The sequence below is a fragment of the Salvelinus namaycush genome, chromosome 15 (genome assembly GCF_016432855.1).
Source record: "Salvelinus namaycush isolate Seneca chromosome 15, SaNama_1.0, whole genome shotgun sequence".
NCBI classification, from domain to species: domain Eukaryota; kingdom Metazoa; phylum Chordata; class Actinopteri; order Salmoniformes; family Salmonidae; genus Salvelinus; species Salvelinus namaycush.
This window is the reverse complement of record NC_052321.1, coordinates 41,055,739-41,344,096: the sequence shown is the minus strand read 5'-3', so window position 1 is coordinate 41,344,096 and position 288,358 is coordinate 41,055,739. Positions and strand designations below refer to the sequence as shown.

At 41.9% G+C, this 288,358-nt stretch overlaps 3 protein-coding genes and 1 pseudogene across 4 annotated transcripts; 3 read left to right on the top strand and 1 right to left on the bottom strand.

Annotated features, from left to right (window-relative positions):
• Positions 1-53,631: 53,631 nt before the first annotated feature.
• LOC120060084 lies at positions 53,632-203,221 on the top strand (annotated as a pseudogene).
• On the bottom strand, positions 60,826-62,158 carry LOC120060538. Its single transcript, XM_039009930.1, has 2 exons — positions 61,313-62,158; positions 60,826-60,924 (listed from the first exon to the last, which is right to left on the bottom strand). Exons 1-2 carry the CDS (start codon positions 62,061-62,063, stop codon positions 60,908-60,910), a joined length of 768 nt encoding a protein of 255 aa, XP_038865858.1. The 5' UTR covers positions 62,064-62,158; the 3' UTR covers positions 60,826-60,907.
• A 23,081-nt stretch (positions 203,222-226,302) lies between the features above and the next one.
• Positions 226,303-239,514, top strand: LOC120060537 (fos-related antigen 2-like). 2 transcript variants are annotated; one of them, XM_039009929.1, is made up of 5 exons: positions 226,304-226,525; positions 226,933-227,052; positions 233,375-233,629; positions 233,902-234,009; positions 236,782-239,514. In XM_039009929.1, exons 3-5 carry the CDS (start codon positions 233,390-233,392, stop codon positions 237,310-237,312), a joined length of 879 nt encoding a protein of 292 aa, XP_038865857.1. In that variant the 5' UTR covers positions 226,304-226,525; positions 226,933-227,052; positions 233,375-233,389; the 3' UTR covers positions 237,313-239,514. The 2 variants fall into 2 exon arrangements, with proteins under 2 accessions (XP_038865856.1, XP_038865857.1); XM_039009928.1 differs by having other exon boundaries at positions 226,303-227,052.
• Positions 239,515-256,159: 16,645 nt separating this feature from the next.
• Positions 256,160-265,839, top strand: LOC120060536 (serine/threonine/tyrosine-interacting protein A-like). The gene is made up of 11 exons (XM_039009927.1): positions 256,160-256,348; positions 256,799-256,831; positions 256,982-257,035; positions 257,891-257,988; positions 258,098-258,158; positions 261,969-262,005; positions 263,400-263,439; positions 263,586-263,636; positions 263,752-263,824; positions 264,017-264,110; positions 265,257-265,839. The coding sequence occupies exons 1-11, from the start codon at positions 256,289-256,291 to the stop codon at positions 265,328-265,330; spliced, it is 675 nt and encodes a 224-aa protein (XP_038865855.1). The 5' UTR covers positions 256,160-256,288; the 3' UTR covers positions 265,331-265,839.
• Positions 265,840-288,358: the final 22,519 nt, after the last annotated feature.

The following is a 288,358-nucleotide window of genomic DNA, read 5'->3' as shown; positions in this document are numbered from 1 at the left end:
TATGTATGAGGTGTAACCCTGTGCATGCGTCATGCTTATGTGTTTGGGAGGAGCATCAGCATGTGGGTGAGCTCTAACCGTGTGTGTGTGTGTGTGTGTGTGTGTGTGTGTGTGTGTGTGTGTGTGTGTGTGTGTGTGTGTGTGTGTGTGTGTGTGTGTGTGTGTGTGTGTGTGTGTGTGTGTGTGTGTGTGTGTGTGTGTGTGTATCCCTCTATGTGTAAACAAGGCGTAAACCTATGCGTGCATGTGTGTTTGGGAAATGCATCAGTGGAAGGGTGAGCTGTATGTAGCCATGTTATTTTTACTCGTTATTGTTATTAACTGTGTATACATGCCTTGTGTCTCTATTTTTATTTTATTTTGTATCTTTAAATCTGCATTGTTGGAAAACTAGGACCCGTAAGAAAACATTCCCCTGTTGTTTATGAAGCATGTGACAAATACAATTTGATTTGTAACCCTGTGTGTGTTTGTGAGGTGTAATTCTCAGTGTATGTGTTGTATCCCAGTCTACACAGTGCATATTCATGACACTTAACACTACATATTTTTATCCAACATCATGTTATTCTGTGTATGTGTGTGTGTGGATGTACATGCAGTGAACTCCTAAAGTATTGGGACTGTGACCTTTTGGGGGGGGGGGGGGGTCTACCCCAGCACTTTTGAATTTGAATGATAATTCATTTGCTTTAATTTGAGGGTATTTTCATCCAAATCGGACGAACCGTTTAGAAATTCCAGCACTTTTAGTACATAGTCCCCCCATTTCAGGGGACCAACAGTATTGGGACAAATTCACTTATACAGTGCCTTCAGAAAGTATTGATATACCCTTGATTTATTCCAGATTTTTTAGATACTTCTGTATTTCATTTTCAATACATTTGCAAATATTTAAAAAAATATATGGTTTCACTTTGTCCTTGTGGGGTATTGTGTGTCGATGGGTGAGGAAAAATATAAATGTAATCCATTTTGAATTCAGGCTGTAACGCAACCAAAAATGTGGAATATATGAAGAGATATTAAAATACTCTCTGAAAGCACTGTGTGTTTATTCAAGTAGTCAAAAGTTTAGTATTTGGTCCCAAAACTTGTGTTTCAGATCATTTTGTGCCCAATAGAAATGAATGGTAAATAATGTATTGTGTCATTTTAGAGGGACTTTTATTGTAAATAAGAATAGAATGGAACAGTATGAAACATGTCGAAACCACGTTTGAATCCGTTCCAAATATTCCATTCCAGCCATTACAATGAGCCCGTCCTCCTATAGCTCCACCCACCAGCCTCCACTGGTTTCTAAACACTTCTACATTAATGTGGTTGCTACCATGATTACGGATAGGCCTGAATGAATCGGGAATAATGATAAGTGAGAAAGTTACAGACGCACAAATATTATTCCTCCAAGACCTCTCACCATTACAATAACAGGGGAGGTTAGCATTTTTGGGGGGAGTATGATATTTATGCCTCTAACTTTCTCACTCATCATTACTCACGATTCATTCAGGATTACCTGTAATCATGGTAGCATCCAGATTAATGTAGAAGGGTTTAGAAAAATATTATATTCTTATTTACAATAAAAGTGACTAAAATGACACTACATTATTTACCATTCTATTGGGCACAAAATAACTATGTATGTGACTCATTTAAATATCTCCCTGCATATATTTACTCTAAAGGCCTTTTGTATTCTTGCATGTCTGTGAAATAAAACCCTATTTTGTATCTGTGTGTGAGTATGTGATTGTGTATGTGTGTGGGTGTGCGTAAGTGAGCAGCTGTTTGGGTTTGCTCAGGGCTTTGGCCACCTCGCGCTCTGAGGTGGATGCTGGGGCCTCTTTCAAGTAAAAGAGGAAACAGCGTGTCACAGACACAAACACACAAGTACACACAGGCAGGCAACATGTGTGTGGATGATACAGATCATACCTTCCTTCCACTTTCCAAGGGGTTTCTGGTTCAAAGAAACAACTCTCTTTCCTCTCTCTCGCCTAGCTCAATATCTGCCCCCTCTTCTCTTTCACAGCGGGTCTCAACTTAACTTCCCTCTCTCAGCTCATTCTTTCTTCTTTCTATCTTCCCCTCTCTCTGTCTTTTGTCTATCTACTCTTTCTAGACTTTCCCCTTCCTTTCTCTCTGAATCTCTGTCTCAAATACTGTACTCTGGTCCCTCTTTCTCTAATTCCTCCCACTCTCATCTGTCACTCACTCTTTGTCTCTCTCATCTTTGCTTGTGTATCGAAAACAGTGTAAACTAAAGAGGCACCGCCAGTTCAGGTGTACGGCCAGCGCTATCACCCTCTTCCTCACCCCTATCTTGAGAACCATCTGCCATCTGTTCACATCGACCACATCACCAGAGGAGGATGGTTCAACCACAGAGCAATGCTTGTGAATTAGCTACAGTGCACAAAATTGCACAAACAATAACATGTGTGCCCAATACACTTGACATTACAGCAGGGTTGGGGTCAACTCTATTCTAATTCACTCAAATCAAGGTCACTACAGTAACAAATAATGGTAATACTGGACCTAGGCAAATCATATCAGGAAGTAAACAAAAATTCTAATTTTGCACTTTAAAAAGCTATGAGGAAAATTTGCATTGTAATTTCACTATACTTCCTGAGAATTGACTAAATGGTAATGGAGGACCCCAACCCTGCAGGGCAGTCCCATAAAAATCAACAAGTCCCTAATGTCTCAGTCAGTCATAACCATAAAGAGACAATGACTCGGCCCAAAGTCGGAAGTTTACATTCACTTAGGTTGGAGTCATTAAAACTCGTTTTTCAACCACTCCACAAATTTCTTGTTAACTACCGCTTCTCTCTCCCGGATCCGGGATCCTCCTCATCAAAAAAGCTGACTAGCATAGCCTAGCCTAACGCAACAGGGATATCATATAATATAATTTTCATGAAATCACAAGTCCAATACAGCAAATGAAAGATAAACATCTTGTGAATCCAGCCATCATTTCCGATTTTTAAAATGTTTTACAGCGAAAACACAATATGTATTTCTATTAGCTAACCGCAATAGCAAAAGACTCAACCGCATATTTTCACCATTTTTCTACCGCATAGGTAGCTATCACAAAACCGACCAAATAGAGATATAATTAGTCACTAACCAAGAAACAACTTCATCAGATGACAGTCTTATAACATGTTATACAATACATTTATGTTTTGTTCGAAAATGTGCATATTTGAGGTATAAATCATAGTTTTACATTTCAGCCACAATCACAAATATCACCAAAGCAGCCAGAATAATTACAGAGAGCAACGTGAAATATCTAAATACTCATCATAAAACATTTATGAAAAATACATGGTGTACAGCAAATGAAAGATAAACATCTTGTGAATCCAGCCAATATTTCCGATTTTTTAAGTGTTTTACAGCGAAAACACAATATAGCATTATATTAGCTTACCACAATAGCCAAACACACAAATGCATTTATTAGCAGCAAAAGGTAGCGATCGCAAAAACCAGCAAAAGATATAAAATTAATCACTAACCTTGACCAACTTCATCAGATGACAGTCTTATAACATCAGGTTATACAATACACTTATGTTTTGTTCGAAAATGTGCATATTTAGAGCTGCAAACCGTGGTTATACATTGTGAATATGTAGCATCGATTCACCAGAATATCCGGAGCTAGTTTGGACACTCACCTAATCTGACCAAAGAACTCATCATAAACTTTACTAAAAAATACATGTTGGACAGCAAATGAAAGATACACTGGTTCTTAATGCAACCGCCGTGTTAGATTTTTAAAAATAACTTTACCATAACAAACAGCTTACGTTATAGCGAGACAGCGCCCGCCAAAACGGCGGATAATAGGACTCAACATTTTACACAGAAATACGAAATAACATCATAAATTGTTCTTACTTTTGCTGAGCTCCCATCAGAATCTTGTACAAGGAGTCCTTGGTCAAGAATAAATCGTTGTTTGGTTTTAGAATGTCCTTCTCTCCTGTCGAATTCGCTCCACAAGGCTAGCCAATGTTGATGACGTTCCCAATTTCTCTCGACGCAGAGAACGGAAAACTCCAAAAGTCCCATTAAACGTTGAATAAACTGATGAAACTCGGTTGAAAAAACCTACTTTATGATGTTTTTCTAATATGTATCAAATAAAAACAGAGCCGGAGATATTAGCCGTGTATACCGAATGCTTATCATAAGACAATATGGATGTGCTTCCCGCGCCTAGGTAGAGAAAGGAAATTCTGGACACGTCATTCTAAGAGCTCTTGTTCGACCTCAGATCAAGCTAGACACCCCATTCCACCTTCCACTGCCTGTTAACATCTAGTGGAAGGCGTATGCAGTGCATGCATATCCATAAATATAAGGCAATTCAATAGGCAGGCCCTGAAACAGAGCCTCGTTTTCAGATTTTTCACTTCCTGTCTGGAAGTTTGCTGCCAAATGAGTTCTGTTTTACTCAATGATATAATTCAAACAGTTTTAGAAACTTGAGAGTGTTTTCTATCCAATAGTAGTAATAATATGCATATTGTACGATCTAGAATAGAGTACGAGGCAGTTTAATTTGGGCACGATTTTTTCCAAAGTGGAAACAGCGCCCCCATATTGACAAAGAAGTTAACAAACTATAGTTTTGGAAAGTCGGTTAGGACATCTACTTTGTGCATGACACAAGTAATTTTTCCAACAATTGTAAACAGACAGATTATTTCACTTATAATTCACTCCATCACAATTCCATTGGGTCAGAAGTTTACATACACTAAGTTCACTTTGCCTTTAAACAGCTTAGAAAATTCCAGAAAATGATGTCATGGCTTTAGAAGCTTCTGAAAGGCTAATTGACATCATTTGAGTCAATTGGAGGTGTACCTGTGGATGTATTTCAAGGCCTACCTTCAAGCTCAGTGGATCTTTACTTGACATCAGGGGAAAATCAAAAGAAATCAGCCAAGACCTCAGAACAAAAATTGTAGACCTCCACAAGTCTGTTTCATCCTTGGGAGCAATTTCCAAACGCCTGAAGGTACCACGTTCATCTGCACAAACAATAGGACGCAAGTATAAACACCATGGGACCACGCAGCCATCATACCGCTCAGGAAGGAGACATGTTCGGTCTCCTAGAGATTAACGTACTTTGGTGCGAAAAGTGCAAATCAATCCCAGAACAACAGCAAAGGACCCTGTGAAGATGCTGGAGGGAACAGGTACAAAAGTTTCTATATCCACAGTAAAATGAGTCCTATATCGACATAACCTGAAAGGCCGCTCAACAAGGAAGAAGCCACTGCTCCAAAACCGCCATAAAAAAGCCAGACTACGGTTTGCAACTGCACATGGGGACAAAGATCGTACTTTTTGGAGAAATGTCCTCTGGTCTGATGAAACAAAAATATAATTGTTTGGCCATAATGATCATTGTTATGCTTGGAGGAAAAAGGGGAGAGGCTTGCAAGCCGAAGAACACCATCCCAACTGTGAAGCACGGGGGTGGCAGCATCATGTTGTGGGGTTGCTTTGATTGCAGGAGGGAGTGGTGCACTTCACAAAGTAGATGGCATCATGAGGAAGTAAAATTACGTGAATATATTGAAGCAACATCTCAAGACATCAGTCAGGAAGTTAAAGCTTGGTCGCAAATGGGTCTTCCAAATGGACAATGACCCCAAGCATACTTCCAAAGTTGTGGCAAAATGGCTTAAAGACAACAAAGTCAAGCTATTGGAGTGGCCATCACAAAGCCCTGACCTCAATCCCATAGAAAATGTGTGGGCAGAACTGAAAAAGCATGTGCGAGCAAGGAGGCCTTACAAACCTGATTCAGTTACACCAGATCTGTCAGGACGATTGGGCCAAAATTCCCCCAACTTATTGTGGGAATGTTTGTGGAAGGCTACCCGAAATATTTGACCCCAAGTTAAACAATTTAAAGGCAATGCTACCAAATACTAATTGAGTGTATGTAAACTTCTGACCCACTGTGAATGTAATGAAATAAATAAAAGCTGAAATGAATCATTCTCTCTACTATTATTCTGACATTTCACATTCTTAAAATAAAGTGGTGATCCCAACTAAAACAGGGAATTGTTACTAGGATTTAATGTCAGGAATTGTGAAAAACTGAGTTTAAATGTATCTGGCTAAGGTGTATGTAAACTTCCGTCTTCAACTGTAAGCGCCAGACACAGTGCTAAATACTTAGCTGTTAGCTCGTAGTCATAAGTCAGCTCCCTACCCTGATGTTTCCAAGCCGTTTTTCACTCCAGGTGTTGTGGAGAACAGTAGATGTGAAGAGAGAGAGTGGGTTAGAGGCACATCTGTTGTGGCAGATGTTTTGGTAACATCAAGAAGAGATGTACATGTTCTGAGTCATGTCTGGAGGTGTTGTGAGTCTGGATGTGCATTCCAAATGGCACCCTATTCCCTATGCACTGTAAAAAGTGGGATGGCGCAGTTGTTCATGTGATGTGTTTTTACTGATTAGAATGATAAAAAATTACGCTCAACCTATTCTATTCTATTCTATTTGTCCGATTTTTATTTTTATTTGAATGATAGCTTCTGAATTGCTTTCAACACCTCATGCCCATGAACATTGAATAGCAGTGGAGGTATTGTAGTAGGCGTCAGCCTATCTGAAAAGTGACTTATTGGGGGCGTGGATTTCAGTTAGTTCTTTTTGCACACTTGTGAGAGTGACATTTCAGTTAATATGGCCTATTGTATTTGTTATTCAAGCTGGAACTTGTACACTGTCAGTATCTGTAATGATACAGTACTTGTATAATTGCATGTGATACTAAAGAGCCTGATAAGGTTTCTAAGTTAAGTTAGCCATAGCTTGGTTATGATATTGCAGTTACTAAATGTGAAGGTCTTCTGTAAAGAATAAGTTGAAGTATTTTTGGGGGGTTGATCCAAAACATAATTTTTAACAGTGTGAGCCATGGTCAAAAGTAGTGCACTATATTGGGAATAGGATCCCATTTGCAACACAACCTGGGTCTTTTGGTCCATCAGGTTGGCTAAGCTACGTGTATTTGTAATTGCCATCCTCCAATGTATTTGCATGTGCACACACACACACACCACACACACACAGAGCAGAGTGTTAGAAAACTGTAATGATGAGAGACAGAAATGTAGGGATAGAGAAAGTGATAGAGAAAGAAAGAGACGGCAGGTGTTTCAGAGGCAGAAGAGGAGAATGAGAGAAGTAGAGAAAAAGGAGGGATCGGGATGAAAGAGAGAATTACTGTAAGCACATTCTGTAGTGAACACGATGGGAGACAGAGAGCTGGTTTCAAGTGCAGGGCGCCGTAGGTGTTTATTGGTAAATGACCACAGGAGGTGGCAGGTAGCTGGGTCCAGGGACAGGCAGAAGGTCATACACAGGGGGTCCAAAAAGGCAACAGTACAGGCAGGGAAAAGGCTAGTAACGTCGTCCGGGAGATCAGGCAGTAAGTTGATAACAGGAAATGCAAAAGGCATCGTTAGTGAGGCAGGCCAAAACTATCATACACAGGAGGATTACATTACGGGGGAAAAAACAGCGCTCCGAATAGAAGTGTCACAAAACAAACAACACCTCTCAATGATGGGGTGCAAAGAACTGAACTAAATAGCGTGTGATAATGACATACAGGTGTGTGAACAAGTGATCAGAATTCAGGTGATTGGGATCTGGAGAGTGAGCTGCTTTCAGGGAATCTATGTGTTTAAGAGTGTGATCTGGAAAGTGGGCTGGACAGTGAGCTGCGTTCAGGGGATCTATGTGTTTGAACGTGTGAGTTGGAAGCAGATGTTACACAGTCTCTAACACACACACATACACACACACACACACACACACACACACACACACACACACACACACACACACACACACACACACACACACACACACACACACACACACACACACACACACACACACACACACACACACACACACACACAGGTCACTGGGGGCGTTTGGAGAGGGTTTAATAATAGGCTCTAATTGCGTCTGGTAAGAAACTAGCAAAGTTGCCTCTTGAACAGACAGCGGAAAAGAAAGAGAGATGGAGAGAGATAGAAGCAGAAGGAGAGAGAGAGTGAAATAGGGAGAGAGAGAGGGGGGGAGCACTGCAATCATCACTATCACTTCACAGTGGCCCCTTTCACTCCATGCAGTGATGCCTATTAGAGCCTTGGCAGAGGGAGTTTATTGGCTGATTGGCATAATCCATGCAGAGGTGTATGATATCAGGGGTGGCATGTCTGAGATGGCGTGCGGTGCCATATGAGTTGCCCAGATTGCCCATCTGTGGTTGAGTGCCCGTTACGGCATGCTGGTGATGGTTACTAATAACGGGCCTCTGACATCAGGGCCAGATGTCCCAACTTCCCAGATGTCTGTGTGACCCCGACGCAGTCCAAGAATAGATTGGGGTGCTAATGATGATAGAGCGCCATGGCCTACATCCAGATGTACCGTTGTTTTCCAAGACAGACAGACAGACTTAGACAGTACGAAGACAGACGTCCAGACTGACCATTGTTCTCCTGGGCCAGGAGCAGGGCCTGCAGGGAGGTGTGCGGGCCGACTTCCAGCTGGCACACCAGCACCTTGGCATGGATCAGGGCTGACAGGGCCCGCCACAGATCCTTGCCACCCACCAGCAGGTTGGCACTGGCCACGATCACGATGGCGATCTCCCCTGCGGACGTGACACAACTGGAAGTGGCCCAATGGAAAGATGATGACGGGACAGAAAGCTTACTTGCCCTTGCATACGACAACATGTGTATGTGTGTTTCTGTGTTTGTGTCTTCTCTGCGTATATTGTCAAATTAGCCAGGACTCCCTTTATATCTGCATCTGTGTCTGCAAGTAGAACCAGGTGATATAATGCATCAGCTGATATGTGGGTGGGCACACCACTTGAGTGTGTGTCTGTGTTACAGTAAGGCTTGCTACTTTCCTGTCGAGCTTACAGGAGTTTCTGCCACATTGTTGGACTGGGCCTTGGACATGTTCCAATCTCCTCTGACTTTTTTTTTGTACTCCTACAATATGCACCTTAAATTATTAGCTGTGAGTGTTTTTTCGTGGGTATTTTTGAATAGTCGTCTAAGTTGTCGAACCGACCTGCTGTTCACTTGTCAGCTGAAGCGCGTGGGGCCTGAGATCCTTGAACCACTTTTGCTCAGTGGATTCAGGAAAGGAATTGCAATTCAACTATGTATATACTGTATATCCTCTCACATCGTCTTTTGAAAATGTATCCACAAAATAAATACATTTCCTGGATTCAGTTCGAACGGAAATGATTTTCAACAAGATTCTTTATCTATTCAACCTCGTTCAAATCTGTTGGTGCCCACATGCATTGGTTAGTGTACTTTCTTCCATGCCAACTGATTCCATTTGTAAGCCTATTTTCTGCCATACTGACTGATTCTGGATCATTCCCAGTTCTAGACATAACTATTTCTATTTAAATGTCTTAGCAGGCCTGGAAGCAGTTGCTTAAAGATCATAGTCAAACATCTTCCTACACACAACTACTCCATGTTTACTACCTGTTTACTGCTTTTTTGTCTTTGTATGGAGACCTGATTAGGACATGAGGATCAACACATTGTCTTCTTGCTAGCTTAATAGGCTATATCACACTTGGTAGCATTATAAAAATCAAATCAAACTTTATTTGTCACATGCAATAAGTATAGACTTTACCGTGAAATGTTTACTTAACCGACAGTGCAGTTCAAGAAGTGTTAAGAAAATATTTACCAAGTAGACTAAAATAAAAAGTTATAATAAAAAAGTAACACAATAAGAATAACAATAAGGAGGTTATATACAGGGGGCATCGGTACCGAGTCAGTGTGCGGGGGTACAGGTTAGTTGAGGTCATTTGTACATGTAGGTGGTGGTGAAGTGACTATGCATAGATAATAACAGCGAGTAGCAGCAGTGTACAAAAGGGAAGGGGGGTCAATGTAAATTGTCCGGTGGCAATTTTATTAATTGTTCAGCATTCTTAAGGCTTGGGGGTAGAAGCAGTTGAGGAGCCTCTTGATTCTAGACGTGGCGCTCCGGTACTGCTTGCCGTGCAGTAGCAGAGAAAACTGTCTATAACTTAGGTGACTGGAGTCTCTGACAATTTTATGGGCTTTCCTCTGACACGCCTATTATATAGGTCCTGGATGGCAGGAACCTTGGTCCCAGTGATGCACTGGGCCGTTCGCACTACCCTCTGTAGTGCCTTACGGTCGGATGCCGAGCAGTTGCCATACCAGGCGGTGATGCAACCGGTCAGGATGTTTTCGGTGGTGCAGCTGTAGAACCTTTTGAGGATCTGTGGACCCATGCCAAATCTTTTCAGTCTCCTGAGGGGGAAAAGGTTTTGTTGTGCCCTCTTCACAACTGTCTTGGTATGTTTGGACTATGATAGTTCGTTGGTGATGTGGACACCAAGAAACTTGAAACTCTCGACCCGCTCCACTACAGCCCCATCGATGTTAATGGAGGCCTGTTCGGCCCGCCTTTTCCTGTAGTCCACAATCAGCTCCTTAGTCTTGCTCACATTGCACTGAGTGCTCTGTAGTTTGCAGAGTTTTATTTTTGCGAAGCATATCTTTTGACCACCAGAACATGCCCAGAACAATCGGATGTGTGTCTGTTTCTATCTGTGTACCTCAGCAGGATTCTCCAGATTTACACCTATTCACACACACTCTCAAGTGGTGCACCCACCCACATATCAGCACCTGGTTCTATCTGCAGACATAGACGCAGATATAGAGAGAGCCCAAGCTAATTTTACACTCTGTGGTGAGTAGGGTTTATATGGAAGTAGTAGAGTGGTGCTTGCTAATCCTTTCCCCATTCAGATGCACTTTGTGTGTGTGTGTGTGTGTGTGTGTGTGTGTGTGTGTGTGTGTGTGTGTGTGTGTGTGTGTGTGTGTGTGTGTGTGCGTGCGTGCGTGCGTGCGTGCGTGCGTGCGTGCGTGCGTGCGTGCGTGCGTGCGTGCGTGCGTGCGTGCGTGCGTGCGTGTGTGTGTGTGTGTCTGTTTGTATGTTAGTACACATCCAACGAATCATGCTCCTCAGTAAAGCATATGTACCGTATGTGTGTGTCTAAGTGAGTAACCAAGTACGTGCACATTCGATGAGTGAGTAATCGTGTGTATGTTAGTTGTTGGGGGGGTTAACTGCATCGTTGGCAATAACAGAGGCAGAACCAGTGGCAGTATCAGCTGTCTAGAGAGGGATAAAAAGATAAGAAATATTAAGCATTTCAATACATATAATGTAACCATTAATTTCGAATCGTTTGACACTTTTGGTACTATTCCATTGGTTGAATTATGCTGCGCAACCTCAATTTTAAACCAAGCATAAGAAAACATACTATTTCGATCAAGGTCTGGGATGATGCACGCCATGAAATCACATCTATCTGTTCAGTTTTAAGCAGGTTTTGAAATAAGTTTAGGTGTTCCAACCTGTGGATACACCATTGTCCTTGAAATTCAGAATTTAGTTTTCTCCAAAGTCTTTGCCAACCTGAAAGAAAAATGTCATGGTGAAACTTTGAAAACACTGATCAAAGCCATACATGAGATATCAACAGAACTGGTTGTATTTTCTTGTACCCCGCTGGCATACTGGCAAAGTGCCGTCACTCAACACAAACACATGCACACACACATATATACACACACACACATATCGACACACACAAACACACACACACACACACACACATGGCCATCGCGCCAAGCCTTCAAGATATGACGATCCCACCCGTCCGACGCCTCCTCATGTCCACCTCTCCTCCCTCATCCTCCCCACTTCCCTACATCCGCTCTGGGATGTCCACATCATAAACTCACTCGGGGGGCGTCAACGGGGTCCCCACCTCGCCCTCAGGCTCCCCACTTTTATCCTACGCTTTCAAACAAGAAGCCAAAGAGGCATCTGTGCCCTAACTGCCTATGATGTGTAGTATGCAGCGGTAGTAGCACTACAGTGGCAGCCTTGGCCCCCTTTTTGTTTGAAGTGCGGCCTTCCTCCTTCGATGTTTCTTAAAAGCCTAGGCATCTATTTTTGGGCTGTGCCCATGCCTGGAGAGCCGCTCTTGCGTTGTACTTGCATATCGATCTGGCCCTTTGTTCTTGACAGAGGTGGGGCTTCAGCTACTTTGGTGAAAGTTTTTCATGCTGTGCTGTACCTAGCTGATTAGAGACCTTGGGTTGGATGTATGGGAATAATGTATTTGAAGGAGAGTGGTGTTTGGGTGCGTGTTATCCGTGTGCAATGGTAAAGATCAAGAGAGAATGAGGGCCAGGGTGTTGACAGGTGGGGTGAGAGAAGGTCAGTATGACTTAGGTAAAATAGTAATCGACTGGTTGGTAGGTAGGTAAGTAGATACATTTCAAATTGTATTTGTCACATGCGCCGAATACAACAGGTGTAGACCTTACCGTTTATATGGATAGAAAGAGAGAGTGTATGTAGACAGAGAGAGAGAAGTGTGTGTGTGCGTGCTTTCCATATACTATCCCTGTGTCATACCTTGCAGACCATGGCAGTTTTGGCTTCTATTCTAGCTACACTTGTTTGCTCCTATGCCTCCGAAACCGATGAAGAACTTGTGACCATGGATGGTCTCTCCCGCCTTGGGTAGCCTTGGTGCCTGGCTGAGGGAGAAATAGCACAGGTGAAAATATCCCTCACAGACTCATAATACAACCCTTTAGTAAAAAGTATAAAAGTAACTTACAAAAGCTATGACACGGGTTCAATGATATGTCCATTATTGAGACAACAAGAATTGTTCTCTGGTGATATGATCTCTGCCAAGACCCAAACCACAACTGCTTTGACTTAACTATGTCAGTGCCAATGCCAGTAATGCCTGACTCACTACAGGGTTGGGCCATGCTTTCCACCGCCCTCTCTCCACCAGGCTACCACCCTACGGGCTGGTGATGTCAGAGAGAATTGTCTGTCTGCTTCCTCCTCTAATCACAGAGAGTCACCAGGCGACTTCAGGGTCACAGCAGGTTGGCAAGAACAGGGTAAATAACTTATTTTTCACCATGACCCTTAGCTATTATTGACATTTGGTTATTGATAAAGTGTGTGTGTTACCGAGTTCAAGACAACTGGGAACTGGTAACTTGGACATCTCAGACATTCGACTTCAGTAAGTTCAATAGAACTGGGAACTTGAAAAAAGAAGGTCAGACTGGAAAAATAGTTTTGAACAGTCATCGAACTCTGAATTCCAAATCGGAAACCCAGGCATCTTCTTAGATTTTCCGACCTAAAGATCACTGATGTCAGGATTTGATCTTGTTTTTTTCAGAGTTCCCAGTTGTCTCTTGAACACACCATAAGTGTGCATGTGCCTATCCAAATGAAAAAATACTACAGTTTACAATAGAATACTACAGTACTTACTATAGTAAACTGTAGTATACTGTAGAATGCTATACTACACACTGTAGTATACCTCAATCATGTGTAGTACTTATTATAGAATTCTGTAGTATACTGTAGACACTATTGTAAATGCTAGGGTATACTACAGACTTCCAAAACTCTACAGTAAATACTACAGAAATGTCTATATAAGGTCCCACAGTTGACAGTGCATGTCAGAGCAAAAACCAAGCCATGAGGTCGAAGGAATTGTCCGTAGAGCTCCGAGACAGGATTGTGTCGAGGCACAGATCTGGGGAAGGGTACTAAAACATTTCTGCGGCATTGAAGGTCCCCAAGAACACAGTGGCCTTCATCATTGGAAGAAGTTTGGACCCAACAAGACTCTTCCTAGAGCTGGCTACCCAGCAAAACTGAGCAATCGGGGGAGAAGGGCCTTGGTCAGGGAGGTGACCAAGTACCCGATGGTCACTCTGACAGAGCTCCAGAAGAGATATGGTACATTGTAAACAAGTCTAGCTGTTAGGTCGTTAACTTATGTTTAGTTTTTTTGTCAGCACAACCTGTTATTTGACTGGTTCATGAGTTTGGCTGTGGATGTGTTCCGTGTGATGCTTTGATGATGAAGTTTGCATTTATCTTTTACAATAAAAGGTCAAATTGAGGAATAAAGTTTAAGACCTTTATTTTCCATCAGTACAAAAAAATGTTTAGATGCTGTTCAGACAACACTGCTGTTAAGACGCATTTGTTATGTCATACGTTCTGTGGCTACTGTTCCAATCACATATTTGAGATCGTACGCTGCAGGGACCACTCAACAATGATCACAAATACGTGATCGTACGCGTCAAAGGGTAAGGTTTTTACTATCATTCTGTATGTCATTTATCTTTGTTTCATAGTGTGGTTTCTTCTTCTTTTTATTCAATTTAGTCACGATGTCTCAATTTGCAGTACGTTTGCCAATTGGTTGTGCAGTCAGACTTATTTGCCGTTTCTTTTGCCTCATCCCTCTCAACCATAAAATGTTTCAATTCCTAATTAATCCACAGGGATTTAACAGTTTTTACAGTGATTTTCTTAATGGGTGCATGCTTATTAGTAACTGGGATAAGCAATTTCATAAATGTGTCAAGTACAACATCTCCTCATTACACACCACAGACCAACAAGTATTCTTTATATCAACAATATAGGAATTAACCATAGTATTTAACCATATTATACCATAGTATTTTTTCATGTGGGTGTGTGTGCGTGTATACAGTATGTGTGGGTGTGTGTATTACAGTAAGTTTACATTAAAAAAATAGGTATTTGTTGTTTTTCCCACCCTCAGAATTTCCAGTAACCTGGGTGTTGATGCAGGAGATATGAGGTTGTTTTGATCAAAACCAAAATAGAGGGGAACATCTGGGTGTCCACATGTTCACTGGTTTTGATTAATCATGTTCTATGTCTTATGTCCTCTTTTTTTAAGTACTGTGATATATGAATCATTTGTTGAAACACATTTGTGCAGAGGTGGGACCAAGTCACTATTATTCGAGTCACAACCAAGTCTCAAGGTCCAAGTCTAAAGTCGAGTAACAAGAAGAGCGGGTCGAGACTCGAATCAAGTCTAAGTCCTGCATACCATACACGGAACAATAATTGTATATTATTCTATATTCTGACTCCAAAGCGTGTGGTGCGCAGGCCAGGTAGCCTATTTCTATGCACACTGAGGTGCCCGTGCTCCTATTACGCACAACAAAATGACATAGACATAGGAACCGGACACACGGAACTGAAACATAACTCTGGAAATATGAACAAAGGAAACCATACATTGAATAAACAGAACTTCTACCTGATTAGTCTTCATGTGCACAATAAACATTGCGCCCACACAGATCATGGTTGGTAGATCATGGTAAGAAATGGTTGGCTAAATGAAAATGTGTCATAGGTCTATTAAACATGAAACAGATCAAATAAATGTCGATGTGTAGCATTAAACGGTACGGGGATGGAATGATGAAACGCTAGCAATTATTGTAGTATTACATGGAATATAGATTTACCACATATGCATTAATTAAACGTGTGAAAGCAACAGCAAACATTTCAACAAGAGACAAAAGCACTCTCCACCGGAGGGAGTTTGGAGAGCGCAAGTGGATAGCCGTGCCTCTTTGCCACAGTAGCCTAAAAATGTATTTTAACAACAAATTCCAAATGCAAGCTTCATAAGTAAATGATACATTTCAAGCTATTATTACATACCAAAACACCAGTAGGCCTATGCTAGTAATTGTTGCCCCATTGCTGGTGAGCTTGCAAAGTAAACAGTTAATATTATTGATCACCAAACAATTTTTGGAGCTGCATATTTATTTACTATGGCAATCCTCTCTCCCTACACTGCACCAGATCCTATAGCTGTACTGCAAATCAGAAATCTGTTTGGTAGCTCACCCGACCAGTGGTGATTGACAGTTTGCTGGTCCAATCAGAGGGCCGGGTGTGCGTTTCACTAGCCAATCTGTTTCAGTTTTTTTGCAAGGGCCATGCTGCCGCTACTGTCTCTGGCTGTGTGTAGAGTAATCCACATAGACTCTGTGCCACAAAATGAGTGACAAATGATTACAAAACCTGGGCAAATCATTTCAAGTAATCTCTCTCAAGTCAAAGTTGAGTCCCGAGTCTTGAGGCTCCAGTCTCCCAAGTGGGCTCCCGAGTGGCGCAGCGGTCTAGGGCACTGCATCTGTGCTAGAGGCGTCACTACAGACCCTGGTTCAATTCCAGGCTGTATTACAACCGGCCGTGATTGCGAGTCCCAAAGGGCGGTGCATTATTGGACCAGTGTTGTCTGGGGTAGGCTGTCATTTAAAAAAAGAATTTGTTCTTAACTCTGACTTGCCTAGTTAAATAAATAAAAGCAGCTGTCAGGCTACTTTTGTGTCTGAGTCATCCAAGCTTTCTGAAGGTTAACTTAAATGGAAAGCAAATGTTTTTGTCTGTGCTGCACCCACTGGCCTCCTTAGCCATATTAGCCTTTCTAGCTATTGCTCATAATGACAGAATAGACCAAGTTATTTTCCTAGAAAAACAAGAGAGACGTAACAAGCTGAAAAATAAACAGCTGACATCATCGAATACCTGTGGTGGCCTTTTGGTGGCGTGGGAGAAAACCGACTGAAGTTGAAGTTGAGCTTAAGCACATAACCAGCCATTTGGTTGGCGTGCTCTCCAACACTCAAACACACAGACAATGGGCGAGTGTCTGGTGAGGGAGGGGCAGAGGTTTACCATACCTGTCAATCACAGATGTTGAGATGCTAGGCAGCCAAGCAAGCCAATAGTTGTAGTCAGTTGCCAATTAAGGCGGGGCCCGGAAGCTGTGTGTGTGTGAATGTGTGCGTGTATATGTTGTTTCGTGTGTGTGTGTGTGTGTGTGTGTGTGTGTGTGTGTGTGTGTGTGTGTGTGTGTGTGTGTGTGTGTGTGTGTGTGTGTGTGTGTGTGAGTGTGAGTGTGAGTGTGAGTGTGAGTGTGTGTGTGTGTGTGTGTGTGTGTGTGTGTGTGTGTGTGTGTGTGTGTGTGTGTGCGTGTGTGCGTGTGTGCATGTGTGCGTGTACATGTGCAGAGTGCAATTACTACGCTTGGCCCACACACTCTCACACCCTCCCCTACTTCCTCTCAAGTTTGCATAGTAGTGTATCACTCTGCTTATCAGAAACAAACACTATCCCCACCCTGCTTCGTGTGTGTGTGCACATGCGTGCGTTAGGAGAGAGAGAAAGAGAGAGAGAGACAGAGAGCAAGAGCGAGCTCTTGAATAGAAAGTGAAATCCTTTGACAAAAGGCTGCTTTTCCACTCATCCAACATACAGAAGAACATTTTCTGAGTTTAACCATAAATGTTTCCTTCCTATTGCAACAAAACAAACAACCTATGGGATCAGCTGTAGATACATTATAGAAGCTAATTAAACTGTGAGGCTACATAGAGGGATTTCTTCTACATAGTTTACTTTAATGTGTGGCTGATGATATATAGGAGAGCAATAAGAAGCACAAGGCTACATTATATAGGCTAAAATAGATTAGTACACAAATGCAGAGTTGTGGACTCGAGTCCAATGACTTGGATTCGAGTCTGACATCGAGTCACAAATGTGATGACTTGAGACTCGATTTGATAGAAAATAAAATTACTTTTTGTGGTTAGAGCGTTGGGCCAGTAACTGAAAGGTTGCTGGATTGAATCCCCGAGCTGACAAGATAAAAATGTGTCATTCTGCCCCTGAACAAAGCAGTTAACCCACTGTTCCTCGGTAGGCCGTCATTGTAAATAAGAATATGTTCTTAGCTGACTTGCTAGTTCAATAAAGGTTCAAATGTAAAAAATATCATGACATAACAACAGAAAAACTGCTGATGCACAACCACATTTTGAAATTGCACCTTGTTTATTCTATAATTCTAACTCTCAACAGTAAATTGAGACCCTGACTGAGTTCCAAAAAACTAAAATAATAATTACAATAAATAAAAATACCAGAGGGGTCTCAAATACCCGCCTGTTCCCAATCCCTGACTCAGGTAATTTCCCTCACTGACAGAATTGGCTTAAATTAGCCTATGTCAACAGCCCTCACAGGTGCAGGTGTGAAAATGTCTACACTCTAAAGGGAAAACACTATGAGGTTAGTTAGGAGGGTTCGTTTGATATGGACAGATAATGGATAATATCACAGCCTCTTCCAGTCAGTGGTACAGTAGGGCCTAATTGATGCAGCTCCTCCTTCCCTTCAAAGCTCAAAGTTGATGACTGATGATGATTTTTTAACTAGCAAAGGAAAGATGTCGCCTGAATTGATCCAAACCGTCAGCGAGCGTGTCCATGTGTTTTTGTTTTCGCAACATTAACAGATAAAAGTTGGGATGGAAATTGTAAAATGGTATACTTAGCAAAACGAAACAGGGAAAGGGCATATGACTTGAAGAGTGACCTATGATAGAACAGTACATTTGCACAGACATTTACATGGGAAGTTTTTAGCAAGTGGAAGATCATTCTATCAAATTAAAGTTCCGATTTGCAGATGTTATCGCAGGTTCAGCGAAATGCTTATGTTTCTAGCTCCAACAGTGCAATGATATCTAGGCAATACAATAACAATACACACCTACATGTAAATAATAAGAAAACAAGAAATACAAAAAACAAGAAATTGTTTTTAGAAGTGAAAAAACAAGAAATTGTTTTTAGAAGTGAAAAAACAAGACATTGTTTAAGGGTCTTGAACAGTCATTCAGGAAAGATGGATGCAGTGAGCAGTGTTGCAGTAAAATCATCTCAAGAAAATTTGGTGATACACAAAGCAACTCAAAAAACATTGTAATTGTCTCAATTATATATTTTTACTATAAATCTCCCATTTTGCATGTCTCTTGTGATTCACAGCAGCACTGACAGATGTGTGGACTTGACAACTGAGTCTGAGTTTTGAACAACCCTTCCCCCTCTTTAGTTCCATGCTGCCTGAAGACCTAGCTAGCCAGTAACACCAGACACAGATGAAAGGGGAAACATATGTAGCTTTGCCATAGATAAATAGGGTCAACTTTGAATTATATTTGCTGGTGCCCAACAGTCCAATTTTGGCACCAGTAGGGTAGCTATCTAGCTATGTAAACCACGCCCCTATGCAAACATGCCTTCTCCGATGTTGGTTACAAGGCGAGACTTATTTAAATTGGGTAAGAGGATATCATGTTACCATTGGCGATGGTACATTGTCCCTTTAATAATGAATCCAAGTGTTTGACATAGGGGAGGGAACCAATAACTTTATGATCAAACTTTATCAATGTCATTTTTCATACTTTGGTCATCATACTTTGATCTCGTTTCCTTCAAATATCATCCAATTTCATGAAAAACACAATTTTGACTGTTCATGACCTATTGTGTTGCACAACACCTTACAAAAGGTAGCCTAAGCCTACATCAGGGGAGACAAATGTTGTCTCGCTTATGTCTGTCCAAACACTCTTCAATTGTACTTAATATGATGAGTAATGATGCAATCTGTATGGGAAGGACATTTTCGCTGCACTATTCACACCTTTTACTGAGTTGATGAAACAGCAACAGTTGGGTAAATATTAATTACACGGGATCATGGCGTCATGGTGTCTAAGTTGAATCTTTTCTGTCTCAATAGTCATATCCACATCATCAGTCAATGGGCAGATCAATGGATCAGTGTCTGGCTTTCATAGGCAAGATTAAAAGTTAAACGGAATTTGTGGTGCCGGTGATATTGGAAGCCAAGTATTTGTGGTATGAGTCATACAGTGTTGCCAACTGTGGAAAAAGCCAATGAACAAACATATAAATGCAACATGCAACAATTTCAAAGATTTGACTGAGTTACAGTTCATACTGTGTAAGGAAATCAGTCAATTTAAATAAATTAATTAGGCCCTAATCTATGGATATCACGACTGGCAATACACATATGCAGTCGTTGGTCACAGCTACCTTTAAAAAAGGTAGGGGTGTGGATCAGAAAACCAGTCTGTATCTGGTGTGATCACCAATCGCCTCACGCAGCGTAACACATCTCCTTCATATAGAGTTGATCAGGCTGTTGATTGTGGCCTATGGAATGTTTTCCCACTCCTCAATGGCTGTGCAAAGCTTCTGGATATTGGGGGGAACTGGAACACGCTGGTGTACACGTCGATCCAGAGCATCCCAAAGGTGCTCAATGGGTGACATGTCTGGTGAGTATGCTGGCCATGGAAGAACTGGGACATTTTCAGCTTCCAGGAATTGTGCCGTGCATTATCCTGCTGAAACATGAGGTGAAGGCGGCAGATGAATTGCACAACAATGGGCCACCTAAGGACCTCGTCACGGTATCTCTGTGCATTCAAACTACTATCGATAAAAGGCAGTTGCGTTTGTTGTCCTTAGCTTATGCCTGCCCATACCATAACCCCACTGCCACCATGGGGCTCTCTATTCACAACGTTGACATCAGCAAACCGCTCGGCCACACGATGTCATTGCATGCCGTCTGCCATTTGCCTGGTACAGTTGAAACCGGGATTCATCCGTGAAGAGCACACTTCTCCAGTGTGCCAGTGGCCATCATAGGTGAGCATTTTCCTACCAAAGTCGGTTACAACACCGAACTGCAGTCAGGTCCAGACCCTGGTGAGGACGACGAGCATGCAGATTCTTCAGTTGTGGAAGCCCACAGTTTCATCAACTGTCCGGTTGGCTGGTCTCAGATGATCCCGCAGGGGAAGAAGCCGGATGTGGAGGACCTGGTGAGGCCGGTTTGACGTACTGTCAAAACTGCAAATTTTACAGTGGCCTTTTACTGTCCCCAGCACAAGCAGCACCTGTGCAATGATCATGCTGTTTAATCAGTTTATTGTAATGCGACACCTGTCAAGTGGATGGATTATCTTGGCAAAGGAGAAACGCTCACTAACAGGGATCACATTTGTGCGTATGGAACATTTCGAGGATCTTTTATTTCAGCTTTGAAACATGGGACCAACACTTTATATGTTGCGTTTATATATATTTTTTTTCTCAAAGTAGTGATGCTAAGACAGTTACATTAACAATTTCAACAATATTTGGTCTGTTGACATTTTCAAGACGTAAGACAATATTTGAAGGCACAAAACCAATTCAAAAACACTTTTTCTATTAATTCTAACCTATCAAAATAATGTATTCTATAACAATACCTCGTCATCCTTGCATTTCTGATGTGGCCCTTGATGGTCTTACGCCTCCATCCAGCTCATGTCCATATCACGTGACATATAGCATAAGGTGGTGACTGGGTCTGGGGGCAGCGGACAGTATTGTCATAGAAATACTATTACTAGAATGACTAGATCCTGTGGTAGGCTATTAATAATCCAGGCGGGGGTGGAGGAACAGAGCAGTTCCCTTATCTGTGTCTGTATATAGGTCACTTAAGGCTGCTACACACTTTACACAAAACGCAGCAACCGAGCATATTTTTCTGCTTTGTTCGGCACAAATTTTGGAACGGACCGTATAAGATGCTCCGTCGTTCTGTTTGGGTAAATTGTGTAGAACGCTTTAGAGCAACAGTCTCATCCATTTCGAGCCATGAACCCTGAAACACCCTTCAGCCCAAATTCCAATATTTCCCCTTGGCTTTTGTGTAAAAACTGCCATGACAACTGATGTTAAATATAGGCTAACGTGATGCACAGAGCATGTTCGACCATACCTAAATAGGTTTGGAGTCACATGATTTCCATCGGCTCTGAAAATAGGCCTTTCCATGTCTCCATCACAATGTGATGTGTATAAACCAGAACGACCAATAAAGCTTTTTCTAGTACAACAAAGATGTGTGGCTGTAAGCTGCAGAAGACAGTGCCTTCGGAAAGTATTCAGACCGCTTGACTGTTTCCACATTTTGTTACGTTACAGCCTTATTCTAAAATTGATTAAACATTTTTTTTTCTTAGTGAATCTCCACAAAATACCCCATAATGAAAAAGCTAACTTATTTTTTCATTTTCTTTTACAGAAATATCACATTTACATAAGTATTCAGACCCTTTACTCAGTACTTTGTTGAAGCTTCTTAGACAGCGATTACAGCATCGAGTCTTCTTGGGTATGACGCTACAAGCTTGGCACACCTGTATTTCAGGAGTTTCTTTCATTCTTCTCTGCAGATCCTCTGTCAGGTTGGATGGGAAGCGTTGCTGCACAGCTATTTTCCGGTCTCTCCAGAGATGTTCGATCGGATTCTGGGCTCTGGCTGGGCTCTCAAGGTCATTCAGAGACTTGTCCCAAAGCCACTCCTTGTCAGAGTCGTGTGTATAGGTGGCAGGGAAGTCAGGCGCAGGAGATTCAAACTTAAGGTAATGGAGTTGTTTAATAACAATAAATAATACATAACTCCAAAACTATAATAACAATAAAACAAAGTGGGTACGAGGACCCGTCGCACACCAATACAAACCAACACGAAACTGAACATCAAACAATCTCTGACAAAGACATGAGGGGAAACAGAGGGTTAAATACACAACAGGTAATGAGTGGGATTGAAACCGGTGTGTAGGAAGACAAGACAAAACCAATGGAAAATGAAAAATGGATCAATGATGGCTAGAAGACCGGTGACGTCGACCGCCGAGCACCGCCCGAACAAGGAGAGGCTTCGACTTCGGCAGAAGTCGTGACACTCCTCTGTTGTCGTTGTCCTGTTGGAAGGTGAACCTTTGCCCCAGTGTGAGGTCCTGAGTGATCTGGAGCAGGTTTTCATCAAGGATATCTCTGTACTTTGCTCCGTTCAGGTTTCCCTCGATACTGACTAGTCTCCCAGTCCCTGCCTCTGAAGAACATGCCCACAGCATGATGCTGCCACCACCATGCTTCACCGTAGGGATGGTAACAGGTTTCCTCCAGATGTGACGCTTGGCATGCAGTCCAAAGAGTTCAATCTTGGCTGTCATGTGCCTTTTACTGAGGAGTGGCTTCCGTCTGGCCACTCTACCATAAAGGCTTGATTGGTGGAATGCTGCAGAGATGGTTGTCCTTCTGGAAGGTTCTCCCATCTCCACAGAGGAACTCTACAGCTCTGTCAGAGTGACCATCAGGTTCTTGGTCACTTCCCTGACCAAAGCACTTCTCCCCCGATTGCCTAGTTTGGCCGGGCAGCCAGCTCTAGGAAGAGTCTTGGTGGTTCCAAACATCTTCCGTTTAAGAATGATAGAGGCCACTGTGTACTTTGGGACCTTCAATCCTGCAGAAAGGTTTTGGTCCCCTTCCCCAGATCTGTGCCTCGACACAATCCTGTCTCATAGCTTTACGGACAATTCCTTCGACCTCATGGCTTGGTTTTTGCTCTGACCTGGCTTGGTTTTTGCTCTGATCTCATATAGACAGATGTGGGACCTCATATAGACAGATGTGTGCCTTTACAAATCATGTCCAATCAATATAATTTACCACAAGTGGACTCTAATCAAGTTGTAGAAACATCTCAAGAATGATCAATGGGAACAGGATGCACCTGAGCTCAATTTCGAGTCTCATAGCAAAGGGGCTGAATATTTATGTAAATAAGGTGTTTCTGTTTTTTTTGCAAAATATTATAATAACCTGTTTTCACTTTGTGATTATGGGGTATTGTGTGTAGATTGCTGAGAATTTTTATTTATTTAATCCATTTTAGATTAAGGTTGTAACCTAACAAAATGTGGAAAAAGTCAAGGGGTCTGAATACTTTCCGAAGGCACTTTCCGAAGCAATCTGTGCATTTGAGCAACAGCATAAATACACATATTTCACTTTTGCCTGTCAAAAACTGAATGACCACTGCTGCACATTCTGCCACTGTCTTGAACAGATTTGATTATACTATTTAGAACGAACAGCCAGCTCATGAAAATATGAGTGCACCAGGATAGCTAGCTAACATAATGTCACAAAGCATGATGCTCTAGTTAACTTTCATTCTGAAATTACCTCATTCTATGTTGTGTTCTATGTTGTCTAGTTCTATGTGTTTGGCCGGGTTTGGTTCTCAATCAGAGGCAGCTGTCTATCGTTGTCTCTGATTGAGAACCATACTTAGGTAGCCTTTTCCCACCTGTGTTTGTGGATAGTTGTTTTCTGTTTTGTGTGTATTTCCTGACAGAACTGTTTCGTTTTCGTTCTTCCTCGTTGTTATTTTGTTTACTGTTCAGTTTTGATTAAATTTATAACATGAACACTTCCCACGCTGCGTTTTGGTCACCTTCTTCCCAGGACGATCGTTACAGTATCTTTACTTTTACTCAAGTATGACAATTGTGTACATTTTCCACCACTGCTTATAAATAACATCAGGGGGGAAAAATAAAATATGCCATGCTTTTTGTCCTACCAAATCCATGATGAGAAGGTTCTTGCTCGTGTATCCCTCTGTCCTTCGACTCTTTTTGGATGTAGTTGTCCAGTTTTCAGGTCCCAGGCTCCCATGACTGTTATTATTATGTATTTACAAGTTACTTACAATTTGCTTTAGCACCATTTGTACCTGATAGAGCAGATCTAGTCTCACGTGCGGAAGTAAGCCATCTGGCGAGGATATATTGGGAGGAGACTATAGCAGACCCAGAAGCTCTGACTGAACGGATGCACATTTGTGCGCCCCAGGACGGTCCATTTACTTTGTGCTGTTATAATTTATGCTATGAAATCCTGAGATTTATTTAAGAAGTCCTGAGGTTTCATTGGGACAGTTCCCCCTCATAGCAAATAACTGGCAAAACAATCAAAGCAGGGGGGCGTGGGATTTATTTAAGATACTCTTTAAAGAGGTATGGTTTCAGACATTTTCAGAAGATGGGCAGGGACACCGCTGTCCTGATGTTAGGGGGAAGATTGTTCCACCATTGAGGTGCCAGAACAGAGAAGAGCTTTGACTGGGCTGAGCGGAAGCTGCCCACCCAAGAGAACCAAGAGAACAGAGGTGGCAGAACAGAGTGCCTGTGTTGGGTTGTAGGGTTTGAGCATAGCCTGAAGGTAGGGAGAGGCAGTTCACCTTGCTACTCGGTAGGCAAGCACCAGGGTCTTGAAGAGGATGCGAGCTTTGACTGAAGGCCAGTGGAGTGTGCTGAGGAGCTGGGTGACATCGGAGAACTTGGGAAGGTTGAACACCAGGCGGGATGCAGTGTTCTGGATAAGTTGCCAGGTTTCATGGCACAAGGGGGGAGCCCTGGATTAGGACCTGCATCGCTTTCTGTGTGTGGAGAGGTCATACTCTACGGATGTTGTAGAGAATGAACATGCATGAGCGAGTCACTGCTTTGATGTTTGCAGAGAACAACACGGTGTTGTTCAGGTTTACACCAAGGTTCTTTGCACTCTGGGAGAGGGACACTGTGGAGTTGTCAACCGTTATGGAGAGGTCTTTGAGCGGGCAGGCCTTCCCCGGGAGGAAGAGCAGCTCGGTCTTGTCGAGGTTGAGCTTGAGTTGGTAGGCCGACATCCAAGCTGAGATGTCTGACAGGTGCGCAGAGATGAGTGTCGCCACTTGGGTGTCAGAAGGGGGGAAGGAGAAAAGTAGTTGATTGTCACACATAGCAATGATAGAAGAGACCATGTGAGGATATGACGGAGACGAGTGACTTGGTGTAAAGAGAAAAGGGGAGAGGGCCAAGAATCGAGCCCTAGGGTACACTAGTAGTGAGAGCACGTGGTGCAGACACAGATCCTCTCCATGCCACCTGGTAGGAGTGACCTGCCAGGTAGGATGCAATCCATTGCTGTGCAGAGCCGGAGACGTCCATCCCTGAATGGGTGAAGAGGAGGATGTGATGGTTCACGGTGTCGAAAGCAGGGGATAGATCTAGGAAGATGAGAACAGAGGAGAGAGTGTCAGCTTTGGCAGAGGGGAGAGCCTCTGTGACACAGAGGAGAGCGATCTCAGTTGAGGGAGACGTCTGACTGGTTAGGGTCAAGAAGATCGTTCTGAGAGAGATAACAAGAGAGTTGACAGCAGGCTCAAGTGTTTGGAAAGAGAAGCTGTTAGAGGGGTCGAGTGTTGGTATCTTGAGGAGGGGAGTGACTCTGGCCATCTTCTAGTATACTGTACTAATTGGAGCTAACATGAGGAGTATGGGTGTATGTTACTGCGCAGTGGTCTAGGGCACTGCATCGCAGTGCTAGCTGCGTCACCAGAGTCTCTGGGTTCGCGCCCAGGCTGGGCTGGGTTCGCGCCCAGGCTCTGTCGCAGCCGGCCGCAACCGGGAGGTCCGTGGGGCGACGCACAATTGGCATAGCGTCGTCCGGGTTAGGGAGGGTTTGGCCGGTAGGGATATCCTTGTCTCAGTATGTAAAAATGTAATAAAAATGTATGCACTAAGTCGCTCTGGATAAGAGCGTCTGCTAAATGACTAAAATGTAAATGTAAATGTAAAAATGAGTATAGGGAAAAAAAGAAAAAAAAATTGAATTGTAATGCGATTTAGAGGTTTATTGCAAAATTGGGACGGAATTTGCTTGTTAGTAATTTTTTGGGGAACTAGGCCTAATTGTAGCCTTTACTCTTTGCTAGGGGCATTTCAGGCAACAACAGCATACCATACTTAAACTGCACAAAAAAAGATCTCAAAGTCTTTGCCACATTACCATGAACTGACTGGAAGAAAAAAATAGAGCATTCACAGCTCTCTCAGAGTTGGACAGGTTCCAAGCTAAAAGGGGCGATTATTTCAATGCTGCACCACGTGACTGGACACATCCCAGAAAAATCTTTAATTAATTCAATCCTCAGCGTGTATCGGAATTAATGCTTGTGTCTTTTAAGCTCTTAAAATCTCCTCCTAGGCAGTAGAAGGCTCAGAAAGCCTGGCCACTGGCTCTAGGACAGCTAGTGTAAATTCTCCCACATTTCTGAGTATATTGTCTTCTTCAGCCATGGCTGTTAGATGTGCTACCCCCATTTCTACCCCTATTGCAGCAGATACATTTTTTGTCCGACCACTCAAAACAGTGGGGCCCCAAAACTTGGTCAAAGAGAGCAAAAAATGATCAGGCCATCTTACTTGTTTCATAGTTAAATTGACACAGAAGGTGATATATGACATGCATTCGTTATGAGTGCACAATAGCCTTGGCCAAGTTTTGGCATTAAAGATGGAAATGTAAAGTGTGTGACTTGAGAAAGTGTCAGTAAAATAAATTACAAACTATGTGATGGGAGTAAATTATGCAGTATTACAGAAATTAGGGATTTTATAATATTTTTCATTTATTCCGGCTACTACTGTTTGGGACTCACTCCACTCAATCAGGTTATTACTACTTCGAATTCAGAGGGGATCAATGCAATGATGGCAATTCATGGTTAATGCCACACTGACACAGTTTGAGCCAATGTGAATGTAGGCTGTATCGTTTGATTCCTTACATCGTCTGTCCTCCTTATCAAAATGGATCCCAGAAGGCGAGGGATTGGAATAAGTATGGAATACAAAAACATTGAGATTCCCCCAAGTGTTCAAACCTTCCACACACTTTGTTAAGGCACGTTGGTACTGGTAATTCATCTCACCACCTTCAAGGTATGCAAATATATGCCTAACTTTAATTTTGAGGTGAACTATCCCTTTAAATCAGTGTTTCTCATTCCATTCAGATTTTAGGTAGACACAGCACTGAGTAGCAAAACAGTGGCCTGGTGTTCCAATCCATTGATAGTTTTATCTATAGTCCAGTCTTTTCTTGTGCTCGTGTCTGTGTTTTGGTGTCAAACCCTGATCTGCTTCACCTGTCTTTGTGCTTGTCTCCACCCACCTCCAGGTGTCGCTCATGTTCCCCGTTATCACCAGTGTATTTATACCTGTGTTCTCTGTTTGTCTGTTGCCATTTCGTCTTGTTTTGTCTTACCATCTCCCTGCTTTCTCAAGTTCTGTTTCCCCGGTTCTGACCATTCTGCTTGCCCTGACCCCGAGCCTACCTGACGTTCTATACCTGCCTGACTCTGACCCGTTAACGAACCTCTGCCTGTCCTGACCCCGAGCCTGCCTGCTGTTCTGTACCTTATTGACTCTGCCCTGGATTATGGACCTCTGCCTGCCTTTGACTTGTCTTTTGCCTGCCCCCTGTTTGGGTCAATACACATCTGTGACTCTAGTTATCTGTATCTGGGTCTTAACCTGAGTTCTGATATTGGTTCATTTTCAGGCATGCAAACAGACAAACTGGCTAGCTAAATCAGCACATTGGCCTACAGAGGCTATCTAATCAAAAGTTTGATATAAATGTTTATTTTTACACATTGCATAGCCCGTACCAACTGTTATGGTATCCCGGATTATACTGGAGATTTAACTTCGGTTACTGGCAAAGTTTTTCGGAAAAAGGTAAACCAGAGGGCTGGTAAATGTTGTGGTTTAGCTGGTCTTGTCCTCACATTGAAGCCTCTTCAGTCTTCAGATAACTGTTGGCGAACAGTTAGCTGAACTAAGCTACTGTACTGTATGTAGCTAGGTCTTGTCTTGTAGATACAGACCTTATGTGTGGATGGTATAGGAAGAAGGTCCACGAAAACCTTCTCTCTTGGTTTCAGATGTTTATTGCAGACAATTATAATACTTTAGTTACTGTTTAGCTCCAGTACAGATCACACACAGGTGTCCATACAGGGGCCATACAACAGAACTGACATATCAACTGAAAAACACTGAACACAAACTTACGACGTCATGACAATTGCAACATACAGCTGTCAATCATCTAGGGGTAAAAGTAGGAGCGTATGCTACTTCTGTGGCAACACTACCCCCCTCCAACGGCGCCGAGTCCCTTTAGCACCTATAACAAATACAACAGGTGACATGTATTAAATAACACATGTAAAAATTCATCTGAACACCAATAACATTCAATTGTGAAAAACCTCAAGGTAAGTAAGTATTTTATGTTCTTCTCCAAAACAGGTAAGTAAATAAAGGTGATTGTCCTTTTTTCAACACTTCACTTTTAGGGTAACCTAACATTTCTCTCAACAGGCACAGGTAAGTAGCTAGTAGAGTCCACTTTTTAACACTTAAACGTTCCAGTAACATGGAAACATTGGAACAGTCCTCAACGTTGTTGTTTTTCTCTTTCTGCAGGCCCTGTTGCTGATAGAGGGAACCCTGCTCACCCACTTTTAGTCTCTCTGTCTTCGTCCTCAGCCTTGTTTGGTTGAGTGTGGACCCACAGAACCCAGAGGAGGAGTGTGGAACAGGCTGGCGTGTAGGTCTGGGACTCCCTGTGTTTCTGTCTAACTGGACGTGTTTCTGTCTAACTGGAACATTAGATCCAGACCCAACATGGGGTTGGGTCTGGATCTAATGTTTTCTCCCATGCCAGCTGCTCGTTCTCCGGCTTGTGTGGTGTCCGGCTGGCCCACTGCTGCAGTTTAGGTGGCTCAGGAAGAACTGCAACACTGTCAGAGGAGACGTCCTCAGCCATGTTGATGTTTGAGAACAGTAGAAGCACCAGGTTTTGGGTTGTCGACCTGGTGCTGGTACTTGGAGCGGGGCTGTTACCTGCAGTTGAAGCTCTATGGGGCAGAGATTGGGGACCTGGAACAATGTCTGCAGAAATGCCCATCCTCCCCACATTGGTAACAGGTGGCTTTGTTAGGGCTTGGGGACCTGAATGTCAATTTGCCTTGGCTGGATCCCCTCCTTCCCCTCTCAAAAGCTTTTGGAGCTGGGTAGACGTTGGAGCTGGAAATGGCTGACTTGTAACCTAAATTTGCCGGGCCATGGACTCTACAAGGTGTCGCAAGTGTTTCACAGGGATGCTGGCCCATGTTGACTCCAATGGTTCACACAGTTGTGTCAAGTTGGCTGAATGTCCTTTGGGTGGTGGACCATTCTTGATAACACACGGGAAACTGTTGAGTCTCATTAACCCAGCAGTATTGCAGTTCTTGACACAAACCTATGCGCCTAGCACCTACTACCATAACCCGTTCAAAGGCATTTAAATATTTTGTCTTGCTCATTCACCCTCTGAATGGCACACACACACAATCCATGTCTATATTGTCTCAACGCTTAAAAATCCTTCTTTAACCTGTCTCCTCCCCTTCATCTACCCTTCATCTACACGGATTTAGTGACATCAATAAGGGATCATATCTTTCACCTGAATTCACCTGCTCAGTATATGTCATGGAAAGAGCAGTTCTTAATGTTTTGTACACTCAATGTACGAGGGCCCTTGAACTCTGTCATTGGCGGCTGAATCAGACCATGATGATATGCGTCAAGCCCTACGTTTTGAGTCAGTGTCACTTTTTGATTTGTCAGTCCTTTAAGGAAAGCATCGGTGGCAAGCTGATCCAGACTAAGCCCACCCCAAGATAAGCAAGAACTACAAGGCGACTGACCTCCTCGGCAACCTCAGAGGACGTTTCCATTAGGGTGAGAAATTAACACCAGCCACAAACCAAACGCTGGTGGATTTATTACCAGCCACATTGGCGGGTGGTCACACAGAGCATTTGGGTTATTTATTTTTTTATCAATCCAATGACCAAATGTTAAAAATATATACACTGAAATATAAATGCAACATGCAACAAATTCAAAGATTTTACTGAGTTACACTTCATATAAGGAAATCAGTCAGTTTATATAAATTCATTAGGCCCAATCTGTGGATTTCACATGACTGGGAATAAAGATATGCATCTGTTGGTCACAGATACCTTAAAAATAAGTAGGGGAGTGGATCAGAAAACCAGTCAGTATATGGTGTTTTTTATGGTACCATTTGCCTCATGCTGCGCGACACATGTCATTTGCATAAAGTTGATCAGGATGTTGATTATGGACTGTGGAATGTTGTCCCACTCCTCTTCAATGGCTGTGAGAAGTTCTGGATATTAGCGGTAACTGGAACACGGTGTGGTACACATCGATCCAGAGAATCACAGAAATGATCCTTGCAACATGGGGTTGTGCATTTTCATGCTGAAACATGAGGTGATGGCGGCAGATGAATGGTATGACAATGGTCCTCAGGATTTCGTCACGGTATCTCTGCGCATTCAAACTGCCGTCGATAAAATGCAATTGTGTTTGTTGTCCGTAGCTTATGCCTGCCCATACCATAACCCCATCGCCTCTATGGGGCACTCTGTTCACAATGTTGATATCAGCAAGCCGCTCGTCCACACGACTCCAAACACGCTGTCTGCCATCTGCCCGGTACAGTTGAAACCGGGATTCATTCGTGAAGAGCACACTTCTCCAGCGTGCCAGTGGCTGTCGAAGGTTAACATTTGCCCACTGAAGTTGGTAATAACGCCAAACTGCAGTCAGGTCAAGACCCTGGTGAGGATGACGAGCACGCAGATGAGCTTCCCTGAGACTGTTTCTGACAGTTTGTGCAGAATTTTTTGGGTTGTGCAAATCTAGTTTTATCAGCTGTCCAGGTGGCTGGTCTCAGATGATCCCGCAGGTGAAGAAGCTGGATGTGGAGGTCCTGGGCTGGCGTGGTTACATGTGGTCTGCGTTTGTGAGGCTGATTGGACGTACTGCCAAATTCTCTAAAATGACATTATGGTACAGAAATTAACATTAATTTATCTGTCAGCAGCTCTGGTGGACATTCCTGCAGTCAGCACGCCAATTGCTCGCACCCTCAACTTGAGACATCTGTGGCATTGTGTTGTGTGACAAAACTGCACATTGTAGAGTGGCTTGTTATTGTCAACAGCACAAGGTGCACCTGTGTAATGATCATGCTGTTTAATCAGCTTCTTGATACGCCACATTTGTTAGGTGGATGGACTATCTTGGCAAAGGAGAAATGCTCACTAACAAGGATGTAAACAAATTTGTGCACAAAAGTTGAGAGAAATAAGCATGGAAAAGTTCTGGGATCTTTTATTTCAGCTCATGAAACATGGGACCAACACTTTACATTTTGCGTTTATATTTTTTTCAGTGTAGAATCTTTGAGTTACTCAACTGTCCAACAGGCACAGGGTGTATTGGGCATACCTTGTCCTCTTGTGGAAGACTATAGTCAATGGTGACAGCAGTGGCCACAGGCAGAAGATCACTACTGGTTTCCACCGACTTCTTCACCCAATCTTAGCAGGTGAAGTATGGTTTCAACATGTTGACATGACACAGCCAGGTTTTGTCCTGCGCTCCGGTGTAACGATGACCTAACACATTTTTTTCACTATTGGGTAAGGGCCTGAAAAGCAACCCCAGATCGGGCAAAAACACCAGGACATCAAAAGTGCTGCTTCAGGCCTTTCGACCGTACCAACATTTACTTTTTGTTTGCGCCTTCTCCATATTCTCACTGGCAAACTCAAAGGTGCGGTGCATCTGTTTTGAAAAACACTAACGTGCGCCAACAGATTTGTTTTCGTGTTTAAGATGTTGTCCTGCAGCAACCTCTCTCTCAGCAAGCTCAAATTACCTCTGACACAATGTCCAAACACAAGCTATCTGGACCAAAACCAAGAGATTCCTGAACAACCTTCCGCACTGCAAACAGCACAAGAGGGACCCAAGGGCCTCCTCCCGTAGTGAAGTTCGAAAAGGGAAAACCCAGTGGAGGACTGGGGTACTTCTCGGATTGAGAACAGTAGTTGGGGTAGTAGCTGGTCCCAGTTCTTTCCGTCCTGCTCAATGACCTTCCGCAGAATTTGTTTGAGCGTTTTATTGAACCGCTCGACGAGCCCATCCGTCTGTGGGTGAAAGACGGAGGTCCGGATCTGCTTGATCAGCAGGAGAGCACACAAATCTTTTATCAGGATCTGGTTCGGGATGCCCACCCAGCTAAAGAGATGGAACAGCTCCCAGGCGATTCCCTTGGATACCGCCGCCCGTAGGGGAATGGCCCCAGGGTACCGGGTGGCATAGTCTACTATTACCAGGATGTACCGGTGTCCGCGTGCTGTTTTTACCAGGGGTTCCACTATGTCCATGGCGATGCGTTCAAAGTGCACCCCGATGATCAGTACGTTGAACAGTGGGTTTCGGAAGTGGGCCTTTGGGGCAGTCATTTGACACTCCGAGCAGCTGTGACAGTAGTCTTCCACGGCCCTCCTCATCCCGGGCCAGTGGAACCGGGCGGCGATCCGTTCCCGGGTCTGCTCCATTCCCAGTTGCGCCCCCAACAGGTGGGTGTGGGCCAGCTGAAGAACGGTTCCCACGTACCGTCGGGGCAGCAACAATACCTCTCGAAGTTCCCCCTGTTGGCGTGACACCTGATACAAAACGTTATTCTTGATTTGGAAATGGGGGTATCGCCAGTCACACACCCCCGGAAGTAGCTGTCCATCCACCTCTATCACTTGGGCTGCGGCGGCTTTCAAGTTAAGATCCTCCCACTGGGCCGTCCCGAATCTCGTCCCACTAGGAGAGGTACCGGCAACTCAAAACACCTCCTTTGGTCTCCATCTACCTGGGGTCGTCGGTGGCGGGTCGGCCCTACCCCAGCCGTCTCTCCAGGGGTTTGCTGTCCTTTGGCATGAGACCCCGCCCATGAGACCCTCTCCGGGATACCGTCTTCTGGGCTCCGGGTCTTGCTGTATCCTGTGGGGATCAAAAACGGAACTCCCTCCTGTTACGTCTGGAACTGTCCCCAACTATACTCCGTCTGTCACCAGGCCTCGACGAGTCTCTCCCTGGTGGCTGACCTGCTGTACGCCACCTAACATACTGTAAACAGTTGCTGTAGTATCAGACAAAGGCAAAATACCCTCCAAAATGAAGGATTGGGCTGCCCCAGTGTCTCACAGTATTGTCACCAGCTGCTTAACAGAATCGCCACTCTGCAGACACAAACCTGTCTGAAAAAAGTGTTCATACACATCTGATCCAAAATCTTGTTTAGGAGACAAACCAGTCCCATCAGCGTCTCTGTGGCTGGAGTGCTCCCACAACAAGAAACTTATTTTTTGTTCTCTCATTTTTCTGTTTCAACTTAGGGCACTGAGAAACAATGTGTCTTTTCTTATGACAGTAATGACAAACTGGCGGAATACGAAAAATCTGTTTTATGCCGATCCTTATCCTTGGGCAATGTAGAAAAAGACTGAAACCTCACGATAGGAGGTGACTTCTCGGGATTACTTTTTGTGTAGGAATAACTACTGGGTGCTTTGAGAAACATGAGAAATAGGTGATATAAATTATTTACAGGAGAAACTAAAAAGGCTATAATATTTACTTGCTAGGTTACTTGCTACTTGTCGATGAGTTTGCATGGAGAAATGTGCCATGAGGGATGGCGTCAAAGCTTGCGCCAAGATGTGTAGTTCTGCATGATAGCCACATTAGCAGTAAATTTGCATTTCATTTTTAGGGGGGTAATTACAGGAAAATATATTGAGGAAAGTTGCCTTTTCCGAGAGAGATTTGCACGGTTATCAAAATGTCATGCCAGTGTAAGCCTACACGAAACACAGACCTTATATGAAGTAGTTCTAAAATCCCAGACTGATTTTTTTATTTTATTTCAACCATTTCTGGGTTTTACCACTAGGTTTTATTGGTATAATGACTCATACTGTGGTACTCAATTGGGGCGTCTATGGGAATTGTCTTTCTGGGCTCATTGTCATTTAAACTGTAGTACCGCCTGTATCCTCTGGGTACATGGGATGGCGTGCTTCAAACCGGAACCCTGGTCCCTTGAGGCCCACTGTCTTGTTATTGGGCTTGTGAAGTGAGAGGGGAAGCTGCAACTCAAAATGGCGACTGGAGTGTGAAAAGAAAAGTAGTGGGTGGCGGAAAGAAGTGGGTGTTAGGGGTGTGCTGAGTTGTCGGACAAAACGAGTATCGTAACAGATATGGGCAATTTTCTGAATACTATTATGATCTGAGTATTTTTTGTAATTATCCATGATCGGAAATGAAGCTTTTTTTTAGGAGCCAGCAAGCATGTTTCTTGTGTCAGTCACTGAGTTTCTAAACCATATGGTAATGTCTTTGAGTCAGTCATGTGCGTGGTCTAAATCACTCAACTTGCTAGCTTGCCCGTCTATATACAGATCCTGCTGCTCTGATTGGATAGAGTGAAGCTGTATTTCTCCATCCGCTTGCTTCATAATTTCACCTGATCACTACTATGATAAATCACATGGCGAGGACCTTTGCTATCAAGCTATCAATGTGCATAATATCTAACAAGTAGGGCAAGGGTAGAGGGAAAAATAGGTTAAATGGTAAAGTGCATTCAGACTGAGTGACAGCAAATTTGGCTGCCGGCTGCAAATTGAGAACACACCCACCCCTCTGCGCGCTGCTCCTAATCTGCAGCTTTTTTTGCAGTGAGAACATGCAGGGAGATATTTTGCCAACATGTACTTAGGCACAATAAAACACTTTCTTTTTTTCCCCCGAACATGAGTATCACCAGATTCGACTTTCAATTTACAGATACGATTATGAATATGATTATGGCCATGTCGGCACACCCCTAGCACTCTGCTATAGATTAGACGGTTTTTATTGAGCCGTTTCTTTTCTTACACCATATGTCCACCATCAATACATTGAACTGGTTGTTCCCATTTCAAATCACTAGCTTGCCCTGCATAATTGCATGCTAAATTACTCTAAATTACTAGAAATGATGATTTGTCCCAGTGTCATTGGAGACAAATTTGCAGTCGTTCAGCTGGTATCTTCTCACAATAGTTATTATCAGTTTGGACTCTGCAAGGTAATGCAACACATGAGTTGGAAATATTGAAGCATATGGTACACAGAACGCACTGTAGCCTATGCCTAGATCACAACCCTAGATCACACTGACAGCTTTATTGCACTAAATGGTATGCAGCATCATCTGGATATGTATGCAACAAAAGTTCAACATTCATCTTCTGCTGCCATTTTTGTCAAGCCGTTTGCGCATACCGTTTGATGCATACAGTTCGATAAATCCAACTAAATCCAATGTATGCACCACACAGAATGCACTGTCTCTGCAACACAATGCTGCAACGCAAACGCAGCATTCGATTGGAAATGTATGTACTTCTGGTGTACCAAAACGCAATGCCAATGTTGGTGTGATCGAGGTGTAAGTGCAGCATGAACAAAAAGGTTTGATGCATCTGGTGCACCTGAAGCTTTACCACACAACTACCATACATAAAGCTACCAAACCGCAAGAGTTTTGACTTTGAAGCCAGAAGATGACTCTGAGTCATATATATCACTAGTTTTACACAAATATTTGTACATTTGCAGTTATAAAACTGACCATTTATTTTTTGATTAAAGGTTCTGATGATGGGTGTACTGTTGCTTCATGAGTTGCATGTGTGTGCCTACTGTGACTATCACCCTGATACACTAATATATACTAAAGTATGTGGACACCCCTTCAAATTAGTGGATTCTGCTATTTCAGCCATGCAATCTCCACAAACATTGGCAGTAGAATGACCTTACTGCAGAGCTCTGTGACTTTCAATGTGGCACCGTCATAGGATGCCTCCTTTCCAACAGGTCAGTTCATCAAATGTATGCGCTGAAGCACGTAGTGTGTGAAAATCGTTTGTCCTCAGTTGCAACACTCACTACCGAGTTCCAAACTGGGTTTCCATGGCCGAGCAGCCGCTCACAAGCCTAAGATCACCATGCGCAATGCCAAGCATCAGCTGGAGTGGTGTAAAGCTCGCCGCCATTGGACTCTGGAGCAGTGGAAACAGGTTATCTGGAGTGATAAATCATGCTTCACCATCTGGCAGTCTAACGGACAAATCTGGGTTTGGCAGATGCCAGGAGAACGCTACCTGCCTGACTGCATAGTGCCAACTGTAAAGCAATAATGGTCTGGGGCTATTTTTCATGGGTCGGGCTAGGCCCTTTAGTTCCAGTAAACTTTAGTTCCAGTAAACTTTAGTTCCATAACACTACAGCATACAATGACATTCTAGATGAATATGTGCTTCCAACTTTGTGACAACAGTTTGGGGATGGCCCTTTCCTGTTCAGCAGGACAATGCCCCTGTGCACAAAGCGAGGTCCATACAGAAATGTTTTGTCGAGATAGGTGTGGAAGAACTTGACTGGCCTGCACAGAGCCCTGAAGTCAGCCCCATTGAACACCTTTGGGATGAATTGGAACGCAGACTGCGAGCCAGGACTAATCGCCCAACATCAGTGCCCAACCTCACTAATGCTGTTTTGGCTGAATGGAAGCAAGTCCCCGCACCAATGTTCCTACATCTTCTTTACCTTTATTTGACTAGGCAAGTCAGTTAAGAACAAATTCTTATTGTCAATGACGGCCTAGGAACAGTGGGTTAACTGCCTTGTTCAGGGGCAGAACGACAGATTTGTACCATGTCAGCTCGGGGATTCGATCTTGCAACCTTTCAGTTACTAGTCCAACGCTCTAACCATATCCATCCCATTCAGTAACTGACCAACCCCGAAAGAATATGCAATTGTTTTTGGGGGTTGTATCTCTTTTAAATTCCTCTGTGGTTGACGTAAGTAAAATAGATTTACATGAACATATATTCATTGGAAATATTAACATCAAAGATAAATGTAGTAATAAACAGATTAGGAATATTGTTTGTGATACTACAATTCCTCCAGCAAGATTATTTTGGTCAAATATCTATGGTGATATACAATGTGGGAAAGCTAAATTGCTTACAAATATTGTATCAGTAACAAGGTAAAGAAAGTTTCATTTAAAATGTTACATTGAATTTATCCTGTGAAACATGTTTTGGAAAGATTCAAACTGAATATTGACAATAAATGCGATTTCTGTGGAATGGAGAAGGAGACCATTTTGCATTTGTTTTTTGCCTGTATTTATAGTTGGATTTTTGGGATTGACATACAGAATTTTGTTACAAAAAAAGGACCGGTTGTACTATTTAATGGTTTTGATATAATGATTTATTTCAGAAATTCTGACATTGATAGAGATGTAGTATATTTAATTCAACTGCTAATAATATTAGGGACATTTCACATTCACAAATGCAAATGGTCTAATTCAAAACCTAACTTCTTTCACTTTATAAATGAATTTAAACAATATGGCACTACTTTAACTAAAATGAAAAATAAAAAGGCAATTAAAACTTGTTAAAAAAAAAGACGTATAATGGCTTATTTGTTTCGAATAAAAACAACTCAATAGCATCTCTATTCTCTAGAATTATTATAACACAACAAGGAGAATATTTGCATGATGAAAGTAAACCTTTTGTAGACCGGCAAAAGCAAGACCAGCTATGCACTTTGAGGTCCGAAAAGGACCCCCAAAACATGAAATATTTGCTGTAAACATTGAATTTCAACGTGAATATTTTCGGATTTCCAAGACAATAAGACAAATGTTGCCCCCCTGTTTTGAGCTAACTTTTGACTTTGTCAGTCATTAATGTAGCAAGCTTGCTAGCTAATTATTTAAGAAAAAAACATTATGGAAACAATAAGTTAGCTACTTCCGACAACACCAAATAAAATAGTTGAACCAACCTTAGTGAACATATTAACGGTGTCATTCATTTGAACAGAGCTAGCATAAATATGCTATTCTAGTTGCTAGCTAGTTTTTGCATATTGCTAGTGTTGGCAATGTCTGTCTGTCAACAACTCAGTAATGTTAACTCATGAATCAATATAACGTTACAGCTTAAAGAAATAATAGGCTAGCTAGCCAAATGTCAAACTGTTACAAGTCAAGAGCATTAGCTCAGTAATACCTGTCTTTTAGCTATCAATGCATTCTGAATAGAATAGTGGGTGTAACGTTACTGCTCTAATGATGTCATGCCCTTTTGCTGTCTTTCTTTGGCTGTTTCCAGAGAACCTGGGTGTGAAAGATGAAAAACATGTCCCCTGAGCCTGCACTGAACAGCATCTCCCCTGTGCTGCGCCCATTGCTGTGCGGAATGGTCGAGTGGGCATTGATTCCACGAACTGCCTTCGCATCTTGGACCTCAAGACTGGGTGAGTTCCTCTGCTCAATGTCTGTCTGTGATACTTCGATATGAAACTATTGGGTGCATTTCAGTTTGAAGTGGCTTCTCAGTTAAATCCTCCGTTTCATCTACACTAATTTGAAAGAATAGGATAGGTGAAGGAAATATGGTGGATATGTGTTAGCTTTCACCTGTCCAGTTTTGTCAGTATAGATTAAGAGGAGGATAAGATCAAAGGGTACCACTTAAGACTATTGAGGCACACATCAGATCAAATCAAATTCTGTTGGTCACACACACGTGTTTAGCAGATGTTATTGCGGGTGTAGTGAAATGCTTGTGTTTCTAGCTCCAACAGTGCAGTAATATCTATCAATTTTTTATTTAGAATACAGTATATACAAATGAGATGAGTAATGAAAAATATGTACACATTATTAAAGTGACTAGTGTTCCATTTATTAAAGTGGCCAGTGATTTCAAGTCTATGTAAACTCAGCAAAAAAAGAAACGTCCCTTTTTCAGGACCCTGTCTTTCAAAGATAATTAGTAAAAATCCAAATAACTTCACAGATCTTCATTGTAAAGGGTTTAAACACTGTTTTTTATAGGGTTTAAACCATAAACAATTAACCTTTCTGGGATCATTCGGGACGCTAGCGTCCCACCTCGCCAACAGCCAGTGAAAATGCAGGGCGCCAAATTCAAACAACAGAAATCTCATAATTAAAATTCCTCAAACATACAAGTATTTTACACCATTTTAAAGATAGACTTCTCGTTAATCCAACCACAGTGTCCGATTTCAAAAAGGCTTTACGGCTAAAGCACAACATATCATTATGTTAGGACAGCGCCTAGTTACAGAAAGCATTCAGCCATTTTCCAACCAAAGAGAAGTGTCACAAAAAGCAGAAATATAGATAAAATGAATCACTAACCTTTGACGATCTTCATCAGATGACACTCCCAGGACTCAATGTTACACAATACATGTATGTTTTGTTCGATAAAGTTCATATTTATATCCAAAAACCTCAGTTTACATTGGCGCCATGTTCAGAAATGCCTCCAAAACATCCGGAGACATTGCAGAGAGCCACATCAAATAACAGAAATACTCATCATAAACTTTGATGAAAGATACATGTTTTACATAGAATTAAAGATAAACTTGTTCTTAATGCAACCGCTGTGTCAGATTTCAAAAAAGCTTTACGGCAAAAGCACGATATTCAATAATCTGAGTACAGCGTTCAGCTACCAAAGCAAGCCATACAGTTACCCGCCAAGTTGTGGAGTCAACAAAGGTCAGAAATAGCATTATAAATCTTCCCTTACCTTTGCTGATCTTCATCGGAATGCACTCCCAGGACTCCCACTTCCACAATAAATGTTTGTTTTGTTCGATTACGTCCATATTTATGTCCAAATACCTCTGTTTTGTCTGCGCGTTTAGTTCACTATTCCTAAGGCACAATGCGCGAGCGCAAAATCCAGATGAAGAGTCAAAAGAGTTCCATTACAGTTTGTAGAAACATGTCAAACGATGTTTACAATCAATCCGTATGGTCTTTTTATAATAAATCTTCAATAATATTCCAACCGGACAATAGCGTATTCATTACAGAGGAAAATGAAGGAACAGTAAACAACTCATTGGCCTCAGCCTAGTCCACTTGTTGAAACAGCTCCTATTCGACCCCCTTCCACAATGGAAGCCTCAAACAACTTTCTAAAGACTGTTGACATCTGCTTGAAGCCTTGGAAAGTGCAATCTGGCCCCATAGACACAGCATATTGGATAGGCAATCACTTAAATGAAACTACAAACCTCAGATTGCCCACTTCCTGGTTGGATTTGTCTCAGGTTTTCGCCTGCCATATGAGTTCTGTTATACTCACAGACATTATTTTAACAGTTTTGGAAACTTTAGTGTGTTTTCTATCCATATCATAGCTTCTGGGCCTGGGTAACAAGCAGTTTACTCTGGGCACCTTATTCATCCAAGCTACTCAATACTGCCCCCCTTTCCCAAAGAAGTTAATGAACAGTGGAAAGGTTGTTAAGACACAGTTATGAAAACTTAGGACACTAAAGAGGCCTTTCTACGGACTCTGAAAAACACCAAAAGAAAGATGCCCAGGCTCTGTGAACGTGCCTTAGGCATGCTGCAAGGAGGCATGAGGACTGCAGGGCAATAAATTGCAATGTCCGTACTGTAAGACAGCGCTATAGGGAGACGGGACGGACAGCTGATCGTCCTCGCAGTGGCAGACCACGTGTAACAACACCTGCACAGGATCGGTACATTCGAACATCACACCTGCGGGACAGGTTGTCACGAATCCCGCTTCCTGAGTCTGTTTTTGCCTGTGTTCTGTCCTGGAGTGTTTTTCCGGTGTCCTGGAACGCACCCTGTCTGGTTGCCGGGCGACGTAGCTAGTTGGGAGATCTCTGATTACCCGCACCTGTATCCCATCAGCTATCTGCACACCTGGTCCTGATCATCACCCCTCCACTTCATAAGCTCTGACCTGACATCCATTCCCTGCCGGATCGTTAGCCATGAACAGTATGTTGTGCCAGCGTATCAGCCTCCAGTTTGATAGAGTTTGTTTTGTTGTTTTGTACGTCTTGCTTGCCTTGAACTTACCTCCGTTTGTTCTGTCTACAGTCATTCACCCGGAACACTCACCCCATTCCTGCCTGGTCGTCGGTGGCTTCTGTTACTCCCTTGGATCTGCCTATTCACTCCCATCAACTCACCTCCGCTGCCCGCTCCGCCACCTGGATCTTTCTACCTCTACGTTTAAACTTGTAAATAAATACTCACCTTCGTCCTACTCTCCTTGTCCTGGTCTGCTTCTGGGTTCTACTTTAGAAAACCGTGACACAGGTACAGGATGGCAACAACAACTGCCCGAGTTACACCAGGAACGCACAATCCCTCCATCAGTGCTAAGACTGTCCGCAATAGGCTGAGAGAGGCAGGACTGAGGGCTTGTAGGCCTGTTGTAAGGCAGGTCCTCACCAGACATCACCGGCAACAACGTCGTCTATGGGCACAAAACCAGACAGGACTGGCAAAAAGTGCTCTTCACTGACGAGTCGCAGTTTTGTCTCACCAGGGGTGATGGTCGGATTCGTGTTTATCGTCGACGGAATGAGCTTTGCACCGAGGCCTGTACTCTGGAGCGGGATCGATTTGGAGGTGGAGGGTCCGTCATGGTCTGGGGCGGCATGTCTCAGCATCATTGGACTGAGCTTGTTGTTATTGCAGGCAATCTTAACGCTGTGCATTACAGGGAAGACATCCTCCTCCCTCATGTGGTACCCTTCCTGCAGGCTCATCATGACATGACCCTATAGCATGACAATGCCACCAGCCATACTGCTCTTCTGTGCATGATTTCCTGCAAGACAGGAATGTCAGTGTTCTGCCATGGCCAGCGAAGAGCCCGGATCTCAATCCCATTGAGCACGTCTGGGACCTGTTGGATCGGAGGGTGAGGGCGAGGGCATTCCCCACAGAAATGCCTGGGAACTTGCAGGTGCCTTGGTGGAAGAGTGGGGTAACATCTCACAGCAGAACCTGGCAAATCTGGTGCAGTCCATGAGGAGATGCACTGCAGTACTTAATGCAGCTGGTGGCCACACCAGATACTGACTGTTACTTTTGATTTTGACCCCCCCTTTGTTCAGGGACACATTATTCCATTTCTGTTAGTCACGTCTGTGGAACTTGTTCAGCTTGTGTAAATATTTGTATGAACATAACATGTTAAGTTTGATGAAAATAAACGCAGTTGACAGTGAGAGGACGTTTCTTTTTTTGCTGAGATTATGTATGTACAGTGGGGCAAAAAAGTATTTAGTCAGCAACCAATTGTGCAAGTTCTCCCACTTAAAAATATGAGAGAGGCCTGTAATTTTCATCATAGGGACACTTCAACTATGACAGACAAAATGAGAAAAGAAAATCCAGAAAATCACATTGTAGGATTTTTAATGAATTTATTTGCAAATTATGGTGGAAAATAAGTATTTGGTCACCTACAAACAAGCAAGATTTCTGGTTCTCACAGACCTGTAACTTCTTCTTTAAGAGGCTCCTCTGTCCTCCACTCGTTACCTGTATTAATGGCACCTGTTTGAATTTGTTATCAGTATAAAAGACACCTGTCCACAACCTCAAACAGTCACACTCCAAACTCCACTATGGCCAAGACCAAAGAGCTGTCAAAGGACACCAGAAACAAACCTGCACCAGGCTGGGAAGACTGAATCTGCAATAGGTAAGCAGCTTGGTTTGAAGAAATCAACTGTGGGAGCAATTATTAGGAAATGGAAGACATACAAGACCACTGATAATCTCCCTCGATCTGGGGCTCCACACAAGATCTCACCCCGTGGGGTCAAAATGATCACAAGAACGGTGAGCAAAAATCCCAGAACCACACGGGGGGACCTAGTGAATGACCTGCAGAGAGCTGGGACCAAAGTAACAAAGCCTACCATCAGTAACACACTACGCCGCCAGGAACTCAAATCCTGCAGTGCCAGACGTGTCCCCCTGCTTAAGCCAGTCCAGGCCCGTCTGAAGTTTGCTAGAGAGCATTTGGATGATCCAGAAGAAGATTGGGAGAATGTCATATGGTCAGATGAAACCAAAATAGAACTTTTTGGTAAAAACTCAACTCGTCGTGTTTGGAGGACAAAGAATGCTGAGTTGCATCCAAAGAACACCATACCTACTGTGAAGCATGGGGGTGGAAACATCATGCTTTGGGGCTGTTTTTCTGCAAAGGGACCAGGACGACTGATCCGTGTAAAGGAAAGAATGAATGGGGCCATGTATCGTGAGATTTTGAGTGAAAACCTCCTTCCATCAGCAAGGGCATTGAAGATGAAACGTGGCTGGGTCTTTCAGCATGACAATGATCCCAAACACACCGCCCGGGCAACGAAGGAGTGGCTTCGTAAGAAGCATTTCAAGGTCCTGGAGTGGCCTAGCCAGTCTCCAGATCTCAACCCCATAGAAAATCTTTGGAGGGAGTTGAAAGTCCGTGTTGCCCAGCAACAGCCCCAAAACATCACTGCTCTAGAGGAGATCTGCATGGAGGAATGGGCCAAAATACCAGCAACTGTGTGTGAAAACCTTGTGAAGACTTACAGAAAACGTTTGACCTCTGTCATTGCCAACAAAGGGTATATAACAAAGTATTGAGATAAACTTTTGTTATTGACCAAATACTTATTTTCCACCATAATTTGCAAATAAATTCATAAAAAATCCTACAATGTGATTTTCTGGATTTTGGCTACGAAGGCAGGGCAGCCTTCTTAGCCATTCGTAGCCATAATTACTTAAATGATGGCCTTCGTAGCCATAATTACTTAAATTATTTTTAAGTAATTAATTTGCATTTTATTGCATAACATAAGTATTTGATACATCAGAAAAGCAGAACTTAATATTTGGTACAGAAACCTTTGTTTGCAATTACAGAGATCATACGTTTCCTGTAGTTCTTGACCAGGTTTGCACACACTGCAGCAGGGATTTTGGCCCACTCCTCCATACAGACCTTCTCCAGATCCTTCAGGTTTTCAGCTCCCTCCAAAGATGTTCTATTGGGTTCAGGTCTGGAGACTGGCTAGGCCACTCCAGGACTTTGATTGATTATTGATTATAAAAAACATTTGACATGTTTCTACGAACATTACGGATACTTTTTGGAATTTTCGTCGAACGGAACGAGGCTGTGGTTTTCTGAACATAACGCACAACCCAAATGGCGTTTTTTTGTTGTAAAAGTAATATTTATCGAACAAAAATAACATTTATTGTGTAACTGGGAGTCTCGTGAGTGAAAACATCCGAAGATTATCAAAGGTAAGCGATTAATTTTATTGCTTTTCTGACTTTCGTGACCATGCTAATTTGGGGCTAGCTGTTCTAGCATTGATTGATACACTCACAAAAGCTTGGATTGCTTTCGCTGTAAAGCATATTTTCAAAATCTGACACGATAGGTGGATTAAGAACAAGCTAAGCTGTGTTTTGGTATATTTCACTTGTGATTGCATGATTATAAATATTTTTAGTAATATTTTGCGCCCTGCAATTCAGCGGTTGTTTAGGAAAATGATCCCGCTAAAGGGATCCGTAGCGCAGAGAAGTTAAAGATCTGACGATCTTTAATATCAATAGCAGTCAATTATTAATCGTCACCTTATTCAGTCTCATTCTGATGGTCGTAAAGTACTTGGTTATCCCCACAAATCTTAGCTAATAAGTTGAATCAGCAATACACACATTGGCTTAATTTATTTACAAAATACCTAAATAATCACACAGAATTACATATATATATATATATATATATATATATATATATATATATATATATATATATATATATATATATATATATATATATATATATGTGTATGTGTGTACACACACACAGGATAGATCATACATCGATTTACTAATCATGTCATGAAAAGCCCCTAGTGAGCTAACCCGATATCACGGCTGGTAACGCAAAGAAAGGGGGTTGGGTTTCAATGAAAGAGCGGGAAGACTAAGGGATTTGGTCTCTATCGGACCTTGAGAAGCTATGCTAACAAATACAGAGTCTTATGCATTCTAATAATCGCCCATTCGGAAAAGGAAAATGCAAGGAAAATGCAAGATATAGATGTCAAAGATGGAAGACTGGTATCACAAATGACCTTAAATTCATTATCCAAATGGCCCTCACATGAGGCTGATCAGACCACAAAGGAAAGCCATGATAGAAGTCAAAGGTCATACCACCCTTTTACAGTTGTGTTTCATACTATATTAAACAAATTAAAGAAAAACCATCAAACATTTTCTACATGTTGAATCCCAGATTCCCAGAACATTCCCTTTATCAAAATAATTGTGTTTCATTAAAACTCAGAAAAAAACTTCTAATATTCCATATGTGTGTGTTTTCCCCTTTAAGATATCGTCTCTAGGAAACTTGGAAATCTCCTCAAACTCAAAGGATATAAACAAACAAAACATTTCCAGAAAAACCATTATACTCCCTCCAATCATAAGTTTCCCCTAATTTAACATACGACTTGACTAGTTTGGCCCAAGCTTGCTTTGCAACATTAAAACCCATTTAGTCTGTCTGCAAACAGTCTCTCAAAGTGCTCGATAGGAATACCCTGCCATTAGACACACACAACAGTGATCTATGTACACTGTCCCCGTAAAATAAAATGAACTCAACCTGTAATCCACTTTACTGACCTGACATTGTTCCACGTAATGGAAACAGATTATAATGTTAGAATACATTACCTTTCTGTTCCAATTCACTGGTGTTACCTAAACAATCAAACCAAGAATCAATAACCATCAGAATCCATAAAAATAAAAACACATTTCGATGGGCACAACTCTATCGCAATTATCTCTCCGCTATTATTTAGAATTCATTAGATTTAGGTAACTGTCTCTTCCATGGTTCAGTAATTTAAATACGACTCCATTCTCAATAGGTTATTCCAGCAGACCATTTAGGCAAGACAACGTATTACATCGAAATCGTCTCGCTATTATTTAGAATGAATTAGTCTTTCAATTTAACATAGACAAGCTATTAAAACGTTCAGTTTATATCTTAAACAAACACTAACAACCGTATCTTTCCAGGTAAAACATATCAATATTTGAATTACAATCAGAATGAATTTTAGTCTATTGGTGCATAGACTGAGATACGAACCCGATGTTCCTGCGTTGTAGGCAAGAATTCAACCCCTGGACCACCAACACGTACTACCGAATTCCCAGAAAATAGCCCTAATTTAAAGGTCCAAGCGTTTCCCCAGCGAGGATTCTCATTAATCTCGCTCTCGTTGTCTCTGCCTCTCTCTTTCTCTCCCAATGGTCGCGCCTGTCCTTCCCCTTATGTTTGCAATTGCGGTGGTTGTGTCCTACTAGGTCACAATGTTTACAGGGAGCCTTACACTCCCGGGCGAAATGTCCTGTCTCATTGCAATTGAAACATTTTCTATCGTCTGATCCTGTCCATTTTTTTCCCTTCTCTCTTAGGTCCCTTTATGTTTGTCTACAGTTACCCCGATAGTTACTGTCAGATGCTCTGACTCAACCTGTTCTCTGTTTACAATCTCGGTGATTATGGCCTACTTTATTGTAGTGTTTACACGGTGCCTCACAATCTCTAGCAAAAGGACCCGGTTTGTGACAGTTAAAGCATCTATCTCCCCCTTTCTTTTGACTGTCTCTATCCACTTTTCTCGACTTTCTCCCTTTCTCTACCTCTATCCACTTTCTCAATAAGTTTGCTAAATCCTGTCCTCCTTTCTCTCTTCCTCCCTCAGCTCCCTGAGGACCAGCATATGGGGGAGGGGGTAACGGGATGGGCGGCACCTGATGCGGCTGCCTCCGTTTCATTACCACCACCTCGTCGTCTGGATTTTCCCTCTCCCCCTGGTCTGCCAGGGAGGGGTATAATTTGGGTTTAGGTGATGTCTCTTTGGGAGTCCTCTGTCTGCTCCTGGCTACCTAATTCTTCCTCCTCCGCTCTTTCTCTAGCTTCAGCCAGCCAAATACGAGCGGTGTCGAGCCCTTCTGTCTGTTGCTTCTCTACCTTGTCCGCACAAACCCTCTTTATTTGTTTAATCATTGATTCCAGTTTTTCTATATTTAAACGTCTGTCAAATTCGTAGTTTTTCCTCCATTTCGGGCCAAAATAGGTGTTCCTCTTATCTTTTCCCTGCATATATTTCTCATCTCCCGTTAATTCCAGGACCTCCTTTGAGGATTTACTACCCATGTTTAGTAAAACCTTGTAGTTACTATGCTTATTCTCACAATCTAGGTGTATGTATTTCCATGATCTATATGTGCTCTTTTTCCCGTTATCCAATTACTATAGTTGCTCTCCTGCACAATCTATGTGTGTGTCTCTTTAATCTCTTACTCAATTGCTATCTTCCTTTACTATTGTGTATTCTCTTAACCTATGTGTGCTTCTCCTTTCTGTTAGTTTACATAGGTAGTGTCCACTGATAGTCTTGGTGGTAGCCACTGATACCTTGTGTCATTACGGATCTAGTTTATATTGGTACGTGACATTTCGGATCTAGTTTACGTTGGTACGTGTCATTTCGGATCTAGTTTACGTTGGTACTGCAGATACCTCGTGTCATTTCGGATCTAGTTTACGTTGGTATCGTGCCATTTTCAGACCTTCTGCTGCCTCGGTGGCTCTACACCCAATTCCTATTTTCCAATTGCCTAGAATACTACCTATATCAGGGTTCTCTACACAAAATTCAAAAAATTGGTCACCAGGTAAGAATGCCCGTCGGGATTTTTAAAATCAACACCTAAACTACACAAAAACAATAAAATATACTTCTGAATATAGCCCGAGCGTCAATTCCCCAAATTCGTGAATAAAGATTTACTGACCTTGTCTCGTAGACTGGGAAAAGCAATGTAGGTTGGATCTCGTCACCACCTCTGTCGTGTACCAGTTCATCACTGGCCTGAAATAAACCCTCAATTCAGAGGTCAGATCTTTGTCTTACGGATCCTGGATCCGCCCGTGCACGGTTTTCAGCAGTTCCTTGGGACGACAGAGGCAGATATTGAGATCCGGCTCTCGAAGGACCAAATGGTTACGAGAATTATATTCTAAACCCAATTCAATGACCTACTCAGTCTGAAACCCAGGATTTGTAAGAAACTGGTTGAAATTAATCAGACGGAGGCCCAGCTACGATAGTCAGAAAGTTTATTGACGAGAGCGCTGGTTAGTTGTACAAAAAACATTCATTTTATACTAGCTCCTTACGCACATACTCTTGCACACAAACAGAATTCATACGCACATACATTTGCACACAAACATTAGGTATCCCACGCACACACTGTCCTGCTACCCAGCCGACAAAGATTAGGGACCGTGAGAATCACTCCCTGTCCTTTCCCAAATCTCTCAGTGGCCCCTAGCCAAGGTCGGCACCGAATCTTGCTCAGACAGTCTGTGTTTAAGACACTATAGAGACAAATTGTACAGTTTATATTGTTTTACCCTAATTCTGACTAAAACTACACACCTCTTTAATTATACTTTTACTGACTAAACCTAAACAAACCTATCAGATAATAAATGTATGAATCTAATCAATTTCATACAGTTATAAGGTTTCAGAGTGGGAATTATTTCATCATTATCTTTCAACATTTAAATTACTTTAACACCTAGTCAGCTCGGGGGTTCGAACCTTACGGTTACTGGCCCAATGCTCTAACCGCTAGGTTATCTAATAGTGGCTACATGCCACCCTTTTTCTCAGTGCTTATGAAAGTATGGAACATTTGAACACTTGCAGCCACTATTTTGCTGATAACCCCAATAAACAGTGTTTATCTTACTGGAATTGCATGAAACAAACCTCTCAATTGAGAGAAGTCCCACATTTGAGTCTTTCCTTATGAGCTTGGCTCCAAAAATGCCTCCATGCACCACAAGATGTTTTTAAATGATTATATCTCATGCGGGAATGATCTTAATTTGGTGTTCCTGGAATGGCTGTGAGTCTCTCTCACAAACGCACACACACAGTAAAAGGTTAAATTATATTTTTATAAGAATAGTTTTTAAAACCAGCACTGAAGTTTTTGTGTTTGGCATGTGTGAATGAAAAGGTTATAAGCCTAAAACGCAAATAGCCACAACAGGTAGAACCTATTGCTCAAGTCAAACAAATACTGTAGAGAAGTATAGACTATTATTTACCACCTTGCTGCAGGTCAATGGGTGCAAAAACAGAGTTATTGAGGCAAATTGTTTCCTGGTTTTGATTTCACAACTCCCTCAGCTGCATCTGCCTCCCACTTAATCACTCACATCAAAAATAGCAGGAGATGAGGAGCGAGCCAGCTATGTGAGTTGGTTTGGCATTTCTCGTCTTGTGGCGGATGATGACTTACTGACAAGTCATTCGAACAGATGCTTAACCATTTCATTGAGACTTTGGCAAGAGATTTAAGATCATGACTTAGTCCCATACTGACTGATTCAGTATTCGCATTTTAAGTCACTGAAAGTGATTCCATCTGGCTGATACAGGTTATTCTGTGCCCTTTATCATACTATAGCATAGTGTAATTTGGGGATTTAATTGATAGTGTCGTTTTTGTATTCAATTCACTAAAACTCGAAATGGGTACTTCCCTTGCCCCAATATCCAGACTTTTTTTTACAGTCTGGATCATCAGTGTTTTTCCTCCTCATAAAACACTGAAATAAAATGAGTGTACTGTTGGATAAATACAAAAGTGTTTGAAATTATCCAGTAAATGTTAAGCAATATTTTTTTCCCACTTAATTTTTTACTAGGCCTGCTTCTCATTATCTGTTTTTTGTCTTTTGAGTAATCCTACGTTTGAATAGGCATCCATAAGCCTTTTGTATGTGTATCCTTTTTCATTGTTTCAATATTTTTGTCTGAAGATCAAGTTTATTTGTGTGCAAATAAATATGGTAATAAATAGATTGAATGTACCTGGCATCATTTCCAAAAGTGCCTCTAATCAAATAAAATAGACAGAGAGAGTACTTTACAGACCTAGTTTCTGGCAGGGCCTGAAACTTCAGAACTTGTTGTGGCGCAGCGGTCTAAGGCACTGCATCTCAGTGCTAGAGGCGTCACTACAGATGCCCTTGTTCGAATCCAGGCTATATCGTAACCGGCCGTGATTGGGAGTCCCATAGGGCAGTGTTCAATTGGCCCAGCGTCGTCTGGGATTGGCCGGTGTAGGCCGTCATTGTAAATAGGAATTTGTTCTTAACTGACTTGCCTATTTAAATAAAAATATTGCTCAGTGTTTCCTGTTCTTTTGCCTGAGGAAGACTGTTTGTTTAGTCAAGGATGCAAGGCCTCGGGGTCCTTGCCAGTGTTTTGACCTGCCTGCTGATAGTGTGCAAGAGCGTGGTGGCACCGCACACAACGAACGACACAAACTGTGCCCGTTAGAGCAAGCTCTCTCCAGAGCCTCACCAACGTAGCTGTTAGAATGTGTGATGTGGAGGTTAGGATTTTTGACCACCATAACGTTTGTCTACTTAGTCATTAACGCCTGGGTGGGAGGTTCCCCTGGCAGGCAGGCACGCACACACACACACACACACACTATGGACTGTGTATGTTGTTCTCCATATATAGTCCTACTTGTACAGGTGGTCCAGTGCAAAATGGTAACCCCCCTACTCCAGTCCATCTACAGCTCCCTCCGGTCAAGGTGTGTGCCAGTATATTGGTCCAACAAGTATTTTGACTGGCTTCCAGACGTTTTGATAGATTTATGGCAAATCCCCTCCTACCTTTTTGATACCTCTCTCCTGTCTGGAAAAATACTGCCATGTGGATGTTTGGCTCTTCTCCCTCTCTGCCAAAACACTCTGCGCTGACGGAAATAGAATTGTGTAACATTCTGAACTACAGTGAGCTCAAAAGTATTTGGACAGTGAGTGGTGAGTTTTTCTGGGTAAGTCTCTAAGGTCTTTTCACACCTGGATTTTGCAACATTTGTCCATTTATTCTTTACAAAATTCTTCAAGCTCTGTCAAATTGGTTGTTGATCATTGCTAGTCAACCAGTAAATTTAAGTCAAAACTGTAACTCGGCTACTCAGGAACATTACTGTCTTCTTGATAAGCAGCTCCAATGTAGATCTGGCCTTGTGTTTTAGGTTATTGTCCTGCTGAAAGGTGAATTCATCTTCCAGTGTCTGATGGAAAGCAGATTGAACCAGGTTTTCCTCTAGGATTTTGCCATGTGCTTCGCTCCATTCTGTGTATCTCTTTTATCTGGAAAAACTCCCCAGTCCTTAACGATTACAAGCATACCCATAACATGATGCAGCCACCATTATGCTTGAAATTATGAAGAGTGGTACTCAGTAATGTGTTGTATTGGATTTGCCCCAAACACACTACTTTGTACTCAGGACAAAATATTAATTCCTTTGACACATTTTTTGCAGTATTACTTTAGTGCCTTGTTTAGGATGCAGGTTTTGGAATATTTGTATTCTGTACAGGCTTCCTTCTTCTTTTCACATTGTCAATTAGGTTAGTATTGTGGAGTTACTACAATGTTGTTGATCTATCCTCAGTTTTCTCCTATCACAGCCATTAAACTCTTTAACTGTTTTAAACTCCCCATTGGCCTGATGGTGAAATCTCCTTCCTCTCCGGCAACTGAATTAGGAAGGATGCCTGTATCTTTATAGTGACTGGGTGTATTGATACACCATCCAAAGTGTAATTAATAACTTCACCATGCTCAAAGGGATATTCAATCTAACAATAGGTGCCCCTCTGCGAACATTGGAAAATCTCCCTGGTCTTTGTGGGGTACAGAGATGAGGTAGTCATTCAAAAATCATGTTAAACACTATTATTGCACATAGAGTGAGTCCATGCAACTTATTATGTGACTTGTTAAGCAAATTTGTACACCTGAATTTATTTAGGCTTGCCATGACAAAGGGCTTGAATACTTTTTGACTCAAGACATTTCAGCTTTTCATTTTTAATACATTTGTAAAAATATTTTTAAAAACATACTTTGACATTTGTGTGTGTGTGTGTGTGTGTGTGTGTGTGGTGTGTGTGTGTGTGTGTAGGCCAGTGACATACATCCGGGTTGTAACACAACAAAATGTGGGAAAAAATCAAGGGATGTGAATACTTTCTGAAGGCACTGTATGTGTATTAAAGTAGTAAAAAGTTTTTGGTAACATATTCATAGCACGCAATGACTAGATCAAGCTTGTGTGACTACAAATTTGTTGGATGCATTTACTGTTTGTTTTGGTTGTGTTTCAGATTATTTTGCCCAATAGAAAAGAATGGTAAATAATTTTTCTGTCACTTTTATTGTAAATAAAAAATATTATATATTTCTAAACACTTCTACATTAATGTGGATGCTACCATGATTATGGATTGTCCTGAATGAATCGTGAATAATGATGAGTCATGGTAGCAAATACTAAGCTTTTTTCTACTTTAATACACAAGTGATTTTGTTCCAATACTTTTTGTAAAATGGGGGGGAAACGATACACCCGATATGGATGAAAATACCCTCAAATTAAAGCTGACAGTCTTTAAGCTCATAGTCATTGTATCATTTCAAATCCATAGTGCTGGAATGCAGAGCCAACAACACATTTGTCACTGTCCCAAGACTTTTGGAGCTGGATATTGACCCAGTTCTAGCCTATTCAATCCCACTACTCTGTTAAATTCTGTATAACAATATTGACTATTCTGTGCCAATACTGACTATGGCAAATTTAGCATTTTAAATGTTTAAGTCTTACTGTAAATGGGCAATTTGGTTGTTAGTGGAATGTGTGTTGTTCCTTGTGCACCATGTTGATGTTTCTGAACAAGTGTGCACCTGTAGTCACATGTTCTCATTCTTTCATAACAGTACATAACATGTTCATAACAGGTCCATTTCATCGCAGTTTACTTAATACAGAGTGTTAAATAGCAGAGTGATTAGACTAATAGCCAGGAGCGCATGAATGTTGATGCATGTGGTCATCAATGGTACCTTATCGCATCAGCTAGAATCAAAGTAGGCCTGATTGTGATGACCTAAGGTCTTAATTCAGTTGAACCAGCATTGTGGTATATACATTTTCCCCATCTTCTGTAGAATCAACTTCTTATTTATTTTTTTATAAGAAGTGTTTGTGTGTGCTCGCTGCTCGAGTAGTAAACATTGCTATGGTGGGCTGAATTGAATTCCTTAACTTGTTGTGTGAAAGCTGTGAGAAAGCTGACGTGATAATTCTGTTCTTTCTCAGGGGACATCATATTCAATGCACAGGATCCAGAACTACCTCCAGACTTCATATTTGGGGAGGACACGGAATTCCTGCCAGAACCCTCGGAACTCCTGGTCAGTACAAATCCCCAACTCACTCATTTCCCACACCTCACTCGTTTCCCACAATTCCCCACAACTTTATTTCCTCACCCTGGTCTAGTGTGAACGACTCACTCAAGTTACTGCTCAGACAGATTCAGTGTGGTGAGCAAAGGAAGGCAGATGGCTCTGGTTTGCTGTCCAAATCCTTGCGCCATTCTGTTGTTTTGACGCCCTTTTATCTAGAACTCAAGTCCTGGTATTGATATGTGAGGATGAGTCAACAGCCATATTGATCCCATGACATCCAGTGTTCTGTTGAAAAGGCGTTGGTGCATTGCGTAATCGCTTCTTCTGTATGTGCTGGCCTGCATATCCCCCCTTCTGCAGAAAAATGTTGATTGCACCAGGCTAATTTGCAATTGGCAATGAGTCCGTAACTAATCCCATCAGATTGCTTAGAAATGGTTTCCTTATACATTGAGTAAAAAATATTCTAAGATTGTTGCATGATGAGCTTAGATCGCTCAGATGCTAAGCCACTCAGATGTTTAGACACACAAACACATACAGCAATCCCTGGAACTTTCTATTGCAGGTTGCTAGTAGGGATGGGCATGGATATTCAAATATCCGAACAGACGTTAGTATTTGATTACCTGGGATACACATTTTTCATTTTAAAAAACGGGCCTATTTTAACAATGACACGGCTTTGTCTAAAATTAAATACAAGAGCCACATAGCCTACAACGATAGACCATTACATGTTTTATGACAGTTTTTATGAGTACGTCCCATAAAAAAAGACGCACTGGTAGACGCACCCATTTCACACCTGTAGCTTGTTGTTATTGTCGGTCAATCCAAGATCAAAGCGGCGTTAGTCAGGCTCCATGTGTAGCAAGTGAAGTGGGAGATTTCTAATCAATGCAAAATGGAATTAATTACAGATTAAGTCTGCTAAATGAAAAGGAGTAGGCTAGAATGATCAACTAACAGGTAGGCTGTTTAATATGAATGGAGTTGTTGGGCTGCAATTTCTGAGGCTGGTAAATCTAATGAATGTATCCTTTGCAGCAGAGACTGCTGGGTCTTCCTTTCCTGTGAAGGTTTAACAAGTGAGAGCCAGTTTCATCATAGCACTTGATGATTTTTGCGACTGGACTTGAAGAAACATTCAAAGTTCTTGACATTTTCTGGATTGACTGACCTTCATGTAAAGTAATGATGGATAGTCGTTTCGCTTTGCTTATTTGAGCTGTTCTTGCCATTATATGGACTTAGCCCTATTTGTTAAAATTCGATCTTCTGTATACCACCACTACCTTGTCACAACACAACTGATTGGCTAAAACGCATTACACAAATTAACTTTTAACAAGGCACACTTGTTAATTGAAATGCATTCCAGGTGACTACCTCATGAAGCTGGTTGAGACAATGCCAAGAGTGGGCAAAGCTGTCATCAAGCCGAAGGGTGGCTACTTTGAAGAATTTAGAATCTAAAATATATTTTGATTTGTTGAACACTTTTTGGGTTATTACATGATTCTATGTGTGTTATTTAATAGTTTGATGTCTTCACTATTATTCTACAATGTAGTAAAAATTAAGAAAATCCCTTGAAAGAGTAGGTGTGTCTAAACTTTTGACTGGTACTATACAGTTGAAGTCAGAAGTTTACATACAACTTTGGAAGTATGCTTGGGGTCATTGTCCATTTGGAAGATCCATTTGCGACCAAGCTTTAACTTCCCTGACTGATGTCTTGAGATGTTGCTTCAATATCCACATAATTTTACTTCCTCATGATGCCATTTATTTTGTGAAGTGCACCAGTCCCACCTGCAGCAAAGCACCCCCACAACATGATGCTGCCACCCCAGTGCTTCACGTTTGGGATGGTGTTCTTCGGCTTGCAAGCGTCCCCCTTTTTCCTCCAAACATAACGATGGTCATTATGGCCAAACAGTTATATTTTTGTTTCATCAGACCAGAGGACATTTCTCCAAAAAGTACGATCTTTGTCCCCATGTGCAGTTGCAAACTGTAGTCTGGCTTTTTTATGGTGGCTTTAGAGCCGTGGCTTCTTCCTTGCTGAGCGGCCTTTCAGGTTATGGATATAGGACTCGTTTTACTGTGGATATAGATACTTTTGTACCTGTTTCCTCCAGCATCTAAACAAGGTCCTTTCTTTGCTGTTGTTCTGGGATTGATTTTGCACTTTTCGCACCAAAGTACATTAATCTCTAACGCTTCGAACACACCGACTGCGTCATTGCGTTTCGATACACCAGAAGTACATTCATTTCCAATGGAACGCTGCATTTGCCTTGCAGCATTGCGTTGCAGAGGCAGTTGCAGTGCGTTCTGTGTGGTGCATACGTTCGATAAATCGAACGTATGCATCAAATTGTATGAGTGGACTTGACAGAAAGTAGCAAAATATGAATGTAGATTTATTTTTTGCACACATTCAGTAAAAATTTGGGATTACATAAAAACAGCTTGATTGCATAATTTCTTTACATTTTTTATTTATTTATTTGCCAAGTATATTATTTATTCGATGACATCCTCAAATTAATTGTGAGAGCCTATAATATAATTTCCCTCAAACGCAGTTTTGGAGCGAAATGCAATAATAAATAGTCAAGATAGGCAGAGTAGGCTCTTTCAACAATGAGACCAACGTTGAGGAAGGTGGTCTTGATCGCGCTGTTGGGCCGGGACCAGCCCCGCCGAAAGCGCAGGTCTGTGTGGGTTCAGAGATGGTTAAAGTCCCGAAAGCAGGCAGGGGAGTTCCACCGTCTAATTCAAGAGCTTCGACTGTTTGGAAAGGAATTCCGATGTTACTTTCGTCTGGACCGAAGCCAGTTCGATCACCTACTCCAGATGGTTGGAGCCAGGATCGCCCGGATGGATACCAACTACCGGGAGTCCATCAGCCCAGTTGAACGCCTGGCGATTTGTCTCCGGTAAGCTACATTCTAGTACATTTTTAAAGCCTTTGATACCATAATTGATTGATATTTGATACATTGTTTTTATGTGCAACCTAGATAGCTAAAGGGCTCTAGTTAATAGTCCCTATTTGACATCAGATGTACTTTTACAGAATGTTCATTGGGACTATAACTTTTCCCAAAGTTGGTTTATAATCCTTTTTTAATTATGCAATGTTACCAAATGAAAAGAAAGGTGCCTTCTGCCCTGATGAAGGCATTGTTAATGATGGTTGATGAGTATTACAATATAATTAGTATAGCATAATAAACAGTAATGAGGTAGCTATATGAGTAGATATAATATGTGGGTGGAATTCAAGTTATACACAATATTTATCATTATATTTTAGATTCTTGGCGACAGGGGACTCCAACAGGACCATAGGATTCAGCTTCCGAGTTGGACGGTCCACGGTGGCAGGCATTGTCCCCTCTGTGGCACAAGCCATTTGGGACTGTCTGGTTGGTGAATACATGCCTGTCCCCAAGGAGGAAGACTGGAGGGCCATCGCTGCCGAGTTCCTGGAGAGGTGGAATTTCCCCAACTGTCTTGGCTCCATTGACGGGAAACATGTAGTAATCCAGGCTCCACCGTGCTCAGGTTCGCAATTCTACAACTACAAGGGTACATATTCAGTTGTACTCTTGGCTGTAGTAGATGCCATCTACTGTTTCCGTGTTGTCGATGTTGGTGCTTACGGCAAGGGAAGTGATGGCGGGACCCTCCGGGACTCTGCCTTTGGCCAGGCACTTCAGGATGGCACCCTGGATATTCCACCACCTGCATCACTCCCTGGGGCTGAAGACCTGGGACCTGTTCCCCACATCTTCGTCGGCGATGAGGCCTTCCCTTTAACCTGTTTGGGCTGCAAGCCCGACACCGGTACACTTATGACAACAGCCAGCTCAAAGTGCAGGGCGCGAAATTCAAAAGATATTTTTTTTAAATATTTAACTTTCACACATTAACAAGTCCAATACAGCATATGAAAGGTACACATCTTGTGAATCAAGCCAACATGTCCGATTTTTAAAATGTTTTACAGGGAAGACAAAATATGTAAATCTATTAGCTAACCACGTTAGCAAAAGACACCACTTTTCTAACTCCATCAGTTTCTTACTCCATCACTAGCTATCACAAATTCGACCAAATAAAGAAAGAAATAGCCACTAACCAAGAAAAAACTTCATCAGATGACAGTCTGATAACATATTTATTGTATAGCATATGTTTTGTTCGAAAAATGTGCATATTTCAGGTATAAATCATAGTTTACATTTCAGCTACAATCAGAAATTGCACCGAAAGCAGCCATAATATTTACAGACACCAATGTCAAATACCTAATTACTCATCATAAAACATTTCTGAAAAATACATAGTGTACAGCAATTGAAAGACAGGCATCTTGTGATTCCAGACAATATTTCCGATTTATTAAATGTTTTACAGCGAAAACAAAATATAGCGCTATATTAGCGTAGCCACAATAGCCAGAAACACTTGGGCGCCCACGACCAGTTCACATGCACGACAGATATTAGAAATAGCATCATAAAATGTTTCTTACTTTTGGTGATCTTCCGTCAGAATGTTGGACAAGGTGTCCTTTGTCCAGAAGAGTCGTTGTTTTGATCTGGAACGGCAAATATCCCTCTTCATTTAGCATGGGCAGTTGCCAAGTGGTACGGATCTCTCCAACGTAAACAAAGTCAGAGAACGGAACATGGCAAAACTCCCGAAAAAATTTCAATAATCTGATTAAACTATATTGAAAAAACATACGTTACTATGATATGGTCACATGTATCAAATAAAATCTAAGACGGAGATGTTAGTCGTTCATAACGACAGCTAAACAGAAGGCAATCCCACTGTCCAAGTCGCGCGCTTCAGAGTACCGGAAGTGGACGGTCACGTCAAAGAAATAGCTTTTATTCCACCTCAGACCAAGATAAACACAACATTTCTTCTCTCACAGCCTCTTGACACCCAGAGCAAGGCGTAAGAAGTGTACGTAGACTCTTACGTATCATGACCATGTATAGGCAGGAAGTTGAACAGAGCATATATTTCTGACATTCCACTTCCTGGTCAGGAAAAGTGCTGCATAATGAGTTCTGTTTCACTCAGAGAAATAATTCAAACGGTTTTAGAAACTAGAGTGTTTTCTATCCAATAGTAATAATAATATGCATATTGTACGAGCAAGAATTGAGTACGAGGCCGTTTGAAATGGGCATCTTTTATCTGGCTACTCAATACTTTCCCTTGCAGCCATAACAGGACCCAACCTCATGAGGCCCTACGCTGGACGCCAGCTGCCATTGCCAAAGCCTGTAAGGATCTTTAACAAACGACTGTCCAGGGCAAGGTTAGTTGTTGAATGCGCCTTTGGGATTCTGGCAGCCCGATGGAGAATGTATCGGAGAGTGCTTGGTCTCAGCCCCTCAAATGTCGATGCCTGCGTGAAGGCCACATGTGTTCTCCACAACTACCTGCGGAGGTCATTCCAGGGGCCGCTCCGGATGGAGATGGGCACGCCAAATGGTCACCTTCCTGAAGTCACCAGGGCAGGTGCCAACAACGCCCCCAGACAGGCACTCCAGGTGAGGGAGAAGCTGACCACCTACTTCTCATCGCCAGCAGGTGAAGTCCCATGGCAGTATGCCGTGGAGTGAAACGGCTCTTTTAATAGCCCCATAACACAAAGGTTATTTTAAGAACCATCCACCGTTGTCCATAAAATTGCATTTTTTCCCCAGATTACTTTATGTATCATTGTCTCTTCAATTGGAAGCTATATTTAAGTGACATTTGGGAGTAAAGACCACACCTTAATAACCCCTTCCCTCTCCCATTAACGTCAGTATTATACACACCTGGCATGGTACATCAGGTGAGCGGGAGCACTAATTAAGGTTATACGACATACAGTTAGTATGATAACAAAGGGAAAGGGTAACCTAGGGTCCATACAAATAGTACAGTTTACCACCATGTTCACTGGCCTGACAAAATACAGGTGGAAAAAAAACTAATTAGGAAGAGAATGTGTTTTTACTTTCATCTTGTCTTAGATCTGCAAAGGTGTAGGGAAGAAATACGCAGATTAAGTCTAAATTAGATATGAAACAACTGACTATGAAAACATAATTTAATAAGTATTCAAGTACAGGAAAGAACGTGACAGGTATGTGTGTTGTAAAAATGTTTAAAAAAATTGAACTATTGAAAGAGGTGTGTATGTGCGTGTAAAAAATAAATAAAATGAATGTGTAGCCTGTAATCTGTAAGAGAACAACAAGAGCATGTATTTTTGGCACAACTGCAGACCATTAAAGGGACTACTCATAAAGCCTAGACGTAGTAGGGGAACTTCAGACATGGCCATAAAGAGAGAGAGGGCAGGGCACAGGAGATCTGAGGTATGAAGAGGTGTGTGTCTCTGTCTCTGAAAAAAAGGAAATAATATGTAGCCATAACACAGCTAAACAAACAAATGGCCCCTGGACGTCATGGACCAGTCGATGGAACATAACTTCACAAAAAGTTTCAACACCCTGGTTTTCAAGTGGTTTTAAAGGAAATAAATATATTGACCTTTAGTCTCGTAAGACACCAAGAGCATCTGTGAAAACTCCGTATGAGTTTCAATTCAGAAATCTATGTAACACTAATAATGAATGCTATCCTAAGAATTTATAAACAAATGACTTTATGAATTGACTGAATTTAAACAGAACTGACGTGTGTGAAAAGAAAGGTACAATGAGGGAGGCCAAAACAACAACCAGACAACTCCTCTTCCTGTCCTTCCTCTCCTCTTCCTGTCCTTCCTCTCCTCTTCCTGTCCTTCCTCTCCTCTTCCTGTCCTTCCTCTCCTCTTCCTGTCCTTCCTGTGAGCTGGCCGGCTAAATTGACTCCATTTCTGAAAGGGAAGAGAAAAACAACACATACAAACATTACATAATATAACACCATAAAAGGTGAGATTTATGTTAACTAAATACTGCTTGTATAGTGTAGTTAGTGGCATAAATATAGGAACAGTGTGGTAAAGTTGGTAATACTTGCTGTTTACTCATGGAATTTGTATTTCAGATCAAAAGATGAATATGACAGGCAAATATTTAGACAGCAACCTGTTTTGGGATATTTTCTAACCCAGAAACAACAGCTATACATTTGCCTCATATTAATACTTTGATCTGAAATACCAATTAACCTACATGAGTATACTCTAAAAATGACCTACTTTACTTTACACTGTCGCACACTTATGACACTACCTGTGATGTGGAGAAAAAAAAACGTACCATTGAACTCGGCTTCGAAAAGCAGCTGATACATTTTAACCTTGACTGCTGCTTTTCTTTGCTGAGGCAGCCTCTTCAGTGTTGGCACCAGGCTCATGGCAAAGAGGGTCTCTTCATCCTCCTTCCTGTGAGCATCAGGTTGGGCTGCATCCCTCTCGACGGCTTGGAGGAGCCTCTGCTGAAATGAGTTGAGTGGATCTGGGGGCTGGTACCTCCGATGACGCCTGGTGTGACGTTGTTCCTCTTCGTTTCTCTCTCCGTTTCTCTCCACGGCCACATCCTGTTCAACGAGGTCCTCAGTGGTCACTTCCGTGAGGTTCATAATAATCTCAGGTGGTCCCAGATCCAGAGGTGCTTCCTCCATTTCATCATCTTCCATGGCTGCACCGGTGGTGGTCATACTCGTGGATGATGTTGTAGAGGGTCTCACTACACCGGTGGAGGTGATGGTCGCACTTGTAGGTGATGTTGAGGGTCTTGATGCACCGGTGGCGACAACACTTGTGGATGACGTAAGGGGTCTGGCTTTAAAATTGCCACTCGTTGCCCTAGGCACAATAAATGGATCCAGAAATGAAAGAATGTGGCAGAAGCGCCAAGGCTGCTGGCCTGAAGCTGCTGACCCAGACCTCTTCTTCTCTTTCTCTGCCCTTCTCTCTCTCTGATACCTGTCCCTGAGTCCTCTCCACTTCCTCCTACAGTCTTCTTCTACATAGACATGAACATGATAAGCCAAACCATTACCTAGCATAACTATAGTTATTAGATAGCTATCATGGACATGTCACCTACTGTACACATAGACACACACGGTTATTTGACCAAATTATCAGGGGTACAGTAGTATCTACCATTTCCATTACTATGTATCTAGCATTCACACTCTTTCAAACATGAAAATTTGGTAAAGTTATCAGGGGTAGTAACTAGCATAATTTATTTGACTATTTCTTTTACACACACCTCATTGGCTAGGTTAGCAAGCTAGGTTAGCTAGCTAGCTAACTAGCCACATCTAGCACAAGCTCACTACTAAACTGACCTGGCAATCCTACTATCGTGGACACTTGTCTCCAAGCAGCATTTTTTGTGTTTATGTCCCTGTAGCTGTCAGCAGTTGTGTCAAAAAGACACGGTTTTGAGGATACTGCGAAAATGATTCTCTCCTCCATGTGTCCAACCGCATGCGACCATTTGCAAAAGGTACCTGCATCAGTATAGTTGCCTAGCTGCGCAAAATGTTATGCAGCAGTGATGCAATGACGCAGTCGGTGTGTTCGAAGCGTAAGAGACAGAACGCGTCTCCTTCCTGAGTGGTATGACGGCTGTGTAGTCCCATGGTGTTTATACTTGCGTACTATTGTTTATACAGATGAACGTGGTACCTTCAGGCATTTGGAAATTGCTCCCAAGGATGAACCAGACTTGCGGAGGTCCACAATATTTTTTTGAGGTCTTGGCTGATTTCTTTTGATTTTCCCATGATGTTAAGCAAAGAGGCACTGAGTTTGAAGGTAGGCCTTGAAATACATCCACAGGTATATCTCCAATTGACTCAAATTATGTCAATTAGCCTATCAGAAGCTTCTAAAGCCATGACATAATTTTCTGGAATTTTCCAAGCTGTTTAAAGGCACAGTCAACTTAGTGTATGTAAACCTCTGACCCACTGGAATTGTGATACAGTGAATTATAAGTGAAATAATCTCTGTAAACAATTGTTGGAAAAATGACTTGTGTCATGCACAAGGTAGTTGTCCCAACTGACTTGCCAAAACTACAGTTTGTTAACAAGACATTTTTGGAGTGGTTGAAAAACAAGTGTTAATGACGCCAATCTAAGTGTATGTAAACTTCTGACTTCAACTGTACTTGAAATTATAGATTGTCAAATTTATACACAGACATTGAATGCAATATCTACCGTATTGAAACTGAATATATAAATATTGGATTTGAATATTCAGTTATATTCATTCAATTCAGTTTCAAATCATGAAATCCAAGATGAATTTATGAATTAAATGATTCAATTTGTGCATTACAAATAAAAAAACATTTATTAAATTCAAATTCATTATCCTTATACAAATTCAAAATTTAGAGGCTTAGCAGTCGTCTGTGAGTTAAATTCTGGGTAGTTGGAAGACAGAGCATTTTACATAGGGCATCAATACACCAACACAATCTAGGAACAAACATATCACCTCAATAAATTTTTCCTGAGAAATTCACCAGCACACACACACCTGATGATATGGTACAGTAATAAGAATACAGTAAAGGCAAGAGTTGAATGGCAACCAGGAATTGGACATAGGGTTGGGCGCTAACTTGTTAATATTGCTTTGTCCCTGTGGAAAACTCACTGCTGGAAATGTTTCAAAGACGACGGATGCCAGACGAGATGCTAAGAGGCTTGGCAAGAGGCTTTTGTTACTTTTGCTTTTACTACAGGGTCTTAAAGTTTTCCACATGGCTATTTCTAAAGCCACCTAAGAGGGAGAAGTTAAATTCCCCAGCCTGTGTCAGAGTCTGGGAGACAAGTGGGGAGGTATTGCTTACTGTCTCATAAACCAGCTGCGCACATAAGGGGAAGCACATCATCGCGCCATTGCTTGCTTGGCAGCCCCACTTTGTTTACTCTCGCTGTCTTTCTGGCCATGTTCTCATAATCCCAAATTTCTCTCTCCCCGGGATGTTTTTTCCTTTCTCCTTCTTGCTCCTCTTCTCTCTCCATCTTTAGGTCTTGCCCCCCCGCTCTCTAATTCCATAAAACCCTGTTTTCCTAACGTTTCGGTCCATTTGCCATTTCCCACCATTGACTCGTAAGCAGACCTCCCCTTCGCCAGTAATAGTTATGAATGAGTCATACGAACTGGAAACTGCAAGGTAGGACTTTGGGAAGAGCTAAAAGTGAACAACTGAACCAGGTGACAGAGCAACTTATTTCCTCATTGGAAGAAGAACTTGCAACAGCTGCATAAACCACCTTTTGACTTACATTTGAACAACTATAGTGTAAAGATTTCCCTTCACTGGAATTAAGGGGCCTAGCCCAAACCATGAAAAGCAGGCCCAGACCATTTTTCCTCATCCACCAAACTTTACAGTTGGCACTATGCATTTTGGCAGGTAGCGTTCTCTAGACATCCGCCAAACCCAGATGTGTCTGTCGGATTGCCAGATGGTGAAGCGTGATTCATCACTCCAAAGAACACGTTTCTACTGCTCCAGTGTCCAATGGTGGCGAGCTTTACACTACTCCGGCAGACACTTGGCATTGCGCATGGTGATCTTAGGCTTGTGTGCTTGTGTGCGGCTGCTCGGCCATGAAAACCCATGAACAGTTATTGTGCTGAAGTTGCTTCCAGAGGCAGTTTGGAACTTAGTAGTGAGTGTTGCAACCGAGCATTGATGATTTTTAAATGCTGCTCGATTCAGCACTTGGTCCCATTCTGTGAGCTTGTAGCCTACCACTTCGCAGCTGAGCTGTTGCTCCTAGACTTTTCCACTTCACAATAACAGCACTTACAGTTGACCGGGGCAGCTTTAGAAGGGCAGAAATTTGACAAACTGACTTGTTGGAAAGGTGTTATCCTATGACGTTGCCACATTGAAAGTCGCTAAGCTCTTCAGTAAGGCCATTTAAAAAAAAATGTTTTACTTTTTATTTTATTTAACCTTTATTTAACTCGACAAATCAGTTAAGAACAAATTCTTATTTACAATGACGGCCTACCCCAGCCAAACCTGGACGATGCTGGACCAATTGTGCGCCGCCCTATGGGACTCCCAATCACGGCCGGCTATGATGCAGCCTGGATTCGAACAAGGGGCTGCAGTGACTCGTCTTGCACTGTGCAGTGCCTTAGACTGCTGCGCCACTCGGGAGCCCCATTCTATGTCTGCCAATGTTTGTCTATGGAGATTGCATGGCGGTGTGCTCAATTTTATACAACTGTCAGCAACGGGTGTGGCTGAAATAGCCGAATCCATAAATTTGAATGGGTATCCACATCATTTTGTGAATATATAGGGTAGCATTACAATGGGGTTTATACACACACATACATGTAGTTTGGCTCACTGTCCAATTTCTCATCTTTAGATTTCAGATAGAGGTTTGGGCCAAACAGATTTGCTTGGGGCATGCACTCAGGACAGGAAGCCAAGACCCTCACAAGTGTGCAGCAAGTGTAGGCTACACAAATCATGTACGTACACACACTTCAATACACAAATGTATCTGGGTCTTGCCAATGCTGGGTCTTTCCAAAGCCCACCACTCAAACACGTGCTAATGAACTCAACCATTAATCACATCACACACTCTTCACCAAACAACACCCTATTTAGGTTACAAACATGTCAACAACGAGGCGCTGAGATTTTCCCTTTAATCAAAATATCCCAACACGTACCTTTTTTTGCCCATACACAAGCAAGTCAATATAAACATGGACTTAAAGTGCATCGAGTGAATTGTTATTGTCCTTGGAACTGCCATGTTTTTTTTACACTCAAAGGGGGCGTAAATATTTATCTTCTCAGGGTCTTGCAGTATTCCTGACGGCTCAGCTAAATGTTCGTCTTGTTTACAGTGTTAGTAGCCTCCTCCATTGTGTGTTTTTGGCCCTCTTGTAAGTCTGTCACTTTTCACTATTGAAGCTGCGTAACATTATAACCTATCTGTGTAATTTTAATTACGGGCAATGTTGAAACTACAATGGGAAGTTCAAAAATGAATTGATAACCAAAAGTTGGCTTAATGATTTTAAGAGACACACTGTACAGTAGAGAATTTCACATGGAGATGATCACAAGCAGATGCTTGTTTTGTGAGGCTGTTTGGTTCACTCGTTTAGTTGACCTTTAAGACATATTTTGATAACTTATTGATGAGATAAAATGCAAATCAATACTAACAATGTTGGCCTCATCAACTCAGGGGACATCTTAACCTTGACGCCAAGTATCACTAAGTTCACAGGGCAAATCTGAGATGAACCCTAAGCTTGGCTAATTGACAGTCCTAGTCTCTTAAATGTAATGGCAAAATGTAGAGTTCCGCCTAAATATACATACCCAAAGGTAACAGCTATTCATGTGTAATTACATGATTCTGACATGCAACAACTTGGTATATTTGGAAAGAAGACATCTGGGAGATTATGAGGAAATGATCAGAAGATAGGAGTTACATAATTCAGAATACACAAGATCAAGCACACACAAAATACGTTTTTGTTTTTTTATTTTAAAAGTAATCTTTCATTGGCAAGCTAATAGTGAATTATTGATGACTAGAGCTGAAAACACAGCAGATGGCTTCTACAACGTGTGAACAATATCAGGAGAAAGAAAACAACTAGAAATGGGCAAATGTTTTAGTAAGTTGTGTCAGGTGTGGTCACTGGACCAAGTATCCCTAAACCTCCCCAAAGTGGCATATGTTTGTACAATTAGATAATTCCAGTGCTATTACATATTTGCAATCCCTAAATGCTATTTGTTCAGTATAAAATCATAATTTATACCATATCAACCTCACTCAAACATTGTGGTGGTGTTATGGGGTATCCAGGGTACATTCAAGTATCCTTTCCACCTCTCCAAAGTGTCCGAATGTGATAATTGCACTGTTTTTGCACACTGGATGTGCCTAAAAGTTATTGGTCACTATAAAAACTACATTTCTACAACACCAACCTCTCTCAAACATTGTTGTGGTGTCGGGGTACATACAGGGGATATCCAAGTGTTTTTCCAACCTCTCCAAAGTGCCTGAACGTTTAGCATAGGCATATCCAATGTATTGGTCCCACATACAAATTAACTGTTTACAAAAACAATATAAAAGCGAGATATACAGTACTAGTCAAAAGTTTGGACACCTACTCATTCAAGGGATTTTCTTTATTTTTACTAGTTTCTACATTGTAGAATAAAAGTGATGACATCAAAACTATGAAATAACACATGGACTCATGTGGTAACCAAAAAAGTGTTAAACAAATCAAAATATATTTTATATTTTATATTCTAAAAAGTAGCCACCCTTTGCCTTGATGACAGCTTTGCACACTTGGCATTCTCTCAACCAGCTTCACCTGGAATGCTTTTCAGTCTTGAAGGAGTTCCCACACATGCTGAGCACTTGTTGGCTGCTTTTCCTTCACTCTGCAGTCCAACTCATCCCAAAGCATCTCAATTGGGTTGAGGTCGGGTGCAGCACTCCATCACTCTCCTTCTTGGCCAAATAGCCCTTAGAGCCTGGAGGTGTGTTGGGTCATTGTCCTGTTGGAAAAACAAATGATAGTCCCACTAAGCAGGTAACATCATATTTTTGATGCGCAAAGATATAGTCACTCGGTGGACATTTGATGTTGCCATTAAGTCAAATGGCTAGATTTGTTCCTCGAGACTTAATGATTAATTTGATATGTAGCTATAGCTCAAACACAGACCAAATCGAAGCTTACCTTTTTTTGTTTGGTGAAAACGGTGTGTAAAATAAAAATTTTGTCTCACGGGGCTGGTGATCAATAACGGTAGGTCACAGGCAGACAAATAAGATATCCTCATGATCTGTGGAGTCCTGGCTTTTGTTGTGTATCAACGTATTCCGTGTTTATGCTTCACAACGCTAACCGGAATGAAGGTAGCAGCCGTCTTGAAATTAGGTCATCGGCTCAGCCTGCCCTAATATATTTGTATGCCCATATATGGTATTAAGTCACACCAAAGATTTGAAGGCACCGATCAATAGCCAAGATACTCAGCTTTCCGCATATATCCTGCTTTTGCAGATAGGGGCTACCATTCTCATACCAGACTGAATTAAATAAAATAAAAACAAATAGGTTCCCCAAATATGGGGACTTTACATTTAAGAGGCTAGACAGGTAGGCCTATGTTTTAAGGCGCCATGCAACACACACTAAAGCCCCACTATAGTGCAGGGCTGTCTGGTAATATCTTTTCAGGCTTATCCCGAAGCCAATTATCATCAGCATGACCACAAAGTTCATTAGGTCAGATGTTTTTGATACTTCTCAAGAACTCCACAATTTGAGAAACCCTCAAACCGCTTTCCCAAAGAAGCCCTTTTAGTACTAAAACCACCACCCAGGATGATGAAAGAGACTCTATAGGCATAAATAGAAGGCACATTAAAAGCCACATGTGGTCACTAGACACAGAGCCACAGCAACACATCATCACCTGTTTTTGACAGATGATTTCATACATACTTCTTCAGAACCACAAAATGAGGGGGCCATTTTGAGCAGACAATACACTACTTATTATGTCCATTATGATTAAAGGTCTATAGGTCTAAGAAGCTAGCTTCTGGGTTATGAAGATGGAAGATTATGACTGGAATACATGTTATGCCTATTGTGGTTTGGTATTACCAGGTATAAGCTGCTTGTAAGCAGGTAGCCTACCTACAAAATGTGTGTTTGCTTGTTGGCAGTGTTCTGACATTCTGCATCACCCAGCCCATATGTATTACCCATCAGGGCCACTGCCTTACAGTTCCTAACCTCAGACTCATTACACACTTTTAATTGGTTCTAATCGCTTCAACCATGGCAACAGGCTCCATAAGTCTGTATAAGAAATACTGTATACCACATAAGGGAAAGACAAAATGGATTTATAAGGAAATAGTCACTGGCTCATATGACCTGGAAATTAAACCAGTGGGACTTACTGTACGATTGCCCTGTTTACTGTAATCATCCCTTTACTAGGCTGACACCACATAATAATGGCCGAAACGGAGCGAATGGAATGGTTTCCATGTGTTTGATGTATTTGATACCATTACACTTATTCTGCTCCAGCCATTACCACGAGCTCGTCCTCCCCAATTAACGTGCCACTAACCTCCTATGGCTGACACATTTTGTAGCGCCATAACCTAACGACTCAATGTTTGTGTTTTTAATTGGTGGCTATGTGCCTCCTGAACAAAGAGCGGTTATAGGCTGTAATATGTGATGTAATTACAGCCATGGGAAACACTTAGCGAAAGATGAAGCACATTCGAAATGAGACAAATTGGGGAGATAAGTAGGCCCAAAATGGAGCTGTGCTGGTCTAAAGTCGAGACTAGACTTACCAGTGGTTTGTTACTTTGTGGGCGGGGGTGGACTGAGACTGATCTTGCTGCATTTATTTCATTAATCAGGTGGCTTGATTTTTTAAATTGGTTATCAAATAATATTACTTATATATGCAGTTATTTTAGCCAGGAAGCCAGCCAGCTAAAGTTATTTTAGCCTGCTAGCTAGCCTAGCCAGCTAACTAGCCTAGCTAGCCAACCACCACGGTCGACATAGCTAAGTAGTAAGCTAGAGATGTATTTGTTTTTTTCTTATTTAATGTACATAGTACCTTGTCAACGCTTGGTCCTGAATGCAATTACATGCTAGCATGGCTAGTAGCTAACGTTAGCTAGGTAGCACTGGTATATGCTGTTGACAACAGTGCATAGGTAGTTCATAAATATTTTAAAACACAACTATTTTTGGAGTTATAGGTAACCACACCATGACTTCAACTAAGTTACTAAATCTTTGAATGCACTACATTGTTACTTTGGTGATTAAAAACTTATGCTGCCTACCCTTTAACAACAGTTCTGTTCTAATGTGGTTTCTTTGCACTCTACATTGCATAATAGAGCTCTAAACAGCACAAAATGAATGCCTTGTGGCCTGACTTGTCTTCCTATTTGAGGTTATACCTCGTTACTACCCTTTCAAATTACCACCAGTAGCCCCCATCCAAGTCTATAAAGTTCCCTTGGCAGTCCCTGTGTTCTAATTGTTTCTTCTTGAGGCTACCATTTTCCAGCAGTCCATTGTGGGCTATTCGGCCAATAGAAGAGGCCTATCGGCCACACTCCTGGCAGCCGGCCCCAAGTCTCTTAGTTCTTATAGGTAAAATCCTAAATGGGGTCCTTGGGATGTTCCAACTGTGATGTCACCCCATTGAAGTTGAAATGTAAAACAGTTAAGGTAAGGGTTAAGGTTAGATAACGGTTATGGGTAGGGTCTACAACAAACCAATGTTGTAGAGTGGCTTGAGAGGAGAGGGACTGAGCTCCACAATGGATAGTGGCGTGGCCGTATGCACACACCCAAGCCTGATGACAGAAATATGATGAAGAATGACGGCTAGGGACCTGCTGGGAAGACTGAGGAAGGCGAGGAAACTGACAGGAAGAGGAAGATGACTCATTTAGTCACGTGGCAGACTATGTAGTGTGTACTAGACTGCATGCTGGTTCAAATTCAGAGGTCAAGACAGATTTTAATTTGAAATAGTAGCCTGAAAAGTTGTCTGATCTCTCGTTTTTAACCCACATATAAACTTTACTGAAACAAAAATCAGAGGCCAATTTCAGGTTTAAATACCAGGGTTAGTACAGGTAAATCTTGAAAGTCATGGCGAAGCGTTTGTTTATACAGTTGAAGTTGGAAGTTTACATACACCTTAGCCAAATAGATTTAAAAATAGTTTTTCACAATTCCTGACATTTAATCCTAGTAAAAATGCCCTGTCTTAGGTCAGTTAGGATCACCACTTCATTTTAAGAATGTGAAATGTCAGAATAATAGTAGAGAGAATGATTCATTTCAGCTTTTATTTCTTTCATCACATTCCCAGTGGCTCAGAAGTTTACATACACTCAATTAGTATTTGGTAGCATTGCCTTTAAATTGTTTAACTTGGGTCAAACGTTTTGGGTAGCCTTCCGCAAACCTTCCCACAATAAGTTGGATTCGTTTTGGCTCATTCCTCCTGACAGTGCTGGTGTAACTGAGTCAGGTTTGTAGGCCTTCTTGCTCGCATATACGCTTTTTCAGTTCTGCCCACAAATTTTCTATAGGATTGAGGTCAGGGCTTTGTGATGGCCAGTCCAATACCTTGACTTTGTTGTCCTTAAGCCATTTTGCCACAACTTTGGAAGTATGCTTGTGGTCATTGTCCATTTGGAAGACCCATTTGCGACCAAGCTTTAACTTCTTGACTGATATCTTGATGTTGCTTCAATATATCCACCTAATTTTACTTCTATTTTTGGAAGTGCACCAGTCCTTCATGCAGCAAAGCACCCCCACAACATGATGCTGCCACCCCTGTGCTTCATGGTTGGGATGGTGTTCTTCAGGTTGCAAGCCTCTCCCTTTTTCCTCCAAACATAACGATGGTCATTGAGTTGAGTTTATTTTATTTTTACAGGGACAGTGCACATTAATCAATGTTTCAGTAAAAGTGCCGGTTTTAGCCAGCCGGCTAATTTTCAACCGCAGTCCCTGGGCAGGTTATTAAAAACAATTACAATATAGACAATCATTGAGCAGTGAGCACATGCAGAGCAACATAGGGCAAGCAAGACATAGCATACAGACAGAGCAACATAGGACAAGCAAGACGTAGCATACAGACAGAGCAACATAGAACAAAAAGCTTTATGGCCAAACAGTTCGATTTTTGTTTCATCAAACCAGAGGACATTTCTCCACAAATTACAGTCTTTGTCCCCATGTGCAGTTGCAAACTGTAGTCTGGCTTTTTTTATGGCGGTTTTGGAGCAGTGGCTTCTTCCTTGCTGAGCGGCCTTTAAGGTTATATCGATATAGGACTCGTTTTACTGTGGATATAGATACTTTTGTACCTGTTTCCTCCAGCATCTTCACAAGGTCCTTTGCTGTTGTTCTGGGATTGATTTGCACTTTTCACACCAAAGTACGTTCATCTCTAGAAGACAGAACGCGTCTCCTTCCTGAGCGGTATGACGCCTGCGTGGTCCCATGGTGTTTATACTTGCGTACTGTAAACAATTGTTGGAAAAATTACTTGTGTCATGCGCAAAGTAGATGTCCTAACCGACTTGCCAAAACTATAGTTTGTTAACAAGAAATGTGTGGAGTTGTTGAAAAACGAGTTTTAAGTACTCCAACCTAAGTGTATGTAAACTTCCGACTTCAACTGTATAACACAGTATATGTTTTGGTGATTTTTCTGTAAAGCAGTATCTGTAGTTTAAACTACCCATGTCTACAGTGTAGAGGTCACAAACCACAACAAGCCGTCTGAAACTGTTCTGCAGTCATCGCAATAATTATCCTCCGTCTGACTGACACAAGTTGCAATGTTGGAAAAAGATTAAGGCGTAGAGATTGAGACAGTTTGCAGACTCTCACAAGAGAAGTGCTCGTTGTACTAGATTGAAAATAGTATTTCAATCAATACTTTATGCCACTGTGAGTTGGAGGCAGAATTTGACCAAGTATTTTTGTACAGAAGCACAACATTATTTTCTGTCAGTATTCTTCACATATGGTCAACCGGATTACAAACATCTACTTGTTCAAGGTTATTTACTCATAAACAACAGTCATCTGTACAGGCTACACTTATCCATACTCCCTACGCTCCCTCTGCCCTCTACCTCCACTCGTCTGCCCCTCTGTCCCTCTCTGTCTGTAATTAGTAATTAGTCTGGTTGGGACCTGCCCAGACCTCTACTGAAACAGTCCCTTGGCCTGGGAGTTTCCCTGGTGATTAATGTCTCAACCAATGTCAATCAAGTTTCAATAAAATGTATTTCATGAAGCCCTTTTTACATCTGCAGTTGTAACAAAGTGCTATACAGATACCCAGCCTAAAACCCCAAAGAGCAAGCAATCCAGATGTAGAAGCATAGTGGCTAGGAAAAACTATCTAGAAAGGCAGGCTCCTAGGAAGAAACCTAGAGAGGAACCAGGCTCAGAGGGGTGGCCAGTCCTTTTCTGGCTGTGCCAGGTGGAGATTAAAAGCGTATAAGGCCATTTAGGCCAGATCTGTTCTTCAAGACGTTCAAACGTTCGTACATGACCAAGAGGTTCAAATAATATCCACAGTGGTTATAGAGGGTGTAGCAGTTTGACACCTCAGCTGTCTCGACCACTGTGTTGACCACTGTCTCGACCACTGTGTGTGTGTGTGTGTGTGTGTGCACGTGTTTGTTACAGCAGTGAATGTGTGTGCGACTGTGCGTGTATTTACCTGTGTCACCTCCATGTCCTCTTTGTTTTGTCATAGATCCCAGCTTGTTCCCACGTGTCCTTTCAGACAACACAGCTTATTGTCACAGAGACAGCAGGCTTCTCTGGCTAGCTCCAATCACAGGCCCCCAGCCCTAAAAAAAAAGACCGGATAAGTAATTTGAACCAGTCATGATATGAGAGTAGCTGAGTAGCTGATAGCGGCACTAGCGATAGCCCACTCACTCCACCCTGACTGACTCTGCATTGGGAATTACCCACATACAGGATGCACATTCCTAATAGCAAGTTGTATGTGGGACTTTTCATTTTGGTAAACCCCACATTTTTTCTTTAGACAAATCCAGGGCTTTCCAGCATCGTTAGAGACACAACATCTGTCAGATGTAGATGTAACATGACAAAAAAACACTTTGAAGCTGAGTTTTCCTTCTTTAAGGCAAGTATAAACATTAGTTGTTGTTATGTCAGTTAAGGAAACATATTGGCTATCGCTGTCATCAACAACAACCGTCTGTTTTTCGTGAAGGGGAGAGCTTGCTACTCTTGAGTGCTTGCTTGGTTGTGTTAAGGACTGAAAAAAACAGTAATGGGATTTTGAATTACATGTTCTCTGCCTGTTGCTTGTAACCAAGACATTTTAATGACAGATCGAAACTTCAGCTTATGAGACCTTGCTATGTGTTTTGAAGGTTTCCTACTGTATGCTGACTGAACAAGATTGAAAAGCAACTAGGAAACTAGGCCCTTTGAGAAATTTACTGGACCCAAATGCATTGGGTGCATAACCCATTAGGGCGTCCACCCACGGTGCTCAAAATGACAGAAATCGCATTTAGATTATGGTAATGCATTTTAACAGAACAGAACTCCTCTAACGAAGAGGCCGATAAAACATAATTTTCAAACATTTGCCAAAATGCAATTAGAGGAAAAACATCAATCTAAAACGGCCCCCCTGATGCAAGCCGTTCCATATGTGACAGAGATGAAAATAGAAAGAGGGGGAATTTAAAGATGCAACAACTAGGATGGGTTGCTAATATGACTAGAATTGTGCCTTTGGCTTCTGGATAACAAAAGAAAGTTGATATGAAAACCAATAGAACAAGAGAGAAATGGCATATGAGTAAGTCTAAGTTTCCCTTATAGTCAATTTTATATATACATTTGCCGAAATTATATAATAAATAATTCTAAATACTTCACCAGAGAGCATGCTGCAGAGGAATTGAGGATCATTTGCTTCTTTAAAAAAATAGCTGTGAATTGTTTCAAATCACAAGCTCGTAGGCCTACGATGGCTGTTTGGGAAGCCCGCAATTTGTGCAGCGTGCGTGGCAATAGACCTAGCTGATTAGCTGTCAGTGAAAAGCATCTAAAATATGTCTGAAGATAATGTGTCTTGAGTATAATTGAAAGTGTTGAGACAAGAAGAAGGGGAGGGGTGTGTGGCAATGATATAGGTGTGTCTCTCTCCAGAATGCATGCTCAACGAAGTCTGTTTTTTTACATCCATTGCAAATTATAATAGGTCCTCACAGTATTTGAAAAGTCTTTCCAATAACCTCCCCCTCTAATCAACAAGCCTAGGTGTGAAAGACCAAAATATAATGATCTCATGTTCCCATATATCCAGTGGAAACGTCATAAAATACCTGCACACTTTTTCCTTGCACAAAAAGTGTCCCGAGGCCCTGGATAAATTGTAAGCTTACCAAACTTGAAACTCACACGCCACCTAATGAAGTAATTGCCTATTGGTTAATTTGAAGCAAGGTAAGAAATCAAGTTTTATTAGTCACATGCGCCAAATACAACAGGTGTAGATCTTACAGTGAAATGCTTACTTATGAACCCCTAACCAACAATGTACATGTAGGTAGAGTTATTAAAGTGACTGCATAGATGACAACAGAGTAGCAGTGGTGTAAAGAGGGGGTGTAGTAGCTTTCTTTCCTCTTTACCATAGCCACTGCCCAAGCTTGAAGCGGGGTTGTTTCGTACGCATACAGTCCACACTCAAGGTTTCCAAACGGCCAAACATTCAATGAGATTCAGGGATATGGTGCAACAATTTTTTTTATTCTTATATCTAACAAAAAATGATTATCCAATCAAGTTAAAGCATAGATTACTTGATATGGGAAATACATCATATGATCTGTCTGTCTGTATGTATGTCTGTATGGTCAAAAAACTCTACCGCACCCGCATCTAGCAAGGACTCCTTCCCCCGAAGGCCCAACTTCCTGCCTTTATCCTAACACACTTAACACAGTACAATGAATGGGCAAGAGGGGGGGCCAAAAACTAAGTTACACTAACAACAAATTAATATATCTCAATCAGGTAAATATAAATCATAAAGGTATGTACCTAATATTTTATCATATACATTAATATTTCATATATTTACTCAAATGTACATGGAGTTCGGTATGTTCAATCTTTTATACAAATATGTCCAAATCGGCTCTAACGGGGTGAGGGGGGCACTGCAAATAGTCTGGGTAGCCATTTGACTAGATGTTCAGGAGTCTTAGAAGGGGTAGAAGCTGTTTAGAAGCCTCTTGGACCTAGACTTGGTGCTCCGGTACCGCTTGCTGTGCGGTAGCAGAGAGAGTCTATGACTAGGGTGGCTGGAGTCTTTGACAGTTTTTAGGGCCTTCCTCTGACACCACCTGGTATAGAGGTCCTGGATGGCAGGAAGCTTGGCCCCAGTGATGTACTGGGCCTTTTGCACTACCCTCTAGTGCCTTGCGGTCGGAGGCCGAGCAGTTGCCATACCAGCCAGTGAGGCAATCAGTCAGGATGCTCTTGATGACGCATCTGTAGAAAGTTTTGATGATCTGAGGACCCATGTCTAATCTTTAGTCTTTCCAGTCTCGGCCGCTCTTTCTCCGCCTCCTCTTCATGCAGATCACGGGGATCGGGGTCTGTTCCCGAGGAAGCGGTATATCCTTCGCGTCGTGCTCGTCAGAGTCATGAAAGGAATAAAAAGGATTCTGCAAGTCCGTGATGAGTAATCGCAGTCCTGATGTCCAGAAGTTATTTTCGGTCATAAGAGACGGTAGCGGCAACATTATGTACAAAATAAGTAAAAAAAATAAGGTGCAAATTAACGAACAATAAACAGAATCGGCTGTGGGCAAGTAAAATGGTTGCCTTCTGCTCCGGCGCCATCTTAGTGCATGAGACATGCCTCATAATATGAAATAAAACCTTTCAGGTTTCAAACAATTAAGTAGGCCTATGTTTTGAAAATACATAGCTCACATTGTAAAGTGGTGGGTGACACGTTGCCTGTATTTAAATGCTGAATGGGAGCCGCGCTTTAATGACCAAATAAAACGAGTAGCTCTTTTTAATCGTGGCCGTCAACTTTTGTTAATACGTCTTTGCATTTAGATGTGTTGCGCAATGAATGGGCTTGATTTGATTTTGATTTATAAAAGAACATTTTACTCCAGTCGCAACCAGCTGAGGAGCTGCAGCAGAAATCCCGCAAAAAAATAGGCTATGTATGCTATGCAGGTGTGATAGTTGTGTTTTTATGAATAAGATAGGCATATGTAACAGATGTGAAATGGCTAGCTAGTTAGCGGGTACGCGCTAGTAGCATTTCAATCAGTTACGTCACTTGCTCTGAGACCTGAAGTAGGGTTTCCCCTTGCTCTGCAAGGGCCGCGGCTTTTGTGGAGCGATGGGTAACGACGCTTCGTGGGTGACTGTTGTTGATGTGTGCAGAGGGTCTCTGGTTCGCGCCCGTGTCGGGGCGAGGGGACGGTTTAAAGTTATACTGTTACACATACATGACAAACGGAGATAGTCACGCCAATTTAAGTCCACTAAATTATGCAAATTAACCTGTAGATCAATAAACATGCTGGTCAAATGTGCTTCCAACAATGAATAAAAATCATTATTTTGCAATGGGATAGATTTTTCTCCCGGTCAATTTGGCTGGCAACAATTTTATTTATCGGCTTTTAATTTGCTCCGAACCGACAAGGTGAATAATCTGTCGTTGTGCCTTTTGAGCAAGGCACTTCAACCAGTCAATCAAATGTATTTATTAAGCCCTTCTTACATCAGCTGATGTCACAAAGTGCTGTACAGAAACCCAGCCTAAAACCCCAAACAGCAAGCAATGCAGGTGTAGAAGCACGGTGGCTAGGAAAAACTAAGCATTACCATGTCTTCCCGGGTGGCGCAGTGGTCTAGGGCACTGCATCACAGTGCTAGCTGCGCCACCAGAGTCTCTGGGTTCGCGCCCAGGCTGGGCTGGGTTCGCGCCCAGGCTCTGTCGCAGCCGGCCGCAACCGGGAGGTCCGTGGGACGACGCACAATTGGCATAGCGTCGTCCGGGTTAGGGAGGGTTTGGCCGGTAGGGATATCCTTATATGAAATGTAATGTAATGAAAAAATGTAAAAAATGTAATAAAATGTATGCACTCTACTGTAAGTCGCTCTGGATAAGAGCGTCTGCTAAATGACTTAAATGTAACCTTTGCTGCGGAGGGTAAGTTCATTAGAGTTACCAGCCTCAGAAATTGCAGGCCAAATAAATGCTTCAGAGTTCAACTAACAGACACATCTCAGAGGAGACTGTGTGAATCAGGCCTTCATGGTCAAATTGCTGTATAGAAACCACTACGAAAGGACACTAATAACAAGATTTTAGATTTTCAAGCAGATTTAAGTCAAAACTGTAACTCGGCCACTCAGGAACATTCACTGTCATCTTGTTATGCAACTCCTGTGTGAATTTGGCCTTGTTTTAGGTTATTGTCCTGCTGAAAGGTGAATTCATCTCCCAGTGTTTGGTGGAAAGCAGACCGAACCAGGTTTTCCTCTAGGGTTTTGCCCGTGCTTAGCTCTGTTTAATTTCTTATCCTGAAAAAGTTACAACCATACCCATAAGATGATGCAGCCAGTACTATGCTTGAAAATATGGAGAGTCGTACTAAGTCATGTATTGGATTTGTCCCATACATAACACTTTGTATTCAGGAACAAAAGTTTGTTTTGACACACTTTCTTTTGCAGTGTTACTGTAATCCCTTGTTGCAAACAGGGTGCATGGTTTGGAATATTTATATTCTGTACCAGCTTCTTTTTTCACTCTGTGAATTAGACTAGTATTGTGGAGTACCTACAATGATGATGATCCATCATCAAATCAAATCAAATTTATTTATATAGCCCTTCGTATATCAGCTGATATCTCGAAGTGCTGTACAGAAACCCAGCCTAAACCCCTAACTGCAAGCAATGGAGGTGTCGAAGCACGGTGGCTAGGAAAAACTCCCTAGAAAAGCCAAAACCTAGGAAGAAACCTAGAGAGGAACCAGGCTATGAGGGGTGGCCAGTCCTCTTCTGGCTGTGCCGGGTGGAGATTATAACAGAACATGGCGAAGATGTTCAAATGTTCATAGATGTTCATAGGGTCAAATAATAATAATCACAGTGGTTGTAGAGGGTGCAACAAGTCAGAACCTCAGGAGTAAATGCCAGTTGGCTTTTCATAGCCGATCATTAAAAGTATCTCTACCGCTCCTGCGGTCTCTAGAGAGTTGAAAACAGCAGGTCTGGGAAAGGTAGCACGTCCGGTGAACAGGTCAGGGTTCCATAGCCGTAGGCAGAACAGTTAAAACTGGAGCAGCAACACGGCCAGGTGGACTGGGGACAGCAAGGAGTCATCATGCCAGGTCGTCCTGAGGCATGGTCCTAGGGCTCAGGTCCTCCGAGAGAGAGACAGAAAGAGAGAAAGAGAGAATTAGAGAGAGCATACTTAAATTCACACAGGACACCGGATAAGACAGGAGAAGTACTCCAGATATAACAAACTGACCCTAGCCCCCCGACACATAAACTACTGCAGCATAAATACTGGAGGCTGAGACACGAGGGGTCAGGAGACACTGTGGCCCCATCCGATGATACCCCCGGACAGGGCCAAACAGGAAGGATATAACCCTACCCACTTTGCCAAAGCACAGCCCCCACACCACTAGAGGGATATCTTCAACCACCAACTTACCATCCTGAGACAAGGCCACAAAGATCTCCGCCACGGCACAACCCAAGGGGGGGCGCCAACGCAGACAGGAAGATCACGTCAGTGACTCAACCCACTCAAGTGACGCACCCCTCCTAGGGACGGCATGAAAGAGCACCAGTAAGCCAGTGACTCAGCCCCTGTAATAGGGTTAGAGGCAGAGAATCCCAGTGGAGAGAGGGGAACCGGCCAGGCAGAGACAGCAAGGGCGGTTCGTTGCTCCAGAGCCTTTCCGTTCACCTTCACACTCCTGGGCCAGACTACACTCAATCATATGACCTACTGAAGAGATGAGTCTTCAGTAAAGACTTAAAGGTTGAGACCGAGTCTGCGTCTCTCACATGGGTAAGCAGACCATTCCATAAAAATGGAGATCTATAGGAGAAAGCCCTGCCTCCAGCTGTTTGCTTAGAAATTCTAGGGACAATTAGGAGGCCTGCGTCTTGTGACCGTAGCGTACGTGTAGGTATGTACGGCAGGACCAACTCAGAAAGATAGGTAGAAGCAAGCCCATGTAATGCTTTGTAGGTTAGCAGTAAAACCTTGAAAGCAGTCCTTGCCTTAACAGGAATCCAGTGTAGGGAGGCTAGCACTGGAGTAATATGATCAAATTTTTGGATTCTAGTCAGGATTCTAGCAGCCGTATTTAGCACTAACTGAAGTTTATTTAGTGCTTTATCCGGGTAGCCGGAAAGTAGAGCATTGCAGTGGTCTAATCTAGAAGTAACAAAAGCATGGATTAATTTTTCTGCATCATTTTTGGACAGAAATGTCAGATTTTTGCAATGTTACATAGAAGGAAAAAAGCTGTCCTTGAAACAGTCTTCATATGTTCGTCAAAAGAGAGATCAGGGTCCAGAGTAACGCCGAAGTCCTTCAGTTTTATTTGAGACGACTTTACAACCATCAATATTAATTGTCAGATACAACAGAAGATCTCTTTGTTTCTTGGGACCTAGAACAAGCATCTCTGTTTTGTCCGAGTTTAAAAGTAGAACGTTTTCAGCCATACACTTCCTCATGTCTGAAACACAGGCTTCTAGCGAGGGCAATTTTGGGGCTTCACCATGTTTCATTGAAATGTACAGCTGTGTGTCATCCGCATAGCAGTGAAAGTTAACATTATGTTTTCGAATGACATCCCCAAGAGGTAAAATATATAGTGAAAACAAAAGCGGTCCTAAAACGGAACCTTGAGGAACACCGAAATGTACAGTTGATTTGTCAGAGGACAAACCATTCACAGAGACAAACTGATATCTTTCCGACAGATAAGATCTAAACCAGGCCAGAACTTGTCCGTGTAGACCAATTTGGGTTTCCAATCTCTCCAAAAGAATGTGGTGATCGATGGTATCAAAGGCAGCACTAAGGTCTAGTAGCACGAGGACAGATGCAGAGCCTCGGTCTGACGCCATTAAAAGGTCATTTACCACCTTCACAAGTGCAGTCTCAGTGCTATGATGGGGTCTAAAACCAGACTGAAGCATTTCGTATACATTGTTTGTCTTCAGGAAGGCAGTGAGTTGCTGCGCAACAGCTTTTTCAAAGAAAATTGAGAGGAATGGAAGATTCGATATAGGCCGATAGTTTTTTATATTTTCTGGGTCAAGGTTTGGCTTTTTCAAGAGAGGCTTTATTACTGCCACTTAGTGAGTTTGGTACACATCCGGTGGATAGAGAGCCGTTTATTATGTTCAACATAGGAGGGCCAAGCACATGAAGCAGCTCTTTAAGTAATTTAATTGGAATAGGGTCCAGTATGCAGCTTGAAGATTTAGAGGCCATGATTATTTTCATCATTGTGTCAAGAGATATAGTACTAAAACACTTAACTTCTCATGAGTCACCATCCCGGATCCGGGAGCACCCTCATCAGTAAAAAAGCTGACTAGCATAGCGCCACAAGTAAATACTAGGATATAAATATCATGAAATCACAAGTCCAAGACACCAAATGAAAGATACACATCTTGTGAATTCAGCCATTATTTCCGATTTTTAAAATGTTTTACAGCGAAAACACAATATGTATTTCTATTAGCTAAACACAATAGCAAAAGACTCAACCGCATATTTTCACAATTTTTTTACCGCATAGGTAGCTATCACAAATTCGACCAAATAAAGATATAATTAGTCACTAACCAAGAAACAACTTCATCAGATGACAGTCTTATAACATGTTATACAATAAATCTATGTTTTGTTCGAAAAATGTGCATATTTCAGGTATAAATCATAGTTTTACATTGCAGCTACAATCACAAATATCACCAAAGCAGCTAGAATAACTACAGAGAGCAACGTGAAATACCTAAATACTCATCATAAAACATTTCTGAAAAATACATGGTGTACAGCAAATGAAAGACAAACATCTTGTGGTTCCAGCCAATATTTCAGATTTTTTAAGTGTTTTACAGCGAAAACACAATATAGCATTATATTAGCTTACTACAATAGCCAACCACACAACCGCATTCATTCACCGCAAAGGTAGCGACAGCGAAAAAACCAGCAAAAGATATAAATTTATTCACTAACCTTGACAAACTTCATCAGATGACAGTCCTATAACATCCTATTACACAAACATATGTTTTGTTCGAAAATGTGCATATTTAGCGGTACAAATCGTGGTTTAACAATGTGAATACGTAGTCAAAATGCACAAAATTGTCCGGAGAAATCTTGGAGAGTCACCTAATCTAATCAAATAACTCATCATAAACTTTACTAAAAAATACATGTTGTACAGCAAATGAAAGATACACTAGTTCTTAATGCAACCGCTGTGTTAGATTTTTAAAAATAACTTTAGTACGACATACAGCTTACGTTATAGCGAGACAGCGCCCAAAATAAGGGTGATATGACTAAACATTTTCAACAGAAATACGAAATAACATCATAAATGGTTCCTACTTTTGATGAGCTTCCATCAGAATGTTGTACAAGTTGTCCTTTGTCCAGAATAATCGTTGTTTGGTTGTAGAATGTCCTCTTCTCCAGTCAAATTAGCAACCAAAGCTAGCCATGTGGCGCAAACGTGCCCAACTTCACATAACGCAAAGAAAAGAAAATGCCAAAAATCGCAATAAACGTTCAATAAACTGATATAACTCGGTTTAAAATAACTACTTTATGATGTTTTTATCACATATCAAATAAAATCAGAGCCGGAGATATCTAACGTCTATACCGAAAGCTTTTCAGAACGCAATCTGGGGTCCCTTCTCACGCCTTCCAAGACAATGAAAATTCCAGACACGTCATTCCAAAAGCTCTTGTTCGGCCTCAGATCAAGCTAGACACCCCATTCCACCTCTCACTGCCTGTTGACATCTAGTGGAAGGCGTATGCAGTGCATGTAGATCCATAGATTTCAGGCAAATGAATAGGAAGGCCCTGGAACAGAGCCTCGATTTCAGATTTTTCACTTCCTGACAGGAAGTTTGCTGCAAAATGAGTTCTGTTTTACTCAGATATAATTCAAACGGTTTTAGAAACTAGAGTGTTTTCTATCCAATAGTAATAATAATATGCATATTGTACGAGCAAGAATTGAGTACGAGGCAGTTTAATTTGGGCACGATTTTTTACAAAGTGAAAATAGCGCCCCCCTATTGACAAAAGGTTTAAGTGTCTCTCTTGATCCTAGGTCCTGGCAGAGTTGTGCAGACTCAGGACAGCTGAGCTTTGGAGGAATACGCAGATTTAAAGAGGAGTCCGTAATTTGCTTTCTAATGATCATGATCTTTTCCTCAAAGAAGTTCATGAATTTATTACTGCTGAAGTGAAAGCCATCCTCACTTGGGGAATGCTGCTTTTTAGTTAGCTTTGCGACAGTATCAAAAATAAATTTTGGATTGTTCTTATTTTCCTCAATTAAGTTGGAAAAATAGGATGATCGAGCAGCAGTGAGGGCTCTTCGATACTGCACGGTACTGTCTTTCCAAGCTAGTCGGAAGACTTCCAGTTTGGTGTGGCGCCATTTCCGTTCCAATTTTCTGGAAGCTTGCTTCAGAGCTCGGGTATTTTCTGTATACCAGGGAGCTAATTGCTTATGACAAATGTTTTTAGTTTTTAGGGGTGCAACTGCATCTAGGGTATTACGCAAGGTTAAATTGAGTTCCTCGGTTAGGTGGTTAACTGATTTTTGTCCTCTGACGTCCTTGGGTAGGCAGAAGGAGTCTGGACGGGCATCAAGGAATTTGATGCCCGTTTGTGTTGTCTGAGAATTTTGATCCTCGACTTGGTTGGGGTCTGAGCAGATTATTTGTTGCGATTGCAAACGTAATAAAATGGTGGTCCTATAGTCCAGGATTATGAGGAAAAACATTAAGATCCACAACATTTATTCCATGGGACAAAACTAGGTCCAGAGTATGACTGTGGCAGTGAGTAGGTCCAGAGACATGTTGGACAAAACCCACTGAGTTGATGATGGCTCCGAAAGCCTTTTGGAGTGGGTCTGTGGACTTTTCCATGTGAATATTAAAATCACCCAAAATTAGAATATTATCTGCTATGACTACAAGGTCCGATAGGAATTCAGGGAACTCAGTGAGGAACGCTGTATATGGCCCAAGAGGCCTGTAAACAGTAGCTATAAAAAGTGATTGAGTAGGCTGCATAGATTTCATGACTAGAAGCTCAAAAGACGAAAACGTCTTTTTTTTTTGTAAATTGAAATTTGCTATCGTAAATGTTAGCAACACCTCCGCCTTTGCGGGATGCACGGGGGATATGGTCACTAGTGTAACCAGGAGGTGAGGCCTCATTTAACACAGTAAATTCATCAGGCTTAAGCCATGTTTCAGTCAGGCCAATCACATCAAGATTATGATCAGTGATTAGTTCATTGACTATAACTGCCTTTGAAGTGAGGGATCTAACATTAAGTAGCCCTATTTTGAGATGTGAGGTATCATGATCTCTTTCAATAATGTCAGGAATGGAGGAGGTCTTTATCCTAGTGAGATTGCTAAGGCGAACACCGCCATGTTTAGTTTTGCCCAACCTAGGTCGAGGCACAGACAGTCTCAATGGGGATAACTAAGCTGACTACACTGACTATGCTAGTGGCAGACTCCACTAAGCTGGCAGGCTGGCTAACAGCCAGGCTTGGTCCTGTTTGTGTGTGAGTCCCAGAAAGAGGGCCAATTATCTACAAATTCTATCTTTTGGGAGGGGCAGAAAACAGTTTTCAACCAGCGATTGAGTTGTGAGACTCTGCTGTAGAGCTCATCACTCCCCCTAACTGGGAGGTGGCCAGAGACAATTGATGCCGACACATCTTTCTAGCTGATTTACACGCTGAAGCTATGTTACGCTTGGTGACCTCTGACTGTTTCATCCTAACATCGTTGGTGCCGACGTGGATAACAATATCTCTATACCCTCAACACTCGCCAGTTTTAGCTTTAGCCAGCACCATCTTCAGATTAGCCTTAACGTCGGTAGCCCTGCCCCCTGGTAAACAGTGTATGATTGCTGGGTGATTCGTTTAAGTCTAATACTGCGGGTAATGGAGTCGCCAATGACTAGGGTTTTCAATTTGTCAGAGCTAATGGTGGGAAGCTTCGGCATCTCAGACCCCGTAACGGGAGGAGTAGAGACAAGAGAATGCTCGGCCTCAGACTCCGACTCGCTGCTTAATGGGGAAAACCGGTTGAAAGTTTCTGTCGGCTGAATGAGCGACACCGGTTGAGCATTCCTACAGCATTTCCCTCCAGAAGCCATGAGAAAGTTGTCCGGCTGCGGGGACTGTACCAGGGGATTTATACTACTATCTGTACTTACTGGTGGCACAGACGCTGTTTCATCCTTTCCTACACTGAAATTACCCTTGCCTAACGATTGCGTCTGAAGCTGGGCTTGCAGCACAGCTATCCTCGCCGTAAGGCGATCGTTCTCCTGTATATTATGAGTACAGCGACTGCAATTAGAAGGCATCATGTTAATGTTACTACTTAGCTTCGGCTGTTGAAGGTGCTGACGAACCATGTCCAGATAAAGCGTTCGGAGTGAAAAAGTTGAATGAAAAAAAAGTTGAGGGAAAAACAAAAAATATAAACAGTAATTAAAAAGTAAAAACCATAAAGTTGTCAGGTAGCAAAGTAAGGTTGGCAACAAAACGCACAGCAACACGTCTGCAAGTTGCAAGAAGTGACGTAAGTTTTCAAGTTGCTAGGTGCTGTTTGAAAAAAAAGTTGCCAGCGTAGTCTGAAAAGTTGCTAAAAAAAAGTTGCTAAATCTAGCAAAAAAATTGCTAAATTGGCATCACAGTTTTCTCCTATCACAGCCATTAAACTCGGTAAGGGTGTGTTTTAACTCTTAATCTGGTGTCATGACGTGCCCTGGGGGAAGGATCATAGACCCCCCCCATCCTCTCTCTCTCTCCCCACAGTTTTATGACTTAACGACAGGTCGTAAATATCTGGAAGGGACTCCCTTTGGACATGCAGTATTGAGGGAGCGAGAACAAAGAGACTTGGCCAAACTCCTAATCCCCAAAATTTGAGAATGAAACAATATTTCTACATTTGAGAATGTGGGAATGGTCCGTGGACACTTAAGGGACAGTTATTATGAGTGTGTTTCATTTGGTGGTCTCAAATGAAGGACAGGAAACACGCATAACTGTATCTCTTAAAGTGTACATTTCCCAGCTGTCAGGTTTATATCTAAATATTGTGAAATGTATGTGATTATACATTAAACTATTTGTGAAAAGATGTAATGTTATATTAACCTTCTAAATGAGAGTATGGATTTTCATATAAAGATGAACTAGTCAGTGGCCCCAGACATCACATTAGGCGTCATAGAACCGCCCCTTCTTCCACAGAGTATAAAACACAATCATACAAAATATACATTAAGTCAGAGAACGCCGAGACAGAGTCCCCATGTTGGAATGGCTGTAATTCTATAGGCCAGGGAGACCATAAAGCTGTAGTTTTGGCTACATGGCTGGATATGGTTAAACTCTGAGACTATCGATCACTACAGAAGAAGAAGCAAATTCTAGACGACACGAATTACAAGTCTGCAGCTAGAAATTACGTACAGTGCCTTGCAAAAGTATTCATCCCCCTTGGCGTTTTTCCTATTTTGTTGCATTACAACCTCTAATTTAATGTAATGGACATACACAAAATAGTCCAAATTGGTGAAGTGAATTTTTTTGGGATATATTACAAAAAAAATGTAATGGAAAGTGGTGCGTGCATATGTATTCACCCCCTTTGCTATGAAGCCCCTAAATAAGATCTGGTGCAACCAATTACCTTCAGAAGTCACATAATTATTTAAATGAAGTCCACCTGTGTCCTATCTAAGTGTCACATGATCTCAGTATATATACACCTGTTCTGAAAGGCCCCAGAGTCTGCAACACCACTAAGCAAGGGGAACCACCAAGCAAGCGGCATCATGAAGACGAAGAGCTCTTCAAACAGGTCAGGGACAAAGTTGAGGACTAGTACAGATCAGGGTAGGGTTATAAAAAAATATCTGGAACTTTGAACATCCTACAGAGCAACATTAAATCCATTATTAATTTTTTAGTTTGCACCACAACAAACCTGCCAAAAGAGGGCCGCCCACCAAAACTCACGGACCAGGCAAGGAGAGCATTAATCCGAGAGGCAACAAAGAGACCAAAGATAACCCTGAAGGAGCTGCAAAGCTCCACAGCGGAGATTGGAGTATCTGTCCATTGGACCACTTTAAGCCGTACACCCCACAGAGCTGGGCTTTACGGAAGAGTGGCCAGAAAAAAGCCATTCCTTAAAGAAAAAAATAAGCAAACAGGTTTGGTGAGACCAACATGGAGCTTTTTGGCCATAAGGAGAACACTGTCTGGCGCAAACTCAACACCTCATCACCCCGAGGATGTTTTTCATCGGCAGGGACTGGGAAACTGGTCAGAATTTAAGGAATGATGGATGGGGCTAAATACAGGGATATTCTTGAGGGAAACCTGTTTGTCTTCCAAAGATTTGAGACTGGGACGGAGGTTCACCTTCCAGCAGGACAATGACTCTAAGCATACTGCTAAAGCAACACTCGAGTAGTTTAAGAGGGAACATTTAAATGTCTTGAAATGGCCTAGTCAAAGCTCAGAACTCAATCCAATTTAGAATCTGTGGTATGACTTAAAAATTGCTGTACACCAGTGGAACCCATCCAACTTGAAGGAGCTGGAGCAGTTTTGCCTTAAAGAATGTGTAGAAATCCCTGTGTTTAGATGTGCCAAGCTTATAGGGACATACCCCAAGAGACTTGCAGCTGTAATTGCTGCAAAAGGTGGCTCTACAAGGTATTGACTTTGGGGGGTGAATAGCTATGCACACTCAAGTTTATAAAAAAAGAAAAAAAGAAAAAAGAAAAAAAAATCTTATTTCTTGTTTGTTTCACAATAAAAAGTATTTTGCATTTTCAAAGTGTTAGGCATGTTGTGTAAATCCAATGATAATTATTTGAATTCCAAGTTGTAAGGCAAAAAAATAGGAAAAATGCCAAGGGGTGAATACTTTTGCAAGCCACTGTAACCCTGGTACGAGAATACCGCCAAAGCATCTATTCTATGAGAACATTTCCGAATGGTACTCTGAAGTATCCTTTCTAACCACTTACAACCACGAAAGACACTGTGACTTCTGAGAAAGTTAACCAGAGACTCTGATGAACTCTACCGGATGATTGAGTGTTTTCAACGGAGAGACAACAACGGCCAACAGGCGTAAATATGTACATTGCAATTTCTTTCAGAATGAGCGGCTGTTCATGTGCAAAGTATTAGCATGTCCATGAGTACAATTATCCACTGTGTGTATTGAATCCATTTTGTCTTTCCCAGTTTCAGTCCACACCCCTTTCCTTTGTCTACCAAGCCGTCATATCGGCTTAGCCCACTAGGGACTTTTCTATCATTGTTAGTAACCAATATCTACTGTTTGTTTGTTATGTAATTCTGTGTGATTAGTTAGTTAGTTAGTAATTAAATAATTAGACCAATTTGTATATCGCTGATTCATGACTTTGTCTCGGGTTCATGCAGATATCCAAGGGTTTGCGACGTTCATTAATTAGAACTGTTGAGGTAATACTAATACATTAATGAGCATGACTAATCGATCAGATATTAATATCTGAAGAGTTATATTCTGAAAATTATAGCTCTGTAAACTTCAATCTTTTCTGTGGTCCCCGGCTTCCTAGTTAATTAATGTTTACATGATTTGTTTAATCACGTAATAATTAAACCTAGAGAACTGATTTGATAGGTCTTCATATTTAATGATAGTCCAGACACGTCACTGGGTTAAGTCAAGATGTATCTATTAATCTTGTTGCACCAAATTTTAAACCTAGTTTTAAATGAATCCTAGTTAAATTAAATCCTTCCTCTAATCTAAGTTTAGTTTTCACTTTAAACCTAGATTAATTTTAAGCCGGTTGCTCAATGAATTCAAACAAATATAAACTTAGATTGGAGATTCATTCTAAACTGCCACTTGAGGTGGTTTAACTGATAAAAGGGCAGCATATCTAGTGTGGAGAGACCAAAATGTGCCCAGTTTGAACAACAATTGAATTGGGGTGTATGATATGCCCAGCCTTGGTACAAATGATGATGTTATGCAACATGCTGTAACGGGCCTGATAACGGTAACATTGTAGCATTAACGTTGGTTTTAACGTGCATTATAGGCATTGATATTCACCAGTTATTTATGCTTACTAAATATTGGTGGGTCAAGTTGTCCGTCGTCTTCATAGGGGTTATGGAGAGGGGCAAACTGCTGGGGAATCATCTCGCATATCTTCTGGGTGATAGGATCAATTCCCTCCGGCTCCGGTCTGAAATAGCCCCCGCCTCTCCTCCGCTGCATCCTTGTTGGCTTTCGCTTTCTTTTTTTCCCCCAGCATGCTTTCATCCTATTTGGGTCCCTCTTCTCTTTAATCCGTGTCGATCCATTACGTTTCTTGCATAAAATGGCCCAGGTGTCTTCCTTCTTTTTGACAGATGTCTTTCTTTTTATCTTCCAGTACCTTACTAAATTCCTCCATCAGCTCTGAAAATCGTTTTTTTTTTAATAAGTGGAGAAATTTGAACAACTTTGACGTGCCATGATCAGGTGGCTAGCGGACAAATAATAAATGACTAAATAACGTTAAGTATTGACAATAAATAATATTGTATGCGAGCTACCTTGGTTTATAAACTAGCTAGCTACAGTAGCTAACAAATTTGTTTTCTGTCTAGTACTGGCAAATAATGGATTTTATTTCCAATCAGCCAACCCATGAGAACCTTTCACGATGGAGTTGCAGTAGTTCTAACTTTACCTTATTATTTTATCAAGGAACAGCAACTTTGTGGCCTCAATTGACAAGTAGGCTAGCTACTTCGTTTCAACTCATGAAATAACTTATATATTGGTGTAACATGTCACTAATCATAGTTTAAAACTGTTAATGATAGATTTACTGATCCAGATTTAAAATTAAGTGGTGCAACACACCTAGATTTACAAAACCTAGATTAGCTCTAATCCTAGATTAATTTAAACCATGTTGGTGCAACCCACCCTGACTGTTTTGCCCTCATGGTGAAATCCCTGAGCGGTTTCCTCCCTGAATTATGGGAGGACGCTTTGTAGTGACTGGGTGCATTGATACAGTATCCAAAGTGTAATTAATAACTTCACCATGTTGAAAGGGACATTCGATGTCTGTTTTTTTTAATTTTTTGCAAAAACATATTTCCACTTTGACGTTATGGGATATTGTGTGTAGGCCAATGATATTTTTGGGTGTAATTTTAATACATTTTAAATTCAGGCTGTTACACAAAATGTGGACGAGTCAAGGGGTGTCAATACTTTCTGAAGTCACTGTAAATTACTAAAATTATTCCTTTCTAATTGTATGTTGGAATGATTCATAAATCTTAGCTCTTAATTGCCTTATTTCGCAGTCAAGCCAAGGTCATGAGTTCTCATAGCTGTTAAGGCAGAACATTGACATTACTAAATGTTTTGGTTCACCCTTTTAGAATTAAAACTCCTTTGAGATGTTTAGTCTTGTACAAAAAGTAATTTTTCTTAATTTGGATGAATCCCATTGAGAAAATGCAAGGTAGAACCAATCCAAACATTCTACATGTTGTGAATGTGCCTCTAACTTCCAACAGATGTAGGGCTGCTCTTCCCTCAGTAGGCTAGCTCATCCCCTTGGTAGCAATGGACCTCAGATGGCCCATAAAGAGTCACGGCGACCTGTGCATGTACCAATATGCAATAAAGCAGAATAACAAGTCCCTGGCATTTATTGTCAAGTTTATTGTTGGCAGAGCTCACTGACAGATCTGGGAAAAGTTTACAGGAATGGTTTTATTAGACCTGCTATTGTTGCTAGCAGGGACGGTTGATGGGAAGAAGTTTTGGCTATTGTTAAACACCCGCTGATGGATGAGAAGAAGCTGGAGTTCAAAGCATGGAGAGACACGTATTGGTCCAGGGCCAGTATTTAGCCTATAAAGTGTCTCAGAGTAGGAGTGCTGATGATCTAGGATCAGTTGTGCCTTTTTAGATCATAATGAATCAGTTTATTATAAACAAGGGATGACCTGATCCTAGTAGCACTCCTACTCTGAGAAGCTTGATAAATACAGGCTCAGGTCTTAACAATGCCATGGGTTTGGGCCAACACAGCCTGGACTGCCACTGACCCACATCTGAAGTAGTCATTGTTGTCCCCCAGACCCCCCAAAAAATGTGTTTCCCCTCAATATATTGTGCCATGTTGGACCCAAGCCACATGGTTGTGTCGCTCAGGAACACCACAGGGCAGAGGATGTTCGCCAAATGTCTTAAACACATGACAAGAGCAATTTAGTGTGATCTTAGACTTGGCACTCTCCCTGGCGAAACAGGGTGCAAGTCCACACACTTGAAGTCTAGCTGCAGATTAATTTAATACTTGGTTTTTAATACTTGATAAGTCAGCATGCAATTTATTGAATCAGGTTGCCAGCATATATAAAAATCACATTTAACGCACCAACAAATATTTGCCTTGGCCGACATAATTATCTTGAAATTTCAGATGACAGCCCCATCTCAGTGCTTGCGCTCATTTAAATATTGGATCCAAGTTGTAAATAAATGGCTCGACATAGTCGTGATAGCAAAGGAAGACATCATTCTGTCAGCTTGGGTTGCTTCAATGAGAGGTGGTCTTAAGGCCTACAGCTTGTTCTTGAACATGTCGTTCTGTTACATTGTACACTGTTTTTCCTGTCCTTGTTCTATTAGCTCCCTATTGTTTTGGCATCTAAAATTATGCCCAATATTCTGAACGTTCTTGTAATTTCCCTAAGACTCCATCGAATTAAATGTATTGTCTTCTCAAATGCAATTGCATTAAAAAGTCCTGTGGATGTTTATTATACCTTGTCAGGGTTGTAACTAGATTGCTTTTGTCAGTGACCTCTGATATACAGTGCCTTCAGAAGGTTTTCACACTCCTTGACTTTTTCCACATTTTGTTATGTTACAGCCCTGCTTTTAAAATGGACCTGATCTCTGTACCCCACACATACAATTATCTGTAAGGTCCCTTAGTCGAGCAATGAATTTCAGATTCAACCTCAAAGACCAGGGATGTCTTCCAATGCCTTGCAAAGAAGGGCAACTATTGATAGATTTTTTTTAAAGAAGCTAATATTAAACATTCCTTTGAGCATGGTGAAGTAATTATGTCTAGCAATGATCAACAACCAATTTGACAGAGCTTGAATATTTTTTTATGGGCAGATGTTGCACAATTAATCTGTGGAAAGCTCTTAGAGACTTACCCAGAAAGACTCACAGCTGTAATCGCTGCCAAAGGAGCTTCCACAAAGTATTGACTCGGGATATTTCTTTATTTAATTTTCAATAGGTTTTCAAAATGTATAAATCATGTTTTCACATTGTCATTATGCGGTATTGTATGTAGATGGGTGAGAAATTATCTATTTAATCCATTTTGAATTCAGGCTGTAACACAACAAAATGTGGAATAAGTCAAGGGGCATAAATACTTTCTGAAGTACAGTTCAATTGAATTCCATTTTATTCCGTTTTTTTCTGTGAACTTAATGCCCACATTGCACAGTTTCTCTAGAGATAAATCAGATCAAGCCCTAACTGTGTGATGGAGTTGTAGTTTCCAACAGGCCAAAATATTCTACATAGAAAACATGGTAATTAACTACACTAACCATAATCCATTGCACTCCTACGTTTACGCCTGCTACATAAGAGACAGAAGAATGCGCAATCGAGAGTTGCTTTGCGAGGTCTCTCTACCTGAAAATATATGATCTAAGTGATTAATAGTTGGTATTCAAGCAGTAATAAAATTAAGCCTTATTTACTTTTACTAAAATTGTGATTTTGTCAGACAGCATAGACAGCAGCTCTATAGAGATGAGATGATGATTTGGAATGAAATAATAAAGTCATCAAATAAAACATGTAATATGCACAACAACTGAAACATTTTATTAAAGTAAAGTAATGTGAATAAATGATGGTTAAGTGATAAGCAGTAAAGGGCAGTCACTACCATCATCAACCCAGCTGACCTCAAAAAGCACTAATTGCTCAGCATAATTTTATCAATATCATGGAAGTCATTATATTAGGTGAAATTGCAACTCAAAAAATAATTCCCTGGGGACTTCTTGACGAGACGTAGGTTGCTCAGTGCAGTCAAGCAACAACAACAAAAATACACAATTTTAGAATGTAACTGGCTGTTACTACAATTTCAGGTAAAAACAAAAAATATGTAAAATATCTGCTTAAAAACTATTGCTCTGCTATTATTTTTTTTGTGTTGGCTCAACTAGACAATTGTGTTTACACTGCCCTGCTTAGAGGGGGGCAAGTGTCGTGCGGTACATCTTGAGGTAGCGGTCGATGTGACAAGTTTGTTATGTTTAGGTATCTTTGCAAAAATTCTACTAAGTGTGAAGGTCCTCTAATTTCTCTCTCTTCCTCCTCTTGCTCTATTTCTCCCTCTTCTACTCCCTTCCTCCCTCTCTCTTCCTCCTCAGTGAAGTTTCAGTGATATGTCATGTCATAATCCTGACACAGCACTTCCTCTCAGTCCCTCCTCAGTTTCAGCTCATTCCTGCCCCTGGGCCATCACAATGTCTCTTTGGACAATGCCCGTCCTTGTTTGCATCACCCCCTCATTTCAGGAGTCCTGGCATCACTGCTCAGAAGGATGACGTCACTGGTACTGAATGGCCTGTCCTTGCCCTCTATTTCCCTGTCTGTTGGCCATGACTCCACCTCCAAATCGATCCCGCTCCAGAGTACAGGCCTCGGTGTAACGCTCATTCCTTCGACGATAAACACGAATACGACCATCACCCCTGGCGAGACAAAACCGCGACTCGTCAGTGAAGAGCACTTTTTGCCAGTCCTGTCTGGTCTAGCGACGGGTGGGTTTGTACCCATAGGCAACGTTGTTGCCGGTGAAGTCTGGTGAGGACCTGCCTTACAACAGGCCCACAAGCCGTCAGTCCAGCCTCTCTCAGCCGATTGTGGACAGTCTGAGCACTGATGGAGGGATTGTGCGTTCCTGGTGTAACTCGAGTAGTTGTTGTTGCCATCCTGTACCTGTCTCGCAGGTGTGATGTTCGGATGTACCAATCCTGTGCAGGTGTTGTTACACGTGGTCTGCCACTGCGAGGACGATCAGCTGTCCGTCCTGTCTCCCAGAAGAGCTGTCTTAGGCGTCTCACAGTACGGACATTGCAATTTATTGCCCTGGCCACATCTGCAGTCCTCATGCCTCCTTGCAGCAAATGCGACTTGAGCATTTCCAGTCGGGCCTTCAGGGTTTTGTTGTCATTTTTGAACGTTGCGCACTGTTTCTCTATGTCCTGTATTCTGGCCTCGTGATCAACTGTCGTCTGCTCAACCTCATGCACCCTTCCCTTAGGTACCTTCAGTTTCGGCCAAAGTCTCAATACTCTTTGAGATATCAGCCAACCTTGTGTCCACCTTCTTGCTTAGTGAGTTTATGGCAGCAAGTATGTCACTTTGAGTAGGATCTGTGGGGAACTCTTGGAAGCTAGCCTCTACAGCTAACTCCTCGTGGGTCGGCGACATTGAAATTGGTTCGTTGTCTCATTCAAATTCTTGTTTAGCGCCCCCTTTTTTGGTGCCTTTTCCTTTTGTCATATTTGTTTGAAGGTATAGGTTGTGAGAGGTTAAGATAAATACTAATTTGTTTCAAAATAGAGCAGAGCTCTAGCAAAGCACGTCTACTCCATAGCACGCTCTCTAGCGCCCCCATGCTCAGTTTGTTGCGCGCTGCATTGCGGTGCCATGTACCACGAGCAGCATTTGACCCAGAGGTTGTTATACTAGGTGTCTGGTTTGTGTTTTATAAATGTGCAATAAGCATAAAGCACAATTATTTAGGGAATTATATAAGTAACTCATTTTATTTATGAGAAATAAGGTAGGCCTCTTAATTTCAACATCTGAACAAATTGAATGGGCAAACATTCTCTTCAAACAGTTGGAGATGGACCTTGTTAGCTAGCAAATAGATCTAAATTGGCTAAACTTTAAATATGAAGATTAGTTGGCTACTCACTAGGAAGTGAGCTTGTGCTTAAGAGGTTATGGTACCGGTGTTCATTTTCTATAATGCCTGCTACAAGAAGTTAGTCATTATTAGCGAACGTGCATTCTGCATGGTTCTGGTTAACAAAAAGAGCATTTTCATAAACAGACTTGAAAGGCAGATATCAGTGATTATTTTTATAAAATAATTACATTATTAGTGGGTGTTATGGTTGGAAGGTTTATATTTTGCCTAGGTATGCCCTGAATTCATTATATTAATGCTGACTGTTTGAAATGCAGTGTATTTTACCTTTAACCCTTTGACACGTACGAACACACAGCTGTGATCAAGGTCGTTAGAACGTCTAGTTACGATTCACGCTAGTCAGCGGGCCACTGTTTTTTTCACAGAAACATTTTGCACAAACACTCTAAACAATGTTATGTCCTCATTGTGAGCAGTTTATTTTTGGATGCAACATACACAGAAGTAGCAACAGCATAACACAATTCTCATCCACATCTGAAAATGTCTTTCACCAAGTCCAGTCTTTGATGCCTAACCAAACCATTGTGTACCAAAACAGTTAGACAGAGAAAAAAAATGTTATTGGCCAAGTCCCTGGTATCCTTATCCGCTTCCTTGAAACAATGCTCCTTCCCATCGCTAACTTTTCTCTTTGTGACTTTTCTTTCCTTTCCTCTTTCCTTTCCTCCTCGTTCTTGCAACCATTTTGGTGAATGAGGTCAGATAAATGGCATTGGGGCTGGGAATGATGAAAGCATTCCCTGCTAACCGATGTAACGCTGTGTCGCTTCAGGAAATCCTGTGCTGCTGCCATGTTCCTGTAATACAGGAGGAAGAGAGAGGGTGATTGGGATAACAGTTTGGGATTATTCCCGTAATGGCTGTCTATGGGGCCCGGGTGAACCTTATCTTTGCCCGCCATTGTGTTTTTAATTCCTTTCATCGTGTCAGTTGATTTCTCTCCTCTGACATGGCTAAATGGCCTCTATTGTACACGACATCAAGTCAGTGCCTCGAGTAGGGTTGCAAAGTCCCAGTTGGAGGATTCCCGGAATCAGGAGGGAATAAGCAGGAAGTCCAAAATCCTCCAACCAGGATTTCTGGAAAACCAGGGTATTTATTGAAGTTCCTGGATTTTTCTCTGCAGTTAGTTACCAGAATAGATAGCCACTGTTCATGATTTATGTTATGTCGACCTGAAATGAACATGCTCTTAGTCGTGTAGGCTTTCAGCTATTTTGTTCACTTTGCACACAAGCCCAAAGAAATTATAGATTACAATCTCGCCACCGGCCATATTAAAGTTAAGAAAGTGGTTTAGTGGTCTTCCCTTTAAACTATATACATTTGAATGGACTGTCTCTTCAACCCCATCTACATTTGAGTGGACTGTCTCTTTAAACCCATCTAATAACCTCTCTCTCTCTCTCTCTCTAGCACCTGGTCCAGTGGGATGCGGGAGACGCGGAGTGCCTGCTGCAGCTGGTGAAGGAGCTGATCCAGCAGTACCGCCAATACCAGTGCAGGCGTCTGCGCGAGAGCTCCCGGCTGCTCTTCGAGTACGATAGCCTGCTCAAGGACCCCAACTATTGCAGGAGCATGGAGATCTACACCGGGCACAAGAACAGCTGGGTATGCTACATGATACAGCCACATCAAAGGACATGGTTACAACCACTCAGAGTTGTGCACATTGTGGCTCAGCATTCATCTTCTCTTTGTTTTAAATGTTTGTATACACACACATTATTTTTAGAAGCTTTATATTGGTTTCATCTTATGGACAGACTGATATGAGGCTATAGTTTCTGATTCTCTCAAACATTTGACTCCACATCTAAACCTCATCCTCCCGAGTGGCGCAGCGGTCTAAGGCACTGCATCTCGGTGCTAGAGGGGTCGCTCAGACCCTGGTTCGATTACAAGCTGTATCACAACCGGCCGTGATCGGGAGTCCCATAGGGCGGTGCGCAATTGGCCTCCCGGCGCACAGTTGGCCCAGGGTTAGGGTTTGGACGGGGTAGGCCGTTTTTGTAAATAAGAATTTGTTCTTAACTGACTTGCCTAGTTAAATAAAGGTTAAATAAAACATTTAAAAATCCTATCTAAACCCATAGAAACTGCAGCACCTAGACAGAATGCAGACATACTCCACCAGTTCAGCTAGCTCCAGGTTAGCAAATGAACAGCAGTGAGGTGAATGTCACTGACATGCCATGTGAAAAGGTGGATTATGCTAAGTGAGGATTCAACGCCCCAAGTTTTTTCCAGAGCAAGGACAAGCCATACAGTAGCTAGGTTATTTATCATCAATATGATTACTTAGTACCCGTCTTGACTGCATCAAAACAGGATAAGCTAGTTTAGCTAGCTAGGCTAATTGAGGCTGCATGCGCTTTCTCGTCCTACATTTAAGTCATTTAGCAGACGCTCTTATCCAGAGCGACTTACAAATTGGTGCATTCACCTTATGATATCCAGTGGAACAACCACTTTACAATAGTGCATCTGGGGGACACCAGTGGTGAGAGCACGTGGTGCGGAGACAGATTCTCGCCACGCCACCTGGTAGGAGCGACCTGTCAGGTAGGACGCAATCCAAGCGTGAGCCGCGCCGGAGATGCCCAGCTCGGAGAGGGTGGAGAGGAGGATCTGATGGTTCACAGTGTCAAAGGCAGCCGATAGGTCTAGAAGGATGAGAGCAGAGGAGAGAGAGTTAGCTTTAGCAGTGCGGAGCGCCTCCGTGACACAGAGAAGAGCAGTCTCAGTTGAATGACTAGTCTTGAAACCTGACTGATTTGGATCAAGAAGGTCATTCTGAGAGAGATAGCAGGAGAGCTGGCCAAGGACTGCACGTTCAAGAGTTTTGGAGAGAAAAGAAAGGGATACTGGTCTGTAGTTGTTGACATCGGAGGGATCGAGTGTAGGTTTTCAGAAGGGGTGCAACTCTCGCTCTCTTGAAGACGGAAGGGACGTAGCCAGCGGTCAAGGATGAGTTGATGAGCGAGGTGAGGTAAGGGAGAAGGTCTCCGGAAATGGTCTGGAGAAGAGAGGGGATAGGGTCAAGCGGGCAGGTTGTTGGGCGGCCGGCCGTCACAAGACGCGAGATTTCATCTGGAGAGAGAGGGGAGTAAGAGGTCAAAGCACAGGGTAGGGCAGTGTGAGCAGAACCAGCGGTGTCGTTTGACTTAGCAAACGAGGATCGGATGTCGTCGACCTTCTTTTCAAAATGGTTGACGAAGTCATCCGCAGAGAGGGAGGAGGGGACAGTCCTACACAGTTACAAACAACAAATCCATTCAGAATATTAAGTGGCAGCCTTGATGACTTATGATTGGCCTAACTTTTGCCACCACACACACAGAGGCTCTATGACTGTAGCCTGTTGTCGCTTTGATGACTTACAACAAGCTACATACTACACCCGTGAAAAGCAAGAGCAGCAGCATAAATTATACACTTTCTCTAGCAGTCGCGTTCAGGTCCTTCCAGACAAATCAGTTAAAATTACACATACCCGAAACCTGTGACAATCATCAGATCCAACCCGTGACATTATTTAGAATTCTGGATCCATTCGGGTACAGGTGAATTCGTGGAGACGGCTGATCGTGGACTACAGGAGACAAGAGGGAGCATGCCCCCATCCACAACGACAGGGCTGCAGTGGAGAGGGTCAAAAGCTCCTTTGCGTGTACATCACTGAGGACCTGAAATAGTCCCACCACACTGACACCATTGTGAAAAAGGCGCAACACCTTCTACAGCCACAAACTTATACAGATGCACCATTGAGACCATTCTGTTGGGCTGCATCACCGCCTGATACGGCAACTACACCGCCTTCAACCGCATGGCTCTCCAGAGGTGGCGTCGTCAACCCAACGCATCACCTGGGGCACGCTGCCTACCCTCCAGGACATTTACAGCACTGTGTCAAAGGAAGGCCAAGAAGATAATCAAGGACCTCAGCCACCCCACCCACAGTCTGTTGACTCTGCTACCTTATAGCAGACAGAGACGGTACAGGTGCGTCAAAGCTGTGACAGGGAGACTGAAAAAAGCTTCTACTGTATCTCCAGGCAATCAGACTGCCCTGCACCTTAGTCTAATGCCCCATGTATACAGTCATTGAATGCTGGTCACCTCAGATTCAGTTTATATACTGTTGTTTACTCACATCTTAGACCGCTGCACCACTCGGGAGCCCCAAGTAGTCAATAAGTATTCAACTTTTTTTTTTTAATGGCAAGCCTAAATAAATTCAGGAGTAAAAATATACTTAACAAGTCACATAAGTTGCATTGAATAATAGCGTTTAACATGATATTTAAATGACTACCCTATCTCTGTACCCCACACATACAGATAATTGTAAGGTCCCTCAATCCAGCAGTGAATTTGAAGCACAGATTCAATCACAAAGACCAGGGAGGTTTTCCAATGGTTCGCAACAAAGGGCACCTATTGGTAGATTTCAAAAATAAAAACAGACATTGAATATCCCTTTGAGCATGGTGCAGTCATTAATTACACGTTGGATGGTGTATCAATGCACCCAGTCACTACAAAGATACATGATCCATTCCTAACTCAGTTGCCAGAGGGGAAGGAAACCGCTCAGCGATTTCACCATGAGGCCAATGGTGATTTTAAAACAGTTAGAGTTTATTGGCTGTGATGGGAGATAACTTCTACTTCCTCCCAATCCCGGGTCCGGGAGCACCCCCACCAGTAAAAAAGCTGACTAGCATAGCCTAGCATAGCGTCACAAGTAAATAGTAGCATCTAAATATCATTAAATCACAAGTCCAAGACACCAGATGAAAGATACACATCTTGTGAATCCAGCCATCATTTCTTATTTTTAAAATGTTTTACAGGGAAGACACAATATGTAAATCTATTAGCTAACCACGTTAGCAAAAGACACCACTTTTTTTACTCCACCAGTTTTTTCCTGCATAGGTAGCTATCACAATTTCGACCAAATAAAGATATAAATAGCCACTAACCAAGAAACAACTTCCTCAGATGACAGTCTGATAACATATTTATTGTATAGCATATGTTTTGTTAGAAAAATGTGCATATTTCAGGTATAAATCATAGTTTACCATTGCAGCCACCATCACAACTCTCACCAAAGCAACTAGAATAACTACAGAGACCATCGTGTTTTATCTAATTACTCATCATAAAACATTTCTTAAAAATACACAGCGTACAGCAAATGAAAGACACAGATCTTGTGAATCCAGCCAATATTTCAGATTTTCTAAGTGTTTTACAGCGAAAACACAATATAGCGTTATATTAGCTTACCACAATAGCAAACATCACAACAGCATTGATTCAAGCCAAAAATAGCGATAACGTATAAACCACCAAAATATATTAATTTTTTCACTAACCTTCTCAGAATTCTTCAGATGACAGTCCTATAACATATTACACAATGCATATAGAGTTTGTTCGAAAATGTGCATATTTAGCGGCACAAATCGTGCTTATACAATGTGATTAGTGGCCAAAACTTCAAGCAATCTGTCCGGCGCCATCTTGGAGGCACCTATTCTAATCGAAAACTATTCATAAACTTGACTAAAAAATACAAGTTGGACAGCAAATGAAAGACAAATGAGTTCTTAATGCAATCGCTGTGTTACATTTTTAAAATTAACGTTACTTCAGCATACAGCGTGCGCTAAAGCGAGACCGCACCGAAATTCATGGCAGAATTATTATTTGACATTTGTCAACATAAATACGAATTAACGACATAAAGATTGCTTACTATTTGCCGAGCTTCCATCAGAATCTTGGGCAAGGTGTCCTTTCTCCAGAACAATTGTCTTTTGGTTGAAAGATGTCCTCTTCTCATGTGGAAATAGCAGCTAACGATAGCCACCCACTGGAGAGGTGTCCAACTCGTGAAAGCGCGTCACAAAGAAATCCAGGAAAATCGCAATAAACTGATATAAACTGCTATAAATCAGTTTAAATTAACTACCTTATGATGTCTTTAACACCTATAACGAATAAAAACATGACCGGAGATATAGAACTGCTAAAACGAAAGCGTTTGCAGGACGCCATTGTGATGTCCCCTTGCGCCAGATGCCCCGTTGAAAAGGCTACTTCCGTTCCATGATCCTTTATAGTGGCCCAGATTGCGCAATCCACTCCATTCAAATTCTCCCCGCTTACTGACATCTAGAGGAAGGCGTATGCAGTGCATGTAGCCCGATAGCTTACATGGGGACTTAACTGACCTCAGAACAGGGACCTCGATTTCTGAAATCTCACTCCCTGACAGGAAATGTGCTGCAGAATGAGTTCTGTTTCACTCAGAGAAATAATTCAAACGGTTTTAGAAACTAGAGAGTGTTTTCTATCCAGTAATAATAATATGCATATTGTACGAGCAAGAATTGAGTACGAGGCAGTTTAATTTGGGAACGTAAATATTACAAAGTCCCAACAGCACCCCCTATTGAGAAAAGGATAACTGAGGATGGATCAGCAACGTTGAAGTTACTCCACGATACTAACATAAATGAAAGAGTGAAAAGGAAGCCTGTACAGAAAAAAATATTCCAAAACATGCACCCTGTTTGCAATAAGACAAAGTAACACTGCAAAAAATTGTGCAAATCAATGAACTTTGTCCTAATTACAAAGTGTTTTGTTTGCGGCAAATCCAACACATTACTGAGTACCACAAGCATGGTGATGACTGCATCATGTTATGGGTATGCTTGTCATTGGCAAGGACTTGGGACTTTGACAATAAAAAGAAACAGAACAGAGCTAAGCACAGGCAAAATTGAGGAAAACCTAGATCAGTCTGCTTTTCCACAGACATTGGTAGACCATCACCTTTCAGCAGAACAATTACATAAAACACAAGGCCAAATATACACTGGAGTTGCTTACCAAGACGACATTGAATGTTCATGTCACGATCGTCTTTAGGTGAAAGAGTGGACCAAGGCGCAGCGTGATATAGATACATCTTCTATTTATTAGAGAAGATGAAACGAACACAAACTAGACAAAACAACAAACGACCGTGAAGCTACAAAACGAAAGTGCAGACACAAGCTACTAACATCAAACATAGACAATTACCCACAACCTACCTAATGCCTATGGCTGCCTAAATATGACTCTCAATCAGAGACAACGATAGACAGCTGTCTAATTGAGAACCAATCCAGGCAACCATAGACTTACATAAACACCTACACTGAACACAACCCTATGAACTCTACAAAAAAAACCTAGACAATACACACACCCTAGACTAGACAAAAAACACACAAACATCCCCCATGTCACACCCTGACCTAACTAAAATAATAAAGAAAACAAAGATAACTAAGGCCAGGGCGTGACAGTTCATGAGTTCATGCCTAGTTTACCGTTTTGATTCACAGCTGTAATCGCTACCAAACGTGATTCTAACATGTATTGACTCAGGGGGTTGAGTACTTAGCTAATCAAGATTTTATGATTTATTTTCCATTAATAAAAAAATAAAGTTTGAATTGTTCTTCGACTTTGATATTAGAGTATTTTGGGTCGATTGTTGACCAAAAAATTACAATTCAATCCATTTAAATCTCACTTTGTAATCTCACATAATAAAATGTGGAAAAGGGTAAGGGGTGTGAATACTTTATTCTCAACATAGCCCATCCTAATATACCTACTACTGTACATACCATTTTCTTTCCAAATGATATACTGTGTATGCACACCATGTCTTTATATTCTTGATTTTGACACATACCCACTCTAATATACATGTACAGTTGAAGTCGGAAGTTTACATACACCTTAGCCAAATACATTTAAACTCAGTTTTTCACAATTCCTGACATTTAATCCTGGTAGAAATTCCCTGTTTTAGGTCAGTTAGGATTACCACTTGATTTTAGGAATGTGAAATGTCAGAATAATAGCAGAGAATTATTTATTTCAGCTTTTATTTCTTTCATCACATTCCCAATGGGTCAGAAGTTTACATACACTCAATTAGTATTTGGTAGCATTGCCTTTAAATTGTTTAACTTGGGTCAAACGTTTCGGGTAGCCTTCCACAAGCTTCCTACAATAAGTTGGGTGAATTTTGGCCCATTCCTCCTGACAGCTGGTGTAACTGAGTCAGGTTTGTAGGCCTCCTTGCTCCCACACGCTTTTTCAGTTCTGCCCACAAATTGTCTATGGGTTTGAGGTCAGGGCTTTGTAATGGCCACTCCAGTACATTGACTTTGTTGTCGTTAAGCCATTTTGCCACAACTTTGGAAGTATGCTTGGGGTCATTGTCCATTTGGAAGACCCATTTGCGACCAAGCTTTAACTTCCTGACTGATGTCTTGAGATGTTGCTTCAATATATCCACCTAATTTTACTTCCTCATGACGCCATCTATTTTGTGAAGTGCACCAGTCCCTCCTGCAGCAAAGCACCCCCACACCATGATGCTGCCACCCTGTGCTTCACGGTTGGGATGGTGTTCTTCGGCTTGCAAGCATCTGCGTTTTTCCTCCGAACATAACGATGGTCATTATAGCCAACCAGTTCTATGTTTGTTTCATCAGACCAGAGGACATTAATCCAAAAAGTGCGATCTTTGTCCCCATGTGCATTTGCAAACCGTAGTCTGGCTTTTTTATGGACGTTTTGGAGCAGTGGCTTCTTCCTAGCTGAGCGGCCTTTCAGGTTATGTCGATATAGGACTCGTTTTACTGTGGATATAGATAATTTAGTACCCGTTTCCTCCAGCATCTTCACAGGGTCCTTTGCTGTTGTTCTGGGATTGATTTGCACTTTTCGCACCAAAGTACTTTCATCTGTAGGAGACAGAACGTGTCTGCTTCCTGAGCGGCATGACGGCTGCGTGGCCCAATGGTGTTTATACTTGCGTACTATTGTTTGTACAGATGAACGTGGTATCTTCATGTGTTTGTAAATTGCTCCCAAGGATGAACCAGACTTGTGGAGTTCTACAAAAAAAATCTGATGTCTTGGCTGATTTCTTTTGATTTTCCCATTGTCAAGCAAAGAGGCACTGAGTTTGAAAGTAGGCCGCGAAATACATCCACAGGTACACCTCCAATTGACTCAAATAATGTAAATTAGCCTATCAGAAGCTTCTAAAGCCATGACATCATTTTATGGAATTGTCCAAGCTGTTTAAAGGCACAGTCAACTTCTGGCCCACTGGAATTGTGATACAGTGAATTATAAGTGAAATAATCTGCCTGTAAACAATTGTTGGAAAAATGATGACCTAACCGACTTGCCAAAACTATAGGTTGTTAACAAGAAATTTGTGGAGTGGTTGAAAAACAAGTTTTAATGACTCCAACCTAAGTGTATGTAAACTTCCGACATCAACTGTATCTTCTCTGGATTGTTAAGTGGACCTGTTCTTTGATTTCTTGTTTAGATTTTTAGATTATTTGTGTTACATTTACATTCTACTGCACAGTTTAGCTGCACCTGCTATAAGACCTGCATTTCTGTTATGCAACCAATAAACTTTGATTTGACACTCCCCACTCATATTGCGCAACTAACTAACCTACTACTGTTATAGGACAGAATGTCTTATAGATATGCCTTGATGGAAAAGAATGAACAAAAACAGTTGCACAGCTTGGAGGATTGCAGATTAGGTTTGCCTCTGAAGGATGTGGTGAGGGTTGGTGTGGGCAACAGACAATGATTATGTTTTAGATGGCTACATCTAGGCATTTTATTATCTGCATTATACATTTGAACATCCTTTGAATTGAAACAGTTGGTAATTGCATTGATCATTTCTCGTGGTTTTTTTGACTAGTAAATATTCAGAGGCTAAATTACTCAAAATCCAATGAACCTTTAGAGTTAGATAATCATAAAATTAACTGCATTGAACATCCAAGGAGCAAATAGATCCCTAAAATCAGGAAATATATCTCCATCATTTGCCATAAAATAAGCATATTAAGACAAAGAAATTAGATTCAAACAGATATTCATATCTCATTTGCAATCCACTCATCTTTAGCCATCCCTAATCATTCCCATGTAGTGCTCCTTTGTTGTTTCAGTATGACCTGTGTGTGTGTGTGTGTTATCCTGTGCGTGTGTGTTCTCCATCTGTACACGGTGTGATGTTCTTTTTCCTGTCTCTCGTGTTCCAGGCGGGGGAGTTCTCCGCTCGCTTCCTGCTCAAGCTCCCTGTGGATTTCAGCGACATCCCCGTCTATCTCCTCAAGGTAACCAACCAACATCCCCTCCTTCATACATGTATTTGCATACACAGAAAGGAATACGAGTTTGTGCGAAGGCAAATTTTCACTGTGTCCTTTATGCATGCAGCACAGCGTATACAGGGTGTGTTCCAGATACCGAATATGAGTGTATTAGGGATGGGCATGAGTACTGTAAAACTAAACATGTTATATTGAGAGCTTGGTTAACTATCAGAAAAAAATTACAATTGAAAAATATGAATGGCAAATATTTTATGGCAAGCGCTCCTGTTTGGCTGAGGGGGGGCTGTTTCAGGCACATAGCAGGAAGTGGGCACTATCAGCATGGCGGCCAAACAGCGAGGTTTGGAAGTATTTTGATCAAACTAATGAAACTCATGTACAATGCAAACTATGCAATATCAAGCTCCCCTATCAGAGCACAACTAGCTCCATGAAAATCATATGCTTTTCAAGTACAAATACATTCTCAGAGGGGGACAAGCAGCAGCAATCTCACGTCACATCTTTTGCTACTGCAAAGCGACCCTGTGACCCCGCCAGAGCAGAGACGGATTCATGATTGATTCTCAAAAGGCACTTGTTTTTTATTGACTGAATATATACAGTATGGAGCAATTAGATTTGAGTTCATATTTAATTACCCAACCTACCTTTACATTGTCCTTTTGATTCCTAACATAAGGCTTCTAGAAGGTAGTGCACCTGCTGACGTTACCGCCTTTTTGAAGATTGTTCCGTGATATAATATTATCAAATTTCAATCAAATGGATTTATAAAGCCCTTCTTACATCAGCTGATGTCACAAAGGGCTGTACAGAAACCCAGCCTAAAACCCCAAACAGCAAGCAATGCAGGTGTAGAGGCACGGTGGCTAGGAAAAGCTCCCTAGAAAGGCTGAAACCTAGGAAGAAATCTAGAGAGGAACCAGGCTATGAGGGGTGGCCAGACCTCTTCTGGCTGTGCAGGGTGGAGATTATAACAGAACATGGCCAAGATGTTCAAATGTTCATAGATGACCAGCAGGGTCAAATAATAATAATCACAGTGGTTGTAGAGGGTGCAACAAGTCAGAACCTCAGGAGTAAATGCCAGTTGGCTTTTCATAGCCGATCATTGAGCGTATCTCTACCGCTCCTGCTGTCTCTAGAGACTTGAAATCAGCAGGTCTGGGACAAGGTAGCACGTCTGGTGAACAGGTCGAGGTTCCATAGCCGCAGGCAGAACAGTTGAAACTAGAGCAGCAGCATGACCAGGAGGACTGGGGACAGCAAGGAGTCATCAGGCCAGGTAGTCCTGAGGCATGGTCCAAGGGCTCAGGTCCTCCGAGAGAGAGAAAGAAGGAAAGAGAATTAGAGAGAGCGTACTTAAATTCACAAAGGACACTGGATAAGACAAGATAAATACTCCAGATATAATAGACTGACCCTTGCCCCCCGACACAAACTACTGCAGCATAAATACTGGAGGCTGAGACACGAGGGGTCAGGACTGTGGCCCTGTCTGACGATACCCCGGACAGGGCCAAACAGGCAGGATAAACCCCACCCACGTTGCCAAAGCACAGCCCCCACACCACGAGAGGGATATCTTCAACCATCAACTTACTATCCTGAGACAAGGCCAAGTATAGCCCAAGAATATCTCCCCCACGGCACGAACCCAAGGGGGGGCACCAACCCGGACAGGAAGATCACATCAGTGACTCAACCCACTCAAGTGACACACCCCTCCTAGGGACGTCATGGAAGAGCACCAGTAAGCCAGTGACTCAGCCCCTGTAATAGGGTTAGAGGCAGAGAATCCCAGTGGAGAGACGGGAACTGGCCAGGCAGAGACAGCAAGGGCGGTTTGTTGCTCCAGTGCCTTTCCGTTCACCTTCACACTCCTGAGCCAGACTACACTCAATCATAGGTCCTACTGAAGAGATGAGTCGTCAATAAAGACTTAAATGTAGAGACAGTCTGCGTCGCTCACATGGATAGGCAGACCATTTCATAAAAATTGAGCTCAATAGGAGAAAGTCCTGCCTCCAGCTGTTTGCTTCGAAATTCTAGGGACAGGAGGCCTGTGTCTTGTGACCATAGTGTAGGTATGTACAGCAGAACCATTTTGGAAAGATGGGCAGGAGCAAGCCTATGTAATGCTTTGTAGGTTAGCCACAAAACCTTGAAATCAGCCCTAGCCTTAGCCTTAACAGGACGCCAGTGTAGAGAGGCTAGCACAGGAGTAATATGATAACATTTTGGGGTTCTAGTCAAGATTCTAGCAACCGTGTTTAGCACTAACTGACGTTTATTTAGTGCTTTATCCGGGTAGCTGGAAAGTAGAGCATTGCAGTAGTCTAACCTAGAAGTGACAAAAGCATGGATTAATTTGTCTGCATTTTTGGACAAAGTTTCAGATTTATGCAATGTTACGTAGATGGAAAAAAGGCTGTCCTTGAAACAGTCTTGATATGTTCGTCAAAAGAGAGATCAGGGTCCAGAGTAACGCCGAGGTCCACAGTTTTATCTGAGACGACTGTACAACCATCAAGATTAATTGTCAGATTCAACAGAAGATCTCTTTGTTTCTTGGGACCTAGAACTAGCATCTCTGTTTTGTCCGAGTTTAAAAGTAGAACATTTGCCGCTATCCACTTCCTTATGTCTGAAACACAGGCTTCCAGGGAGGGCAATTTTGGGGCTTCAGCATATTTCATCGAAATGTACAGATGTGTGTCGTCCGCAAAGCAGTGAAACTTAACATTATGTTTCCGAATGACATCACCAAGAGGTAAAATATATATTGAAAACAATAGTGGTCCTTAAACAGAGTCTTGAGAAACACCGAAATTCACAGTTGATTTGTCAGAGAACAAACCATCTACTGAGACGAACTGATATCTTTCCGACAGATAAGATCTAAACCAATCAAAAACTTTGTAGACCAATTAGGGTTTCCAATCTCTCCAAAAGAATGTGATGATCTATAGTAAAAGCAGCACTAAGGTCTAGGAGCACGTGGACAGATGCAGAGCCTCGGTCTGACGCCATTAAAAGGTCATTTACCACCTTCACAAGTGCAGTCTCAGTGCTATGATGGGGTCTAAAACCAGACTGGAACGTTTCATATACATTGTTTGTCTTCAAGAAGGCAGAGTGAGTTGCTGCGCAACAGCTTTTTCAAAAAGTTTTGAGAGGAATGGGAGATTCAATATAGGCTTATTCGTTTTTTATATTTTCTGGGTCAAGGTTTGGCTTTTTCAAGAGATGCTTTATTTTTGCCACTTTTAGTGAGTTTGGTACACATCCGGTGGATAGAGAGCCGTTTATTATGTTCAACATAGGAGGGCAAAGCACAGGAAAGCAGCTCTTTCAGTAGTTTAGTTGGAATAGGGTCCACTATGCAGCTTGAAGGTTTAGAGGCCATAAGTATTTTCATCAATGTGTCAAGAGATATAGTACTAAAGAACTTGAGTGTCTCCCTTGATCCTAGGTCCTGGCAGAGTTGTGCAGACTCAGGACAACTGAGCTTTGGAGGGATACGCAGATTTAAAGAAGAGTCCATAATTTGCAATTTGCTTTATAATGATCATGATCTTTTCGTCAAAGAAGTTTATGAATTTATCACTGCTGAAGCGAAAGCCATCCTCTCTTGGGGAAATGCTGCTTTTTAGTTAGCTTTGCAACAGTTTAAAAAATACATTTTGGATTGTTCTTATTTTCCTCAATTAAGTTGGAAAAATAGGATGATCGAGCAGCAGTGAGGGCTCTTCGATATTGCACGGTACTGTCTTTCCAAGCTAGTCGGAAGACTTCCAGTTTGGTGTGGTGCCATTTCCGTTCCAATTTTCTGGAAGCTTGCTTCAGAGCTCGGGTATCTTCTGTATAGCAGTGAGCTAGTTTCTTATCACAAATTGTTTTTAGGGGTGCGACTGCATCTAGGGTATTACGCAAGGTTAAATTGAGTTCCTCAGTTCGGTGGTTAACTGATTTTTGTACTCTGACGTCCTTGGGCAGGTGGAGGGAGTCTGGAAGGGCATCTAGGAATCTTTGTGTTGTACGAGAATTTATTGCACGGCTTTTGATGATCCTTGGTTAAGGTCTGAGCAGATGATTTGTTGCGGTTGCAAATGTAATAAAATGGTTGTCCGATAGTCCAGGATTATGAGATATAACATTAAGATCCACAAAATGTTATTCCACAGGACAAAACTAGGTCCAGAGACATGTTGGACAAAACCCACTGAGTTGATGATGGCTCCGAAAGCCTTTTGGAGTGGGTGAATATTAAAGTCACCAAAATGTTGAATATTATCTGCCATGACTACAAGGTCCGATAGGAATTCAGGGAACTCAATGAGGAATGCTGTATATGGCCCAGAAGGTCTGTAAACAGTAGATATAAAAAGTGATTGAGTAAGCTGCATAGAGTTCATGACTAGAAGCTCAAAAGACAAAAACGCAGTTTTTTTTTTTGTTGTTTTTTTTGCTATTGTAAATGTTAGCGACACCTCCGCCTTTGCGGGATGCGTGGGGGATATGGTCACTATTGTAACCAGGAGGTGAGGCCTCATTTAACACAGTAAATTCATCTTGCTTAAGCCATGTTTCAGCCGGGCCAATCACATCAATATTATGATCAGTGATTAGTTCATTGACTGTAACTGCCTTGGAAGTGAGGGATCTAACATTAAGTAGCCCTATTATGAGATGGGAGATATCACAATCTCTTTCAATAATGACAGCAATCTCACTGGAATAAAGACCTCCTCCATTCCTAAGGCGAATACCGCCATGTTTAGTTTTGCCCAACCTAGATCGAGACACAGACATGGTATCAATGGGGATAGCTGAGCTGACTACACTGACTGTGCTAGTGGCAGACTCCCACTAAGCCTGGCCTGCATCCTATCTCATTGTGGTGCTAGGGGAGTTGGAGCCCTATGTTCGTAGATAAGATGAGAGCACCCCTCCAGCTAGGATGGAGTCCGTCACTCCTCAACAGACCAGGCTTGGTCCTGTTTGTGGGTGAGTCCCAGAAAGAAGGCCAATTATCTACAATTCTATCTTTTGGGAGGGGCAGAAAACATTTTTCAACCAGCGATTGAGTTGTGAGACTCTGCAGAGCTCATCACTCCCCCTACCTGGGAGGTGGCCAGAGACAATTGATGCCGACACATCTTTCTAGCTGATTTACACGCTGAAGCTATGTTACGCTTGGTGACCTCTGACTGTTTCATCCTAACATCGTTGGTGCCGACGTGGATAACAATATCCCTATACTCTCTACGCTCGCCAGCTTTAGCCTTAGCCAGCACCATCTTCAGATTAGCCTTAACGTCGTAGCCCTGCCCCCTGGTAAACACTGTATGATCGCTGGATGATTCTTTTAAAGTCTAGTACTGCGGGTATTGTGGTCGCCAATGACTAGGGTTTTCAATTTGTCAGAGCTAATGGTGGGAGGCTTCGGCGTCTCTGACCCCGTAACGGGAGGAGGAGGACACCAGAGAAGGCTCTGCCTCTGACTCCGACCTGTTACTTAATGGGGAGAACTGTTTGAAAGTTTATGTCGGCTGAATGAGCGACACCGGTTGAGCATTCCTACAGCATTTCCCTCCAGAAGCCATGAGAAAGTTGTCCGGCTGCGGGGACTGTGCGAGGGGATTTATACTACCATCTGTACTTACTGGTGGCACAGACGCTGTTTCATACTTTCCTAAACTTAAATTACCCTTGCTTAACGATTGCGTGTGAAGCTGGGCTTGCAGCACAGCTATCCTCTCCTGTATATTATGAGTACAGTGAAGGCATAATGTGAATGTTAGTACTTAGCTTCGGCTGGTCGAGGTCCTGACGAACCACGTCCAGATAAAGCGTACGGGATGAAAAAAGTTGAGTGAGGGGGGGGGAATACAAATATAAAACGGTAATTAAAAAGTAAAAACCGTAAAAACTTTACAGGTAGCAAAGTAAGGTTAGCAACAAAATGCCCAGCAGCATGTAAACAAGTATACAAGTTGTGACCGGAAATGACGCAAAACTATATAAGCAGTTGATATTACGGCTTCAGTAAATTTATCTTAAATGGCACTTGTTTTTTAATTGACTAATATATATATACAGTATATATATATATATATATATATATATATATATATATATATATATATATATATATATATATTCATTCAGTTGAATTCGGAAGTTTACATACACCTTAGCCAAATACATTCAAACTCAGTTTTTCACAATTCCTGACACTTAATCCTACAAAAAATTCCCTGTCTTAGGTCAGTTAGGATCACCACTTTATTTTAAGAATGCGAAATGTCAGAATAATAGTAGAGTGATTTATTTCAGCTTTTCTATCATCACATTCCCAGTGCTTCAGCAGTTTACATACACTCAATTAGTATTTGGTAACATTGCCTTTAAATTGTTTAACTTGGGTCAAACGTTTCGGGTAGCCTTCCACAAGCTTCCCACAATAAGTTGGGTGAATTTTGGCCCATTCCTCCTGACAGCTGGTGTAACTGAGTCAGGTTTTGTAGGCCTCCTTGCTCGCACACGGTTTTTCAGTTCTGCCCACAAATATTCTACAGGATTGAGGTCAGGGCTTTGTGATGGCCACTCCAATACCTTGACTTTGTTGTCCTTCAGCCATTTTGCCACAACTTTGGAAGTATGCTTGGGGTCAATGTCCATTTGGAAGACCCATTTGCAAGACCCAGACTCAACAGCCTTGGTTTCTCAAATGACTGCCTCGCCTGGTTCACCAACTACTTCTCTGATAGAGTTCAGTGTGTCAAATCGGAGGGCCTGTTGTTTGGACCTCTGGCAGTCTCTATGGGGGTGCCACAGGGTTCAATTCTCGGGCCGACTCTTCTCTATAGACATCATTGATGTCGCTCTTGCTGCTTGTGATTCTCTGATACACCTCTACGCAGACGACACCATTCTGTATACTTCTGGCCCTTCTTTGGACACTGTGTTAACTAACCTCCAGACGAGCTTCAATGCCATACAACTCTCCTTCCATGGCCTCCAACTGCTCTTAAATGCAAGTAAAAGTAAATACATGCTCTTCAACCGATCGCTGCCCACACCTGCCGCTCGTCAAGCATCGCTACTCTGGACGGTTCTGACATAGTATATGTGGACAACTACAAATACATAGGTGTCTGGTTAGACTGTAAACTCTCCTTCCAGACTCACATTAAGCGTCTCCAATCCCAAATTAAATATAGAATCGGCTTCCTATTTCGCAACAAAGCATCCTTCACTCAAGCTGCCAAACATACCCTTGTAAAACTGACCATCCTACCGATCCTCGACTTTGGCAATGTCATTTACAAAATAGCCTCCAACACTCTACTCAACAAATTGGATGCAGTCTAACACAGTGCCATTTGTTTTGTCACCAAAGCCCCATATACTACCCACCACTGCGACCTGTACGCTCTCGTTGGCTGGCACTCGCTTCATACTCGTCGCCAAACCCACTGGCTCCATACTCGTCGCCAAACCCACTGGCTCCAGGTCATCTACAAGACTTTGCTAGGTAAAGCCCCGCCTTATCTCAGCTCACTGGTCACCATAGCAGCACCCACCTGTAGCACGCGCTCCAGCAGGTATATCTCACTGGTCACCCCCAAAGCCGGCCTCTTTTGGCCGGCTTACCTTCCAGTTCTCTGCTGCCAATGACTGGAACGAACTGCAAAAATCACTGAAGCTGGAGACTCATATCTCCCTCACTACCTGTAAACCAGTTTTATTGCTTCTTTAATCAGAACAACAGTTTTTAGCTGTGCTAACATAATTGCAAAATGGTTTTCTAATGATCAATTAGCTTTTTAAAATGATAAACTTGAATTAGCTAACACAATGTGCCATTGGAACACAGAAGTGATGGTTGCTGATAATGGGGCTCTGTACGCCTATGTAGATATTCCATTGTGTGTGTGTGTGTGTGTGTGTGTGTGTGTGTGTGTGTGTGTGTGTGTGTGTGTGTGTGTGTGTGTGTGTGTGTGTGTGTGTGTGTGTGTGTGTGTGTGTGTGTGTGTGTGTGTGTGTGTGCGCACACACTGCATTTGGAAAGTATTCAGACCCCTTGACTTTTTCCACATTTTGTTACATTATAGCCTTATTCTAAAATGGATTTAATGAATTGTTTTCTTCATCAATCTACGTACAATACCCCATAATGGCAAAGCAAAAACAGGTTATTAGAAATGTTTGCAAATGTATGAAATATAAAAACAAAAATACCGTATTTACAAAAGTATTCAAACGCTCTTCTATGAGACTAGAAATTGAGCTCAGGTGCATTCCGTTCCCATTGATCATCCTTGAGATGTTTCTACAACTTGATTGGAGTCGACCTGTAGTAAATTCGATTGAAGAAGTTTGGAACCACCAAGACTCTTCCTAGAGCTGGCCGCCCAGCCAAACTGAGCGATAGGGGGAATCGGAGGAAAAGGGCCAAGAATCTGAACTCTGAGCTCCAGAGTTCTTCTGTGGAGATAGAAGAACTTTCCAGAAGAACAACCATCTCTTCAGCACTCCACCAATCAGGCATTTATGGTAGAGTGGCCAGATTGAAGCCACTCCTCAGTAAAAGGAACATGATAGCCCTCTTGGAGTTTGCCAAAAGGCATGTAAAGGACTCTTGGACCATGAGAAACAAGATTCTCAGGTCTAATGAAACTAATATTGAACTCGTTGGCCTGAATTCCAAGCCTCACGTCTGGAGGAAATCTGACACCATCCCTATGGTGAAGCATTGTGGTGGCAGCATCATGCTGTGGGGATGTTTTTCAGGGGCAGGGACAGGGAGACTAGTCAGGAATGAGGGAATGATGAACAGAGTAAAGTACAGAGAGATCCTTGATGAAAACCTGCTCCAGAGCGCTCAGGACCTCATACTGGGGCGAAGGTTCACCTTCCAACAGGACGACCCTAAGCACACAGCCAAGACAACGCAGGAGTGGCTTCGGGACAAGTCTCTGAATGTCCTTGAGTGGCCCGCCAGAGCCCGGACTTGAACTTGATCGAACATCTCTGGAGAGACCTGAAAATAGCTGTGCAGCGACGCTCCCCATCCAACCTGAAAGAGCTTGAGAGGATCTGCAGAGAAGAATGGGAGACACTCCCCAAATAAAAGTGTGCCAAGATTTTAGCGTCAGGCTGTAATTGCTTCCGAAGGTGCTTCAACAAAGTACTGAGTAAAGGGTCTGAATGGTTATGTAAATGTAATATTTGCTTTTTATTTTTATAAATGTGCATAAATGTCTCAAAAACAGTTTTTGCTTTGTCGTTATGAGGTATTGTGTGTCGATTGATGAGGGGGGAAAAACAAATCAATTTTAGAATAAGCCTGTAACGTAACAAAATGTGGAAAAAGTCAAGGGGTCTGAATCCCTTCCCTATGCACTGTATATGGGCAATTAAGAATTGTTATCTGTAAAGGTTATGGTAAATTAGGCATTGTTGTGCTCTGTTGGCATATAGATGAATGCGCACATATTTTTTAAGTACTTAAAAGTAAAAAATATCAAATGCCCATTTGTCTTTGATCCGTATGTGTACATGCACGTGTATGGTTTCAAACTGTGTGTTTTAGATCTGTGTGTAGGAATGTGTGTGTGTGTCCTTAATCTGTATGTTTCTATTCAACCTCTGTGTGTTTGTGTGTGTGTGTGTGTTCAGTAAGTGTGCGCGCAGCCTTGTACACATACAGCCACTGGTCGCCGGGGCTGTGAGTTGACTAATCAACAGCCCGTCACTTCCTATCAGCTTTAATTTGTGTGATATCTGCAGGCTGTGCAGACCAAGCTCTCTCTCCCTCCCTCTCGCTCCCTCCCTCTCGCTCGCTCAGTCTCTCGTACGCTCAGTCTTTTCGCTGCATGTGGTTGTGCTGCTAGGCTTTGGGAGGCCCGGCCTTTTCCAGCCTGCGCTGTGTTTGTGAGGGGAAATGATGGTTAACATAAGGAAAACAGCAGCAGTCATTGGCATCACAGGCCTTTCGTCCCTCATGTCTCTCGTCCCTCATGCCTCTCAGCACTGAATCACACCAGCCTCTCTGTAAAGAGTTAGTAGACTCTTTTAGTGGACTGTCTGTCTACAGATGCATTATTGTATACACTGAAGTCCATAGACGTTTTCCTGTGTGGCTAAGTTGGTTGTGCAACGTATTTGCACATCAGAATCATTGGTTTGATTCCCGCTGGGGCCACCCATACTAAAATGTATACATGTACTACTCTAAGTCGCTTTGGTAAAACTGTCTACTAAATGGCACATATTATTAAATGAAGTGTGGGAGAACATTGTTGGGTCATTGGTGTCAGACTTTTAGGTTCATGCCTAGTTTTTAAAAGCCATTGTCTGTGTCCCGAGGTGGACGCGGAAAATTACATTTTTATGTTAGCTGTCACTTGACTGTCTAGATTTCCCCCTGGAGATGTCCACAAGCCAGGTAGGCACGTCAACACAATGTGAGCCCTGTGGGAAGGCGTTTTGTAGGCACTAACATAGCATTATCAAAAACATTTTTTTTATCAACGTTGATATGAAAATAGGTTCTGCATTGAGTCAGGTCCCTGTCTGCACAATCATACCATGTTTATAGTCACTCACACTTATAAACACACAAAGACAAGCACACACACACACACACACACACACACATATCGCTGTGTTAAATCAGTTCGCCCATTCAGACCCTTCCATGTTCAAGTAGGATATGTAGAGTTATTAAGGGACCACTGGAAAAATCAGGAAGAGCATCCACATAGACGGGAAGTGTTGAAAAGACACCTCGTCCGCCCACGCATCCCAAAGGAACGGGGCTTCGTGATTTTCGCCACCCGAGCACAGAGGAGGTTTGGAGCGGAAATGTACCGCAGACCAACAACCTCATTTCTCAGATGCATTGCAGTTGTTTTAATTGTGGTTTTCTTCCTCTCTATAAAGAACTATTTTCCCAAGCAAGCCACTGCAGCTTTGTACAGTGTAACAATTGGACAACTGAATTTACCTCCATATATTTATTAGGAACTCACTTGTTGACTGCACAATGTTACAGTTGTGGAATAGTCAATGTTACAATGCACACTCACAAGACTATACAGTATATACAGTCGTGGCCAAAAGTTTTGAGAATGACACAAATATTAATTTCCACAAAGTTTGCTGCTTCAGTGTCTTTAGATATTTTTGTCAGATGTTACTATGGAATACTGAAGTATAATTACAAGCATTTCTTAAGTGTCAAAGGCTTTTATTGACAATTACATGAAGTTGATGCAAAGAGTCAATATTTGCAGTGTTGACCCTTCTTTTTCAAGACCTCTGCAATCCGCCCTGACATGCTGTCAATTAACTTCTGGGCGACATCCTGACTGATGGCAGACCATTCTTGCATAATCAATGCTTGGAGTTTGTCAGAATTTGTGGGGTTTAGTTTGTCCTCCCTCCACTTGAGGATTGACCACAAGTTCTCAATGGGATTAAGGTCTGGGGAGTTTCCTGGCCATGTACCCAAAATATCGATGTTGTGTTCCCCCGAGCCACTTATCACTTTTGCCTTATGGCAAGGTGCTCCATCATGCTGGAAAAGGCATTGTTCGTCACCAAACTGTTCCTGGATGGTTGGGAGAAGTTGCTCTCGGAGGATGTGTTGGTACTATTCTTTATTCATGGCTGTGTTCATTGGCAAAATTGTGAGTGAGCCCACTCCCTTAGCTGAGAAGCAACCCCATACATGAATGGTCTCAGGATGCTTTACTGTTGGAATGACACAGGACTGATGGTAGTGCTCACATTGTCTTCTCCGGACAAGCTTTTTTACGGATGCCCCAAACAATCGGAAAGGGGATTCATCAGAAAATATGACTTTAACCCAGTCCAGGCCATCCTCAAAGTCTTCGCCTCACTGTGCGTGCAGATGCACACCTGCCTGCTGTCATTCCTGAGCAAGCTCTGTACTGGTGGTGCCCCGATCCCGCAGCTGAATCAACTTTAGGAGACTGTCCTGGCGCTTGATGGATTTTCTTGGGCGCCCTGAAGCCTTCTTCACAACAATTGAACCACTCTCCTTGAAGTTCTTGATGATCCAATAAATGGTTGATTTAGGTGCAATCTTACTGGCAGCAATATCCTTGCCTGTGAAGCCCTTTTTGTGCAAGCAATGATGACGGCACCTGTTTCCTTGCATGTAACCATGGTTGACAGAGGAAGAACAATGATTCCAAGCACCACCCTCCTTTTGAAGCTTCCAGTCTGTTATTCGAACTCAATCAGCATGACAGAGTGATCTCCAGCCTTGTCCTCGTCAACACTCACACCTGTGTTAACGAGAGAATCACTGACATGATGTCAGCTGGTCCTTTTGTGGCAGGGCTGAAATGCAGTGGGAATGTTTCTTTGGTATTCAGTTCATTTGCATGGCAAAAGGGACTTTGCAATTATTTGCACATCATCTGATCACTCTTCATAACATTCTGGAGTATATGCAAATTGCCATCATACAAACTGAGGCAGCAGACTTTGTGAAAATTAATATTTGTGTCATTCTCAAAACTTTTGGCCACGACTGTACACACTATACACTACACTGACACTTTAACAAAAACCCACACACATTCACAAACACACATACAGTACACACACACTTTTACACTCATCACATCACATGCCTCTGCTACTCTGTTCTTTATTTTACTCTTATTATTATCTATCCTGATGCCTAGTCACTTTACCCTGCCTTCATGTACATATCTACCTCAAATACCTCGTGCCCTTGCCCGTTGACCTTCTACTCCTTGTATATAGCTTCATTCCTTGTTCTCTTTTTTGGTTTCTTGAGTAAGGCAGCTCCAAAATGCAGGTGTTTCAGCCTAGCACAGTGCTTTCTGTGATGGTGGTGGGGTAACCAGCAGAAAATGCGTAGTGTAGGGGCTGTCTAGTTGCTCCGTGATTGGCTTAGTGTTCTGTCACTCATGGGGACACTACGTCACCACAGAATCTACAGGGAGAGCTCGAACATTCAAGCCCCTTGGGTGCTGCCATAGAGTTACATTAGAATGAGCTCCGACTGGGAAAATAAGTTTTGAATGGTCATCCAACTCGGAATTTATGACATCAAGCCTATCAACTCCCGAGATTAGGCTGGTGTAACTGATGTGAAATGGCTAGCTAGTTAGCGGGGTGCGCGCTAATAGCGTTTCAAACGTCACTCGCTCTGAGACTTGGAGTGGTTGTTCCCCTTGCTCTGCAAGGGCCGCGGCTTTTGTGGAGCGATGAGTAATGCTGCTTCGAGGGTGGCTGTTGTCGATGTGTTCCTGGTTTGAGCCCAGGTAGGGGCGAGGAGAGGGACGGAACTGTTACACTGGCAATACTAAAGTGCCTATAAGAACATCCAATAGTTAAAGGTATATGAAATAGAAATCGTATAGAGAGAAATTGTCTTATAATAACTACAACCTAAAACTTCTTACCTGGGAATATTGAAGACTCCTGTTAAAAGGAACCACCAGCTTTCATATGTTCTCATGTTCTGAGCAAGGAACTTAAACGTTAGCTTTTTTACACGGCACATATTGCACTTTTACTTTCTTCTCCAACACTTTGTCTTTGCATTATTTAAACCAAATTGAACATGTTTCATTTTATTTGAGGCTAAATTGATTTTATTGATGTATTATATTAAGTTAAAATAAGTGTTCATTCAGTATTGTTGTAATTGTCATTATTACAATTTTTTTTTTTATTAATCGGGAGTGGCTTTTTTTGATCCTCCAATAATCGGTATCGGTATCGGCGTTGAAAAATCATAATCGGTCGACCTTTAGTCCTTACCGATGCCAAGCATACCCATAACCTGATGCAGTCACGACGATGCTTAAAAATATGAAGAGTGGTACTCAGTGATGTGTTGTGTTGGATTTGCCCCAATCATAATGCTTTGTATTCAGGACATGAAGTTAATTTCTTTGCCAACTTTTTGGGCAGTTTTACTTTAGTGCCTTATTGCAAACAGGATGCATGTATTGTAATATTGGCTGACTGTCTATTCACAGACTCATCTTATCAATGGAAATAAATACTGTAAAATGTATATACAGTGCATTTGGAATGTGTATAGACCTCTTGACTTGTTCCACATTTTGTTACATTACAGCCTTATTCTGAAATTGATTAAATAAAACATTTCCTCATCAAGCTACACACAATACCCCATAATGACAAAGCGAAAACAGGTTTTTAGAATCTTCAGCAAATTTATAAAAACATTTAAAACATAAATACCTTATTTACATAAGTATTCAGACCCTTTGCTATGAGACTCGAAATTGAGCTCAGGTGCATCCTGTTTCCATTGATCATCCTTGATGTTTCTACAACTTGATTGGAGTCCACCTGTGGTAAATTCAATTGATTGGACATGATTTGTAAAAGCACACCTGTCTATATAAGGTCCCACAGTGCATGTCAGAGCAAAAACAAAGCCGTGAGGTCGAAGGAATTGTCCGGACAGCGCCGAGACAGGATTGTGTCGAGGCACAGATCCGGGGAAGGGTGCCAAAAAATGTCTGCAGCATTGAAGGTCCCCAAGAACACAGTGGCCTCCATCATTCTTAAATGGAAGAAGTTTGGAACCACAAACACTCTTCCTAGAGCTGGCCACCCGGTCAAACTGAGCAATCGGGGGAGAAGGGCCTTGGTCAGGGAGGTGACCAATGACCCGGTCACTCTGACAGAGCTCCCGAGTTCCTCTGTGGAGATGGGAGAAACCTGCTCCAGAGCGCTCAGGACCTCAGACTGGGGCGAAGTTCACCTTCCAACAACCCTAAGCACACAGCCAAGACAACGTAGGAGTGGCTTAGGGACAAGTATCTGAATGTTCTTGAGTGGCCCAGCAAGAGCCCGGATTTGAACCCGATCGAACATCTCTAAAGAGACCTGAAAATAGCTGTGCAGCGACGATCCCCATCCAACCTGACAGAGCTTGAGAGGATCTGCAGAGAAGAATGGGAAAAATACAGGTGTGCCAAGCTTGTGGTGTCATACCCAAAAAGACTCGAGGCTGTAATTGCTTCCGAAGGTGCTTCAACAAAGTACTGACTAAAGGGTCTGAATACTTATGTAAATGTTATATTTAATTATTTTAAATACATTTGTGAATATTTTTTTTAACCTGTTTTTGCTTTGTCGTTATGGGTATTGTGTGTAGATTGAAGAAAAATAACTATTTAATCAATTTTAGAATGAGGCTGTAACGTAACAAATGTGGAAAAAGTCAAGGGGTCTGAATATTTTCCGAAGTCACTGTATGCCTCAGCAAGAACACTTAGGTCGAATTATTTTCTGCTTTTTATTCTCGTTGTTTTTTTCTTTTCTATACCCCTGAAATTCCACAGGCTGCAGCTCAAAAGAGTAGGAGCAGGGTGAAGCGGAGCCTTGGGCTCCGGCCTTTTCTTTTCCAGCTTAATTTCTTCAACTTCACTAACTCGGTTATTTATGTACGCACTTGTTTATTTTCCTGTATTTTGTATCTTTATTTTGCTCCTTTGTTATCGAAGTCCATGTATGAGCTAGACGTGAATTTAAATGTCCCAAAATATCCACCAAAAAGCAATGTTTGTATCCGAGAAAAAACTAACAAATCCCCCAAAATGCCTTTACAAAATAATGGGGGGGGGTGAACAAGAGATGTTGTGATACAGCCTGACTTTAAAATGTATTAAATGTAGCTTTTGTGTCACTGGCCTACACACAATACCTCATAATGTCAAAGTGGAACTATGTTTTTAGAAATGTTTACAAAAAGCTGAAATGTCTTGAGTCAATAAGTATTCAACCCCTTTGTTATGGCGAGTCTAAATAAATGTAGGAGTAAAAGTTTGTTAGATAAGTCGCAGAATAGACTCACGCTGTGCAATAATAGTGTTTTAAAATGATTTTTGAATGACTACCTCATCGCTGTACCCCACACATACAATTATCTGTAAGGTCCCTCAGTCGAGCAGTGAACTTAGTCTTCAAGATGCAGTAGGGAAAACAGTGCTTTATTAACTGTAGTTTTAATTGTTTACATTTTTCTTTTCAGAATAATTAGTCAAATTTGCATTCATTTATTATATTTTGCAAGTACTCAACAGATTTGATACAAAACAGATGCCTGAGAGCCATAGCTTTAAAAAGAAAATTGATACTTAATCCATCCATCTGTGTATTTACTGTACATAGTTAATGCTCAATGGCGTATAGCAACACAGTGCAGTAAATGTCATTTGAACATTCACCCTTTTGTTAAATGTTATTACCTTTATAAAGCACCCTTACACTTTTCAAAATGTATTCGTGATTTCTCAGTACCGCCTTTGAAGCACTGTTTTGCTAACCTTGCACCCATTGAAGATTCTTCAATCAATTGAGCCAACACAATAGTTATGATTAGGGCGAGATGCAAGCAACGGTCACAGCAAGAGGTTGTTTTTCGATTAAAGCAGGGGCAGCATTTGTGGGCGTTCTTTACCAAAATTGTTTGATATTATCAACCTATGTATAACCTCCTCTCAATCTCCTACTTTTTGTTGTGATCCAGCCTGAATTTAAAATGTATTACATTTAGGTTTTGTGTCACTGTAATTCAATTATGATTATTTTTTATTTATTAATTCATTACAAATTAAAATCTGCAATGTCTTGACTCAATAACTAATCCACCCGTTTGTTATGGCAAGCCTAAATAAGTTCAGGAATACAAATTGGCTTAACAAGTCACAAGTTGCATGGACTCACTCTGTTTGCAATAATAGTGTTTAACATGATTTTTGAATGACTACATCATCTTTGTACCTCACACATACAATTATCGGTGCCTCAGTCGAGCAGTGAATTTCAAACACAGATTCAACCAAAAAGACCAGGGAGGTTTTCCAATGCCTCACATAGAAGGGCATCTATAGGTAGATGGGTAAAAAATAAATAAAAAGCAGACATTGATTATCAATTTGCATGGTAAAGGCGTCCTAACTCAGTTGCTGGAGAGGAAGGAAACCGCTCAGGGATTTCACCCATGAGGCCAATGTTGACTTTAAAACAGTTGCAGCGTTTAATGGATGTGATAGGAGAAAACTGAGGAAGGATCAACAACATTGTAGTTACTCCACAATACTAACGTAATTGACAGAGTAAAAAGAAGGAAGCCTGTACAGAATAAAAAATATTCCAAAACATGCATCTTGCTTGCAATAAGGCACTAAAGTAAAACCGAAATTTACTTCATGTCCTATATACAAAGTGTTATGTTAGGGAAAATCCAACACATCACTGAGCACCACTGTTCATTTTTTCAAGAACTAAGTGAGTTTTTTATGATGTAAGAAATGGAGTAGAGCTAAGTACAGGCAAAGTCCTAGAGGAAAACCTGGTTCAGTCTGCTTTCCAACAGACACTGGGAGACAAATTCACCTCTCAGCAGGACAATAACCTTAAACAGAAGGCCCAAATACACACTGGAGTTTCTTACCAATACGGCATTGAATGTTCCTGAGTGGATTAGTTACAGTTTGACTTAAATCGCCTTGAAAATCTATGACAAGACTTGAAAATGGCTGTCGAGCAATTATCAACAACCAACTTGACAGAGCTTGAAGAATTTTTAAAAGAATAATGTGCGAATATAGTGTACAATCCAGGTGTGCAAAGCTCTTAGAGACACACCGAGGAAGACTTAGAGCTGTAATCATTGCCAAAGGTTATTCTAACATGTATTGACTCAGGAGGTTGAAATACTTATGTGATCAAGATGTTTTTTTTTCTTCATAAATGTTTTACAAATGTAAAAAAATAAAAATATCCACTTTTACATTACAGAGTATTATGTGTAGATCGTTGGATCCATTTTAATCCCACCTTGTAACACAACAAAATGTGGGAAAAGTAAAGTGGTGTGAATACTTTCTGAAGGCACTATGCGTTTCAAAGCGTGGCCTGCTCTAAATAGAACTAAAAACATACAGTACCACTCAAAAATTTGGACACACCGAATCATTTAAGGGTTTTTCTTTATTTGATTATTTTCTACAATGTGGAATAATAGTGAAGACATCAAAACTATGAAATAACACATATGGAATCATGCAGCACTCCATCACTTTCCTTTTTGGTCAATTAGCCCTTACACAGCCTGGAAGTGTTGGGTCATGCCTTGAATTCTAAATAAATCACTGACAGTGTCACCAGAAAAGCACCATCACACCACCTCCTCCATGCTTCATGGTGGGAACTACACATGCGGAGATCATCTGTTCACCTACTCTGCGTCTCACAAAGACATGGCAGTTGGAACCAAAAATCTCAATCTCAAAGGACAGATTTCCACTGGTCTAATGTCCTTTACTCATGTTTCTTGGCCCAAGCAAGTCTATTCTTCTTATTGGTGTCCTTTTCGTAGTGGTTTCTGTACAGCAATTCGAGCATGAAGGCCTGATTATCGCAGTCTCCTCTGAACAGTTGATGTTGAGTGTATGTTACTTGAACTCTGTGAAGCATTTATTTGGGCTGCAATCTGCAATCTGAGGTGAACTCTAATGAACTTATCCTCTGCAGCGAGGTAACTCTGGGTCTTCCTTTCCTGTGGCGTCCTTCATGAGAGCCAGTTTCATCATAGCACTTGATGGGTTTTGCGACTGCAATTGAAGAAACTTTCAAAGTTCTTGAAATGTTCTGCATTGACTGACCTTCATGTCTTAAAGTAATGATAGACTATTGTTACTCTTTGCTTTTTTGAGCAGCTCTTACCATAATATGGACTTGGTCTTTTACCAAGTAGGGCTATCTTCTGTATACCACCTCTAGCTTGTCACAACACAACTGATTGGCACAAACGCATTAAGGAGGAAAGACATTCCACAAATTAACTTTTAACAAGCACACTTGTTAACCTTTCTAGTACAGGCATTCCGCTAGCGGAACCCCTCGACAACATTTCGCTGAAAAGGCTGCGCGTGAAATTCAAAAATATATTTTTTAAATATGTAACTTTCACACATGAACAAGTCCAATACAGCAAATGAAAGATAAACATCTTGTTAATCTACCCATCGTGTCCGATTTCAAAATGGCTTTACAGCGAAAGCACAACATATGATTATGTTAGATCACCGCCAAGTCAAAAAAAACACAGCCATTTTTCCAGCCAAAGATAGGAGTCACAAAAAGCAGAAATATAGATAAAATTAATCACTAACCTTTGATGATCTTCATCAGATGACACTCATAGGACATCATGTTACACAATATATGTATGTTTTGTTCGATAATGTGCATATTTATTTCCAAAAATCTCCGTTTACATTGGCGCGTTACGTGCACTAATGTTTTGATTCCAAAACATCCAGTGATTTTGCAGAAATACTCATAATTAACATCGATAAAAGATACAAGTGTTTTTCACAGAATTAAAGATAGACTTCTCCTTAATGCAACCGCTGTGTCAGATTTCCAAAAAACTTTACGGAAAAAGCATAATCTGAGAACGGCGCTCAGAGCCCAATCCAGCCAGAGAAATATCCGCCATTTTGGAGTCAACAGAAGTTAGAAATAACATTATAAATATTCACTTACCTTTGATGATCCTCATCAGAAGGCACTCCCAGGAATCCCAGTTCAACAATAAATGACTGATTTGTTCCATAAAGTCCATAATTTATGTCCAAATAGCCACTTGTTGTTAGCGTGTTCAGCTCCAGTAATCCATCTTCATGAGGCGCGAGCACTTCGCCCAGACAAAAACTCGAAAAGTTCCGTTACAGGTCGTAGAAACAAGTCAAACGATGTATGGAATCAATCTTTAGGATGTCTTTAACATAAAACATCAATAAGCTTCCAACCGGAGAATTCCTATGTCTGAAGAAAAGCACTGGAATGAGAGCTAACTCTGTCGGAAGCGCGCGTCACGAGCCTGAGACACTCTGCCAGACCATTGACTCAAACAGGTCTCATGAGCCCCTCCTTTATAGCAGAAGCCTGAAACAAGTTTCTAAGGATGGTTGACATCTAGTGGAAGCCGTAGGAAGTGCAACTTGACTCCATAGACACTGTGTATTCGGTAGGCCAAGCTTTGAAAAACTACAAACCTCAGATATCCCACTTCCTGGTGGGTTTTTCTCAGGTTTTCGCCTGCCATATGAGTTCTGTTATACTCACAGACATCATTCAAACAGTTTTAGAAACTTCAGAGTGTTTTCTATCCAATAATAATAATAATAATATGCATATATTAGCATCTGGGACAGAGTAGGAGGCAGTTCACTCTGGGCACGCTATTCATCCAAAAGTGAAAATGCTGCCCCCTATCCCAAAAACGTTAATTGAAATGCATTCCAGGTGACTACCTCATGAAGCTGGTTGAGAGAATGCTAAGAGTGTGCAAAGCTGTCATCAAGGCAAAGGGTGGCTACTTTCAAGAATCTCAAATGTAAACTATGTTTTGATTTGTTTAACACTTTTTTGGTTACTACATGATTCCATATGTGTTATTTCATAGTTTTGATGTCTTCACTATTATTCTACAATGTTGAAAATAGTGTTGAATGAGTAGATGTGTCCAAACTTTTTACTGACACTGTATATGAAAATATAACCAGGTTATTATCTAGTAAATTCTTGTTTAGGGGTTGAAATGCCTGATAATTTCCTCAGCTTTGCAGAGTTACACATTAAGACAAGGTCTACTAGTGCATCAGTATTTATTTGTATTATTTGCTTTCGTTATATTGAACGGATATACTGTAGCATATCATACTATAACATTCTTTCCATGTCAATGTCCAGCAGATTTTCCATTGCAACGCTTACCTCTTCTTTTACTCTCACCTCTCTCTCTCTGCCCTGAATTTTCTTGTTGCTCATTTGGAATTCACATTTGTTATTAAGACCAGGTCTGCCTGAAGTCCGTAGAATAGAATTGAATCTGTTTGAGCCCATGGTCTGGTATTTGTAATACCTACACATAATTTATTTTTGAAAACAGGACATTTTCTGAGGACTACTGTACAATATGTTCTAAGCCATTAGTTATGTGGGAAAGGGGGAATGGGGAAGAGACATGAAAGCGTCCAAAACTTGGATTCAAAGCTAAGTCTCTAAATACCCTTTTCTCTTACTGCAGACTAAGCCACAGGACAAATCAAATAATCAAATCATACATCAGTGTGTGCTTGTTTACTGCCTCAATTGAGTCTTATCAATCTCTTCACCTGACGACTTCCCTGAAAAACCCCTCCTCGACACCTCTTTTGCACAAAGCCCAGATTAAAGGAGAGGGAGAGTTACACAAAGCCATTTACGTGATGGCCTACACTGATTAGTCATCCTCTGGATACAGCAGTGTGGGGACACAGACTAATGTTGAGATGTCTTTGCCTGTATGTCCACGTTCGTACTGTCTGGTGTCCTTTGTTGGGAAACCGGTTTCTTTGTGGTTGCGATTTCAGGTGGTCAATGAGACGGATGGTTCTCTGTCTGTTCTGGCCTTCACCACTGTTACCTAGTTTTTATCCTGTTGCCACATCGATATGTTGCCCCATCCTCGTCCTCCATGGCTATTCCTTTGTTGTTACGGTTTGCGGCCTTGACGTTCCTCTTGCTGCAGCAGTTTGGTTTTTAGAGAAGTTGTGGGCTCAAGATAGCCCACTGAGTCACATGACTGTGTATGGAGCAATCCTTGGTCCTCCTCCTCAAAACAACCATGATTCCTCACTCTCACTCTCAATCGCACACACAAACACAAACATCTCCCCAAATGGACAACTGGATCTGACAAGAGTTGAGAAGGAGATTGTGGCCGTGACATCATCCAATGTGACTTTAACATCCTTCATTAGGGCTCCATTAAAGCTGCACTGCGTAACTGTGTGTACATATGTTTTGGAGACCCTTCTGGCAAGAATGTGGTATGTTTTCTAGCTTAACACAATTTCCAAGAAACCCCGCTCCCATTGGTAGCTGGCTGGGAATGACATAGTACATTGAGGAGTGTCGAGGCTCCAGAAAATTTGAAAATGCGATAAACAGCTACGTACAAGATTGAAAAGAACATAAATAAATTCCATTTTACAATGTCTTCAGAACAGGTAAAAACATTATACACTGGGGGCTCTTTTAACAAACCTAACGCAATGGTAAATCAATGGTAGCGCTGGCGGTAGCGTTATAGGTTCCAGGGTGTATCAGAAATATTTTAGCTATTTTCACAACCGGAATTATGGGTGCAGTAGCTGTCAGTGGCGCAAAAGGCCTGTGTTTTGATGTATAAACAAGTTGTGGGTGTGTCGAGGCTTGGCCCCTCACTGGCCAATCAGAACGTACTTCATGGCTAAATATGTGGTTGCTTCAAGTTGTGTATTTAGAGTCTTTTATCCTATTGCGTTTCATCAACTCAAATGTTAGTCTGTTATAGCCTAGTTCAGTAAATAGCCTGCCCCATATTTGCTAAATATTTTGAACATGTTTGCAGTCCATATCATTTTAACTACATTGCTTCAAAATTGAAATACATTGTTAAACATAAGCTATAGCATTCACACTGATATACGGAATAGGCCTACTGTAAATTGCAGTCTGGACATGTCAAACGTGGTCAATAAGCAAGATTAAATTCACTAGGCTATTGATAAGGCTGGAAAAGACTGTATAATTGTAATCAAATTATTATAAAAATGAAACAACTTGTTTTAAATAGGCAATTTCTAAATGCAGTTACGTGCACCTTAATTGGCTCCCGAGTGGCGCAATGGTCTAAAGCACTACATCTCAGTGCTAGAGGCGTCACTACAGACCCTGGTTCAATTCCAGGCTGTATCACAACCGGCTGTGATTGGGAGTCCCATAGGGCGGCGCACAATTGGCCCAGCGTCGTCCGGGTTAGGGTTTGGCCGGGGTAGACCGTAATTGTAAATAATAATTTGTTCTTAACTCACTTGCCTAATTAAATAAAGGTTCAATTAATTTAATTTAATTAAAATTGCTCCCTGTGGGTGTATAATAAGGCATCCAGATCCAATATAAAGAGAAAGGGGGAATAGACACTCACCATTATACTGCTCGCAAATGTAATGTAGTGTAATGATCATATTTTTACGAAATTGCATTGAATTCGAGCCATCTACATTCTCAACATAAACCCATGGACAGTGAATCTTTATATTAAGTTTGGTTTTTAATCAAATTAAACAAAAAACGATATTTTTCTAAACCAACAAGAATATTTCTAAATAGGATCGGGTCAGAAGCATTATAATCATAAATCGCATCTCTCGATCCATGAGTATGAGGCAATGTTTGCACACATAGGCCTAAGGGCTATTCAGCAGGAGCCATGGATGTGTGTCCTATCCATTGAATATAGTTTATTAAATACTACACTAGCCCTAGTTATAATAAATGTGTAGCCTTCTAGTTTTTTTTTGTTATTGGCTTCAACATGGAAATATTTGTCTACCCACATTGCATTCGCATTTCCAAAAAGCACAGCATGTTTGAGACATGGACAATTCAAATCAAATCAAATTTATTTATATAGCCCTTCGTACATCAGCTGATATCTCAAAGTGCTGTACAGAAACCCAGCCTAAAACCCCAAACAGCAAGCAATGCAGGTGTAGAAGCACGGTGGCTAGGAAAAACTCCCTCGAAAGCCCAAAACCTAGGAAGAAACCTAGAGAGGAAGAGGGGTTTCCAGTCCCCTTCTGGCTGTGCCGGGTGGAGATTATAACAGAACATGGCCAAGATGTTCAAATGTTCATAAATGACCAGCATGGTCAAATAATAATAATCACAGTAGTTGTCGAGGGTGCCTCAAGTCAGCACCTCAGGAGTAAATGTCAGTTGGCTTTTCATAGCCGATCATTAAGAGTATCTCTACCGCTCCTGCGGTCTCTAGAGAGTTGAAAACAGCAATTGGGGCAATTGGACATTGCCCAAACGTTACAACACCTGATATGGGTAGTTAGTGACTTTGCCAGGTGAAAGGTAAACAAATGAAAAGGCAAATAGCCTAGGATACAAGCTGATTCAGCACCAAGGGCAGCAATCAGAATTCCCAGCAGATGAAAGTGGAAGATGCCAGAACGAGCAGTATGGCTGGTGGCATTATTATGCTGGAGGGTCATGTCAGGATGATCCTGCAGGAAGGGTACCACATGAGGGAGGAGGATGTCTTCCCTGTAACGCACAGCGTTGAGATTGCCTGCAATGACAACAAGCTCAGTCCGATTATGCTGTAACACACCGCCCCAGACCATGACGGACCCTCCACCTCGATCCCGCTCCAGAGTACAGGCCTCGGTGTAACGCTCATTCCTTCAGCGATAAACGCAAATCCGACCATCACCCCTGGTGGACCGTCGCTGTCTGGTCCAGCGACGGTGAGTTTTTGCATATAGGCGACGTTGTTGCCGTACAACAGCCCTACAAGCCCTCAGTCCAGCCTCTCTCAGCCTATTGCGGACAGTCTGAGCACTGATGGAGGGATTGTGCGTTCCTGGTGTACCTCGGGCAGGTGTTGTTGCCATCCTGTACCTGTCCCGCAGGTGTGATGTTCGGATGTTCCGATCCTGTGCAGGTGTTACACGTGGTCTCCCTGTAGCGCTGTCTTAGGCGTCTCACGGTACGGACATTGCAATTTATTGCCCTGGCACATCTGCAGTCCTCATGCCTCCTTTCAGCATGCCTAAGGCACGTTCACGCAGATGAGCAGGGACCCTGGGCATCTTTCTTTTGGTGTTTTTCAGAGTCAGTAGAAAGGGCTTTTTAGTGTCCTACCTTTTCATAACTGTGACCTTAATTGCCTACCGTCTGTAAGCTGTTAGTGTCTTAACGACCGTTCCACAGCTGCATGTTCATTAATTGTATATGGTTCATTGAACAAGCATGGGAAACAGTGTTTAAACCCTTTACAATGAAGATCTGTGAAGTTATTCGGATCTTTACGAATTATCTTTGAAAGACAGGATCCTGAAAAAATTGTTTTTTTTACAGAATTTTTAAGCAGTCTATTGTAATAACTTGATGTTCCTAAACAGACTTCCTACGCTCACTGGCACCTTTCTTTCCATGGGCATCGCACAGACCTAATGAGTCCAAGCTTTTTTCGGAAGCTGCATCGACAAACATTTACAATATAAAGGAATGTCTGACTGTTTTGCTGCTCGTAATATTTTAATAAAACCTTAATTATAGTCTACTGATTAAACTACTGTGTGCCTCCACTGACAACATCAATGCCATAACCAATTGCATTACCGCAAAGACTAGAGTCTTAAATGTCACCAGTAGCGCTGCTTGAAATTTGCACATTGGCGGATATTTTTAAGGACACAACTCAAATATTTCCACCCCTCCCACCTCAGCGCAAGCAAGCCTCTATAAGACGGGTAAATTACAAATAGCAGAGCGCTGGCATTTACAAGTCGAAATTTCCAGAGAGCGTGCGTTTGACACTGGTGCCGCCTTAACACCAACCGAAAATAGAGCCCTGGGTATAATTCTTTGTATTTATATTGTAATAAAAAGTATTCATGTTGTTTGCCAGAAAGGTAGTGATGTTAAGGACATTGTAATAACCTTATTGCTTCTGTGAATTTCTCTGCCTGGTAAAAGATTAGCTAGATACTGTAGCTATCTAAATTGGTACATTAGCTAGCTATCACACTTGTGGAAAAAAGCAGTTTAATACAATGAATTTTGACTGTCATAGCTCTGCATTCACAGAACATTACTTTGGCTTTGGCATGCATTGGTAGTCCTTTGCCCTTATGACAATACTATTGGTTATGGCCCTTTGGATTCACAAGAGCTATGGTAGTCCTTAGGTAGCAATCTAGATACCTAGTTAGACTAGCTAGCAAGCTAATTAGCTAGGCATTGTTTTCAAACAGACCTTTGTGTAATAGACAAGCGGTGATAATGTCACCATTTGTGCGTCAATGTCAAACAAATTGGTATGCATATGATGTAGCCCTAATCATAGATGACACATTACATTTTATTTTATATAATCAACAAAAACTAGCTCATGCATTTTATTTGCTATCTACAGGTGGTTATTTCATTAGCTACATTGGTTATTTAGATGTGTTGATTGTCGAAGTGTCATACTCGACCCTTCTGCATGAAAACCGTTTTTCAGTTATACATAATAGACCATGTACTGAACATTACAATACATTCCTAACAGTGTTGTTTGTTTTTTCTGTAGTATTTCAGTTTTGAAGAACCTCAGTCCTCATTTGGGGGAAGCTATCCCATGGATCTCCAGACATCCCAGACCGAGGACAGCCCCACTGGTGCACCTACCTGAATTTCTGGGAGATGGCCACTGACCTTGAAAGGAAGTGCGGTCAGGGCTTGGACATGTTTGAGCAGGATGGCACACATGGACCTTTTTTGCCTGGAGGAGGGGATTTTACAGCTTGTCCGGTCTACCAGAAATGACATTTTGGCATTGGCCGATCTGCAGGACCCAGGCACCGATCACATGCAGCATTAAAACAATATGTTGTTTGGCAGTATTGATCCCTGGGACAAGAACAGAGTGGTGATCTCTAGGTTGTAGAGCTCTGCGGCCTCATTTATAAACTGTACTTATGTACACAATATACCCCAAAATGTGCGTGCGCCGGTTTTCTCACAAAAGTTGGCATTTATAAAACCTAATTTGACATAAGAATGTCCTCTACGCAAAATTTAGACCATGCGTACGCACATCTTCTAGTGGTTGAAGTATTGTATTGCAAGCAAACATGTAGGCCTAAGTATTTTGTGCAAATGGGGAATATGATGACACGCTTATTCATAAAACCATTACAAGATGCAGCCATTTGCCATAGTGAGAAGAGTGAAAATCAAGTGTGTTTTATTTTTGGAATCTAATGTAATTTGACATAGGAAACTATTTCCTATTTATTTTATTTTCATAACCATTGCAGAATAAATTCCTCACCTTTTCTGGCTGTGATGGGTTCATATTCCTGAAATAGCCATACACCAAATTACCATGAGCATCTCTCATTTAAATGGGCCTTTGTAAATAGATAGGCTCTGTATTTCAATTTTTACTATAGGCACCACGGTTTATAGCCTACAGATACATTTAACAGGTGAATATCAAGGCAGTTTATCTTTTACTTTAAAGTATATGTGATACTACTGTGTGTCATTTCAATTTGTTTTCAGTAGCAAAACAATGTTTCAGAATTGGCGGGCAGTCCAGCATATATAGGTTGGGAGAAAAGTTGATGCAAAACATTGTTGAATTCAAACGTTCTGCTGACAGGTCCACAACATTTTGACTTTTTTTTTCAGAAACTGTCTGTCCTTTGCCAAATACAGCATGAAATACTGTAAAAAAATTGGACCTTCTGCCAACACAGTAAATAGACCGGTAGCTTATGTAAAATATTTGTAAGTATGGGTAGGCTACAGTATTGCTGTGAGATAGGAGCACAACATCATAAACTTTATCTTAGAGCATATGCCAAGGCAGGACATTGATTAACACAATAACCTATTGATGAACAAAATATTGAACAGCAATTCGTCCTTAGCATAGAAGTGTGGGCTGTAGCCTACTTTTAAGTTGTTTTTAATCGCTATAGGCAGCATGCATGTTTAGTTTGAAAAGTCACTGCAATGGGTCCTTCTGAAATCAACTCAGTCTTTAAAAGATTTTATCACAAACTGTATCAATCTGAAAATAAAGTTCTAAGGACGATATAGAACATTTCCTTACGGACATTTTACCAATGATAAGTAAACCAGAGAAAATGTATAGAAATATTACCCCAGGTGAATTGGAGGCCATCAATAATCTATACTGAACAAAAAAATAAACGCAACACGTAAAGTGTTGGTCCCATGTTTCATGAGCTGAAATAAAATCCCAGAAATGTATCATAGGCACAAAAAGCTTATTTCTCTCAAATGTTGTGCACAAATATGGTTACATACCTGTAAGTGAGCATTTCTCTTTTTGCCAAGATAATATGTCCACCTGACAGGTGTGGCATATCAAGAAGCTGATTAAACAGCATGATCATTACACAGGTGCACCTTGTGCTTGGGACAATAAATGGCCCCTCTAAAATGTGCTGTTTTGTCACACAACACAATGCCACAAATATCTCAAGATTTGAGGGAGTGTGCAATTGGCATGCTGACTGCAAGAATGTCCACCAGAGCTGTTGCCAGAGAAGTGATTGTTAATTTCTCTACCATAAGCTGCCTCCAACATCGTTTTATAGAATTAGACAATCCCGCAGACCACGTGTAACCACGTCAGCCCAAGAGCTCCACATCCGGCTTCTTCCCCTGTGAGATTGTCTGAAACCAGCCACCCGTACAGCTGATGAAACTGTGGGTTTGCACAAACTGTTAGAAACCGTCTTTCTCAGGGAAGCTCATCTGCGTGCTCGTCGTCCTCACCAGGGTCTTGACTTGACTGCAGTTCGGCATCGTAACCGACTTCAGTGGGAAATGCTCACCTTCAATTGCCACTGGCATGCTGGAGATGAATCCCAGTATTCAGACCCCTTCACTTTTTCCACATTTTGTTACATTAGCCTTATTCTAAAATGGATTAAAGAAAGTGTTTTCCTCATCAATCTGCATACAATACCCCATAATGACAAAGTGAAAATAGTTTTTTTTAAATGTTTAGCTAATGTAAAAACAGAAATAGCTTATTTACATAAGTATTCAGACCCTTTGCTATGAGACTTGATGTTGAGCTCAGATGCATCCTGTTTCCATTGATCATCCTTGAGATGTTTCTACAACTTGATTGGAGTCAAGCTGTGGTAAATTCAATTGGACATGATTTGGAAAGGCACACACCTGTCTATATAACGTCCCAGAGTTGACAGTACATGTCAGAGAAAAAATCAAGCCATGACGTCGAAGGAATTGTCCGTAGAGCTCTCAGACAGGATTGTGTCAAGGCAGAGATCTAGGGAAGGGTAAGAAAAATGTTCTGCATCATTGAAGGTCCTCAAGAACACAGTGACCTCCATCATTCTTATATGGAAGAAGTTTGGAACCACCAAGACTCTTCCTAGAGCTGGCCGCCGGGCCAAACTGAGCAATCGTGGGAGAAAAGCCTTGATCAACGAGGTGACCAAGAACCCGATAGTCCCTCTGACAGAGCTCGAGAGTTCCTCTGTGGAGATGGGAGAACCGTCCAGAAGAACAACCATCTCTTGAGCACTCCACAAATCCGGCCTTTATCGTAGAGTGGCCTTTCCTCCGTAAGAGGCACATGACAGCCCGCTTAAAATTTGCCAAAAGGCACCTAAAGCACTCTTAGACCATGAGAAACAAGATTCTCTGGTGGTGGCAGCATCATGCTGAGAGGATATTTTTCAGCGGCATGGACTGGGAGACTAGTCAGGATCGGGGGAAAGATGAACGGGGGAAAGATGAACGGCGCAAAGTACAGCGATATCATTGATGAAAACCTGCTCCAGACGCTCAGGACCTCAGAATGGTGTGAAGGTTCACCTTCCAACAGGACAACAACCCTAAGCACACAGCCAAGACAACGCAGGAGTGGCTTCGGGACAAGTCTCTGAATGTCCTTGAGTGAGCCGGCCAGAGCCCGGACTTGAACCTGATCGAAGATCTCTGGAGAGACCTGAAAATAGCTGTGCAGCGACACTCCCCATCCGACCTGACAGCTTCAAAGGATCTGCAGAGAAGAATGGGAGAAACTCACCAAATACAGGTGGCCAAGCTTGTAGCGTCATACCCAAGAAGACTTAAGGTTGTAATCCCTGCCAAAGGTGATTCAACAAAGTGCTGAGTAAAGGGTCTGACTACTTATGTAAATGTGTTTTTTACTAAAATATACATTTGCAAATATGTCTAAAAACCTGTTTTTGCTTTGTCATGGGGTATTGTATGTAGATTGATAGAGGGAAAAACAACTATTTAATCCATTTTAGTACAAGGCTGTAACGTAACAAAATGTGAAGAAAGTCAAGGTCTGAATACTTTACGAATGCACTGTATGTTCTAAATTCAACGAGAGTTAGTATTTTGCAGTTTAGTATCTCTAATATATACATTGGGACAATGATCACTGAGATCATATGCAAATACACCACTAGACAAATATTTATGGGGTTATTAGTTAGAATTAAGTCAATCAATGAGGAGTTAACAGGGTTTTTCACATTTACCTGTGTAGTTCAGTTAAGTCGGATTAAAATCAGTGCATATACTCTTAAATTGATCTATTGATAAACTGGGTAAATCAAGATGTAGCCTGGTCCTATTCACAATACAAGTGAATACATATTCAATAGGAGTGTGTTAATGCATTGAGTTACTGAGCTTGTTTTGGATGATTTCATGGGGCTAAATGAAAAACAACCTGTTTCCCTTCCATTTGGAACTTAATTATACTGATCAACAACATTTGCATAGAAGAAGCAATCTCTTCTTGTATAAATGTGCGTGATGTCTCTTTAAGACCCATGACGTCATTCAGACACACAGTTAGTTCTTGACTGGGAGTGGGAGCAGTGGTGTAAAGTACTTAAGTCTAAATACTTTAAAGTACTACTTAAGGAGTTTTGGGGGGTAATTGTACTTTACTGTTTATACTGAACAAAAATGTAAACACAGCATGCAACAATTTCAATGATTTTACTGAGTTACAGTTCATATAAGGACATTTGTCAATTGAAATAAATTCATTAGGCCCTAATCTATGGATTTCATATAACTGGGCAGGGTCGCAGCCATGGGTCAGCCTGGGAGGGCATAGGCCCACCCACTGGGGAGCCAGGCCCAGCCAATCAGAATGAGTTTTTGCCCACAAAAGGGCTTTATTACAGACATAAATTCTCCTCAGTTTCATCAGCTGTCTGGGTGGCTGGTCTCAGACGATCCTGCAGGTGAAGAAGCCAGTTGTGGAGTCCTGGGTTGGCATGGTTACACGTGGTTTGTGGTTGTGAGGCCGGTCGGACGTGCTGCCAAATTCTCTAAAATGACGTTGGTAGAGAAATTAGCATTAAATTATCTGGCAACAGCTCTGGTGGACATTCCTCAAAATTTGAGACATCTGGCATTGTTGTCTGACAAAACTGCACTTTTTTGTGGCTTTTTATTATCCCCAGCACAAGGTGCACCTGTGTAATGATAATACTGTTTAATCAGCTTCTTGATATGCCACACCTGTCAGGTGGATGGATTATCTTGGCATAGAAGAAATGCTCACTAACATGGATATAAAATATTTGTCAACTAAATTTGAGAGAAATAAGCTTTTTGTGCATATGGAGCATTTTAGGGATCTTTTATTCCAGCTCATGAAACATGGGAGCATATCGAGACATCGGCTGCGCTGATAGACCGACTTGATCCTCTCTCAATCAGTTGATGACATGAGATACATTTGACAGAAGTTCTGAAATAACAAAAATTGTAGTGCCAAACCTTTTTTCATGTTTGAGTATCGAAAAAGATTAGAAGTTTCTGTATACTATGCAACACTAGACTGACACCAGGCAACATTCGTTGACTTTAGTTGTTGAAGGACAGTGTCAAGTCTACTGTAGAAGCTAAAGAGCTGGTACAGTGCTTGAAATTGTACAGTGAAGATACTTTGATAAAACCCAACAGCTGTGTGCGTGTGCGTGTGCGTGTGCGTGTGCGTGTGCGTACAGGAACCGAGGGGTACTAGTTCCACCTGAATGAGAAGGCACTGGGGTAGTGGGACTGGTTGTATTCCCCCACTTTTATTCGCCCTGGTGCTGTACCCTTACATAGATTAAGCTCAAGTCTGTGCGTGACTGCCAAGCATTTGATGCCAGAGCGAGTGGTTCTAATTTGTGGCCTCACCGTTTATCTCTCTCTCTCTCTCTATGATCCTCTAACTAAAAGCAGGTACACGTGCCAAACAATGGCCTGAACTGTCCATCAAAATTGGAGTGCCTCATAAGTTTTGGTTAAGTTTCTGGAATAATTATTTTCAGTCACATTTACTTTTTGAGTCATATCAACCTTTCATATCAACCTATCAACCTTTCATATCAACCATATTAACCTTTGTTGAAGGGTAAATCATTGTAAGGCATGGCACATTTGGCTCTGTGCTCATGGTAGTAGTAGTCACAGCAAGCCGGCAGTAAGCGCCTGATCCCGCGGTGCCATTTTGCTAGCTTGACCCCAGGTACTTCAACGGCAGCTGTTGGTTTAGTGTTTCTGTATCAATATGTACCTTTTAAAAATTCAAGTCCTTTGGGGTCCTTTTGACCCCAGCTTAAAAACACCTAATTTCATCTATAGTAATATGATAGATAGAACCTTTTTGAATCTAGTTTTCTCAGGAGACAAAATAATAAGTTATCCATACCACCAGGATGATGGGTGGAGAGGACTTGTATCAGAGGACCTGTATCTGCAGAGCTAATGCTCTCCATGTACTCACCTAAGAGTGTACTTTTCTATACCACATTGTATGACTCAGTACAAAACCAAAATTACCTTATTTTTTGTGCATATTAAAATCTGCAAATGGTATACAAAGTCTGCCAATGGAATAAATACTTCATACAACTGCAATACAAAACTCAGATACCCTCTGAATCTACATAGATATCTGTATTGGTGTGTATTCTCCTAAAAGGTATTTATTCTAGGGCAAATCTAAAAAAGTATTTATTTGAATTCAGATTTCTCTGGTGATATAATATTAAGTTAAACGTATCATCAGAGGGTGGAGGGGGACCTGTACCATTGATTTTGACCAGCAGAGCTGGAGCACATGATGTACTCATCTTATGGTTATAACTGGTTGTAACTATGTATGACCATGTACAAAATCCAAGTGACCTTACATATATGCTTAGTTGCAGTCAAAACAGCTCATAAAGGTCTGTCAGTGCTATGAATAATTGGTAGAACTGTAATACAGAAAGTAGCTACCCTCTGAATGTACACATAGTATGTCTTCTCTGAAAAAAATATATTCTACGGGAAATGGTATATAAATATCAGAATTCCTATAATATCCTCCAATATTCTATGTGTTCAATTTGTTATGGTTGCTATAACATTTGGTTTGAATGGGCTTTTCGAAGATTGAGCATTATTTTTTAAGCATCCCGTCATAGTCCTGACCACTTTCATTGTTACACTAGCAGTGATGCTAATGCTGGCAGTGGGGTAAGTAAATAAAGAAAACTAAGCCATATTTTTGGTAATTGTCTGTCAGGATCAATCGATGAATCCCTTTTTGTCCATAAAAGTAAGTAACATTTTGGTGTGATAAAACAAGAACATCGGAAAAAAGCTGCAATTTAATGATGAGAAACATTTATATTTTCGTTTGAAACAATATGCAAACAATAACATTATTTACATGTCTAATGATGTTTTGATAAGAATTAAGTAGATTTTTTTTTGCTATGATTGTTGCTTTTTTCAATAGTTTTATTATTTAAAAAATATAGTATTTTGAATATATTCATTGATAATCCATGTATATCCATACCCCTTGACTTTTTCCACATTTTGTTGGGTTACAGCCTGAATTCAAAATGTATTGATTTTCACCCATCTACACAAAATACCCCATAATAACAGTGAACAAAATGTTTTAGAAATCTTTGCGAATGTATTGAAAATTAAATATAATAAATATATAATTTACATAAGTATTCACACCTCTGAGTCAATACCTTATAGAAGCACCTTTAGCAGAGATTACAGCTGTGAGTCTTTCTAAGTCTGTAAGAGCTTTCCACACCTGGAATGGACAACATTTGCCCATTATCAAAATTCTTCAAGCTCTATCAAATTGGTTGTTGATCATTGCTAGATAACTATGTTCAGGTTTTGGCATGGATTTTCAAGCAGATTAAAGTCAAAACTGTAACTCAACCACTCAGGAACATTCACTGACTTCTTGGTAAGCAACTCCAGTTTAGATTTGGCCTTGTGTTTTAGGTTATTGTCCTGTTGAAAGGTGAATTCATCTCACAGTGTTTGGTGGAAAGCAGACTGATCTAGGTTTTCGTCTAGGATTTTGCCTGTGCTTAGCTCCATTCCGTTTCTTTTCTGAAAAACTCCCCAGTCCTTAACTTTTACAAGTATACACATAACATGATGCAGCGACCACTATGTTTGAAAATATGGAGAGTGGTAATGTGAGTGGTAATCAGTAATGTGTTGTATTGGATTTGCCCCAAACATAACACTTTGTATTCAGGACCAAAAGTGAATTGCTTTGCCACAATGTTTTCAGTATTACTTTTGTGCCTGGTTGTCAATTAGATTAGTATTGTGGAGTAACTACAATGTTGTTGATCCATCCTCAGTTTTATCTTATCACAGCCATCACGGCCTCATGGTGAAATCCCTGAGCCGTTTCCTTCCTTTCTGGCAACTGAGTTAGGAAGGATGCCTGTATCTTTGTAGTGACTGGGTGTATTGATACACCATCCAAAGTGTAATTAATAACTTCCCCATGTTCAAAGGGGTATTCAAAATTTTTTTTTTTTTTTTTACCTATCTACCAATAGGTACCCTTCTTTGTGAGGCATTGAAAATCCTCCCTGGTCTTTGTGGTTGAATCTGTGTTTGAAATTCACTGCTTGACTGAGATAATAGTACAGATAATTGTATGTGTGGGGTACAGAGCTGAGGTAGTCATTCAAAAATCATGTTAAACACTATTATTGCACACAGAGTGGGTCCATGTTTGATTTGTTCGGTAATCTCAATCATTTATGTCCAAATAGCTACTTTTGTTAGCGCGTTTGGTAAACAAATCCAAAGTCAAGAAGCGCGTTCACTAAAAGAAGACGAAATGTCAAAAAGTTCCGTAACAGTCAGTAGAAACATGTCAAACGATGTATTGAATCAATCTTTAGGATGTTTTTAACATAAATCTTTAATAATGTTCCAACCGGAGAATTCCTTTTGTCTTCAGAAATGCGATAGAACAGAGCTCGCTCTCACATGAACGTGCATGGTTAGCGCATGTTCAGGTCATGGTAGACCTTACTCAATCCCCTCTCATTTGGCCTCCCTTCACAGTAGAAGCATCATACAATGTTCTAAAGACTGTTGACATCTAGTGAAAGCCTTAGGAAGTGCAAAATGACCCATATCCCACTGTGTATTCGATAGGCGATGAATTGAAAACCTACAAACCTCAGATTTCCCACTTCCTGGTTGGATTTATTCTCAGGTTTTTGCCTGCCATATGAGTTCTGTTATACTCACAGACATCCTTCAAACAGTTTTAGAAACGTCTGAGAGTTTTCTATCCAATACTAATAACAATATGCATATATTAGCAACTGGGCCTGAGGAGCAGGCAGTTTACTCTGGGCACCTCTGGGCACCTTTTCATCCAAGCTACTCAATACTGCCCCTGCAGCCATAAAAGGTTTTAAGAAAGCTAAAGTTTGTCATCTTAAAATGACTTCATTAACCCTAACAAAAAATGTATCAACCCCTACAAAATGTCCATTAATTATAATTCACATAATAATTCACAATTCCTGTTGCTGCAGGGTTATTTTTCTGCTGTAGCAAACAGGCTCAAATTAAGATCCTACATCTGTAGCTGAAGATAGCAGAAGCTCTATAAGACTTCAGACTGGGGTCAGTATAGTTTGTGTCTTATACTTCACAGGTTATTCCAAGTTGGTGGTCTGGTGTTGTGTCTCATAATCCCTACACCAGTGGAGGCTGCTGAGGGGAGGACGGCTCATAATAATAGTCGGAACGGCGTGAATGGAATTGCATCAAACACATGGAAACCGTATGTTTGATGTATTTGATACTATTCCACTGATTCCGCTCCAGCCATTACCACGAGCCCGTCCTCCCCAATTAAGGCACCACCAACCTCCTGTGCCCCACACATATGGGCTTGATGCCCTCAATCTCACACAAATTATCAATGAACCTACCAGGTACAACTCCATATCCGTAAACACGGGCACCCTCATAGATGGCATCCTAACTAACTCGCCCTCCAAATACACCTCTGCTGTTTTCAATCAAGATCTCAGCGATCACTGCCTCATTGCCTGCATCCAGACATTCTTGTATTGACTGAAACTTGGATCTCTGGGGACTTTCTGGACTCTGATATTAATATTGAGGGTTATAATGTGTTTAGAGTTGACAGACAGGGTAGACCTGGCCCGGGTATCCTGGAAGGATATTGACCTCATTCCGACAGTAGAGGATGCCTGGCTATTCTTTAAAAGTGCCTCACCATCTTAAATAAGCAAGCCCCATTCAAAAAATGTAGAACTAGGAATAGATATAGTCCTTGGTTCACTCCAGACCTGTCTGCCCTTGACCAGCAGAAAAACATGCTGTGGCGTTCTGCATTAGCATCGAATAGCCCCCGTGATATGCAACTTTTCAGGGAAGTTAGGAACAAATATACACAGGCAGTTAGGAAAGCTAAGACTAGCTTTTTCAAACAGAAATTTGCATCCTGTAGTACTAACTCAAAAAAGTTCTGGGACACTGTAAAGTCCATGGAGAATAAGAGCACCTCCTCCCAGCTGCCCACTGCTCTGAGGCTAGGAAACACTGTCACCACCGATAAATCCACTATAATTGAGAATTTCAATAAGCATTTCTCTACGGCTGGCCATGCTTTCCACCTGGCTACACCTACCCCGGTCAACTGCCCGGCACCCTCCACAGCAACCCGCCAAAGCGCCCACCATTTCTCCTTTACCCAAATCCAGATAGCTGATGTTCTGAAAGAGCTGCAAAATCTGGACCCCTACAAATCAGCCGGGCTAGACAATCTGCACCCTTTCTTTCTAAAATTATCTGCAGAAATTGCTGCAACCCCTATTACTAGCCTGCTCAACCTCTCTATCGTCTGAGATTCCCAAAGATTGGAAAGCTGCCGCGGTCATCCCCCTCTTCAAAGGGGGAGACACTCTAGACCCAAACTGCTACAGACCTATATCTATCCTACCCTGTCTTTCTAAGGTCTTCGAAAGCCAAGTTAACAAACAGATTACCGACCATTTCGAATCCCACCGTACCTTCTCCGCCATGCAATCTGGTTTCAGAGTTGGTCATGGGTGCACCTCAGCCACGCTCAAGGTCCTAAACGACATCATAACCGCCATCGATAAGAGACATTACTGCGCAGCCGTATTCATCGACCTGGCCAAGGCTTTCGACTCTGTCAATCACCACATTCTTATTGGCAGACTCGACAGCCTTGGTTTCTCAAATGATTGCCTCGCCTGGTTTACCAACTACTTCTCTGATAGAGTTCAGTGTGTCAAATCGGAGGGCCTGTTGTCCGGACCTCTGGCAGTCTCTATGGGGGTGCCACCAGGGTTCAAACCTTGGGCCGACTCTCTTCTCTGTATACATCAATGATGTTGCTCTTGCTGCTGTTGATTCTCTGATACACCTTTACGCAGACGACACCATTCTGTATACTTCTGGCCCGTCTTTGAACACTGTGTTAACTAACCTCCAGACGAGCTTCAATGCCATACAACTTTCCTTCCGTGGCCTCCAACTGCTCTTAAACGCAAGTAAAACTAAATGCATGCTATTCAACCGATCACTGCCCGCACCTGCTCGCCCGTCCAGCATCACTACTCTGGACGGCTCTGACTTAGAATACGTGGACAACTACAAATACCTAGGTGTCTGGTTAGACTGTAAACTCTCCTTCCAGACTCACATTAAGCATCTCCAATCCAAAATTAAATCTAGAATTGTCTTAATATATTGCAGCAAAGCATCTTTCACGCATGCTGCCAAACATACCCTCATAAAACTGACCATCCTACCGATCTTCGACTTCGGTGATGTCATTTACAAAATAGCCTCCAACACTCTGCTCAACAAACTGGATGTAGTCTATCACAGTGCCATCCGTTTTGTCATCAAAGCCCCATACACTACCCACCATTGCGACCTGTACGCTCTCGTTGGTTGGCCCTCGCTTCATACTCGTCGCCAAACCCACTGGCTACAGGTTATCTACAAGTCTCTGCTAGGTAAAGCCCCGCCTTATCTCAGCTCACTGGTCACCATAGCAGGACCCACTCGTAACACGCGCTCCAGCAGGTATATCTCACTGGTCACCCCCAAAGCCAATTCATCCTTTGGTCATCTTTCCTTCCAGTTCTCTGCTGCCAATGACTGGAACGAACTGCAAAAATCTCTGAAGCTGGAGACTCATATCTCCCTCACTAGCTTTAAGCACGAGCTGTCAGAGCAGCTCACAGATCACTGCACCTGTACATAGCCCATCTGTAAACAGCCCATCTATCTACCTACCTCATCCCCATACTGTATTTATTTATTTATCTTGCTCCTTTGCACCCCAGTATCTCTACTTGCACATTCATCTTCTGCACATCTACCATCAAATCAAAATTATTTAAATAGCCCTTCTTACATCAGCTGATATCTCAAAGTGCTGTACAGAAACCCAGCCTATAACCCCAAACAGCAAGCAATGCAGGTGTAGAAGCACGGTGGCTAGGAAAAACTCCAGAGAAAGGCCAAAATCTATTCCAGTGTTTATTTGCTATATTGTAATTACTTTGCCACCATGGCCTATTTATTGCCTTAACTCCCTTATCTTACCTCATTTGCACTCACTGTATATAGACTTTTTGTTTTCTTTTGTTCTACTGTATTATTGACTATGTTTTGTTTATTCCATATGTAACTCTGTGTTGTTGTATGTGTCGAATTGCTATGCTTTATCTTGGCCAGGTCGCAGTTGCAAATGAGAACTTGTTCTCAACTAGCCTACCTGGTTAAATATAGGTGAAATAAAATAAATAAATATAAGATTAGTACAATGATGTTTGCCAGGTGGTTAAACATCTTTGAGGCTGCTACAGGTGTTTGAATCTGCTGAGAGAAAGATGGAGAGGAGAATCTGCAACACAGCACATAGCTGCACCTGTTCTGTAACCGGTTCAGGGCTGGCCTCATTGTGGTGTGTCTTTACTCATACACTCACAGATTCATTTCCTTAAGAACAGAACACACATCAAGGTGGCAACAGGAGCCCTAGAGTCTCAGTAGGAACATAGACCCTAGCGTGTAAACGCACCATAATCATGGGTAATGGCTGCATCTGTCAAATTGTTGGTGCGTGCCACTGCCAACTCAGGTGCTTTTGGCTTGCTTGCCCAGCGTTTCAAAGCACCTGTTTAACCAAAGCACTTGGTTTTATGTCTGTGTGGGCTGCTTGCATGTTTTTAGCGTGGCACTCCAGATGCCCAAAAGCACCTCTCGTTTTTACTCCGGAAAAAATGCAGTGTGTTCTCCGCCTAAGGATGTTTTACATGTTGAGCCAAGGTGTTTATGCTAAACAGGGACGTGATGGGCCACCAGTTTTATTAATTCTGCTGCTTCATACATTACGCGGATGTTGCCCCGGCCCCACTTCTCTTGAACTCCAATGCCTCTCCCAAAAGTGATCCCCTGTCTTAACTGACATTTATGATGTAGTAGAGGGATGCATGACCTTCAAAAACTGCTGTTCTAGCAAGCGAAGGAATGGCCCCCTACTGTGCAGGTCGGCAATCTTGATGGTGTGTCCCTGCCAAACGTTTGGGGAAGAGAACGGGCATGAGGTTGCAAGGGGTAGATAAGGTGAAGAGAGTGTGGATGTCTCCACAAACAGCATATAAAACTTGAATGATTCTGTCCACATCATTAAGTCTACTTGTCCTCCGCCCTTCATCCATAAGGTTGGTATAACCATCTGACATAAAGAAGTATTGTATAATGTATTGAGCATGCTAAGTAGTATGCTAGTATGGACATGGGAGCATAACCAATGAGTAACAATGAAAAGAGTGACTACTGTGAGTGTAGACTCTCCCATTTGATAGCCCTTGACATAATGTGTATGGAATTCAATGTAGTAACAGCTAGATGTTGATAAGCGGTTGGACTTTGCCCAGAGGGTGCTACTTGGACAATAAAGCATTTGTCTTCCGGCCAGACCATCTGAATGCAGTCTAGTCTAAACTACAAGAGGGAGGCACCTTGAGCAAATAAGCCTACGTTACTTTCTCAGTCACCAACTGCACCACCTTCCCAGTTGCATGGAAAAGATCTTAGCTGATAACAGCTATTGTGAGAAAACAAAGTCGAAATTCTAGAGAACACTATAAAACAACTGCATTTGTAATGATATGTAGGGAAGCGAGGATTGCTGTGTCATGCTTCGGCAATGCATCCATAATCCACATTATCATATCCTATAAATCAAGTTTAAATGACTTGAGAAGCGAATATGGAAACAGATGTCAGAGTGAGCTGATTGAGGTCACAAGAGGTTCTTGAGTGTTTGAAGTTCATGTACAGACTTGGACAATGCGATCCAGACAGGTCCAAAGAAACCACTACGATCCATTAAAGTACCCAGACCAGGACATGTTGAGACATGTCTGTCTAGAGGTGGCTAATCGTGTAGCTCTGTCCTAGCACCAAATATAGACTGTCGAAGCAGTTTTAAACTGACCTGCCTGAAACCCCATCAATTATGTTATGTAAATATCAATTTGTGGCACATTCTTTTGTAACTGCGGACCGTCCACACCCTTCAGTTGGCACTCTCATGGGAAAGCAAACATTGCGCCTAGAAGGTACTGTAAAGCCTGGAACTCAAGAGAAGCTTTGAGCCATGACAATGCCCTCATTGTTTTGCCATGGCACGGCTGGCATGCAAAGGGCATAGGTGTGAGAGAATCACATGAGAGGAGGTCATTTTGGTTGTGTTGACTCTAATTATTTGTATTTCTTTATTCTAACCTGTTTGCCTGCCTTCCTCTCTGTCAGTCTCTTCAACTGACTTATACAGTACATTCAGAAAGTATTCAGACCCCTTGACTTTTTCCACACTTTGTTACGTTACATCCTTATTCTAAAATTGATTAAATCGTTTTAATCTACACACAATACCCCACTATGACAACGCAAAGACAGGTTTTTATACATTTACATAAGTATTCAGACCCTTTACTCCATACTTTGTTGAAGCACCTTTGGCAGTGATTTCAGCCTTGAGTCTTCTTAGGTAAAACGCTACAAGCTTGGCACCTGTATTTGGGGAGTTTCTCCCATTCTTCTCTTCAGATCCTCTCAAGCTCTGTCAGGTTGGATGGTGCGCTTCGCTGCTCAGCTATTTTCAGGTTTCTCCAGAGAAGTTTGATCTGGTTCAAGTCCGGGCTCTGGCTGGGCCACTCAACGCATTCAGAGACTTGTCCCGAAGCCACTCCTGCATTGTCTTGGATGTATTCTTAGGGTCGTTGTCCTGTTTGAAGGTGAACCTTTGCCCCAGTCTGTGGTCCTGAACGCTCTGGAGCAGGTTTCATCAAGGATCTCTTCGTTCATCTTTCCCTCGATCCTGATTAGTCTCCAAGTCCCTGCCACTGAAAAACATCTCCACAGCATGATGCTGCCACCCGCATGCTTCACCGGAGGGATGGTGCCAGGTTTCCTCCAGGAGTGATGCTTGGCATTCAAGCCACAAATTTAAGTCTTGGTTTCATCAGACCAGAGAATCTTGTCACTAATGCACTAATGTACTTGTCCTCTTGCTCAGTTGTGCCCCGGAGCCTCCCGACTCCTCTTTCTATTCTGGTTAGAACCAGTTTGCGCTGTTCTGTGAAGGGAGTAGTACACAGCGTTGTACGAGAGCTTCAGTTTCTTGGCAATTCTCGCATGGAATAGCCTTCATTTCTCAGAACAAGAATAGACTGACGAGTTTCAGAAGAAAGGTCTTTGTTTCTGGCCATTTTGGGCCTGTAATCAAAGCCACAAATTCTGATGCTCCAGATACTCAACTAGTCTAAAGAAGGCCAGTTTTATTGCTTCTTTAATCAGAACAACAGTTTTCAGCTGTTCTAACATAATTGCAAAAGGGTTTTCTAATGATCAATTAACCTTTTAAAAAGATAAACTCGGATTAGCTAACACAACGTGCCATTGGAACACAGGAGTGATTGTTTACAACATTAACAATGTCAACACTGTATTTCTGATCAATTTGATATTGTTTTAATTAATGGACAAAAAATTTGCTTTTCTTTCAAAAACAAGGACATTTATAAGTGACCCCAAACTTTTGAACTGTAGTGTATATTTGCAAATAAATTTGAAAAACCTGTTTTCGCTTTGTCATTATGGGTATTGTGTGTAGACTGATGACATTGTTTTTATTTAATCAATTTTAGAAAAAGGCTGTAACGTAACAAAATGTGGAAAAGGGGAAGGGGTCTGAATAAGTTCCAAATGCACAGTACCTCTGGCCCAGAATCTTCTTTGAAATGTTCTTGTCTTTCAAGCCTCATAGTGGACCTGTTCTTGTAACAAGGTCTCTCTGGACCATATAGATAAGGTGAGACAGTTGTCAAACCGTTGTGAAGCAAATGGCTTCACCTCCACCGTGAGGCAACGGCAGTTCCACTCACCAACCTGACATTTTAGGAACTACAACCCCATTGCGACAGAGATGTACGGATTGTCAGAAATGTCGCGCCCCGGAGCAATGAAGCAGGGTGCCCTCCCCTATCCCCTCCTTGTTGTGACACATGACTAGTGGCACCAGAGCACGCCCTTGTTATGGGCTGGTTACCGACAAGGTGGCAACCCCACTGAGAGGCCTGACCTTTGTCTTCTCTCTCGCTTCCCCCCTCTATCTCTCTTTCTTCCTCCCTCCTTTTCTCTTGTGACATGCTCTCACTTTCTCCGTCTGTTTTCTCGTGGTATGCTCCCCCTCTCAATCTCTCTCTTTTTTTGTGGCTTGCTCTCTCATGCGATTACTCTCCTCCATATGATTTCTAATACTCTTTCACTGCTCTCTCGCTCCCTCTCTCCCATACTCGCAATAGACATGTTGTTTCATCTTAGGCTCTATGGAAATGTGGTACCGAGTACTATTATTCCAGGCATATCTTCTGCAAATCAGCATCATTACAGTGCCTGCACAAACAATGCCCACTAGAAATGGTTGAAAATCTCCTTATTATATGGAGGAAGGTTAATACGTATACAAAAGTGCATATTTATTGTAAAGATGTGTACGGTTGTATGTATTCATTAGTTCATTTTTTGACAATTTGTATCTACTCAGATTGTTTAGGAGCTTTGCGTCATTGGGACATCAGCGCTGTGACGTCTCCCCATCGGTGATGCACATTCTTCTATTTAGTCTCGGCTAATCATGTCACCGAAATAGGTGTTGGCCATGTGTGATAACTAATATGACTGCTGCCTTTGACGCTAATGAACTGGCACTGAATTTGTTTGCACATTATTAGCAATCTGCTTCAGCCAGTGTCTTGTCTTGTCATACGCAGCTATTTGCGTTTGACAGACTGGTAGCCATGTTCATACAGTCTTTTGAGCTTTCCAAACCATTAGGTGCATACCACTCTTTCCCCAGACACTTGCTCTCTTTCTCTCCCTCAGTGAAAGGAAGCAAATGATAGAAGCTTTCTTCCTTTGCTTTAGTGAAGGGCAGAAGTTCAGGTTCTCTCTGCGGTTAAAGCAAGAGATGGATAGAAGAGTTCTTCCTTTCCTTCAGTGAAGGGCAGAAGCTTGTTGATAGGAACAGAAGGGGAGAATAGCACCCACTGCCTAGGGAGGATGGAGGTGGAGGGTGCCAGTCACAAAAGCAGCCACTCCTGATCCACTGACCCCATATGACCTCCTTTCCTAAAGGTTACAGCCACCCCCTACCTCCCTCAGAGAAACCAATCGTCGCCTACCACTGTGAATGCTAGCGCTCACCCCTCACATTGTACACCCTGGCACCCGACCACACACACAGACACACTCCAAATCTTGGCTTCCACCCACTCACCCATCCACCCACCTGCCTCCCCAAACCCCCAGCCAAATATCAGGGGTTTCCAACATCGGAATCTCAGGAGAGATCCCTCAGGGGACCCCCTCCACTCCCAACCACTGCCAGTACACGGAATTAGTTCCATCTGGCCTAGTTTATGCCCCAGCACCTGATAAACTAGATGCGATCTATATGTTCGGCTTGCAAAAATCTTTCTTGGCTGCCTTCTCTCTCTCTTTTGCTCGCTTTCTCTCTCTGTCTCTCTTTTTCCCGTTCCTCTCTTTTTCTGTGTTTGTCTATCTTTATCCTGCTTTCATTTTCTCTGTGCTTCTCCATGTCAGAGCTGACAAGCTCACATTCTTAATCATTTGGTGGCTCTGTGGTGTTTTTACCCCAGTGACTCCGGTGTCAGTATTCGTGCAGATATCTCCGGCATTGCTTTATCTTTTTAAACCCTTTGCGATGTAAAGAATCTGGCTATCTCTTTGTCTATCTCGGTCTGCTCATTGTCTCACCACAGCAAATGTACAGAGCCGCAAATCAGTTCAATGAGGCTATCAACTCATAGCAGCAGCCTCCTGGCAGGCTCCCAAAGCTAGCTAAGTCGACCAGACATGTTGTTTATGCTCAAACAGATAGGCCTGGAAGAGTAAGAGAGCAAAGCATTGGAGGGGTTGGCTTTTGTTGTGATTTAAATTGCTAATTGTCATAAATTAACTCTGAGATAATCTATAGATAATCCGAGTTAAAAATATATTTATGTTAACTATCGTTGCAATTGTTTATTGGTAATTTAGATAATGGGTGACGTGTCTCAGTGTATACATTTTTCTGTATTCGTGTGTGGGTGTTCATAGGATCAGAAAAAAAAACATATTCCTGTCAGTGGTCACACAGTTGTCTTCGCATGGTTTGCAATTCAACAAGTGATGATTTCATGGTCATTTGGAACATCCCAATGCTCCCGGGCCACAGACAGAAGACCATGATGATGGCTCCATTTACAGTGCAGTCGAACGGAAGAAGTCCCTCAACCCAATATCCGTCCCAGTAACCCCCTCACTCAAGCAATAGTAATGCAATGACAATCAAACGAGACAGCAACGGCCGTTTAATCAAACCAGTGTGTACAATTAGCCCTCTTCTCGGAGGCTAGCCTCTTGAGCTAGCAGCTTCTGGTGAGCCAGTGCTAATGTCTGCTATTTAGACTTGATATTTCATATCTATATAACATATTTGACCGAATTCAGGTCTATGGTAGCCTAGGTCAATGTCAGTGTGGGCATTGGTTGGGCCATGGGAATGGAGTCTCCTGGTATATGAGATGTAGTGCCAATGATTCTCAAAACCAATGGGATGTTCTGTCAAAATTATTCTGATTGTAACGCCCTGGGCGTCGGGGGGTGTGAAGTCAGACGCAGGAACAGCAGAGCTTCAATATGTTGTTCTTTAATGCCCAACTGGCAAACAAAATGTCCAACACGGACTTACTGGGTGTCATACACAACTGTCCAAAAACACGGGAGACAAACCCAGTCCACAATACATATGTCCACTCCCGAAATCCAAAGCTACAAATGAACAATCCCGCACAAAGAAGCGTACGGGCTGGCTGACTAATAAAGCCACACTAATTCCCAACTACCTGAACACAGGTGATACAAATCAACACATAAGGAGGGGGAGGAAAAAGAGTCAGTGGCAGCTAGTAGGCCGGTGACGACGACCGCCGAGCGCCACCCGAACGGGAAGGAGAGCCTGCCTCGGTTGAAGTCGTGACACTGATAAAGCTTATAAGTACTTTTTTTTGCTTTCAAGACAGTGTGACATTTTAGTTCTGACTATGCACTTGCTGTAGCAGGCAAGCTATTTGATCTTATTCTCTAAATGTCATACATTTTGTTGAGTTTTATGTGCAGAGTTGTCATTACGTGTAGATTGCAATTGAGAGAGTGTATTGGGATTTACTTCAGTGTGATGCTGCAGTTATTGTGGACTCCACACACACACACAGTTTCAGACACGTAAAAATGATATCAATCTCTATCTTGGCAGCGTACGTTGATTCATCATGATGTGGTTAATGCCTCATCACTCACTGGTGATTCATACAGTACCAACCAAGGCCAGGTCATGGCAGTGACATGCTATCAATGACACTATCATTGACACTTCAAATCAAATTTATTGGTCACATACACGTGTTTAGCAGATGTTATTGCGGGTTGGTAATCAAGCCTACTACTTTTCTGTCGTCTGCAAACTTGATAATGGAGTTGGAGGCGTGCTTGGCCACGCAGTCATGGGTGAACAGGGAGTACAGGAGAGGGGGCTGAGCACACACCCTTGTGGGACCCCAGTGTTGAGTATCAGCGAAGAGTAGGTCTTGTTTCCTACCTTCACCACCTGGGGGCAACCCGTCAGGAAGTCCAGGACCCAGTTGCACAAGGCGGGGTTCAGACCCAGGGCCTCGAGCTTGATGATGACATTGGAGGGTACTATGGTGTTGAATGCTGAGCTATAGTTAATGAACAGCATTCTTACATAGGTATGCCTCCAGATTTTTATTTTTATTTCACCTTTATTTAACCAGGTAGGCCAGTTGAGAACAAGTTCTCATTTACATCTGCGACCTGGCCAAGATAAAGCAAAGCAGTGCGACACAAACAACACAGAGTTACACATTGGATAAACAAACATACAGTCAATAACACAATAGAAAAATCTATATACAATGTGTGCAAATGTAGTAAGATTAGGGAGGTAAGGCAATAAATAGGCCATAGTGGCGAAATAATTACAATTTAGCATTAACACTGGAGTGATAGATGTGCAGAAGATGATGTGCATGTAGAGATACTGGGGTGCAAAAGAGCAAAAAAATAAATAACAATATGCGGATGAGGTAGTTGGGTGGGTTATTTACAGATGGGCTGTGTACAGGTGCAATGATCAGTAAGCTGCTCTGACAGCTGATACTTCAAGTTAGTGAGGGAGATATAAGTCTCCAGCTTCAGTGATTTTTGCAATTCGTTCCAGTCATTGGCAGCAGAGTACTGGAAGGAAAGGCGGCCAAAGAGGAGTTGGCTTTGGGGATGACCAGTGAAATATACTTGCTGGAGCGCGTGCTACGGGTGGGTATTGCTATGGTGACCAGTGAGCTGAGATAAGGCGGGGCTTTACCTAGCAAAGACTTATAGAAGACCTGGAGCCAGTGGGTTTGGCGATAAATATGAAGCGAGGGCCAGCCAACGAGAGCATACAGGTCGCAGTGGTGGGTAGTATATGGGGCTTTGGTGACAAAACGGATGGCACTGTGATAGACTACATCCAACTTGCTGAGTAGAGTGTTGGAGGCTATTTTGTAAATGACATCGCCGAAGGCAAGGATCGGTTGGATAGTCAGTTTTACGAGGGTGTGTTTAGCAGCATAAGTGAAGGAGGCTTTGTTGTGAAATAGGAAGCCGATTCTAGATTTAATTTTGGATTGGAGATGCTTAATGTGAGTCTGAAAGGAGAGTTTACAGTCTAACCAGATGGAATGGTTAGACAGATGGGACAGGGCAGTGTGCAGTGTGGTGGTGATTTCGTCGTCTGTGGATCTATTGGGGCGGTAAGCAAATTGAAGTGGATCTAGGGTGGCAGGTAAGGTGGAGGGGATATGATCCTTGACTAGTCTCTCAAAGCACTTCACGATGACAGAGGTGAGTGCTACGGGGCAATAGTAATTTATTCAATTACCTTTGCTTTCTTAAGTACATGGACAATGGTGGCCGAAGCATGTGGGGACAACAGACTGGGATAGGGAGAGATTGAATATATCTGTAAACACACCAGCCAGCTGGTCTGTGCATGCTTTGAGGACGCGGTTAGGGATACCATCTGGGCCGGCAGCCTTGCGAGGGTTAACACGCTTAAAGGTCTTACTCACGTCGGCCACAGAGAAGGAGAGTCCACAGTCCTTGATAGCGGGCCGCGTCGGTGGCACTGTATTATCCTCAAAGCGAGCGAAGATGGTGTTCAGCCTGTCCGGAGGCGAGACGTCGGTGTCCGTGACGTGGCTGGTTTTCCTTTTATAATCCGTGATTGTCTGTAGACCCTTCCGCATACGTCTCGTGTCTGAGCCGTTGAACTGGGACTCAACTTTGTCCCTGTACCGACGTTTAGCCTGCTTGATTGCTTTGCGGAAGGAATAGCTACACTGTTTGTATTCTTCCATATTTCCCAGTCTTCTTGCCCTGGTTAAATGTGGTGGTTCGCACTTTCATTTCTGCGCGAATAATCCCATCTATCCACAGTTTCTGGTTGGGGTAGGTTTTAATAGTCACAGTGGGTACAACATCTCCTATGCACTTCCTGATAAACTCATTCACCGTATCGGTATATGTGTCAATATTATTTTCTGAAGCTGCTCTGAACATATCCCAGTCCGCGTGATCAAAACAATCTTGAAGCGTGGATTCCGAATGGTCAGACCAGCGTTGAGTAGTCCTTACCACGGGTGCTTCCTGTTTGAGTTTCTGGCTATAGGAGGGGAGGAGCAAGATTGAATTGCGGTCCGATTTGCCGAATGGAGGGCAGGGGAGGGCCTTATATGCAAGTCCTTAATCGTAAAACATATACCTCCACGGTTCTGCTTCCCGGAGAGATTTTTGTTCCTGTCGGCGCGATGTACTGGGAACCCAACTGGCTTTACAGAGTCTGACAGTATATCTCGAGAGAGCCATGGTTCCGTGACTGGTGTGACTGGTGTGACATATTTTGTATCCCCCAGCTTCAGTGTCTCAATGAGAGGGATTGGTCACCTGACAGAAGAATTGGAGAAGAAGAAATCGAGAAACAGTAAAATATGAGCATGTTTTCATGACGTAAAATGGCACTGAGTCCTAACAAATTATTAATAAGCTGTCTACTCATCTGTATCTACAACATTTCTGTCATCCCCACCTTTTATAAACTCTCCCTCACTGTTTACATTTTCTTATCGATGAAATGCGTCCCTTAAGTTCATATGTTAGTGTTCTCTAAAAACTTCCCTGTGCAGAATTCAACATTGGCAGGATTCCAAATCTGATATATCTTTACATAGTTTCTCCCCCTCACTGAACATGGGAACATAGTCTTCCCCACCTGAAGGTATAGATGTCCATTTGCGTTGACTCCTGTTTTGGGTAATGACTCGTGCTGACTATCGTGTACCCAGCTATTTGTTGTGCTGGGATAATTTAACCTGTGGTTGTGACTCACCAACAGGTGCTTCATTCCATTCTCATTTCCAGGCAATGAATAGTGTGGTTGGGGTGGGGAAACAATGTGTGTGTTGTGTTTTGAACTGCTCCAGCACAGGGAAAGATTAAAATGTTCAAATTGGACCAGAGATAGATGTCGACCGAGAGTTGTCTGTTCGAACAATCTATTGGTCTAAATGTGAAAATATGTATTTTACCATATATAGACACGCCCTATGTGTTTTAATAAAATCAATTATATGCACTGCGCTTGTCTGATGCTTTAAGCGCACTGTTTGATTAAATAATTAAGACACACAAATGACTCAAGAGGGAGCCAGAGATCAAAATAACCATAAGAAAGAAAGCTGTTCCCGGCCCTCCTCTTACCGCTGCTGCTGGCCTGCGCAGATTCTGCCGTTACGCTCCTGAAGTTGTTGGTAATAGGCTACACAATAGGCCTTGTTGTAACTATATTTGAGAAGGCCAGGTATAAAGAATTATGTTGTTTAATTAACTTGCAAACCAGCAGTGCATCAATTCAGTGGCGCAATGAAGATTATGTTTCACCTTGGAGAGCACCACTGCAGCGGCCGCTGTCAAGCATATAAAACCTGTCAATGTTTTAGCATGCAACTAGAAAAACAAAGTAGGCTAATTTACTGTTTTCAAGTGGTATGTCATATGGTAAGAAAACCACTGTTGCAGAGTTTCTATTCAATTTTTTTGGCGTCATCCTTTACTACACTGAACAAAAATCTAAACGCAACATGTAAAGTGTTGTTCCCATGTTTCATTGGCAACAAATTTGTTTACATCCCTGTTCGTGAGCATTTCTCTTTTGCCAAGATAATCCATCCACCTGACAGGTGTGGCATATCAAGAAGCTGATTAAAAAGCATGATCATTACACAGGTGCACCTTGTACTGGGGACAATAAAAGGTCACTCTAAAATGTGCAGTTTTTGCACACAACACAATGCTACAGATGTCTCAAGTTTTAATGGAGCATACAATTGGCATGTTGACTGGAAGAATGTTCACCAGAGCTGTTGCCAGATATTTGAATGTTAATTTCTCCACCATGAGCCACCTCCAACGTCGTTTTAGAGAATTTGGCAGTACGTCCAACTGGCCTCACAACCACAGACCACATGTAACCACGCCAGCCCAGGACTTCCACATCCGGCTTCTTCACCTGCAGGATCGTTTGAGACCAGCCACCCTGACAGCTGATTAAACTGTAGGTTTACACAACCAAAGAATTTCTGAACAAATTGTCAGAAACCGTCTCAGGGAAGCTCATCTGCCTGCTCGTCGTCCTCGCCAGGGTCTTGACCTGACTGCAGTTCGGCGTCTTAAAAAATTCGACAAAAAAATTCACCTACGCTGGCCACTGGCACGCTGGAGAAGTGTGCTCTTTACGGATGAATCCCGGTTTCAACTGTACCGAGCAGATGGCAGACGGCGTGTATGACGTATTGTGGGCGAGCAGTTTTCTGATGTTAACGTTGTAAACAGAGGGTCCCATGGCAATTTGAATGCACAGAGACACTGTGACGAGATCCTGAGGCCCATTGTTGTGCCGTTAATCTGCCGCCATCACCTCTTGTTTCAGCATGATAATGCACGGCCCCATGTCGCAAGGATCTGTACACAAGTCCTGGAAGCTGAAATTCTCCAGGTTATTTCATGGCCTGCATACCCACCAGACGTCACCCATTGAGTATGTTTGGAATGCACTGGATCGACGTGTACGACAGCGTGTTCCAGTTCTCGCCAATATCCACCAACTTTGCACAGCCATTGAAGACGAGTGGGACAACATTCCACAGGCCACAATCAACAGTCTGATCAACTCTATGCGAAGGAGATGTGTTGCGCTGCATGAGGCAAATGGTGGTCACACAAGATACAGACTTTTTTTAATCCACACCCCTTCTTTTTTGGGGGGAGGTATCTGTGACCAACAGATGCATATCCATATTCCCAGTCATGTGAAATCCATAGATTAGGGCTTAATGCATTTATTTAAATTGACTGATTTCCTTATATTGAACTGTAACTCAATAAAACCTTTTAAATTGTTGCATCTTGAGTTTATAATTTTGTTCAGTGTCCAATGAAATGCTGCCATCTGCATTTTGTCTTAAATAGGCCTAATAACAGTATCAAGTAGCAACCATTTGTACTGTTAGACAAGTCTTAACCTACAGTTAGGCTCATTTGCGTGTGCCACCTGCAAAAAAAGTCATTTGGACTGCTCATGAATAATAATAAAAAATATTATTATTATTATTAAAGTCATGCCCCCCCTCCATTTGTGATTTTTTTCCTAAGTCTATATAACACACTGTCATTGTTAGAATCTTAATATCGCAAACAGAACTGGAGTTATAACCAGTTTTAGGAGGGCATGTCATCTTTTGATGGGGGAAAAGGGAAGAAGGGGTGAGTTGATGAGCGAGGGGTAGCGAACGATGCATAATTATGAATGAAGAACAGGGTGGGCCATTCTATTGTATTGATCTATTCTAACTATAATCTCAAAATGGTATGTACCCTATATCAGTCCAATCAGATTTATCAGTCTACTCTGGCCTTCTTGGAGTGCACAGTGAGAGCATGAGTAATTTACAATGGCAAGAAGACCAAGACGAATCGATGCACATGCTGCGTTAGCATAGCTATAAAATCAGGATGAAAACGTCTGATGGTGGGGATGAAATGAATCATGGCATCTGATTCTGAGCCTCCGCAAAAAAAGCCAGAACGGTGCTCACTGAGCAGTTGCCTGCGCCACCACCAAATGAGACGGTGAAACAGCAGAGAGTAAGGGACGGCTCCGTTTCAATAGAACAAGCCGGTGACTGTGCTACGGGTCGATTATCAGTACAAAATGTCATCACTGAGAGAGCAGGCCCATCTCAAGCCAAAAACAACATCAACAAAGCATTCACCAGATTTCCTTGTTTATGCGACATGGACAGGCGACAACTGATGCCATTGCGTGAAGACACCATGTAAGCACGAGCTGACAATAATTGAGTATCGACACTTGCCGTCGACACATGCCATTATTGCTTTTGTGTTGATTTTCACTATTTACGGTGCCTTCGGAAAGTATTATATATATATGACTTTTTCTACATTTTGGTAGGTTACAGCCTTATTCTAAAATCATTTAAATAGTTGTTTCCCTCATCAATATACACACAATACCCATAATGACAAAGCAAAACAAGTATTTATTTGACATTTTTGCTCATTTATAAAAGATAAAAACTGATATCACATTTACATAAGACCCTTTACTCAGTACTTTGTTGAAGCACCTTTGGCAGCAATTACAGCTTTGCGTCTTCTAGGTTATGACGCTACAAGCTTGGCACAGCTGTATTTGGGCAGTTTCTCCCATTCTTCACAATCCTGTCTCAGAGCTCTATGGACAATTCCTGGCTTGGTTTTTGGCTGACATACATTGTCAACCTTATATAGACAGGTGTGTGCCTTTCCAAATCATGCCCAATCAATTGAACTTACATCAGGTGGACTCCAGTCAAGTTGTAGAAACATCTCAAAGATGATCAATGGGAACAGGATGCACCTGAGCTCAATTTCGAGTCTCATAGCAAAGGGTTTGAATACTTATGTTTTTATTTTTAATACATTAGCAAATATTTATAAAAACCTGTTTTTGCTTTGTCGTTATGGGGTATTGTGTTTAGATTGATTATATTTTTTATATTTTTTATCCATTTTAGAATAAGACTGTAACATAACAAAATGTTTGTTTTTTTTACTTTATTTTTACCAGGGAAGTTGACTGAGAACACATTCTCATTTACAGCAACGACCTGGGGAAAGGAGGAATGAGCCAATTGGAAGTTGGGGATGATTAGGTGGCCATGATGGTATGCGGGCTAGATTAGGAATTTAGACAGGACAACAGGGTTAACACTCCTACTACTCTTACGATAAGTGCCATGGGATCTTTAGACCACAGAGATTCAGGACTTCCATTCGACATCCCATCCGAAAGACAACACCCTACACAGCGCAATGTCCCCAATCAATGCTCTGGGGCATTGGGATATTATTTTTTAGACCAGAAGAAAGAGTGCCTTACTGGTCCTCCAACACCACTTCCAGCAGCATCTGGTCTCCCATCCAGGAACCGACCAGGACCAACCCTGCTTAGCTTCAGAGGCAAGCCAGCAGAAGGATGCAGGATGGTATGCTTCTGGTTTCGTCATTGTAGATGATGTAACCATGACTTTATGTTCTTCATGAACTTTGGAACTGCCTGGCATGTAACTAACACAGCGTGGGTTCCCTTTTGCTGCCACTCCCAGCTATTCCTTTTGACACATTTAGGACCTCTCTCTCTCTCTCTCACACTCTCTCACTCACTCACACTATCTCACTCTCTCTCTTACACACACACACACTCTCACAACACACACACGTGTCCATGGCAACGGGCTTTAGGTATGTTTGGTTTGTGGTGTCCCTGGCATACTCTTGACACGGGTGGATCCAGCCAGACCATGTGTGTGTATGCTCTGTAATCAGCTCCCTATTGTCTACATGAAGCCCATACACACAGCATGCAATGTGACGGCATAGAGCCGGTTAGTTAATGATTGACTGTTCCCGTTTTTATGCATTTTAGCATGGTCCACTGCCTGGGACAGAGGAATTGTGTGTGTGTGTTCACATGCGATTTGTGCCTCTAGTGTCCTCTGCACAATTTGTGTATATGTATGCAGGTTTGTGAAGGCTTGGGGACGACGACAGGGCACATCTTACCACAGCGCATACTGCACTGTCCTCACAAGTCCCCCCCCCCCCCCCCCCACACACACAGTAGGACTTAATTAGGAACAATGTCATGTCCTCAACTCCCCTCCTAACTCTGTGAGAAAAGAACATTTCATGCGATGAGACATGCGTTGGTAACAGCCACCTTGACACTATGATATACGCTTTTCCGCCTCAGGGCGTTGTGGCACAAAGCTTCCATCAAGCCTATGAACCTCTGACACAAAACATGTCGCTCTGTATCTCCAATCTGCGTTATTTGTTTGGACATCTTTTCAATCAGTTGAAAGCTTGGTCTCTTGAATATGCATGGCATTATAGCCTTACATTTTTTATGAATAAAATTGTAAAGAAGACTATTTAAAGACGTATGTTGATTGAGTTTTGTGCTATAATGTAGACGGTGAAACTATAGTAATATTCTTATATCTTCCATCTTATTCACCCATTCTTGGAAAAACTAATTTAACTATTTTGTTATGGCAATGATCTTCCAATATCCCCTCCTGTGTGCTTCCTCTTAATGAGAAAATGTCATTTCAACATCAAAGCTATGGAAGACAGTGGAATGAAAATTGCTCTACGAGACACTGCTTTGTTAACTAATAGCACACTGCAGTTATGAGCAATGTTCCCTCTATTTTTTCAGCACTGAGCAAATTTCAGGTCTGCTGAGTGCAAACTTGAACGTTGTGAAAAGTCTTTGCAACTTCACCTGCGCGTTTACTGCTGTACCCGCTTTAAGTTAGTTTTAACAGTGGCCAAGTAGGCTACTATGGCTATTTGATCATAATGTGGGCCTATCAGAGTGGTCTACCATCAAAAACAATGGAGAGAATTCATCCCGTAACATTTTAACATGGAAATAGCTGTTCTATCATTTCAGCCTACAGTAGCAGCCAATGTGTGGTGTTCAATGTAGGCCTACATTCCATGAGACTTTTGGAGAAAAAAAACATCCAGGGCTTGACAACCTGCTTATCCACTTGTCCTTCAGACAAGGTGACTGAAAATGTTGTTTGATGCAAGAAATCACTTTACAAAATAAAATGCATTATTATTCCCAAACAATTATTACAAAGAATCAGACAAATTATACCCTCTGCCTATTGGCTACTTAGCTTATTCAAGCCCATCTCAAAATCCAAACTGCCTCTTTAAGACAAAAAAAAAAGATCTTTACCTGACTTGTTTTTCAAATATGTCTAGAAATGTACACGATTTGTGCTCTTGTAGGAAGCAAAAACCCCACTATTGCTGACTAGAAATGATCTATAACTGGGCTAATAACTCACTATTTTTTATTTAATTTAACCTAGGCATAAGAATTTGTTCTTAACTAACTTGCCTAGTTAAATAAAGGTTAATTTAAAAAAGACATTTGCATTGAAAGTGGCTAATATCAAATTATATTTGTCACATTTGCCGAATACAACAGTGAAATGCTTACTTACAAGCCCTAACCAACAATGTCGTTTTAAGAAAATACCCCCCCCAAAGTAAGAGATAAGAATAACAAATAATTAAAGAGCAGCAGTAAATAACAATAGCGGGGCTATATACAGGGGGTACCGGTACAGAGTCAATGTACGGGGCACCGGTGTCGAGGTTAATATAATATTGCATTGATTCGATCATAATTGCCACAGTAAAGCAAAACGTTGATAGTGTTAACTAACAGGGAAAACTCTAGAAAGTTGAGTGATGTTCAATCTCGCACCATTCTTCTGCGCTCTGCGTGGCAGTCCCGGGGCTTAGAGAGAACATTGGTTATGAGTTCTCAGCAAAATGGACAAGGTCATCGGCAGTAAGCAATTTATGAAGTAGACGCAGAACTGTCATAAGGGTGCAACAGCATAATTTTGAATAATTTGTCATCAAATTGTTTGTAGTTTCAATGGAGGAAAATGTAAGACAATTTTGATTCCCCACTTAATAAATACAAAATCCAGTTGACAAATTCAGAAATTTTTGCTTGGTTTAGTGTCCCTCGTGCAAAGGATCCATTTAGCTCCAAGCACCAACTGAAATGTCAGAGCTCCTTAAAATCTCCCAGACTCCCACCTACATATTTTGAGAAAAAAAAGATCAGCTCATTACCATCTCAATGTAGACTTCAAGATTTGTACTTTCCTCCTAGAATGTTGACTGGCAGGTTGCGTGGTGGGGGTGAAACACTGTGTCCAACATACAGACGGACGGACAGAGAATCTCAAAGCAAGCCCAGGAGCTGCCCTCGTCCTTACGCAATAACCCCTTTGTCACTCAAGCTGCCCCATCACGTTGCCCGTGACATTTCAAGATGGGCAAGTAAGACGAACAAGAGCCCTTACCTCCGTACTGCCCTTTTCGAGAGCCTTGTCTGTTTAGTGTGTGTGTGTTTGTGTTGTGACTTTGGCCGGACATGGTCTGGCGTAAGGACAGCTGTCACATCTCCAACCTGTCACATGTCACAGAGAAGAGATGCCACAGGCTGGGCATCAACGGACGGAGGAATGGAACGAGAAGAAGGAAAGAGAGGGAGAGCGAGAAAGGCGGATGAGAGGAGCGAGCAAGGCTAGCAGTGGAGTGGAGCAGCCTATACTCCCCACTCATACACACACACACACATACATACACCCTTCATCTTCTCTCTCAATCCCAGTTTTTGGGGCTGACTCACATACTGCCAGGGTGTGTAGTAAGGAACTGCCCCCATCCACCCACTCCCCTAAGGAGTCCCCCCTGATGCGCATTTCTCCAACCGGGGTCATTTTAGCGACTCATTACTCCCCATGGAGAGCCCTGCTATGGCCTGTGAAGGGATTTTTTAATGATCTTAGCTTTTCCGCTCTTTAGTTAAGCAGACAGTGCTTGGCCCCAAGTGTATTGCTGTTAAAAGCATATAATCTGTGTATAAACAAATGCATAGAGGCATTCTTTGCTCTTACATTTGGAGAGCTTTGAGCCTCTTGTTTTCATTTCAGTAGTTTGCAGTTGGCATTAAAAGCTCACACTTTAAAATATATTTTCTTATTTAAATGCATTTCTTTCTACAAGAAATATATTGCTTACTTTCTAGCTATAATAATACAGCTTAAAATGAGTAGGTGTCACGAATACTACCGAAGGTGGCTCCCCTTCCCGTTCGGGTGGCGCTCGGCGGTCGTCGTCGCCGGTCTACTAGCTGCCACCGATCCCTTTTTCCTTTTCGTTTATGTTTGTCTAATTGTTTTCACCTGTTCCTTGTTGGGGTGTTGGGAGGTGTACTATTTAGTTTTGTTTCGCCCGCTAGTGTTTGTGCGGGCTTATTGGTTGTCATGTTACGTCGGAGGTGGATTATTGATTTTGGGTTTTCGCTGTCCAGTTTATTTCACAGTGGTCTTTGGGTTGTGTTTGCGCCTGTGTTTTGGCGTCACCCCTTTTGTACCTGTTCCTGTTTAACTGTGGACATTAAAGCGTTTTTTCCCGTGAAACTTCTGCTCTCTGCGCCTGACTCTACACCCATCATTCTCCTGACGTTACAGTAGGTACGTTTGGTTCACCCTCATGAAATAGTACTACTGAATTACCACTCATTAATACTACACAAGATCTACACAAAACTTACTGGTTTTACTACTTGATTGCTATTGACATGTGTAGTAAACCAGTAGTGATTTATGTAGTACTTTAAGTAATAATGAGTGATATATTGGCACATTCTTTCTGGATCTTAAAGGCCTTTGATACTGTGAATCATGAGGTCCTCCTATCCAAACTATCCTCCTTTAATGTTTCTCCTGAAGCCATTAGTTGGATGTATTTCTATTTGACAAACAGAAGCCAACGGGTTTGTCTGGGGGACACTCAGTCTGACTCTCTCTACTATAACATTGGGGTCCCACAAGGGTCAATTAGGCCCCCTACTGTTTACCATCTACTGCGCCTCCAGAAAGTAGTCACACCCCTTTACTTTTTTCACATTATGTTGTGTTGCAAAATGAATTTTAAATTGATTAAATTTAGATTTTTTTCACTGGCCTACACACAATACCCCATGATGTCAAAATGGAATTCTGTTTGACAAATTAATAAAAAATTAAAAGCTGACTGTCTTGAGTCAAAAAGTATTCAAACATTTTGTTATGGCAAGCCTAAATAAGTTCAGGAGTACACATTTGCTGAACAAGTTACATATTAAGTTGCATGGACTCACATGATTTTTTGTACTCCACACATACAATTATCTATAAGGTCCCTCTGTCGAGAAGTGAATTTCAAACGCAGATTCAACCACAAAGACCAAGGAGGTTTTCCAATGCCTCGCAAAGAAGGGTACATATAGTACTAAAGTAATGTGGCAAAACAATTACCTTTTCGTCCTGAATACAAAGCGTTATGTTTGGGGCAAATCCAATACAACACATTACTGAGTACCACTCTCCATATTTTCAAGCATAGTGGTGGCTGCATCATGTTATGTGTATACTTGTAATTGTTAAGGACTGGGGAGTTTTTCAGGATAAAAAGAAGAAACGTAATGGAGCTAAGCACAGGCAAAGTCCTAGAGGAAAACCCTGTTCAGTCTGCTTTTCACCAGAAACTGGGAGATGAATTCACCTTTCAGCAGGACAATAACCTAAAGCACAAAGGCAAATCTACACTGAAGTTGCGTACCAAGGAGACAGTGAATGTTCCTGAGTGGCCGAGTTACAGTTTTGACTTAAATCTGCTTGAAAATCTACGGAAAGACTTTAAAAAATGTTGTCTAGCAATGATCAACAATCAATTTAAAAGGACTTGAAGAATTTTGAAGGAAATAATGGGCAAATGTTGTGTAATCCAGGTGTGCAAAGCTCTTAAAGACTTACCCAGAAAGACACACATCTGTAATCGCTACCTAAGGTGATTTTAACATGGAATGACTCAGGGGTGTAAATTACATATTTCTATATTTCATTTACAATACATTTCCAAAAACCTGTTTTCAATTTGTCATTATAGTGTGTAGATTGGTGAGTAACACAACAAAATGTGGAACAAGTCAAAGGATACTTTCTGTAGGCACTTTATATGATTCACTGTAGTGATTCCTATGTTGTTGATGTAAAGAATATTTGTTGGCCCGTGGTGTGTATTGAAGAGCAAACAGATGTTGCAGTTGACTCATTTATGAAATTACTTATCCCAAGTACCAATAAGCATGCACCCATTAAAAAAATATTGTGTAAAAACTGTTAAATTCTCATGGATTGATGAGGAATTGAAAAATGTTATGGTTGACAGGGATAAGACAAAAGGAATGGCAAATAAGTCTGGCTGCACAAATGATTGGCAAACATACTGCAAATTGAAAAATCATGTGACTAAACTGAATAAAAAGAAGAAGAAACTACACTATGAAACAAAGAAAAACGACATACAGAATGATAGTAAAAAGCTTTCAAGCACCTTCAATGAAATATTGAGAAAAAATGCAAACTCAGCTCCATCATTCATTGAATCAGATGGCTCATTCGTCACAAAACTGACTGATATTGCCAACTACTTTAAAGATTTTTTTTCATTGGTAAGATTATCAAATGTAGGCATGACATACCAGCAACAAACACTGACCAAATTATGAAAGACAAAAATTGTCATTTTGAATTCCGTAAAGTGAGTGTGGGAAGAGGTGAAAAAATATTGTTGTATATCAACAATGACAAGCCACCGGGGTCTGACAACTTGGATGGAAAATTACTGAGGATAGTAGCGGATGATATTGCCACTCCTATTTGCCATATCTTCAATTTAAGCCTACTAGAAAGTGTGTTCCCTCAGGCCTGGAGGGAAGCAAAAGTCATTCCAGTACCTAAGAATAGTAAAGTTCCCTTTACTGGCTCAAACAGCCGACCAATCAGCTTGTTACCAACCCTTAGTAAAGTTTTGGAAAAAATCTTGCTGTGTGCTTAGGGTCGTTGTCCTGTGCGCTCTGGAGCAGGTTTTCATCAAGGATCTCTCTTTACTTTGCTCCGTTCATCTTTCCCTTGATCCTGACTAGTCTCCCAGTCCCTGCTGCTGAAAAACATCCCACAGCATGATGCTGCCACCACCATGCTTCTCCGTAGGTATGGTGCCAGGTTTCCTCCAGACGTGACGCTTGGCATTCAGGCCAAAGAGTTCAATCTTGGTTTCAACAGACCAGAGAATCTTGTTTCCCATGGTCTGAGTCCTTTAGGTGCCTTTCGGCAAACTCCAAGCAGGCTGTCATGTGCCTTTTACTGAGAAGTGGTTTCTGTCAGGCCCCTCTACCATAAAGGCCTGATTGGTGAAGTGCTGCAGAGATGGTTGTACTTCTGGAAGGTTCTCCCATCTCCACAGAGGAACTCTGGAGCTCTGTCAGAGTAACCATCGGGTTCTTGGTCACCTCCCTGACCAAGGCCCTTCTTCCCTGATTGCTCAGTTTGACCGGGCGGCCAGCTCTAGGAAGAATCGTGGGGGTTCCAAACTTCTTCCATTTAAGAATGGTGGAGGCCACTGTGTTCTTGAGGACCTTCAATGCTGCAGAAATGTTTTGGTACACTTCCCCAGATCTGTGCCCTTGACACAATCCTGTGTCGGAGCTCTATGGACAATTCCTTCGACCTCATGGCTTGTTTTTTGTTATAATGGGTGGATCAGCTTAATATTGCGGAAAGAATGTTGCTTCCATCAATGTAATTGTCTGCATCATTTCCAGTCCCCCATATATTTTTGGGGTAAATATATTTATCCATACACGCATGCATACATATACACATATATACAGTGGGGGAAAAAAGTATTTAGTCAGCCACCAATTGTGCAAGTTTTCCCACTTAAAAAGATGAGAGAGGCCTGTAATTTTCATCATAGGTACACTTCAACTATGACAGACAAAATGAGAAAAAAAAATCCAGAAAAGGTGGACTCCAATCAAGTTGTAGAAACGTCTCAAGGATGATCAATGGAAACAGGATGCACCTGAGCTCAATTTCAATTATCATAGCAAAGGGTCTAAATACTTCTGTAAATAAGGTATTCCTGTTTTTATTTGTAATAAATTTGCAAACATTTCTAAAAACCTGTTTTCACGTTACCATTATGGGGTATTGGGTGTAGATTGATGAGGGAAAAAAATATTGTAATCCATTTTAGAATAAGGCTGTAACGTAACAAAATGTGGAAAAAGTCAAGGGGTCTGAATACTTTCCAAATGCACTCTATATATCAATAACAGGCCCTAGTGATATCCGTATCGCCCGTAGGCTACACTACCTCTGTCGTCCTTACCTCCAAGCGTATATTAAAGTTGGTCGTATAATCTTTGATACTGATAGCAGTCACAACATTGGAAGGCAGCTTGCCCTGTTGCCTACAAAAACCTATTCATATTTGTTTCGCAAAATTCCTTTATGAATTTAAAAGTAATCCTTAGTAAGTAATCATGTAGTCTTTCAAGAGTATCTGTAATCTGATTACGATATTTTTACTGGTAACATATTACAGTTCATTTTTTTGTAATCAGTTACGTGTAATGGATTACATGTAACCTGTTACTCCCCAACACTGGCTGTAGTGTTTTGACTACTTGTTTACTACCAACATCAATAGTAAAAACTCTGCTCAATCATACAAATCCTTGTCTTGTTCTTACTTAATTTGTAAAATTGTTGTCCTCAGGGCTACATTGTTAATGAGACGCTGGTCATTGGGCTCCCCTGACTAAATAAATGAAATTTACATTACCCATCTTCAGGTCTTGGTTTGGTAAATCAAGGCCTTGTGATAGTCTCCCAAACTAATGCCAGAAGAGTGGCCAAATGGGTAGGACTGTCTGTATTCTGTATCCTACCTTAGAGATTGCACCCAGCTTTCTGATATGCACCGCAGTGTGAGGCTGTAAGCTTCCACACTAATCATCTTCAGACCAAACTTGAAGGTTGATGTGGTTGTAAGGGATTGAAGACAGAAGTTGTACGTTACCCCTCTGTCACTCGCCAACTCGTGATTGGAGAATTCCTGGTGTCCCTGGAATACCTCATGATGTTCTGAACGCGTTCTAAAGTTATGTATGCATATCGCAAGTCAGGATTTTGGCCTTACAAAAGGAAACTCTTACAGAAGGATATTTTTTTTCAAAAGTGCAACCAAAACCGCTGGGAGGCTTGGATGCACAGGGGGATTGTACTCATGCAAAAACATATGTATCAGCATAAATCAGTAGTGTCTGATAGCGGCAAAAATAAAACTTCAATCGATCGCTGCCTGCACCCGCCTGCCCGACTAGCATCACTACTCTGGACGGTTCTGACTTAGAATATGTGGACAACTATAAATACCTAGGTGGCTGGCTAGACTCTAAACTCTCCTTCCAGACTCACATTAAGCATCTCCAATCCAAAGTTAAATCTAGAATCTGCTTCCTATTTTGCAACAAAGCCTCCTTCACTCACGCTGCCAAACATACCCTCGTAAAACTGACTATCCTACCGATCCTTGACTTCGGCGATGTCATTTACAAAATCGCCTCCAACACTCTACTCAGCAAATTGGATGCAGTCTATCACGTTTTGTCATCAAAGCCCCATATATTACCCACCACTGCGACCTGTATGCTCTCGTTGGCTGGTCCTCGCTACATATTCGTCACCAAACCCACTGGCTCCAGGTCATCTATAAGTCTTTGCTAGGTAAAGCCCCGCCTTATCTCAGCTCACTTGTCACCATAGCAACACCCACCCGTAGCACACGCTCCAGCAGGTATATTTCACTGGTCATCCCCAAGCCAACACCTGCTTTGGCCGCCTTTCCTTCCAGTTCTCTGCTGCCAATGACTGGAACGAATTGCAAAAATCACTGAAGTTGGAGACTTATATCTCCCTCACTAACTTTAAGCGTCAGCTGTCAGAGCTGCTTACCGATCGCTGCAGCTGTACACAGCCCATCTGTAAATTGCCCATCCAACCAACTACCTAACTCATCCCCATATTTGTTTTTGTTTTTCTGCTCTTTTGCACACCAGTATTTGTACTTGCACATCCTCATCTGCATGTATATCACTCCAGTGTAAATTGATAAACTGTAATTACTTCGCCACTATTGGCCTATGTATTGCCTTACCTCCTTACTTCATTTGCACACACTGTATACAGATTTTTCTATTGTGTTATTGACTGTACGTTTGTTTATCCCGTGTGTAACTCTGTGTCGTTGTTTTTGTCGCACTGCTTTGCTTTATGTTGGCCAGGTCGTAGTTGTAAATGAGAACTTGCTCTCAACTGGCCTACCTTGTAAAATATTTTTTCCTTTAAACAGGACAGGTCAGGGGCCTCCCTCGTCTGTTGTGTCTGTTTCCGTGATGCCTTATGACTTTTGTCAGTTCCTTTGGGACAAAAGGAACTCTGTGTCTAAAACAAAACCTTCACGAGGACCCCAACTTCACCCCAACTCTCACCTTCTGCAAATTCCTTCTCTCTCCGCAAGTTTTGCTCTAAAATAAATATCCATTATATCACCTTGCCAGTGACTGACGGGCCTGAACTTGACAGTGACAAACTGGAGGAAACAACTGTGCCTTATCTCCCCCTCGTCTCATTCCTCCCCCACCTTTCCATGTATTCCAGTCCATTCCAAATAGTAAATTGCAGCAGCCCAGAAGCGCAACTCGGGGAGGGAGTGTGGTTGCTTATTGATGCAGACGTCCACTATGTTGATGCGAGCTGATTCAATCAAGCAACACCTTTGGATGCCAGACAGACACCCTATTCTCTTTTACCCCACATCCCCCTTTCTTTCCCCCTCTATGCTATTTTCTTTGACGAGTGACAGGATTCGACATGAGGTTGCCATCTTCATTGTTGTGGCTGTTGGTACACAGGCATACATACACATACATACACACATACACACATTCACACACTAATATGATTTGGGAAGAAGTATGGCTTCATGTTGTGTGTTGTGTGTCACTCTATTCTGCTCGGGCTAGATGGAAGGGAACTTTCCCCCTGCCTGCAGAGGATTCTGACAACTAAATTCACGTTGTTTTTGAAATACAAAAACTGAGCCACCAACACTAATTCAGATGGTTAATTTTGAAACAGTGGTATGGAAATCCCAACGTACGTGGGCAGTGTGGTGGCCATCTTCATTCAGGGCCAGAGAGGGAGTCCTTGATGTGAAAGAGTCATGTATCCAACTCGCTCAAGCCTCATTTAAAACACTTGAAATTAAAAAAAACAACCACAATAGAAATTAGGTTACACATGACACAATTAACACACTTTAACTCAGAAACTGCCCAATGAGGGAGTGCACACAGTCAACCGTTTCGCGCCTATCAAAGAAAAGGCAGTTTCATCTCCTCTTAACAGAACTCATTGTGCCTGCTTTGGTTACGGAGTTGGCCGTGTTGAGTCGCCTGGCTAACGAACTGGTAGCGCTGTCCCTTAACCGATACCGTATGGTGGTGAGGGAGATTCCCTCTTGCCGCGAAGGGCAGTGATTAGCCCAAATGGATGAGTTCAAACCGACTGTAAGACATTTGTTTAAACGCCCCGGCCCTCTTTCGGTTAGCCCGAGCCGTGCTTAATGTCAGATCGTGCTAATGACAATCCGTCACAGGGTGGGCCTAGCTCTAGGAAAAAAGACCAATAGATACAGAGAGAATGGGGGGAATGAATCAAAACCTTGAAGAGATGGATCGGCATCATCGGCTCATCTAGAGCGGCTTCGAGTGGCTTCTCTCTTTCACACATGGTTGGTGATCCCAGTCATCAGCGCCGCTAATCGGCTGCGGCTGTTGTAGTTAACGCGGCGTGAAACAAATCCTGGTCTCTTATCTTTCTTTTTTCTTCTCTTTCTCTCTCTTTCTCTCTCTTGCCCTCTCTCTTTGTGTGTCTGTTTCAAACACATACTCAGATTTACTTAAATCAGTCTTAGACTGGGAATTTGGCCTTACTGTAGCTGAGCTAGGCTAAACTGGACATGGTTGGGTTGAACTTGACTTATTACTGAAGTACAGCTCACTTCAGCTGTAATCCAAATGTCCTACAGTATGGGGGGAGCTTTTAATTAACTTCATTCACATTGATTTGTTGAATTCATATCAGTCATGCAGAAGTGAAATGAGACTTCTTTGTGAGTACTAACTCCCCCTCCCCCCCTTCCCCCAGGATACATTGTTGGACCCTGGGGAAGACGTGGCCCTTCTCTCCTTAAGCTTCGAAGACGCAGATGCAACCCAGGTGTTCTTTAAACTCTACCTGTCCCCCAGCATTGAACAGTAAGTGGTTTTTTGCTTCAGTGTTTTCTTTAGCTCCATTAATGTGGGCTGTAGACAGCTCCATATACACTCACCAGCCAGTTTATTAGGTATTTATTAGGTACCACATTCACGAAAATGGATCGCTATTACAGAGAGTCATATGTCCGTGGGCTTGCTATATAAAGCAGGTAGACAGGCATCGAAGCATTCAGTTACAATTCGATTGAACATTACAATGGGCAAAACGAGTGACCGAAGCAATTTTGAGCGTGGTATGATTGTCGGTACCAGGCACGCCAGATACAGTATCTCAGAAACGTCCGCCTTCCTGAGCTTTTTACGCAGAATAGTGTCTAGGGTTTCTCGAGAATGGTGTGACAAACAAAAAAGATCCGGTCAGCGGCAGTCCTGTTGGTGAAAACAGCTCTTTGATGAGAGAGGTCGAAAGAGAATGCCAAGAATCGTGCAAGCTAACAGGCGGGCCACAAACAGACAAATAATTGCGCAGAACAACAGTGGTGTGCAGAACGGCATCTTGGAACACATCTCGTCGATCCTTGTCATGGATGGGCTAATGCAGCAGACGACCACACCGGGTTCCACTCCTATCAGCTAAAAACAAGAAGAAAAACTGGTTTGACGAATTCCAGTTCCTGTTGCGTCATGCAACATGCATGTACGTATGTACATGTGTGCGCATATATAAGTATGATAATTGTATTTGGATACAGCGAATACAGTGTCTTATAAGCCCATGTGGGCTGGGCATCATGAAGAGGCATGACAAAATAAATCACATCAAAATAGACATGAGTTTGTGTGTGCGTATGCTCGTGTGTGTGCGTGTGTGTCGGGCAGAGTGTTAGGTATGTACATCCCCTCTCCTGACCCCAGGCCCCCCTCCAGCCTGCCTGGTCTGGATGTTTGTGCTCGGATGAATCTCTGGAGATGTTTTTTGCAAGTGCACGCCCCGTCACACCAGGTTAAGGCGCCTCTTCCCCCTCTATCTCTCTCTCTTCATCCCTCCTCTCCCTCAAATTTCCTCACTCTCTCTGTCTCCCCCATGTCCTTGTCTCCCTTTTCTTTTTTACTTCTTCCCGGTTTCTTCTGTCCTCCATTTTTCTCTCTCTCTCCCTTTACCTTCTCTTTATCTCTCGCTGTCTCTCTCTCTAGCTGTCTCCCTGTGTCTCTCTCTCCATGTATCCCTGTCTCCCTTTTTGTCCTCTTTGCTCTCTAGCTCTCTGTTTCTCCTTTCCTCCATCTTTCTCTCCCCTCATTTCTCTCTCTCCCGTCCCTCTCTTCCTCCACAGATGTCTTCAGGTGTGCTGTCACAGGTTACCCTATCCACCTTCCCTACAGGGCCAACCTCTCCCCCGCATGGCAAAGTAATACATAGAAATCAGCCCAAAATCACACACTTTAACCAGGGCACACTTTAGCCAAGTCTAGGACAAAAAGGCTTCTCAACAGTTTTTTACCCCCAAGCCATAAGACTCCTGAACAGATGATCAAATGGCTACCCGGACTATTTGCATTGTGTGCCCCCCCTCCCCCCACCAACCCCTATTTTACGCTGCTGCTACTCTCTGTTCATCATATATGCATAGTCACTTTAACCATATCTACATGTACATACTACCTCAATCAGCCCGACTAACCGGTGCCTGTATGTAGCCTCGCTACTGTTATAGCCTCGCTACTGTATATAACCTCGCTACTGTTATTTTTCACTGTATTTTTTGTTGTTTTGATTTCTTTACTTACCTATTGTTCACCTAATACCTTTTTTGCACTGTTGGTTAGAGCCTGTAAGTAAGCATTTCACTGTAAGGTTGTACCTGTTGTATTCGGCGCACGTGACAGAAATAAACTTTAATTTGATTTGATCTAGTTAGTCCCCTGCACTCTCCACACTCTACGTTGAAGTACTCTCTGATCGTGCAAAATAGCACCAGGGTCTATATCATTGGTCAGTTGATTCAGGAAATTGATTCAGGAAGTGAATTGGGTTCCAACTGCAATTACAGATTTGTGCCATATTTTTTTCCAATGAGGATGAGAATACCAAACAATCAAGAGGAGAAGCATGCCCACTCAGCTGTGTGTGTGTGCGTGTGTGTGCGTGTGCGTGTGCGTGTGTGTGCGTGTGTGTGTGTGTGTGTGTGTGTGTGTGTGTGTGTGTGTGTGTGTGTGTGTGTGTGTGTGTGTGTGTGTGTGTGTGTGTGTGTGTGTGTGTGTGTGTGTGTGTGTGTGTGTGTGTGTCGAGCACATGACCTGGTCTGGCACATGACCTTGCCCATGTGCTGGACCAGGCTGCAGTGGTATTCAGGGTCGTCCTTCGCCAGTTGAGTGAGGAGGGTGGACAGAAGGAGGCTAAAGGCATGACAGAAGAGAGCGGGAAGGGGGGGCCGTGTGGTGCTGGGGGGGGTGAGAGATGGAGCAGAGAGGGCTGCACAGCAGACCTTACTATAATATGAACATACAGTGCGTTCAGAAAGTATTCAGAGGCCTTGGCTTTTTCCACATTTTGTAACGTTACAGCCTTATTCTAAAATGGATTAAATACAAAAATGGCCTCATCAATCTACATCCTGATCAATCTACACACAATACCCCATAATGACAATGCAAAAACTGTTTTGCAAATGTGTTAAAAATAAAATAAAAAACAGAAATACCTTATTTATGTAAGTATACAGACCCTTTGCTATGAGACTCGAAATTGAGCTCAGGTGCATTATTTTTCCATTGATCATCCTTGAGATGTTTCTACAAATTGATTGGAGTCCACCTGTGTTAAATTCAATTGATTGGACATGATTTGGAAAGGCACACACCTGTCTATATAAGGTCCCACAGTTGACAGTGCATGTCAGAGCAAAAACTAAGCTATGAGGTCGAAGGAATTGTCCGTAGAGCTCCGAGACAGGATTGTGTCGAGGCACAGATCTGGGGGGAAAATATGTCTACAGCATTGAAGGTCCCCAAGAACACAGTGGCCTACATCATTCATAAATGGAAGAAGTTTGGAACCATCAACACTCTTCCTTGAGCTGGCCGCCAGGCCAAATTGAGCAATCGGGGAAGAAGGGCCTTGGCCAGGGAGGTGACCAAGAACCCGATGGCCACTATGACAGAGCTCTAGAGTTCCTCTGTGGAGATGGGAGAACCTTCCAGATGGGACAACCATCTCTGCACCACTCCACCAATCAGGCCTTTATGGTAGAGTGGCCAGACTGAAGCCACTCCTCAGTAAAGGGACATGACAGCCAGCTTGGAGTTTGCCAAAAGGCACCTAAAGGACTCTCAGACCATGAGAAACAAGATTCTCTGGTCTGATGAAACCAAGATTGAAGTCTTTGGCCTGAATGCCAAGTGTCACGTCTGGAGGAAACCTGGCACCATCCCTACGGTGAAGCATGGTGGTGGCAGCATCATGCTGTCAAACCAAATCAAATGTTATTAGTCACATACACGTGTTTAGCAGATGTTATTATGGGTGTAGCGAAATGCTTGTGTTTCTTGCTCCAACTGTGCAGTTTTTTCTAACAAATAATATCTAACAATTTCACAACAATACACACAATACACACAAATCTAAAGTAAAGGAATGGAATTAAGAATATATAAATATTTGGACGAGCAGTGTCAGAGCGGCATAGACTAAGATACAGTAGAATAGAATAGAATACAGTATATGCATATGAGATGAGTAATGCAAAATATGTGAACATTATTGAAGTGAATAGTGTTCAGTTATTAAAATTGCCAGTGATTTCAAGTCTATGTATATAGGGCAGCAGCCTCTAATGTGCTAGTGATGGCTATTTAACAGTCTGATGTCTTGAAATAGAAGCTGTTTTCCAGTCTCTCGGTACCAGCATTGATGCACCTGTACTGACCTCGCCTTCTGGATGATAGCAGGGTGGTCACGCAGTGACTCGGGTGGTTGTTGTCCTTGATGATCTTTTTGGCCTTCCTGTTGCGCCTTCTTCACCACACTGTCTGTGTGGGTGTACCATTTCAGTTTGTAAGTCATGTCTATGCCAAGGAACTAGAAGTTTTACACCTTCTCCACTGTGGTCCCGTCGATGTGGATAGGGGGGTGCTCCCTCTGCTGTTTCCTGAAGTCCACAATCAGCTCCTTTGTTTTGTTGACGTTGAGTGAGAGGTTATTTTCCTGGGGATGTTTTTCAGCGGCAGGGACTGGGAGACTAGCCAGGATCACGGGAAAGATGAACGGAGCAAAGTACAGAGAGATCCTTGATGGAAACCTGCTCCAGAGTGCTCAGGACCTAAGACTGGGGCAACGGTTCACCTTTCAACAGGACAACGACCCTAAGCAGACAGCCATGACAACGCAGGAGCGGCTTCAGGACAAGTCTCTGAATGTTCTTGAGTGGCCCAGCCAGAGCTCGAACCCGATCGAACATCTCTGGAGAGACCTGTGCAGCTACGCTCCACATCTAACCTGACAGAGCTTGAGAGGATCTGCAGAGAAGAATGGGAGAAACTCCTCAAATACAGGTGTGCCAAGCTTGTAGCGTCATAACCAAGAAGACCCGAGGCTGTAATCACTGCCAAAGGTGATTCAACATAGTATTGAGTAGTGTCTGAATACTTATGTAAATGTGATATTTCAGTTGTTGTTTTTTTAAACTTTAAACTTTAAACCCCAAAACTTTCTAAAAACCTGTTGTTGCTTTGTCATTATGGGGTATTGTGTGTAGATTGATGAGAAAAGAACAACAATTTAATCCATCAGGGAATATCATTCTGCCGGAGGAGATGGCTGCCGTTTTACGGGCTCCTAGCCAATTGTGCTATTGTGTTTTTTCGCTTTATTTGATTTAAAAAAATAAAAAACATAATGTTTCTGCCACCGTCTCTTATGACCGAAAAGGATATCTGGATATCAGAACAGTGATTACTCACCTCGTACTGGACAAATATTTTTTTCTTTAAAACTTCTTATGGCTGCATCCCGCTACCGGGATCGATATGACAGCAGCCAGTGAAAGTGCAGGGTGCCAAATTCAAACAACAGAAATCTCATAATTAAAATTCTTCAAACATACATGTGTCTATTATCATTTTAAAGGTAATCTTGTTGTTAATCCCACCAAAGTGTCCGATTTCAAATATGCTTTTCAGCGAAAGCACTACAAACGATTATGTTAGGTCACCACCAAACCACAATAAGCACAGCCATTTTTTCCAGCGAAAGATAGCTTTCACAAAAAGCAGAAATAGAGATAAAATGAATCACTAACCTTTGATTATCTTCATCAGATGACACTCATAAGACTTCATGTTACACAATACATGCATGTTTTGTTTGAGAAAGTTCATATTTATAACAAAAAATCTGAGTTTACATTGGCGCGTTACATTCACTAGTTCCAAAAACATCAAGTGATTTTGCATAGCCACATTGTTTCAACAGAAATACTCATCATAAATGTAGATGATAATACAAGTTATACACATGGAATTATAGATATACCTCTCCTTAATACAACCGCTGTGTCCGATTTCAAAAAAACTTTGCGGAAAAAGCAAACCATGCAATAATCTGAGACGGAGCTTAGAACAATAGTCAAATTAGCCTCCATGTTGGAGTCAACAGAAACCAGAAATTACATGATAAATATTCCCTTACCTTTGATGATCTTCATCAGAATGCACTCCCAGGAATCCCAGGTCCACAATAAATGCTTGATTTGTTCGATAATGTCTGTTATTTATGTCCAATTAGCTACTTTGGTTAGCGCGTTTGGTAAACAATTCCAAAGTCACGAAGCGCGTTCACTAAAACCTGACGAAATGTTCAAAAGTTCCGTAACAGTCAGTAGAAATATGTCAAACGATGTATTGAATCAATCTTTAGAATGTTGTTAAAATAAATCTTGAATAACGTTCCAACCGGAGAATTACATTGACTTCAGATGAGCGATGGAACGGAGCTCCCTCTTATGTGAAGGCGCATGGTGAACGAACGGTCACCTCATGGCAGTGGTGACTAAATCCTGTCTCCTTCGACCCCCCCTTCACAGTAGAGTCATCAGACAAAGTTCTACAGACTGTTGACATCTAGTGGAAACCGTAGGAAGTGAATACTCATTCATATCTCGCTGTGATTTCAATGGGATCTTGGTTGAAACTCGACCAGCCTCAGAATTTCCACTTCCTGTTTGGATTTTTTCTCAGGTTTTTGCCTGCCATATGACTTCTGTTATACTCACAGACATAATTCAACCAGTTTTAGAAACTTCAGAGTGTTTTCTATCCAATACTAATAATAATATGCATATATTAGTAACTGGGACTGAGGAGCAGGTCGTTTACTTTGGGCACCTTTCATCCAAGCTACTCAATACTGCCCCTGCAGCCATAAGAAGTTAAAGGAAATCATTCTACAAACTATCACCCTCAAGCTCTTAAGGAGATCACACAGATCATGGATACATTAGAATTAGTGGATATATGGAGGTTGAAAAACCCTGACCTAGTGAGATATACATGGCAGAGGCTTAATCAAACTAGCCTTGATTCCTTCCTAGTCTCGTTCTTGCTGGCATCAAAAGTTTTAAAAAATGCGATCGGACCATCATCTAATTGGCCTCCATATAACTCTTACAGAATCTCCACGTGGACTGAGATATTGGACATTTTATCAAAGCCTATTGGATGACAATTTGTTCTTAACTTAACTAAGACAAACTAATTCATAATTGACTTTTTTTTGTACAACATACACTACCGTTCAAAAGTTTGGGGTCACTTCGAAATATCCTTGTTTTTGAAATAAAATAAAATGTTTTGTCCATTTTAAAATTACATCATATTGATCATAAATACAGTGTAGACATTGTTAATGTTGTAAATGACTATTGTAGCTGGAAATGGCAGATGTTTTATGGAATATCTACATAGGCATACAGAGGCCCATTATCAGCAACCATCACTCCTGTGTTCCAATGGCACGTTGTGTTAGCTAATCCACGTTTATCATTTTAAAAGGCTAATTGATCATTAGAACACCATTTTGCAATTGTTAGCACAGCTGAAAACTGTTGTCCTGATTAAAGAAGCAATGAAACGGGCCTACTTTAGACTAGTTGAGTATCTGGAGCATCAGCATTTGTGGGTTCGATTACAGGCTCAAGATGGCCAGAAACAAAGCCCTTTCTTCTAAAACGTATCAGTCTATTCTTGTTCTGATAAATGAAGGCTATTCCATGCGAGAAATTGCCAAGAAACTGAAGATCTCGTACAATGCTGTGTACTACTCCCTTCACAGATAGCGCAAACTGGCTCTAGCCAGAATAGAAAGAGGAGTGGGAGGCCCCGGTGCACAACTGAGCAAGAGGACAAGTACATTCGTGTCTAGTTTGAGAAACAGACTCCTCAGAAGTCCTCAACTGGCAGCTTCATTAAATAGTACCCGCAAAACACCAGTCTCAACGTCAACAGTGAAGAGGCGACTCCGGGATGCTGGCCTTCTAGGCAGAGTTGCAAAAGAAAAGCCATATCTCAGACTGGCCAATAAAAATAAAATATTAAGATGGGCAAAAGAACACAGACACTAGACATAGGAAGATTGGAAAAAAGTGTTATGGACAGACAAATCTAAATTTGAGGTGTTCGGCTCACAAAGAAGAACATTCGTGAGACACAGAAGAAATTTAAAGATGCTGGAGGAGTGCTTGACAGTGTGATGGTCTAGGGGTGCTTTGGTGGTGGTAAAGTGGGAGATTTGTACAGGGTAAAAGGGATCTTGAAGAAGGAAGGCTATCACTCCATTTTGCACCGCCATGCCATACCCTGTGGACGGCGCTTAATTGGAGCCAATTTCCTCCTACAACAGGACAATGACCCAAGCACAGCTCCAAACTATGCATTAACTATTTAGGGAAGAAGCAGTCAGCTGGTATTCTGTCTATAATGGAGTGGCCAGCACGGTCACCGGATCTCAACCCTATTGAGCTGTTATGGGAGCAGCTTGACCGTGTGGTACGTAAGAAGTGCCCATCGAGCCAATCCAATTTGTGGGAGGTGCTTCAGGAAGCATGGGGTGAAATCTCTTCAGATTACCTAAACAAATTGACTACTAGAATGCCAAAGGTCTGCAAGGCTGTAATTGCTGCAAATGGAGGATTCTTTGATGAAAGCAAAGTTTGGAGGACACAATTATTATTTCAATTAAAAATCATTATTTATAACTTTGAACTTCTTGACTATATTTCCTATTCATTTTGCAACTCATTTCATGTATGTTTTCATGGAAAAATGGAAAAAAGGAAAAAAGGGACATTTCTCAGTGGCCCCAAACTTGTGAATGGTAGTGTATGTTTATGCATGCATGCTTGCTTGAGTGTAGCATTGTCATGGTACTTTGGGTGTGCGTGTGTGTGTGTGTGTGTGTGTGTGTGTGTGTGTGTGTGTGTGTGTGTGTGTGTGTGTGTGTGTGTGTGTGTGTGTGTGTGTGTGTGTGTGTGTGTGTGTGTGTGTGTGTGTGTGTGTGTGTGTGTGTGTTAGTGTGTGTGCGCGCGTGCGTGCGCGAGCAACCATATGTCTGTGATGTACTGTGCGTGTTCTCTATGCCTGTGGCTCTGTTGGTTTTGCCTCTGCCCTTGCTTGTGTACTCGTTCCACTTTGGCCCCGGCTTGATGTCCCCCTTCCCTTGAAGATGACCCGGCAAAGAAAAATAAAATAAATCTGAAAAATTTGACAGCTTGTGTTCTCTCTTTCCTTTCTTCTCTCTCTTTCAGTTTTCATGTTTCATGATTCTCTCCCTTTATTTCTTGTTCCCATCATCCCTCTCTCCTCTTAATTTCTCCCTCTGTCTTCTCCCTACTCCTCTCCCTCTCACTCCCTCCTTCTTCGCTCCCCTGCTTCTCCCCTCCGCTTCTGATCTCTCTCTTGCCTCCCAGTCAGTCTTGCTGGCGTAGCCTCAAAGGGAGCGGGAGAGAGTGGGACTTAAAAGAGGAGCCAAGAGCCGCTACTATACACAGTGAGGTCGCTCCCACTCGATTGAAGTGAGTGTGAGAGAGAAAGAACGACACATAGGGCTGTTCTCTCCTCTCTTCTGCTCTCTCTTCTCTTCCGTCACTCCTAAAGCCATTTGATATCTCACTTCCTTCTCTCTCCCTTTCTTTCCTCAGAGAGACACGGTAGCTCCGGGATATGAGATTCCCCCCCAAAGCTATGATGTTACACCTCTCTCTCACTCACTCACTCACTCTCACTCTTAATGTTATACCTCTATCTCTTACTTGTTCTACCTCTCTCCTATCTCTCTTTTAAAACAGACCAGCAGTTCCAGTGAGAGAAACTGTATAGCTACTCCACTGACACCCACATATTTGCCTATACATAGGGCTGTAGCTATTGTATGTTAGATTGTACGTTAGTTTGCTCAGACGTAAATACATTCACCACTCTTCCTCGCATTGATTTGGAAAGGTGTTAAGAGTTTCTTCTCCTACACATTTGTGTTTATTCACTTCACATCGATACTTGTATTGACATGCTGTGGATGAGGTTTTGATTTCCGGACAGCAGTGTTTTCTGAATGCATGTAGGCCTACTTCTGTATCTTCAAAAGGACCGTTCCTCTTTGATTGACTGTGAAGTGAAGCCCTTGGGATATTGAAATGTGCCATACAAAAACCTGAACATTTATTGTCGTTATTCAAAAGTACATTCAGTAGCCACTTGAATAAGGACAGGCTGTACTGTAGTGCTGAACTCTTTTAAAGATACACTCAGAATTTCAGCCAGTAGTTTTTAAAGTGTTGCTTATGAGCCAAAAGTGGTCCCTGTTTTTTGTGTGCTATGTCATCCAATTGTGTACTACATCATCCATTTTGTGTGATATGTTACGAATCCAATTCATTCAATATGTTACAAATGTGTTGTGATTAAGATCACAGAGTGCATCTTTAAAGGGACTTTAGCCTCTAATTAAATGCCATTACTCAAATCATTACATTATTTAAAGTTAAATGGACATGGTTATGCCAGTTATCTACAAGTCATCTACAAGTTTTAGCCATCTAAAAGGTTTAGATTGACGGACCATATCTCTTCCGTCCTTCTCCTTCCTCATTTTCCTGCCTCGCTGTTATATCTCTTTTTTTCTTCTTTCTCTCTCTTTTCATCTCCACTTTTGCTGGTCTGAACCTGAGCATACCGAGTCGTTCTATGAGATCTAACCAGAAAGCCTGCAGCATTACATAAAATAATTGAGTGGGCACCATCTCTGCCCCCAAACCAAAGCCGATTTGGTAGCCCCAAAAAAAATAAACGGAGAGAGACAGTTTTAGGCTGCGGCAGCGCAATGTTTGGGTCTGTTTGTTTGTGTGTGTGTGTGTGTGTGTGCATGTGTGCCCCTTGTGAATGCAAGTGCCTTTGTCTGTGTTTGTAATGTGCATTGCACATGTGTCTTTATGTATGTGCTTCTATGATCTATGTGTGCCTCCACAAATGTATTTCTTAGTGTGCTTTTGTGTTTGTGTGCTTTAAGCTCCCAAGTTCTTTGCAGTTTTCCTCTATAGTCTTTGTACTGTAGCCATAGCTATAACACCCTCCCTCTGCTTGGACTCATATCCAGAGGGAGCTGCATACTTAACATAGCCGTGGGCACACACCAGAACACTCCACATGCACACATACGCGCACGCACACACACACCAAAATAATTGTGAGTGTTCCGCAATGCACCTCATGTATATCAAAAGCACCCAAAAAGCTCCAGGTTGCAAACTGTGTGGATAGATCTTTTGTTCTACAGAACATCATGCTGCCTGACTTCACCCTCAACCCTGTCATGCTTTTTGTGTCCCTGGTGGATCCAGCATAATCCCTCCCAGTGTGACCTGATTTGGGTTCTGACTATGACAGAGGAAGTTTCATGAGACTACGTCACCCACAATTCCAAGAACAATATTTTGAAGGGAATTATTTTTTACTAGGGCACTTACCTTATGCTCTTGAGGTTCTTTGGATTGTGTAATCTGTCTTTGTCACAGATAAAGTTTCTCTAGAAAATGTTCTTTCGTGACTAAAGTTTCTTTGGAAACTATTTTTGGCATGTCAGGACAGTAACTAGAACAGCAGAGTTGCAGGAACATATTGCCATGGGCCAAAGCCTTCTCATGAAATTCTGAGTAGGGAGTGTCATTAATTAGCCCAAAACAGGAGATATACTGTACACGCGGATTTGGGTCTATGGGAACTTTGGGAACCCTTTGGGCCAAAGAATTGATGGGGAGCGATCGGAACGTCGTATTTAACAAAATATTCCTTTTTTTTTTTTGACCTTTTCTTTCAGCTTTTGATGAGACGCTTTCCTTCATCTGTTAGCACTCATTTTAATGCTGAAGTCCTTTACACCAGGGGCACCCATACGAAGAAAATACAAATACATTCAGAGATAGACCAAGCCCCGCTCAGGTAAGGCCTCCCATCCTTTCTAAATGTTATTGTCGTACTGTTGTCTATACTACCAGGGGTGTTGTCAGTTGTGATCTTGTATCCATTCATTTGAACTCCACTCTTAGATCTGCTATTGTTGGCTCAAAAGAGAAACCCACTGTGGTCTGCTCACCCAGTGCTTTTAGTTCAAATATGAATTCCATAAACTTGAATATCCAATCGGTTTTCAAATCATAGAGGGCCTGGTCTGTTGCACGATAGCAACCTAAGCTCATGTAAGTCAGTTTGTAACATTCCGTCATTGGTTACTCTGAGAGTTCCCCATATTGACATTGGCTTCGGCCTCAGGCCCTATGGTGCTAACCTTGGAAAAGTAATACCAATTTATACTCCTTCCTCTATTACTAATAGGGATAGACCAAATGGTGCAGTTCTATGTAATCTTATAGCCATACTAACTATATCAATATCCACCCTCAGACAGGGCCTGCAACTGCCTATTGGACGTAGCTTGTTTGAGTTGGAGACTCCATGTGACTTTAAACATTGTAAAGGACCTGGGTTGATGCATCTGAACATGAGGAGCTTACTTCCTAAACTGGATTACATCAAGATCTGAGCTATGCAGATGAATCCAGACATTCTTGTATTGACTGAAACTTGGATCTCTGGGGACTTTCTGGACTCTGATATTAATATTGAGGGTTATAATGTGTTTAGAGTTGACAGACAGGGTAGACCTGGCCCGGGTATCCTGGAAGGATATTGACCTCATTCCGACAGTATCAAATCAAATCAAATCAAGTTTATTTTATATAGCCCTTCGTACATCAGCTAATATCTCGAAGTGCTGTACAGAAACCCAGCCTAAAACCCCAAACAGCAAGCAATGCAGGTGTAGAAGCACGGTGGCTTGGAAAAACTTCCTAGAAAGGCCAAAACCTTGGAAGAAACCTAGAGAGGAACAAGGCTATGAGGGGTGGCCAGTCCTCTTCTGGCTGTGCCGGGTGGAGATTATAACAGAACATGGCCAAGATGTTCAAAATGTTCATAAGTGACAAGCATGGTCAAATAATAAATCAGGAATAAATGTCAGTTGGCTTTTCATAGCCGATCATTAAGAGTTGAAAACAGCAGGTCTGGGACAGGTAGGGGTTCCATAACCGCAGGCAGAACAGTTGAAACTGGAACAGCAGCAAGGCCAGGTGGACTGGGGACAGCAAGGAGTCATCATGCCCGGTAGTCCTGACGTATGGTCCTAGGGCTCAGGTTCTCCGAGAGAGAGAAAGAAAGAGAGAAGGAGAGAATTAGAGAGAGCATACTTAAATTCACACAGGACACTGGATAAGACAGGAGAAGTACTCCAGATATAACCAACTGACCCTAGCCCCCCGACACAAACTACTGCAGCATAAATACTGGAGGCTGAGACAGGAGGGGTCAGGAGACACTGTGGCCCCATCCGATGATACCCCCGGACAGGGCCAAACAGGAAGGATATAACCCCACCCACTTTGCCAAAGCACAGCCCCCGCACCACTAGAGGGATATCTTCAACCACCAACTTACAATCCTGAGACAAGGCCGAGTATAGCCCACAAAGATCTCCACCACAGCACAAACCAAGGGGGGGCGCCAACCCAGACAGGAAGATCACGTCAGTGACTCAACCCACTCAAGTGACGCACCCCTCCTAGGGACGGCATGAAAGAGCACCAGTAAGCCAGTGACTCAGCCCCTGTAATAGGGTTAGAGGCAGAGAATCCCAGTGGAGAGAGGGGAACCGGCCAGGCAGAGACAGCAAGGGCGGTTCGTTGCTCCAGAGCCTTTCCGTTCACCTTCACACTCCTGGGCCAGACTACACTCAATCATATGACCTACTGAAGAGATAAGTCTTCAGTAAAGACTTAAAGGTTGAGACCGAGTCTGCGTCTCTCACATGGGTAGGCAGACCGTTCCATAAAAATGGAGATCTATAGGAGAAAGCCCTGCCTCCAGCTGTTTGCTTAGAAATTCTAGGGACAATTAGGAGGCCTGCGTCTTGTGACCGTAGCGTACGTGTAGGTATGTACGGCAGGACCAACTCGGAAAGATAGGTAGGAGCAAGCCCATGTAACGCTTTATAGGTTAACAGTAAAACCTTGAAATCAGCCCTTGCCTTAACAGGAAGCCAGTGTAGGGAAGCTAGCACTGGAGTAATATGATCAAATTTCTTGGTTCTAGTCAGGATTCTAGCAGCCGTATTTAGCACTAACTGAAGTTTATTTAGTGCTTTATCCGGGTAGCCGGAAAGTAGAGCATTGCAGTAGTCTAACCTAGAAGTAACAAATGCATGGATTAATGTTTCTGCATCATTTTTGGACAGAAAATTTCTGATTTTTGCAATGTTACGTAGATGGAAAAAAGCTGTCCTTGAAACAGTCTTGATATGTTCGTCAAAAGAGAGATCAGTAGAGGATGCCTGGTTATTCTTTAAAAGTGCTTCCCTCACCATCTTAAATAAGCATGCCTCGTTTAAAAAATGTAGACCCAGGAACAGATATAGCCCTTGGTTCACTCCAGACCTGACTGCTCTTGACCAGCACAAAAACATCCTGTGGTGTACTGCATTAGCATCGAACAGCCCCCGCGATATGCAACTTTTCAGGGAAGTTAGGAACCAATATACACAGGCAGTTAGGAAAGCAAAGGCTAGCTTTTTCTAACAGAAATGTGCATCCTGTAGCACAAACTCCAAAAAGTTCTGGGACACTGTAAAGGACATGGAGAATAAGAGCACCTCCTCCCAGCTGCCCACTGCACTGAGGCTAGGAAACACTGTCACCACCGATAAATCCATGATAATTGAGAATTTCAATAAGCATTTGTCTACGGCTGGCCATGCTTTACACCTGGCTACCCCTGCCCCGGTCAACAGCCCTGCACTCCCCACAGCAACTCGCCAAAGCCTCCCCCATTTCTCATTCACCCAAATCCAGATAGCTGATGTTCTGAAAGAGCTGCAAAATCTGGACCCCTACAAATCAGCCGGGCTAGACAATCTGGACCCTTTCTTTCTAAAATTATCCGCCGAAATTGTTGCAACCCCTACTACTAGCCTGTTCAACCGCTCTTTCATATCGTCTGAGATCCCCAAAGATTGGAAAGCTGCCGCGGTCATCGCCCTCTTCAAAGGGGGAGACACTCTAGACCCAAACTGTTACAGACCTATATCTATCCTACCCTGCCTTTCTAAGGTCTTCGAAAGCCAAGTTAACAAACAGATCATCGACCATTTTGAATCCCACCGTACCTTCTCCGCTATGCAATCTGGTTTCCGAGCTGGTCATGGGTGCACCTCAGCCACGCTCAAGTTCCTAAACGATATTCTAACCGCCATCGATAAGAGACAATACTGTGCAGCTGTATTCATCGACCTGGCCAAGGCTTTCGACTCTGTCAATCACCACATTCTTATCGGCAGACTCAACAGCCTTGGTTTCTGAAATGACTGCCTCGCCTGGTTCACCAACTACTTCTCAGACAGAGTTCAGTGTGTCAAATCGGAGGGCCTGTTGTCCGGACTCTCTCTCTATGGGGGTGCCACAGGGTTCAATTCTCGGGCCGACTCGTTTCTCTGTATACATCAATGATGATAAATAATTCTAAACACACCTTTAGTTTACAAAGTTAAACAGATGTATTTTTTCTTCATAATAAGCAGGAGTAATATTCTTAGATCAGAATGACAGCAGACTGTACTTCTATCCATGTCACTAAAGACTAACAGAAACAAAAGACAAAATTAACTAGAATGGCTTATCTTTTCTCCCCAACCCACCAAGAGGTAACATGTAGATATACACATTTACTTTCAAAGCATACACACGAAACACACCATAGTAGCAATAAAAACAAAAAATAAACTGAGGTACACTTGCGACATGTACTGAGAGTAATATTGCTTGTACTGGCAACCACACAGAAGAGTTATTGCAGCATATATATCAATGGGTTTGTTTTTTTGCATAGGCTAGTCAGTTACAGTACATTACAGAGGCGCATGGAGCAGAAAAGAGGGGAACAACTTAGGGTGAAAGGAGGTCTTTGGTGTAGTGAGCAAAGTAAATGTCATCTTGCTGCTGGTGATTATCTGATCCACCTCTATGCAGACGACACCATTCTGTATACTTCTAGCCCTTCTTTGGACACTGTGTTAACTAACCTCCAGACGAGCTTCAATGCGATACAACTCTCCTTCCGTGGCCTCCAACTGCTCTTAAATGCAAGTAAAACTAAATGCATGCTCTTCAACCGATCGCTGCCCACACCTGCCAGCCCGTCCAGCATCACTTCTCTGGACGGTTCTGACTTAGAATATGTGGACAACTACAAATACCTAGGTGTCTGGTTAGACTGTAAACTCTCCTTCCAGACTCACATTAAGCATCTCCAATCCAAAATATAGATATAGATAAATATAGAATTGGCTTCCTATTATGCAACAAACCATCCTTCACTCATGCTGCCAAACATACCCTCGTAAAACTGCCTATCCTACCAATCCTTGACTTCGGAGATGACATTTACAAAGTAGCCTCCAACACTCTACTCAATAAATTGGATGCAGTCTATCACAGTGCCATCCGTTTTGTCACCAAAGCCCCATATACTACCCACCACTGCGACCTGTATGCTCTCGTTGGCTGGCCCTCGCTTCATATCCGTCGCCAAACCCACTGGCTCCAGGTCATCTATAAGTCTTTGCTAGGTAAAGCCCCGCCTTATCTCAGCTCACTGGTCACCAAAGCAGCACCCACCCGTAGCACGCGCTTTAGCAGGTATTTCTCACTGGTCACCCCCAAAGCCAATTCCTCCTTTGGCCGCCTTTCCTTCCAGTTTTCTGCTGCCAATGACTGGAACGAACTGCAAAAATCACTGAAGCTGGAGACTCATATCTTCCTCACTAACTTTAAGCACCACTTGTTAGAGCAGCTCACAGATCACTGCACCTGTACATAGCTCATCTGTAAATAGCCCATCCAACTACCTCATCCCCATACTGTTTTTTACTTTATTTATTTTGCTCCTTTGCACGCCAGTATCTCTACTTGCACACTCATCTTCTGCACATCTATCACTCCAGTGTTTAATTGCTATATTGTAATTATTTTGCCGCTATGGCCTATTTATTGCCTTACCTCCATTTTTTACATTTACATTTTAGTCATTTAGCAGACGCTCTTATCCAGAGCGACTTACAGTAGAGTGCATACATTTTTTATTACATTTTTACATACTGAGACAAGGATACCCTACCGGCTATGCCAATTGTGCGTCGCCCCACGGACCTCCCGGTTGCGGCCGGCTGCGACAGAGCCTGGGCCTGGGCGTGAACCCAGAGACTCTGGTGGCGCAGACCACTGCGCCACCCGGGAGGCCTTATCCTACCTCATTTTCACACACTGTATATATACTTTTTATATTGTATTATTGACTTCATGTTTGTTTATTCCATGTGTAACTCTGTGTTGTTGTTTTTGTTGAACTGCTTTGCTTTATCTATGCCAGGTCGCAGTTGTAAATGAGAACTTGTTCTCAACTAGCCTACCTGGTTAAATAAAGGTGAAATATATTTTTTTAAATTAAGAGGTGGTGGAGTGGCCATTCTTATTAAAAATAATTTCTCTCTACTGAAAAATGTAATATCTAAATATAAATATTCATAACTGTTATAGGAGTCACCCGTCCTCTCTCGTCTAACCTGTGCCAACACTAGTTTGTTGTCGACTTTTATTATATCAGAAGTTATTATCCTGGGTGACCTAAATTACGATTGGGAAATGCAGGCTTCAGACAATCTAAAATACATGTGTAATGATTTAAACCTAACCCAGCCGGTGACTAAGCCTACATGGCCCAACCCTAAAGATCCTTCGCCCCCACCTACATGTGCAGATTACCTCAACTAGCCTGTACCCCTGCACACTGACTCGGTACCGGTGCCCCCTGTATATTGCCTCATTATTCTTATTGTGTTACTTTTATTATTACTTTTTATTTTAGCCTAATTGGTAAATATTTTCTTCTTCTTGAACTGCACTGTGGATTAAGGGCTTGTAAGTAAGCATTTCACAGTAAAGTTTACACTTGTTGTATTCGGCACGTGGCAAATAAAGTTTGATTTGATTTTGATTTGATTTGAAAAACAACTCTTATTGATCTTATCTTAACGGCTACACCAGGGAAATGTGTTTCTACTGGTGTCTTCGTCCAAGACATGTGTGGCCATTGACCATTTATTTGTGTTTGAAAATCTAAGCCTTGTGTCATCACAAAGAGGAACTTTAAAAACTTCAGTGAACAGGCTTTTTTACATTATCTTTATTTTAGTGACCTTGATTGTATTTCAGCTATCCCTGAACCGGACTTAGCTTTCAGCCTTTTTGAAGAAGTCTTCAATACTATTGTGGATAATCATGCTCCTTTAAAAAAATGAAGGGGTAAAGGTAGATCGAATGCCTGGTACATTCCTGAATTATCAGAAGACCTTCCTAAAAGAGAGGATGCTTGGGTCAAGGTCAGGAACACAGGCTTAGTCCAAGAATGGCAAGCTTTAAAGCAACTTAGGAAACATTATGTAAGACTAATCAGAATGGCTAAATTTGATTATTATGTTACCGCTCTTTTGGATTGTAATGGGAAACAGGCTAAATTCTGGAAAACGTTCAAATCCCCGAAGGGTTCTACTTCCTCCTCTCTGCCACAACAAATTAATTCAGACACTGGTCTCATTACGGAAAAAAACGCCATCACTTATGCATTTAATCACCATTTTTATTTCAGCGGGCTATCTCTTTGAAATAACTTCTAAGGCTATTCACAATGATATTGGGCTGGATGCTGATAGGGGAAACTTGCTGAATGCTCAGAGAAATTATAGTGAAAGCTTTTATTTTAGGCTATTTACAGAAAAAATAAGTCCTGGATGCTTTTCTAGCAATAGACAACAAGAAATCCACAGAGGCCGACCAATCGGATCACAGTATGCTTAAGTGTGCTGCGCCCATTATTGTTAGCTCTATATCCCACATTATTTATTTAACATTGTTATCAGGAAATATTCCAAAAGTATTGAAATCAGCTCTTGTGCTGCCATTCCATAAGGGGGGATAGTAGTAATCTTAATAATTATCACCCCATTTCAAGGCTTCCTTGTCTAGCTAAGATTCTTGAATCCTTGGTAAATGTACAACTTTACTCTTTTTTGTCTAATTAATGTATTTTGAATGTAAACCAATCAGGATTTAGGCCTGGGCATACAGCAACCACTTTAGTTTTTTAATGATCTTTTCAATGCTTTAAACACCCAAATTGAATGTGCTGCTTTGTTTGTGGACCTGTCAAAAGCTTTTGATACTGTTAATCATGCTCTTTTATTGAATAAGTTGTCCTCAATACGCCTGAGTTCAGACAGAACTCAGGTCATCGTGATTGATGGGGTTAAGTCTGAGTTTCATGATGTAAATAATGGTGTACCACAAGGGTTTATTTTGGGACCTATTCTCTTCACTATTTATATTAACACCATTGGTCAATCTGTTAAAAATGGTAAACTTAATCTATATGCGGATGATATTATTATGTATGCTATTACCCCGACTGTTGATCTGGCCGTGTCAAAACTACAGTCAAAATGCAGGAATGTTCATTCACACATTCACTCATTAGATGGTTGGTTTTTATGAAGTTTGTGTAACGGCTGTCCTCGCTGACAGAAGGAGAGGACCAAAACGCAGAGTGGTTAGTGTTCATTATTTACTGAAAGTCAACAAAACACTTCAAAATACAAAACAACCAACAAACGTGACAAAACCAAAACAGTCCTGTGTGGCACAAAACCTGACACAGGAACAAACACCCACAAAACACACGTGAAACCCAGGCTGCCTAAGTATGATTCTCAATCAGGGACAACGATTGACAGCTGTCTCTGATTGAGAATCATACCCGGCCGAACACAAACATCCCAACATAGAAAATAACGCATAGACAACCCACCCCAACTCACGCCCTGACCAACTAAATAAATGCAAGAAAAAGGAAAAACAGGTCAGGAACGTGACAGTTTGTTTAAATTAGGTGAAATCAAAAGTTATTTTTTATTCAACACATTTTAAATAATATCAATGCCAACGTTTTGGCTTGTTGGCCCCAAAAATTATTTCCATTTATCAATACGTAGAGTAATTTAAGAAGTTGAATTAGGAATCATCCCCTTTTACCCTCAGAACAGCCTCAATTCATCAGGGCATGGACTCTACAAGGATTCGAAAGCATTCCACAGGGATGCTGGCCCATGTTGAGTCCAATGCTTCCCACAGTTGTGTTAAGTTGGCTTAATGTCCTTTAGGTGTTGGACCACTCAAACCGGTGTGCCTGGCACCTACTACCATACCCCGTTCAAAGGCACTTAAATATTTAGTCTTGCCCATTCACCTCTCTGAATGGAACACATACACAATCCATGTCTCAATTGTCTCAAGGCTTAAAAATCCTTCTTTAACATGTTTCATCTACACTAATTTAAGTGTATTTAACAAGTGACATCAATAAATGATCATACCTGGATTCACCTGGGTCAGTCTATGTCATGGAAAGAGCAGGTAATGTTTTGTATACTCAGTGTATATTGTAGCAGTGGCAGCCTATTAGAAGACTTGGAAGCATGGCTTTTCATAGTGCTTTTTGGCCTCCTATGAAATGGATTGTCACACCAGTTAATGTGTCATGTTGTGTTTAATTTAAATTGTAATTAGGTTTAATTGTTGAGACAAGCACCTTTTCGTGACAATATGATTTGGTCTACTTTTATATTTGCCATGCATTTTAATTAAAATATTTCTTACAGAATACATTTAAATGCATGTTGGAATATATTTTATTAAACATTTCCAATTACATTTTTAAATATATAGATAAATACATGTGGAAATATTTTTTTAAATGTATTTCAGAATGTTTTTCAAATACATTAATGACATTTTCCAATGCATTAGATACACTATATATACAGTACCAGTCAAAAGTTTGGACACAACTACTCATTCCACGTTTTTTCTTTATTTTTACTATTTTCTACATTGTAGAATAGTAGTGAAGACATCAAAACTATGAAATAACACATATGGAATCATGTAGTAACCAACAAAGTGTTAAACAAATCAAAATAAATGTTATATTTGAGATTCTTCAAAGTAGCCACCCTTTGCCTTGATGACAGCTTTGCACACGCTTGACATTCTCTCAACCAGCTTCACCCGGAATGCTTTTCCAACAGTCTTGAAGGAGTTCCCACATATGCTGAGCACTTGTTGGCTGCTTTTTCTTCCCTCTGCGGTCCAACTCATCCCAAACCATCTCAATTGGTTTGAGGTTGAGTGACTGTGGAGGCCAGGTCATCTGATGTAGCACTCCATCACCCTCCTTGGTCAAATAGCCCCTACACAGCCTGGAGGTGTGTTTTGGTTCATTGTTCTGTTGAAAAACAAATGATAGTCCCACTAAGAGCAAACCAGATGGGATGGCATATCGCTATAGAATGCTGTGGTAGTCAAGGAAAGAGATTCCACATATTAACTTTTAACAAGGCACACGTTTTAATTGAAATGCTGGTTGAGAGAATGCAAAAGTGTGCAAAGCTGTTATCAAGGCAAAGGGTGGCTACTTTGAAGAATCAAAAATCTCAAATATATTTTGGTTTGTTTAAAGGTTTTTGGGTTCCAGATGTGTTATTTCATAGTTTTGATGTCTTCACTATTATTCTACAATGTAGAAAATAGTAAAAAATAATGAAAAAATAGGTGTGTCCAACTTTTGACTCATACTGTATCTAAATCATGAGCAACACTAGATGGTTGCTAAACCGCAATTGGTTGCTTTGCAAAACTGCATTAAAGGGAAGCGGTCACAGCCCACATTGTGTAAAATCCGCACAGTCGTCAGTTTATAAATTAGGCCTGCCAGTAAGAAAACTCCCAAAGAATTTTAGACATGATGAATCTACTGATGAACATCCATGGCTTACATTAACTGCCTACCACAATGTGCTCAGGCAACTCCCCCTCATACCTGAATATTACAGTGTGACTTTTTCAAATGTTTTTTCCAGTTACAACCTCTGTCTGACCCATACGATGTCATCATCATCATCGTTTCATCATCCTTTCCCACCACACCTTGTGGTTTTGGGCCATCAGGGTTGTGTTCAGTAAGGTGAAATGTTCAGAACGTTGCATATAAACATGTAACTAATAAAGTTATGTAGAGACCTGAATAGGGGCCTGGGTTCAAATAGTGTTTGTTTTCTTTCGGAAAAACTTTTAGTTGCTCTTGATTGAGCTTGTCTGGAGCTATAGAAGAAACAGAATATCCTCAAAAGTGCAAACCCTGTCCATCTGGCACTCCATGCAGGCTCAATCAAATATTTGAAAGAAAATACTATGTGAACCCAGGACTATTAGTCATATTCTTGTTAAAAGGTGAAACACAACACCACTACTGTAGAACACCAAATACTGACTTATAATGACATTCAATCTAATTCACACAATGAAAAAACATGGTTTACGATCATAATCGTTCACCCATGACTGTCCCGCAAAACTTGTCCCACAAAACTACTTCAGCCAGGGGCCTCCAACAAGCCCACTGGTTCATCCCTCTCTTTTGCCCACGGAGCAAAGGAGAAGAAAAACGAGGAATGACGACCGTCGTTCGATTAGTCATCCCAGGGCCGAACGAACTGTTTGTCACGAATACTACCGAAGGTGACTCCCCTTCCCGTTCGGGTGGCGCTCGGCGGTCGTCGTCGCCGGTCTACTAGCTGCCACCGATCCCTTTTTCCTTTTCGTTTATGTCTGTCTAATTGTTTTCACCTGTTTCTTGTTGGGCTTTTGGGAGGTGTACTATTTAGGTTAGTTTCGCCCGCTAGTGTTTGTGCGGGCTTATTGTGTGTTCATGTTACGTCAGGATTGGATTATTTTGATTGTGGGTTTTTCGCTGTCCAGTTTATTTTAAACAGTTGGTCTGTGGGTTGTGTTTGCGCCAGTGTTTTGGCGTCACCCCTTTTGTACCTGTTCCTGTTTTCACTGTGGACATTAAAGCGTTTTGTTCCCGTAAACTTCTGCTCTCTCTGCGCCTGACTCTACACCCATCATTCTCCTGGCGTTACACTGTTGGTTTTCCTGATTAAACAAACGTGCGCTAATCACCACCGGAGCGACGCTGCAAGACCAGAGCAGAGGACGTCAGATGAAAAAACAAAGAGAAAAATACAGTGGTCCTCACAAGACAGGACGTGACTTCTCACAATGACCTCTCCGGCTCTCGAGAGTGTAGTTGTATGGTTTAATTAACCTTTCTAGGACACACGTTCCGCTAGCGGAACCCCTCGACAACATTCCGCTGAAAGGCAGCGCGGGAAATTCAAAAATATTTTTTTTAAATATGTAACTTTCACACATTAACAAGTCCAATGGAGCAAATGAAAGATAAACATCTTGTTAATCTACCCATCGTGTCCGATTTAAAAAATGTTTTACAGCGAAAACACAACATATGATTATGTTAGATCACCGCCAAGTCCAGAAAACACACAGCCATTTTCCCAGCCAAAGATAGGAGTCACAAAAAGCAGAAATAGAGATAAAATTAATCACTAACCTTTGATGATCTTCATCAGATGACACTCATAGGACATCATGTTACACAATACATGTATGTTTTGTTCGATAATGTGCATATTTATATCCAAAAATCTCAGTTTACATTGGCGCCATGTTCAGAAATGCCTCCAAAATATCCGGAGAAATTGCAGAGAGCCACATCAAATAACAGAAATACTCATCATAAACTTTGATGAAAGATACATGTTTTACATAGAATTAAAGATACACTTGTTCTTAATGCAACCGCTGTGTCAGATTAAAAAAAAACTTTATGGGAAAAGTAAACCATGCAATAATCTGAGACGGCGCTCAGATAGAAACAAAATTTCTCCGCCATGTTGGAGTCAACAGAAATACGAAATTACATTATAAATATTCCCTTACCTTTAATGATCTTCATCAGAATGCACTCCCAGGAATAATGTCCATTATTTATGTTTATGTCCAAGTAGCTACTTTTGTTAGCACGTTTAGTACACATATCCAAACGCTCGTGCAGGTCCAGGCGAACGTCGGACGAAAACTTCAAAAAGTTATATTACAGGTCGTAGAAACATTTCAAAGTATAGAATCAATTTTTGTATGTTGTTATCATAAATATTCAATAACGTTCCAACCGGAGAATTCCTGTGTCTATAGAAGTAATGGAACGCAAGTCGATATCATGTGGAATGCGCATGACCAGCACCTGGCTCTCTGCCAGACCACTGACTTATTCCCCTCTCATCCGGCTCCACATCAAAGTAGAAGCTTAATTCAAGGTTCTGCAGACTGTTGACATCTAGTGGAAGCCGTAGGAAGTGCAAACAGATCCATATCCCACTGTGAATTCAATAGGCGATGAGTAGAAAATCGACCAACCTCAGATATCCCACTTCCTGGTTGGATTTTTCTCAGGTTTTTGCCTGCCATATGAGTTATGTTATACTCACAGACATCATTCAAACAGTATAGCCAGCCTATACAGTGCCTTGCAAAAGTATTCATCCCCCTTGGCATTTTTCCTATTTTGTTGCATTACAACCTATAATTTAAATAGATTTTTATTTGGATTTCATGTAATGGACATACACAAAATAGTCCAAATTGGTGAAGTGAAATTTAAAAAATAACTTGTCTCTAAAAATTCAACAACAAAAAAAAACAGAAAGTGGTACGTGCATTTGTATTCACACCATTTGCTATGAAGCCCCTAAATAAGATCTGGTGCAACCAATTACCTTCAGGAGTCATAATAATTAGTTAGATTGCACACAGGTGGACTTTATTTAAGTGTCACGTGATCTCAGTATATATACACCTGTTCTGAAAGGCCCCAGAGTCTGCAACATCATTAAGCAAGGGGTACCACCAAGCAAGCGACAATATGAAGACCAAGGAGCTCTCCAAACAGGTCAGGGACAAAGTTGTGGAGAAGTACAGATCAGGGTTGGGTTATAAAAAAATATCCGAAACTTTGAACATCCCATGGAGCACCATTAAATCCGTTAATAAAAAATGGAAAGAATATGGCACCACAACAAACCTGCCAAGAGAGGGCCGCCCACCAAAACTCACGGACAAGGCAAGGAGGGCATTGATCAGAGGCAACAAAGAGACCAAAGATAGCCCTGAAGGAGGATCTGTCCATAGGACCACTATAAGCCGTACACTCCAGAGCTGGACTTTACGGAAGAGTGGCCAGAAAAAAGCCATTGCTTAAAGAAAAAAATAAGCAAACGCGTTTGGTGTTCGCCAAAAGGAACGTCGGAGACTCCCCTAACATATGGAAGAAGGTACTCTGGTCAGATGAGACAAAAATTTTGCTTTTTGGCCATCAAGGAAAACTCTGTCTGGTGCAAATCCAACACCTCACATCACCCCGAGAACACCATCCCCACAGTGAAGCATGGTGGTGGCATCATCATGCTGTGGGGATGTTTTTCATCGGCAGGGACTGGGAAACTGGTCAGAATTGAAGGAATGATGGATGGCGCTAAATACAGGGAAATTCTTGAGGGAAACCTGTTTCAGTCTTCCAGAGATTTGAGACTGGGACGGAGGTTCACCTTCCAGCAGGACAATGAAACTAAGCATACTGCTATAACAACACTTGAGTGGTTTAAGGGGAAACATTTAAATGTCTTGGAATGGCCTAGTCAAAGCCCAGACCTCAATCCAATTGAGAATCTGTGGTATGACTTAAATATTTCTGTACACCAGCGGAACCCATCCAACTTGAAGCAGCTGGAGCAGTTTTGCTTTGAAAAATGGGCAAAAATCCCAGTGGCTAGATGTGCTAAGCTTATCGAGACATACCCCAAGAGAATTGCAGCTTTAATTGCTACAAAAGGTGGCTCTACAAAGTATTGACTTTGGGGGGGGGGGTGGGGGGTGAATAGTTATGCACGCTCAAGTTTTTTGTTTCTTTGTCTTATTTCTTGTTTGTTTCACAATAAAAAATATTTTGCATCTTCAAAGTGGTATAGACATGTTGTGTAAATCAAATGATACAAACCCCCCAAAAATATATTTTAATTCCAGGCAGTAAGACAACAAAATAGGAAAAATGCCAATGGGGGTGAATACTTTCGCAAGCGACTGTATAAAGCATCCAAAACAACTGGCAGGGAGTTTGAAAGGAGAGAGAGCGTGCAATGGTGTGATCACATTGAATGGTGATGAAATTATCCTACATAGACTACAACACAAAAATTATTAACTGTATTATTATTACAACATTTTGCTGTAAACTTGAGTGAATTTCATTTTGAAGCTCATCAAAAGCCCTGCATTCCGAAATAACTGCATCTGCCTAGGCAACCATTTGGATCAACTTGCCTACCTGGTTAAATAAAGGTGAAAAAAAACAACAACAAAAAAACAATTTGTGGGTCTACTCTCGACAAGTTCTAAAAAGGCACATTAGCAGACCAGTCTGGATGTATTTTGACTTCTGATACTGAGATACCCTGTCTGTTGTCGTGGATCATCATTCTCCCAAGTCGTTCCTATAATAATGTGGCCCCCAATAATATAATGCTCCCAGCAGGCCCAGTTATTCAGGAAAGCTTTCCTCTCCCCTCCGTGCGGCTATTCCTCACGCACCTAGAACATAATGCTTTAATATAGCCTGAAGATTTGTTATTTAACTTTTAAAAAGTATTACCTTTAGCAACCTGTCTGCCTAGGGAGACTAGGCCATGCTACTCTTCAAAATGATGATCAAATGTTTGGGTATTACAGTAGACCTATAACCTAGCCTACTACACTGAGTATACGGTATGGAGGGATGTATTTTCTGTTTGTTGAGATTGACATTAGCCTAGTCTAATTGAATGTTGAAAATGCAAACCTTGATGTCGAAGCGCCCAATGTCAGTAATCAGAATGTAGAAGTGATGCTTTGCTTATTGGTTATGTGGTGCATAGGCACAGAAACCTTTTGGTAGAAGATTTGGTGCATATATTTTATGTAACTATAAATATAGCATCAAAAATGAGTGCCCCTCCTTTGAAACAAAATGCCCCCCAGCTGATCATTGTCTGGCGCCAGCTCTAGTATACTGGCCAACCTCCACAGTCTGTCTCTGCGCTCGCTGGGGGTTGAGATGGAGAGACGGAATGTTGACATACTGCTATGTCACTACCCCCAGGGTGGGCCGCGTTATCCCCATCTCTCCCCTACCTCCCTCACCTGGACAATGGCCAGCATACTCAGGGAGACGCTACCGCTGTCCCCAGTCAACCCCCAGCCAGCCCCTGGTTGTCCGAGCCAAGACCCAGCTACAGTAGAGCGAGATCCCCAGGGGTGCCTCACCTCATCTGGGGTCAACGAGGGCAGAGGTGTGTGAGGGGGATGATATGGAGGATGAGGGTGGATTAACACCGTGACCAAACCGTCCGTGCATCCACGTGGGCCATCATGTGCATGTTGATTTTGTCTATCCACACCAGACGTGATCATGACACACAGGTTAAAATAATAGAATCAACTATATTCACTCCGATTAATCCACAGATAAAAGGGGAAACCTAGTTAGTTTTAAGTTAGTTATCTTTGATTCTCCTTGTTCATCTTTCAAGCACCCGCGTGGGTTTGTATGCCCATGTGGGTAGATGGGAGACACGGGAATTGCAGTGCGTCAAACATCTTAAATAAAACCTATTTTCTATTTTAGTGTTTGGCAACACAAACGTTTGTTGACATGCGCGAGCAGTGTGGATAAAATGATTGACTAACATGCACGCGTTAATTTATTTTGCAACGCTCAAGCATGCAACGTGGCTTGTTTGGTTTCCCTGTAAGCCATGGGGAAGAAAAGAGCAGCACAACAGGGTGAAGAGAGAGAGAGAGAAGGGGATAGGTCGATGTTACTCAATCAAATAGGAGCAGAAAGTATGTGTGTAAGCATCCAACTGCTTTTCTCCACAAAACAGGATGTCAATTATTCATTGAGTGTTTTGATGAATTGAAAATAAATAACATCTGCATATCGATAGACTTGGAGCACACGCTTCATGTCAAAAAAAGTGTACTCTGTACACTGCATTATGCTCCCATGTGAATTGATTAGACAATGTTTAGACCACAAGGTCTTCACCAGGCTCCCATTGGACTGGATTTTGTTCAATTGTATTGTGAAAGAAGAAAGAACTATCTTTTACCTGGCCAGACAGACTAAATTTAACCAAAATCCAAACAACACATGAGCATTTGTTGGATGAAATTCCATTCAGGGACAAGCATTCACAATGAAGCACACTAAAGGTGGGCTGTACTACATGAATCAGTCAGACCTCAAAATGTAATAGCATGTTATTTTGGTCATTTTAGTCACCTATTCTTACGTTGAACTCAGTATTTAGAGCACAACTGACATCTGTGTCTCCTTTGCTGATGCAATGCTGAATATGTCTGAGCCATTCTTTTGGTTTATGAAACATACTGTTTTTCCAAAGACTCCAGTCATAGACTGTTCTCTCTGCTACCGCACCACGAGCGGTACCGGAGCGCCAAGTCTAGGACCAAAAAGCTCCTTCACAGCTTCTTCCCCCAAGCCATAAGACTGCTGAACAATTAATCAAATGGCCACCCGGACTACTTACATTGAACCCCCCGTTTGTTTTTTCACTGCTGCTACTCTCTGTTTATTATCTATGCATAGTCACTTTACCCCTACCTAAATGTACAAATTACCTTGACTAACCTGTACATTGACTCGGTACCGGTACCCCCTGTATATAGCCTTGTTATTGTTATGTAATTTTCTTGTTTCTTTTTTCACTTCACTTTAGTTTATTTAGTCATTCTTAACTCTATTTCTTGAACTGCATTGTTGGTTAAGGGCTTGTAAGTAAGCATTTCACGGTAAGGCGCATGTGACAAATACAATTTGATTTGATTTGAGATGTGTTGATGGAAGACCTGACACATTACGAAAAGCAAAACTTTAGTGTGTGTGTGAGAGAGAAATGAGGTGAATGAGGATTGTTACCCATTACTACAGGAAACACTTCCGGACACGTTGCATAATACCCTCCAGGGGCATGTACACATGCCAGAAGCGGAGGCGGCACGTCCTGGGTGCGGGCACATTGAATACCTGCTGCATGATCTCACCTTTTTGTCATCAGTTAGACTACCACAAAGCCAATAGGAATGCTTGATTCCCTGTTGTCATGCCAGGGAGGGCGGGTGTGTTTAAGTTCAATGATACACAATTCCACACACACACCCTGCTGTGACTAAATAAACACACTCTTTACAGACAGTGTGGCCTTGCTGCCTTTCAGAGAGCTGTGACTACCCCCCACTTGGTCCTACGTAAACAAAGACGAATAGACTTGAATAGGGGTGTCTGAGTCACTGTGTGTAGTGTTTTCCCAGCAGGAGGTGTGTGTGTGTGTGTGTGTGTGTGTGTGTGTGTGTGTGTGTGTGTGTGTGTGTGTGTGTGTGTGTGTGTGTGTGTGTGTGTGTGTGTGTGTGTGTGTGTGTGTGTGTGTGTGTGTAATGATGTAATGAAACACAGACATATTGTAATGCATGGTTAAAATATGCATGGTTAAGCTAATACCTTGTCTATGTTACAGGGCAACTTCCCCTTCTGCGCATGCTTATATACTTTACTGATGACAACTGATTTTTGACGCAGAATACCCATTGGTTGACTGGACTATGCTATTTTTGCGATTTAGAATTGGGGATTTCGGTCTGGGGCTGTAAGGTGGGTAGAGTGCAGTCACGCAGTCTCTCTCACCTGCCCAGGACGGTCAATAGTCAACCGAACCTGGAGCGTCCCTGCTAGGCACACACACCAGCAACCGCAACTCAGAGCTATCAACACACTACAACAGTCTGGTTTGTGTGTGTCGGGTGGTGGGTGGATGCGTGCGCTACACGCATTCTCTGATACGCTTTGAGTTTGACATCTCAGCGTTTCGATAAGTGCACTTATTAAAAACCCTGCCGTATTAAGTTGAAGAGTATCGATTGATGCTTTAATGATATGGTTTCTCGTCTTCTTGAGAGGCTGGATACGTATTTGATCAGTATACATTTTTGCATCAAAGTAGCAAAAATCCATGTGTACCAACCAGGATTAACTGGGGTGAATTTGAACTCAAGTCACTCAATTGATTAAGTGATTTAAATAGCTTTTTATTTTCAGTTTATTTAGTTGGCTTTTCAGGATGCCAATCCAAAAAGTTAACCTTTTAATATTGTACAGTTCTGCTTCAGCTGGTATTTGCTGGTATCTGAGAATAATGTAGGTATTTCTCTCCCTCTCTCCCTCCCCTGTTCTCAGGTGCAGTATATCATTCAAGGCTACCACAAGAGGAGAGAGTACATTGCTGCCTTTCTCAGTCACTTTGGAATGTAAGTCTGGTGTGCGCACGCATGTAAGCGAGAAAAGGAAGGGCAAGGAAACGTTTGTGCGAGCAAGCATATCTGTAACATTGTATTTGATTTTTATGGTGGGCACATTAGTGTCTAAGTAAGAAAGGTTTGCCAATGTGTGTGTGCTTTATGCAGGGGGATGGTGGAGTATGATGCAGAGGGATTCACTAAGCTCACTCCTCTCCTCATGTGGAAAGACTTATTTTTCCTTGTCCATGGTGAGTTACACACACACACACACACACACACACACACACACACACACACACACACACACACACACACACACACACACACACACACACACACACACACACACCTCTTTCTTTCATTCTCACTATGTCTTCCTCCCCAAACTCTCTTTTTCTTCCTCTCTCTATCTTTCTCTCACCCCTCCTCCTCCAGTGGACCTTCCTCTGTACTTCCCACCCTGACATTCCAGTCTGTGTACCACTTCACCAACAGTGGGCAGCTCTACTGGCAGGTGCAGAAGTCCTACCCTTACAGCCCGCGATGGAACGGCAACGAGATGGCCAAAAGAGCCAAGTAGGCAAGACACTACCGGACAGATGTAGGGTGAAGTTGCCCCTAGATGCTGATCTTGAATCAGTTTTGCCTTTTCCTCACTGATGATTAGGATTGGGGGAGGGGAAGCTGATCTTAGATCTGTACCTAGGGGAAACATCACCCGTAGCATACTGGACAACAATGACTATTTGAGCTACTATACCATATAGTAATTACCCATAATACATGATGATAATGATTCAAATCTAAGTTATTTGTTTAAGTCATGTAATCCAATCGACTAGCACAAAACTAGAACCTGCTGTCATCTTTGGACCAGGTCTCCCTCGCAAAATAGATTTTTTTAAACTTATCTGGATTTATAATGGTAACATGAAAAGCAAAACAATCCTTGTCATACTAATAATCACTAACAGCACGGACATCAAATCCCTTTAATTGGAACCACATATCACTAATTCACACCGGTGAAGATTTATATGGCAATTTTTTTAAATAAAAATGATAGATGTATGGCTCTCCCAAATTGTATTTACTTGACCTTTTTTCTATTTAACAAGAACCCGTTGACCCTATTTGTGAATTAATGGCTTTGTCTCTAGCTTTATGGCGTTTACTTAGCACAGCAAAGGAGTGCTTAACTGTAACAGTTGAGTTTTTGTCCTGAAGTTGATAGTTACATGGAACAGATGGAATTTTCTTTGTTTGCATCGCTAGTCTCCAAGGAAAGTCAGTATCTTATCTCTGTTTTGCTGACAAGTAGTTTTCAGTCTTAGTTTGGCACTGTGGAGGGCCCAAAATATGCAAACATTCCAAATGCCTGGGATTCCAACCTATCAGCTACTGGTTTATAAATGAGAAGAGTTTGTATTCTAGGCAACCTGACCTGGAGTGAAACTCGCCCTTGGAAACACACACGCACGCACTATTTGGTGTTGTTGACAGCTCTAAGTTATTGTACCTTGTCATTCCATTGCATTTTTTGTCTTGGTTTTTATTTTATTTTTACTTGCTTGCTCTTCACAATTTGTCATTTTCTATTAGGAAGATTGAGCATTGAGATAATCAGGAGTAGCCATCGGTCTCTCTGTCTTGATTTCACAGTGGTAAATTGTTGAGATGTTTTGTGTTTAGATTATACTCTCAGCATGTCAGGAGAGAACATTCTCCTGCTGAAAGAACAAACTGGTGCTGCGCTTTTATGGTCAGATAAGAACTGTAGTACTCCCAGTAAATCTGTGTCTGTCTAAATTACTTTGAATTGGTATCTTTCTTTCTCTCTCTCACTCCACAGAGCATATTTCAAGAGCTTCATTCCTCAATTTCAGCAAGGGGCCTTTGCCACTGTGAAACTCTAGAAGTGTAATGTGTGTGAATGCGCTGCACATAAGTGGCAATGTACGCTGTACAGGGACTCTCTGTAACTCCATGTTGAGCTTTGTGTTTTATGCTTTTCCCTGAATTGTCTGTGTTTCCATTTTATTTAGTTGTTTTTTCACCAAATTACAGAGAGAAAATGCTGAAATGCTGTTGCTAAAATGGTTAGGGTCAGTAGTTCAGAACCAGTTAGTCTGTCAATAGACAGATGTTGGTCTTGCCCAGCCAAGGTGCTACAACCTCAAACAAGGCATCACTTCTGATTTTCTGATTGGTTGTGAGAAAACTGGAAAAGGGCCCTGAACTCTTTGACTGGAGCTTGATGTGATACGGTCATCTTCTGGAAAAACCTTCAGTGGTTCCTCTTGATTCATATAATACATTCTTACTAGAGTGGTACCATTACGTTATCATTCTACAGTTGTCTTAATCTTTGCCTTGAGAGGAGTATTCCTCAGTACAATGTACATTGGAGAGAATACTGTATGTTCCATTTTTCATTTGTAAAGACCTGTGATCATATTTTATTCACTTACTCCATGAAGGTATGTTACTAAATGTTTTCTGTTATATTTTCATTTCACCACCATCTATCTCAATCACTCCTATTCCCAATAAACCCTGAAATCCTGTACTGTCTGTAAATACATTCTTTGTTGTTTCATTATTATTGCTTGTCACTAAGCCACTGATGCACTGTGATTAAATTATGGCCTGTGCTAAATGTAGCTGTGTTTGAAAGAAAGGGAGAGAGAAACAGGGAATGGGGGATGGATGGTGTGTGAGAGAGAGCGAGACTAACAGGGAGAGTAGGGAGGGAGAGATGGTCTGTGTGAGGGAGGAAGGGTGAAAGAGAGAGTGGGAGTGTGTGTGCATGCTTGTTTTCATCATTAAATCTTAGGGGGTCATTGTTAGGGGTCTTTCCTGGCCCGGGGGCCAGCCCTTTGCTATATTTATTGTTGGTAATGCAGCAACTGTCAAGTCTAATTGGGAACTATAGGGTGAATGTATCTGAGGCATTTAATAGCATTAAGTCTATTAATAAAAATATATTAAAAGCAAGATTATTTTTGTCTTTTTTTGCTGCGTTCCATGTTTCGCGCGGTAACCTTTGCCGACCTGCTTTCAAATCGTCTCTCTCATCAGCCCGGGGACGAACTGCTATCTTTATTTTGAGGAGTGGAAGGAGGATGTGCAGAGGAAGGACTGAAGGATATGGGGTAACAGCCTCTCTAACGAAGGCTTCTCGATTGCAGTCTTTATTTCAGTTTTTTTATTCACTTCACGTTCAAAATTCATTTTGTTTTCCTTTAATTGATTTTGGCTTAGAAAATCCTCTTGATCCTAACTTTTTTTTATCAGCTTTAAATATACAGTGGGGAGAACAAGTATTTGATACACTGCCGATTTTGCAGGTTTTCCTACTTACAAAGCATGTATAGGTCTGTAATTTTTTATCATAGGTACACTTCAACTGTGAGAGACGGAATCTAAAACAAAAATCCAGAAAATCACATTGTATGATTTTTAAGTAATTCATTTGCATTTTATTGCACGACATAAGTATTTGATACATCAGAAAAGCAGAACTTAATATTTGGTACAGAAACCTTTGTTTGCAATTACAGAGATCATACCTTTCCTGTAGTTCTTGACCAGGTTTGCACACACTGCAGCAGGGATTTTGGCCCACTCCTCCATACAGACCTTCTCCAGATCCTTCAGGTTTCGGGGCTGTCGCTGGGCAATACGGACTTTCAGCTCCCTCCAAAGATTTTCTTTTGGGTTCAGGTCTGGAGACTGGCTAGGCCACTCCAGGACCTTGAGATGCTTCTTACGGAGCCACTCCTTAGTTGCCCTGGCTGTGTGTTTCGGGTCGTTGTCATGCTGGAAGACCCAGCCACGACCCATCTTCAATGCTCTTACTGAGGGAAGAAGGTTGTTGGCCAAGATCTCGCGATACATGGCCCCATCCATCCTCCCCTCAATACGGTGCAGTCATCCTGTCCCCTTTGCAGAAAAGCATCCCCAAAGAATGATGTTTCCACCTCCATGCTTCACGGTTGGGATGGTGTTCTTGGGGTTGTACTCATCCTTCTTCTTCCTCCAAACACGGCGAGTGGAGTTTAGACCAAAAAGCTATATTTTTGTCTCATCAGACCACATGACCTTCTCCCATTCCTCCTCTGGATCATCCAGATGGTCATTGGCAAACTTCAGACGGGCCTGGACATGCGCTGGCTTGAGCAGGGGGACCTTGCGTGCGCTGCAGGATTTTAATCCATGACGGCGTAGTGTGTTACTAATGGTTTTCTTTGAGACTTTGGTCCCAGCTCTCTTCAGGTCATTGACCAGGTCCTGCCGTGTAGGTCTGGGCTGATCCCTCACCTTCCTCATGATCATTGATGCCCCACGAGGTGAGATCTTGCATGGAACCCCAGACCGAGGGTGATTGACCGTCATCTTGAAACTTCTTCCATTTTCTAATAATTGCGCCAACAGTTGTTGCCTTCTCACCAAGCTGCTTGCCTATTGTCCTGTCCCAGCCTTGTGCAGGTCTACAATTTTATCCCTGATGTCCTTACACAGCTCCCTGGTCTTGGCCATTGTGGAGAGGTTGGAGTCTGTTTGATTGAGTGTGTGGACAGGTGTCTTTTATACAGATAACGAGTTCAAACAGGTGCAGTTAATACAGGTAATGAGTGGAGAACAAGAAGAGGGCTTCTTAAAGAAAAACTAACAGGTCTATGAGAGCCGGAATTCTTACTGGTTGGTAGGTGATCAAATACTTATGTCATGCAATAAAATGCAAATTAATTACTTAAAAATCATACAATGTGATTTTCTGGATTTTTGTTTTAGATTCCGTCTCTCACAGTTGAAGTGTACCTATGATAAAAAATTACAGACCTCTACATGCTTGGTAAGCAGGAAAACCTGCAAAATCGGCAGTGTATCAAATACTTGTTCTCCCCACTGTATTTAAAAATAAGGTATTTTTATTTTTCAATACATGAATATAAATTGGAGTGAGCTGTGAGGAATCTACAGACGCTAACATTGTCGACGATTCATAGAAATCGGTTTTAAGTTTGGTGAAGGTGAAACACTTTGAAGTAAACCTTATAAGTTGCTCGTAAGCAACTCTTTCAATTTCAACTAAGGCACAGGTGTCATATCACGTAGTCCACATGGAACTCGCCTCTCTCACTCACATTAAACCTCTTAATAGTGATACGGTCTTCGTAATGATCTTACCAAGGTTGCTGCTCAAGGTACCTTTTGAAGCTGTGTTTCTCACTCCCTGACTCACGGCACAGAGGTCTCCTGCCTGCCAACTCTGTTGCTAATACTCAAAGTCCAGTAATCCAGCCTTTACATTTACATTACATTTAAGTCATTTAGCAGACGCTCTTATCCAGAGCGACTTACAAATTGGTGCATTCACCTTATGATATCCAGTGGAACAACCACTTTACAATAGTGCATCTAAATCTTTTAAGGGGGGGGGGGGGGGGGGTTAGAAGGATTACTTTATCCTATCCTAGGTATTCCTTAAAGAGGTGGGGTTTCAGGTGTCTCCGGAAGGTGGTGATTGACTCCGCTGACCTGGCGTCGTGAGGGAGTTTGTTCCACCATTGGGGTGCCAGAGCAGCGAACAGTTTTGACTGGGCTGAGCGGGAACTGTACTTCCTCAGAGGTAGGGAGGCGAGCAGGCCAGAGGTGGATGAACGCAGTGCCCTTGTTTGGGTGTAGGGCCTGATCAGAGCCTGAAGGTACGGAGGTGCCGTTCCCCTCACAGCTCCGTAGGCAAGCACCATGGTCTTGTAGCGGATGCGAGCTTCAACTGGAAGCCAGTGGAGAGAGCGGAGGAGCGGGGTGACGTGAGAGAACTTGGGAAGGTTGAACACCAGACGGGCTGCGGCGTTCTGGATGAGTTGTAGGGGTTTAATGGCACAGGCAGGGAGCCCAGCCAACAGCGAGTTGCAGTAATCCAGACGGGAGATGACAAGTGCCTGGATTAGGACCTGCGCCGCTTCCTGTGTGAGGCAGGGTCGTACTCTGCGAATGTTGTAGAGCATGAACCTACAGGAACGGGTCACCGCCTTGATGTTAGTTGAGAACGACAGGGTGTTGTCCAGGATCACGCCAAGGTTCTTAGCGCTCTGGGAGGAGGACACAATGGAGTTGTCAACCGTGATGGCGAGATCATGGAACGGGCAGTCCTTCCCCGGGAGGAAGAGCAGCTCCGTCTTGCCGAGGTTCAGCTTGAGGTGGTGATCCGTCATCCACACTGATATGTCTGCCAGACATGCAGAGATGCGATTCGCCACCTGGTTATCAGAAGGGGGAAAGGAGAAGATTAATTGTGTGTCGTCTGCATAGCAATGATAGGAGAGACCATGTGAGGATATGACAGAGCCAAGTGACTTGGTGTATAGCGAGAATAGGAGAGGGCCTAGAACAGAGCCCTGGGGGACACCAGTGGTGAGAGCACGTGGTGCGGAGACAGATTCTCGCCACGTGGTGCGGAGCCTTATTTAGGAGATTGCAATGGCAGTCGGCCGGAATCATTAAAGGTAGGAATAATTACCCGGGGATCTCTGGAGAGAGATGATTAAAATCACGCTCGGCATCTCTTTACCGCTGAAAACCAGTTTAACTTTTGCTGAACCGTGGAATGGTTTTGCTAATGATTGTCGGCCATTTTGGTTTTGGAGAAGCGGTTTGGTGCACAGTTAAACAGCCACAACCTCTTTGCCTGATTGTAATAAATGTTTGTTATGTTCTTTGATTACTTAATCGTATATTGCAATAGGGCCCAGTCAGGGTTGGCCTTTGTGGCCCCTGCAGGTTGTTAATGCTGAGGGCTCCCAACCAAAGCTGAAACCTCACCTACCTCACACTATTTCTCCTTCCTCGAGCTCCTGGCATGTTTTGCTCAGCAGGTGTTTCCAACTCAACTCAAGGGAGTTGGCTAGCTAGCAGTAGTGCGGTGCATGGGTAAAATCACCGGGGAAGCCAATTCAGAAATAAAAGCCATATTACAACCTACTGTATGTGTTGTGATAATTGAGTTGTTTGCTCTATAACCTGTTCGTTCATATGCCTTAACACTGTGATATATAGGCCTAAGGCCGAGACAATAAGAATAAATTCAACCACACATTTGTTTCATTAGAAAACTAGAGGGCAACATCTTTGTGGTGAAGTCCACAAACATATTGCATGTAATAAACAGTTACATGACCTCCAGCATGCTCAAGCGAGGTAATGTTTCCGACATTTTCAGACCACTAAACAACTATTGATTTAGAACCACAGAGAGTTACCTCAAGTCACAAAGAAAACAGGAGCTGCCTCCACTATTCCAGCACCGTTTCAACTTCAACATTTCAACATCATCTAATCACCTGTGCTTAATCTAATACAGTGACAACTAAAATACACCAAAAACAATTTAGTCCAATCAACGTAAGCTAAATATGATGTGGGTGTCCATGGTACTGATTTCTGTGTGTGTGTGTGCGTGCAAGTAGAAAAAACATGTTGACTCACCCAACTTGTAAAGAAACGCCAATGCCATCCTCCTCTTTCATGTTGCCTAAACAGCAGTAAACACTTTTTGTTTTTGTTGTACTAGGTTACATGGCTAAAATACTTGCTCGCTAGCCTAACTTCCTTTCATGGGCAACGATACGCCAGGCCAGCTAGTTAACATTAGCATGCTACATCTAGCTACATGTTGAACTTCCATCCTCTCAGGCCAGGGGCACAATGCATGAATTTATGGTTGGATCAGAATTGCCTTGATGATGATAATTTGCCAGTATGGAGAATTAAGTAAGTCCAAATCCCTATCTCCACCCATGGCTAATTAAGGAAAGGGATGATTTTAGCTAGCTAGCCACTGGATGACAACAGCACAACAAGATGTAAAAAAATAAATAAAAAATGTGTGAATAATGACATTTGGCTTGTGATGGGATTGGTCTGAAGCCAAATTCAAACTGGCTTCCCTTCACACTTTTTTTGTGTGTGCCAGGACCATTCACAGCTGAGCTCACTTAGTTAGGCTCAACGCTGATTGGCTATTATTTTTGTAACTTATTTTACAAAGGAGGCCAAATGCTCGCTGGCTTCCCTTGCATTCAATGCTATGGGCAGCAACAATGTCATACTCTTTCTGACCAGACTGCATCAGATAGATATACGCTACACATACTGAGGCATAGGGGCGCTGTTTCGTTCGCTTGGATGCTTTCTCCGGTGAGAGACATTCAGCCTTTTGCAAATTGAAGGAAATGTATGAAACAGAGAGACAAAAGATAAATATTTTTTCTTATTCTGGGGTTAATCTTTTGGGGAAGCCTGGCTTCCCTTGGCATCCATGAATACAGGCCACTGCTAGCTAGCTTTATCAACATTAGACTGATATCTTGTTTGCGGTTAGCTTCAAGGCAGCCATGGATCTGCCAGTCTCAGCTAATGACGGGTGTGTGAAACAGGATCACTTAAGCTCTGTAGCACCTTCCCTAGGTGATAACCCGGGGCTAGATTTTAGCATCACTCACACCGGTTCCACCTAAGAAGAAGTAACTCGAAGAACTCAAAAAACTTTCAAAAGCAGAGACTGAGGCCAAGAAAGTCAAAAGCTCCCCACTTTTAACAAGCTGGAGAGCTAATATAGGGGTTTCAGCAGGAGACACTTTGGTATGCAGCAGGGTTGTTGATGCAAGCCATGTTTAAGATGATGGAGCTGAGAGGCTTAGCTAATTTGGGAAGGAGTGAGGAGAGTGGGGGGGATTTGCCTAAAATTAAAAATAAAAAAATAGCCCAGAGATGTCATGGAATTGAGAGAATTACTGGTTCGGGCCTCTCTTTTTTTTTATCCCGAAGTCACAGGGATATTCTAATACACTCACTGTCAAAGCAGCAGATTTTCCCCTCTCGTATAGATAAAAACGGGATCTTGTTAAACGGTGATTGTTAATAGCTAATTACTCTCGTCCTAGCCGAAACATGAGAAGCCAGGAGAGTGTGGCTAAGCCGATCAAAGGACTCCTCGTTCCAGAGCTTGTAGGTTTTCCATTTTTGTCATGTTGTTTGGGCGTTTTGGATGGGTTGGATGGCTTTTGACGAGATGAGGACAGATATTTTTTTATACTCCGTCTTCCTCTAGGGTACAATCACAAATATTTGATTTAAACATGTCGTGGATTTACCAAAGCACATCCCTCAGGTGGTTTGTCTCTGGAATGCAGCTTTTGGTTCTCTGATATTTAACAGGGAATTTTGCGAAGGCTTGACACGCTAAATCAGCATAAAAGTTTCATCTTGATATGCCTAATAGGCCTACTTGGCAATCGTAGACACTGTTTTTCTTGGCAGAGAGGTTCGACTGGAGGTTTAAGTGGAGTTTAGAGGTAATGTAAATAAAAGTGACTTGAAGTTGGACTTCATGGGTTTCTCATGGGTTGACCTTTCTCTTCCTCTTTACAGTTTTGTGGCCCGTCTGTCTCTCTTTCTTTGCACTCTACCACTTTTCCTCTGCTTTTTCTCCCCTCCTTCTCCATCTCTCTCTTCCCTCTCTTTTCCTCTGGCAAGTCTACCTGAGGAGCTGTCACTCTGGATTGTGATGCTGCCGGTTCAGCCTGTCACACTGACTGAGGGACACATCCCAATCTGCCTTGTACACTGATATACCTGTCAGGTGGAGTGACAGCCAGGACTTGGACAGGCAGGAAATAAATAGATGTAAATACGTGTGTGTTGGAAACTTTTCATTGTGTGTGGACAAGTGTCCATGCAACTTGGAAAACTTTACCTGAGCCTAAATGGATGTGAAGTAGCCTACTGTAAGCATGTGATATGTCAATTATAGATGTACATGAAATTAGAACTGCATTTTCGAATTCATGTTTGAATGAAATGTGCTCCGTATGAAATGAATAAAGTTTATTTTACCGTTGAATTCTCGCTATTTACAGTAACAGGCTTACAGTAACAGTCTTATTACTAAGTATTGTGTTATATGCGGATTATAACTGTTTTAGCTATAAAGATTAGCACTGTTCTATAGATAAGTACCATTTTGGCTATATAGATTAAATGAAAATTGGCACACCATCACACACATACTCACATACACACCTACAAATGTCTGACATTTAAGCTCATTAATATCATATTTTGTTGTGAGGCTATACAGTATGTAGCTACAAAGAATATTTGCCCTTTTTTGCGTAACCATAAAGAAACGTTAACCCAATCCAGAGATAACAGCACCTGAAACTACCCTGACACTCGATGGCAGCTCAATAAAATGCTCGGCCAGCTATACAGTATGTGGCCACTGCACAGCTGTACACGGTTGACCTCGATCTGCCCCCGTCAGCCCTGTAGGTCATGCCACCAAATGTGGCATGACTGTGGGTAAAAAGTGAGGTGCGGGCTGGACTGCAGCAAACACAGTAATGAAAGAGTGAAGGGGGGGGGGGGGGGGGGGGGGGTCGCTCGTGCCAAGTGAACCCCACAAACCCCCCTTGGCAGCCTAATTAAATTTTCCACTTTTCCACACTCACATCAAGCCTCCATCCAGCCAGAAGAAATGGACTCACCGGAGGAGTAGACCTCGGGAAAAGACTCTGCCCCCCACCCCTCCCTCCTTCCTTCTTTTTCGCTCATGTCTCCTCTTTTCCCTTCCCTTGCATTTGTGCTGTAGTTGTTTGCGTATGGCAAAGGGGAGAAAGAGTCTGTTATGCACGAGACAAGAGCAGTCAGGAGAAGTCAGTCTTTTCATCTTCACCAGGTGACTGTCCCTTAGCACCTAGAAGAGAAGCCCTAGTGGGAATAGTCATCATTCGTTATAGAGATGCCTGCTCATTTGCTTCCATTTGAAATGTACATGAGGGAACATGATCAAAAGCATAGATAAAACACAAAAAATTATTGGGACGATTCTTGCAGATTAGAAGCAACCATGCTGAGCTTGCGGCAGTTATTGGCACACACATTGCAGCACCATGAATTATTTTCCTCAAGATTAAGAAATACAAGCTCAAGTCTATTGTGTGGTAATCTTGCTAAAGCATTCCATGGGAATCCAGGGATATAAGCACATTTTCTGGATTCCTGATTTTCCTTCGTTAATGTGTCTGTAAAGAGAGTATTTAGACAGGACGGTGCTCATTTGAGTGTGCACATAGTGGCATAAGAGATATTCTGTCTGTGTGTCGCTCTCTTTTTCTTTCCCTTTGATGCTATCATTTTCTCTATCTCACTTCCTTTTTTTCCCCCTGCTTCTCAATATTTGCTGTGCTGTGGCACACCTGCCTTCTAGATGGCCATTGTTGACAACCTCAAATTCTTCTCAGATCTAGCCTGACAACCTACATTTCTTCTTAGATCCTCTAGGTCATCCTTGAGTTAAGCAATTACACTTTATCACTGTATTTAGGAGTCATCATGCGACAGGAATGTAGAGTCATCATAAGAAAGGATCAGTTAGTGTAGTCGACGGGAGAACGACTTGCGCTCCGACCGAAAAAAAGCCATTAACATTCCAAGCGTACTGGCCTTCCCGCTCAGGCCGACATTCTCGTATGCACTGGACAACATTGTTGACGGACAGAGATAAACTTCCCCATTGTGTTGTGGTTCCCTTGAAAAGCACTACTGAAAACACAATTCGATTTTACCTGTTTTAGAGCAGTGAGGGGTGAAAACAAGGCCGAGAACTACCAAAATAAAAACCTGACCTACGGCACTTCTTGTCAGGTGGCCAACTAACACGTTCCTTTGTAATTTTTTTTATTGGGCCTTTTTCCAGTCTACAAAACAAGTTGGCGAAATGTCCAGTAAGGTGATGGACGTACGGGGGTCCTGTTTATCCCTAGCTGCAGATGGAGGGGTTGACTCCTCCATTGCCTGTTCAGAAGTCCCCCGACCACTCAAGTTATTTTCCTCTCCAAGCCCCGGCTATTTGTTCGCTTCTTCGACCGCACACTCCAACATTTCCCCTCTTCTGTTTTTCGCCTTGCCTGAGCAGTGTTTCATTCCTCTTTGTTTCGAGGGACGCTGTGTTCGTGGCGTACTTCCTTCCATTGTAGCAGGAAGAACTGATACCCTCTGGTTGTAAACTTATGGTAAAAAAAAACTCGCTTATTACTGTTAAGTGTGTTCACGTGAAACGTGATTGAGGATATCGACATAAGAACGCCTTGATTCTGTCTTATGTAGAAAAATTGGAGATTCTGTTTTTTACAATGGATAAAAGCAGAAGCACAAAGCTACAAAATGGTATATCATACACTGCATTTGAGGAACAATGAGAAAGTAATTCTGCTTTGAAAGTTGATAAACTTGTAACTTCACTTTTGAGAAAATGGCCTTTGAATGTTTTGGTACCTACCGGAGAGCTCTTCTTTGTCTACACCCATTCAGCATCGTTCACACAAGCTTTAGCCCCCACCCAAACATTTTACTCGCCCTAGCAGAGTTGGTTAGGCTGTTTTCATGTTATCCAGAGCGTTGGTGACTGTAACTGTGCTACTGGAAACAATATTATGATTATTTATTTTTATTTATTTTTTACTCCTTTTTCTCCGCAATTTTGTGGTATCCAAATGGTAGTTACAGTCTTGTCCCATCGCTGCAACTCCCGTACGGACTCGGGAGAGGCGAAGGTCAAGAGCCATCTGTCCTCTGAAACAAATAGACAGAAGTGTGCTACAGTATATGGCAGACCAATCCAAACTCATCTCTCGGCATGTCTTTCCCACTCATTTTCTTAGCCAATCATGGCTAGTGGGAAAGTTGCTGTCTTTTTCTGTGGCTAAACAACGAGGCTCGTAATTCAACAATTGTATTCGTATTTACATTTGGCATACAAGTTTGTTATTAAGGCACATGTAAGTTCACATGTTCGAGAATGCATTTCTGCCAAAAAAAAACACATTTTGATTTAAAAAAAAGTTTCTGTTCAAACGGCTTTCCTGTGAAGTAGTGACCCGCGACATATGCCTAGTTTCCTGAAACAGGTCACATATAGTACCTTCACTCACAGTTATCTCCTGTTGCACATGGTGTTGTTACAGCTTGGTTTTGCCACTAGAATGGCTAGGGTAAAGGTTATGATTCCATTGCAGAATTGTATAGCATTTAGCAACGAATATCGAGAATCACCTTTAGTCCACTATGCAATGGACTGCAGGTTGTCAACATACAAAGGAGAAGTGTTGAACCGTAGCGTTCCTTAACAACATTGAGTCACCTCTCAGGTCGCCAGCTCGATTTTTCCGCCCTCAGCAAACAAACAAAGAAACATTTGGTGGTTGCTACATAATGGCAATTTGGCATTTTAGCCAGTGCTATTCCTCAGATGTTTTCACATAAGACTATTCTTTTTTCTACAGCACTAGTGTCCAATTGGATACTTCATGACATATTGAAATTATAAGGAGACTGAGGCATTATGAATGCAGGGTTTGTTGACTACTGCTCGAATACTGTTTAAAATAAGCAAAGAGGTAGGCCTACCTAGTAGCGCCTTATCCATAAGCAACCTTTAAAGGTTGGATCCCCGAGATCACCACCTGTTTAAAATCGTATCAAAGCCCGCCCATACCTCCTTGAACAGATCAGTGATCTGACAAGGATGTAAAGAAGAATCTTATGATGGAGCCATAGAAATAGATCATAGGTGGGGTTATCAATCAATGTGAAGACCTGGAAGCTCTTGGCTTGACGTGTCCGAAACACCATATAGGCTTTCTGATTTTCTTGCTCTGACCCTCTGATTAGTTCACATCATAATGACGGCTGTCAGAATAGAGACCAGAGGGTTAAAACTGCACTTGGATGTCTATCTTGAGCTTGTCAAACCTGCAGTTATTACTATGTCATTGCAACCACTGGAAGGGTATTGTTAAGACAGTTGACAGCTACACTATCCTTCTGTTTTTTCGCATACTTTATTTTGATTGGTCTTATGGGAGGAAATGCACATCAGAATAAAATCAAATTAATTCTCCTCGGTATCACACATTCCATTAAGGTCAGGAACGCTCTATTGTGCTGGTGTGCTCCTCTGTTTCTTACTACTTGACATTAGTCACCATGGTAACCGGCAAATAAAATTGCAGAAAGATAGGTTGCTAATATGGATCAGCTGTGTCCAATCTGGATTAAAATACAATACAAATCTGTGCAAGGCTCATGATGTGAATGGGTTGTCATCGTGAGCACTGGTTCTACAAAATATTACATGAAATGTAATAACATTATGAAGACCATGGTAGATGTCACCAACAAAGGGGTGCATAATTGGCTTACATTTTGTCATTTAAAATAGGTTCATTCAGATGGTGGTTAGAAAATCTTATAGACAAACCACTACATTTTCAGTCACCTGGATAACATGTCAACTAACCTATAGTATAATAATAATAATAATAATAACAATAATAATAATAATAATGGTAGTACAACTAAACGTTTACATTTTTATATGTAAAATATGTATATCAGACTGTCATGCTGACATCATAAATAGTTGTACATACACCACGTGCATATGACTGCAATAACAGCTCACACTGCCTAGTTCCCTGTCTGATCCTTTACCCCATTGCCCTCCGAGTCAGCACTTTAGCGTGTGCATGCATAGACAGCATTTGGAGTGATCAGATTAGCTAGTCTGATCACATGAGCTATTATCCAGGTTGGAGTGTTAATTAAACCTGTTTAAAAAATACTGTCGAGGAGGTGATACAGAGAAAGAAAACAAATGAGTTTTGTCATCCAAATCCCATACATTCATTAAATGATTTGATAGCCGATTTAAAAATGTCCTCATACTTTGAATATCAGTTCATATCCTTGGCTTAGTGTTAAACAAATGGAACAGCATCAATGTAACAGTATAACTTTAGTCCGTCCCTTCGCCCCGACCCGGGCGCGAACCAGGGACCCTCTGCACACAACAACAACAGTCACCCACGAAGCATCGTTACCCATCGCTCCACAAAAGCCTCGGCCCTTGCAGAGCAAGGGGAACAACTACTTCGGGTCTCAGAGCGAGTGACGTCACCGATTGAAACGCTATTAGCTCGCACCACCGCTAACTAGCTAGCCATTTCACATCAGTTACAATTACACGTTACCTTACGTTCCTAATCTTTCAGATTTGAAAGTGAAAACATTAGTACACCAAAAAGCATACTATTTATATCATTCAATCAGACAAACACTATTTCAAATATCTCAATTAATTCCACATACATTCAAATTAAGTATTCAGATATATTTCCTTTGAAAGACAAGTAATTTAATATTTTCATGTATTTGATAATACACTTGGAAAGTATTCTACAGTATTTTCAAATACTTATTTCAAATATTTTCAGATACCTGAGTTAAATGCATGGGGGTGTATTTGAGTCAGTGTATTTGAAATATGTCTTCCACATATCTGTACCAGATGTACTATCATTATTACATTAGCACTGATGTCATGCTGAAATTAACATAAGCCCTGCAGCAAAACAAAGCCACACATTATACAGATGGATATTACAATACCACTGAAACTGTAACCAGCTAACAGAATGGTGTTTTGTCTCATACGGTCATATGGAGGTGGATGGTCAAACATTGATCTTGACCTCTATTGATTTACACACTGAGTTGTGTTTTGTTTGAATGCCGGCTGTTGGTGGATATAAAAACAATAGGAACTGGGTTTAGTCATTGAAGGCAGTGGGTCAAAAGAGTTCGACCCTCCTGATCTCATGCAGGAAATGAAACACTACTAGTTGTGGAATTGTTAGGTTAGATTACTCGTTGGTTATTACTGCATTGTCGGAACTAGAAGCACAAGCATTTCGCTACACTCGCATTAACATCTGCTAACCATGTGTATGTGACAAATAACATTTGATTATTTGTATTTATTAAGGATCCGCATTAGCTGCTGCCAAGGCTAACTGTTTTCATTTTTTTAACCTTTATTTAACTAGGCAAGTCAGTTAAGAACAAATTCTTATTTACAATGACAGCCTACCGAGGAACAGTGGGTTAACTGCCTTGTTCAGGGGCAGAACAACAGATTTTTACCTTGTCAGCTCTGGGATTCGTCCAGCGCTCTTACCACTAGGCTACCTGCCATCATAAAATAATTTACGATAAAACACATCATATAACATTATCATCATATAACATAATTACACATATCTACAATACAAAATGTATAATATCACCATAAAACAATATTACAATGTACGTGTGTGTAGAGTGCGTGTGTCTGTACCTGTGTGTGTGTGTGTCTTCACAGTTCCCGCTGTTCCATAAGATGTTTTTTATCTGTTTTTTTTATCTGATTCTACTGCTGGCATCAGTTACCTGATGTGGAATACAGTTCCATGTAGTCATAGTCATAGTCAGTCTGTTCTGGACTTGGGATTGTGAAGAGACCTCTGGTGGCATGTCTTTTGGGATATGCATGAAGGTCCGAGGTGTGTGCTAGTAGTTTAAACAGACCGCTCGGTGCATTCCACTTGTCAACACTTAAAAAACAAGTAGTGATGAAGTCAATCTCTTCTCCACTTTGAGCCATGAGAGACTTACTTACTGACTTCATTGTCCCCATGGGGAAATGTTGTTGCAGTGTCATGTACGCATCTAAAGTGGCGTTTAAATACAAAACAAAATTGACAATACAACTTTCATAACAGTTACATACCAATAAAACTTTTTTTTTAAAGACTAGCCTACTGGCCTTACTGAGTCGATAGGAACATTAGCCCGAGCTATTTAGGAGGGATATCACACCTGGCAGAAATGATTGTCTAGTTCTATTTTTCCTGCTGAGGGGTGCCCTATACCTGCGCCCAGAGGGGAGTAGTTCAAAGTCCGGGTACAGGGGGTGGCTTGGGTCTAAAATGATTTTGTGAGCCTTGCGGAGGGTCCTGACCTTAAAGATCTCATCCAGGCCTATCTGTTTGACTCCAAGTACCTTGCTTGCTGTGGTGATAATCGTTCTCAGCATATTTCTCTGGCTGACAGTGGCATTGCCAAACCAACAAACAAATACAAACATGCATATCATTAATGTTAACTCTGCTGCCCTGTTCTAAGCCAATTGTAATTTTCCTAAGTCCCTCTTTGTGACACCTTACCACACGACTGAGCAGTAGTCCAGGTGTGACTAATCTAGGGCCTGTAGGATCTGCCTTGTTGAAAGTGTTGTTAAATAGGCAGAGCAGTGCTTTATTATGGACAGACTTCTCCCCATCTTAGCTACTGTTGTATCAATATATTTTGACCATGACCATGACACTCCAGTGATTCGCCAAGCAGTTTAGCCACATCAACTTGCTCAATTTCCACATTATTCACCACAAGATTTAGTTGAAGTTTAGCATTTAGTGAATGATTTCTCCAAAATACAATGCTTTTAGTTTTTGAAAATGTTGGACTAACATATTCCTTGCCACCCATTCTGAAACTAACTGCAGCTCTTTGTTAAATGTTGCAATAATTTCAGTCGCTGCAGTAGCTGACGTGTATAGTATTGAGTCATCCGCATACATAGACACACTGGCTTTAAAAAAGATTGAAAAAAGTAAGGGGCCTAGACAGCTGCCCTGGGAATTATACCTGGATTAAGTTGGAGAGGCTTCCATTAAATAACCCTTTCTGTGTTACTCTTTATCCACAATATAGCAGGGGGTGTAAAGCACCACCATAGCACCATTTTTTCCCCCAGCAGCAGACTATGATCGATAATGTCAAAAGCCGCACTGAAATCAAATAAAACAGCCCCCACAATCTTTTTATCATCAATATCTCTCAGCCGATCATCAGTCATTTGTGTAAGTGCTGTGCTTGTTGAGTGTCCTTCCCTACAATCATTCTGAAATTATGTTGTCAATTTGTTTACTGTGAAATAGCATTGTATCTGGTCAAACACTTTTTTTTTTTTTAAAGTTTACTAAAGGTTGGTAACAGGCTGATTGGTCAGCTATTTGAGCCAGTAAAGGGGGCTTTACTATTCATGGGTAGCGGAATTACTTTTGCCTCCCTCCAGGTCTGAGGGCACACACATTCTAGTAGACTTAGATTGAAGATATGGCAAATAGGAGTGGTAATATCATTTGCTATTATCCTTAGTAATTTTCCATAGAAGTTGTCAGACACCGTTGGCTTGTCATTGTTGTCTGGACAGCATACATTTTTTCACTTCTTCCAGACTCACTTTACGGAATTCAAAACTACAATGCTTGTCTTTCATAATTTGGTCAGATATGCTTGGATGTGTAGTGTCAGTGTTTGTTGTTGTCATGGCATGCCTAAGTTTGCTAATAATTAAAGTAGTTGGCAACATCAGTGGGTTTTGTGATGAATGAGCCATGAATGATGGAGCTGAGTAGCCTTTTTGCCCAAAGTTATATTTAAGGTGCTCCGAAGCTTTTTACTTTTGGTCTTTATATCATTTATCTTGTTTCACAGCGCAGTTTCTTCTTCTTTTTATTCAGTTCAGTCACATGGTTTCTCAATTTACAGTACGTTTGCCAATCGGTTGTGCTGCCAGACTTATTTGCTGTACCTTTTGCCTTATCCCTCTCAACCATACCATTTTTCAATTCCTCGTCAATCCAAGGGGATTTAACAGTTTTTACAGTCATTTTCTTAATGGGTGCATGCTGATTAGTAACTGGAATAAGCAATTCCATAAATGTGTCAAGTGCAGGGTCTGGTTGCTCCTCATTACACGCCACAGACCAGCAAATATTCTTTACATCATCAACATAAGAATCACAACAAAACTTTATGTATGACCTATTATACACTATATTAGGTCCATCCTTTGGAACTTTGGTTTTCCTAGATATGGCTATTATATTGTGATCACTACATCCAATGGATTTGGATACTGCTTTAAAGCAAATGTCTGCAGCATTAGTAAAGATGATATCAGTACATGTTGATGATTTCATTCCTGTGCTGTTTGTAACTACCTAGTGTATGTGTTGCACTCCCTTGTCCTACATTGTTGATAAGGCTGTAGAGAGCCCATGTGAAACAATTAGGTAATAATGTAGAATTACTTTCATGAATAAATCTTCTTAAACTATATAAGTAATGTACATATTATTCATCTACGAGTATGTCATAACAGTCAAAGCATTTATAAGCATTGTGAGCAATGCAATTAATAAGAAATACCAACATTTTAAAAACATTTATAGGTAGCCTATTTAGTCTTCATAAAGTACAGTAATCGGAAGTTTACATACACCTGAGCTAAATACATTTAAACTCAGCTTTTCACAATTCCTGACATTTAATCCTAGTAAAAATTCCCTGTCTTAGGTCAGTTAGGATCACCACTTGATTTTAAGAATGTGAAATGTCAGAATAATAGTAGAGAGAATGATTTATTTCAGCTTTTATTTCTTTATTTCTTAGTGGGTCAGAAGTTTACATACACTCAATTAGTATTTGGTAACATTGCCTTTAAATTGTTTAACTTGGGTCAAACGTTTCGGGTAGCCTTCCACAAGCTTCCCACAATAAGTTGGGTGAATTTTGGCCCATTCCTCCTGACAGAGCTGGTGTAACTGAGTCAGGTTTGTAGGCCTCCTTGCTTGCACACTCTTTTTCAGTTCTGCCCACAAATTTTCTATAGGATTAGGGCTTTGTGATGGCCACTCCAATACCTTGACTTTGTTGTCCTTAAGCCATTTTGCCACAACTTTGGATGTATGCTTGGGGTCATTGTCCATTTAGAAGACCCATTTGGGTCGGCCTTTCAGGTTTTGTCGATATAGGACTCGTTTTACTGTGGATATAGATACTTTAGCACCTGTTTCCTCCAGCATCTTCAGAAGGTCCTTTGCTGTTGGAAATTGCTCCTAAGGATGAACCAGACTCTTTTTTTTCTGAGGTCTTGGCTGATTTATTTTATTTTTCCCATGATGTCAAGCAAAGAGGCACTGAGTTTGAAGGTAGGCCTTGAAATACATCCACAGGTACATCTCCAATTGACTCAAATGATGTCAATTAGCCTATCAGAAGCTTCTAAAGCCATAATTTATGGAATTTTCCAAGCTGTTTAAAGGCACAGTCAACTTAGTGTATGTAAACTGCCGACCCACTGGAATTGTGAAACAGTGAATTATAAGTGAAATAATCTGTCTGTAAACAATTGTTGGAAAAATTACTTGTGTCATGCACAAAGTAGATGTCCTAACCGACTTGCCAAAACTATAGTTTGTTAACAAGAAATTTGTGGAGTGGTTGAAAAACGAGTTTTAATGACTCCAACCTAAGTGTATATAAACTTCCGACTTCAACTGTATAACCAAACATTATATTGAAACTTGAATGACGTTGTATCTGTATGGGCCAAGGATTACATGGTTTTTGGTCCATGCCTATTTCCCAAACAAACATCTGCTAATATGAGAACTTGTTTAGTGTTAAATATGATAATTAACATTCAAGTAAATCCTCCTGTGACAATGTATTCATTTGAATGATTATGGTGAGGTGGGTAATTGGTGAAGGACATCTCTTTCTGTTCCCTAACTCAATGCTTTCATAATCCATCAGCGTTGTCTGCTTTACGTCACCAATGCACCTGCACTACCGGTTCTGTGGAGCACTTGGTCATGATCCTATTGAATGAAACAGGCTTCACGTGCGCCCTAAGTAATAGCTTATAGATTTATGTCATGATTGTCAAAAGATATCTGTTTTTCCACTCTGCTATGTCTGGATCCATTCGATTGTTGTCATGGCGAATAATTCGAAGGGATAATTAAGTTTCCTCACTTGAGGAGATCATGACTCGGACAGACGCTTGGACAGACGCTCGGAGAGTCATCCTACTTTCACCAAGCCACGAAGTGGTGATGTGCAGTTCGCAAACGATTCGTTATTTTTGAACAACTCTTTTCATCATGATTTTCTTGTGAATCTTTCAGGTTTTTTGTCCTTGTTTTGACCTGCTGGCCACAATGAATTCTACGCAGGATTAATACGCGCTCCTCCGGCTCAGCAGCTCAAGAGCCCTGGTTTTAAAGTCTATGCTCTGGAGACGTGCTCCGACCAAAAACTGTCTGTCATACACTAGGTGTACAAAACATTAGAAACACATTCCTAATATTGATTTGCACCCCCTTTTGCCACCAGAACAGCCTCAATTCGTCGGGGCATGGACTCTACAAGGTGCCGAAAGCATTCCACAGGGATGCTGGCCCATGTTGACTCCAATGCTTCACACAGTTGTCAAGTTGGCTGGATGTTCTTTAGGAGGTTGACCATTTTTTATACACACAGGAAATTGTTGAGCTTTAAAAACTCAGCAGCGTTGCAGTTCTTGACACACGCAAACCAGTGCGCCTGGCACCTACTACCATACTATGTTCAAAGTCACAAATCTTTTGTCTTGTGCATTCACCCTCTGAATGGCACACATACACAATCCATGTCTCAATTGTCTTAAGAGTAAAAATCATTCTTTAACCTGAAAGGCCGCTCAGCAAGGAAGAAGCCACTGCTCCAAAACTGCCATAAAAAAGCCAGACTACGGTTTGCAACTGCATATGAGGACAAAGGTCGTACTTTTTGGAGAAATGTCCTCTGGTCTGATGAAACAAAAATAGAACTGTTTGGCCAAAATGACCATCGTTATGTTTGGAGGAAAAAGGGGGATGCTTGCAAGCCGAAGAACACCATCCCAACCGTGAAGCACGGGGGTGGCAGCATCATGTTGTGGGGGTGCTTTGCTGCAGGAGGGACTGGTGTACTTCACAAAATAGATGGCATCATGAGGTAGGGAAATTATGTGGATATATTGAAGCAACATCTCAAGACATCAGTCAGGAAGTTAAAGCTTGGTCACAAATGGGTCTTCCAAATGGACAATGACCCCAAGCATACATCCAAAGTTGTGGCAAAATGGCTTAAGGACAACAAAGTCAAGGTATTGAAGTGGCCATCACATGGCCCTGACCTCAATCCTGTAAAAAATTTGAGGGCAGAACTGAAAAAGCATGTGCGAGCAAGGAGGCCTACAAACCTGACTCAGTTACACCAGCTCTGTCAGGAGGAATGGGCCAAAATTCACCCAACTTATTGTGGGAAGCTTGTGGAAGGCTACCCAAAACGTTTGACCCAAGTTAAACAATTTAAAGGCAATGCTACCAAATACTAATTGAGTGTATGTAAACTTTTGACCCACTGAGAAATAAAGAAATAAAAGCTGAAATAAATCATTCTCTCTACTATTATTCTGACATTTCACATTCTTAAAACAAAGTGGTGATCCTAACTGACCTAAAACTGAATTTTTACTAGGATTAAATGTCAGGAATTGTGAAAAACTGAGTTTAAATGTATTTGGCTAAGGTGTATGTAAACTTCCGACTTCAACTGTATAAACAACCATAATCGCACCAATTTCCATGAAATTTGTATTTTTATGGATGATCCAAATACCTGCTTTTGATTCCTGCAATTTGCCATTCTCATACCAAGCATTCCTCACATTGTTGGTGATGAATATAGATGGCCCCCTTCACATGTCTGACTGGAACTCGGCAGCAAAAAGACTCAAAGGCAGGAAAAGACCGATGCGCTTTATTGTTCCAAACATCATTGCCATGTAGGTCAGTTTGCAGACTAAATTAGTCATAAGAATCTTATGCAATAGATTGAAAATTAGTTATTTCATTACCTATGCAGAAACTTGCCCACCAACACACTACAATTCATGTTATGGATTATATAACAAATCAAGTTTCAAATCAAGTTTATTTTATATAGCCCTTCGTACATCAGCTAATATCTCGAAGTGCTGTACAGACACCCAGCCTAAAACCCCAAACAGCAAGCAATGCAGGTGTAGAAGCACGGCGGCTAGGAAAAACTCCCTAGAAAGGCCAAAACCTAGGAAGAAACCTAGAGAGGAACCAGGCTATGAGGGGTGGCCAGTCCTCTTCTGGCTGTGCCGGGTGGAGATTATAACAGAACATGGCCAAGATGTTCAAATGTTCATAAATGACCAGCATGGTGAAATAATAATCAGGAGTAAATGTCAGTTGGCTTTTCATAGCCGATCATTAAGAGTATCTCTACCGCTCCTGCGGTCTCTAGAGAGTTGAAAACAGCAGGTCTGGGACAGGTAGCACGTCCGGTGGACAGGTCAGGGTTCCATAGCCGCAGGCAGAACAGTTGAAACTGGAACAGCAGCAAGGCCAGGTGGACTGGGGACAGCAAGGAGTCATCATGCCCGGTAGTCCTGACGCATGGTCCTAGGGCTCAGGTCCTCCGAATAACACATTGTTTATGTTGAGAGGGAGTAAACCCCAAAGGCTGTTTGTGTAACAGTTTAACTTTAGTCCGTCCCCTCGCCCCGACCCGGGCGCGAACCAGGGACCCTCTGCACACATCAACAACTGACACCCACGTAGCATCGTTACCCATCGCTCCACAAAAGCCGCGGCCCTTGCAGAGCAAGGGGAACCACTACTTCAAGGTCTCAAAGCGAGTGACGTAACCGATTGAAACGCTATTAGCGCGCACCACCGCTAACTAGCTAGCCATTTCACATCCGTTACACTCACCCCCCTTTCAACCTCCTCCTTTTCCGCAGCAACCAGTGATCCGGGTCACGGCACCAATGTAACCGTTTAACTTTAGTCCGTCCCCTCGCCCCGACCCGGGCGCGAACCAGGGACCCTCTGCACACATCAACAACTGACACCCACGAAGCATCGTTACCCATCGCTCCACAAAAGCCGCGGCCCTTGCAGAGCAAGGGGAACCACTACTTCAAGGTCTCAAAGCGAGTGACGTAACCGATTGAAACGCTATTAGCGCGCACCACCGCTAACTAGCTAGCCATTTCACATCCGTTACACTCACCCCCCTTTCAACCTCCTCCTTTTCCGCAGCAACCAGTGATCCGGGTCACGGCACCAATGTAACAGTTTAACTTTAGTCCGTCCCCTCGCCCCGGGCGCGAACCAGGGACCCTCTGCACACATCAACAACTGACACCCACGAAGCATCGTTACCCATCTCTCCACAAAAGCCGCGGCCCTTGCAGAGCAAGGGGAACCACTACTTCAAGGTCTCAAAGCGAGTGACGTAACCGATTGAAACGCTATTAGCACGCATCACCGCTAACTAGCTAGCCATTTCACATCCGTTACACTTGCACACCTGATCTATAGGCTACCAAATGTGGACGGTGGGGCGCAATGATCAATAACCTAGGTTCTATCTGGCACTACCCCAAGCCTACATTTAAGTTTTTATATCACCTTTGGTCTCATTGTAGCTTTTAACTTTCAACTATTTCCCGATAGCCTGCCTTTTCATTCATCTTATGCAGTGAAGAAATAGTGGACCACTCTGGAAACTTGTTTGAACAGATTATGGCTATAAATCAGGGGCAACTCAATTAATTCAAAGGTAATTTGAGGAAATTCCCAATATTGTGTTGTTCCTTTTGTGTCATATTGGAAGAACACCCTTGGTCTCTGTCATTGGTCTTTCGTTTTGAACGTTTCCTAAACAAGTGTAGACCTAATTTAACGGTATTTTGTTGAGCGTAGGCCTCTCTCTTAAATACGCTGTCTTGGCAAGGATGCATGTAACAAACACTATTTTAGTGCGTGTTATTTTTAGTTGTGGTGTTAACGACTAACATAGGAACCATATAACATTGGATTGCAGTTAATTCGGCATTTAGTAGGCCTCTTCTACGTGGCGTATTCTGGGCTCTATGCCCTCCTGGAACTGCGTCTGAATTACCCCACATTTCATGTCGCATCCTTTGCTGTAGCTATGAAACACATTTTTGTAAAACACATTATCCACAGCTGCACTCTATGATAATTCCATAGCATTTTTTGTGTTGTGTTTTGTTTCCAGATGTCCTTACAGCAAAATAGCCAATATATCCTGCATGAACCACATAAGCAATATGCCTTTGCCAGATGTATTTTCTGAAATGTGGTCCAAATAGTTAGATGTGCTATGAGGACTCGAGACGGGGGAAAGAATGTCATTGCAGTTTCGTATCCTCAAAGACGTTCTAGACTAATGCTCGAGAAAGTGGTAGCGTTTCCTTTACTATTTCCCGTTACTGTTGGCCTAGCGACATCTATCTGTTCCTTGGGCTACACATAAGGGCAGGAATTGACATACTGAAGCTGCGGGGGGAAAAAAGGGATATCATCTCTCTCGACTGCGTTCTCCCTCTCTCTTCGCGTAAAAATCAAAAGCTACAAACACTTTGAATAGTCATGAAATTAATATCCACAAGGACTGCAAGATAAAGATATAATGTGCGGTGATTAACTGCATAGACCTACTCTATGCGGCCCAGAGACCCTTTCGCTAGAGATGAGAAAGTGCGTTGAGGGAGGTAATCCCTTCCAGTCTCTGACGTGTCTTTACCAAGGAAACCCACACGCGTGTCCTCTGACGCAACTGCCCATTTCAGGAAACATGCGTCAATGGACCGTACCAAATCAGACAAACGGTGAGTCTCACCTCCAACGGATTTTATATACATGTGCATTAACATTTAGCATAAACATAATAAATCACCTTTAACTACGTTATGTATAAACAATAAAACTGATTTACGATACTGTGTGCTGATTTTTACAATCTTAGCTATGATAACCCCTTCCCAAGTGAAGTGTCTACGCCCAGAGACAGTGACGTGAGGAGCCGTTAGCGTTGATAAGCGGTTGCATTTCTTCGTATTACCATTAAAGTGACTCATTTTAGGAAGTGCGGTGAAGGGACATAGAAAGAAATATAGAACTGTTCCAAGGGGTAGAACTGTTCCAAGGGGTAGCTGAAATAAATGTGTCGCGGGGAAGGGATTCTAGAGTAGGCTGAGGTGGAAAGCAAACATAAAGCCTGACTCACACGCAAAACGGGTCTATTCTCCGTCAACTCTGTTTTGATAGCGAAAGTAGGTGCCCTACTGACTTTTTTTCTTGAAGTTGGCTCTTGTAGCACACCTGAATAGGCTAGCAGTGGAGGAAAGAACAATAGCTGAAGTTATTCTCAAGGAGAGAATTATTTGGAGTGGACAAAAAATAAAATAATTTCGGCTTTACTTCTTGGTAATTGCCTTAAGTTATTTCATTTCGAAGAGACTGGATTTATTGCACTAATAGCCAGGCTATTTTGAGATTTTTTGGGGGGGGGATATCAGTGTTTTAAAGACTGTTCAAGTTGGTCACTTTCCAATCTGCTCCACTTTCGGCACACAAAAAGGGATTGCACTGTCAGAGATTTTCTGTTAGAGGATTTTTTGAGAGCGTCGGAGCTCATATCATCTACTGAAATCTTCCTCTTTCCTGGATCATGTACCAGGACTACTCCGTGAACTACGACACCTCGTCCCGCGGCAGCAGCACTTCTCCGGCCCAGCCAGAGTCATTCACGAGCAGCAGCAGCACGATCGGCAGTCCGATCTCTACCTCAAGCTACCAGGTAACCAACACAATATGCATTTTCTCTTCTCTCAAAGGAAAATATTGATATTCACAACTATCATTTGTTTAATTTGAGTTTCATTGTATCGGAATGTCACTGCAGTTGTCTATGAGTTACTACCCACTGATACACTCTTCGATTGGTAGGACTAACTTGATGCGTAGCTACAGTATTGGCAAGGCTATCACGCTGTGCGTAATTATCGGAGTGCAATGCAATAGAGGTGCATGATATCTTTCTAATATATTGCTGTCAAATTGTATTTTTGAGAATTATTAAGAATATTACATTTATATTGAATATGTTACTCCAAACTATAGTCTACTGCTGTAGAGCCTTTATCTTTACCTTTGGAAAGAGCGCGCCGCAATATCCTGTGATATTACCCGAATCTGAGCGCGCTATAGCCTGGGATATTATTCCAACATTTCCCGGACCTGCTCTATGCAATAAGATAACTTAATAGATTATATATATATATGGTTCAGGCCAAGACACCAGTGCGCGAGTGAAGTGCATAAAAAGGACAAAATGACCGACCCATGCCGAATTTATTTTGAATGTCATGAAACCTAACTGCAGAAAATGACTTACTGACAAGTGATTGTCATCTGAATTTCCATATACAATCAGGTATTGCACAGTCGCTGTACTTTAACACCCACGTGTTGCACTGCTATGGGACTGTGCACCAGAAGTTAACGGGAGGCTTTATTGGAAAATACATATTTTGTAAACGGAAAATGTAACTTTCGAACGTGTTTAAACTGTTTCGTCCACAGATAATGTAGCCAAAATCGTATTATAATAACTTTTGGATGAGTATAATATGCTATCATGAATTATTATACACACCAAACTGCATATAGATTGCTACGTCATTTTTGTCAATGCTAATTGCTCTCAACATTTTTCCTGCAAGATATGGATTGAAATAAAAGTACTGGGGACATTTGGTAGGCTATTATTGGATCACGCCGTACTTGGAATGCTTAAACCAAAGGGCTACCTTTTCCCTTGCGCACTGGATAAAAGCTTTATTCATGCGCACAATTTGGTCACCTTGAACAAACACGCACTGGTTCTCCCAATTCTTCTCAGTGTCTTCTTGGCACAGAGATATGTCTCTGACCTGATGATGATCAGTGCTCAAACTGTAAAGCGAACAGTGCAACAATGAATCTTGACTAGGACTCCTCTTTAGTTCTGCAGCAAGGCCTATAGCGTCAGTCAGTGGCGGTACGCTGTGTACACTATGGACAACCAGTCGACGCTGATACGCCAAACTGTTCGACCCAAAGCTTCGAGGTGTGTGTTGCAGATGAGCAACATGTAGTCATGCACTGGAAGATGTTGGCGTGACTTGGAAACGGCGGGTTAAAAAGCTTATGAAGCGTCTCTGAATGCGCCCTCGGGGATGTTGAACATGGAGACATCGAGGCTGGAATTTCCTCCAGATGTCCTATTGTGATTACATTACCTTTTTTTTACCTGCCTCCCGTTCTCTCATTCTGAGATGTGATGCTCAGTGGCTATAATTGAGGAACAACCATATATATCAGCGTGTCACACCTCATGTCTCCTTCCAATGAATGCTGTTCCAGTCAAATATTCCCTTTTTAAATTAAGATGTAGCCTATCGATAGTTTTTACGAAGGCGACAGAGAGACATGTTTCCAGTTGTTTTTATGTTGGCAGTATCCAGTGGCGACCCCACTTTTTAGCAAAGTGTTTCAGCCTAGCTCAGTGCTTTTTGTGGTGGTGGGGTTGAGCCAGCAGAAAATGGGAGCATTGCGCCGTGATTGGCTCAGTGTTCTGTCACTCATGGGGACACGTCATCGCCTAGCTTTAGTCCTTAAGTAAGGGTAGACATCCCAAATTTTGGCCCTTTGGGTCCTGCCATAGTTATTACAAGTGCCCTTCTAAGAAGGCTCAAGGTCATTGGCCACAGATAAAATGACGTTAAATCACGTTATATGTACAGTAGCTTTAATTGGACTGATCATGTCAACATCTTACTTTCAAAGTCTTAGCTATCAGTCATCATGAATCAAGTCGACAATCTACTGGCAAATCCGTTTTAATCCTTGTCATATGAAGAGAAATGGTGAAGAGAAATTATAAATAAAACGTGTCGGTGCTCATCGGCCATTGGGCATAAAGATTACAACAAGTTGGAAATCGCAAATTCAACAATGAGTCGTTTGGAAGGAATCAGTGGCTAACTGCAAGCGTTGCAAAGCAACCTCTAATGTTAGCCTGCTATTCAATGGAGTGGCTGTTTTTTTTTTTTTTTTTTTTTAAGTTCCCACCATAAATCCAGAGAATGCCAGACTTTGATAACAAAGTTTGATGATAAAATTTGCTCACACAGGACCGCAGTGCCACCTTCACAAGGGGAGTCCAAAAATGTATTTTATGCTGCTGCATAAATGATGTAATATGCAAGGGAGATATGTATACTGTAGTTAAAGTAATACTAAGTGTATGTTGTGAAGTAAACTGTTAGTAGCCCATGTGCCTCACCCTAATAATTTGGTCTATTTTCACCAATTGTGAACACATCGTTCGTAGCTGGTGTCTGCTTGTTTTCCAACTTTTTTGTACAGCTTTGACAGTGCTACTGATAGTAGTGATGGCGCTTGGCTTGCACGTGAAAATTCAGCACACACAACAACATTCTATAATAGAATTGTGTTATTTGACAAGTCAAATTTAAAGCTTATTTAACATGTCAAGTAGTGTTATATGACGTATCTTTTTTGACATGCAAAGACCCAAACGGTGTTCAATGTGCCTCACCCTAATCATTTGGTCTATTTTCACCTCTTAATTTCGCCTACTGTTCTAACTTGATTGTGTACATGTAGCCTATAACATGTTTTAGAGAAATTTAATATTGTAAGAGTTTTCATTGTCTTATATGCCCCTTTATTTATCCTACACTTCTGACTTGTTGTACGGGGAGTACACTGTAAGAACGGCCCATGTTTTAAATTCTGTCGCTGTACATTTCAGAAGTGCTGAACAAGTAGTTATATTGACTGCGTCCGTCGTCGCTCGGTCATTACTGTCTTATTCGAAATTACGGATTGCCTCTTATCCGCTTGTCGTCCCCTTATGCCATAGTTTGTACATCTCAATTGTCAGTAGAAACCACATTTGTTTAAGCAAGTCAGCCATATCAGCTATGTTTTTTAAAAGGCAGTAAATGAGGCTGAATGAACTGTTTCGCTGCCAGACAAGGCTCTGCTGAAAGCTAGGTGTAGCAGTGGTAAGGTGTTTGGACTGTTGTTGGGACTCTGCTGTTGGGACAGCTTTTATGTAGACCCTAACAGTTTGTGTGCACTGTTTGTCACCGTTATAGTGCAATTATTGTGTTGAGTAGTAGCTTTGCTGGCATGCATCCCACTTTTTTAAATTTTTTGCCCCACCATGATTTACATGCTAAAATAGCCACTGGCAGTATCACATGTACAACCTGCTGTAGGCCTACTGGCACATGGAAGGGAGTTTCTGTGCTCGCTACAATCGGAAGGTTGTTCTTTCATACACCGGTGTTCTAATCTTATTTCTTATAATGGACATAGTCTGTTCAGATCTCCTTTAATAAGACAAATGTGGGAAGTGTGTCTCATTTTTGTAGGCCTATTAATCAGTTGACTGGAAGCGTTAAGACGGGTGCCAATTTTACGTGCGACTTTATCAGTTGGATTTTGTCATTATGACGGCGTCTGCTTCTGCCAAATGGAACCAGTGGGCGTGCAGAAGCACAATAGCTGGACTGGTCATAGTTTAAGTTGGTCTTTTGAAATGAGCCTACACATCAAATGACCGTATGGGTTACATCAGCTTTGAGATAGTCAAGCATTGCCATTGGTGCTTTCTCTACCCTGGAAGGGTTTAGTTTTATGCAGGCAAAAGTTCCTGGAATTTTACATCATCCTTTAGTTTTCTGGGGGCGGAGGACAAGTATTCTGTTTAAGTGGTCTGGTTTTTTTCCTCTTACAGCAGTGGGCAAGTCCCAGTGAGTTATTAAGGACCAGAATCCGGGAAAGCGGGGAAAGGGGGCAACACCTGTGGAGCTGTTTTCCGCACACGGGGCACTAGGACTGACATGATGGCCTATGGGAGACTAATCTCGGTGCCAGGAAACGTGTAGGCTACGTGTTTTATTTGGACCCTGCACCTGAAATGTTTCCAAACAATGGTGCTTTTCATGCATTTTAATTAGTTTGCCCACGGTCGATTCACCTATTGTCTCTAAAATCAAGTTTGCACAATCGCCTTCCTTGACATATTTTCATATCCCCCCTCTTTATGTATGTCCTCTCCGTGTAGCAACAGGCACTGCAATTTATTGTAACCAACCATTAGATTACTCAATTTATAACTTTACCTTCTGGTTAGTTACCTGCCCCTGGGATTTATGAATGCAATGGAATTTTCACTGTTGCCTCACTTCTGGAATGTATTGGCGGGGGACCTGGCTTTTCTCTCTAGCCTAATATAATGCGGCTTCCGACCTTACTGGAACTGACCGTTTTACGCACATGCTTGACATATCCCAAACACGTCTCACCACAAGGACATAATGGATGAATTAATCATCGAACATTGTAAGAGCTTTCATTGTCTGTATAATGGACACGCTCACTGGTGTCATATAATGATATTGACCTAAAGGCAAGGATATCATCAAAATATTGTCCTATCACCATAAAGGTGCCTCATGAGGGCTTAAGCCGTAAGCTTTATTCAGTAGGCCTCTACTATATTTTGCTTCATAGATGGTCACTTCTGTGCTGCCACTCACAATGTTGGTAAAATGTCACTGTCTTATGAGCGTTATAGTCTTCAGATACCCAAGTAACCTTGATGTCTTACCTAATCTATTTTATTAGATAGGCTACACTTGTATATGGAAAGAGATGGGCCTATCCAGTGATATCAGTGCCAATGCAAAACAACATTATCACATTTTCTGACAGGAATAAACTAGTCATCACACCTTTGTCCTTCTCCATGGATTGTATTTTTTTCCAGAGAGGTGTACAATTCCATACCATGTTGCTCACCAGATGACTTGCTGGTTGACGCAACTAAGCTCTTCTCTCCTATAGCCATATTAAGATGGAGGCAGCAGCAGCACTACGGGCTTTCCCGCCATTATTCACTGAATGTGTCACTGACTGCCACTCCGGGGGTTAAACGGGTGAATCTAGACAGTGTTTGTGTGTGGTGTCAGTGATTCACTACTACAGTAGGCTTCAATGCAGAGGATTTGTGAGTATGATTAAGAGTGGGTGACCTGTGTGTGTGTGTGTTCAAGGAGGTTAAGCTACAGGACTTGGAAATTGATAGCAGAGTCAAATAGCCTACATGTCAAGTGGCATGTTTTTTTTTTCTTCTGCTGTTGTAACAAGTGAAATAAATAAGCAAAATTCGATTTAAGCGAAAAAATAAATGAATGGAAATTGAGATCTGTGAAATACAATCACCATTTTGTTATGGGTCTTTCCCTAGAGTTGAAGACACACACAACTTATTTGCTAGGCCCTGCCCCAGAATTTTGGGCAACCAATCGCAGCGCTCCAATGGATAGTCGAGTCCACCACCTGGACAAGGTGGACAAGCTCACTTTTAAATGGTATGAAAGCATGTGAAGGCTTGTGTTTAAAAGGCTGAATCATTTAACAGTGATTCCTGAAATTCAGAGCCAGTTCATGGAGTATTTTTAAAATATGAAATTATACTTTTGTTACATTATTTGCTAGCCCCGCTTGTTAGCTAGCACTCAGTCTCATTGACCAACAAACGTTGCTAATGCTAGCTAGGTAGCCACTTAATATATATTGTTTTCTTAAGATGTATGTTAGCTAGCTAAGTTAGCAATGTTATTAATAGAACTCCCATCTGCTGTCGACATGAGGATACGATTTGAGAGCACTAGTTGGCTCCAAAATTGCATGCTGACAGGGAATTCAGAGCCATTCAGTGGCTAGCTACACTACAAATATAATTTTACCAGCTTCCCATGAAGCAATTGTTATAGCAGTCTACCACAACATACCCAAGAGTTTCCTGATTAGCAAGGGGAAGTCTGTTGAATTTCAGTCTGTATTAGAAACACAGTTTGAGATTTCGGCAGTGGTTGAATTGGGCTTCCTGGGAAAATGTTGTCAGAGGTTGCAACAGTAAGCGAAGGATCAACTGTCATCTTAAAATCATCCACTCACCATTTCTCTCCTGATCTGCCCTCTCCCCCCCCCCCTCTCCCAACCTCCCTTTCTCTCTTTGCTACCTTTCCTGTATCTAGAAATACCGGGCCGACATGCCTGGCTCTAGCAGTGCCTTCATCCCCACGATAAACGCCATAACGACCAGCCAGGACCTGCAGTGGATGGTGCAGCCCACAGTGATCACCTCCATGTCCAACCCTTACTCACGCTCCCACCCCTACAGCCACCACCTCTCCAACAGCCCCGGGCTCCTGGGTCACACCACCCTCGCCCGCCCGGGTGTCATACGCTCCGTCGGGGACACCCGCGTACGACGAAGGAGAGATGAGCAGGTGAGGACCACGAGTGTACAGATGCGTGTGTTCAAAAGTTACTTATGTCTGGCAGTGTGGAGAGCATCTTGTGGCGGCAAGCAACATTTTAAAATATCTTTTAACATTGTAAAACAGTAGTGAGTTCTACTTTCAAAGTACCAAGATGTGAGGAATTTGGCGATATTGAAGATGATGGCTTATAGTTGTAAACCCAAAGCTTCTCTACTTGTTTGCGCTGTTCAGCTTAAGTGTTAATGACAACTCACAAAGTGTGTTCTTTTTGCCCTCAGCTTACCCCTGAGGAAGAGGAGAAGAGGAGGGTGAGGCGCGAAAGGAACAAATTGGCAGCCGCCAAGTGCCGCAATCGCAGACGAGAGCTCACCGATATGCTCCAAGGGGTTAGTTAGACAACTGCACCATACAACGGCACAACACACTCTCCTACGCGTACACACACGCGCACATACACAGACTCGCGCGCACACACACACACACACACACACACACACACACACGCACGCCCCTGTCAGTTTAAATTCCAGAGACTCTATTTGTCAACTTAGTTGCTACAATTCGTCATATGTTGTGCACTTGCAGTACAAACGAAGCACCAAAGCATGAAAAGGGAAAAAACGTATTCCCTTGTGCAGGACAGTTTCATGTTCAGCTCGGTTCACGAACACTTCTCAAACAGTGTTGCACGTATTTATGCGTCGACCTCAAACCAGAACCTTGCGATACTGGTTTGTCTAGGTCTCTAGGAGGACTTTAGCTATTAGCACTAAGCCGTGCTGACAGAAGACAGTGGATGTAAGGGTTTTTGTCTGGGTGCAGACAGCTGTAGACATGGACAGGGCTGGGCCCTAACCCTCCTAGCTAAGCAGACAGCACTAATTAGACTCATTAGCTCAATTACAAAAGAAACAGGAAAGGAATGTGCTGCAGGCGGCTGTCATTATGAATGGGAGATGTTTTATAAAGTGGGAGTTCCATCTCTCATCTCTTACAATTTTGACGAATTCATGGCTACACCCTCCAACTCCCCCACACTGCTTCCAGCAAAAACGCCTTCCCTCCTCCACCACACACGACTCTTTGTTGAATTACTAAATAAGGAAGTGTCATATTCCAAGCATGTCAGCAAACGTATCTTCCTCCTTGTTCTATTGCTCCTATTTTTTTTCTTTTGGGGGGGGGGGGGGGGTCTGCTAGTTTGTTTCCTACTTTCTCATATCTTTGTGTTTGAGACAAGTCACAGGCCTGTCTGAGAACTTTATCTGTGTTCTGCCCGCCCGATCTGGTGACTACAGGCTTCTAAGGGTCTGTCTTTGTCTGCTGGGGCCGTGACACATTAATGACACATTACGCTAGAGGAAACACGGTGTGTTTTGCGTGTTACATCACGTAGCTCCATCTGGGAACAACAATCTTAAAACATGAATGTGTTTTTTGTTTGGACAAAGTTGTAATAGGAATTACTTTTAGTATCAGGATAACGGTCAAACTGGAATGCCAGGATATTCTGACAAACATAGGTTTGAGTTCAAGTCATTTAGGGGCAAGATAGCCAAGATGTTTATTGATTGCCCTTTCGCTGTATCTCAACTATTTTCCTTAGCAAACTCACAGTGCCTTCAGAAAGTATTCACACCCCTTGACTTTTTCCAAATGTTGTTACAGCCTGAATTTAAAATGAGGTTGTTTTTGTCACTGGCCTTCAGTACACACAATACCCCATAATGTCAAAGTGGAATTATGTAAAAATGTATAAGTGTCATGGACTCACTCTGTGTGCAATAATAGAATAGTGTTTAACATGATTTTTGAATGACCACCTCCATCTCTGTACCCCAAACATACAATTATCTGTAAGGTCCCTCAGTTGATCAGTGAATTTCAAACACAGATTCAACCTCAAAGACCAGGGAGGTTTTCCAATGCTTCACAAATAAGGGCATCTATTGGTAGATGGGTAAAAACATTGAATATCCCTTTGAGCATGAAGTTATTAATTACACTTTGGATGGTGTATCAATTCACCATGTGACTACAAAGATACAGGCGTCCTTCCTCAGTTGCCGTTCAGTGATTTCACCATGAGGCCAGATACAGAGTTTTAATGGCTGTGATAGGAAAAAACTGAGGATGGATCAACAACATTGTAGTTACTCCACAATACTAACCTTATTGACAGAGAGAAAAGAAGGAAGCCTGTACAGAATACAAATATTCTAAAACATGCATCCTGTTTGCAACAAGGCACTAAAGAAAAAAATGTGGCAAAAAGATTATGGCAAAGCAATTCACTTTTTGTTCTGAATACAAAGTGTTATGTTTGGTGCAAATACAACTCAATATTTTCAAGCATAGTGGTGGTTGCGTCATGTTATGGGTATGCTTTTAATCGTTAAGGACCGGTGAGTTTTTCAGGATTAAAAATGTATGTAATGGAACTAAGCACAGGCAAAATCCTAGAGGAAAATCTGGTTCAGTCTGCTTTCCACCAGACACTTGGAGACGAATTCACCTTTAAGCAGGACAATAACCTAAAACACAAGGCTAAATCTACATGGGAGTTGCTTACCAAGAAGACAGTGAATGTGTCTGAGTTAGTTTTGACTTAAATCTACTTAAAAATCTATGGCAAGACCTGAACATGGTTTTCTAGCAATGATACATTTGAAAATAATAATGGGCAACTGTTGCACAATCAAGGTGTGGAAATTGCCCGTAAAGACTCACTGCTGTAAGTATTGACTCCGGGGTGTGAATACCTATGTAAATGAGAGATTTCTGTATTTAATTTTCAATAAATTTGCTAAAAATTCTAAAAACATGTTTTCACTTTGTCATTATGGGGTATTGCGTGTAATCCATTTTGAATTCAGACTGTAAAACAACAATGTGGAATAAGTAAAGGGTTATGAATACTTTCTGAAGGCACTGTACTGTACTGAAATATAATGTGCTTTAGGTTATTTTTGGGAAACGGTGCACTCTTGTGGTAGCATTAGGTGATGCAGAAACTTACCTATGTGAACCTTAAACAGTGGTTGGGGCTTTGCTGTCTACTCCATACACCAGAAGTGTAATTGAGCTGAATATGAACCCTTCAGATACTGAAGATAAATAATGTGTCCTTATCAGCTGTTTGTTGTTATGGTTTCCAGGAGACTGAGGAGCTGGAGGAAGAGAAGGCTGATCTACAGAAAGAGATAGAGACACTGCAAAAGGAGAAGGACAAGTTGGAGTTCATGCTGGTGGCCCACAACCCCATGTGCAAGCTGCCAACCAACGATCGCCACCAGAGGGGCCACCACCAGCAGCAGTGTGCCCCTCTCCCCCTGACCATGCGCAACAGTCTGGGTCCCCGAGGCCCCATCAACCCCGTTGTGGTGAAGCAAGAACCGCAAGAAGACGACGTGGACGGCAAGTCCCAGCGCTCTGTCATTAAGCCTATCTGCCTTGGGGGAGGTAGTGGGATCTTCTGCGATAGTGACAGCCTCAACACCCCAGTGGTGGCAGCCTCCACCCCAGCATCCACACCCAGTGCTCCCAGCCTCATATTCACCTATCCCAGCATGCTGGAGCCCGAGAGCCCCTCGCCATCCTCTGAGTCCTGCTCGAAGGCTCACCTGCGCAGCAGCAGCGGGGATCAGTCGTCGGACTCCCTCAACTCGCCCACCCTCCTGGCCCTCTGAGCAGGGACAGTTAAGGTGAGGTTGTGGGGGAGGGTGAGCAGCGCCCCCTACCGACTTGGCAGACGAAGCACACTCAAACCTGGACCAAGCCAATCATGAGCTGTGTTCTTGACCCCAGGAACCCTCAAGGGCTAAGCCGCTTGTTTTTCTCATACGCTTCAGTGTGATTTAAAAAATATATATACCCAAATGTGTGCACCTGTACCAGCCAGTGTCGTCACTTCTTCATTTCAACTCCAGCACCTCAATTTGCTTGTTGAACAATAAACAGATGACATGGAGTTGAGGAAATGCCAGCAAAGCCATTCATGAGGCGAAAACTGTGGAAAGCAAGACATATTTTTAGATCAACATTAAGTAAAGCCATCTGGTGACAGTTGCACTCTCCTACGATCAATTTATCAATAAATCACTAAATGAGAGACAGAAATCAGCATTTCCTGACATCCCTCCTGTTTGAAGGAGGGATACAGAGACAACGGAGAGATTTCAAAAGCAGATTTATCTTTTTCTTGATTTTTGTCTCCCTCTCACAGAAACTATATTGGGAGACTACAGAGTGTGTTCATAAACATCTGACTTTATTTCCATATCTACTTGTATTTATGGCGTGTGCTAATATTTTCTGAATGTGTGTCCTTGCGTTCTGATGTTGTCTTCTGATCTGCCTGTAGAACAGCAAAATGGTTCACTGGGTAAGCCACAAAGCCTCAGTGTCTCAAAGGAAAAGAGCCAATTTTTACTCAATGCCTAGTTCGTCACCAGTCTACTCTTAACATTGATCATAGTATCGATGGCCATCGTATTGGTGTTTTCCTCAGTAACGTACCTGAACTATATTATGCATTTATTACAAGTTTGTGCGATTTACATTGGTGTGAGGGATTTCGTGAGGGATTTCTCTTCTGTGTGGTGGTTGAATACAATTTTTTTTTTTTTTTTTTAAGGAGCAGCACGGGAGGCATTGGGGCTTAAGGGCTGGAGTGATATCTGAGGAGACATTCAAACAGTGTTCCCTTCTACTTCTAAAATGATGTCATTCAGCAAGACAGTTTGACCAATGAGGTTATTGTGAGCAACTCCTTATACCCCCACTACTGATGGAGAGTTCAACCAGACACTCTGGAGCTTGATTGAAAGTTATCCATTTGTTTTGTATCCGCATTCTTTTTTCCTCTCGCCTGTAACTCAAACTCTGGCTTTGTCAGAAAAAGGGGATTGGATATTGCCCAGTGATCTCAATATTCCCTTGCAATAGGGTAGGTTTCGAAACCAAAAAAAGACATCTGTATATCATTTGTACTAAAGGAGGGGGTCTGGTTGAACTTTTCAGATGCTACTGTGGTGTGAAAACATGATAATAGTAATAACACTGGCTACATTATTTTGTAATTTCATCATTATTAATGTTCTTATAAGGGGCAACACCAATATGTGGGCAGGTGACCCTATATATCAACAAGCACATTGAAACCTGTTCACTGGCCATTGTGTGGCCATATCAGACCCATAGCAAAAACAATGCACTTTCCAATTGATGGGACAAATGAGATTCTCTTTACAGCTGGCCTGAGGTGCAAGAGGAATGTCTTGAGGATAATGGTAAAAGAACACTTATTTGTTTGTGTTTTATGGGACAGAGGTTTAAGGATACCAAGCACTGAAATGGATAGAATTGCAGTATTTCAGACATATTGTTTACTTCAAACATTCCTTACATGGTCAGTGGGGTAATGACCTTTGTGGTGATCACAGGACAGAAGACGGACTGAAATATTTTTGTTGTGCTGGGTGCAGCAAATAAGACATAAAGCATTGCTGTTGTGGACTAGTCACATCACTTACTGATCTTTGTTTGGATGGTTATAGTATCACATGATGGCATTTGGACAACAACTCCTATCATGCATTGGGATAAATTGCAGACCAAGAAAAAAAGATACCAAAATGTAATTGTCGGAGAGTTTCTTGTCTGTTCGAGTCTTTTGAACCCCCTAAAAACACGTAGGAAAGCCATCAACTTTAGATATTCTACTGTACATGTCATTTGCTGTATGTCTCCTGTTTTTGACATCTATTTCTTATTTTTCCAAATGCTTTAATTGTTTAAAATGATTCAAAACAAACAAAAAACAGCAATATGTATCGCAGTGTTTGTTAATTTCGTAATTCTATAAATATAATAAAAAGCATTTTCAACAAGGAATTCTTGAACGCTGTTATTGACCTGTTCATCATTTGTCCATGGACAATGCAGTGTCCTTATTTTTGTATCTCTGAACATTAGGCACATTTGATTTGAAAGGCGGCGTACCTCTAAATTAGGGCTTGATTCAATCTGTATTGCAGAAGATCCGGGGGTATAGCAGGATGGAAATTTTAAAGTCAATGCTCCCGCATTAATGGAGACTGCATTCATGGTAAACACTGTAAATGTCGGCTCAATCTGAAATTAGGCTACCTTTTAAATGTCAATCGTGCTATACCACAGATCTTCCTCGATCCGGATTGAATCGAGCACTTAAGTGGAGTATGAGTAGAGTAAACCACCTGTCATGCAATAGCAGAACATAACACTGCCATAAAAGATGGTGAAAATGTCAATACAGTGGAAATCAGTGTTACACATGCACACATCTTGGTAGGTCATTCTAAGCAGTCAGTTTATCAGAACATGCCTGCAGTGACAAGCATTACACTACACTTATCGCTGTTGTGAACACATGGCCGATAATTATAAACATTTACAGGTAAGTGGTTGGTGCCGTTATCCTTCTCTTTTCAAAAGTTTGTATCAATTTCACAGTATACACTGATCTCTAGTGGATGAAGTGAGACAGAGAGAGAACATCTGGACAGCCAACAGAACAGGGTAAAACACACCGCCACTCACCCAACTGCCTGTCGAATCTATTTTGCAGGAAACCACATTGTCACACTTATGTTTTGAGTTTCTTTTAATTCAATTACAGCAAAGAGTCAATGAATTGTCAACCTGAAACACTGGGTAGAGAGGCTTAGTGAAAGTGGAGTAGAATGTGTACAGTTGGGTTAGTGTGTCAGAGGAGATGGTGTAGAAGGGCAGAGTGTCAGCTGGCCAGTCCAGATACCTGCCCCCTCCAACAGAATAGTAGTGTATGGTAGTCTGCTTACAGTTGCGGAAGGCAGAGTATCTGTACTTAGAGCATTGCAGAATCCAGGACTCCGCTATTTCCTTTATACCACCCCTAAAAGAGTCCCTGTCCCACTCCACTCTGCCTCCCAGTAACAGCGCCCAGTCAGCCCTTCTCCACACAGCATCTGTGGCCAGACCTCATATTTCTCTGGGTGATCTGGATACAGTGCATTCGGGAAAGTACTCAGACCCCTTGACCTTTATCACATTTTGTTACATTACAGCCTTATTCTAAAATTGATTAAATTGTTTTATACCCCCTCATCAATCTACACACAATACCCTAAAATGACAAATTAAAAACAGGTTTTTAGACATTTTTGCAAATGTATTTAAAAAAAAAAAAACTTACATAAGTATTCAGACCCTTTACTCAGTACTTTGTTGAAGTTACCTTTGGCAGCGAGTACAGCCTCAATTATTTTGGGGTATGATGCTACAAGCTTGGCACACCAGTATTTGCAGAGTTTCTCTCATTCTTCTCTCCAGATCCTCTCAAGCTCTGTCAGGTTGGATGTGGAGTGGTGCTGCACAGCTATTTTAGGTCTCTCCAGAGATGTTCATTCGGGGTCAAGCACATTCAAAGACTTGTCCCGAAGCCACTCCTGCATTGTCTTGGCTGTGTGCTTATGGTCATTGTCCTGTTGGAAGGTGAACCTTCGGCCCAGTCTTAGGTCCTGAGCGATCTAGAGCAGGTTTTTATCAAGGATCTCTCTGTACTTTGCTCCGTTCATCTTTCCCTCGATCCTGACTAGTCTCCCTGTCTCTGCCGCTGAAAAATATCCCCAAAGCATGATGCTGCCACCACTATGCTTCACCGTAGGGATGGTGCCAGGTTTCCTCCAGACATGACACTTGGCATTCAGGCCAAAGAGTTCAATCTTGGTTTCATCAGACCAGAGAATCTTGTTTCTCAGTCCTTTAGGTGAATTTTGGCAAACTCTATGCGGGCTGTCATGTGCCTTTTACTGAGGAGTGGTTTCCATCTGGCCAATCTACCATGAAGGTCTGATTGGTGGAGTGCTGCAGAGAATGGTTGTTCTTTTGGAAGGTGCTCCCATCTTCACAGAGAAACTGTGGAGCTCTGTCAGAGTGACAATTGGGTTCTTGGTCACCTCCCTGACCAGCTCTAGGAAGAATCTTGGTGGTTCCAGTCTTGTTGACATTTAGGAATGATGAAGGCCACTGGGTTCTTGGGGACCTTCAATGATGTAGACATGTTTTGGTACCCTTCCCCAGATCTGTGCCTCGACACAATCCTATCTCGCTTTACTGACAATTCCTTCAACCTCATAGCTTGGTTTTTTTCTCTGACATGCACTGTCAACTGTAGGACCTTATATAGACAGGTGTGTGCCTTTCCAAATCATGTCCAATCAATTTAATTTACCACAGGTGGACTCCAACGAAGTTGTATAAACATCTCAAGGTTGATCAATGTAAACAGGATGCACCTGAGCTCAATTTCTAGTCTCATAGCAAAGGGTCTGAATACTTATGTAAATAAGTTTTTTCTGGTTTTTTTAACAAATTAGCAAAAATGTCTAAACCTGTTTTTGCTTTGTCATTATGTTGATTAATGAGGAAAAAAATAATTTAATACATTTTAGAATAAGGTTGTAACGTAACAAAATGTGATAAAAGGGAAGGGGTCTGAATACTTTCTGAATGCACTGTATGGCTGATAGCTTCCCCGTGTCACCTTTCTGTTTCCCTCAGACAGAGAGAAGGTTCTGTGTGCTGTGTTTGGATCCAGTGTGAGCTTACAGGCATCCGATGGAGAAAACAAAATGTATAGACAAATCAGTAACACATTTACTTCAAGTCTCTAGGTATAATGCTTCATTACTTCTTATATGCATGCACTGTATAAGCTTTTATGTTATCCTATTATAAGGTTTATTATCATTTATGTCTCTATGTAGGAAATTGTTGAGTCATTGACTCAAAATGGCTTTGATAATAATGGCTGTTAGTCTGAATCATTATGAGATGATTAAAATACATTATATTGGTAAAAAATCTATATATATATATATATATTCAGCTTGCCCATATATACAGTACAGTGCATTCGGAAAGTAATCAGACCCATTCACTTTTCCCACATTTTGTTATATTACAGCCTTATTCTCAAATTGATTAAATACATTTTTTCCCTCATCAATCTATGCATAATATATACAGTACCAGTCAAAAGTTTGGACACACCTACTCATTCAAGGGTTTTTCTGTATTTTTATTGTTTTCTACATTGTAGAATATTTTTTTATTTTTTTTATTTCACCTTTGTTTAACCAGGTAGGCAAGTTGAGAACAAGTTCTCATTTACAATTGCGACCTGGCCAAGATAAAGCAAAGCAGTTCGACACATACAACAACACAGAGTTACACATGGAGTAAGACAAAGTCAATAATACAGTAGAAAAATAAGTCTATATACAATGTGAGCAAATGAGGTGAGAAGGGAGGTAAAGGCAAAAAAAGGCCATGGTGGTGAGGTAAATACAATATAGCAAGTAAAACACTGGAATGGTAGATTTGCAGTGGAAGAATGTGCAAAGTAGAAATAGAAATAATGGGGTGCAAAGGAGCAAAATAAATAAATAAATACAGTAGAGGAAGAGGTAGTTGTTTGGGCTACATTACAGATGGGCTATGTACAGGTGCAGTGATCTGTGAGCTGCTCTGACAGCTGGTGCTTAAAGCTAGTGAGGGAGATAAGTGTTTCCAGTTTCAGAGATTTTTGTAGTTCGTTCCAGTCATTGGCAGCAGAGGTGGGTGCTGCTATTTTGACCAGCGAGCTGAGATAAGGGGGTACTTTACCTAGCAGGGTCTTGTAGATGACCTGGAGCCAGTGGGTTTGGCGACGAGTATGAAGCGAGGGCCAGCCAACGAGAGCGTACAGGTCGCAGTGGTGGGTAGTATATGGGGCTTTGGTGACAAAACGGATGGCACTGTGATAGACTGCATCCAATTTATTGAGTAGGGTATTGGAGGCTATTTTGTAAATGACATCGCCGAAGTCGAGGATCGGTAGGATGGTCAGTTTTACGAGGGTATGTTTGGCAGCATGAGTGAAGGATGCTTTTTTGCGAAATAAGAAGCCAATTCTAGATTTAACTTTGGATTGGAGATGTTTTATGTGAGTCTGGAAGGAGAGTTTACAGTCTAACCAGACACCTAGGTATTTGTAGTTGTCCACATATTTTAAGTCAGAACCGTCCAGAGTAGTGATGCTGGACGGGCGGGCAGGTGCGGGCAGCGATCGGTTGAAGAGCATGCATTTAGTTTTACTTGTATTTAAGAGCAGTTGGAGGCCACGGAAGGAGAGTTGTATTGCATTGAAGCTCATCTGGAGGTTTCTTAACACAGTGTCCAAAGAAGGGCCAGAAGTATACAGAATGGTGTTGTCTGCGTAGAGGTGGATCAGAGACTCACCAGCAGCAAGAGCGACATCATTTATGTATACAGAGAAGAGAGTTGGCCCAAGAATTGAACCCTGTGGCACCCCCATAGAGACTGCCAGAGGCCCGGACAACAGGCCCTCCGATTTGACACACTGAACTCTATCAGAGAAGTAGTTGGTGAACCAGGCGAGGCAATCATTTGAGAAACCAAGGCTATTGAGTCTGCCAATGAGGATGTGGTGATTGACAGAGTCGAAAGCCTTGGCCAGGTCAGTGAATACGGCTGCACAGTATTGTTTCTGATCGATGGCGGTTAAGCTATCGTTTAGGACCTTGAGCGTGGCTGAGGTGCACCCATGACCAGCTCTGAAACCAGATTGCATAGCGGAGAAGGTGCAGTGGGATTCGAAATGGTCGGTAATCTGTTTGTTGACTTGGCTTTCGAAGACCTTAGAAAGGCAGGGTAGGGTAGATATAGGTCTGTAGCAGTTTGGGTCAAGAGTGTCTCCACCTTCGCAGCTGCTTTCCAATCTTTGGGAATCTCAGATGACACGAAAGAGAGGTTGAACAGGCTATTAATAGGGATTGCAACAATTTCGGCAGATAATTTTCGAAAGAAAGGTTCCAGATTGTCTAGCCTGGCTGATTTGTAGGGGTCCAGATTTTGCAGCTCTTTCAGAACATCAGCTGACTGGATTTGGGAGAAGGAGAGATGGGGAAGGCTTGGGCGAGTTGCTGTGGGGGGTGCAGTGCTGTTGACCGGGGTAGGGGTAGCCAGGTGGAAAGCATGGTAAGCCGTAGAAAAATGCTTATTGACATTCTCAATTATAGTGGATTTATCGATGATGACAGAGTTTCCTATCCTAAATGCAGTGGGCAGCTGGGAGGAGGTGCTCTTATTCTCCATGGACTTTATAGTGTCCCGGAACTTTTTTGAGTTTGTGTTGCAGGAAGCACATTTCTGCTTGATAAAGCTAGCCTTGGCTTTTCTAACTGCCTGTGTATATTGGTTTCTAACTTCCCTGAAAACTTGCATATCACAGGGGCTGTTCGATGCTAATGCAGAACGCCACAGGATGTTTTTGTGTTGGTTAAGGGCAGTCAGGTCTGGAGAGAACCAAGGGCTATATCTGTTCCTGGTTCTAAATTTCTTGAATGAGGCATGCTTATTTAAGATGGTGAGGAAGGGATTTTTTTAAATAACCAGGCATCCTCTACTGACGGGATGAGTTCAACATCCTTCCAGGATACCCGGGCCAGGTCGATTAGAAAGGCCTGCTCGCTGAAGTGTTTCAGGGAGAGTTTGACAGTGATGAGTGGAGGTCGTTTGACCGCTGACCCATCACGGATGCAGGCAATGAGGCAGTGATCGCTGAGATCTTGGTTGAAAACAGCAGAGGTGTATTTAGAGGGCAAGTTGGTTAGGATGATATCTATGAGGGTGCCCGTGTTTATGGCTTTGGGGTGGTACCTGGTAGGTTCATTGATAATTTGTGTGAGATTGAGGCCATCAAGCTTAGATTGTAGGATGGCTGGGGTGTTAAGCATGTTCCAGTTTAGGTCACCTAGCAGCACGAGCTCTGAAGATAGATGAGGGGCAATCAGTTCACATATGGTGTCCAGAGCAAAGCTGGGGGCAGAGGGTGGTCTATAGCAGGCGGCAACGGTGAGAGACTTGTTTTTAGAGAGGTGGATTTTTAAAAGTAGAAGTTCAAATTGTTTGGGTACAGACCTGGATAGTAGGACAGAACTCTGCAGGCTATCTCTGCAGTAGATTGCAACACCACCCCCTTTGGCCGTTCTATCTTGTCTGAAAATGTTGTAGTTAGGGATGGAGATTTCAGAGTTTTTGGTGGTCTTCCTAAGCCAGGATTCAGACACGGCTAGGACATCCGGGTTGGCAGAGTGTGCTAAAGCAGTGAATAAAACAAACTTAGGGAGGAGGCTTCTAATGTTAACATGCATGAAACCAAGGCTATTACGGTTACAGAAGTCATCAAAAGAGAGCGCCTGGGGAATAGGAGTGGAGCTAGGCACTGCAGGGCCTGGATTCACCTCTACATCACCAGAGGAACAGAGGAGGAGTAGGATAAAGGGTACGGCTAAAAGCTATGAGAATTGGTCGTCTAGGACATCCGGAACAGAGAGTAAAAGGAGCAGGTTTCTGGGGACGATAAAATAGCTTCAAGGTATAATGTACAGACAAAGGTATGGTAGGATGTGAATACAGTGGAGGTAAACCTAGGCATTGAGTGATGATGAGAGAGATATTGTCTCTAGAAACATAATTGAAACCAGATGATGTCATCGCATGTGTGGGTGGTGGAACTGAAAGGTTGGATAAGGTATAAGGAGCAGGGCTAGAGGCTCTACACTGAAATAAGCCAATAAACACTAACCAGAACAGCAATGGACAAGGCATAATGACATTAAGAAGAGGCATGCTTAGCCGAGTGATCATAAGGGTCCAGTGAGTAGTGAGGTTAGTTGGGGTCACGGCGATTCAGACAGCTAGCCGGGCCATGGGTAGCAAGCTGGCAGAAGATGGAGGTCTGTTTTTAGCCACCTTGTGCGTTTCCGTCGGTAGATTAGTGGGGTTCCGTGTGGTAGAGGGGACCAATCCAATTGGCAAAATAGTTATAGTTATAGTGGCCCAAGAAAATTGTCCGATAGACCTATTCAGATAGCAGCCGATAAGACAGCTAACGTTTAGCGGGCCGCAGATGGGCGTTCAGGTTACGTCGCGACAGAGGGGCCAGTTGGATAACTCCCTCGCGCAGATAACGTCGGTAGTCCAGTCGTGAAGGCCCGGTGGGGCTCCGCATCGGCAGTAAAACGGGTCCGGATAGGTGATTGAAGCCCAGGAGTGGCTGATGGAACTCTTCAGTTGGCTAGCTCCGGAATAATTGATGTTTGCTCTGGGACCGACGTTAGCCAATAGTCACTCGGATAGCAGCTAGCTAGCTGCAAGATCCTGGTGTAAATGTCCAGAGCTTGCAGTAGAAATCTGGGGATATAGAGAGAAAGTAGGTCCAGGTATGCTCTGGTCTGAGTCGCGTTGTACAAAACTGGCGATAGCTTTTCGAGCTAAAGGATAGCTGATGACCGCCAACAGTGGTTAGCTGAATACTAACGTATTCTGGCTAGCTTCTGTTGTGGATTTCAGATTTGAGGTGAAAAATACTTTTTTTTTTTTTTTTTAATTGGTGAGGCGGGTTGCAGGAGAGTGTTTTGAAGTTGAGTTTTTGAAAAAAATATATAAAAAGAAATGCGAAGAAAATATGTAAATATATATATACACGGGACACGACAAGACGAGGACAAAGGAATAACAGTGAAGATATCAACACTATGAAGTAACACGTGGAATCATGTGGTAACCAAAAATGTTTTAAACAAATCAAAATATATTTTACATTTCAGATTCTTCAAATTACAGTGATGTATGTAAAATGTGTATACATGTAACAACAAAAGAAAAAGCTGTTAAAACAAAGTCCCCCGAAGAGGGGTGGAGTGCCCTTTTTTTTTTATATATAAACAGTGAGGTGATATTCTATGGTATGCTATAAAGTTCAGTTGATGAAGGGGAGGAGACAGCTTAACAAAGGATGTTTAAGACTTGAGACAATTGAGGCATGGATTGTGCATGTGTGCCATTCAGAGGGTGAATGGGCAAGACTGTCACGCCTGCTCCCGCTCTCCCTCTCTGGCGCTCGAGGGCGCCAGGCTGCCCTTCTTTACGCACACCTGACACCATCATTATGCGCATTAGCGCTCACTGGTCTCTCCTGGACTCCTTCACTTTGTTGATTGCCTTCCCTATTTCTGTCTGCTCCCCCGTTTGTTCCCTGTGTCAGCAGTAATGTCGTTATGTGTTCATGTCCAGATGCTGTCCTGTCCTGTTCCATGTCCGTTGCCTATTAAATGTTCTCTCGCTGTATTTGCTTCTCGTCTACCAGCGTCGATCCTTACAAAGACAAAATATTGAAGTGCCTTTGACCGAGGTATGGTAGTAGGTGTCAGGCGCACCTGTTTGTGTCAAGAACTGCAACGCTGATGGGTTTTTGTCACTCAACAGTTTCCCATGTGTGTAATAGTGTATTTTCCATTTGATAGTGTTTTGATTTCTATGTACCATTTCAAATGTGATAACCTTGTTCAAATTAGAGAAACTGCCCAGTGTTTCCAGATTTCTATGAAATATGACCTATAATTAATTACATTCAATATGATTGAAATTGTTTTCCTTACAAAAAAATAAAATGCAATTATATTAGTCACATGCTTTGTAAACAACAGATGTAGACTAACAGTTAAATGCTTACTTGCGAGCCCTTCCCAACAATGCAGAACATTTCAATTAAGTATGTTAAAGATCAGCTTTTCTGTGTTAGAATGGTGTGGGCATAACCCAACAACAGAATGGTGTGGGCGAATACTAGTCATTCAAAATATTCATGCGAGTAGATCACTGATTAGCCATCTCATCCGCCTCAGGAGTATTACATCTTCAAATAGTTGAAACAAGTTTACACGTCTGTTTACAAGTTTCTCAAATTCATGCTTTGGCAACAAATACAATCCAACAACATTGTTTGGGTATGAGTTACATGAATATGAACCTTTAAAAGTTAGTTTTTTACTGGGCAGTTACTTTAAGAACTTTGTCCCATAGAGCTGGGTTTCCCAAACTCGGTGTTGCCCCCCCCGGGTGCATGTTTTTGTTTTTGCCCTAGCACTACACAGCTGATTTTAAAAAACTAATCTAGCTAAGGCTAGGACAAAAACAAAAACGTGCACCCAGGGGGGGCCACAGGACCGAGTTTGGGAAACCCTGCCGTAGAGTACTGTAGAGAGAAACATTTGTAAAGTCGAATAAAATGTCACCCAACAAAAAATATATGCATGGGAAGGTACCCTTGTTTTGTAGGAAGGCTTTCTGTCTGAATTCTATAGGCAGTCTTCATGGACACACAAATAATGTAGGTACAGGTGAGTCCGATCTCTCATGCTGGGCCTTGTCAAAAACATAACATGAACATTAGTTAAACCACGAAACAAAGAATATCATGCCTTTTTGTTAAATGTGATGTCAAGTCACTCTCTTTTGGATTTAGCAATAATGTATTTTTCCTCTGACCGTGTTCTATGATTTCTATGCGTCATTTCAATTGTAATAACTTTGTTACATTTCATGCTATTATGTAGAGGTAATGTTCTCCATCCCTAAACTTCACTGGCTTTTTGATAGACCGCAAACTCGTAAAAAGTATAATAAAATGTTACCCTCCCCAACAAAAAAAGATATGCATGGGAATTTACCCTTGTTTTGTAGGAAAAGCTTTCTGTCTGAATTCTATTGGCAGCATCATAGACAGGTCACTCTTCATGGACATACAGCTGGTCTCTGCTTGTGGATTGGGCTTCAGGACAACACAGAAAAACATTCCAGCTTTAATTCAAACTGTCTGGAAATGGTGGAATTGTATTGAGCTCCTTGCAGGATTTCAGATCTCAAGTCATATCTGTACACATGTAACGGATGTGAAATGGCTAGCTAGTTAGCGGGTACGCGCTAGTAGCGTTTCAATCAGTTACGTCACTTGCTCTGAAACCTATTAGTAGTGTTGCCCCTTGCTCTGCAAGGGCCGCGGCCTTTGTGGCGCGATGGGTAACGATGCTTCGTGGGCGACCGTTGATGTGTGCAGAAGGTCCCTGGTTCGCGCCCGTGTCGGGGCGAGGGGACGGTTTAAAGTTATACTGTTACATTGATGCTGTTGACCCGGATCACTGGTTGCTGCGGAAAAGGAGGAGGTTGAAAGGGGGGTGAGTGTAACGGATGTGAAATGGCTAGCTAGTTAGCGGGTACGCGCTAGTAGCGTTTCAATCAGTTACGTCACTTGCTCTGAAACCTATTAGTAGTGTTGCCCCTTGCTCTGCAAGGGCCGTGGCCTTTGTGGAGCGATGGGTAACGATGCTTCGTGGGCGACCGTTGTTGATGTGTGCAGAGGGTCCCTGGTTCGCGCCCGTGTCGGGGCGAGGGGACGGTTTAAAGTTATACTGTTACACACACAGATACTCAAACATACAGCACAGACTGTTTTCACTTCTTAGCTCCATGGTAGGGGGTCCTAATCCACGGCAGGACTCATTTCAGAGGCTGAACTCCTCTCCTTTCTTGAAAGAGACTCATTTTAAAGGCAGTGGTCCTCTTCTCTCTCTTCACATAAAGCGACTCTTGATATGTACCTACCCTGTGAATGCATATGCAGTACATCATGGGCGGAATCTTCATCTTAACATTTTCCGATGCTTATGTCTCTCTGCTACTTGTGCCATGCCTTGCCGTGTTGTTCAGTCACATAGCATCTACTGCGATTAAAACAATTATCTTAAGAAATCTGTCACACTCATATTACACACACACTCATCTTTTATGTATTCTATTTATCTCTGCTCCAAGGACAGTGATGGTTACAAGAGCCATCCACAAAGTAAAAAGTCATCTGTCATGACCTGAGTCTGTTGCCATCTGACACAAACATTTGTCTACACGCACACACACACACACGCAAGCACACACAAACAAGCACACATACAGTACACACACAGGTCATTATACTGTATGCACACAGAGACTGTACAGGAAGTATTTGTCTTAGGACAGCACAATAAATGATTCTAACTGATACTAACTTTAATGTCACAGCTGCAAAGGGAATTCAATTGCACTGAGCTGTATCTTACTATACATTTATGTATTTTGCATGTTTCTTGACTGTATGTTTGTCTGTTCTACGTCACCATCTTCATCATCCTCATCATGATCACCATCATGTATGTACAGTATGTAATTACGAAAATATTGCATGGATGGTTGTACGTAGAGTTAAGCCTATTGATACAGTGGACTAGTGAAGTTCATTGTAACTGAGTCTATACTAATATACCTGAAATGAAAATTCAGCTCCAACTGCTTGCTTAATTCTCTCGAGTCCTTCTCCTGTTTGTTTTTTTACACAGAGCAGTTGAGAACACATTACATGGTGAGCAGAGAATGGCGGAAGCAGATGCTGAGTTTGAATCTGATGGCACTAGCAAAGATGAGAATGAAGGTGACGAGAATACTGGATGGACAACAGTCACTGAAGGACAGATAAAGAGAGCTCAAATCACAGTTAAAGCAACATCTAGTAAGCCTACTGCTCATGGATTTTTAGTATAATGTATTGTGCTGTCCTAAGACAAATACTTCAACTAGGCCTACTTCACAGTTTGTAGTAGCAGCGTGGTTTAAGGATAAGAAGATGTACCTGGGAGATCCGTTTGATGTTAAATGGTGAAGAATCTGTTGGGTAAAGTGGAATCTTTGAGGCTGACGAGAACTGGAATTCTGTATTTTTTATGTGTGTCGCCAGAACAAAAGGAGTATGCGTTGCGCCTCACCAGAATCAAGGAGAAAGAGGTGACTGCCATCGGAGCAGAGCACCGATGAAGGGTGTTTTTTCTGGAGTCTCTGTGGAAGTTCGGGCGGAGAAGACCAATATGAAAATGTCTGGAGTGTAGTTGGGGCGCGACGATTGATGTTTATTTTCACTGGAAAGAAGATAGAGAGTACGTCTGTATTATTGTTCTTTTATGAGGAGTTTGGATATGTGAGTTACCCTGTGAGGGCATTTGTACCCAGCTTACTGCAGTGTTCCAAATGCAAAGCATTTGGGCATGTGTCAAGTGTTGCAGAGAGTATGACTTGAGTGATTATTTTGTTGCAGAAGATGATGATGTTGAATATCGCAATTGTGGTGGGAAGCATGCACATGAGCATGGCCCCTGGAAGATGTTTAGTGGTGGGGGTGCTGAAAATGTTCTGTCCCTGCGCTGCTGACGGCTATTTTGATCTGCTCATACAGGAGTAGTAAAGGCCCAGTTTAATTATATATTTTTTTATTATTATGATTCATCAGGGGGTGCCGCAGCACCCTCAGCCCCCCTACTTCCTGCAGCTATGCACATGAGTTCCCTGAATGTCCTGTAAGGGTGGGGGCAGAGATTGCTTGGATAAAATGCTGTTCAGCATTTCTCCAATGCAGAGGCAGCGAAAAAAAAGTTTTAATAATGTTCTAGTGGGTCAGTTGCTGTGGAGACACTGCAGTCCAGTGCTGTGGGTGACGTTCTCAAAGTGCAGGATCCAGATCAAATCAAATGTTATTAGTCACAATGCAAATAGTCTGGGTAGCCATTTGATTAGGTGTTCAGGAGTCTTATGGCTTGGGGGTAGAAGCTGTTTAGAAGCCTCTTGGACCTAGACGTGGCGCTCCGGTACTGCTTGCCCTGTGGTAGCAGAGAGAACAGTCTATGACTAGGGTAGCTGGAGTCTTTGACCATTTTTATGGCCATCCTCTGACACCACCTGATGTAGAGGTCCTGGATGGCAGGAAGCTTGGCCCCAGTGATGTACTGGGCCGTATGCACCACCCTATGTGGTGCCTTGCGGTCCGAGGCACCACACATTTTATTTGTCACATGCGCCGAATACAACACCTTACAGTGAAATGCTTACTTACAAGCCCTTAACCAACAATGCAGTTAACATTTTTTTTTAATAAAAAATGAAAAATAACAGTCACAAATAATTAAAGAGCAGCGGTAAAATAACAATAGCGAGGCTATATACAGGGGTTAGAGGTACAGAGTCAATGTGCGGGGGCACCGGTTAGTTAAGGTAATTGAGGTAATATGTACATGTAGGTAGAGTTAAAGTGACTAGATAATAAATAGAGAATAGCAGCAGCGTAGGGGGGCAATGCAAATAGTAGCCATTTGACCAGCTGTTCAGGAGTCATGGGTTGGGGGAAGAAGCCTTTTGGACGTAGACTTGGCAGGAAGCTTGGTCCCAGCGATGTACTGGGCCGTACGCACTACCCTCTGTAGTGCCTTGCGGTCCGAGGCCGAGCAGTTGCCATACCAGGCAGTGATGCAACCAGTCAGGATGCTCTCAATGGTGCAGCTGTAGAACTTTGAGGATCTGAGGACCCATGCCACATGTTTTCAGTCTCCTGTGCGGGAATAGGCTTTGTCGTGCCCTCGATTGTCTTGGTGTGTTTGGACCATGATAGTTTGTTGGTGAAGTGGACACCAAGGAACTTGAAGCTCTCAACCTGCTCCACTTCAGCCCCGTCGATGAGAATGGGGGTGTGGCCGGTCCTCTTTTTCCAGTAGTCCACAATCATCTCCTTTGTCTTGATCACATTGAGGGAGAGTTTGTTGTCCTGGCACCACTCGGCCAGGTCTCTGACCTCCTCCCTATAGGCTGTCTCATTGTTGTCGGTGATCAGGCCTACTACTGTTGTGTCATCGGCAAACTTAATGATGGTGTTGGAGTCGTGCCTGGCCATGCAGTCATGAGTGAACAGGGAGTACAGGAGGAGACTGAACACGCACCCCCGAGGGGCCCCTGTGTTGAGGATCAGCGTGGCAGATGTGTTGTTACCTACCCTTACCACCTAGGGGTGGCCCGTCAGGAAGTCCAGGATCCAGTTGCAGAGGGAGGTGTTTAGTCCCAGGGTCCTTAGCTTAGTGATGAGCTTTGAAGGCACTATGGTGTTGAACGCTGAGCTGTAGTCAATGAATAGCATTCTCACATCGGTGTTCCTTTTGTCCAGGTGGGAAAGGGCAGTGTGGAGTGCAATAGAGATTGCATCATTTGGGGATCTGTTGAGGCGGTATGCAAATTAAAGTGGGTCAGAGCCGATGTAGTACGATTCAATCTTAGTCCTGTATTGACACTTTGCCTGTTTGATGGAGGAGGGCATTCGTCGGAGGGCATAGCAGGATTTCTTATAAGGTTCCGGGTTAGAGTCCCGCTCCTTGAAAGCGGCAGCTCTACCCTTTAGCTCAGTGCGACTGTTGCCTGTAATCCATGGCTTCTGGTTGGGGTATGTACGTACGGTCACTGTGGGGACGACGTCATCGATGCACTTATTGATCAGCCAATGACTGATGTGATGTACTCCTCAATGACATCGGAGGAATCCCGGAACATATTCCAGTCTGTGCTAGCAAAACAGTCCTGTACCTTAGCATCTGCTTCATCTGACCATTTTTTAAATTGATCTAGTCACTGGTGCGTCCTGCTTTAATTTTTGCTTGTAAGCAGGAATCAGGAGGATATCATTATTTTAAGATTTGCCAAATGGAGGGTGAGGGAGAGCTTTACATGCGTCTCTGTGTGTGGAGTAAAGGTGATAGAAATTTGGTTTAAGTTTCCCTGCATTAAAGTCCCCGGCAACTAGGAGCGTCGCCTCTGGGTGAGCGTTTTCCTGTTTGCTTATGGTGGAATACAGCTCATTCAATGCTGTCTTAGTGCCAGCCTCTGATTGTGGTGGTATGTAAACAGTTGCGAAAAATGCAGATGAAAACTCTCTAGGTAGATAGTGTGGTCTACAGCTTATCATGAGATACTCTACCTCAGGCGAGCAATAGCTTGAGACTTCCTTAGATATTGTGCACCAGCTGTTATTTACAAAATACATAGTCCGCCACCCTTTGTCTTACCAGAAGCCGCTGTTCTTTCCTGCCGGTGCAGCGTATAACCAGCCAGCTGTATGTTGATAGTGTCGTCATTCAGCCACGACTCCGTGAAGCATAAGATATTACAGTTTTGAATGTCCCGTTGGTAGTTTAATCTTCCACGTAGGTCATCTATTTCATTGTCCAAAGATTGCACGTTTGCTAGCAGAATGGAAGGAAGTGGGGGTTTATTTGATCGCCTACGAATTATCAGAAGGCAGCCCGCCCTCTGGACCCTTTTTCTCCACCTCCTCTTCATGCAAATCACGGGGATCTGGGCCTGTTCCCGAGAAAGCAGTATATCGTTCACGTCGGGCTCATCAGACTCATGAAAAGAAAAAAGGATTCTGCCAGTCCATGGTGAGTAATCACGGTCCTGATGTTCAGAAGTTATTTTCGGTCATAAGAGACTGTAGCAGCAACATTATGTACAAAATAAGTAAAAAAATATGTTACAAACAACGCAAATAAACAAACAACAAAATACAATCGGTTGGGGGCATGTAAAACGTCTGCCTTCTCTGGCACCATTGTCATGAAGGAAGTAGATATTTTGGCATTTATTGCTATGGTGATAAACTGCAGATGTAGATTAGGCGGCCCCCTATGGCGTCAGACTGACAAGGGCAGCATTTTCTGAACTAAACTGACCAAGACTCACCTCCAACAACACATAAAACTTCACATAACTCTGCTCAAAAACAATGACAAATTATCTCAACCACTGGAATAGGGGCTTTTTAAGTGAGCGCTGATGCCACCCTGTGGCATAAGCAGTGCCCACTTTGTAAAGCAGTGCCCACTTTGCAAAATATTTATCGCCTCTCCGGGGTGCTGTTGGAGCGACGCATCGTTGCGGCGCTCTCCCAACATTCAAAAAAAAAATCGAACATAAATCATGTAGCAGATATAGCATATATCTGTAGAAAGAGTATGTGACCTTTTCTGTGGCCTACAGGCTGTAGATAAAATGTATGACAATGTAATGAGACAGACAGTTTTTACATCACGCAGGTTTCTCTGATCAAATAGCCTAAACTAAATGGCGCCCATCAAATAAAAAAGTGCTGACATGTTAACAAACAACACACCCTAAAAACAGGACAGGTCAAAGTAAAATGGAAAATATGGAATGGACAATCAGGCCTAAGTAGGGCTCTGAGTGTGTTTTGAGGGACTGAGGGTTTTACGTTTTTGTTTTGTATTTAGTTTTTTTGGGACATTTGAGTGAATTCCATTTTACGTTTTGGATATCCCTTTTTTTATTTGTCATCCGGGATCATTGGGACATCCCTACTCTAACCTTAACCATAAACCTAACCATAATCTTAACCTTTTTCAATTTCAAATTCAGTGGGGGTAGGGACGTTCCAATGAACCAGATAGCACGGAACCTTTTTTAATTTCCAGCATCCAGTAGTGGGCGGCAATACACCGTTTGCCCTAAAACATCACAGGAGAAGAAGAATGGTTTCCACTAGTTACCATGAAAACAACCAGTTTTAGTCTTAATTTAAGTTTATGTTTTGGCATAAGGTTAGCCGCGTGGTTAGGTTGACGGATAGGTTTAAAATCCCATTTTAAGAAGATAAATTGTAGAAATAGGCATGGTTTATGACTTTGTGGATGTGGTAACTAGTGACGAACGACATCTACGTAACTCATGACGTTACTGTCTTTGGTCACGTGACTCCTCCGAAGGAGCAGCATGGCGGACATATATACGCAACCTCAAAACAAACTCCTGCAATTATACACTTAGCAAACCACGAAAACCGTGCGACAGGCCTAGGCCACGTCCGCCTGAGTACACTGCAACATGGACGAGGATAATAAACTTCAGTTCCCGTCCCTTCCTGCGTCAAAGGATGACCTATTGGTAAGCGCTAGCATTCAAGCTAACAAAATCTTTCTGGTTAGCTAGCAAATGTCATGAACAACTTAGCTAACTTGCGAGCATACTCAAAAACAGCCCTTAACATGAACAACTTAGTCTAATAAAATGTAATCTCACTCGCTAAATCGGACTTTTAGCTAAATGTAATCATGTCTGAAGCATTTTTCAAATTCTCTTGAATCACATTTCTGATCAAATTATGTTTTCCGTTAGCTACCTAGCTAATTTACCTAGCTAGTTTGCTAACTACCTAACCACATATCGCCAGTCGAAAGAGTTCAGCTAGCTGTCCCATTGGCAAGTGTAGCTTATGCTCGCTACAATAACACATCCGGGTAGGGGTATCTTGTGGCAGATGACTACTGCCCGGCTAAGAGAACGAACTAACCAGTCAGTTAACATATTCCATTGATTTTCTGATCTATTCCACAGGACTGGGCGTATCCAATGAGAAGAGAGATGCAGGTACCGTTAGCTAGTTGCCCTTTTTGTCCCCAAAATGGAATTATTGTAAGGGGCACCAAAAGTGACTGCTGCTGAGTGATATTAGCTATAATAGCTAAATCATGTAATCTCATAATAATGTACCTAAAACCTGTTCATCTGTTGTTTTAGGAGATTCTACCAGGCCTGTTTTTAGGTCCCTACTCAGCTGCTATGAAAAGCAAGGTAATTTGGTATCCCGTAAATCTGCTGGGGTGGCTATTCTTATCTGCTGAGGGCAGGTGTGGGTGTAGGCATTTGTTCCAGACCAGTCAAGCGGAAACCGTTTACTGTTTAAGAACCAAACGGAATGAAACTACCCAAATATTTTTATTTAACCTTTTTTTAGCAAGTCAGTTAAGAACAAATTCTTATTTACAATGACGGCCTACCCCAGCCGAACCCGGAAGACGCTGGGCCAATTGTGCGCCGCCCTATGGGACTCCCAATCACGGCCCGGGTGTGATGCAGCCTAGATTCGAACCAGTCGAACCACGCCTCTTGCACTGAGATGCAGTGTCTTAGTCCACTCCGCCACAAGTAACGCTAATTTGCAATAGACAAAACATTTTGCAACAGAATTGGCGTAATGATTACACCCCTGATTCAACCTGTCAAAGTCTTGACTATAGACTGGGTTTAGTTGATTACTAGAAGCAGATGTGTTTCTGCTTGGCTAGATCAAAAGCCAGAACCCACACCGGCCCTCTACGTTGGTCATCGAAACATTGAAGGTCCTCAGCACGGTTTTCCTATAGCGATGGAACTAATGCTTACGAGTGTTTTAATGATCCTACAACGGCCGAATGACGTGTGTCGTTGGAGCATGTGTTGATACTGATAGGATCGACAGAAAGGCAGGGCTGCTCTCTGATCAGCCTTCTCCATTCAAAACTTACCATGAAATTATAATTATTCCACAATACTAACGACGGATCAGCTCCTAGAGAGATGATTTTGGGAAACCGGGCCCTGGACTATAAAATAACAACATACTGTAGAATCTCAAAAAGTGAACTCAACTCTTTTGTTCTCTTTTAGCTTTCCGTCCTTGAAAGACAGGGGATAACGCACATGGTGTGTGTCCGCCAAGATATCGAGGCCAATTTTATAAAGCCCAACTTCCCACATAAATTTAGGTAAGCGACAAACTGAGAACAGGTACTTGTGGTGTTTATAACTCAGCCAATGACATCTCTCACTTAATATATCAGCTAATTAATGTGGCCTGCTTTCTTCTGTTTTTAGATACCTTGTTTTAGATATTGCTGACAATCCTGTGGAAAACATAATTCGATATTTCCCTATGGTGAGTTTCAGCATGAGTGTGGTGGATAATGTTACATAGTATTGCAGTCGGTCAATTAAAAAAAGTGGTCAGCTGAAGCAGATGCTTAGCTACAGGACTGTTTTGCTAGCACAGACTGGAATATGTTCCGGGATTCTTCCGATGGCATTGAGGAGTACACCATATCAGTCACTGGCTTCATCAATAAGTGCAATTGAGGTCGGAAGTTTAAATACACTTAGGTTGGAGTCATTAAAACTCGTTTTTCAACCACTCCACTCCAAACTATAGTTTTGGCAAGTCTACTTTGTGCATGACAAGTAATTTTTCCAATAATTGTTAACAGACAGATTAGATTATTTCACTTATACTTCACTGTATCACAATTCCAGTGGGTCAGAAGTTTACATTCAATAAGTTGACTGTGCCTTTAAACAGTTTAGAACATTCCAGAAATGATGTAATGGCTTTAGAAGCTTCTGATAGGCTCATTGACATCATTTGAGTCAATTGGATGTGTACCTGTGGATGTATTTCAAGGCCTACCTTCAAACTCAGTGCCAAACAATAGTATGCAAGTATAAACACCATTGGACCACGCAGCCGTCATACCGCTCTGGAAGGAGACATGTTCTGTCTCCTAGAGATGAACGTACATTGGTGTGAAAAGTGCAAATCAATCCCAGAACAACAGCAAGGGAACTTGTAAAGATACTGGAGGAAACGGGTACAGAAGTATATATCCACAGTAAAACGTGTCCTATATCGACATAACCTGAAATGCCGCTCAGCAAGGAAGAAGCCACTGCTCCAAAACCACCATAAAAAAAGCCAGACTACGGTTTGTTACTTGAAAGAGATTTGCGTCAGTTCAAATCTGGCATCAGGACAAAATGTGATTCATAGTCACCGAATATATTTTAAGTATTTTAATTAAACTCAAACGATAAATGGGAAATGCAATTTTCGTATATACGGGTTCACTGGATCTCCGCGCAGGGTAGATCAGAGAACTGTGGAATGTACTCAAAATAGTAGTTTTATATTATGACAAGTTTATTCTCAACTTGTCCAGTTGGCCTATCATAGTAGAGGTTTAGCATGGTTCATACTCTTGCTCCTCCTTTGTGGGCCCCCAAACTTGTCCAAGCCCCTTGGCGTTTTCCTTCTCCACATCTGGTTGTTGGGTAGAGCAGCTCCATCTTGTGTCCCCCTCGACCATTCACTGAAACAGTTCCTAATATGGTATTGTCCAGTATTCTAAACTCCTGGTTGGTCTAGAGAGATGCACCCCTCCCCTCTCCAGACTGTCCACAGCTTTTATGGCCTGTGGTGGTCAGTTTTTACACACCTACCCCCCTCTGTATTGTGTGTGTGTGTGTGCAACAAAACATCATTCACCTTCAATCAATATGCTAACAGCCTATAGTGCATAAACATAAATCCTAACATACTTCACATGGGGACAAAGATCGTACTTTTTGGAGAAATGTCCTCTGGTCTGATGAAACAAAAAAAGAACTGTTTGGCCATAATGACCATCGTTATGTTTGAAGGAAATGGGGGGGATGCTTGCAAGCTGAAGAACACCATCCCAACCGTGAAGCACAGGGGTGGCTGCATCATGTTGTGGGGGTGCTTTGCTGCAGGAGGGACTGGTGTACTTCACAAAATAGATGGCATCATGAGGAAGTAAAATTATGTTGATATATTGAAGCAACAGCTCAAGACATCAGTCAGGAAGTTAAAGCTTGGTCGCAAATGGGTCTTCCAAATGGACATTGACTCCAAGCATACTTCCAAAGTTGCGGCAAAATGGCTTAAGAACAACAAAGTCAATGTATTGGAGTGACCATCACAAAGCCCTGACCTCAAGCCTATAGAAAATGTGTGGGCAGAACTGAAAAAGCGTGTGTGCGCAAGGAGGCCTAGAAACCTGACTCAATTACACCAGCTCTGTCAGGAGTAATGTTCCAAAATTCACCCAACTTATTGTGGGAAGCTTGAGGAAGGCTGCCCAAAACGTTTGACCCAAGTTAAACAATTTAAAGGCAATGCTACCAAACACTCAATTAGTATATGTAAACTTCTGACCCACTGAGAATGTGATGAAATAAATAAAAGCTGAAAAATCTTTCTCTACTGTTATTCTGACATTTCACATTCGTAAAATTAAGTGGTGATCATAACTGACCTAAGAAAGGGAATTTTTAGTAGGATTTGGAATTGTGAAAAACGGAGTTTAAATGTATTTGGCTAAGGTGTATGTAAACTTCCGACTTCAACTGTACATACCCCAACCAGAAGCCATGGCTTACAGGCAACATCCGCACTTAGCTAAAGGGTAGAGCTGCCGCTTTCAAGGAGTGGGACTCTAACCCGGGAAGCTTATAATAAATCCCGGTATGCCCTCCGAAGAACCATCAAACAGGCAAAGCGTCAATACTGGAATAAGATCGAATCGTACTGACGGATTACCAGGACGTGTATTCCGAGCATGCGCTGACCAACTGGCAAGTGTCTTCATTGACATTTTTAATCTCTCCCTGAGTCTGTAATACCAACTTGTTTCAAGCAGACCACCATAGTCCCTGTGCCCAAGAACACTAAGTTAACCTGCCAAAATGACTACCGACCCATAGCACTCATGTCTGTAACCATGAAGTGCTTTGAAAGGCCAGTCATCGCTCACATCAACACCATTATCCCAGAAACCCTAGACCCACTCCAATTTGCATACCACCCCAACAGATCCACAAATGATGTAATTTCTATTGCACTCCACACTGCCCTTTCCCACCTGGACAAAAATAACACTGATGTTAGAATGCTATTCATTGACTACAGCTCAGCGTTCAACACCATAGTGCCCTCAAAGCTCATCACTAAGCTAAGGACCGTAGGACTAAACACCTCCCTCTGCAACTGGATCCTGGACTTCCTGATGGGCCACGCCCGGGTGGTAGGGGTAGGTAACAACACATCTGCCACGCTGATCCTCAACATGGGGGCCCCTCAGGGGTGCGTGCTCAGTCTCCTCCTGTACTCCCTGTTCACTCATGACTGCATGGCCAGGCACGACTCCAACACCATCATTAAGTTTGCCGATGACACAACAGTAGTAGGCCTGATCACCGACAACAATGAGACCGCCTATAGTGAGGAGGTCAGAGACCTGGCCGAGTGGTGCCAGGACAACAACCTATCCCTCAACGTGATCAAGACAAAGGAGATGATTGTGGACTACTGGAAAAAGAGGACCGGCCACACCCCCATTCTCATCGACGGGGCTGAAGTGGAGCAGGTTGAGAGCTTCAATTTCCTTGGTGTCCACTTCACCAACAAACTATCATGGTCCAAACACACCAAGACACACACCATGGGTCTTCAGATCCTCAAAGTTTTACAGCTGCACCATTGAGAGCATCCTGACTGGTTGCATCACTGCCTGGTATGGCCTGCTCGGCCTCTATACCAGGCGGTGTCCGAGGAAGGCCCTGAAAATTGTCAGACACCAGCCACCCTAGTCATAGACTGTTCTCTCTGCTACCGCACGGCAAGCGGTACCGGAGCGCCAGGTCTACGTCCAAAAGGCTTCTTCCCCCAACCCATAAGACTCCTGAACAGCTGGTCAAATGGCTACCCAGACTATTTGCATTGCCTCCCTACGCTGCTGCTACTCTATTTATTATCTATGCATAGTTACTTTAACTCTACCTACATGTACATATTACCTTGACTAACCGGTGCCCCCGCACATTGCCTCTGTACCTTGCCTGCCCTGTCATGTTATTGTTAAAGGCCTAAATGTATATATTTTTCTCTCCACAGATTAAAGAATTTATTGATGGCTGTTTAGCCAGTGGAGGTAATAAACATTTCTTTAATTGAATAGTATCTTGTCTTTAGAATTTAGTTGCAATATACTGTGTGCGTATAACTGTGTGCGGGTACTTTTACTTCAATGTTACAGTTCTTGTACCCTGCACCTTGAGAATTGTTGGAATTTGCAGTACTATACAGTACTTTTGAACTCTTTACAATATACACTACCGTTCAAAAGTTTGGGGTCACTTAAATGTCCTTGTTTTTGAAAGAAAAGCTAAAAATGTTGTCCATTAAAAGACCATCAAATTGATCAGAAATACAGCGTAGACATTGTTAATGTTGTAAATGCTGTACCTTTCCCTTCACAGAACAGCGCAAACTGGCTCTAACTAGAATAGAAAGAGGAGTGGGAGGCCCCAGTGCACAACTGAGCAAGAGGACAAGTACATTAGTGTCTAGTTTGAGAAACAGACGCCTCACAGGTCCTCAACTGGCAACTTCATTAAATAGTACCCGCAAAACACCAGTCTCAACGTTAACAGTGAAGAGGCGAATCTGGGATGCTGGCCGTCTAGGCAGAGTTCCTCTGTCCAGTGTCTGTGTTCTTTTGCCCATCTTTTCTTTTTATTGACCAGTCTGAGATATGGCTTTTTCTTTGCAACTCTGCCTAGAAGGCCAGCATCCCGGAGTCGCCTCTTCACTGTTGATGTTGAGACTGGTGTTTTGCGGGTACTATTTAATGAAACGGCCAGTTGAGGACTTGGGAGGCATCTGTTTCTCAAACTAGACGCTCTAATGTACTTGTCCTCTTGCTCAATTGTGCATTGGGGACTCCCACTCTTTCTATTCTGGTTAGGGCCAGTTTGCGCTGTTCTGTGAAGGGACTAGTACACGGCGTTGTACCAGATCTTCAGTTTCTTGGCCATTTCTCGCATGGAATAGCCTTCATTTCTCAGAACAAGAATAGACTGACGAGTTTCAGAAGAAAGTTCTTTGTTTCTAGCCATTTTTAGCCTGTAATCGAACCCACAAATGCTGATGCTCCAGATATTCAACTAGTCTAAAGGCCAGTTTTATTCCTCCTTTAATCAGAACTACAGTTTTCAGCTGTGCTACCATAATTGCAAAAAGTGATCAATCTAATGATCAATATTAGCCTTTTTAAAATGATAAACTTGGATTAGCTAACACAACATGCCATTGGAACACAGGAGTGATGGTTACTGATATTGGGCCTCTGTACGCCTATGTAGATATGCCATAAAAAATCAGCTGTTTCCAGCTACACTAGTCAATAACAACATTATCAATGTCTACACTTTCTGATCCATTTGTTGTTTTAATGGACAAAAAATTAGCTTTTCTTTCAAAAACAAGGGAATTTATAAGTGACCCCACTTATATCTTGACTCTGTCCTTGTCTTGTTCACATAGGAAAGGTACTAGTTCATGGAAACGCAGGGATATCAAGAAGGTTTGTCACATCTCATGTTATCGATTTGATTTTGAATAGATCCATAGTGTTTGAAAATACTCTTCTTGCCTGCTTGTCTATTGATCATGCTTGATCTTCCTGTTAGACCAGTATTACTCTCAATCACAATTGTCTTGTCCTTTCAGCGCTGCCTTAGTTATTGCATACCTTATGGAGACATTTGGCATAAAGTACAGGTAAGACCGTTCAACAAACCAAGCAGGTTTAATTTATTGCACAGACACTGTCCAGATGCATTGTGACCAAATATCTAGTAAAATGTCCTTCTGAAATGTGCTGGTTCTTCTACAGGGATGCTTTCAGCCACGTTCAGGAGAGGAGATTCTGCATCAACCCTAACGTGGGCTTTGTGCATCAATTACAGGTAGGGTCCTGTGTATCAAGTCGTGAACTCATAATCTTTCAAACAGCTCTGATCACTGAGATTACATGAGGCATATTCAATGGTTTTCAACTTTACAAATGTGGCAGATGGATGTCTGCTTGATACGAGACATTTCTGTCTGAATGGTTTGTAAATGCTGCGCTCTCCATCTCTTGATGTCGGGTTTTCTAGGAATATGAAGCGATCTACTCAGCTAAACTAACCATCAAGATGATGTCACCAATACAGCTGGGCAGATCGTTCTCCCTGCATGCTGGAATGCCAGGTCAGTGTGTGCATCTTCCATTCAGGTTACAGGAACCTGGGCTCATTCCACGCTTACCAGACACGTCTGTGTCACCATGGGTGCATTTTAAGATGACTTACCAACGGCCTAGAATGCCCTCGATTGCAGTCGGCGGAGGTTCTTATGTACAGACAACACATTTAGTGGTTTTCCAACCGCAAAGCTCATATAGCAACAGGGCAGCGTCAAAATTGCCACCGTTGTTCAATAGAGGTTTTAGTTAGAGAAGAGTTTATTGTGACATTCTACCACCCTACATCGTCCAACACATTTAAAAACACTCAAACTAAATATCATATTGCGGTGAGAGGTCTCAAATATCACATTCGTTTGGATCCACTATAGCAGGGGTACTCAAGTACTATTTGAGAAGTTCCGGTCACACACCTTTCCTAGGTGGCAAACCCCCACCTCGAAACCCATGCGACCCAAACTGTTCACAGCCCTCTTGGCGGAGATAGAATTTTTCATTTTAAAGCTAATTTCCCGCAATTCTACACATTTTCCATGCCCTATGAGAGTTTATATGATATCGGGTTGAAGTCCGACTGCGGTCTGCCAGTAGAGTATATGGGGGCACTACAGCTTATAAATCGTGGCAAATTATTCTTATTCAGGTTCACGTAGGTCAAGCTAAACACCCTAATTAATGATTGGGGGACAATTGTGCTTTCCACAATAGCTGCAGGGTGCAGTGGATGAGGAGCAACTGCAGAGACTTGAATCAAAACTTAAATCAAAACGGCATGACCGCCAATCATGTGGTTTATGCAGTCGACATGTAGGCTCAACTTTTATCCCCATGTTACAATATGCATTGAAAGAAGTTGATCAGCAACTGAACAGAATTGATGCTCTCAAAAGTGCCCAAAAACAAGTGGTTCTTTCCCATGAAATTCAGGTGTTTATACAACGTTTATTAAAGGGATACTTCGGTAATTTCCTACTTACCCAGATTCAGACAAACTCACAGATGCCATTTTTATGGCTCTGCGTGCAGTTTGAAAAAAATGTAAGGTAGCATATTGTCCCGAAGTATCCCTTTTAAGTTCACCACCAGTCACTGCTGTCTTTCCCTTTCTTTATTTCTGGATGTTTGACCCTGTAAATGTCTGTACTTCGCAGGCAGCCTGAAACGAAGCCTGGAGGAAGACGAGGACTTCGGGGGAATGCAGGTCACTGCTGCACAGAACGGATAGGTTTATTATGCAGATAGCGGTGTCTTTGCATACAGTGCACTCTTCTTTTTTTTTTCATTTTTTTTTTTTTAACAAACATTTTTATTGGGATTAAAAATGTAAATATTTCAATTTTTCTAACGGGGAAGGGTGGGGGATTGGGTTCGCTTCCTGACGTCTGAGACCAAAGGGAGGGGGGTACAGTTTCATAAGTGATTATTATTTTTTTGCTGTATGCACTGATGTTTTTTGCAGTTTTATACTATTTAAAGCATTTTGCATTTTCAGCGGGACAGTATTGCAATAATGCACTTTTGATACTTGAATTGTTATTTCTCGCCAGAAGGTGGCAGTTGGCGTAAGGGACAGTAATAGAATGTCAATGCCTTATGGAGAGATGGAGGCCCATATTTGGGATTTGGGAGTGTTGGACAGAGATCAGGCTTAAAATGTGATGGTATTTAAGTGAAAGGGAGAGAAAGCTTGCCAGAGAATTAACGACCCACTGCTCAATAAACAGACTGCTAACATGTCTGTTGTACTGTCATTTCTAGATTATCAAGTTAACGTAAAAGTCAATGCACCCAAGTAGTATAAATCAGGTTTTTGTATTTCGAGCAATAGACAAAGTAACAACCAGTCGAATGTTAAAGTATTTATTTGCATTTTACATAGAATGTATTCTTATAATTAAATGATCAAATACAAATGTCTCCAGTTATGACTAATAGTTTAAAAAACCAAGGTTGAATAAACAACCTTTCACTACAATTACATTTAATTTACCCCACACATATACATGGAAATTCTTTGATATCTGATACCAAATGTACTGTAGCTATGTATTTTATGCGACAGAATTTCCTCTTGATTACAAACTTCCTGAGGGCTGATGCAACCCATGTCAAATCAAATTGTATTTGTCACATGCGCCGAATACAACCGGTGTACAGTCGTGGCCAAAAGTTGAGAATGAAACCAATATTAATTTTCAAAGTCTGCTGCCTCAGTTTGTATGATGGCAATTTGCATATACTCCAGAATGTAATGAAGAGTGATCAGATGAATTGCAAAGTCCCTCTTTGCCATGCAAATGAACTGAATCCCCAAAAAAAACATTTCCACTGCATTTCAGCCCTGCCACAAAAGGACCAGCTGACATGTCAGTGATTCTCTCGTTAACACAGGTGTGTGTTGACGAGGACAAGGCTGGAGATCCCTCTGTCATGCTGATTGAGTTTGAATAACAGACTGGATGCTTCAAAAGGAGGGTGGTGCTTGGATTCATTGTTCTTCCTCTGTCAATCATGGTTAACTGCAAGGAAACACGTGCCGTCATCATTGCTTTGTACAAAAAGGGCTTCACAGGCAAGGATATTGCTGCACGTAAGATTGCACCTAAATCAACCATTTATCAGATCATCAAGAAGGAGAGCGGTTCAATTGTTGTGAAGAAGGTTTCAGGGCACCCAAGAAAGTCCAGCAAGCGCCAGGACCGTCTCCTAAAGTTGATTCAGCTGCGGGATTGGGGCACCACCAGTACAGAGCTTGCTCAGGAATGGCAGCAGGCAGGTGTGAGTGCATCTGCACGGACAGTGAGGCGAAGACTTTTGGAGGATGGCCTGGTGTCAAGAAGGGCAGCAAAAAAAACACTTATCTCCAGGAAAAACATCAGGGACAGACTGATATTCTGCAAAAGGTACAGGGATTGAACTCCTGAGGACTGGGGTAAAGTCGTTTTCTCTGATGAATCCCCTTTTCCGATTGTTTGGGGCATCTGGAAAAAAGTTTGTCCGGAGAAGACAAGATGAGCTCTACCATCAGTCCTGTGTCATGCCAACAGTAAAGCTTCCTGAGACCATTCATGTGTGGAGTTGCTTCTCAGCCAAGGGAGTGGGCTCACTCACAATTTTGCCTAAGAACACAGCCATGAATAAAGAATGGTACCAACACATCCTCCGAGAGCAACTTCTCCCAACCATCCAGGAACAGTTTGGTGACGAACAATGCCTTTTCCAGCATGATGGAGCACCTTGCCATAAGGCAAAAGTGATAACTAAGTGGCTCGGGGAACAAAACATAGATATTTCCATGGCCAGGAAACTCCCCAGACCTTAATCACATTGAGAACTTGTGGTAAATCCTCAAGTGGCGGGTGGACAAACAAAACCCCACAAATTCTGACAAACTCCAAGCATTGATTATTCAAGAACGGGCTGCCATCAGTCAGGATGTGGCCCAGAAGCTAATTGACAGCATGCCAGGGCGGATTGCAGAGGTCTTGAAAAAGAAGTGTCAACACTGCAAATATTGACAAAGATAAAATGGCGCCTAGAGTGCAAAAGGACATTTAAAACCGAAGGACTCATGGATGACATGTTGATATACTGTAACTTCTGGCATTAAAATGGGGTATAATGTGGATGTTGCTGTAACATAGTGTGTAAAGGTAACCATGGTCATGTTTGTACTCTACAGTCTACGTTTTTCATCATGGGGAATGTGAAACTGTCTTCCGGACAAGAAAAATATGCTGTGAACACTTATGAGTAAGTCTCAGGTTTATATCATGTGAATATTGCTATGCTGAATCCTTTCAATCAACGGAGTGGTCCCAATGACACTGTCCGGCCATTAGAGCCCACCTTCTGTTAGTCTCCCTATAAATTAGAGGACTTACTAACCAGAAATTAGATCAAGTTCCACAAGGCGAGGCCACGCACGTGGGACGAATGATCCCATCTCCTTAGAAGCCAAAAACACTTATCGAGGAAGCCTTATCCAACTCACCTGAGAGGAACTTTGCCGAACAACACACTCTTCTCACTCACGACGAACCACTAAGTTTTATCTTTACCTAAGGGGACCCGAACATTCCAGTGCACCCTAGTGCCTTAACAAACTTTATCTCGTTGTGTCTGTGTAAAAGTGGTGGCTGTAACTGGTTATTGTAAGACTTTTAGTTGGAATTACATATCAATGAGCAATACTTTCCTGACACTGTCCACAGTGGGTGTTAATCTGTAACCGGGCTGGTCTACCTCTAGTTAGGGAGCCTATAGTTTCACGGCTGTGAAGCTATACTGATGTAGTCTCTCCTTCACTTTTCCTGTTCTCACAAATAATAATTTCCAATTCTCCAAAGTCCTGTTAAAGTGTTATCATATTTGCATGTGAGTAGGCTACATAAGCCTATTCAATTGATCTGCATCGAAGTGCATATCGAGCAACTGGGTTCTTGAAGTCTGAGAGCTTGACGACTATTCAGAATGATAATATAGTAAATTGATTGTTGATTAAGACTATTGTTGATTTAGGATTAATTATATGACGGTTAATGATAACTACTGATAAAGTTAATTCAAAGGTTCTCTCTATATCAATACCCTTAATGATGCCCTTCTTAGATTAATTTCGATAGGATAACCAAATTAAATAGATAAATTAATTATTCCCATAATGAATCAGTAAATTATCTTTTTTTTGTTGTTGTTAAATTTTTACCCACTTTTTCTCCCCAATTTCATGGTATCCAATTGTTAGTAGTAGGTAAAATAAAAAATAAATGGCATTCTGACTATGTTACCCTGTCTCCCAGGTCCACGCCTGCCTTGTAAGATTATCTTTGTAAGGAGCAGCATGGACACACAGTTACTGGAATTTTTCTCCTCTCCTCCTATTGATTTTTCGGGGGCATTTACATGAACAAAAGAGACATACAAGCCATTTCTAATGATTTTATCCTCCATGCATTAGAGGTCAGGAGACAGGAAGAGGATGTGAGGAGGTAGATAAGTCAACTATGGGGGGGGGGGTTCAGAGATAGAAATGGCCCTCAGTGATTCCTCAGTGTCTCTGGAGCTGTTATTGACAACTCTGGATCAGATGGGTAAAGTGTTAGGTTAAGGAAGGAGATGTGCAATTGCTAGATCGGCTTTTTTTTAGCTCGATGCTCTTTGGGAAAAAATTGATTATCATAGCTGTATACGGTGGTTAAACTGTATTCAGTGACATGTTGATTGTTGTATTCGGAACTCAACAGATTGGCACTTAAATATTGCAGTAATGATTCCACTGGTATATTTGCTAGGAAATAATGTATCAATTGTGGTAGTTTTGGTAACATTATCAATAACAACTTGGAGGTGTTTGTTTTAATCAATCCCAAAGCAACAGTCATTCATGTGTTATTACAGTATTATTCCCATTTAAGTCATTTGACTGGAAGTCTGAGTGCTACCACTAACATAACAATCTAAGGATGCCCTCCTGTGATGCATTTCAGTGCAAGAAATCCCAAAAATCCTGTGGCCAAACAATACCTTTCTGGAAAGCATGTGGTCAGTTGAGAACAAATTCTCAATAACGACCTGACCAAGGCAATAAAACACACCCAGAAGACACAATTACATAAGTTCAGACAACAAATCAACAAATATTCAGAAAAGAACTGTCACGGTACTCTGATAAGTTTCCATCTAACTTATAGGCCATTGCCCCTAAACAGTAGTATCTATACTGTACAACTGCAGACACTCTAGTAACACACATGAACGTACAATATGTACAAGACAAGGGCCACTGGCCAATGATGCTCCAGCCAGCTTCAGCCCTCTCCAGTTACTGGTGAAGAACAACCCCAGTCTTTAATGTGTTAGCCAGCGACACATTGGAGAGGGAGAGCTTAGTATTGAATGGAGCTTGCAGGAAATGGGGGGGCGGAAAACTGATACACTGGTTTACATGATTCCAGCACGACGGATCAGTGCATTGAGTGGGAGATACATATTGAGGAGAGATAGTCTGTCTGTGTATTAATGGCTATGGCCATATGCTGGAATGGGAGAGTAGTGAGTCATCCAGGCTGATCCCAATTGATGGGGCCTGGAGGTGTAGCAGGGAGTGTTGCTAGTTTACTTCAACAAGTTAAAATGTAACATATATACACATTTTCTACCAGACCTTGGTTCAAAAAGGGCTTGTTCGCTTTCACATACTTACAGATGTCGGATCTTAATTTGATCCAGTTTGCAACAGCAGGAAAATCATCCTGCAGCAACAGGAAATATCAATTATTATGTGGATTATACTGTCATTAATAGATAATTATTGTAGGGGTTGATACATTTTTTGTTATGGCAAATCAAGTCTGACATTTTTAAGTGGAAATCAGACCTGGGATAACAATAGTTTTAATTTATGATCTTTGGAAAGTAACTATTTTTCCGGGGGAACAAAATAGTTCCTTTGGAGGTGACTACAACTATTGGAATACGGATCTCAGAAAGTAAATACTTTTCAAAACTATTGGATTGGTTACCTAAACTATTGGAAGGGCTGTATCTGGAACTGCATGTTGATGATAGAAATATAATTAATAGCATACACAACCTCCTATACTATTCCAATCTATTTGACAGCCATATTGGATCTACACAATACATTTCTATTTTAACATTTTGTAAATGTCCATGCTCCTGAATATCCATTGCCCCAGGTTGACATAATCAAGTCAAACCAGTTAACCAATTATAATTTGTCCAGATAAGTATAAATAAGTTGTGATGCTCAACTACTGTATGACTCTTTCAACATGCTACTGAACAGGTTGAAAGCTGCAATATATTTGATGAAACCTGAAAATACTGCAGAGTAATTCAAAACCATTTGCAAACATTGCAAACAGCAAGTTGGATGCTTAGCAAATCCAACTTGCTTTGTCCATCTGAAGGTATATGTTCTTGTTTCAAACACACACTATACCATCTTTAAAGGGATAGTTTACTTAGAACAGAAACTAACATGATTTTCCACCTACCTTGGCTGTAGTTGATTCAAGAAGGCAGTTTGGGATATTTAGTTACCTTTCCAAACTTAATAGCCATATTTTCTTACTGTTTGGATTCTCAGAAGCACTTAACATTTAAACTGCTCTTGTGCCTCTGTAATAAAAGCGTAATTACTTTTGGAGCAACATTTAGCATTACATGTTGTTATATAATACATTGGTAATTGCATCGCAATAAATTTCGTTTTTTGTATCTACTGTACATGAGGAATAATGACTATTCTTTATTCCACTTATGTAATAACTCCATTATTATGCAATTATAAAATTATTTCCAAAGTCCTATGTAACAACAATGTTGTTATTGTAATAATCAAAGTTACTACACATGTATAATAACTTGATGTCAAGTGTAGCGTATTACCTTATGTCTCACTCATGAGAATATATTTCTTAGTCATTTTGAAGTTGCAAAAGTGGTCTACTATAATGTTGAGGTGATTCCATGTCCCTCATGTATTTAATTTAGGGCTGACCCCATTAGTCGACTGGTCGGTTGTTTAGTTGATAGAGATTTATTTTGTGAAGCTGTTGCAAAAAAATTAAAAATTCATGGCACAGGAGACATCTGTCTGACTCGCGCCTGACTCAGTGGACTAATCCATTGCAGAGGCAGTGGGGATGGCACAGTCCATCACTCTAAGACAGGAATCCTTCCAGATTTGCTTTGGCACGCCAAGCAATTTGATAAAATGTTGAAAATAATTGCATTGATTTTCCATAAAAAGCTACTGCTTTGGACCTCCTACTGTTTGTGAGAGTATTCCTTAGTGCCTACAGTATGTGAAGATAATGTGTCTTGGGTATAGATTTAAATGTTGAGTGTTGCTAAGATGCTCAAGTGCTCTCTCCCGCCAATTTGTGCGCATTCATTGTTTCATAACTTCATTGTGTGAATTGTTTGCCCTTTGATAGACACTAACTATCAATTCCCCATTACATATACACTCCCGGTCAAAAGTTTTAGAACACCTACTCATTCAAGGTTGTTTGTTTAAATAAAAAACTATTTTCTACATTGTGAATAATAGTGAAGACATCAAAACTATGAAATAACACATATGGAGTCATGTAGTAACCAAAAAATTATTAAACATATGAAAATATATTTTATATTTGAGATTCTTCAAATAGCCACCCTTTGCCTTGATGACAGCTTTGCACACTCTTGGCATTCTCTCAACCAGCTTCATGAGGTAGTCACCTGGAATCCATTTCAATTAACAGGTGTGCCTTCTTAAAAGCTAATTTGTGGAATTTATTTCCTTCTTAATGCGTTTGAGCCAATCAGTTGTGTTGTGACAAGGTAGGGGGGTATACAGAAAATAGCCCTATTTGGTGAAAGACCAAGTCCATATTATGGGAAGAACAGCTCAAATAAGCAAAGAGAAACGACAGTCCATCATTACTTTAAGACATGAAGGTCCTTCATAGGAGCATTATTAAATCTCCAAGCTGTTTCCCTAAACCATTGTTATCAACGTTGCACTTGAAAACGCTCGTAATCTAACGCCTGCCTCAGACCACTCATAGAAGAGCTAAGTGCATCGTGAGATGCTTTTTTGACCTCCCTCGTCACTTTATACACAGAAGATCTCTGCTAAACATAGAATCTGATGGTTTATTCCATAGAAATAGAATCAGGGGCGGACTGTGGCAAGAATTCATCCTTGGCCTTTTAGCCCACATAACTGCCTGTGCCTCCAACTTACACCCCCCCCCACCCTGCACCATCCCCACCACCACCACCCTGGCTGGCCGCCAACCTCCAACCCATCCCCACACATAGACACTACATCCTGACCCTACTGTGATGTATATAATGTGTAATATGGGGATGAAAACTCAAAATGGAATGCATTTCAACTCTATATCTGACATGGTGCAGGTGTCTTTTTTTGGGGGGGGGGGGGGGGGGGGGAAATAACCATGTGTGTGAGGTGTATACTTTTCTTTCTAAGTAGATTTCTTTAAGACTACCAAGAATCACTCTGTGTGACCTTGATTTAGCCCACTGCAGTAAAAGGTTACTTAATTAACCAGCTCGTGTTTAAAACAATTACAATATGTAAAAACACACTGGAGATACAACTCACCACAATAACTGTGCCTGTCTTATCTGTCTTATCTGTCTCAACATCTTCTCTGATGTCACTCTGTGCTTCTTTTGTTCTCTTTATGGCTGTCTGCCTGTCTGCTTAAAGGTGCAATATTCAGAAATTGCTCCGCCATTTTCTGGTTGCTAAAATTCTAATAGTTCGCCTGATTTCAGTTTATTTGACAAAACAAGCAGTCATTGTGTAGAGAATCATTGTACCATCTAAACCATTGTGAAATATATTGTATTTTCAGTAGCTTGAAGCTGGTGTACAAAACCGAAAGTAAAAGACGCAAAAACAAAATTTAAGAGTGAGAAGTATAGAAAGTGTGCACATAGAACATATCTACTGCTTCTTAGACTTACTTTCAATGAGAATGACAGTGACAGATCTATACTTCACATTTCGATGTGAATTTGGTCAGGTCCCACAAAAAGTTACGTATTATTGTCACAATCGTCATAAAGATCGGAACAAGGTGCAGCGTGGTATGCGTACATTCTTCTTCATTTAAAGAAAGAACACTGAACAAACTAACAAAACAACAAAACGAACGAAAACGTGACGCTATATGAATAGTGCAGACAGGCAACTAAACATAGAATAACATCCCACAAACACCAAAGGGAAATGGCTACCTAAATATGATCCCCAATCAGAGACAACGATAAACAGCTGCCTCTGATTGGGAAGCATATCAGGCCACCATAAACATACAAATCACCTAGACCTACAAAACCCTAGACATACAAAAACCCTAGACAATACAAAACCCCTAGACAATACAAAACCCCTAGACAATACAAAAAACTAGCGTACCCATCCTAGTCACACCCTGACCTAACCAACATATAAAGAAAACAGATATCTCAGGTCAGGGCTTGACAATTATAGCTTTAAGCCCTATATGTTATAAAAGCCAAGCTAACAATTTAAGCTATATTGCAAATTAGGGCCTGTCATGTGTTCCCATGAATCAACACCTACCCTAAAGTGTTAATTACTATTACTGGGCTCCAGACTAATATTTTCCCAAGGTGTCACTAGTGCCACTAACTTTTAGAGTTGGTGGCACCAACCCAAATCATGAGTAATCATCTTATAAAGTAATTCATAGTGCTTTATTAAGAAGTGTAATTCATAGACTACTGAGGTACTCAAGAAAAAAGTTGTTTCATCTAACACATCCGAGCAGGAATGCATGATTCAAGATGTTTTTTGCAACCTTATTCAGTGATGGTCATGCATTTTGAGTTCACAATAGGACTATGGTTGCTTTATTTTACTGTCAAAATAGGACTCCAGAATTTAAAATGTTTTATGAGCATTTACTAGGCTAATTAGAAATAAACTAACCACTGCTAGTAGCCATGTATTCATCCAACAGTAAATGTAATGTCATAAAATAAAAATATTAAAGTTTAGGCCTATAGGCCTATGCCTCACAATGGCTGGTTGAGAAGAAAAAAATATAGAAGAAAAAAAAAGATATACCTACAGAAAGCTCAAGTTGAAACTTGTATTAGTCTTATGTAAAGGATACACATGGTATACACTGTCCAACGAAATGCTTACGTGCAGGTTCCTTCTCGGCAATGCAACATAAGAAATAAGATAAACATAAAGTAAATAGCTCAGTAAAATGTTTAACATTTTAGCATAAGTATTTTTTTATTTAACCTTTATTTAACCAGGTAAAACCCATTGAGGTTAAAAACCTCTTTTGCGAGGGCGACCTGGCATGAAGGCAAAACAGGGAAATAGCAGCGTGTCCATAAAATATTACAGAAAAAATACAAAATACACACAAAATACAATGTGTCACAAGTTACAGATACAATTGAAGATTAGAAACAACTGCAGTTATCACAAACAGTGTTGTCGATCAGAGTCTTAAAAACAGGCAAGGACACTAACTCCCCTAACTTTTGAACCATGTTCCAGGATGAAGGGGCATTATGGGAAAAATATTGTTTCCCCTTCTCAGCTCTAGCCTTAGGAACAGACAAGGACAGCAGCGACTGTGAACAAAGACTGTATTGAGTGTCTGATCTGGTCAGTAAAGAACAGAGATACAAAGGGAGTTGTCCCATCAATGCTTTGTACACGAAAAGTGTTCCAGTGCTTTAGCCTCCTAGTGGAGAGAGAGGTCCATTGCACCATGGTATACAAATTACAGTGATGGGTGAGTGATCTAGCATTTGTAATAAATCTTAAAACACCATGATACACTGTGTCCTAAGTTAAGGTACTTGCTGAGGCCTGCATATAGACAATATCATCATAATCCAGCACTGATAAAAAAGTGCTTTGAACAAGATCCTTTCTGACTAACATTGAAAAGTAAGATTTGTTAAAAATCACTGTGTTTTTATTGACTTATCGAAGGCCTTCGACACTGTTGACATGCCCTGCTGTTGTATAGACTAAAAAGGTTGATTTAAGTGTTGATGCATTGGATTGGTTTCAAAACGACCTTTGACAGAACAGTGTGTAGCTCAGGAGGGTATAAAATCTGAGTTTCGAAGGCTTACAGTTTTAGGTCCGATCCTTTTTACACTGTATATAAATGATATAGGGAAGACTATTGACTCTGCAAATCTCCAACTTGTTTTTCTGAGACCTCTATCTTAATATAAATAAAATAGTTGCCTTTTAATTGAAACTCTATATAAAGTATATTCAACTACCTTGAGTATTTGAAAAGTTGGTATTTTGAAATACACAACAAAATACAACTATTTTCCACCCAGGTCTGGTGGAAATTACAATATTTAGAAGCCTTCTTAAACCTTGAATATACTATAAGTTAGCATTTCCTGCCGGGCGGGAAAATGTTCATCAACAAAAGAGTGATGAAATTAAGATCCTACATCTGTAAGTTAAGCTTGATTGAACATGCAAGGCACAATATTACCAATGGAATAGTTCCAAAATTGTGAATCCGTTCAATCTGGCACTCCAGGCATGCTCAATCAGATGCTTAGTATTTAGAAACAAAACAAATACTAGGATATTTTTTAAACCAGGTCTCTCTCACTCCTGACATACAGTATGATCTTACAGAAGTTCCAAATCATCAAGGATAGTACGCAAATGGCAGACTGTTACACAGTCCATTGTGGTTCTCCTTTGTGCAAGCAAGCAGGACACTCCATGTGTTGTCCGATACATTCAGCTGAGACATTGAAGCCAATCAAAGGAAAACATTTCCTCGGTTTAAACACAGGCCCATTGAATTCCAGGAAATGCATTCTAGGAATCAAAGGAAATAACAACATCCTGTTTGTGTGTTAGTGTTTGCCCTCGGAATGTTGTCACATTCTTAGCTGCACAATAAACAGGTGAACTGCAAAGCAAGTGAAGGGAAGTGCAAAGTAAGAGTGAGGAATTCACTGAATGACACCATCCACTCGACAACTAGTCTCGGAGAAGAACAAGTTTGGGACACTATGCCTATTAAAAGGCAAGACAATGCTTAATGACTCATCGTCAAGCACAGTTATCCTAACCATAGCATTGACTCCTAACGACTAACAGTGCATCATGTCAGTCTGACCATTGATGCCGTGACACTGTCCAAAGCATCTTGGTTGCCACAGCAGTTGCTGCAATTTGGCGTGCAATCTGATACAGATCAATTGACGGAAAGAGAGAGAGACTGAGCAAAGAGAGAGGCAGAGAGAGAGAGAGAGAGAGCTGAGCAGAAGAGTGAAGATCAATGGAGCCAGACTTCCTCTATGATTCAATTTAACTCTCTGTATAATTCACAAAGCAAGGCAACACACTGACTATCCCCTACTGCTGCCTTCCTTTCTGTCCTTCTTTCCATCCTTCTGCCCATTACCGAATGCTCAGTGATAACATCTCCCACACAGAGTAGTATTGATAATAGTAGTGTATGTGAATTCGGAATGGACGTTACATACTCTGGTTAAAATAGACAGATCCCTGATTCTGCGACACTTTACTTAAAGCCTACTGGTTAAAATGAATTGTAAGACTTGTATGAACCCCTTATATTGTCCGTCCGTCCCCCCCCCCCCGATTCATCTACACAGGCGCATCAATTATTTATAGAGGCCGTTGTTATTTGTGCTGTTCATCAGACTCAGATCGAAGCCACTGTAATATGGGGCATATATGAGCCCCTCTGCCCCTGGTCCGGTCCCTGTGCTGTGCTGCCATGATAAACTGTGCCTGCTTAATGGGCATATTAATGGGCATACTGGGTTTCCACTTTCCATACACATCCTGGGCGAAGCTATTGTACCCTGGTGAGTAGATACAGGCTGTGCTATACAAGCCTGGCAAATTGCAATAACACATATGTTGACTTGCACTCAATAGGTTGTGAAAAGTGGATACATAATTTAACTATTCAGTTTTATCCAGGAAATGGTGCACTTTGCACAAATGTTTAGGTATATCAAGCACCTTTTTGGGGACAATCTGGGATTCAAACAACAAAACGGTTGAGCTAAATTCATGAGTCATTTATAAGTTATCCTGTTTGGGCTGCAGGGGCAGTATTGAGTAGCCAGATAAAAGGTGCCCATTTCAAACGGCCTCGTACTCAATTCTTGCTTGTACAATATGCATATTATTATTACTATTGGATAGAAAACACTCTCTAGTTTCTAAAACCGTTTGAATTATATCTGTGAGTAAAACAGAACTCATTTGGCACAAACTTCCTGACCAGGAAGTGGAAAGTCTGAAATCGAGGCTCTGTTCTACTTCCTGCCTATAAATGGGCATGATACGTATTAGTATACATGCACTTCATACACCTTCCCCTGGATGTCAAGAGGCGGTGAGAGAAGAAATTGAGTGTTTATCTTGGTCTGAAGTGGAATACAAGCTCTTTGTATGACGTGTCACCCATTTCCTGTTTTCTGGAGAGCGCGAGGAGGCACCTGGATTTGCCTTCTGATAAGCTGCCGTTATGGACGACTAATATCTCCGGCTTTGATTTTATTTGATACATGTGACCATATCATCGTAAAGTATGTTTTTTCAATATAGTTTAATCAGATTATTGACATTTTTTCGGGAGTTTTGCCGTGTTCCGTTCTCTTCCGTTTGTTGACATGGAGAGATTCGTGCCACTTGGCTAGTGTGCTTGCTAAATCGAGAGGGAAAGAGGCCGTTCTAAATCCAAACAACGATTGTTCTTGACAAAGGACCCCTTGTCCAACATTCTGATGAAAGATCAGCAAAAGTAGGAAACATTTTATGATGCTATTTCATATATCTGTCGTACATGTGAACTAGTCGTCGGCGCCCAGCTTTTGGGTACTCTAGCTATACCGAAGCTGGATGTCGTAATGAAGTTATTTTTAGAATTCTAACACGGCGATTTCATTAAGAACTAATGGATCTATCATTTCCTATACGACATGTATTTTTTAGTTATGTTTATGAATAGCTATTTGGTCAGAATATGTGTGTCAGAAAAAGTGTCAGAAAAATATCCGGACGTTGTGGGAAAAAGTAGCTACGATAGCACAATGTATAACCACTGATTTCAGCTCTAAATATGCACATTTTCGAACAAAACATAAGTGTATGTATAACCTGATGTTATAGGACTGTCATCTGATGAAGAATATCAAGGTTAGTCAAAAATTATATATCTTTTACTGGTTTGTTACGATCGCTAACCTTTGCTACTGGGAAATGGCTTGTGTTTCTGGCTATTGTGGTAAGCTAATATAACGCTATATTGTGTTTTCGCTGTAAAACACTTAATAAATCGGAAATATTGGCTGGAATCACAAGATGCCTGTCTTTCATTTGCTGTACACTATGTATTTTTCAGAAATGTTTTATGATGAGTAATTAGGTATTTGACGTTGGTGTCTGTAATTATTCTGTCTGCTTTCGGTGCAATTTCTGATTGTAGCTGCAATGTAAACTATGATTTATACCTGAAATATGCACATTTTTCGAACAAAACATAGATTTATTGTATAACATGTTATAAGACTGTCATCTGATGAAGTTGTTTCTTGGTTAGTTTGGTTGGTTCTTGGTTAGTTAGGTTGGCTTTGTGCATGCTACCTGTGCTGTGAAAAATGTCTGTCCTTTTTTTTATTTGGTGGTGAGCTAACATAAATATACGTGCTGTTTTCGCTGTAAAACATTTTAAAAATCGGACATGTTGGCTGGATTCAAGATGTGTACCTTTCATTTGCTGTATTGGACTTGTTAATGTGTGAAAGTTAAATATTTAAAAAATATATATTTTGAATTTCGCGCCCTGCACTTGAGCTGGCTGTTGTCATATTGTGGGCGGCCTCGGGCTTGCAGCCAGAAGAAGTTATATTCTTCAAGAATCAATCGCTATATATGGATGTACCAATCACAGATTGCCCCTTTAATGCTGTAAATTAAATATACAGTTGAAGTCGGAAGTTTACATACACCATAGCCAAATACATTTAAACTCAGTTTTTCACAATTCCTGACATTTAATCCTAGTAAAAATGCCCTGTCTTAGGTCAGTTAGGATCACCACTTTATTTTAAGAATGAAATGTGGAGAGAATGATTTATTTCAGCTTTCATTTCTTTCATCGCAATCTCAGTGGGTCAGAAGTTTACATACACTCAATTAGTATTTGGTAGCATTTGCCTTTAAATTGTTTAACTTGGGTCAAACATTTTGGGTAGCCTTCCACAAGCTTCCCACAATAAGTTGGGTGAATGTTGGCCTATTCCTCCTGACAGAGCTGGTGTAACTGAGTCAGGTTTGTAGGCTTCCTTGCGCTCACACGCTTTTTCAGTTCTGCCCACAAATGTTCTATAGGATTGAGGTCAGAGCTTTGTGATGGCCACTCCAATACCTTGACTTTGTTGTCGTTAAGCCATTTTGCCACAAAGTATGCTTGGGGTCATTATTCATTTGGAAGACCCATTTTGCGACCAAGCTTTACCTTCCTGACTGATGTCTTGAGATGTTGCTTCAATATATCCACATAATTTTCCTACCTCATGATGCCATCTATTTTATGAAGTGCACCAGTCCCACCTGCAGCAAAGCACCCCGACAACATGATGCTGCCACCCCCGTGCTTCACTGTTGGGATGGTGTTCTTCGGCTTGCAAGCCTCCCCCTTTTTCCTCCTAACATAATGATGGTCATTATCGCCAAACAGTTCTATTTTTGTTTTATCAGACCAGAGGACATTTCTCCAAAAAGTATGATCTTTGTCCTCATGTGCAGTTGCAAACCGTAGTCTGTTTTTTTTAATGGCGGTTTTGGAGCAGTGGCTTCTTCCTTGCTGAGCGGCCTTTCAGGTTATGTCGATATTGGACTCATTTTACTGTGGATATTGTCAGAGGATGGGTGTAGCTGGTGCATGGAAGTCAGGCGCAGAGATAAGTGGACAAAGCACTTTACTCAGGCAATTATTAAAACAGGACGCAACCGTGTCACAAAAAAAACAAATGCCCAAAGAACAAGTGAGGCGGCACAAGGTACACACAACCAAGTACAAAGTACCGGCTGCCACAAAGCACGGGTACTAAACAAAACCCGGCGTACACCAGCCGGAAGCGTACCAACCTGACAATAAACAATTTCACACACAGACATGGGGGGAACAAAGGGTTATATACACGACAAGTAATGAGGGAATGTAAACCAGGTGTGTGGGAAAACTAGACAAAACAAATGGAAAATTAAAGGTGGATCGGCGATGGCTAGAAGACCGGTGACGTCGACCGCCGAACGCCGCCCGAACAAGGAGAGGAACCAACTTCGGCGGAAGTCGTGACAGATATAGATACTTTTGTACCTGTTTCCTCCAGCATCTTCACAGGGTGCTTTGCTGTTGTTCTGGGATTGATTTGCACTTTTCGCAACAAAATACGATCATCTCTAGGAGACAGAACGCGTCTCCTTCCTGAGCAGTATGACGGCTGCATGGTCCCATGGTGTTTATACTTGCATACTATTGTATGTACAGATGAACGTGGTACCTTCAGGCGTTTGGAAATTGCTCTCAAGTATGAGCCAGACTTGTGGAGGTCTTGGCTGATTTCTTTTGATTTTCCCATGATGTCAAGCAAAGAGGCACTGAGTTTGAAGGTAGGCCTTGAAATACATCCACAGGTACACCTTCCATTGACTTAAATGATGTCAATTAGCCTATCAGAAGCTTCTAAAGTCATGACATCATTTTCTGGAATTTTCCAAGCTTTTTAAAGGCACAGTCAACTTAGTGTTTGTAAACTTCTGACCCACTGGAATTGTGATACAGTGAATTATAAGTGAAATAATCTGTCTGTAAACAATTGTTGGAAAAAACAAACTATAGTTTGTTAACAAGAAATTTGTGGAGTGGTTGAAAAACGAGTTTTAATGACTCCAACTAAGTGTATGTAAACTTCTGACTTCAATTGTAGTTAATGTCCTCATGGTCTCCGGTCCGTGTACTAGAATCAAGCCAAACATTTTGATAAAATTACTTTCAGGTCTCTATTCAATCCGCATTGCGAATGTTCAGCTTTAAAGCGTGACTGAAATTTAAAGGTAATGTTCCCAATTTAGCGGAGACTGCATTAACGGTAAACACTGAATATGTCGGCTCAATCTGAAATTACCTTCACATTTCTATTGCGGAATCCGTAAAACTTCAGGGTAACAGATTGAATCCTTAACTCAGTATTTTTCATGTTTTTATTTTATTTTCATGAGACATGGCAGACCTATTGAGACTGCCGAAGAATTGTGACACAGACAGTGTATTAAGAACAGAGAGAGAGACATTCTCGAATTCCTTGACGGTGACATAAGGTCATTTTATCTCGTTCTATTATGTTCTATGCTTCCTGTTTATTTCACAGGGTCTTCCCGCTCTACCTGATACTCCCTTTGTGTTGTGTTCTCTACCAACTTTCACCTTGACAGGGCTTGTGTGTCTGTGTATGCGTGTGTGTGCACGTGCATGCATGCATGCGTGCGTGCGTGTGTGTGTGTGTGTGTGTGTGTGTGTGTGTGTGTGTGTGTGTGTGTGTGTGTGTGTGTGTGTGTGTGTGTGAGTGTGTGAGTGTGTGAGTGTGTGAGTGTGTGAGTGAGTGAGTGAGTGAGTGAGTGAGGATGAAGTGAAATGGTACATTTCAAGTAGTGTGTGGTTCACGCATGCAACACCGGTAGTGCCGTACCCCCCACACACACTATTGACCGGTTTCTATTGATGGAAGTCAATACAGGCGACTAAAAGCCTTTCCGTCAGTGGGGGCAGGGCCTTAACCAGGGCTTGAGTTTTAGTGAGGTCCAGAAGCCCCCCCCCCCCCCATTATTTGGCGAACAGCAAAAACAAGCAAACTGAGGTTCATTCACCTCAGTTCGAGCTACAAACACATAGCCTATTAACTATACACTGAGTGTATAACACATTATGAACAACTGCTCTTTCCATGACATAGACTGACTGGGTAAATCCAGATGAACGCTATGATCCCTTATTGATGTCACTTGTTAAATCAACTTCAATCAGTCTAGATGAAGGGGAGGAGACAGGTGAAAGAAGGTTTTCAGCCTTGAGACAATTGAGACATGGATTGCGTATGTGATTTTTTTTTAGGGGGGGTGCAACTCAATATTAGAAAATATTTTGTACACTCAGTATCTAATTGTAATGTTATACAAATGATTCACATCAGCAACAAAATTAACTGTATTGTTTGCATTTTGGTTGCATTTTAATGTAGGCCTATAAGGAAGATGGGGCATGTTGAGATGTTCATATTGAAACATATCTTATTTTTTTAAGTTCCTAACTTGTCTGATTAGATGAGAACAGATTTTCTTTGTGGACCCCACACCCCCAAGTTTGGGAGCCACTGTCCTAACCTCTCTTTTGCTGTCTCCTCTTCTTTCTCCTGCATGCATTGCAGCTTGTCAGCATCGTCTCTTGTTGCCTACTTGAGCCGACTGCGAGCTGGGGTAGTTAATTTCACGTCTCAGGCCCTCGGCCTGTGCCGCGAGAGAGCAGAGTTAGCCGTTTGAGAGAGTTGTAAATGTGCTGCTAAAAAGGCAAATCCGGGAGAATGTTTATGATTCCACTCGTTCGCAAAGAGGCAGGTACGATTAGAACTGTCCGATCAAGAATATAGCCTAAGCGTTCTGAGCTTTGATCAACACTGGGGAAAATATTTAGATGTACAATTTTTTTTTAATAATAAAAACATTCTAACCTCATTTTCATTATCTTCATCATAATACCAATGTCTACCATACTGTATGTGAAAACAATATAAAGTTAAAAGGTGACAGATGACATCAAAAGTTAAAACATTTGAAAAACAGTGATTTTCAAAAACTATTAGATTTGCAGTGACATGGGGAGCAACTAGAAACTCATTACAGGATTTGAAAATCACTGTTTTTCAAATTTTTTATCTTACCCTTTGATGTCACAGAGAAGCCTTTTTTAGGACCTTATCTTTTTAACCACATACATGCTGTTTTCACATACCTAAACACTGGTTTGGTGCTGGAGTTAGCGAATAGGAGGTTGAAAAGTGGCGGAATTCTCTTTAAGGTTGTATGAGTGTGGTAAAGGTTGTAAGAATGCGGTAATTTGTGTTTGAGTGCGGTAAAGAGTGTGCAAGTCTCTGGTGTCGCTGTGAATGCTAGAATGCCATGAAGGCCTACCTTTAACTTGACAAAAGCCAGACATTCTATTGATTGAACCAACTGCTGTGAAAAGACTACCGGGGAATAGAATCATATTCAATAGACTTCCTGAAATGGGACAAAAGGAACGAGTGTGTTCTGGCCATATAAGGGGGACACAAGAGGGAAGGAGAGGAGTCATCCTAGTAATTCATTAATCATCACACAAATCATTTGACTCAGGAACCAACTACTAACTGGTTCGATTACTCATTTGCTCTGTTGGTGGTCGATAAAGCCTATGCCCCAGTGCCTAATTAATTGAACATTTTGTACTACATGAAGAGATTTATTACACTATTTGGACTTTATGGTGACACTCATCAAATATTAAATTGCTGTTTCATAGGAGTAGTAGTGTCGCTAAATTACCTGAAGTTTTATAGACTGACTGATTTTCTTTATCTCTCTCACACACACGGACACACACACACTAAATCCAATTAGGTCTCATTGGAATATTGAGTATTTTGGATAAATGTAATGGTTTCACTTAAATGAATAATACATACAGTCAAGATGTCATCGTCTGCTTAATAGGCAAGACCTGTTAAACATGGACATGACATCAGCTCATTAATGACAACAAAGGAGGGGCACTTAGGGTGCATTCGTAAATTCACTCTGGCGATCTATTCCAATTTCAGAGCACAGAATAACTGATGAATTTATGAACGCTCAACACCCGTTGAATATGGCAGGTGTCAGTAAACGTTGGCAAAGAAGTGTATTTAAATTGTTGCCAGCAGCACAGTTAGTCACCAGCACTCTGGATAACATAAACAGCCTAACCAGCAAAATGGTCAGAGGTGTCCTATCATTTATGTCTAGAAGTAGCTAGCAAGCTAGCTTTTATCATTTAACTAGGAACAAATTCATATTTACAATGACAGCTTAGGAACAGTGGGTTAATTGCCTTGTTCAGAGGCAGAACAACAATTTTTAATTTTGTCAGCTCAGGGATTTGATTTAGCAACCTTTTGGTTACTGGCTCAACACTAACCACTAGGCTACCTGCCAATCAAATGCTTGACTGCAGTTGTGAGGTCAGAACGCTCAGGACGCTCGGATCAACCCAAGTCCTTGGCCAGAGCGTCCAGTGTGCGCTCTGAACACTTCGAGAGCGAAATGCTCTGAATTTACAACGACAATCTCACAACGCTCTGAATTTACGAGAGCTGAGCGCTCTCTGACACTCCAGAATGAATTTACAACGCACCCTTAGTTATTGGGTGGCAGGTAGCCTAGTGGTTAGAGCGTTGGGCCAATAACCGAAACGTTGCTAGATCGAATCTCCGAGCTGACAAGGTAAAAATCTGTTGTTCTGCCCCTGAATAAGGCAGTTAACCCACTGTTCCCCGGTAGGCTGCCATCGTAAATAAGAATTTCTTCTTAACTGACTTGCCTAAAAGTGATTAGTCCCTTTAAATCCAGCCTTCAAATGCTTCTTTTGATATCTGATACCACAGGTTTTCTAGAGACAATCATTGGGGAAACTGGAAATGGCATATGGAATACATAGCCTTCCTGCAGTGCCAGATGGACAGTTTTGGGACTTTTCTATTGGTTCCATTGCAAGAGGTAAATTCAATCAAAGTATTTATAATGTTTTCAAATAGTATTTGAACCCATGTATGTGTAGAATCACAGTCAAAATAACCTGTGTTTTTACTTGGAGCAACTTGAAGAGACCCTGGAAGCAGACAAACCTGTCGGAAGACTCATATTGATTATCCAATCAATAAATCATGTGCTCGATGCGATCTAAAAGCCAGGCCATTTCCTCTCTAACAAGGTTGAATGGATTAACAGACAGAGGCTATTATTGTCACCTAATTATATTTAGGAGGTTGTTAATGTGTGGGGAGGCCTACCATCAGGTGGCATTCAGAACAATAATAATATAGGCTACAGTTATTTCTTTAAAGGTACAATTATTGCAATAAAGCAGAGGCGGGGATGGATAAATTAAACCAATATCACATTCATAGACACAGCTAGTCTATATGGACACAAGGGATGACAGTCAATGTAAAGACAATAATAGTAACATTGTTTTTACTGATGACCACACAAATAGGCCTATAAACAATGGAGTAGGTTAGGTAAGCCTTATATTTTGGGTTATAATAGGATAAGAGACAGTTGTGATAAGCTCATGAGGCATTTATAAGTTATATTCTTCAAGATTCAATGGGTGTCATCATGACCATTGAACAGATTCCCAGATCCCAGATTGCACCTTTAAATATATTAAATGGTATAATAGATGGGGAGCTGACAATGTCACGAAAACGATGTGCGCGCTTCCATGGGGCAGAAGTCAGCGTGTTGTTGTGATTCTGGATGACCAGATTGCTAGCAAGAAATAATGACAAGAAACTGCTATGTGGGGAATCGTAGGCTAAATGACTCGTTTCAGCTCGTTTCATCTTGTTTTTGATACCATGTCTTGTTTGGAGGTGTTTTGACTGATTTCATGTCAATGCTGATATGGCTAGAATTCGCTAGCTTGAAAACCAACAACAATGTAACAATGTATTTGAGAGGCAATAAGTGCTCATTGAGCAAATGTATTTATGTTTTAGCACGTAAATATTGGTGGGGCAACCCCCCCCCCAAATGTTTTTTAGATGCATCCCAGCAAAGCCAGTACACAACACTAAACATTAATTGTTTAATGTTGTGGTATCCAATTGGTAGTTACAGTCTTGTCTCATCGCTGCAACTCCAGTACGGACTTGGGAGAGGCGAAGGTCGAGTGATGTGCGTCCTCCGAAACACAACCCAACCAAGCCGCACTGCGTCTTGACACAATGCTCACTTTACCGTACACCTGGCTACCGTGTCAGCATGCACTGCGCCCGGCCCACTACAGGAGTCGCTAGTGCGCAATGGGACAAGGTCATCCCTGCCGGCCAAACCCTTCCCTAACCCGAACGACACTGGGCCACTTGTGCGCCGCCCCATGGGTCTCGCGGTCACGAACCCAGAATCTCTAGTGGCACAGCTAGCACTGCGATGCAGTGCCTTAGACCACTGCGCCACTCGGGAGGCCCTAAACAAAACATGAATTGCACTATAACGGCGACAAGCGGTGCCCACAAACATTTAGAGCCTACATAAAGCTATCCCAACAGCAGAGCTTTCATTCCAGCACCATGGAGTGAATCCTTACCACCGCTACACCTGGCTATCAGCGGAGCCATGTCTGGCAGCGAAACAGTTCATTCAGCCTCGTTTACTGCCTTTTTAAAAAACATAGCTGATATGGCTGACCATATCTCCCTGGCATATTACATCATTTATTTAGCAGCATATAAGAAATGTTTTGACTTTTGGACCTTGTTGTGTGCGACGGTTCTTCGTTGGCAAATTTTGTCATCAAAGAAAAATATTTACAATTCCGAGTTGGATGACCATTCAAAACGTATTTTCCCAGTCTGACTTCCCAGTTGCAATGCTTGCAGTTAGCCACAGTCACCGATTCCTTCCAAACAACTCATTGTTGAATTTGCGATTTCCAACTTGTTGTGTGATGTTTATGTCCAATGACCGATGAGCACCGATACGTTTTATTTCTATTTTCTCTTTGTTATTTCTCTTCATGTGACAAAGATTAAAAAGGATTTGCCAGTAGACTTGATTCACGATGATGATTGCTAGCTAAGATTGTGAAAGTAAGACGTTGACATGTTCAGTCCAATCAGAGCTACTGTACATATAACGTGATTTGACTTCATTTCTGTGGCCAATGACCTTGAGCCTTCTTGGATGTCTAGCCTTACTTAAGGACAGAAGCTAGGCGATTGCGCAATGTCCCCATGAGTGACAGAATACTGAGCCAATCACAGAGCAATGCTCCTATTTTCTGCTGGCCTGCCCTACCACCACAGAAAGCACTGGCTGAAACACCTGCATTTTGGAGCTGCGTTACTCAAGAAAACAAAAAAGAGACCATGGTTGTATGTGGTTTTATTAACTCAATTATATATATATATTTTTTTTTTTTACATTTTTTGAAAACTGACACATATTAATGCCAAAATAACATGCAATTTTATTTATTTATATATATATATATTATTTTTTTGCTCTGCCCTACCTGCCCTGAATGACGGGTCGCCACTGTGCACACAGGCTCTGTTTGCTGAAATAAATAGGCTAGATGAATAAAATTCTAGGCAAAATTATATCCCAAAAATATATAATCAGAGGTGTCCGGTATGAAATATACTGTAGGTCTATCATTATAGTTTTAATACAACAATAGGCCTAGTCTTTTGGTTGTGAGACCTTGCGCTTTGCGCTGTAGCCATTACATGCCTGCGAGGCTACTGAGGAAAGGATGCAGCATTCTCACTCACACATCCATCCCCAACAAATGAGGAAACGATCAAATCCCAAGAGGAT

Bases quoted from the DNA above. Each gene is read 5' to 3' on its own strand.
- LOC120060538 (XM_039009930.1), bottom strand. From the start codon at position 62,063: ATGCTAGGTAATGGTTTGGCTTATCATGTTCATGTCTATGTAGAAGAA.
- LOC120060537 (XM_039009928.1), top strand. From the start codon at position 226,924: ATGTACCAGGACTACTCCGTGAACTACGACACCTCGTCCCGCGGCAGC. The intron at 233,630-233,901 runs GTGAGGACCACG...TTTTGCCCTCAG, and splicing joins GACGAAGGAGAGATGAGCAG to CTTACCCCTGAGGAAGAGGA. The intron at 234,010-236,781 runs GTTAGTTAGACA...TATGGTTTCCAG, and splicing joins TCACCGATATGCTCCAAGGG to GAGACTGAGGAGCTGGAGGA.
- LOC120060536 (XM_039009927.1), top strand. From the start codon at position 256,289: ATGGACGAGGATAATAAACTTCAGTTCCCGTCCCTTCCTGCGTCAAAG. The intron at 257,989-258,097 runs GTAAGCGACAAA...TTCTGTTTTTAG, and splicing joins AACTTCCCACATAAATTTAG to ATACCTTGTTTTAGATATTG. The intron at 258,159-261,968 runs GTGAGTTTCAGC...TTCTCTCCACAG, and splicing joins TAATTCGATATTTCCCTATG to ATTAAAGAATTTATTGATGG.